This window comes from Phacochoerus africanus, chromosome 4 (genome assembly GCF_016906955.1).
Source record: "Phacochoerus africanus isolate WHEZ1 chromosome 4, ROS_Pafr_v1, whole genome shotgun sequence".
NCBI classification, from domain to species: domain Eukaryota; kingdom Metazoa; phylum Chordata; class Mammalia; order Artiodactyla; family Suidae; genus Phacochoerus; species Phacochoerus africanus.
In genome coordinates this window covers 71,386,075-71,664,160 of record NC_062547.1, presented here as the reverse complement: position 1 = coordinate 71,664,160, position 278,086 = coordinate 71,386,075, and the positions used below count along the sequence as shown (strand labels likewise).

The 278,086-nt window shown below is 53.0% G+C and overlaps 11 protein-coding genes, 1 long non-coding RNA gene and 1 other non-coding gene across 28 annotated transcripts in view; 7 read left to right on the top strand and 6 right to left on the bottom strand.

Moving 5' to 3' along the window:
• EVI5L (ecotropic viral integration site 5 like) overlaps positions 1-29,971 on the top strand; it is a 33,066-nt gene extending 3,095 nt beyond the window's left edge. The window contains exons 2-20 of one of the 5 annotated variants that reach the window (XM_047777203.1): positions 9,429-9,612; positions 11,257-11,446; positions 11,778-12,002; positions 12,082-12,156; positions 12,779-12,904; positions 14,164-14,307; positions 14,484-14,573; positions 15,674-15,771; positions 15,855-15,915; positions 19,463-19,516; positions 21,230-21,262; positions 22,300-22,440; positions 25,547-25,675; positions 27,388-27,528; positions 27,605-27,760; positions 27,842-27,988; positions 28,075-28,170; positions 28,257-28,352; positions 28,506-29,971. In XM_047777203.1, coding sequence (XP_047633159.1) covers positions 9,461-9,612; positions 11,257-11,446; positions 11,778-12,002; positions 12,082-12,156; positions 12,779-12,904; positions 14,164-14,307; positions 14,484-14,573; positions 15,674-15,771; positions 15,855-15,915; positions 19,463-19,516; positions 21,230-21,262; positions 22,300-22,440; positions 25,547-25,675; positions 27,388-27,528; positions 27,605-27,760; positions 27,842-27,988; positions 28,075-28,170; positions 28,257-28,352; positions 28,506-28,790 — 2,439 coding nt within the window. In that variant the 5' untranslated portion in view covers positions 9,429-9,460 and the 3' untranslated portion in view covers positions 28,791-29,971. Of the gene's footprint in view, positions 1-9,428; positions 9,613-11,256; positions 11,447-11,777; positions 12,003-12,081; positions 12,157-12,778; positions 12,905-14,163; positions 14,308-14,483; positions 14,574-15,673; positions 15,772-15,854; positions 15,916-19,462; positions 19,517-21,229; positions 21,263-22,299; positions 22,441-25,546; positions 25,676-27,387; positions 27,529-27,604; positions 27,761-27,841; positions 27,989-28,074; positions 28,171-28,256; positions 28,353-28,484 lie in introns of all 5 variants that reach the window. The other 4 variants (XM_047777201.1, XM_047777202.1, XM_047777205.1 and 1 more) reach the window with 4 other exon arrangements.
• Positions 29,972-33,426: 3,455 nt separating this feature from the next.
• Positions 33,427-38,501, bottom strand: PRR36 (proline rich 36). 2 transcript variants are annotated; one of them, XM_047777198.1, is made up of 6 exons: positions 38,129-38,501; positions 37,290-37,564; positions 37,075-37,174; positions 36,751-36,863; positions 34,504-36,657; positions 33,427-34,298 (listed from the first exon to the last, which is right to left on the bottom strand). In XM_047777198.1, the coding sequence occupies exons 2-6, from the start codon at positions 37,555-37,557 to the stop codon at positions 33,787-33,789; spliced, it is 3,147 nt and encodes a 1,048-aa protein (XP_047633154.1). In that variant the 5' UTR covers positions 37,558-37,564; positions 38,129-38,501; the 3' UTR covers positions 33,427-33,786. The 2 variants fall into 2 exon arrangements, with proteins under 2 accessions (XP_047633154.1, XP_047633153.1); XM_047777197.1 differs by lacking the exon at positions 38,129-38,501 and having other exon boundaries at positions 37,290-37,777.
• Positions 38,502-44,058: 5,557 nt separating this feature from the next.
• On the top strand, positions 44,059-51,785 carry LRRC8E (leucine rich repeat containing 8 VRAC subunit E). 4 transcript variants are annotated; one of them, XM_047777207.1, is made up of 3 exons: positions 44,059-44,152; positions 48,003-48,145; positions 48,743-51,785. In XM_047777207.1, exons 2-3 carry the CDS (start codon positions 48,008-48,010, stop codon positions 50,996-50,998), a joined length of 2,394 nt encoding a protein of 797 aa, XP_047633163.1. In that variant the 5' UTR covers positions 44,059-44,152; positions 48,003-48,007; the 3' UTR covers positions 50,999-51,785. The 4 variants fall into 4 exon arrangements, with proteins under 4 accessions (XP_047633163.1, XP_047633166.1, XP_047633164.1 ...); XM_047777208.1 differs by lacking the exon at positions 44,059-44,152 and adding an exon at positions 45,654-47,802; XM_047777210.1 differs by lacking the exon at positions 48,003-48,145.
• A 2,327-nt stretch (positions 51,786-54,112) lies between these two features.
• Positions 54,113-63,933, top strand: MAP2K7 (mitogen-activated protein kinase kinase 7). 3 transcript variants are annotated; one of them, XM_047777234.1, is made up of 12 exons: positions 54,113-54,313; positions 56,192-56,239; positions 59,237-59,378; positions 59,551-59,617; positions 59,732-59,845; positions 59,918-60,037; positions 60,195-60,302; positions 60,395-60,574; positions 60,677-60,757; positions 60,879-61,021; positions 61,520-61,565; positions 61,668-63,933. In XM_047777234.1, exons 1-12 carry the CDS (start codon positions 54,190-54,192, stop codon positions 61,800-61,802), a joined length of 1,308 nt encoding a protein of 435 aa, XP_047633190.1. In that variant the 5' UTR covers positions 54,113-54,189; the 3' UTR covers positions 61,803-63,933. The 3 variants fall into 3 exon arrangements, with proteins under 3 accessions (XP_047633190.1, XP_047633191.1, XP_047633189.1); XM_047777235.1 differs by lacking the exon at positions 56,192-56,239; XM_047777233.1 differs by lacking the exon at positions 56,192-56,239 and having other exon boundaries at positions 59,551-59,845.
• Positions 63,934-64,058: 125 nt separating this feature from the next.
• TGFBR3L (transforming growth factor beta receptor 3 like) lies at positions 64,059-68,313 on the top strand. 4 transcript variants are annotated; one of them, XM_047777263.1, is made up of 6 exons: positions 64,059-65,287; positions 65,365-65,673; positions 66,011-66,137; positions 66,240-66,398; positions 66,607-66,679; positions 68,253-68,313. In XM_047777263.1, exons 1-5 carry the CDS (start codon positions 65,015-65,017, stop codon positions 66,660-66,662), a joined length of 924 nt encoding a protein of 307 aa, XP_047633219.1. In that variant the 5' UTR covers positions 64,059-65,014; the 3' UTR covers positions 66,663-66,679; positions 68,253-68,313. The 4 variants fall into 4 exon arrangements, with proteins under 4 accessions (XP_047633219.1, XP_047633215.1, XP_047633218.1 ...); XM_047777259.1 differs by lacking the exon at positions 68,253-68,313 and adding an exon at positions 67,131-67,292; XM_047777262.1 differs by lacking the exon at positions 68,253-68,313 and adding an exon at positions 67,036-67,292.
• Positions 66,769-67,232, bottom strand: LOC125125784 (uncharacterized). The gene is made up of 2 exons (XR_007134473.1): positions 67,166-67,232; positions 66,769-66,986 (listed from the first exon to the last, which is right to left on the bottom strand). It is a non-coding gene; the product is annotated as an uncharacterized LOC125125784 (long non-coding RNA).
• Positions 67,732-71,000, top strand: SNAPC2 (small nuclear RNA activating complex polypeptide 2). The gene is made up of 5 exons (XM_047777256.1): positions 67,732-68,585; positions 69,205-69,324; positions 69,484-69,552; positions 69,808-70,099; positions 70,192-71,000. Exons 1-5 carry the CDS (start codon positions 68,403-68,405, stop codon positions 70,521-70,523), a joined length of 996 nt encoding a protein of 331 aa, XP_047633212.1. The 5' UTR covers positions 67,732-68,402; the 3' UTR covers positions 70,524-71,000.
• A 1,305-nt stretch (positions 71,001-72,305) lies between these two features.
• On the bottom strand, positions 72,306-73,951 carry CTXN1 (cortexin 1). Its single transcript, XM_047777278.1, has 2 exons — positions 73,753-73,951; positions 72,306-73,394 (listed from the first exon to the last, which is right to left on the bottom strand). The coding sequence occupies exon 2, from the start codon at positions 73,372-73,374 to the stop codon at positions 73,126-73,128; it is 249 nt and encodes an 82-aa protein (XP_047633234.1). The 5' UTR covers positions 73,375-73,394; positions 73,753-73,951; the 3' UTR covers positions 72,306-73,125.
• A 518-nt stretch (positions 73,952-74,469) lies between these two features.
• On the bottom strand, positions 74,470-90,193 carry TIMM44 (translocase of inner mitochondrial membrane 44). 2 transcript variants are annotated; one of them, XM_047777236.1, is made up of 13 exons: positions 90,093-90,193; positions 87,874-87,975; positions 84,432-84,602; positions 83,095-83,175; positions 82,336-82,485; positions 81,254-81,393; positions 80,842-80,927; positions 80,064-80,156; positions 79,842-79,966; positions 78,416-78,466; positions 76,038-76,127; positions 75,417-75,527; positions 74,470-75,040 (listed from the first exon to the last, which is right to left on the bottom strand). In XM_047777236.1, exons 1-13 carry the CDS (start codon positions 90,135-90,137, stop codon positions 74,921-74,923), a joined length of 1,365 nt encoding a protein of 454 aa, XP_047633192.1. In that variant the 5' UTR covers positions 90,138-90,193; the 3' UTR covers positions 74,470-74,920. The 2 variants fall into 2 exon arrangements, with proteins under 2 accessions (XP_047633192.1, XP_047633193.1); XM_047777237.1 differs by having other exon boundaries at positions 75,001-75,065.
• Positions 90,194-112,361: 22,168 nt separating this feature from the next.
• ELAVL1 (ELAV like RNA binding protein 1) lies at positions 112,362-155,022 on the bottom strand. The gene is made up of 6 exons (XM_047777257.1): positions 154,851-155,022; positions 141,035-141,222; positions 130,260-130,363; positions 126,289-126,442; positions 120,894-121,119; positions 112,362-117,395 (listed from the first exon to the last, which is right to left on the bottom strand). The coding sequence occupies exons 2-6, from the start codon at positions 141,204-141,206 to the stop codon at positions 117,071-117,073; spliced, it is 981 nt and encodes a 326-aa protein (XP_047633213.1). The 5' UTR covers positions 141,207-141,222; positions 154,851-155,022; the 3' UTR covers positions 112,362-117,070.
• A 120-nt stretch (positions 155,023-155,142) lies between these two features.
• CCL25 (C-C motif chemokine ligand 25) lies at positions 155,143-187,114 on the top strand. 2 transcript variants are annotated; one of them, XM_047777274.1, is made up of 7 exons: positions 155,143-155,334; positions 155,915-156,051; positions 183,886-183,996; positions 185,717-185,834; positions 185,918-186,054; positions 186,388-186,507; positions 186,713-187,114. In XM_047777274.1, exons 2-7 carry the CDS (start codon positions 156,039-156,041, stop codon positions 186,718-186,720), a joined length of 507 nt encoding a protein of 168 aa, XP_047633230.1. In that variant the 5' UTR covers positions 155,143-155,334; positions 155,915-156,038; the 3' UTR covers positions 186,721-187,114. The 2 variants fall into 2 exon arrangements, with proteins under 2 accessions (XP_047633230.1, XP_047633229.1); XM_047777273.1 differs by lacking the exons at positions 155,143-155,334; positions 155,915-156,051 and adding an exon at positions 179,440-180,447.
• Positions 187,115-188,479: 1,365 nt separating this feature from the next.
• FBN3 (fibrillin 3) lies at positions 188,480-255,039 on the bottom strand. Its single transcript, XM_047777171.1, has 63 exons — positions 254,845-255,039; positions 254,619-254,701; positions 253,696-253,794; positions 253,426-253,521; positions 253,088-253,183; positions 251,094-251,291; positions 250,858-250,983; positions 247,818-247,970; positions 247,522-247,707; positions 246,963-247,106; positions 246,773-246,892; positions 246,504-246,629; positions 242,360-242,482; positions 241,953-242,228; positions 241,620-241,673; positions 239,432-239,557; positions 239,221-239,346; positions 237,887-238,006; positions 237,633-237,770; positions 237,475-237,525; positions 237,010-237,135; positions 234,428-234,652; positions 234,175-234,300; positions 233,486-233,614; positions 232,111-232,233; positions 230,655-230,780; positions 230,298-230,420; positions 230,000-230,125; positions 228,928-229,053; positions 226,291-226,413; positions 225,980-226,102; positions 225,385-225,510; positions 225,128-225,250; positions 224,122-224,244; positions 223,629-223,790; positions 222,301-222,369; positions 221,173-221,298; positions 216,894-217,019; positions 216,367-216,516; positions 214,607-214,678; positions 211,759-211,884; positions 211,341-211,466; positions 210,918-211,043; positions 210,452-210,568; positions 208,672-208,800; positions 208,036-208,155; positions 207,123-207,248; positions 206,062-206,214; positions 205,864-205,929; positions 205,512-205,637; positions 204,838-204,957; positions 204,605-204,727; positions 203,734-203,868; positions 203,455-203,580; positions 202,293-202,499; positions 201,465-201,590; positions 200,580-200,702; positions 200,308-200,424; positions 194,517-194,645; positions 194,308-194,427; positions 192,668-192,902; positions 191,941-192,091; positions 188,480-189,489 (listed from the first exon to the last, which is right to left on the bottom strand). The coding sequence occupies exons 1-63, from the start codon at positions 254,988-254,990 to the stop codon at positions 189,157-189,159; spliced, it is 8,400 nt and encodes a 2,799-aa protein (XP_047633127.1). The 5' UTR covers positions 254,991-255,039; the 3' UTR covers positions 188,480-189,156.
• Positions 255,040-268,464: 13,425 nt separating this feature from the next.
• LOC125126657 (U6 spliceosomal RNA) lies at positions 268,465-268,568 on the top strand. The gene has a single exon (XR_007134751.1). It is a non-coding gene; the product is annotated as a U6 spliceosomal RNA (small nuclear RNA).
• The last annotated feature ends 9,518 nt before the right edge of the window (positions 268,569-278,086 follow it).

Sequence of the window (278,086 nt, the reverse complement as noted above, 5' to 3'; positions counted from 1 at the left end):
TCCTCAGCATCACGTCCTGTGTGGAAGCGGGAGACAGATTAATGTACAGCATGCCGTGAGAACAGAGCAAAGGGCCCTGCGCATCCCTGGAGCATCAGGGGAGGTGGAGCAGGGATGACGTATGGGCCATGAGAGGAGCTCTCCGGGCAGGCGTGGCAGGGAAGGCTGTTCCAGGCAGCCGAAGCGCTTGGACAGGGGCCCAGGCAGCAGGAACAAGTGTGGTGCATGCTGGAAAGTGCGCCTCATTTGATGGGTTTCTTCCTATCAACCTTCATGCCCCAAATGCAATCTACAATGCACACGCTGCAGGATGCTTCCTCATAAAGGATCGGTATTGGGGGCTGAACTTGGAAAGGCAGCAAACCCCACCCTGCCTGGGACATGGGTGGCACGCAGGCTCTAGAAGCCAAACAGGGGAAGAGGGAGGTTAGGGAGGTAACTGACTCGCCTGGGCTGAGGAAGAGCTTGCTCCCTTCCTGGGAGATCCAAGGGGCATGTTGGCACACCTTGCCCGTACTTTTCATTCATTTCTCAACCTGCCATGCTCTGTTTGTGAGATTGTTTCATTGAGGGCTATCTCCCACACCAGCCTGCGAGACCCAAAAGGCCAGGGCGCATGTCGGTTCTTCATGGTTGAGTCATTGGTGAGTACAGGGCACATAGCGAATGCTCAGTAAATACTTGGATAGTTTTAGGAGTTCCTGTTGTGGCTCAGTGGTTAACAAATCCGACTAGGAACCATGAGGTTGCAGGTTCGATCCCTGGCCTTGCTCAGTGGGTTAAGGATCCGGTGTTGCCGTGAGCTGTGGTGTACGTTGCAGACACTCCTCACATCCCATGTTGCTATGGTTGTGGCGTAGGCCGGCGGCTACAGCTCCGATTCGACCCCTAGTCTGGGAACCTCCATATGCTGCAGGAGCGGCCCAAGAAATGACAAAAAAAAAAAATACTTGGTTTGTTTTAGCAGCTGATAAGTCTTTCCTACTCACCCACTTTTTTTTTTTTTTTTTTTTTGAGGCCACATCCACAGCATATGGAAGTTTCCAGGCCAGGGATTGAATCCGAGCCATAGCTGTGGCCATGCAGATGCTTTAACCCACTGTGCCAGGCTGGGGATCAAACCCTTACCTCTGCAGTGACCCAAGCCACTGCAGTCGGATTCCTAACCCACTGTGCCACACAGAGGGAACTCCTCACCCACATGCAGCCTCGGCACGTGGAAGTTCCTGGGCACGTGGAAGTTCCTGGGCCACAGCAGTGACCCGAGCCAACAGTGACATTAGATCCTTAACCTCTAGGCCACCAGGGAACTTGTGTGTGTGTGTGTGTGTGTGTGTGTGTTTTGCCTACTCACACACTTCTGAAAGAGGTCCTAGATCTCTTCTGCAGAGAGGCCGGGTCCATCTGATTGGAGAGGTCCCACAGGCAGGGCAGACCCACTTCATCCCCACACCTGGTCCAGCCAGCCTTTGCAGCAGGAAAGATGCCATCTTGTCTTTAAGAGCCGAGAGCCATTATAAGATGCCTCTTCTCTTATCCACCTCTCCCTGGAAGGCTTACAAGGGCTTTACATTTTTTCCTTTGTCATTCCCAGAGACACTGAAATATAGAGAAAGGAGACATTGCCAGGAATGAGCCTGTTATGGTGGCAGAAAGTAGCTGGTGACCTGCAGGAAAGGAAACTTTTTTTGAGGTCAGAAGAGAACCCACAGATCATAAGGGTCCACCCCTAAGATTTTAGCCTGAGGGTATTTGGTGCTGCTGCTATTATTACCAATAAGGATGATTATCGTCTTACTGTGTTTAATATTTAAACAGGGCCACCCTGTAAGGAGTGTGCCTGCTGAGGAGAGGTTTGTTTATTCTAGTGCCTGATGGTGCACTAGACACTGAGGATCCTGTGGTGGGCTAGACAGCCCCTGCCCTTGTGGAACTTGCCATCCAGCAGGGAATACATTTTATGGGGAATATAATATTTATGGAGGTCCACAGGTTTTAGCTCATATATTCCTTCCAACAAAACCTATGAGGAGATACTCTCATTTAGCCCTGTTTACCGATGAGGAAACTGAGGCAAAGTGTCTCATACCCAGATCAGAAAGAAAATAGCAGAGAACGGATTTGAACCCCAAAGTCCTCCTGGAAAGCCCAGAGATCCAAGGTCAGTTATCCACACACAGCCATGGTGGAAGGTATGCGGATGTGGAAAATTCCGCCTGGCACAAAGGAGCAGCTAGAACTGGGGATGAGAGGAGGGTAGGCAGTGACTTCTGAATTCCAACTGCTGTCCTTGTTATCCAAGGGGGAGCTCACCCACCAAATGCCCACCCCATTGCCAAGGGAGAGGACCTGAGACACCAGGCTGTTTCCCCAGGAGTTGAGGTCAGGCAGGACCATGGTGGTCTGCTGGCTGGACAGATGGGGTTATGTGACATCCTTTAAGGACTCAGATTCAGAAATGACTGTGGAAGTTCCCCTTGTGGCTCTGCAGAAACAAATCTGACTAGTATCCATGAGGATGCAGGTTCGATCCCTGGCCTCGCTCAGTGTGTTAAGGATCCGGTGTTGCTGTGAGGGTGTAGGTGGAAGACAAGGCTCGGATCCACATTGCTGTGGCTGTGGTGTAGACCCGCAGCTGCAACTCTGATTTGACCCCTAGCCTGGTTTTGCCTACTCACACACTTTTGAAAAAAGATGTGTGGCCCTTAAAAAAGAAAGAAAGAAAGAAAGAAATGACTCTGTGTTTTCATAATCGTTAGAGGTGGAAGGCCAGAAGCTGGGGTGGGGGCAGGGGAGACAGGTAGAAAACCAAAATCAGGAGTTCCCATTATGGCTCAGTGGTTAATGAACCCGCTAGTATCCATGAGGATGTAGGGTCGATTCCTGGCCTCTCTCAGGGGGTTAAGGATCCGGCATTGCCCTGAGCTATGGTATCGTCACAGGCACAGCTCGGATCTGGTGTTGCTGTGGCTGTGGTGTAGGCCAGCAGCTAGAGCTCCAATTCGACCGCTAGCCTGGAAACCTCCATATGCCGTGGGTGCAGCCCTAAGAAGACAAAAAAAAAGGAAAGAAAGAAAACCAAAATCAAAGGAAATTTGTGCTCTTTCTTCCTGCCTCTGAGAGATGGTGCATGTACTCTCACTCACTCTCCCTATTAAAAACTAATGACTGTCGTTTACTGAGGGCCCACTACTCTCGGTGTTTTGCATTTATTATTTCTAAAGTCAGAGAATGCAGAGTGACCACTTATTGGATCAATTTAGGGCAGAAGCTCCGGAGTCAGAAATCCAAGTGCAAGTGCTTCTTCCCTTCTAGCCTCATTGGGAGACCCTGCGAGTGACCCTCTGCTTTGCCAGGGCACCTCTTGTGTGTTATAGCTGCCCTTTACTTTTCTGTCTACATTGGTAAAGAATCTTCTTTTTTAAAAATTTATTTTAAAAAGCCTTCAAGAGTTCCCATGTTGCTCAGCAGGTTAAGGATCTGGCATTGTCACTGCAGCAGCTCAGGTTGCTGCTGTGTCTTGGGTTTAATCCCTGGCCCAGGAACTTCTGCATGCCGCAGGAGTGCCCCTCTCCCCAAAAAAATAGATTTTAGCTTTTAAAACAGTTTTAGGTTTACAGAAAAATTGAGAAGCTAGTACAGAAAGAACACACACCCACACTGGTTCCCCATTAGTAATATTGTAGGTTAATCTGGTACATTTGTTGTAATTAATGGACCAATATTAATACATTATTTTTATTAACTAAAGTCCATACTTTATTCAGCTCTCCTTAGTTTTTCCCTCATGTCCTTTTTATGTCCCAGGACCTCTCCCTGGATCCCACATGACATTTTGTCATCATCATATCTTCTTAGGTTCCCCTTAGATGGGACAATTTTTTAGGCTTTCCTTGTTTTGGGTGACTTGGACAGTTTGGAGAGGACTAGTCAGGAATTTCCTAAAGTGTCTCCTAATCTGGATTTGTCACCTGTTTTTCCCATTGTCTTGGGGAGAAAGACAGAGACAAAGTGCCTTTCTCATGTCATCATATCAAGGGCACATGCTCTCACCATGACTTAACCACTGATGTATTGACCTTGATCCCCTGGCTGAGCAGCACAGAGATTTTAGTCTTCATTTATTCAGCAGGCATTGATTGTGCACCTGCCAACAGCCAGATGCTGCATTAGGGCCTTAGGGGAGAAAACGAAGACGACAGGTCCTTGTCCCCAGAACATTCACGACCCAGTAGGGTAGGCAGGCAAGTATAGAAGGAATGTGTCTTGGGCTGAGCTACAGAGGTAGGTATTTTCAGGGAAAGAGAGGAGAGAAGGGAAGCAGCACACCGGAGGCAAGGGTGGGTGGATGGGTGGCAAGGGGTGGTGCGGTGCAGGAAAGATTTCACAGAAAAAATACTCAGATGAGGCCTTTGAGAATGCCTTTCCAGTCAGAGGAACAGAATATACAAAGATACAAGAAGAGGCAGGTGCTTCTGGTGGGCTGAGTGTGGCAGGGCTGGAATGTTGGAGGAGGCGAGGCTGGCAGGCCTACATGTGCTGTGTGGAAACATTTGAGCTCCATCTCAAAGTAGGGAGTGGCTCAGCGATTTCAGGCAAGCCCAGGAAGGTAGCAGCAGGATCCTCCAGACCCAGGCAGGCCTACCTGCAGCAGGAGGAGGGGCCAGCTTAAGACAAGAGAATGTTGAGTTTGAAGAGCCAGGAGGGTCTTCCTAAAATGCCAACCAGGAGTTCCCATCGTGGCTCAGCAAAACAAATCTAACATCCATGAGGATGCAGGTTCGATCCCTGGCGCCTCGCCCAGTGGGTTAAGGATGTGGTGTTGCCATGAGCCGTGGTATAGATCTCAGACACGGCTTGGATCTGGCATCGCTGTGGCTGTGGCGTAGGCTGTCAACAACAGCTCCAATTTGACCCCTAGCCTGGGAACCTCCATATGCTGCGGGTAGAGCCCTAAATAAATAAATAAATAAATAAATAAATAAATAAATAAATAAATAAATAAAGTGCCAGCCCAGCCAGACTCCTGCCTGTGTCCACAAGGCCTGGAGGGGGTCTGGCGCCTTCAGAACCCTCCAGCCACGCCCTCCCCACCTGCTTCCGCATTAGGGTTCCTCTGCCAGTGACCCATCCCTTTTCACCTTTTTTCAGAGATACTCACGTAAAAATTCACCCTTTGAAAGTGAACAGTTCAGTGGGTTGTTTTTGTTTTGTTTTGGTTTTGTTTTTTTGGCTGTGCCTGCGGTATGCAGAAGTTCCCAGGCCAGGGATCGAACTCATGCCATAGCAGTAACCCAAGCCATGGCAGTAACAATGCTGGATCCTTTACCCACTAAGCCACCAGGGGACTCCCCAGTTGGTTTTATATTCACAAAGCTGTGCAACTGTCTAATTCCAGAACATTTGGTGACTCCAGAAAGAAATTCTGGAAGCAGTTTCCCCAGTTCTTCCCACCCCCCAGGCCCCAGCCTTTGGCAACCACTAATTGACCTTCTGTCCCTCTAGAGGTACCTATTCTGGATGTTTCACGTAAATGGAATCACATCACTTGTGATCTTTTGTGTCTGACTTCTCTCACTGAGCACCACGTTTTTGAGGCTCATCCCTGTTGTAACGCACATGGTTTTCCTACTTTTTTAGGGCTGATTATTATTCCACTGTATGGATGGACCACATTTTATTTATCCATTCACCCATCAATGGACATTTGGGTTGTTTCATTCTTTAGCTATTGTGAAGAGTGCTTCTGTGAATGATTGTTACAAATTCCCATATGGATGTAGCTTTTCCATACTCTTAGGTAGATGCCTAGAAGCAAAATGTCTAGGTAACTCTTTGCTTACCTTTTCAAGAAACTACCAAACTGTTTTCCATTCTCTCTTTATTCCATGAGTTTCCCTCAATCTATACTAGAAAGATCAGGTGAGGAGTTCCTGTTGTGGCTCAGCAGAAACGAAGCTGGCTAGCATCCGTGAGGATGTGGGTTCGATCCCTGGCCCTGCTCAGTGAGCTAAGGATCAGGTGTTCCTGTGAGCTGTGGTGTAGTTTGCAGACGCGGCTCGTATCTGGCATTGCTGTGGCTATGGTGTAGGCAAGCAGCTGTAGCTCAGATTCAACCCTTAGCCAGGGAACTTCCATATGCCACACATGTGGACCCAGGGGGAAAAAAAAAAAGGCTCCAGTGATTGTTTCCTGGTCTGTACCTACCCCCCGGGGCAGGCAGAAGCCCAGCAGTCCTCAGTCTTCAGTGAGGTGCCTGGGACCTGGTCAGCATTCAGGAAATATCAATGGGCGGGCGGGTTCAATTCCTCAAATATTTCTTATATCAGGCTCAGCTTGGGGCCCAGAAGTAGCAGCGACCCAGAAGGTGGCAGAATTGAACAAAGCCTTTCAGGAGCAAGTTGGCAATCTTGACCAGTGCCAAGGAGAAAGGAAGAGCGGGATGAGGGTGTCACAATCACCGACATCTCTTTGGTCATTTAAGTCCTGAGAGAAAGCTTGCCAAGGGCATGGAGGGATCAGGGCCAAGGCAGGGCCTGTGGAGGAAGGGGTGCCATGCTGGGCAGAGGCAGGAGGAGGCCCCGAGGCCAGCCTCTCATAAACTAGATGGGGAGCGTGGCTGGCAGTGTCCAAACGCCACTGTGGGGGAAGAGGAAAAAGGAGGTGGAGGAATCCCTGGCATCTGGGCCTTTCTGCAAACCCCTTCCCCCTCACCCCTGTCCCCAAACCCAGCTCACGGCCGGTCTCCTCCCACCCTTCCAGCTTGCCTCAGCTTCCTAAGCCATGGGCCACCACATAGGGGCATGGAGGGTAGTGGTGCCAGCAGGGACAGTGTTGGGTGGCCCACTGACCACGCTACAGGGCCCAGGACCCCCCTTTGGGTGGCTGCGGTAGAGCAGAAGCAAAGGGCATTGAAGCTGGGGGCATGGGGAGGCTGGGCCAGTTGTCCCTGCACACTCTGGGAGACCTGCCTTGTCTTTGCGTCTCTGGGGCCAGGCCAGCAAGCGTGGACGCTCACTCCTCTTTCCACTCCACATCCCCATACCTAGAACAGTGCCCGGCCCTGAGGCCCCCAGTAAGCGCCAGGGAAGGAGGGATTGAGCCAGTAAGGATCCCAACGGTCTAGAGAGGGGACAGGCCCCCCCACAGAGCTAGGATGGCAGCAAGCCTGTGTCCATCCGTGTCTACTTGGTTTTAGGCATGGGGAGATCTGGTCAGTGCAAGAAGTGTGTGTGCATGTGTGTACATGCACAGCCAAGCAGGTGTGTGAGAGAGTGTATGAATGTGCATCTGAGTGTGTAAGTGTGCCATTGTATGTCAAATCGTGTGCGTGTGCATGCAAAGCGGCATTAATGTATCTTTGTGTGAGATGGTTTGTGAGTATAAATGTACATGTGTGTGTCTGCATGTGTATCTGAGTGAGTAGGGTGTGAGTTTGTGTGTGAGTGTGAAGGAATGTGTGTCTGGGTCCACATCTCAGGAGGGTGGCTTCCAGGGCTGGGCAGCATTTAGAGAATCTAGGGATGAGTCAAGAGAAAGTTCCTGAGGGATCAGAAGGTTCTGCCTCTCAGACTGCAAATTTTAGCCCAGGGTATTGAATCAATTTGATTTCTTGTATGAAATACACATTACTATGTGATAAATATCTGAGCAAACTCTGCTAGAGGATGGCCCCTAGTAGTTTCTTTTGATCAGAAACCCAGAGCTGAACCATTCTCTTGGGCTCTTGGACTCTTGGGCTCTTTGTAGGCCGGGGTTGTGGGGAAGGCAACATGCTTCTGAGGCTTGGATCCTCTGGGCTCAGCAAGGAGACAGTAGGCCCCAGCCCCAGCCCTGGCCACACATGGTCTTTTTTTCTCTGAGGCCCCACAGCTATACTTATGAGGGTCCGATGCTTGCTTCAGCCACCTCCCCTCCCAGCTCTGAAGTCGGGAAACCCACACTGCCTTCCTAGCCCCTCCCCACCCAGAGAGAGCCTTCCAAGTCAGCACTTGCCCACAGCCCATCTCTGGCCCCGGCTGGCCACAGACTTTGACTCTGAGGGAAACCCCGAAGTGGCCCCACCATCCTTCCCGCTTCAGGAATGATTAACTGCTGGCTGGGTGGCATTTCATGGCTCTGTCTTTGGGGCAGGTGGCCCCTGGCCAGCCAGGCAGTGGGAGGAAGAGCTCTTCCAGTTCTGGTGGGAGCCTAGAGTTTGTACCACTCGCCAAAAGCCAGAGCCCTTGGTGCCCAACAAACTTGGGGAGCTACAGATCCTGGGGTGGGAAGGTTATGGATGCCCCCACCCCCCACGGCAAGAGAAAAGTGGTACCCCCGCCCCCCCATGCCAGGGCAGCATGGTAGAAGGAGACTAGAACCTAATGCATGGCCAGGGTCAAGTCCAGCTGACCTGTGGGCCCCCCGGGTATTGGCTTGGGCTGTGGAAAGGTGCCCAGTGACCTCAGGGTGCCAAACAGATGAGAAATGGGCTGCTTTCATCCTGTGACTGTCCTCCTGCCGCCTAGTGGAGCAGATGCCCCCCGCTCCAGGAAATGGATGAGGGCCTCTCTGTGGCTGAGCTGTCAAAGCCAGGTCAGGCAGGGTCCAGGAGGAGCCACACTTCAGACACTGGTCCATTTGAGTCCAGAGGCTTTGTTTCCAGCACGGTGCTGAGCTGCTTGTCCTGTGGCAAAGGGGAGAGGCCAATATCCCTGAAGCCCCCTGGAGGGTGGGCCCAGATCATCCTTAGGAGGAACAGGAGAAATGGGCAGGCACCCACCTGGCACATAGCAGGCCAGGCTCTCACTCTGCGGCCACCAGGGCACAGATTCCCAGCACTTTGACGTGTCCCTGGCTTCCCAGCCCAAGGGGAGTCGTGTCTTCCGGCCACTGGCAGCCCCAGACAATTAACAGTAGAGAATAATTGCTTCTGGCTGTGCCAACAGCCCACTTTGGGTGATGAGACAGGGAAGGTCAGATGCTGAGGCAGGGCTCCCAGGACAGGCCACAGCCGGGGACAGGGACCAAGGTCGTCAGGAAGGGCCACCAAAGCAGGGGCCTCCATACCTCTGAGGTCCCAGCAGGGACCCTGAGTAAAGGGGAGCCTTGGCCCTTGGCGCTGCTAGAGACTCAGGGGCATCAAGTTGAGACTTGGCATTCATGCCCAGGGAGAGCAGGACAGCTCAGGCTCTCCTGTCTCCATCCAGGCATCTAGACTACAAAAGCAGGAATCCCAGTAGCCAGCACCCAGAGCAGAAGGAGCTGGCAAGGACATCAGGACATCAGCTAGGCTGAGGTGCATGGGGATTGGGGGATGACCAGGTGGACACACCAGAGGGGGGAAGCCTAGGGTGAGGAAATGTTCCCAGGTGAGCAGCAGGCTCTCTGGTCTAGGGCTGGCGGGACAGGATGCGCCAATTCTGACCACACATGTCTCTGGCCCCCAGACAGAGCTGTGACTTGGTCCTGCTTGAGGCTGATGAGCCTGCCCACCATGGCGAGCCCCACTCTGAGCCCCGACTCCTCATCCCAGGAGGCCCTGTCGGCCCCCACCTGCTCCCCCACCTCTGACTCCGAAAACCTCAGCCCTGATGAGCTGGAGCTGCTGGCCAAGCTTGAAGAACAGAACCGGTGAGTTGAGACCTAAGGGACAGGAAAAGGCCCCAAATAGAAGTCCCTGGGTACCCTCCTCATACCCAGAGCTAGGCCTGGCCCTGGACAAAGTAACAGCTCCCACTAGAGGCTTGACAAGGATATCTTCCATCTCCTCCCAGCAGATGGTTCTCCCATTCAGATGAGGAGATCAAGGTATCAGGGAGCCCAGTGAATCTGGCCGTGGCTTATCTAGCCTTTGCTGGAAGGAAGAGTAAAGCCTCAGCCTCTGGAGTTGGCCTTTCCCTCTGGCTAACACCCTGTTTTAAAGTGTAGGTTTGATTATGCAGGTATAGCAAGGCCAACAGGTCAGGGGAGGACTGCCATTGAAAAGACAGTTTATCAGACTCACAGACACAGAGAATAGACTTGTGGTTGCCGGGGGGAGGCGGGGTGGGGAGGGTTGGGATTATCAGATGCAAACTATTACATATAGAATGGATAAACCACAGGGACCAGCTGTAGAGCACAGGGAACTATACTCAATATCCTATAATAACCATAGTGGGGAAAAGTATGAAAAATAATATTTTTTAAAATGTTTAACTAAAAAAAAAAGAGAGAGAGAAAAAGAGGAAGTTCCCATTGTGGCTCAGCAGGTTAAAAAGCCGACTAGTGTCCATGGGATGCAGTTTCAATCCCTGGCCCCACTCAGTGGGTTAAGAATCCGGTGTTGCCGTGAGCTGTGGTTTGAATCTGGCATTGCTGTGGCTGTGGTGTAGGCTGGCAGCTGTGGCTCTGATTCAACCCCTAGCCTGGGAACTTCCATATGCCACAGGTGCAGCCCTAGAAAGAAAAAATTTTTCTAAGGAAAAGAAAAGACAGTTTGTTACTCACAGATCCTAAGGGGGGGAGGGGGGTGTAACACTCCATGCTGGGCCATTCCAGGCCACATGGGGAAGCACCAGGGCCAGTCAAGAGGCAAAAGGAGTGAGAAAAATGTGTACACGAGCCATTATTGTGGTTTCTGCCAAAAAGAATGGTGAGGCTATGTAAACAGGGTTAGGGACTGGCTAGTTTGCATAACTTGAACAAGCTGAGGGCACAGGGGCTAGTACCCCAGCCCAGGGTGATTAGGACAGAGGGATAGTGGCCCAGAGTGCAAGAGCCTGATAACAGTGGGTTCTGGATTGGTTGGTTTGCATATGAAAGGCACCCTGGCAGGCAAGGCCCTGACTGTCTCTGGGAATCTGCTAGACCTGAGAGGGCCTATCCCTCTGGGGTCAGGGAGGCCCCAGAGGTCAAAGTATCAGAAACAGGTTGTTAATACATTCCCTTGCTAGCTGGGTGCCCCCAGCCAGCAGCTTGCTCTCTGTGCACCTTGTCTGTAAATCTTAATAAATCTTAACAAAATCTGCCTCATACAGTTGGTAGGAGACCCCAAGTTTCTCAGCCCAGGGCTGGGCACAGGATGCGAAATGTCAATGGCAGCCTCTCCAGGGGCCCAGGGAGCAGGACCAGGGCTCAGAGAGGTTAGAGCACTGGCCAAGGTCACTCTGCAAGTGCCATGCAGGAAGAACAACTAAGACCCAATCCCTGGTGTCCTCGGGGACCCTGGGCAGGAGGGGCCAGGGCAAGAAGCGCCTTCAGCCCAGCCCACCTCCACTGGCCCTCCCTGCCCAGGCTCCTGGAAGCCGACTCCAAGTCCATGCGCTCCATGAATGGCTCCCGGCGGAATAGTGGCTCCTCGCTGGTGTCCAGCTCCTCAGCCTCCTCCAACCTGAGCCACTTGGAGGAGGACACGTGGATCTTGTGGGGCCGGATCGCTAACGAGTGGGAGGAATGGCGGCGCAGGAAGGAGAAGCTGCTCAAGGTGGCGGGACAGCAAGGCTGGGCTGGGTGGGCAGGGTCTGCCCAGGGCCCAGCATGAGCCGTGGGGCAGCGAGGGCAGTGGGAAGGAGGGAGTGTAGGGAGGGGCTGGCATCCCAGCCACTCAGCTGCTTCCCACCCACCCTGTTCTGCGACAGGCTGGGGCAGCACATTCAGCAGCATGGATGCTGGGTGTGGTGCAGTGGCTTGGCCATGCTCTGGGCCACAGGCAAGCCTGATCTCTGAGTCCAGGCTGGGTGGCCCAGGGGGGAAGCTGTGCTGGGACTGAGTCCAGCCTGGCCTCCTGCTTCTCCCCCACACAACCCTGTTGCCAGGAGCTGATCCGCAAGGGCATCCCGCACCACTTCCGGGCCATCGTGTGGCAGCTCCTGTGCAGCGCCACGGACATGCCAGTCAAGAACCAGTACTCAGAGCTACTCAAGATGTCCTCGCCCTGCGAGAAGCTGATCCGCAGGGACATCGCCCGCACCTACCCGGAGCACGAGTTCTTCAAAGGCCAGGACAGCCTGGGCCAGGAGGTCCTCTTCAACGTCATGAAGGTGAGGCCCCCCGTCCGGCGCAGAGAAGCACAGATCCCACAGTGAGACTCTGACCTAACTCGTGTGTGTTCCCTTGCAGGCCTACTCCCTGGTGGACCGCGAGGTGGGCTACTGCCAGGGCAGCGCCTTCATCGTGGGCCTGCTCCTCATGCAGGTAGGGGGCCTGGGGCCAGCCCACCCTGGCTCTCTCTGCCCCCGGGAGGTGGACAAAAGCAGAGGGTTCCCTCCATCTGGGTCCTGCTAGGGTCAGAGCCTCCCTCTCCATCCTCCAATGACCTCTGACAGTCTCCCGGCCAAGCTCCCAGGGGGTGAGCACAGAGGGCTGGCTGCCCGACCCATCCATTGTCCTGTCCTGCACTCAAGGAGCAGGCTCCCCCTCCGGCGGGGGGCATAGGTCAGCCAGTGTGGTGTTTACGAGGCTGGGGATTTCCTCCAGAGAAACCAGCACACTTAGGAAGGGGAGAACGGAGACAGCTGGGAGTGGACCAGAAGATGTCTCCACCACGGGCTCTGGAGGCTGCCAGACCTGGGGGTCAAGTCCCAGCACTGCTGTTCCCTGCCAGGCGGCCTTCAACAGGTGACTTCAGCCTCAGGAGTTTTCCCCTTAGTGAGACAGGGTGAGGATATTTACCCGAGGTTTGCTGGAAGGGTCCAGGCAGCCCGGCCCTGTCCAAGTTCAGTAAAAGTAAATGGAGCAGAAACAGAGGAACAGCGGGCGCCCCCTCCGACCCCACCCCCACTCACAGACCCCCGCCCACCCCCACCCCACCCCCCAGATGCCCGAGGAGGAGGCCTTCTGTGTGTTCGTGCGGCTGATGCAGGAGTACCGCCTGCGGGAGCTCTTCAAGCCCAGTATGGCCGAGCTGGGGCTCTGCATCTACCAGTTCGAGTACATGCTGCAGGTAAGCAGGCTGAGGGCAGCCCCTACCACCCAGTCCTCTATGCTAGCCCTCACCCATGGGTGCTCAACCACCCCTGTGAGTGACTGAAAATTCCAGGCCTGAGAAATCACATGCAGATGTTCCAGCTCAGCAAGGGACTCTACTCCCCAAGGGACCGTGGAGCACTGCCCTGAAGCCCTGAAGGATGCTTTGAGTGACGGGGCGGAAGGAGCGGGGATCCCCTTGCAGTGGGGTCGGGGTCGAGCTCCAAGCTCTCAGAGCTTTCAGACACACCCACAACCCCTCCCTGTGGTGGCTGAAGGAGGGAAAGTGTTGTCTGCCTGCCTGAGCTGATTACTGGAGAGCTGAAGCCGCCTCCGTTTATAAATAGCAGCCCCCGCAGGGCCCTGCTCCTGGCTGGTAGAGCGGTGTGTATACATACACACACACACACACACTCAAGCCTGCTCTAGAAGCCAATTGCAGGTGGAGCCCTGCACTCTGCGCCACAGATGACAGGTTGTGCCTGGTTGTGTGAGCCACCTCCTTGGGCCTGGAGGACAAGGAGGGGACTGGTAGTGCCAGCAGCAGGGGGCCCAGGCCCTCAGAGAAGGAGCCATCCCACCCCAGGCTGGGTGGGATCATGGCGAAATAGCTGACCATCACCAGAGAGCCCCTGAGTCTGGGAGGAAGCCCAGGGCAGGCAGGAGACTGCCCCCGAGGATCCATTCCCCGAGGGAAGGACCTCCAGGAGGTCCCCACACTTTCTCCAGCCTCAGTCTCCCCAGTTTCTGTCACTTCCCAGCAATCTGAAGTTCAAGCCAATCAGACAGGCATCCTTGGAGTACTGCTGGACATGAAACACAAAGCATGGGGGGTGAGGGGGCAGATAATGGGGGTGGCACGGCATGGCAAGTGATGAGATACAGGGTGAGCCGTCATGGGCTTACACCACATCACCCCTCCCGCCCCCTGGGTGACCTTGGGGAGTTCAGTCAGCCCCCTGAGCCTCAGGAGCTCTCCCTCAGGTCAGTGAGGAGGATCCAATGAGCAGCTGGGCTGGCTCCCAGGGTGCACGCCCAGCCCTGAAAGCTGCTATTCCTTCTGCCCCTGTCCCTGCCTCGTACCACCTAGAGCTCTGGGGTGCTTCCACCCCACCCAGACACAGAGCCCAGAGAAGGCTCCCTGGAGGTGCAGGCACTGGGTGGAGGGAGCCTGCAGGCACAGACAGCGGTACCCAGCGCCTTGCTCACCGTGCGTGGCCCCCTCCCCCACCCCAGGAGCAGCTCCCGGACCTGAACACCCACTTCCGCTCCCAGAGCTTCCACACGTCCATGTATGCCTCGTCCTGGTTCCTTACGCTCTTCCTGACCACATTCCCGCTGCCTGTGGCCACCCGTGTCTTTGACATCTTCATGTACGAGGTGAGGACCACACGCCGCTTCCTCTCCTGGCCACTCTGGATGGAGTGATTCGTGGCCCCGCTGGAAACAATTCCCAATGGGGCCCAGTCCGAGGAACGGCTGGGGTTCAAGGAGGGGGTCAGAGAGCTCCCCAGGAGAGCAGGATGAGAGATGCACTGCCGCCGCCACCTTTGCAGGGCCTGGAGATCGTGTTCCGGGTGGGCCTCGCCCTGCTCCAGGTGAACCAGACCGAGCTGATGCAGCTGGACATGGAGGGGATGTCCCAGGTGGGCCAGGAGGGCCGGGGTGGGTGGGCACCTGGGCCGGTGGAGGTCTCCTGAGAGATGGGGAAGCCCTGGAGTTCCTGAGCGCCCTGATCCTTTCCTATCATCTCTACCCCCCGAAGTCTCCATGAAGGACCAGGGTGGGCCCTGAGGCGCTCTGCCCGACACAGTCCAGAGCCAGCAGTACAGCAGCAGGAGAGAGGAAGGCCTAGGCCTAGGCCATACCCTGGGAGTCCCTCCCTTCCCGCCCCCAGCTCCAGGATCCCCAGAGCCTAATGCGGCAGATAGTAGTCCTACCAAACCATGAGGCCTTGGGTGTGGTTTCGGCCCCACTAACCAGGCCAGGTGAGGCACAGGAGGGGTCTGGGCAGGCTCTCACCCTGCCCCGCCCTGGCCTGCCCCAGCTGCCCCGCCTGCTTCTCCCTGCCGCGTCCCCATCATGCAGGCCTCCGCCCCCTCCTAGCGTCCTCCAGCTGGTGCTTCAGGGAAGAATGCACAAAGGCCACGGTTGTGTCCGCAAACACGGGCATCCATTGTCCACAGCTGCCAGAGGGGGCCAGCTGGGCTGGGAAGCGGGAGCCAGCCTGGCCCCGAACTGCAGCAAGCTGTGTCCACCGGCAGCTTGCACTTAACTCTTTGCTGAGGCTCCAGGGGTTCCAGGCGAGCAGGCAGACCACTGAGGGCTTTTCTGTCCGGCTTCCTCCCCACCCTTCAACTGTTTCACTACCCTTGGGCAGTAGCATGTCACCCACTTCCTCTGGGAAGGTCCCCTGTGCTGAGGCTCCAGCCCCACCCCATCCTGGGCCTTTGCCCTCAGAGCTCCCAGAACTCACTTTTCCCCTGCAGATGGAAGTCCTGGCTGCAGGCAGCTCCTTCTCACCATTCCTGCTTCTCACCCTCACTCGCTTGCTCCATACACCCCAACAGAGCGCCCATAACAGACTAAGCCCTGCCCTTGGGCCATGGCAAGGCCCCAGGCAGGTCGGCTCTGGCTGTCCCTCCTGGTGCACCCAGGCCCCTCCAGGGAAGCAGGACCCAGAAGGGGCTTGGGTGGCCCCAGGCTGTCAGAGCCCATGTGTCCGTGACCAGCCGTGTCCTCACAGTACTTCCAGAGGGTGATCCCCCATCAGTTTGACAGCTGCCCAGACAAGCTGATCCTCAAGGCTTACCAGGTCAAGTACAACCCCAAGAAGATGAAGAGGTCAGTACTGGGTGGCCAGGGTGCTGGCAGAAAGGGGGCCCCCCAGGGTGGGACAGTGAGCATGTTGCCCCTCCCATTTGCAGGCTGGAGAAGGAATATGCAGCCATGAAGAGCAAGGAGATGGAGGAGCAGATCGAGATCAAAGTGAGTCAACCATTGGGCTTGGGGTGGGGATGGGATGCCCTCAGCAGCCCCCTCAGCTAGAGGGCAGCCCTGCTAAACATAGGCCATACCCCACACTTTCCTTAGCTCTGAGGGGTGGTCGTTCCACCCACCTGCCCTCTCATCAAGTGATTAGATCCCTGGACCAACCCCATCCTTAGGTGACCTGGGCCTTTTCCAAAAGTCACCTCATTGACATAAAAAAAGACACTTGAGGAGTTCCCGTCATGGCTCAGCAGTTAACAAACCTAACTAGTATCCATGAGGATGTGGGTTCATTCCCTGGCCTCGCTCAGTGGGTTAAGGATCCCATGTTGCTGTGAGCTGTGGCATAGGTCGCAGGTGTTTCAGATCTGGCATTGCTGTGGCTGTGGCATAGGCCAACAGCTACAGCTCCAATTCAACCCCTAGCCTGGGAACTGACATATGCTGCAGGTGTGGCCCTAAAATAAAAAGCCACCTTTATTCCCCTAAGCACTTTGCAGGGTTTTAGGAGATCGGTGCCAGGACAAACAGGCACAAAGACCAAATGTATATTTCTCATAAAGGGTTTCTGGAGCATACAAAGCCTTTGATTCCAGACTTCCCTCATCTCGTTCCCTCTGCTTTCATTCCTCCAGATGTGATTTTGATTATTCACTCAACATGCATTTACCGAGCACCTGCTGTGTGCCAGAGTCCCGACAGAGACTGAGGTTCCCTGGTCCCGGTGGGGGTGAGCGGACAGACACAAACACAAACCCCAGCACAGCCTGGTTGTGTCCTCTTCAAGGGCAGAGTCCCACAGGGTCTGGGACTGGAGTCCCATGGACCAGAGTTCAAATCCCAGCTCTCTCCGGACTGGCTGTCTGACCCACCAGGAGGGTGGATTCACCCCTCTGAGCCTCAGTGTCCACTTCTACAAAACGGGGATGATACTTGCTCTCCCTTCAAACTGTTATTATTATTAACCACCACCACCATCATCATCCCTACCTCCTCTAGAAAGGCAGAGCCACAACCTACATTTGAATCCAGGTCACCTGCTGCCCATACTTGAGTGGGAAGAGAGGGTATCTGTGACCTGGCCCTGTTTGCAGGTTTTTGAGAAATAGTTTTTGTGTCCTGAATGTTTAAGCATCTCCCTTTCTCAGGAATGACAGCTTTACTGATGCACCCAGTCCAAACACATATGTGTGTCTTGCTCATGCACAGTCAAGGGCCTGCTGTCACATGGTGACCATGAGGGCTCAGCAGTGGGTAGGGACGCAGCAGACCTTAGAGCACATGCCTAGCCTGGAAATTTCTCACCAGAGGTGCCTGAGGGCTCCAAGGGCAAGGCAGCTGCCTTTGCCCTTGACCCTGTCCCTTTCCCTTTCACCTGCTTTAAAATGTACCCAGGATTTGTTTTAGTCAGGTATGGTAAGGCGAGGAACACAGAGACAACTGTCTCTAAAAGAAGAGTTTATTACTCACACTTCCCAAGAGGAGGGCTCAGGGCCACACGGAGAAGCACCAGGGGGGTGTCAGGGGGCAGAAAGAGCAAAGAGAGAGCATGGGCCAGAGCCCTTGTGGTTTCCACAGGAAGGGGTGGATGAGGCAGGGTAGATAAGTTTGAGCAAGTTGAGGATTGGCTAATTTGAATAATTTCAGGGGCTCTGGGCTATAGGAATGTTCCGTAGTTGTCCTGGGACAATTGAGGTGGGGGTGGAAATATTGGCTTGGTGTGTAAGAGCTGGATAAGGGAGGTAGATGGGGGTGTGGGCTCTGGATTGGCAGGTTTGCATGTGGAATGCAAGCTCGCAAGCAGTTGCTTACTATCCCTAGGAATTAGCTAGTCCTCGGAGGGGCAGTCTCTCTAGGATTAGCAAGCCCACGGGATGTTAATGCATCAAGAATAAAGAAAAGAGGAGTTCCCATTGTGGCTCAGTTAAGAACTCAACTGAGATCCATGAGGATGTGGGTTTGATCCCTGGCCTCACTTAGTGGGTTAAGGACCCACGGTTGCTGTAAGCTGGGACGTAGGTCACAGATGAGGCTCAGATCCTTCATTGCTGTGGCTGTGGCGTAGGCTGGCAGCTGCTGCTCCGATTTGACCCCTAGCCCGGGAACTTCCACATGCCATGGGTGTGGCCCTAAAAAGACAAAAAAAAAAAAAACATGTTTTTAAATAGTTCGATTAGTATATAGCCCCACGCCCCACCCCACCCTCATAGTCCTTGTTCATTCTCTGGTTTGGAGGAAGAGGAGAGAGGCCAGTTGTTGGTCAGCACATCCAGCTCCTCCAGGGATGGCTGAGCTTATGTGTCAATGCATTGAGGCCAGAAAGGGGGCAGGGCAAGCCAGGAGTCAGGGGTCAGGACTCCAGTTCTGGATCCCTAAGAGGGACAGAGACCCATGCCTGAAACAGCTCTGACCCTGGTGAGCTGGGAGGCTCAGGCAAGACACTGCCTGCCTCCCACTGTTTCCCCTCCCGTGACATGAGTCAGTGACCATCAATCAAGTCTCTGATTCTCTGACCACTGTACTTCCTGGGAGTGTCCTGGGTGCTTCTAGCACCTTCTTCTCCCTGGAAGAAACCAGGCAGTGTTCTGTGTGATCCACAGGGAAGCAGAACCCTCACCAATCTGCTGATCGAAACTATTTCTGCACCTATTGTTCACGGGGTCCACAGGTAGAAATTACATGCAAGGCATGTGTAAACCCCTGCTTCCCAAAAGGCTGTGGGGGAACCTAAAACCACAAATATCCAACCCAAAGCACCCAGGGCAGGATGGAAGATGGAAGCAAGGGAGCCCATCTCCAGAACTCCAGCATGGCTGGTGGGGGTCGGGGAAACGACAACTGCTGGGGACAACCTGGCTCTCAGTGGGTTGTGGAAATGTAGTCGTGGAGCTGAGGGAAGCGAGTGTGTTCAGCACAACCCCTTCCCCAGACCCAAACTCTGAGAGGAGTTTATCCTCTGAGAATGTGACCCTGTGGCTCAAAGCCAAGCAGTGAGGGGCAGGGACCACCTTCTAGCAGCTGCCCCCCAAACACGGAGCCCTTTGCCCCATCCGAGGTATCATGTTGGTTCTTGACAGGCCCAAGCATAGGGTAGAAATTGGGTGGGGGGGTTGGGGGGCAGGCATGAGTGCTGACGGACCATCCCCTGTATACACGCAGTGTATATCCATGAAAATGATCATGTTATTTTTATTGAACCAAGGTCTGTTTTATATATATATAAAACCCGTGTGTGTGTGTGTGTGTGTGTGTGTGTGTGTGTGTGTGTGTGTGTGTATGAGTTTCCACTGTGGCACAGCAGGTTAAGGATCCGGTGTTGTCTTTGTGGCAGCACGGGTTTGATCCCTAGCCAGGCTCGGTGGGTTAAGGATCTATGGTGTGCCTGAACGGGAATTGGCCTTGACCGTTTTCTGGAATCACTGACCCAGATGTTAGATTCTGGCGCTGTCTGGCCTGGAGGCTGCCTGGCCCTGAGGGGACAGATCCCCGTGTGTACAGGAGCCGGAAGCAGACTCTGATGTGCTCTCCCCTCTCCTCCCAATAGAGGCTTCGCACAGAGAACCGGCTCCTGAAGCAACGGATTGAGACCCTGGAGAAGGTGAGGGATGTGACCACCAGTCTGTGGCACTGAACCTTCCAAGCCCCAAGTGGGGACCCAGCAGCCAGAGGGCCGGCCAGCCTCCTGCCCCAGGAGCAGGCCCCATCCTGAACTGGTGGGCTCTGAGGAGCATAGCATAAATCCCCTGGGACCCCTCCACAGGCCCTGCTGAGAGCTGGGCTATAAATTGGGGGCCATGGGAAAACTTTGCTTGAGGAGGGGTTATAACCCCATTAACTGCAAACCTGAAATCCGTTTGTGTCCTGTGCCCTCCCAGGCTGCCTGGGTGTGGGCTGCTCTGACCAGGATACCCTGAAACTACCCCACTCTATAATTCAGAAATCTCACTTTCAGAGTTCCCCTTGTGATGCAATGGAAATGAATACGTACCCAGGAGGATGAGGGTTTGATCCCTGGCCTCACAAATTGGGTCAGGCATCCGGCGTTGCTGCAAGCAGTGGTGTAGGTCACAGATGTGGCTCGGATCCAGTGTTGCTGTGGCTGTGGTGTAGGCTGGCAGTTGCAGCTCTGATTTGATCCCTAGCCTGGAAACCTCCATATGCCACCGGTGAGGGCTTAAAAAGGAAAAGAAAAAAAAGGGGGAAGTCTCACTTTCTAAAGAAAGGAGACAGGTGGAGGAGGAGGGGGCGGCTTTGCACCATGGAAGGGGTGCCATAACCTTGACCCTGCCCCCAACCTGTTTTTAAAGATGGGAGTAGAGGAGTTTCCATCATGAGACAGCGGAAATGAATCTGACTAGGAACCATGAGGTTGCGGGTTCAATCCCTGGCCTCGCTCAGTGGGTTAAGGATCCAGCATTGCCATGACCTGTGGTGTAGGTCACAGACGCGGCTCGGATCCCATATTGCTGTAGCTGTGGTGTAGACCAGCAGCTGTAGCTCTGATTTGACCCCTAGCCTGGGAACCTCCATATGCTGCAGGTGTAGCCCTAAAAAGACACACACACACACAAGATGGGAGTAGAGCTGTGGGTCCTCTACTTTCAGCTCCCTTCCGTCTCCCTTGACCCTCCACTGACCACAGGGAGTAGCTGGAATTTGTTGCCCTTGCCCCAAAGCCTTGATTCTTGTTCTGCCTCCAAATTAAAACGACGCCCATGGAGTTCCCGTTGTGGTGCAGTGGTTAACGAATCTGACTAGGAACCATGAGGTTGCGGGTTCGATCCCTGACCTTGCTCAGTGGGTTAACGTTCCGGCGTTGCCATGAGCTGTGGTGTAGGTTGCAGACGCGGCTCGGATCCCGAGTTGCTGTGGCTCTGGCGTAGGCTGGCACTACAGCTCCGATTCAACCCCTAGCCTGGGAACCTCCATATGCTGCGGGAGCAGCCCAAGAAATGGCAAAAAGACAAAAATAAAGTAAAATAATAAAATAAAACGAAGCCCAGGCCCAGTGCTTCCCTCCCCCACCCCTCCCAGGTAGCACCTCCTCACACGCAGGGGGTCCCCGGCGGGTGGCCCCCCCCACTGGCACACGGACCCCTCTCCAGGACGGAGCTGGCTCTGGCTTTGGTCTTCCTCCAGGTCCTCTCCTGCTGGTTTTCTGGTTCTCCGGTCTCACTCCTCTCTCCCTGCTTCTAGAGATAGTCCACTGCGTTAGTGACAAGTGGTTCTTGTCTGTCTCTCCCCCTCTCCTGTCCCCGCGCCTTCTGCTCTGCCTCCTCCCCCTGTCGCTCGGAACCCCTCCACCGGGTAGGAGAGCGCTGCTCTGGCTGATAGGTTAATCCAGGTACTGTAGCTTTTCGTCTCCCTCTCCCACTTCCTCCCGGTCCCTGCACATTACTGACCTCCAGGCCACCTCTTCCCTGGCCGCTGCCATCCCAGGGGTGAGGGAGGCCTGGCGCTGCGCATGGGGGCGGCTGGGGACCGCTTCGTGGGAGACAGAGGCATCCCTCTGTGGGAGGGGGCGTGCGTGTGGGAGCCTCTGTGAGAGTACGCACACGCACGTGCACAGGTTTCCTTCCTCCAGGGGAACACAGATGGGGACAAAGGTGGGGACCCAGGAGGGCTCAGGGGACCCTGAGGGTGCATCTACAACAGGCCCTGGTGTGTGCATGGCTGAGCCTCTCCAACACACACACACACACACACACACACACACACACACACACACACCTCTGGCCCCTCCCGCTCTTCTCTGCTCCTACCTGCAAGGCCTGCCATCTTTTCTCACTCACCTGCTTCTGCTGCTGCCTCATCTTGAATGGCTTTATCTGGAAGCTTCTCCCCACCGCTTGGTGGCTCCGACCCTGGAATGGGGGGCCTAAATTGGGTTTGGTGAGGGAATGAGGTTGGGGGGTCTTGGGCTCGGGCAGATGGAAGTCCCAGGGTCTAGGACAGGAGGAGACCCTGGGAGAGGGTATCCCACCTCCCAGCCTGGCCTGAAGGAGCCAGCCCTGAGCCTCTGGGCCTTTGGCTGCCCCCAGATCCCCATGGTCACTAGCAGAGCCTGGCCTCTACCATGCCATCCACCTTGTTTCTCCTCACGTGGGACAGAGGCTAAGAGCCAGAGCTCAGGCACTGGGTGGGTCTGTCCCTCCAGGTTCCTGTTCCCAGTGTCCTGATCCTACTTTCCTCCCAGCCCCCAACCCCTGCCATGTCCCCAGGCCCTGTGGGGCGCCCCATCCCAGGCTCTGAGTGTGGGAGGCCTCATCCCTTTTCCTCCGGCCCCGCCCCCACCCTCTCTGGGCCTCCCCTGAGGTGGGCCCAAGGCAGAGCCTGGGATGTGAACAGAGGGTCACGGTACCCTGTCCTCGCTGTGCTCAGGGGCAGGTGACACGAGCGCAGGAGGCCGAGGAGAACTACGTCATCAAGCGGGAGCTGGCAGTGGTGCGGCAGCAGTGCAGCTCAGCAGCTGAGGACCTGCAGAAGGCTCAGAGCACCATCCGGCAGCTGCAGGAGCAGCAGGTACCAGGCCGGGTGGGCGGGGCCACCAGTGCGAGGCCACACCCCCAGGTCCGGCTGCCCCAGGGCTCTGGAACAGCTGGCTCCAAAACAGCCCAGCCTTGGCCCTGGCCCTCCTGTTCCTTTCTGGCCCCTGACCTCAGCACGAGGGTCCCAGGGGACCAGCTGTCTCAGCAGGGACCCCTCCCTCCACCGATGAGGCTATGATTCCTCTGGGGAGCCCTGGTGTCTCCTAAGCTCTGAAGGGCTCTTATCAAATCCAGGTTTGCTCACTTGACATGCAGCAAAGCCAGTCTAGAGACATACCAGGTGGTAGTGAAGAAAGGTACCACATCTATTGCAGGGCCAAACAAGGAAACCAGGCAGCTTACGCTCAAGAAATCCCAACTCTCTAATGGCTTTTTTTTTTTTTTTTTTTTTCCTTGCTTTTTAGGGCTGCACCTGCAGCATATGGAAGTTCCCAGGCTAGGGGTCGAATGATACAGCTGCTGGCCTACACCACAGCCACAGCAAGGCAGGATCCGAGCTGCATGTGTGACCTTCACCACAGCTCACAGCAATGCCAGATCCAGTAACCCACTAAGTCAGGGATTGGACCCCCGTCTTCATGGATACCAGTTGGGTTCGTTACCGCTGAGCCACAAGGTGAACTCCCTGATGGCTTTTAGGGAAAGGGTTTTAAAGCCAGTGTTGGAGGAGAGGGTCCTCTTATGTATGATCAGCTGGTGGACCTTCCTCTGGTTGCTGGTGGGCAGGTAACTGGGTGCTGTTTTGGGAACCTCAATCAGCAGCCTTCGGGTTCCAACCAGTCTGGGGTCTACACGCTTGTGGTCAGCATGGAGTCACCTCCTCCCCCTGGGCAGGGGTCTTAGATTCTGCAGAAAAACTCAGAGATATGCTTCAGATTGTTACCTGTTATCCCTCAGGAGGAACTAGGAGGCCTAGTCCCTAGTCATTGTCTGCTTGAACCTGCTCTTTGGAACTCAGGGAAGGCCTAGGAAACTGAAGCCTTTTTCCTCCCAACAAGAAATGGGGGATGCAGAAGGGCCTTTGTACCTGAAAAGGCCCACCAGGGTCCTGTTTTGATCTCCCCCCTTTTCTTTGAAATTCCTAATCCTGAGGGGGAAGGGGAGGGGAAAAGAAAGATGATAAAGTTCCAAGCAGAGAGAGTAATCATGACCTTAGCGGGGAAACTCGGGTTTTTTTCTTTGTCTTTTTAGGGCCGCACCCGCAGCATATGGAGGTTACCAGGCTAGGGGTCAAATCGGAGCTACAGCTGCAGGCTAACACCACAGCCACAGCAATGCCAAGATCCAAGCCACGTCTGCAACCTACACCAAAGCTCATAGCAATGCCAGATCTTTAACCCACTGAACGAGGCCAGAGATCGAACCGTCATCCTCATGGATACGAGTCGGGTTCATTAACCACTGAGCCACAAGGGGAACTCTGAAACTCAGTTTTAGAGACACTCAGTTTCAGGGTTTCCCCAGCAGGGGGCCGCCTTGCAGGGTAGGAGCTGAGACAAGGGAGGGACCTCCCTCCTCCAGGGCCCAGTACTTTGCCCCTGGAAGAGGGTCTGGTCTGTGCCAACCACTCTGAGCTGATGGGATGGGGGGGAGGGGGCAGCCCAAGTCTGGTGGGATCATGCACTCCAGATGGATGGTGGGAGGATCCGGGACTCAGTTCTGCAGAGTCCACTTGTCCCAAAGAGGGCTTTTAGAACTTTCCTTCAGCTGCACCCAGCAGGTTGCCTTCCTTAAGTGACAACCCAGCAGCAGCTGCAGCCTCTGAATTCAGCACGCATGCCCAAGAACACACCCTGGAGGGCCAGGGAAGAGTGCTGCAGGCTCCCCTGTCTCCCTGCAATCCAGGGCTGAACCTGGAAGGGCCTGGCAGTGAGCTGGGGGTCCCTGACTTGAAGAAACCACAGGGTGCTCAAGAAACTGTGGGTGAAGAGTTCCCTGGTGATCTAGTGGTTAAGGAGATGTCATTGTCACTGTTGGGGCTCAGGTTCTATCCCTGCCTGGGAACTTCCACATGCTGTGAGTTCAGTCAAAAAAAAAAAAGAAAGAAAAAAAGAAAGAAAGAAGAAAGAAAGAAAGAAAGAAAGAAAGAAAGAAAGAAAGAAAGAAAGAAAGAAAGAAAGAAAGAAAGAAAGGAAAGGAAAGAAAAGAGAAGAAAAACAGTGAGTAGAGAGAAAGAAGTGTCATTCGCTGAAGCAGGCCCCCTCAACCAGGCCTGGAGACCTGGGCTGATGGATGCAAGTTGATTCTTTGCTCCTGGGGACAGAGAGGTGGAGGAACTTTCTCACTTGCATCCACCCCCTGCCCTTCAACTTCACGTGGCTGTAGCCCCATCTGGCTCTGAAGCAGCAAAGCCACTGGGAAAGCTAATCCCACACATGACATGATGCCCCCTTTCAGGCCAGTCAGAGGAACATCCACCTCTGAGCTCCAGCCTTTAGAACCTGATGCAGAGATGGGTGAGGTGCTGCAGGCAGAGGGAGGTGGGGTGATAGACCCCACTGAGGCCCTTGAGCACCATCTTCAGAGGCCCCCAGGGGAGGATAGCCTGGCAGAGCTTGGTATAGGGCTCAGAGCCCATCTGGGCCAAGAGAGAGCCATGGGCACCTATGGGCCTCAGAGACCCACAGTGGTCAAGGGCAGCGAGCAGACCTGGGCACCTCAGCAGGAAACCAGTGGGGAAGGGGGTGGCAGCTAGGGAGGCAGTGGCTGGGGCACCCTCCCGAAGAACTGTCGTGCCACATAGCAGGAAGGGGCCTCTGGAGAACTCATCCTCCACCCTTACCCCAACGATCCTGGGAAGCTGTCCTTGGTGTGCCTCAGGGGGCATCCTAAGGCCATGGAATGTCACCTCTGTGTAGTGTTCCTGGGACCCCTAGACAGAACATTAGAGCCCCCATAACATTCAGCTTCTCCACGAGGGCAGAAGGCACAGGAAGTGGATCCAGGGTTTATCCTCCTGAGCCCCGCTCCTGGCTCTGGAGGGGGAGGGCCTGGGCGCATAGCCTGCAGCCTGCTAGCTGAAAGGCTGACCCCCTGCAGCCACAACCTGGGGTCTAATGCAGCCCTTTGTCTGCCCCCAGGATAACCCGCGCCTCACTGAGGATTTTGTGGCCCACCTAGAGACTGAGCTGGAGCAGTCGCGGCTGCGGGAGACAGAGACTCTGGGGGCCCTGCGGGAGATGCAAGACAAGGTTCTAGACATGGAGAAGGTGCGACCAAGCAGGCACTGGAGGGGCCCTGGGGAAGGGGTGGTGAGGGTACTGCATGTGCCTTGGGAGGTGCACGACCAGGTCCTCACCAAGGAGATGGGGGGTGGCTGGGGGGACCAGTGGAACAGGTCCTGGAGTCAGGTCCCCTGCCCCAGCAGCCCCAGAGGAACCCAGGGCACCTCCCTTGCCCACTTATCCCCTGCTTCCTCCCCCAGGGTCTCCGCACCAGGGTCTGTGCAGATAGGAAGTTGGGCCTATCACCCTCAGACCCTCTCAAGCTCTGGAGGTATACACACACACACACACACACACACACACACACACACACGAGCACACACAAAGCCCGCCCACCCTCATGTACCAGGCTCAGGACCAGCAGTGTGGTGGCCTTCATGGGCTTCCTGGACAGCCCATCCTCCCTGTACATGCTCCCTCAGACCCTGGGTTCCAGAATGGAGAGAGCAGGAGAAAGGGCAAAAACCCAGGCCCACCAGGACTGCTGCCCCCCATGGGGACACCACCCAGGGGGCCAACTGGGAACCACCCTCTCCCACCTGCAGCCCTGCAGGCCTCCTTATCCCTTCCCAGCTGTTTCCATACTGACTGGGTACTGACTCAACTCCAGAGTTCCTGTCATGGCTCAGGGGAAACTAATCTGACTAGTATCCATGAGGACGCAGGTTCAATCCCTGGCCTCGCTCAGCGGGTTAAGGATCCAGCATTACTGAGAGCTGTGGTATAGGTTGCAGACTCAGCTTGGATCCAGCATTGCTGTGGCTGTGGTGTAGGCCGGCGGCTATAGCTCCAATTTGACCCCTAGCCTGGGAACCTCCATATGCCGCGGGTGCGGCCCTAAAAAGACACACACACACACACACAAAGAAGATGCTGACTCAACTCCCCTGGCACCACCAGATGAAGGAAGGTGCCCCAGCCACTGGACGGCAGTGCTCACAAGCAGCAGAAGCCACACACCCCCACCCCAAGCCACATTATTTTGGGTACCTTCCCAGGTGGGGTGTCTCTGCCACATTCTTTCCTGGGGCTCTCGCCTCTCAGTCCCCATCAGCCCACTGGCCCAGAGCTGGGCTCCCCTCCTGCCTCCTTCCACATCAGAGGGAAACATGGGCCCAGCAGATCTGCCACTCTCCCCCAACTCCCAGACCCAAACAAGGGGTGGGAAGAACCCCTTGCAGCGAGCTAGCTTTTGGTCCAATTGACTGGAGCACAAATCTCTCATCACTGAGCCTTGGCAAGGCTTGGCCAGGGCCAAGGCCGACCCTCAGTCGGCCCCAGGGAGATGATGGGAAAATCCACAGTCTTCTGAGCTCCCACTGGGGCAGTCCTGTGGTCTGGGCCCGGAGGGCGTGGCTCTCAGATTCAGGTGGGTGGCACTTGCACTCAGCCAGCCTGCCTGGTGTAATTGGCAGTAACATGGGGCTACTCTGGGCCAGTCCTGCAAGAGACCAGGTGCTGCTATTACACCTGTTTTAAGATCAGAATCTCCAGCTGAGGGGGTGTGGGGTCGGCTCCCCTCTGGCCTGGTCCTCCTTCCCCCAGCGCATTTCCGGGGGCCAGGGTGAGCCCTCTCCCAGCCCGCCTGCCCAAGGCAGAGCTCAGAGGACAGGGGGGCCCCCCAGGGCATGGGCCCTGCAGGGAGGGCCGCGAGGCCGCGCAGCTCCCCTGGGCTCTGACCGCTCCTGTCCCGGCAGAGGAACAGCTCTCTGCCCGACGAGAACAACGTGGCGCAGCTGCAGGAGGAGCTGAAGGCGCTCAAGGTGCGGGAGGGCGAGGCCGTGGCCTCGGCGCGAGAACTGAAGCTGCAGCTGCAGGAGCTCTCGGACACCTGGCAGGTAAGGCAGTGGCCGACGCGCCCCAAGCGGCCTCAGGGCTCCCGGGCGGAGGCTGAGCGCCAACCTCTCCGCGCAGGCCCACCTGTCCCGTGGCGGCCGCTGGAAGGAGTCCCCGCGGAAGCTGGTCCTGGGCGAGCTGCAGGACGAGCTGATGAGCGTGCGGCTACGCGAGGCCCAGGCTCTGGCCGAGGGCCGCGAGCTGCGGCAGCGCGTGGTGGAGCTGGAGACGCAGGTGCGCTGCGGCCGTACTTGGGGAGGAAGGTGGCTCGGCGGCCCCTCGGCGAGTCCGTGACCCCCGCCCGTCCGCCCTCAGGACCACATCCACCGCAACCTACTGAATCGCGTGGAGGCGGAGCGGGCGGCGCTGCAGGAGAAGCTGCAGTACCTGGCGGCGCAGAACAAGGGGCTGCAGACGCAGCTCAGCGAAAGCCGCCGCAAGCAGGCGGAGGCCGAGTGCAAGGTGCCCGCTAGCCCTCCAGCCCCACGCCCGCGGTCCCGCCCTCGCCCCGCCGCGCCCCTTGACCCTCCCTGTGCCCCCGCCCCCAGAGCAAGGAGGAGGTGATGGCCGTGCGCCTGCGGGAGGCGGACAGCATGGCAGCGGTGGCCGAGATGCGGCAGCGCATCGCTGAGCTGGAGATCCAGGTGAGCTGCGGGGTCGGGGTCCGGGCCGGGGCCGGGCTCCAGGGAGGGGCCCTGCGCTGACGCCCCGCGACCCGGCCCGCCCGCAGAGGGAGGAGGGCCGCATCCAGGGCCAGCTGAACCACTCGGACTCGTCGCAGTACATCCGCGAGCTCAAGGACCAGATCGAGGAGCTGAAGGCCGAGGTGAGCGCGGGAGGGGCATAAGAGCCCTGGTGTCCTCAGCCGGTGACGGCCGGCGTCGGCGCCTCGGGGAGCGGGAGAGAAGGGGGCCTGGCTGCCGGACTCCGTCCGTGAGTAGTCGGTCCACGCCTCCAGCGCGCGGGTCCCCCGCCCCAGGTGCGGCTGCTGAAGGGCCCGCCGTCCTTCGAGGACCCGCTGGCCTTCGACGGGCTCGGCCTGGCGCGGCACCTGGATGAGGACTCGCTGCCGTCGTCGGACGAGGAGCTGCTCGGCGTGGGCGTGGGTGTGGGCGCGGCGCTGCAGGACGCGCTCTACCCACTGTCGCCGCGAGACGCGCGCTTCTTCCGCCGTCTGGAGCGGCCGGCCAAGGACAGTGAGGGCAGCTCAGACAGCGACGCCGACGAACTGACCGCGCCCTACAGCCAAGGCCTGGACAACTGAGGCTGTGCCCCACGTGCTTGGAGCCAAGGGGGCCGGCGCCCGCACTTAACAAACTCCACAAACTCCACGTCCTCGGCGGCCCCGCCCACCCCGAGGGCCAGGCCCCGTGCGGCAGGGCACAGAGGGTAGGGCCGGAGTCTGAGGATCCTCAGAGGCCCCCGGCAGGCCCACCCTCCGTAGCAGTGTTTACCCATCTTGGTCCGCACACCTCTGGGCCCTGGAGGGTCTGCTCCTCTTAACAGCTAGGGCAGGGGAGGACCCAGGGATCCCAGAACTGGGCGCACAGGAAGCTCCCCCCTCCTAGCAGGCCTCCTTCTGGGACAAGGGTGGCCCTGCTGGGAAGGGCCCAGGAGCTAGAGGAGACCTGAGGGAAAAGGGGCTGATCTAGGCGGGACTTTACCACCCCTGCGCTGGCCCTTGGGACCCTAGGCCTCTGGTGCAGGCATTGTGGCCCCTGAAGCAGAAACCAAAGTCCCCCCTCCTGTGTGCAGGGCCACCAGGGGTGTGAGTGGCCAGCTGGAACCAGCCAGGACCTGGGCAAAGTCTGTCCCTCCTTCTCAGGGCCAGAGCAGCTGTAAGGAAGTGAAGAGACCACCCCCACTCCCTAGCGCCCCACATCTTCCCCTGTGAGACACTCCCATCATCCCAGCTTGGCCGGTGATGGAGGGGCTCCCCCACCCACCCATGTTAGCCTCCTCTTCAGGGCGTCCCCAGCCTCCACTTCCCTTCCTTCTCTGTGTCCCCAGTCCCACCCATCGGTCAAGGCCAGGCCCCAGGGGAGGAGGCCGCCCAGCTGAGTTGCCTCCCCGCGCCTGCTCACAGTGGTCCCGTGGTCTCTGCTGAGTCAGAACCAAGAACGGTGCCAAAGTCTGCCAATGCCCCAGACCCCTCCCCACCCCGGGGCCTCCTGACCCTCGGGCTGACCTTCTCGGTGCTCCTGGAGCCTAGAGCAGCATCACAAGCAGTCTCCCTGGCGCTTCCTGGGGTGGGGTCCATGCTCAGTGCCCTCCTTCCCGGTCGCCCACTCCTCAGTGTTACACAGCCTGGGGACCAGGGTGGGCATCCAGGGGGCTCTCCCATGTGCCCCCACACTGCCCACCACCATTTTGCACACTGCCTGTTCACACTCCACATGTCGCCCAGGTGGGAAAGATGGAAAATAAAGTGTATTTACACAGTCATGGACAAGGGACGCTGAGCCAGGCAGGCCTGGGGATAGGGAAGCACCATTAGCCGTGGGTCCCTGGCCCTTTGTTCAGGGAAGCAGAAGGGAAGGAAGCAGGCTGTCCTGCCCTTGGGAGCCTCCTGCAGCCTAAGAGAATCAGGGTAGAGGTCATAGCAAGGGGACCAAAGAGGTGCAGTGGGGATGAGGAAAGGACATGCAGGTTTTCAGTGTGAGCATAGTGTGGGGATTGAAAGAATCAGTTCGTATTGGAGGAACAAGTCAGCGAGGACCTGAGGCATTAGGCTTACAGATCATCCTTTGTAGCAGGGCATTTTCAGGAAGATGGCTCTGGACATGGGGAAGGGGGAGCATGGTTTCACACCTGGGTGCCTCAGCTGGGGCCTCCCCTGAGAGACATGGAGGAATAAGGGGGCTTGGGGCTTGGGGAAGATTCAGGATCTAGTTTCCTTCATTCGGCATACACTTCAGGAGACTTCAGGTGCTCTGCTCTGTGCCTGGCTCTGGAGGAGTCCCAAGCATAGTGGAGGAAAGAGACATTGGCTGGGGGCGGGGGGGGGGGGCTTAGCCTGCACACTAGTGTGGCACGTGCCCACAGACAAATGTTTAGGGAAATCAGGGAAGGCTTCCTGGAGGAGGGAAAGGGGGGATCTGTATCCCAGGTAAAAGCAGAAAGGCGAGGCACCAGAAAGACACCTGAGGTCTACGAGAAAAGGAACCACAGAGGGTGGGTGTGACCAAAAGGGAAGGGCTTCTCTAGTCCTGAGAGTTTGCACCTTGAACTGAGGGCACTGAGGAGCCATGGAGGGCTGAGCTGAGAGGGAAACCATCAGATGGACTACAGGGTTGGGTAGATGACAAGGCCAGTGTAGCTGGGGCTCCCCTGGGGCAAGCAGGCCAGAGAGGAAGAGTCCTTTGTGGGATTGCCCATGGAGCTGAGCTGGAGTCCCAGTGAGCATAGGGGAAAGAGCCAGGGATGGCAAGGGAAGGCTTCCAGGAAGAGACATTTAACTGGGTCCAGCCAGGGGTTCCCATTGTGGTTCAGCAGTAATGAACCCGACTAGTATCCGTGAGGACCCAGGTTCAATCCCTGGCTTTGCCCAATGGGTTAAGTATTCGGCATTGTCATGAGCTGTGGTGTAGGTTGCAGACTTGGCTCGGATCCTGCATTGCTGTGTCTGTGCCATAGGCCGGCAGCTGAATGTCCAATTGAACCACTAACCTGGGAACTTCCATATGCCATATGTGAGGCCCTAAAAAATAACAGTAATAATAATAATGATTGGGTCCAACCAGAGGCCAGCCAGACCCTGCCCCTACACCCAGTATAGTCCCACAAAGTGTCCCCAATTCTGCTGCCTGACACCTGCCAAGCAGTAGAGCAGGACACTGGTGATGCACTGGGACAGCTGAGTTGCACATACTGTCCCCTCACACAACAGCCTGTAGGCCCCTGCACCATTCCCATCACAGATCCCCCCCAACACCCTGTGCCCACAGTATATGGAAGTTCCTGGGCCAGGAATCAAATCCAAGCCATCGCTGTGGCAACACCATATCCTTATCCTACTGTGCCACAGCAGTAACTCCCCACCACACAGATTTAACACTGAGACCCCAAGAGTTGCTATCTGCCTCTCCTGCTCCCATGGTGTAATTCCACCCAGCTGGCTCCCAGGCTGAGGCAGGGCCTTGGGAGAACTGTCTGAGGTTCTGCCTTACCACCTCTTGGGGGTCAGCCTTGGGCCCCTGGCTGCCCAGCATGTCAGGAGCCAGCCCCTACCCTCGGACTCATCTCAGCATCTGGAAACAAGGGTGCCTGGGTCCTCACCAGGGTCCAGCTTAGAAAGGAAAACTGTGTGGTTTGCCACCTAACTGGCTCCCAGGGGTGGAGGTGGCAGTGTCCAACTGGACCAGGGCCAATTTCTCTTCAGACCCGAGGTTGGAAGGCAGTGGCTTCATGGGGACAGGCAGGGCTGAGTGATTCGTGTCTGATGGGAAACTAACTGGCTTAGAACCAGGTCTAGGAGCAGAGAGCTGAAGGCCCAAAATGGGGCCCTGCTCTGTCCTTCTACCTGCCCCAGGGATTGTGGTTCCCCTCAAGCCTCTGTCATTCTTGGTGTGAAGCAGGCCACCCTCAGAGAAGGAGGGCCCAGGTGATGCATTTCACGCAGGGGTCCTTGGGAAGAAGGGCCTGGGCTGGGGCTTAAGGGGTCCTAGGTCAGGGTGATTGGACTGTGGGAGGAAGGGCAAGGAATTCTGATTGGAGGAGACATTTGTTGGTGAGGACTCTTGACTCTGGGGCACAGGCAAGGAGGCCTGCCTGGAGGGGCTTGGGGAGGACACTCTCTGGTGGGGTGAAAGGTGAGGCCTATGGTTGGGAAGAACAGAGGGACAGGGTGAGGGCACCTGGAGGACAGCGGGCAATGTGAAGACTCCCGATCCCCCGCCCAGCCTTGGGAGAGTCCACGCAGGAGGCAGGGAATCCTCTTCATGAGTGCTGGGCCTAGCTGCAGGCCTGCCTTTTGGGTTTTTTTTTGTTTTGTTTTGTTTTGTTTTGTTTTGTTTTGTCTTTTTGCCATTTCTTGGGCCACTCCCGCGGCATATGGAGGTTCCCAGGCTAGGGGTCCAATTGGAACTGTAGCTGCCAGCCTACGCCAGAGCCACAGCAACGTGGGATCCAAGCTGCGTCTGCAACCTACACCACAGCTCACGGCAACGCCGGATCCTTAACCCACTGAGCAAGGGCAGGGACTGAACCCGCAACCTCATGGTTCCTAGTCGGATTCATTACCAACTGCACCACGACGGGAACTCCCAGGCCTACCTTTTGCACTGCAGCCTCCTTGGTGAGAAGAGAGCTGTGTGCCCTCTTAGGAGGCCCTGAAAGGACCTGAGATGGCCCTTGGTCTCAGGCCACCCCTATCTCCCTCCTCTACCCCAGGGCCTGCAAAATAAGGGGGTGCATGCACACTGTGAGGAGGGACCTCAGGAACGGATCCCCCACCCTTGCCTTGGATCCAAACATGCCCTTCCCATACATCTTCCACCTACCCCTAGAAGTGCCTGCTGCTACCCTGGAGGAGTGTGGGAAGAGCTTAGTCAATTGGCCGTGCCACACTCATTCACTTGGTCACAAAGCCCTACCTGGGCTCCTCCTGCACCTAACCCTGCTGCCAGAACTTGGGTGTGAAAACGCCTAGGTTGTCACACATGGGTGGGTGTGCTGCGCTGGATCATGGGAACTTGGCAGCATCTCCTCACACGCCTCTATTCTCGGTGGAGAAGACGCACGGCCGCAGTGTTCTGGAAGGCCTTCAATCAGAGCTTCAACCTACTCTTTCTTGTGCACAGCTGCCAGCACCACCTGGCCCAGCACCTCGCACCGCCCCGGAAGTCCACTCCACAGCTGAAAGCCATCAGCCCGCGACGCAAAGGCGAAAGTAAACAGGCTTCAGTGTTTGGGCTTTATTGCAAAGTTGGGCTGTGCGCTGTAGACAATACACTGGACACCAGACAGGGCCTTGGCCGAGGGAGGGACCGGACTCGAGGTGAGCGGGAGCGTGTCCTAGGCTAAAGGGGCAGGGAGTCTCAAGAGGAGGGCCTTAGCCAAAGGTGTGGGTGGGTCGCGAACCTGGACCAAAATTCTAGAGCTCTAGGGGACTGAGGCCAATCCACAAGGGGCCCGAACTCCGGGAGGAGGGGAGGGGCAAATCTAAAACAAAGAGGTGTAACGTGTAACCTGAGGGGCGGATCCTAAGCCAGGGGTGGGGTGGGGTGGGGTGGGGTGGGCGGGCAGGGCTAGGGTCTGCCTCAGTGGAAGGTCTCCACCTCCACTACGGTCCAGTCACCCTGTGGGGAAGCCACGTCGTCTGGGGAGAAGCTAGTGACCGAGGTGATGCTGGCGCGGGACTCGTCCAGGGGAGACAATAGTTCAGCCCAGCGACCCAGTTCGGCCTCACTGAGGGCACTACGGGCACCCCCCGCGCTGCCGCCACCCCCTGCGCCCCCTGGGCCACCGCTGCTGCCACCCGGGGCACCCTCGGCTGCAGCTAGCAGCAGCGTCCGGCTCAGCAGGTGCTGAACCACACTCGCCTGCAGCGCCCCCAGCGGCAGTTCGCCCAGGCGCGCCGGCTTCGCGCCCCGTGAAGCCGCTCCGGCCCCAGCCGCAGTCGCCGCCTTTGCACCGCCTGCGCCAGGCCCGGGTCCCGGATCCAGTGCACCTGTGGCGGAGGTCGCCGACTCTGGTCCTTCAGCCTCGTAGATGGTGCACAAGCCGTCAGCAGAGCCCGACCCGGCCGCAGGAGACCAAGGCAGGGGCGCTCCTGTGGGGAGAGGCGCCTGGCTGGGCAGAGGGAATGGCCAACGGGAAACCCCGCCTCTACCACAAAGAGCACGCCCCTTCCCTCAGCCCCGCCCCAGACCCAACTGCCCCGCCCCCGAGCTGAGAAGCCTCGCCTCCGACCTCGCCCCCTCCCATCCCTAGACCTCGCCCCTCCTACTGTTCTGCAGGGTCTAAGGGCTGAGTACCTGGGGGGCCGCGGATGGCCAGCGGCGGAGCGGAACCCCGGCTCCAAGCAGCCGGGTGGCAGGCGGCGAGTTCTGCATCGGCAGGCGGGGAGGATGCAGCGCCGCCCTCCGGCCCACTGTCGTAGCCGCGCAGCTCCTCCGGCGTACTGGTGGCACTGCTACTGTGGCCCGCCAGGTCCGGGCCACTCAGCGTACTGGACGGGCTGCGCGAGGGCGGTGGAGGTGGGCCCGGAGCCAACGCCAGGGTCAGCCGTGGCCCCGAGATTGGAGCATCGGGTCCCGGGGTTGGGGGCCGGCGTGGGGCTTGCAGAGGGGGTGAGTCAGGGGGAGAGGGAGGGGCCTGCAAGGGGGGCAAGGCCAGAGACGAAGGAGCCCGAGGAGGGGGCGTGGCCAGGGAAGAGGGTGGGTCTTGCAGAGGGGGTGAAGCAGGGGGAGAGAGAGGAGCTTGCAGAGCAGGCGAAGCACGGGGAGAGGGAGGGGCCTGAAGAGGGGGCAAAGCCGCAGGTGGAGCCCGCGGAGAGGGCGTGGCCATGGGAGAGGGCGGGTCTTGCAGAGGGGGTGAAGCAGGGGGAGAGAGAGGGGCTTGCAGAGGAGGTGAAGCACAGGGAGAGGGAAGGGCCTGAAGAGGGGGCGAAGCCGCAGAAGGCGGAGCCCGCGGAGGGGGCGTGACCATGGGAGAGGGCGGGTCTTGCAGAGGGAGTGAAGCAGAGGGAGAGAAAGGGGCTTGCAGAGCAGGTGAAGCACAAGGAGAAGGAGGGACCTTCGGAAGGGGCATAGCCAGGAAAGAAGACGTGGTCTGCAGAGGGGGTGAGCCCAGAGAAAGTGGAGCCCGCAGAGGGGGCAGAATCTGAGAAGGAGTAACCTGTAAAGGGGGCGTGGCCAGAGAAGATGGAGTGTGTGGAGGAGGCACAGCCAGTGGAGAGGGAGGGACCTGCAGAAGTGGTGAGGCCAGAGATGAGGCTTGTATAGAAGGCGTGGCCTGAATAGAAGGAGTGGTCAGAGGTGGGGTCTGTAGCAGAGGAGTAGCCAGAGAAGACGGCGATCCTAGAGGGAGAGGACCCTGCAAGGGGAATGTGATCTGAGGGGCAGAGGACTGAGGAGGGGATGTGGCCAGGGGAGGGTCCTGTGTGGGAGGTGTAGTCAGTGCATGGGGCGTGGCCTGAAGAGGTGGAGATAGGGTAGAACAGGTCAGAGAAGGGGGCGTGGTCAGAACGGAAGGAGCCTGCAGAGGGGGTGTGGCTAGGGGAGTGGGCGTGTTCCTCAGAGATGTTCCTAGAGATAGAGGGGTTTGTAGAGGGGCAGTGGCTGGTGGTAGAGGACTAGACAAAGGAGGTGTGGCCAAGGGAGAGGGTAGAGCTGGAAACGGGGGTAAAGCCAAAGAAGCCTCAGTGAGCGGCTTACTCTGCAGAACAGGTGAAACTGATTGACAGACTGAAGTCAAAAAAGTGGCCGTGGCCAAGGAAGAGGAGGATGCCTCGGGAAAGGATGTACTCAGGTGTGTGGGTGGAGCTTGCAAGGGGGGTGTGGCCGGCAGAGAGGGGCGGGTCTGCAGAGAGAGTGGGGCAGAGGAAGGAGGAGCTAGTTGAGGGGGCGTGGCCAAATGAAAGATAGGGGCCGGGGAAGGGGGTGTGGTCTGTGGAGAGGGTGGGAGCAAGCCCTGCACTGGAGCGGCAGTGATTCCGGGAGGCGTTGCGGTGGGACAGGGAAGAGAGGATGTGGCCAAAGGAGGAGTAAGGCCCTTCACAGGAGCCGCGCTCTTCCTTGGGGGTGTGGCCTGCGGAGGGCGTAGAGCCTGCAGTCCTTTGGACTTGGGTTGCGAAGGATGCCCCAGAGCCCGAGGTGTTCCAGTCTGAGAGACCCCGGAGCGAGCTGGGGAGGACAGAGGGGTGGCGGTAGAGCCCACGGGGCGCGCAGTTGGCCTTTGGAGGCCTCCACCGGCGCTGGATCTCCTCCTGGCGGCAGGGCTCGACTCTGGGGCGCTGCGCTCTGGAGCACTGCGCTCTGGGGCGGTGCTCACTGATTTCCTCGAAGCCTCAGTCGGGAGTCTCGGCCGGGTACTCGGAGCTGCCCTGGGGACACCCACCTCAATGCCCACAGCCCGGGACCGACGGGAGATGGCCGGGGAGGGGATGGCTGGGGTGGACCCAGAAGAGTCTGGGGACAAAGAAAAAGGCCAAAGGGTCACCGATCATTCTAGGCTGGTCCCCCTCATAGCCCAGGAATTTCGTTCCTCCCCATGTCACATACCTTTCCGTGCCCCGGCACTCAGGGCACTCCTTCTGGGCGCTTCTGGGGCTTTTCCTCTGGCCACAGATTCCTCAGCTGGGGGCCGGAGCCCCTTCTGCCCTGGGGAGCCTAGCCTGGGGACAGGAAGGGGTCCCAGCTCCTTGCTTCATCTCCCTAGCCTACATTTCCCCATCTATGAATGGGGCATATGCCCTCTGCCAACCAATAATAGCTTTCACCAATATGAGCCTAGTAACGAGCAACTGCTCCCACACAATAATTAAAACATTACAGATGAAGACACTAACCTTTGCCTAAGGGACCAGGGGAGAGGGGGCATGTTACCTGGTAGGTCCACTGGCACGCCCCGGGCTAGAGACACAGCTTGGACCTGGGGTCTTGGCAAGGGCTCGCTCCCCTTTCCCAGCTCCTGGGGGTCTGGAGGCTGTAGGGAGAAGGCTAAGTCAACACAGGTGCCCCGGAAAGAAAGGGTAGGCTGGGGCCTCAGAGGATCGGGGGCAAGAAGATGGGATCAGAATCAGGCAAAGAGGCTGGAGTACCTGGGCTTCGGGGGCCTGTCCCAGCGCTCCGCGTTTGTCCCACCCTAGGGGAAGCGTCCGCGAGAGCAGTTGCCCGGATGCCACCAGCTTGCTCTGCAAGAGGCCCTCGCCCTGCAGCTCCCGCTGCTCCCAGAACGCGGAGAGCCGCGCTGGTTACTGGGGGAGGGGGTCGTGGAGATCCAGGGGGCCTGGGGGTCGGAAGGCCGGGAGAGCGAGAAGCCGGCGTACGACCGGCCACCCCTGCCCTGGACTTGTCCCTCTTGTCCATACCGCACCTGATGAGGAAAGAGATCAGCATCCCAGGTCCTGGACAGCTACACTGCCTGCAGGAACCTGGGTCTTGGCATCTCTCAGCTCCTTCCCCAGCGTCGCCACCCATGGGTGCCCAAACCTCCGCCTATATCCACTTCCCACCCACCCGACACTTATCAGCGCAGCTGCTCACCGTTGTCCCTAAGTCCCACCCTCACCGCCTTCCTCCAGGCCCTGCCTGCTTCAGCCCACCCTCTCCCCCGCCTCTGCTCTCTCTCGGGACCGAGACGGGAGATTCACCCCACCACCACCACTCGCCCCCTCAGGGACCCTGACCACCAGGGTCGAGACAGGTGGCTGCCATAGGTTCTAGATGAGGGGGACGGGAACGAATCTCGGGTTCCCTCGCCAACCCCCAGCGCCGTCCTGGGCTTCCTGGAGGGATGCAGGCACCTGCCAGGAGGAGGAGCGGCCCCGGCTGCCCGCGAACGGGCTCCAGGAGACAAAGAGCCGCGTCCGGAGCCCGTCCCCTCCCCCCAGCTGGGCCCTGGTCTGCGGCGCCTTCCACCTGCTGGCGCCGAGCTCACCTCTGGCTCCGGCCTCCAGCCGCTCCACGCTCGGTCTCCTGGGGTGGGGCCGGGTGGGAGCGCCGCGGCGGCTCTGAACGGAGGACAGACGAGGGGAGGCGGCGGAGGGCGGCGGCGCGGGGAGGCTGGCCAGCCCCTCGGCCGCGGGCGGGGGAGAAGGGGGCGCGCGCGCAGGATGCAGACCCGGGAGGCGGAGGCGGCAGCGCGCTGAGTAGTGGAGGGCGTGGTGTGTGTGGGGGGGCAGTGGGCGTAGGAAGGAGGGGCAGCTTCCCCGCGGCTGCGCCTGAGGACCCCAGACACCCAACCCGATGGGCTTCGTGTGGGGAAATTCCTTGGGGTCCCGGACCCAGCCTAAACCCACCTCCCCGTCCACTCTCACACACACACCTGCCCCAGCCCCCACCCCAACCACCTGGCGGCCAAGGTCCTCCTGGACGCGGATAGGCTGGGCCCTGGCAACCGGGGGCGGGAACATCGCGCCTCGTGCCCAATCGTCCAATCCAGCAGCTCGGTGTCCCCGGCCAGGTCCTTGCCTTAGCGACTGTAGAGGCGGGCACCCCAAGGTTCCTGGGACTTCTGTTCCCCTCCTACCCAAAGGCTTTTCGCAGGCCCTAGGAAACCCCCTACCTGGTTGGGCTGGGGTGGCGGAGGACAAGGCAGCTCTGGTCATGCAGCAGTAGACCCCAGATTTGGGGGAAAAGAGGAAGAAAAGAAAGACAAGGGGGAGAGATCGAGGATGATGAGAGGTGGTCCAACCTTCTGCAGGGCAGAGCACCCCCATTCTCCCAGGTCTCGTGAAGTCAAGTCAGCAAAGCATCTTGGCAGAGCCCGGCTTGGGGAGAGGAGATTATGGGGTCCTGGGGTGTAAAAACAGGTGCCTTAAAGGAGCGGACAAGATCTCATTCGAAGTTTCCCAGCCCAGCCAGAGGGAGTGGGAGATGTTATTTTAGTGATACACCAACTGGTGCAGGGGCCTCATGGAGGACCTGGAGAGGGGACTGTAGCATGGAGGGGGTAGAAATGTGAAGAGGAAGGGAGATGGCCTTCCTCAGCCCCCCTGAGCCTGCTAACAGTTCCAGGCACCCTCCTGCGCCTTTGCTTATACTCACACTGTGCTTTCTGCCCCCAAGCCAACTCTTCCCAGACTTTTAGCCACCCACAAACCCTTCCAGAAGAGCCAGCTCCCTTTGTCCCACCCCTTACCCCATCTGTCTCCTTCTCAAACACACACACACAGAGCAGCAGCAGCTCATGCCATCTGGATCATCCCAGGGAGCTTCTGTGTACAGGAGAGGGAAGGGTGGCACTTGGTACCTGGGTGAACCTGTTGTGATTACCTAGGATGTGGCCAGAAGCAGGGGTTTGGGTTTTCTTGCCTCAGGAATTGTGCCTACAGCTGAATTTGGTTTTGGGAAGGAAGACAGACATAAAGGGCAAGGTCAGAACTGAATATCCTGCTTGGCCAGTGGAAGCCAGTGTTTAGAACACATTCTCCCCATGAACCCTCCTTCCAGTCTGAGAGAGGCACCTCCACAGCCCCAAAGGGCACCGCCCTCTGGATTGGATCATTCTAGATCACCTGTCTTCTATGTGCAAGGGTCCTTCCAAGGCTACACTGAACCCATCCTGCATTTCACTGGGCTCTGGACTCTCCTCTCTTGGACCACTCTACAAACTTGGTCCATCAACAGGAAATGGATTAGGAGTTCCCTGGTGGCCTAGTAGATTAAGGATCTGGTATCACTGCTGTGGCTCAGGTCACTGCTGTGGCTTGGACTTGATCCTTGGCCCAGGAATTTCTGCATGCTGAGGGCGCAGCCAAAAAAAAAAAAAAAAGAAAAGAAAAGAAAAGAAAAGAAAGAAAAAGGGGATGAATTACATAAACCAAAGTATACCCTACAATAGAATACTCCTCAGCAATAGAAAGAAGCAAACTGATGGAGTTCCCTGGTGGCACAATGGGTTAAGGATCTGGCGTTGTCACTGCTGTGGTGCAGGTTGGATCCTTGGCTCGTGTTGGATCCCTGGCTTATGTTGGATTCCTTGCCTGGGAACTTCCATATGCCATGGGCACAGCCAAAAAAAAAAAAGAGCTAATAGACATTAGAAACCAGGAAAAATCTCAAAAACCTTCTGCTTAATGAAAGAAGACACACACTGCATGCACTGTATGATTCCATTTATACAGCACTCTGGAAAATGCAAGCTAATCTATAGTGACAGAAAGCAAATCAGTAGTTGTTGGGGGCTGCTGGGGGAGGGAACCACCCATTGTAGCCACTCTGATTCCTGAACCTCAGAAACCATGTGATATAATAAATGCTTAGGAGTTCCTTTTGTGGCACAGTGGTTAACAAATCCAACTAGGAACCATGAGGTTTTGGGTTTGATCCCTGGCCTTGCTCAGTGGGTTAAGGATCTGGCATTGCCATGAGCTCTGGTGTAGGTCGCAGATGCAGCTCGGATCCTGTGTTGCTGTGGCTCTGGCGTAGGCCAGCAGCTATAGCTCCGATTAGACCCCTAGCCTGGTAACCTCCACATGGTGCAGGAAGCGGCCCTAGAAAAGGCAAAAGGACAAAATAATAATAATAATAATAATAAATGCTTGTAGTCTTAAAGTGCTATGTTTTGGGACAATTTGTTACACAGCTGTAGATTACTACCTCAGACTCACAAAACCTTAAAAGCTGGGTGTTGGAGTTCCTGTTGTGGCTCAGCAGTAATGAACCCGACTAACATCCATGAGGTTGCAGGTTCTATCCCTGGCCCTGATCAGGGGGTTAAGGATCTGGCACTGTGAGCTGTGGTGTAGGTCACAGACTTGGCTCAGATCCTGTGTTGCTGTGGCTGTGGCGTAGGTCAGCAGCTGCAGCTCAGATTCTGCCCCTAGCCTGGGAACTTCCATATGCCATAGGTGTGGCCCTAAAAAGCATAATAAACAAACAAACAAATGAAAGCTGAATATCAAATGTTGGTGAGAACATGGAGACAACTGAACATTTGTATACTGTTGCTGGGAATGTAAATTGGTGCAGTCAGGGTGATTTCACTTATATAAGGTTCCCAGAGGATTTAAATTTCATAGAGATGGGTGGTAGAATGGTGGTGCCAGGGGCTGGGAGACAGGAATGGAAATTCATGTTCAATGGGGACAGAGTTTCAGTTGTGGAAAATGAAAAAAGTTCTAAAGATGGATGATGGTGATAGTTGCACAACCCTGTAGTATATACTTAGTGCCACTGAACTATACACTTAAAAATGGTTTGGATGGAGTTCCCTGGTGGTACAGCAGGCTAAGGACCTGGCACTGGCACTGCTGTGGCTTGGATTTGACCCATAAGCTGGGGGTGTGAGGAAAAAAAAATCTAGGATGGCAAATTCTTTGTTATGTGTGTGTTTTACCACAATTGTTTAAAAACTTTGAGTAGTATCGATGTGGGAATGTAGAGTGGGCGGGCTTTCTGAAGGACAACTGGAAAGAATTATATGTGTGTCATTCCACCCAAATACCTGTATCTGCGGCAGGCACTGAACAGACCTCTCCGGTTTCCCTGGGGACCCAGTCCGCACAGGCAGGGAAAGTCAAAAGTGCCAGGGCATTAATTCGCCCTCCATCCCCCTCTCCAGAGCTGCCTTCAGCCATGACAGACAGGAGCTGGTGCATCAATGCTTCAACTCCCTCGCCTCTTGGGTGGAACCACTTGGAGTTGTGTCTTCCACCATCTCCCCGGCACAGTGGAGCCCCAGCTGCCCATATTGGCAGCCTGCTCCTGCACCCTCATTAATGCAGCCTTGTTAACCCTTCCCTTCCCTGTTGCCTCTCATTCATGATTCCTGGGATCACTTTCCTGAGAAACTGTTTGCAAACAATTCCCTGGCTCAGGGTCTGCATCTCCAAGAGCCATACCTAAGGCAACACCTTAAGCATCCATCTTTTTTTTTTTTTTTTTTTAAGGGCTACACCCACAGCCAATGTCAGTTCCCAGGCTAGGAGTTGAATCGGAGCCGCAGCTGCCAGCCTACGGCACAGCCACAGCAACACCAGATCCGAGCTGCATCTGTGACTTACCTTGCCACTCATTGCAACACCGGATCCTTAGCCCACTGAGCAAGGCCAGGGATCAAATCCACGTTCTCATAACTACTAATTGCCTTCATTATCACTGAGCCACAACTGGAACTCTAAACATCCATTCATTCTCCAGACCACACCTGCAGCATGCAGAAGTTCCCAGGCTAGGGACTGAACCCAAGCCACAGCTGCGACCAGAACCACAACAATGACAACACCAGATCCTTAACCCACTGAGCCACCAGGAAACTCCCATCCATCCATCATTTACTGGCTGCCACGGTGGGCCAGGCACCATCCCAAGGGCCTTGGACACTGCAGGGAGGAGAGACACATGGGCTTTGATCCCAGGGGCCTCGGAGACTCTTGCACAAGTGTGCCTTCAAAGCAGTGTGTGTCAGGACATTCATCCCTGCATATAGCTGGAAACAAACCCTGAGGGTGTGGATCTCAAGGAGCTTCTTCCGAGACTAGGGGAAAGGGAGAAACTATTCATTCCCAAAGGCCCTCGGCCCTTGCTACCACTTCACTTCGCCCTGCTATGTTATATACACGGCATTTGTCACAAACTAACATCTTGTTCCTTATTTGCTGGCATTCTTTTTTTTTTTTTTTCTTTTTGGGGCCACACCTGCAGCGTGTGGAAGTTTCCAGGCTAGGGGTCTGCAGCTGCTGGCCTACACCACAGCCACATCAAGCAGGGATCCCAGCCGGGTCAGCGATCTGCACCACAGCTCACGGCAATGCCAGGTCCTTAACCCACTGAGCGAGACCAGGGATTGAATACAAGTGAATTCTAGTCACGTTCTTAAGCCGCTGAGCCACAATGGAAACTCCTTGTTTGCATTCTCGCCTTCTCTCTCTGTCTCTGTCTCTCTCTCTCACACATGCACACCTGCTAGTGCAGAAGCTCCGAGAGAGAAGGTAGCCTCACTTATCTGGTCTAAACAATAAAGTTTGTCTTTGGGCGGCCTTTGGTGGAGCCCATAGGGACTTCTCCAAGGATCATGCCCACTGCAGGTTTCACAGAAGAACCTAAGCTTTGGGGGGGACCCAACCCTCCAGGTTTCAGACTGTCTCTAATCTGGTGAACTTATGGGTTTCTTTTCCCCATGGGAGAGGAGGTCTTACTCTTCCACCTGGTCCAGGTTCCCTCGCCCTTGAATTTTGCAGACAGAGCACAACAAGGCCGAAGACTTAGTGAAGACCCAGCTCAGGCTTCCCAAGGTGGGAGGCAGTCGTGGTGGGAGAGGAGGCAGTGTCTCCTTTAGAAAAGCTGGCCTCCCAGAGCCCTCTGATCCCTGCGCCCAAATCCCCACCCCCCAGGACCTGAGAGCAGCCCACTCCCTCTCCTCCCTGCTCCCCGCCCCCAGGTTGGGGAGAGCTGACCTCAAGGCTGGGCAGGGCAGCCGGCTGGGTGGTCAGAGTAGGAAGGGGGAAGCGCCCTGCCCTCCTTTGGAACCTGGTCCCACGTCCCTTGATTAAGTCTCAAGGCCAGGTGCCTACACCTGGAGCGAAGAGAGGAGAAGAGGACATCCACACGTCCCTAACAGATCTGCACAGCCTGGCTTCTGTAAGGATGTCCACAGGTTGGCTTTGGGAGCCGAGCACCTCCAGCCCCACCTCAGTTTCCCCGTGTCAGGTCCTCCCCACTGCAGCGGAGCCCAGAGTTCTACGGTTTCCTGCTCCTCCGACCAGCGCCTTGCCCACCTCCGGGACATCAGAATTAGGATCGTCTTCCTCCCGCGATCCCGCAGTACCGGGAGTCTGGGGGCGACCTGGGAGCGGCCGAAGGGAGGCGGGGACGGGACGGCTGGTGGGCGGGGCGAAGCGGGGCGGCTCCCAACTCACGTCCCGCCCTCCCTGACTCACCCAGCCGGGCCCGGGAACTCTGCGGGAGTCCCGGCCGCTCCTGGGGACGCAGGAGTTGGAATCCGCGTCCGGCCCGTGCGGTGAGTAGGTGGCTCTACGTCCCTGAGGACGGCGTGGCGGGGTGAGGATCTGGTCCACGGGAGGACCGTCGCAGGTGCGGCGGGCACTGTGATCTGAGCCCCACGCCCGTCTGGGGCACAGAAGGAGCTGGGGGTGGGGTGGGGGGCAGAGAAAGGCCCGGCCCTGGTCAGCCCAAGGGCGCCTGTCCAGGGAGCCCAGCAGGCCTGGCCAAGGACGGAGTGAAGATCAACAGGCTGAAATCAACCTGAGGGTCTTGACCACGTCCTCTGCTCTGGGTTCTCCGCTGCTCAGCGGCTTCTAACTCATCCTTGTGCGTCCCTCAATTCCCAGAAACCCTACCACTTGGGGGGGGGGGTGTCACCAGACTGTCCCTTCTGGTACTGTTGAACGTCAAGACTCCTCAGACCCTCCAGTCCCGGCAGGGCCACTTGGAAAAGTATAGGTAGGGAGTCCCCAGGCCTGGGGCCCAGAACAGGATCTGCTACTACCGGGCCACCCTCCCCCACCCAGGCCACCGTTTCTCCTTTGTGTAAGTCAAATGTTGGACCTTGTGCCTTCTAAGGCCCACTTCAGGGCTGACAGCTGTCACCATTTCTTCTTTGCTTCTTAGCATGGGCTGTGGGTGGGGGCTGGACCAGAAGCACCCCCCATTTCCATGTGTTTAGAGGAAAGCTGGGGACTTGGGGAGGGCCTGAGAGTGAAGATGCAGGGGTGAGGCATGGGTGAGGCATGGGTGGGTGGAGCTAAGGCTGGGTAGGGGCCCTATTCCAGGCCCTAGGCTGACAAGGACATTCTAGCCTGTGTGCCAAGCCAACATCCCCCCCCCATCTCTTCTGCACCATAAGGAACCCCCTTCTGAGGTTCTTTTGGCAAAGATGCTTTATCTCAGCCAGACGTTCTCACTCACAATGGAAAGAGTGCACACAATCAGACAGAACTGACGTAGGGGTCTGGCCTTGAATGCCAGTTGTAGCTGTGACACCTTGAGAGAGTTATTTCACTCCTCCGTCTGGAAAAGGAGGGTCCCAACATCCATGCTCCCAGAGTTGGGGTGAAAAAAAAAAAAAGAAAGGCACTGAGTGGGAGTTCCCACTGTGGCTCAACGGTAACAAATCAGACTAGTATCCATGAGGAGAGGGATCCTCCATCCCCAGCCTTGCTCAGTGGGTTAAGGTCCTGGCATTGCCATGAACTGTGCTGTAAGTCACAGATGTGGCTCAGATCTGGCATTGCTGTGGCTATGGCATAGGCCAGCAGCTGCAGCTCTGATTCAACCCCTAACCTAGGAACTTCCATATGCTGTGGGTGCATCCCTCATTAAAAAAAAAAAAAGAAGAAGAAGAAGGCACTGAGGAGTTCCCACTGTGGCACAATGGCATGGGTGGCATCTTAGGAGCACTGAGATGCAGGTTCGATCCCTGGCTCAGCACAGTGGGTTAAGGATCCAGCATTGCCACAGTGGTGGCATAGGTCACAACTGCAGCTTGGATCTGATCCCTGGCCCAGGAACTCCATATGCCATATGGTGAGCGGAAAAAAAAGGGCAATGAAATGGTCTGGTAGCCATAAGCTCTCTGCCCCAATCCCCCATGAAGCCTTTCCCCGAGCCCTGCCACCAGCCATGTTCAGACAAAGAGTGGGGCAGGCTTGTTTCTGGGAAAGCTTAATGGCAGGTTCAGGATGATCAAGATTGAGTCATGGAGACATAATGATAACCCCACGTCAGTCTCTGATGCTGTTGTGTATACACCTTGCTCTGCGGGAGCCTCTGGGCCATCGGCTGGGGACCCTGGGTGTCTCTGCCTTTGGTAGCAGACCTGGGATGGTCAGTGGCAGAGCTTCCACCAGCGTGAGATGGGTCCTAAAGGATGGCAGGGACTCCCTGGCAAGAAGTTGGTTCCTGCCCATCTGTGGGGCATTTCTGCTGCAGCCCCAGAGTTCCCATTCTCAGGTGAAGGAGTTGAGCAGTGTCCCTCACAGGGACAGGGGGCCAGAACTAGAAGAGCAGATGGCTGGCTCCCTGGTCCTGGGTCTCCCCTTGGCTTAGTGTGTATTTGCACTTTGTGCACACTTGTACAGATGTGCACACTCCAGAATGCCCTGAGGATGTCCCTTTTGATGGCTCAAATTTGCCCCCCCGGGGGCTGTTGAGCTGCCCTAAATGTGTTTCTCTATCAGATTCCCCACTGACTGAGTCTGTGATGCGCTGGAGCATCTTTACTGGGCTTGTAGTTTAGGACAGACTGTGATACTGATTGTGAAGGATGGGCCACCGGGTGAGGGATTGTGTGCTCTGTCTGTGCACCCCCTTGCGTGTGTCTGGTGCTGGGTGAGTCAGAACCTGAGTCAGGGGGCTCCCCTAGACCGGGTGTGGGCAGGTGTGTCTCTGTCCCTTGCGTGCCATCCCCCGTAGGGAGGTAGAAGCCTCTTACAGGATTAAGGGGTGTGGCGGATTACCTGCCTCAGCCTAGTGGGCAGGCCTGCGTCCTATATCCCTGCCCCCCCTTCCACCTTTTCCTCACTCCGGAGTAACTCTAAGGCCTTTAAGATTTCGGGAACCAAAAAGGGAGTCGTGGAGGTGTCAGCAATTGGCCAAGGTGTGGGACAGAGACCAGTTTCCCCCTGGAGGTGGGTGGGAGGCTGGAGGACCAGCTGGTGGTCCGGATGCCTCCCTTCCTTGTCCAGCCTGCACCCAGTGACAGGCTACCAGGACAAGCATAGCAGGCTCCAGGAAATCTGGGTGAGAAAACAGGGGCTGTGTATTGGGGAGCATGGATGCTGGGCTGGGGGCGGTGATGAGCACCAGCCTAGGAGCTCCCCACAGAGGCTTAGGGGGCTTGCTGCCTCCCTTTCCTTCCCCCTGCAGCCTTGGGGAGAAAGGAGGAGGAGGCTCTCCAGCTGCCTGTCTGAGAGGGTGCTGTCCCAGCTCGTGGTCCACGCCCCCGTGTGACTTGGGCCTGGCTGTCTGTATCTGGAATAATGATACCTTGGTCTAAAATGAAACCCAGGGACAGACAGAGTGGGCTGACCGCCCAGGAGCCTGGCAGCCCAGCCCTGTCCCAGTCGTAGGTGTCACCCTGGCCTCTCTCCCTGTGGGTTTTCTATTTCCCGATCCTCTGCCCCTTGACCCGTCCTGGCACCCCCACTGCCACTGCCTCTCGGAACCCAGATCTCTGTTTTCTGCCTCAGATCCTGGGCACTAGTCCTGCAAGAAATCCAGGTGTCCTAGTCATTGCCACCCCCCACTCCCCTAGGGCTGACCAGCCTTCAGCTTCGTCACTCCCTGCCCCTGGGGCCCGTAACCAGAGCCAGGCTGCAGCCGGCTTTTCCGGTTGGAGGTTGGAGGTGGTGCCTGGAGCGCCCCTGAAGGGGGTGGGGGGGCCCACGCCCCGGAAGTCCTGAGCCACTGGGTTCTCTCTAGCCCAGTGGTGGAGGGAGCCAGGGCTGGCTGCCGGGATCCCCGTATCTGGAGTCGGAGAAGCAGAGCGAGAGTTTCGGATTCCCATCCCAAGGGTGGGAGGAGATGCCTGGGCTCCAGGAGGAGGCCACACTGGCAAGCTGTGGGGTGTGGGCCCCAGGGACCGCCCCTGCTGAGCTCTGAGAGGGCAAGCAGAGTCAAATGGGGGCAGGGGTCCCAGTGAGCAGAGTGGTGAGGACCGCAGTTGCCTGGCTCCGGGTGGGGTGGTGGGGAGTGGAGGGGAGCACACACTTGTGGGTACTGCCAGATTTCAGCGGGGCACAGCGCAGATTGGAAGCCGAGGCGTGTGTCTGACTCTTCGGGGGACACGGCACCAGGCACCCTTTCCTGAGGGTCTCTCTCTGCACCCTCCGTTCCGCACTCTTCCATAGGCGGGATGATTCCGGTGGCGGAGTTCAAACAGTTTGGGGAGCAGCAGCCCGCCTTCAAAGTGCTCAAACCTTGGTGGGACGTACTGGCCGAGTACCTCACCGTGGCTATGCTCATGATCGGGGTCTTCGGCTGCACCCTCCAGGTAAAGGGGCGGGGAGGGGGCGGGGCCTGGTTGGGGGCGGGGCCTGGGATTCCGGAAGTCTTCCATTATCTCCTCACGGTTCTGGAGGCTGGCGGTCTGGAATCCAAGTGTTGACAGCGCTGGTTTCTTCCGAAGGCTGTGAGGGAAAATGTGTTCCATGCCTCTCTTATGGATTCTGGTGGCTTGAGGCATTCCTTAGCTTGTAGGTGACGTTTTCCTTAAATCTTCGTAGCATCTTCATGTGTCTCTGTCCGAATTTCTCCCTTTTACAAAGCACAAAGTCCTACTGGGTCAGCACCCACCCCAATGACCTCAACTTGATCACATCAGCTCTGCAAAGACTATTTCCAAACAAGACAACCATCACAGGTATGGGGGTGAGGACTTCAACATCTTTTCCAAGGATGCAATTCAACCCAGCTCTTTTTTTCAGCCAAAGTCCAATGCCCAGAGGTTTACTGATTCTTCCAAAGTCACAGCCAGCTGGGGACAGTTGAGGATCGAATGGGGTCTCTCCCGCCTTCCGCCTGTTCCCCTCCCTCAACTTCCCAGGTCACCCAGTTTCTTCACCCTCTTTCACCCTCTCCCCATCCCCAGGTGACACAGGACAAGATCATCTGCCTGCCTAGCCATGAACCCCGGGAGAACTTATCAGAGGCCCCATGCCAGCAGCTGCTGCCCCGGGGGGTCTCTGAGCAGATGGGGGGCCTACGGGAGGTGAGCGGCCTCAAGAACAACCTGGACCTGCAGCAGTACAGCTTCATTAACCAGCTCTGCTATGAGACGGCTCTCCACTGGTACGCCAAGTACTTCCCCTACCTGGTCGTCATCCACACGCTCATCTTCATGGTCTGCACCAGCTTCTGGTTTAAGTTCCCCGGCACCAGCTCCAAGATCGAGCACTTCATCTCCATCCTGGGCAAGTGTTTTGACTCACCATGGACCACGCGGGCCCTGTCTGAGGTCTCTGGGGAGAACCATAAGGGCCCCGCTGCCGCTGCCGCCACCGGTCGGCCAGCGGTGACCGTAGCAGCCGCGGCAGGGCCAGGGAAGGCAGGTGAGGGTGAGAAGGAGAAGGTGCTGGCAGAGCCTGAGAAGGTGGTGACGGAGCCACCAGCCATCACCCTGCTGGACAAGAAGGAAGGGGAGCAGGCCAAAGCCCTGTTTGAGAAGGTCAAGAAATTCCGCGTGCATGTGGAAGAGGGGGACATCCTGTACACCATGTACATCCGGCAGACGGTGCTCAAGGTGTGCAAGTTCCTGGCCATCCTGGTCTACAACCTCATCTACGTGGAGAAGATCAGCTTCCTGGTGGCATGCAGGGTGGAGACCTCGGAAGTCACGGGCTACGCCAGCTTCTGCTGCAACCACACCAAGGCCCACCTCTTCTCCAAGCTGGCTTTCTGCTACATCTCCTTCGTGTGCGTGTACGGGATCACCTGCCTCTACACACTCTACTGGCTCTTCCACCGGCCCCTCAAGGAGTACTCCTTCCGGTCTGTGCGGGAGGAGACAGGCATGGGGGACATCCCCGACGTCAAGAACGACTTCGCCTTCATGCTGCACCTCATTGACCAGTATGACTCACTGTACTCCAAGCGCTTCGCTGTCTTCCTCTCTGAGGTCAGCGAGAGCCGCCTGAAGCAGCTCAACCTCAACCATGAGTGGACGGCCGAGAAGCTGCGGCAGAAGCTGCAGCGCAACGCCCGGGGCCAGCTCGAGCTGGCCCTCTGCATGCTCCCGGGGCTGCCTGACACGGTCTTCGAGCTCAGCGAGCTGGAGGTGCTGCGGCTGGAGGCCATCGGTGATATCACCTTCCCCCCGGGCCTCTCGCAGCTGGTGAACCTGCAGGAGCTCAGCCTGCTCCACTCACCCGCCAGGCTGCCCTTCTCCTCGCAGATCTTCCTGCGGGACCGCCTGAAAGTCATCCGGGTCAAGTGCGAGGAGCTCCGTGAGGTGCCCCTCTGGGTTTTCGGGCTGCGTGGCCTGGACGAGCTGCACCTGGAGGGGCTCTTCCCCCCAGAGCTGGCTCGGGCAGCGACCCTCGAGAGCCTCCGGGAGCTGAAGCAGCTGAAGGTGCTGTCTCTGCGAAGCAATGCTGGCAAAGTGCCCGCCAGCGTGACCGATGTGGCTGGGCACCTGCAGCGGCTCAGCCTGCACAACGACGGGGCCCGCCTACTGGCCCTGAACAGCCTCAAGAAGCTGGCGGTGCTGCGGGAGCTGGAGCTGGTGGCCTGTGGGCTGGAGCGCATCCCGCATGCCATCTTCAGCCTGGGCGCGCTGCAGGAACTTGATCTCAAGGACAACCACCTGCGGTCCATCGAGGAGATCCTCAGCTTCCAGCACTGCCGCAAGCTGGTCACCCTGCGGCTGTGGCACAACCAGATCGCCTATGTCCCTGAGCACGTGCGGAAGCTCCGAGGCCTAGAGCAGCTTTATCTCAGCCACAACAAGCTGGAGACACTGCCCACCCAGCTCGGCATGTGCTCCAGCCTCCGCCTGCTGGACGTCTCCAACAATGGACTGCGCTCCGTGCCAGCAGAGCTGGGCCTCCTCCAGAACCTGCAGCACCTGGCTCTCTCCTACAACACCCTGGAGTTTCTGCCCGACGAGCTCTTCTTCTGCCGCAAGCTGCGGACGTTGCTCCTGGGCTACAACCACCTGAGCCAGCTCTCACCCCAGGTGGGGGCACTCAGGGCCCTGAGCCGCCTGGAACTCCAGGGCAACCGGCTGGAGGCGCTGCCAGAAGAACTGGGCAACTGTGGGGGGCTCAAGAAGGCAGGGCTCCTGGTGGAGGACGCCCTTTACGAGGGGCTGCCAGCCGAGGTGCGGGACAAGATGGAGGTGGAGTGAAGCCAGGGAGGGGCAGGTTGAGGTCCAGGCCTTCCGGATGCTACCACCCCAGAATCTCTACCATTGTCTTCAAGGGAGGTGGTGAGCAGGCCCAGGCCAGGAGACGAGGAGCAGACATGTCAGGCTGGTGGAGCCCAGGCAAGATCGTGGGACTGGTTTGTCTGGGAGGCTGTGGATTTGGGGTGGAACATCCTGGAGGGATTAACTCCGTCATGAGAGTCTCAAACCAAAACCACACCTGTGTCTTTGGCTGGCTGGCCTGCCCCCAGCCCTGGGCCAGAGCTGCTACTCTACCCCCACCTCCCACCCCCAGATATTCTAACTCAATCAATGCCAATGATGGGGTGGGGCTCATCCCAATGGGATTTCAACCCTCTCCCCCTGACCCAGACGACTTCCATCTGGTATTCTCTCCCAAGGAGGGGACACAGACGCAAGGGACCAGCTACTCCCGCCCCATAATTTTGATGCTAATCCCCTTTCTATAAGTTGTTTGCTATGGACACGTGAACTCAGACGAATGGTTCTCATATTTGGCTATGCATCAAAAACAATATCCCCAAAACAAAACATCCCAGGCCCCACCCCTGGAAGACTGACTCAGGAGGTTTGGCTGGAGCCCAGGTACTTGTCTGTAGATATAAGCATCCCAACTAATTCTGATGAAGATGGGCCCAGGCCTGTGTGTTGGGAAGTGCCAACCTTCAGAACAGATCTCTGGATGTCTAAAGCAGGGATTGCAAACTTTTTTTTTTTTTGTCTTTTTGGGATCGCACTCGTGCCATATGGAAGTTTCCACGCTAGGTAGGGGTTGAATTGGAGCTGTAGCCACCAGCCTATGCCACAGCTGCAGCCACTCAGGATCCAAGCTGTGTCTGCGACCTATACCACAATTCACGGCATCGCTGGATCCTTAAGCCGCTGAGCAAGGCCAGGGATCAAACCCACAACCTCATGGTTCCTAGTCGGGTTCTTTAACCGTTGAGCCACAACAGGAACTCCGAACTTTTTTTTTTTTTTTGATCCCTAGACTCTTTGAGAAATCTGATGAAAGCTGGGTACCTCCTTTCTCAGGAAAATGCTCACATAGATATGTGAAAAGTTCTGCAAACAACTTCAGGCAGGAGCTCCCTGGTGACTCAATGGGTTGAGGGACTGGTGTTGTCACTGCTGTGGTTCAGGTTGCTGCTGTGATGTGGTTTGATTCCCTGGCCCGAGGAAGTTCTGCATGCCATGGGAATGACAAAAAAAAAAAAAAAAAACCCACAAAAACTTTAGGCAGTCAACAGATTCCCCCAGGTCCCCTAGGGAGCTGTTTATGGACATCCTAAAGATCATGGACCCCAGGTTAGGAACACCTGTTGTAGGAATTCTCTTGTGGCATAGTGGGTTAAGGATTCAGCATTGTCACTGCAGTGACAGGTTGCTGATGTGTCACAGGTTCAGTATCTCCTTCAGGGAACTTTCACACACTGCAGGTGTGGCAAAAAAACAAAACAAAATAAAAAACCCAAACAAACCTGCTGTGGAGGGTACATTTTCCTGAGGACAGGCGGGGACTTGGACCTTCAAATGTTCCCTAAGTGGGAGTTCCTGTGGTGGCGCAGTGGTAACAAACCTGACTAGTATCCATTAGGACGCAGGTTCCATCCCTGGCCTCGCTCAGTGGGTTAATGGATCTGGTGTTGCTGTGGCTGTGGCATAGGCCGGCAGCTATAACTCCGATTAGACCTCTGGCCTGGGAACTTCCATATGTAGGTGCCACCCTAAAAAGTCAAAAAAGAGTTCCCTCTGTGAAGCAGGGCATGCCGTTGGGTGCTTAATAAATAATACTAATTACGAGAACTATAACTCCGATCTCTTGTGTCCACTCCTCTCTAAGCCTTTGGTTTCACCAGACCAAGTACAGGCAAGTGGTGACAGACACGTGCCAGAATCAAGGGTATATGTTTTTCTGTACTGGTAGCAGAGGCAGAGAGAGCTCTGCTAACTAGAAAAAAATCAGTGGCATCCTTTGCCTAGCTTTTTTCCCTGGAGAACTGCTCTTCCTCTACCTTCCCTGTTATTCCCCTGGCTCCATAGATTTGGATCTGATCCACCCAAAAGTTGTCACCAGAGGAGTCCTTAGAAGCCTTTAAAGCCCATCACAGTGTTCCTGTGCCGGAGCCAGCAGGGCAATGACACAGCCTGACCAACCCTGGCCTCCTGAGATCGCCACCTCCGTGGAGTCTGCAAAATGCGAGCCTCCTCCTGGCACCAGGGAGAAGAGGCAAGCTGCTCTCCAGCGGGACCTGGGGTTCCAGATGGGGACATTTCCCCAGCACTCTTCAGATCAGTTAAAGGCACAAAGGCGCCTGGCAGACGCATTTAGCCTCAGGGCCTATTTTCTGCATTGTCCAGGATGGAGGCAGAGTGAATGAAGGAAGCCTTAAAATGTCCCACAGAAGTCTGATTTGGTACTCTCTGCCCTTGTCCTTGGCTCCCGTTGCAGAGATCAAGGGTCACGCTGCTGGATTCCCAGGGCCCCGACAGTAGCCTGAGCCTTACCCCGCCCCTCCTGCAAGCCCTCGGCCAACCCTGAGCCTGTTGAAATGGAAAGGGCTTCCCACGGGTGCCTAATTATGGTAAGGAGGCAGCAATTAAGTATAACAGGGATCCCAATGAAGTGCTGTCCAAGACAAGAAAGGCGGTCCTGAGAGGGTGCGGGTGCCAGCGAGGGCCGCGCCGGGAAGGGAAAGAAGGATTAGGACACACCCCGGGCGACCACCGGGGCCAGAGGCCAGGAACAGAGCCAAGGCTACGCATGCGCAGCAGCTGCCACGCGCAAGACCTCCTCTCCCCCTCTGTACGCTTGCGCGCGGCTTTCTCCGCCCACCGCTCTTTGCGGAATGTGTAAGTGGTTTCCACACAGCGCCCGTAGCCGGAGCGCACGGGAATTCGCGCGTGCGTATCACTTGGCGAGGACTTGCACGTTGCCAGCCGCGAGCTCTAGGTGGCGGCATCCCTCCGCCTAGGACGAAGCACGCAAGCGCGGAGGTTCGCACGAGGGGAGGGCGGGTGCACACCGCGGACATGCGCCATGCGGAGCGAGACGGCGGCTCGGCGGGGTCAACCGAGCGCAGGCGCAGTGCGGTGTTTGTCTGCCGGACTGACGGGTGGCCGGGTGGTGCGCGGTGGCGGCGGCGGGGAAGATGGCGGCGTCCTCCCTGGAGCAGAAGCTGTCCCGCCTGGAGGCAAAGCTGAAGCAGGAGAACCGCGAGGCCCGGCGGAGGATTGACCTCAACCTGGATATCAGCCCCCAGCGGCCCAGGCCCAGTAAGCAGGGCGGCGTGGGGGAGGGGGCGGGCGGGGCGGGGCGCGCGCCGCGGGAGGCCCCGCCCCCGCCGCCAGGCCCCGCCCCCGCTTCCGGGGCGCTCATGCTCCTCCTCCTTTCCGCCCCACTCCCCGCTGTCTGCTCGCCGGGAGAGGGTCACGTTGACCCAGGGGCATGGGGCTGGCGAGCTCCCGGGCATTACTCCCCCTGCCTGGGGAGTTTCCCCTTATGGGGCCTGGGAGCCTAGCTGCCCGGCTCCAGGCGAAGACCCCCACCTGATGACCCGTCCCCGTCACCGTGATCCTCGGAGCCTCATTCACCTATTCTAAGCCGAGCTCCTCCTACTCCCTGCTACCGTGACCACATCAAGCTCCTCCGCAAACGTGTACACAACCCTTTTGACCACCTGATTCCACTCCCGCATGTCAGTGACTGTGTCAAGAGATCCCTCCCCTCGTCCAGCACCTAGGTCCTTGAGTTCACACACACACCCACACACCTGGCCTGGGGACACCTAAAGTCAGTTGACCACATATAATCACCGCTTGTTTCTCTGATCAGATGATTCTCCCACTTCCTCCTTGTGACTCTGTCAGTAGCTCTCTCTTTCGCACTCTGGGATCTTGTCATTAGGCTCAGCAGACCCCCTCCCACATGCAGCCTATCCCTAGTCTACACCGCCCTTCCTCATACTCCTCTGAGTGGTTTCACTGTCACCATCTTGGTGACTGTTTCCAGCTCCTCCAGAAATACACACCCAACTCATACGCGTAGTAGTTTTGTCACCTTGAATTAAGTGACTTCCTTTCCCACACCCACCCAGCCCAGGGACAGATGAGGCCACTGTCCCATGATCTCAGTGCCTGCCTCCCTGGCATCGTGTCATCTGAAATCAAGAGCTGACCCCCAACACCCACACCTGGCCTGGGATCACCACCACCACATCTAATCTCTTTGTTATGTTCTGCAGAACCCCTTCCCCATATCCCCTCAGCTCAGAGTTACTCAGATTTTCCCCCTCCCCAAAGGCCTGATCAACAGCAACTCCCACACATGGTATCTGTGTCTTTTTTCCTTCCTTCTTTCTTTTCCTGCACTTGGGGCAGGTGAAAGTTTCTGGGCCAGGGATTGAACCCTTGCCACAGCAGTGAAACAACACCGAATCCTGAACCCACTGAACCACCAGGGAACTCCCTGTGTCTCTCTTGAGCCAGCAAATTGCCATCCTTTTGATGCTCTCTGATAAGATTCTTGTAGCTTGTGTAGGTTCCTGTGGGATCACTTTGATAGGTGGAGGAAAACACTCTTCCTCTGGGTACCCCAGCCACTCCCTGCTCACCCAGCCTGACCTACCCTCCCCCCATGCTTGTGTAGGGTCCACTCCTCATCCTTTCCTCTTCTGATCTGGGTCGGTATGGATTCCTCATGGCACAGGGTGGGGGCATCTCTTGGGGGCCCAGAAACAACCCTGACATGGCAGTGCTGGCATCGGACACTGCTGGGGTAGGAAGCCAGGACTGGAGGGTCCCCCCTGGGCTCTGTAGGACTGATCCCCCACAGCCCCACTGTGGAGGAGACATGCCTGGGTATGGCATCTGAGGTGCCTTGAGGGTTGGCTGTCCAGATGCAGAGCAAGGCGCGGCGAGGCCTGTGGCGAGCAGGCCCCCAGGGAGCCCCCCTTCCAGGCATCTGTGTCTTGTCAGCTCCATCCCATCCAGTCTTCCCACCTCTGTCGGTCTCTACCCATCTCTGCAGTTTGGTGCCTCGCGCCTCCCACTCCTCCTTGTTATGATTTGATTTCTTTTCTTTTGGACAAATCGGTTGTTTCTGTTGTGATTTATCGTGGTGTTGTTTTTTTTTTCTTCCTTCTCCCCATCCAGTTATTGTGATCACTCTAAGCCCTGCTCCTGCCCCGTCCCAACGAGCAGGTACCAGCCTTTTTATCATCGCCGCTTGGACATCTGCACCATTGACCTAACCGCTGCCCCGGCCGCAGAATGCCGTCCCCCGATCCCTCATCCCCTGTGCTCCGTGTGTGTGTGTGTGTGTGTGTGTGTGCGCGCGTGCGCAGGTGCTTGCGCATCGCTCCTTCTGTCACTCTCACTCTCTCCTTCCACACCATCGTGTCTGGTTTCTGCCCCCCCAGCCATTCCCAATGTGTCCTAACCTCCCGCTCCTCCCTTCTTCTCAGGCTCAGTTTTGGACTCCCTGGGGGAGGAAACAGGCTCCCTCACCAGCTGGGAGTCTGTCACCTGCCACAGGGTCACGTAGGTGTGCGTATGTGTGGGTTCGTGTGTGTGCAGGTGTGCGTGTGTGTGAGAGAGAGGGAGGGAAAGGAGGGCCAGCAAGCCACCCTCGCCTGCTGATCCGCCACAGCAGTTCAGCAAACACGAGTTGCCCCCTGTGCTCAGTGGCCTTGGGCTTGAACTGAGTCCCTTTCCTCCTGCAACTGGCGCTTCCCTGGCGGTGGGGGGCAGTGGGGGGCGGTGAGCGCCCAGGGCAGAGAGGAATGGAGGAGGCCTTGGAGGGGAGGCCACTAGGGAGCAGGGTTGTGGGTTCTGTGGGATGGGGGCGTGGTTGGGAAGCCTCTGGAGCAGGTGGGATTTTAGCAAATTCCCTTGGGAGGGGGTGGAGGGGGAGCGCAGGGATGGAAGCAGAGGAAATAGGCTTGCCAGGGCCCAAGGGGAGGTGCCAGGGGTCTGGAAACAGATGAGTGGGGGTGTGCTTGTGTAGGGGGCGTCAGGGAGCTGCGAGAGACGAGGTGGGGGTCTGGCCTGTTGATCCTTGTGTGTGCCAGTGGGACCAGGTTGGGAAGTTGTGTACCTGTGTGTGTGTGTAAGACGGTGAAGGGGAGCTGGCTCTGTGGTGTATCATCTGCCCATTTGCATGTGTGTGGGGGTTTGTGCCTTGCCTTTTGCGTTTGTACCATGCCTTGTATGTTTGTGTCTGTGCGTGTGCACGTGTGTGCGAGTGTTGGCTGACAGCCTGGAACGTTTGTGGCTCCTGATGGCCGCATGCTCCCTCCGTCGTCTTCCGTTCTCTCTCGTTCATTTTTCTCTTCTCTCTCTCCATTTCAGCCTCTTGCTCCCACTCTGCCCTCCTGACCTGCCGTTGGCCCATCTCCACCTCTGTGATCTCTGTTCTCAGGATCTCTGTATACCGTCACCCCCCCCGCCTTAGCCACCCTGCCCTGGCTCCCCTCAAATGCCTACCATGCTTCAGTTTGTGGGGCTGGTTGGAAGCCTCTGTCTCCCCACAGCCTTGGCCCTGGGCTCTGGGGCAGCCCTGAGGGCCCGGCGGACTGTGTCAAGGAGGGGACCAACAGGGCCCAAGAGGCGTGGGGAGGAAGGGGTGTGATCCTCACCCAGAGAGCTGATGGTGTGGGGCAGGGCAGGGGATCTGATGCCTCCGGGGAATCTGAACCTGACAGCGGCTCCAGGGTCCCGTTGCAGGGAGTGCAAGGCCCCTCGAGAGTCTTAGAGGTGGTCCAGCCAGAGAGGAGGTGATTAGGACTCAGATTCTGGCTGTGGTAGAGCAGAGCACAAGACAAGAGGCCTCCAGGTCAGTGGGGGGCACTGGACCTGGCCGAACCCCTGGGCTCCCCAGAGCTCCTCCATCGTTCCTGCCAGGGCCTCAGAGGACAGCAGGCCAGGCTCATGGACCTGCCCCTCGCTCTGGCTGCGTCAGGGTTGAGGGCCAGCGGGGCAAGCGGCTGAGCCCTCTCTGTCACTGGGCCCCCATCACCAGGTGCCGTAGGAGGAAAAGCTGGGCCACAGAGAAGGTATGGAGTGAGAGGAGGTGTCAGCTGAGGGCTGTGGAGAGTGGCAGGCCCCAGGTTCCTGGCCCGCTCTCCAAGGGCAGGTGAACCTGGGTGGTGCTTGTAGCCAGTTGGCCTCCGCAGCCAGGGACCCCCTTCTGGGGGCCATGTGCCTGGGACTCTAGGCTTCAGGGGTTCGCTAGAGAGTCATCTGTCTTCCAGGGCCGTACTGGCCTCTGCTCCCTACACTGTGGCCCACCTAGTCAGGGAGGCCCCTAGTCTCTCAGGGCACCTACTCTCCTGTCCCAGGCTCCTCTCCAGCCTGTCCCTGCAGCATCTCCTCTGGGCGGCTGGGCCCCAAGTCTTGGCTCCCGTCTGTCTGTCTTTTGCCCTCCTGTCCCCTAACGCCGCCTGCCCATCCTGGGGTGCCCGCTGCCTGCCCGCTGCCTGCCTGCCTGCCTGTAGCATGCCCAAGCTGTCCGCATGCAGGCTTCTGAAAAGAACCAAACTCCCTGCCTGTCCCGGCACGCACCCCCCCAAGTCCCACTGGTCCCCTGGACCCCCTCACCTGATGGACACAGGCCCAGCCTGGGGTCCTGCCCCTGCCTTGTTGGCCCTAGCTCTGCAGGCCAGGCCTGGAGGCTCATGGAAGAGCCCGCTGGCCAGAGGGTGGCCCTCCATGACCCTGACATGGAACTTGGGCGAAGCAGCCAGAAGCCTGGGTCCCTCACCCACTCTTTCCCCAGGGGGGTCCAGCCAAGTTCAGTGCCACCCACAGCACCAGAGCTCAGGCTGATCCTAGTGGGAATTCCTGCCTTGCGTGGTCCAGAGTGTGGGCCCTGGGCTTCCTGGGTAGAGGTGGGGAGGAAAGGGACACAGCAGGGAGGCTGCAGGGTAAACTTGGGGATGAACCCTCTGCCTCTTGGGGACCATCCCTCCCCCACCAGCCCACCACAAATCTTCCAGGATGGGCGGTGGGTGGTCGTGGGAGAAGGCCCCCTCCCCAAGAATGGTCTGAGAGCAGGGAGCTCCCCCAGCCCATTAATGCAGGGGGCTGTGCTGGCCTTCCTGAGGGATAACAGGGAGGGGAATATAAGGGTGCCAGGCCGTGGAGTTGGGGCCACCTAGGAACTAATCCCCTCTCCACCCCTGGTTCTCACCCCCCCAGCCCTGCAGCTCCCACTGGCCAACGATGGGGGCAGCCGCTCACCATCCTCTGAGAGCTCCCCGCAGCACCCCACGCCTCCCACCCGGCCCCGCCACATGCTGGGGCTCCCGTCAACCCTCTTCACACCCCGCAGCATGGAGAGGTGAGCGGCCAGCGAGGGGCAGTTGGGAGGTCAGTGTGGGGTTGGGAGCACCATGGGGCCAGCCCCAGGGAGGAGCTGATGAGCTCTGTGGAACCCCCCTGTGTAAGGGGCTGGGGCAGCCTCAGGTTGGTCAGGACTTCTATCCACCGGTACCCACTCCCTGTCCCCCCAGCATTGAGATTGACCAGAAGCTGCAGGAGATCATGAAGCAGACGGGCTATCTGACCATCGGGGGCCAGGTACCGCGCTTCCTTCGGTTTCCCACAGGGATGGTGGGTGGGACCCAGCCGATGGGCTGGGCCAGGGATGTGGGTAGAGCCCTATGGAGCCCTAGCCCTGGCTTTCCTCTCCAGCGCTACCAGGCAGAAATCAATGATCTGGAGAACCTGGGGGAGATGGGCAGCGGCACCTGCGGCCAGGTGTGGAAAATGCGTTTCCGGAAGACCGGGCATGTCATTGCTGTCAAGGTGAGCCCACCCCAGCCCTGGGTGGTCCTCGTGCCCATGGCTGGGCACTAAGATCCCCGCTGTCCTGTGCAGCAAATGCGGCGCTCGGGGAACAAGGAGGAGAACAAGCGGATCCTCATGGACCTGGACGTGGTACTCAAGAGCCACGACTGCCCCTACATCGTGCAGTGCTTCGGGACCTTCATCACCAATGTGAGCAGGCTGCTCGCCCCATCAGGGGAGCCTTGGAAGCCTCCCGGGCTGGTCTCTGATCTAGCCCCGTCCATGTCCCCTCCCCCGCGACCTGAGCCCTAGGGTGGGGAGGAGGGTTCAGCTGCCCCCACCAAGCCACCACCTGCTGCCCCCGCAGACGGACGTCTTCATCGCCATGGAGCTTATGGGCACGTGCGCTGAGAAGCTCAAGAAGCGGATGCAGGGCCCCATCCCTGAGCGTATCCTGGGCAAGATGACAGTGGCGGTGAGCGGCTGGCTGGGGTGCAGGCTGGCGGGCAGGTGGCCCCCAGGCCCGGTCCTGGCCATCACTGGTGCCCTCCCCTGCCCACGCCGCAGATTGTCAAGGCGCTTTACTACCTGAAGGAGAAGCATGGTGTGATCCATCGCGATGTCAAGCCCTCCAACATCCTGCTGGACGAGCGGGGCCAGATCAAGCTCTGCGATTTCGGCATCAGCGGCCGCCTCGTCGACTCCAAGGCCAAAACGCGGAGCGCAGGCTGCGCAGCCTACATGGCAGTAAGTGGGGCCCAGCAGGGCCCGGTGGGCGGGTGTGAAGGGTGGGCGATGCACCTGCCCCAGCCATGGGTCCATCCACCCTCTCCCACCTCCCACCGGCAGCCCGAGCGCATCGACCCCCCGGACCCTACCAAGCCTGACTACGACATTCGGGCAGATGTGTGGAGCTTGGGCATCTCCTTGGTGAGTGGGGGCCCCTGCCTTTGGAGGCCAGGGCTAGGGTCTTCTTGGAGGTTGGAGGCAGGCGGCAGGGATGGCAGAACCCTGTCCTCGGCCGGACCAGCCCTGCCTATCTCTCTCTCAGGTGGAGCTGGCGACAGGACAGTTTCCCTACAAGAATTGCAAGACGGATTTTGAGGTTCTTACTAAGGTTCTGCAGGAAGAACCCCCACTCCTGCCCGGTCACATGGGCTTCTCGGGGGACTTTCAGTCCTTTGTCAAAGACTGGTGAGGAAGCAGGGCGAGGTCAGAGGTGGCCCTGTGCTCACTGCTGCTGGGGAGGGGAGGGGGGGGCCCCGGATGGGGTTGGGGGCTGCAGGCAGGAGCTGGCGCCTGAGCCCTGGGAGCTGGGAGCTGGGTTTGGACTCAGCCTTAGTGGACAATGGGCCCTGTGGGTATGTGGCAGAGTGGCCTTTGCGCTCCACTGTGGGGGGCTATGAACAAGCAGAGGGTGCCCCAGGGTTCAGGGTCTGAGTGTCCTGCACTGGTGAGCTGAATTGTGGGAGCAGGACATCCTTGTTGGAGCCTTCCTTGGGGGTGCCCAGCCGCTTCTCCTGCGGGGGTCTCAGTGCAGGCAGGAGCCTGTCACAGTCAGAGGGCCCAAGGGCAGACCCCAGGATCCTCTGTCAGCACAGGGCCTGGGGGCAGTGGCGGCTCCTTGCCACAGATCTTGCAGACCCAGACCTGACTCCCAACTCTCACTTCCTTTTCTCTCTCTCTTTCTAGCCTTACTAAAGATCACAGGAAGAGACCAAAGTATAATAAGCTACTTGTGAGTATCTGGGGCCCCTCTCAGCCCCCATCCTGAGCCCCTCACCCCACCGCCTGCCCAGATGGACACCCTTGTCCTAAGCCCCCACCTTGGGCCCCGCAGGAACACAGTTTCATCAGGCGCTACGAGGCGCTGGAGGTGGACGTGGCATCCTGGTTCAAGGATGTCATGGCGAAGACCGAGTCGCCTCGGACAAGCGGGGTCCTGAGCCAGCACCACCTGCCCTTCTTCAGGTAGCCACGTGGCGGTGGCCAGCCTGCCGGGGGCCAAGGGTGCGGCCACAGGCCCCCCTTCCCCACTGGGTTACCCAGCTGCCCGCCAGGGGAGCCCTGGGACCTGGACAGCCGCTGAGGGCTGAGGACAGAAAGTAGGGGGCACCGACCCACCCCCGACTCCCTGCCCACCAGCCATGGACAGACGGGCCCGTCAGGCCCCAGCACTTCCCGTCCCGGGGTCAGCCGGCCGTGCGCGTCCCCCCCTCCCCCGCCCCCGAACCCCGACAGACACTGTGAACGGAAGACAGCAGGCCGCGAGCAGACTCGCTATTTATTCAGTTGTAACCTCTGGGATGGGGCGGCCCCAGGGGCCAGGAGAGAGCCGCCCGTCTGCACCCTCCAGCACTCACTGCGCTGTCCCCACTGCCGCCCCACGCACGTGCACCCCGGCCCCACCTTCCTCTCTGTCACCTCCCTCTCTACCTCTCTGGCTTTCCCCATCTCCCTCCCTGGCTCTGCTTCTCTCCTGGCCCAGGCCTGGGCTCTGCCACCCCTGGCAAGACCCTGGGTCCGCTTAGGTGTCTGGCAAGAAATGAGTCTGTTGGCTGGCGTTCCTGTGGACGCTGCAACTGCAGCCGGGCCTGGGCTGGTCTCTTTCTCTCTCTTTGATCTCAGGGGGTCCTTTTTGGAGTTTATTGTATTTTATTGTACTTGGTGGGGTGTTTGGGGGGTGGGGGGCGGAGAAGAGCTTGTTCTTAATGGGGTTTGTCGGTACCTTCAGAAACTTTTACCAAAGTCATGTTTAGCTGCTTGTGGTGGAAGCCCCCCCCCCAACCCCGACTGCCTCGTCGGGGCTTGGGGGCTGGGGCTGGGGGCCGAGCCATGGGGGCCTGGGCCACCACCCAGGAGAGACTAGTCCCAAAGGTGGGCTCTGGGGGGGCTCCTCCCTTGGGGCTGGAGACTGGCCACAGCTTGGTGAGGTGAATCGAGGACCTCAGGGGTGGAGAGAGCCCAAAGGGCCTCGGCCACACAGGGTGGCCTTCAGGGAAGGCAGGCGCGGGGCGTGGTGGAGGGCAACAGGTGCTGGTGCGGCAGGGAGGCGGCACAGGGAATGGGTGACAGGAGTGGGGTCCGTGGGGCCCAGGGAGGCAGGGATTGAGGGTGCAGGGAGTGGATGTATGGGTTTGAGAATGTGTGACAGGGACAGAGGTGGGGCAGGCCGAAGGCTGGGCGTGTGGAGGTGGTCACGCCCTTGCAGTGGCCCTGAGCGCCCCTCGACTCACCCAGAGCTGGCCAGTCCCCAGCCCACCCTGAGGCCCCGGGCCCCAGCATCCCCTGGGTTCTGCGCAGCAGCCAGAGCGAGCGGGAGGGGGTGTGTTTCCTTTTTGTTGGTGATGCATGCAAATCAAGTGGACAACGAAACAAAATAGCAAAAAAAAAAAAAAAAAGAAAAAAGAAAAAAACATAAAAACCAACCAACGCCAAAGGTGAGGAACCTCGCTGGTTGTAGCTGAAGCAATCTAGACTAGGCATCACTGGACCCTCCGTTTGTCCCACGACTCGAGTTACTACTAGGATAGTCACAAATGCCGCATGTTTAAAAAGTACTCGCAGTCATCTCTCTGCCCCTGCGCACCCCCCCCGGGGGGGGGGTGGCCACCTTCTCTCTCTCCAGTCCCTTTTGTGAGGGGAGGGGGCAGGGTGAGGGGCCAACAGGCCTGGCCCCTGCTCTCCCTTGCCAGGCCAGGCCCAACCCCTGGGGCCTTTGTGGATGGCTGGGAAGGTCGCGTGGCTGGCCCCAGGGCCTGCACAGGCCCAAGGCCAGCTGCCTGGGTTTATTTTTTATTTAACTTGATTTTCTGTTTTGTGTGTGTCCACCCGTCCCCCCGCCCCCACCCTTCAGTGTTAAGTGGGAGCCTCTCCCCACCTGCCTCTCCCATGTCCCACCCCCACCCCAAGTCACCAGTCACCAGCCATCCCTCTGGACCAGGCAGAGGGCAGAGCGGGCAGTAAGGGGCCTGGCGTGGCCTGGCCCAGCCCACAGGTCCATGACCCCTTCTCAGGCCACCAGTATTGCCCCCATTCCTTTTTAAAATGAAATGCCCTTGTTTGTAAATCCTTAGACGCTTGAGAATAAAATCCCTCCCTTTTCATCCACTGAGTCTGTGGTGTGTCTTGAGCCTGGCAAGACCTGGCAGTGGGAAGGGATCGTGAGCCTTGACCTTGGGTGTGGGGGCTGGGGGAGTGGGCCATTCTGGTGGATGAGGTCTCTGCATCAAGGGGAGATGGGGGGAGCCGCTGGGGGACTGGTGTTTGTAGTGACTTGCCCCATTGCCGGTGTGAGAAACCTCCCCCTACCTAACCGGACAGCCACAGGTCCGGCAGGATAGCCCTTAATCCCAGTAGGCCTTGGGCACCAGCTCTGATGTCGGCCCAGCAGCCTGCCGCCCCCACTCCCCGCCTCCCAAAGAGGCCACCCAGCCAAGGACAGGCAGGGCCTGGGTGCTGCCTGACAGGCACCTCTGCTGCCAGCCCTGCATGCCCTTGCCTCAGCCAGTCCAGCATGCTGCGCGCCATGCTCCTGCTGTTGGCCCTGCTCCCAGGGACAGCCACCTTGCCCAGCGAGCCACCTGGTATGTACAGGTGAGGGGACATGCCCTGGCACAGCCCTGTTCCTGTGTCACCCTTTTACTGTGTCACCTCTTGGAGGTCCACCCCAGCTGGGGGAGCAGGGATGGGTGGGAGGTAGGGTCTGCCCCATCCCCCGTTTTCCAGGTTCTCTTGGATCCCCAGCTTCTTCAAAGTCCCCAGCAGCCACAGTGAGGCCAAGGGCTGCAGGAGGGGAGCAGTCTGTCGAATGCTGGAGGACATCATCTGACAGGGACCCCAGCAGAGTGCCACTGCCCTTGGCCTGGGGATGAGGAACCTGGTGGCAGAGGTTGGGGGGAGAGCACCTTGCTGTTCTCCCCTCCCCTTAGAAAGAATGGGGCCTGCACCCTACCCCAGGTGGGCCCTGAATCCTCTGGCCTCAAGCAAGGGGACCCTCCACCAACAAGCAACCCTCACTCCCTTCCCCACCAGGGGTTCCTTCTTGTTCACTGCAGGTGGGGAAATGGAGGTCTCCCCTAGAAAGCGCAGCTTTTCCCCAGGTTCAGGGGCTGGGCTGTGAAGTCCCCAGGGTCTTCAGAGGATACAGAAGCTTTTCGGCTGGCGGTGCGAGGCGCCAAGCCGAGCATGGGTGAATCCTCCACCGCGCCTGCATCCAGTTTCCAAAGAAGGAGGTGGAGGCGAGGAGGTTGGCTCACAAGCAGGGGGGCCTTAGGGGAAGCGCGTTCTTTCCCTCTTCTGTGCCACCCTTTCCCCCCGCAAGCGCCCCCGTTTCCCGCGGCACCTGGGCCCTGGCTGCGCCGACCCCTCTTCAGTCTGGAGCTGTCGGACGCGGAGGACGCCTTCCTGCGCCGCGCCGGGCCGCTCGAGGTCCCGGCCAACAGCCGCGTGTATGTGCAGGTGCGGACGCGGGACACACCGAGGCCGGGTGGGGGCCGGTGGGGGCTGCCGATCCTCACCGCGACCCCGCCCTTCAGGCCGCCCTGGCACGTCCCTCCCCGCGCTGGGGCCTGACCCTGCACCGCTGCTCAGTGACTCCGTCCTCACGCCCGGCCCCGGGCCCCGCCTTGGCGCTGCTGCGCGGGGGCTGCCCAGCCGATTCCTCCGTCACCTTCCCGCCACCGCGGCGGTTCTCGGGTGCCGCCCGCCCCGCGCGCTTCAGTTTCCGCCTGCGCCCGGTCTTCAACGCCTCTGTGCAGTTCCTGCACTGTCAGCTGAGCCGCTGCCGCCGCCTCCGGGAAGCCCGCCGGACGCCTGCCCCTCTGACGCTGCCGCCTCCGCCGCCGGTGCGCGGGGGCAGGGCCGGCAGTCTGGGTGCCCAGGCCTGTCCGGGCTGGACACAAGCGCCTCTGGCATCTGAGAAGACTCTTAGGGTTTGGGGATCTGGGAGACTGGGGGCTTTGGGACTGGGGGGCAGGGGTACTTCAAAACTGGGAGTAGACACTGGGTCCCAGGCTAGGGTTGGGCACAGGGACGCCCGAAGGGGCGGGATTTCCGAGGGTCTAGTGGTGCGACTCGTGGTTGAAACAGAGTGCTGGACGCTTAGATCTTTTGGGAGCCCTGGGGACCAGCCCCTCGAGCCGGGGCCCTGACGCCCCCGTTTCTTGCCTCCTCTCCTCCTAGTGTCTGCCTCAGGATGAGGCGTGCGCGGGCGCCGGCAGTGGCAGCGCTGAGAGTCTGGGTGCTGACGGCTCCCACCTGCACACGCTGACGCAGCCCATCGTGGTCACTGTGCCGCGGCTGCCCCCCCGTGAGCGCGCAGTAGTCCTCCGCGGGGGTCCCTGAGGTCGGGAACTGGGGTGGGGAGGACATCCGAGGCCTAAGCCCAGTCTCAGCACTGTACTCCTCACAGGGCCACCCAAGGGCGTCCCCGGCAGAGAGGCGCGCCCCGAGCCTCCCGCGCCAGCTCCAGGAGCCCTGGAGCCCGCGCCGGTGGTGGCCCTTGTATTGGCCGCCTTCGTGCTGGGCGCCGCTCTGGCCGCCGGGCTCGGCTTCGTCTGCGCGCACTCAGGTACCAGCCTCCGCCCCGCCCCCCCACCCCCCAGGATCTCTGCCTGGCCCCCAGCCTATTCTGACGCGTCCTGTCCCCAGGTCGCTTTGATCCCAGCCTGCAAGGGCCTGACCATGCCTCCGCTACGCCCGCAGAATCCCCCAGGGGGCGCCCTTGCCCAGGCCCATCAAGCGGCAACCCAACCCCTAAACCTGTCTTTCCTCTCCAGCGCCCCCACCCCCCGGCCCGCCTCCAAGAACCTCGCCCGGCGGCCCCCAGCCCTGAAGGCCCCAGTAAGGCAGGTAAGAGTTGGGGGCAGAGATGAGGGGGAATATCAAGTGGGGCCGGTAGGACAGCTGGAGGAGGGAGGTGATAATGACTATACAGCGCGTTCTCTCTGCCAGGCAGAATTCCAAGTTTCTTACGCATGTTAATCCCTGTAACATGGTAGATACTTTTATACTCCCCATAATGGAGATACGAAAAATGAGGCACTCTCTGACTTGCCAAAGTCACACAATTTGGTGAAGATGAGATTTGAACTCGGTGACCCGCGGCGGATTGCAGGCTCAGTGTCGCAGGAAAGGACCTCAACATCTCAGGCAGGCACTAGGCAAAGAAATTCGGGTTTCAGACCTAGCACTCACCCTCACCCCAGCACACAGACCGATGGGGCGGCCAATGATCGGCTGGAAAGGGGGTGACCCGCCTCTGTGTCCTACTCCCCGCTCAACCCGAGTCGCCCTTCCCCAGAGATGGCGCGCCCCCAACAGGGTCCGGAGACATACCAGCCACGGCCTCAGACCACGCCCGCCAGGACTTCGGATTCGAAGGGACCACAATCCCTGCGCCCCGCCTCCTCTCGTTCCTCCTCCCACTCTCCCACCTGGATTCAAAATAAACACGTGGCCTGAACTGCAGAGTTCTGAAGTTGGCGTAGGCGCTTAGCTCGTGGGTGGGGAACCAGGGTTGGGAGAGGTCCAGACTGGAGGGGTGGGGCTTTGGGGCGGAGCTCAAACGCATACAAATACGCGCCAGAGGAGACCCAAGGGCATTTTGTTCCATATAAAAGAAAGGATACCCAACCCTAGCAGCTTAAATTTTATCTTAATTATTTATTTTGCTTTTTAGGGTCGCACCCGGGGCATATGGAAGTTCCCAGGCTAGGGGTCGAATCGGAGCTGTAGCTGCCTGCCTACTCCACAGCCACAGCAACGGGGAAACCAAGCCGTGTCTGCGACCTACACCATAGCTCACGGCAACTGCCAGATCCGCGAACCACTGAGCGAGGCCAGGGATCCAACCCGCATCCTCAAGGATACTAGTCGGATTCATTTCCGCTGCGCCACAACGGGAACTCCCTTAAATTTTAAATAAGCCTCCTCTCCTTCCTCCACCCCTACACCGGCCCACCTGCCTTCTCAAAGAGGGAACTTATTCGCGCTCCACTCCCACCGCCCAGATCCTGCCGTCGCTTAAGCCACAAGCTCAGGTCTACCCCAGCCCCCTCTCCCTCTAGCCTAAAGGTCCTCAAATCCCTCCTGCCAGAGCTCCTTCCTCCCCGCACAGAAGGGCAGGACTATTAACTCCATTTTACGGTTGAGGAAATTGAGGCTAGGCACGGCCAAGTCACTTGCTCACCAATCGGGGCTAGCCGACCCCACAGCCCAGGCTCTTGGCTACGACTGGATAGTTGCTTTCTGGCCAGGGCCCACCCCTCTGCGAGTTTCCCAAGACTTAGTCCTGGACTGGAGAGAAGGCACGAGATCTAAGGTGTCGGCTCCAGTTCACAAAAGAGATAGAATGCGTGTGTGTGTGGGGGGGGGGGTCTTTTTCGCTCCCGCCTCAGATACCACTCCTTCCATTTTTTCCCAGGATGGCTGTTCGCTTCCGATTGCAAACGCAGAGCCACGCCCCCGTCCCTTTCTGCCTCCGCGCGGGCCTTTTTGGCTCCACCGGCCGCCGTAACCCCGCCCACCACGGAAACGGCTCAGCTACAACACCGCCCTCCCGCGCCGCACCGGCATGAAGCCTCCGCAGCGGCGGCGAGCCGCCCCAGCACGCTATCTGGGAGAGGTGACCCGGCCCGCGGCCTGGAGCGCCCGCGAGAAGCGGCAGCTTTTACGACTGCTGCAGGCGCGACGGGGCCAGCCGGAGCCGGACGCCGCCGAGCTGGCCCGGGAACTGTCGGGCAGAAGTGATGCGGAGGTAAGAGGGGTCCGGAGACGGGAGCGAGGCTGGAGGCGGAACTAGGATGAGTCCAGGACTGGCGGCGGGGCGGGTCCTGGTAGTGGGCGGGTGGAGGGTGAGGCTTAGGGCGGGGGCGAGGCTGAGGAACCGGAAGAACGCTGGAGGAGGCGGGACTGGTGCTAGGCTAGGCAGTGTGTCCCTGCGAGAAGCTGAGGGCGGGGTGGGGGCGGGGCATGGCGCGTCTTGGGGCGGGGCTAGGAGGAGGCAGTGTCCTGGAAGGCTGAGGGGGCGGGGCGAACTCTGAGTAAGACCCGGTCTCCGCCCGGGACTGGAAGGAAATCTCAGCCAGCACCTGGGCGAGAATGAGGTTGAAATGAGTCAGTGAATGGGGCAGAGTGGACGAAGTTGGGAGGTGACTAGGGTAGTACTTAGCACGGGCTTGGGCCCTGCCAAAGGGAGGAGCCAGAACTGGCCTTGCATCTTTGTCAGGTAACGGATCACACCTGGGGCCTTGGCCCAAGACCCTTAAGGGTTACTGTGACTCAACCCTGGGCTAGCGGGAGGACAGAGAGTAGGCAGTGGACTGTTTAAGCCCTGGACTTAAAATCCATTTGGTCTCCTCCTCTCACTTCTCCAGGTCCAGGACTTTCTGCGGCAGCTCAAGCGCCGAGTGGCCCGGGAAGCCATTCAGAGGGTGTATCCTGGTGGCCCACAAGGTCTAAGACGCCAGGAAGCACAGCCCCCAGCCCCCATCGAGGTGAGGCAGGGTCAGGCTCTCCAGAGCCAGCCCCTGGGGAATGAGGTGGGATTGGGGGGGGATAAACTGGTCAGGGGAGCCCCAGGAGGAGTAAGGCTTGGGGAACTCCTGAGGGTGGATCCCTAGGCTGACCCTGTACCTTCTGGTTGCTCCACCCAGGTATGGATGGATCTGGCTGAAAAGGTAACAGGCCCGCTGGAAGAAGCCCTGACTGTGGCTTTCTCACAGGTACTGCCATTCCCCAGGCAGGATGTGGGGGTCCCTGGGGGGGACAGGATCATATATATGAGTCTAATTAAGCTGGATCTGGGTCCCTTCCTCTTGCCACCCTAGCTTCAGTGTCCCCACTTCTGAGGCCATCTCCACCCTGTTCTCGGGGTGGCAGGGAGGATTTGGAGGTGGAAGGCACAGTCTCCTGAATGGCAGGAGAGTGGCCCATGAGAAGACCTCTGTCTTTCCCTCCCTGATCTCTCTACCTGCCAGGTGCTCACCATTGCAGCCACGGAGCCCATCAGCCTCCTGCACTCCAAGCCCCCCAAGCCCACCCAGGCTCGAGGAAAGCAACTGCTCCTCAGCGCTCCTGGAGGGCAGGAGGACAAGGGTCCTGAGGCTCCTGGCCCTGCCCCCAAGGTGCAAGGTCCTGCCCCTGAGGCATCTTCTGAGTCCCTGGCTGGTCTATCTGCTGAGGGAGAGTTTTCTGTGGACTTTGAGAAGATCTACAAGTACCTGTCATCCATCTCCCGCAGCTGCCACGGCCCAGAGCTTTCTGCAGCTGGTGAGAAGGGAGGGCCGGTGGCTCTGGGGGTGGGAGTCCCTGGTGGCAAACCCCACCCTCCTCTCACCCATCCCCTTTCCATCCCTCACCAGAGTCAGCTGTGGTCCTTGATTTGCTCATGGCACTTCCTGAGGAGTTGTCCCGCCTGCCTTGTGCTGCCTTGGTTGAACATATGACAGATATGTACCTACACCTGATGGCCCCCCAGCCCGACCCTGCCAATGGGAGCCTGGGATCTGGGGCCGAGGATGGTGGGTCAGGCTCCAGGGGGCAAGAGGAGGCTGGCCAGGCCACCCCTCAGGCTCCTGAGAATGCTGGGTCCAGTGAAGCGATATCTACTTGGCAAGCAGCTGGAGTCTGCCCCTTGAACCCATTCCTGGTACCGCTGGAACTTCTAGGCCAGGCTGCCACCCCTGCAAGGTGAGGGGCCGGTAGGCAGAGGATACACCCAACATTGGTGAGCCCCCTGGCCCTCAATCCCGCTTGGGCTGGCACTGGGTTGTCATGAGGATCTTGCCAAGGTGGAAGGTCCCTCACATGGTGCACAATAGAGCGGCCTTCAAGACACTAGGTGTAGAAGTTCCCTGGTGGTTCAGCGGGTTAAGGATCCGCTATTGTCACTGCTGTGGCTCAAGTTTCTTAGGTGGCACAGTTTCAATCCCTGGCTCAGGGACTTCCCTGTGCCACAGGTGTGGCCAAAAAGAAAAAAAAAAAGCTCATGCAGCAGGGGGGGGCTCTCAGAAACAGAAGCACAGTTGTACCAGGGTTTAGCTGGTGGGAGGGTCCCAGACAGGTGGCTGGGCTAAAACCACAGTCAAAAACTTCCCCCCACTGATTGCCTTCTGACATCCTCTGTCCCATGTCCTGTGACTGTGAATAAAGTTCTTGTCAATTCCCTGGCTCTCTTTTCTCCTGTGAGTTAGATGGAGGGGGTGGCGGTCCAACGTGCCAGAAAGAGCTTGGAGTCATGGGGACCGAGGCGGGGCCGTGCCAGAAGGAGGATGCGGTTGTCAGTAAAGGCTGCTGCCGCCAGGTCCAGTCCAGTGCCATCTGGAGTGACCTTGGTTTGGCTGTGAGGAGACCCTTAGTGATGGCAAGTTCCAGGCCTGAGCCTGTCCCGTGTCAGGGAAAGGCTTTCAGAGCCCAATGCCCTCCCATCATACAGATGGAGGTCAGAAGCCATCAGAGCAACAGGTGGTGGGGAGCTGGCCCTTTGGTAGCGGTGGGCTGCCTATGCGGCAGGAGGTTGGAGGGAGGGAACTGAGTCCCTGAGATGACCTTGGGGAAGCAAGTAGGGGGGCACAAGCTGGAGAGACGTTAGGAGCAGGGAAGGGGGAGCAGAGCTGGGTAGAGGAGGGGGGCCCGGGTCCTGGCTGCTGCCAAAGGCCTCAAATTCCCAGAGGTGCTGCTGGGTCTCCCTGCACTGCCCCCCTCCCCTCCATCAGCCTCCCTGAGGGTTCAGGGCAGGTTGGGGAAGGCGGAGCAGGGGAGCCAGGTGTTGTCCATCTGGAAGCAGCGCCTTCCCCCAAATCTAAGCAGCCCTCTGAAAGCTGGTGAATTTTCTGTACGCAGAGCCTGTGCATTCACACAGCCTTCCTTTTATAGAAACGCTCGTTGCTCCCCACACACACTGCACACGGCTCCCCCGGGGCTCAAAACACATCTCCCAGGCGGGCCTCAGAGCAGAGCCAACCCACTCTATGACCACGGCTCCAGAGCACCAGACCTGTGGGTTCCAAAGTGCACGTGTCGATGGTGGGACAGAGGGACCAGGTCAGAGAGGTTTGGGGCTGCAGGTATGGTCACTGTCAGGAAGCCAGGCCCCTCCTTGGCTACAACCTCCAGGGCTGGCTGAGGGTGCCCCTCCCAGGCTAAATCCATCCCAGGGCCCCCCTCCCCCAGTCTCCCCAAGTGGAGGGAAGGGAGGGTGGTCTTTTCTCCATCCAGAGTCGGGGGGGATGGAGATGGTTATAAGTCAATCCCCTGGAGTGTGCATCCATGCAGCTATTAAGAGTCTGCAGGGGTCAGCCCTGGGTTCAAGTTCTAACCTGGCTAGCAAGCCAGCTATGGGCAAGTCACTCAACCTTCCTGGACCTGAGTCCCCTGGCCTGGACAATGCGGAGGGTAACAGGGCTCTCTGGGTCCTGAAAAGAGGACAGGCCACATGCAGGAGGCACCAACTCAACACACTGCTAGGCATGCAGTAAGCACTCAATAAAAGCTTTTATTAACACCAGGCTCAGAGGCAGGGAGGCGTGAGAAGGCCTGGGGAGGGTGGGGGGAAGGGGTCAGGGGGAGGTGGCAGGAGGGCCAGTGGGTGGAGGTGCTGACAGAGGAAGTGGGTGCTGACCTGAACTGGGGCCTGGCCTGGGGGCAGGAGGGACAGGAGGAAGCCTGTCCATGCTCTTCCTCCACGGAAGGCGCCACGCATCCTGGATACTGCAGCCATTGTCGCTCTTCAGGCTTTGTCTCCGGGGCAGGCCGCACAGGGCATATTGGTATGCAGCGGCCACCCCGTGGGCTCAGGACAGCCTACCCCGCAGAGCTAGAGCCTGAGAAGGGGCTCAACACTTAGGGGGGCGGGCGGGGGCGGGCGGCGGGGGAGTGAGGATGGCCAGACGACAGAGGAGGGAGGGCAAGGGACACGGGGGTTCCAGAATCCAGGAGCGGACATGACACTCATGCTCAGCGGCAGGACAATAGCAAAGCCACCTTCACGCTGTGGGGCGGAGGGGTGGAGGTCTTCTTCCCACCCGGGCTTTAGAGTCGGGGTCCAGCCAGGTTGCGAGTTAGGGAGAGAGGACAGGGAGGGTTAAAGGCACGAAGTGGGGCTCCGGCCTGGCCAGGAAGGAAGATAGGAGGGGTCTGGGCAGGGAGGGGTTGGACTCTTCCTAGCTCCCTCCCCTCTCAGGCTGCTGGCTCGGGGGCAGGAGCCAGAGCGCCTTCCAGGCCTGGCGGCGCCCCGTCGGATCAGCCCTGGGAGAGAGACCCCGCGGAGGGCCGGCCGGCCGGGGGCGCCGCACCGCTCAGACCAGCGCGTAGTCGAACTGCCCGCGCTCAAGCGCCTCCTTGTGGTCGGTCCAGGACGAGGCGGGCATGCGGCTGTAGGGGTCGAGCAGGATGCGCACGCAGCGAACCATCAGCAGCACCAACACCACGAGCAGGCACAGCACGAAGGCAAACACAGTGCGCTGCTCCGCGTCCAGGCCCGCGCCCACCGGGGGCCCCGTCGACGGCGGCAGCGGCTCGGGGGACAGCGTCCACGTCGCGCTCATGGCTCACATTGCCGCGCGCCCTGAAGAGGAGGGGGCCCGCCCCGGGCGCGGGGATGAGGCTGCGTCCTCCCGCGCCCCCGCGTCGCTCTCTCCAGCCACCGCCCTACCTTGCCGAGCCCCCGCCCCCTCCCGCGCCTCGGTCCCCGGGATACGCCCATGCCTGGCCGGCAGGCACCCAACTCCCGGCTTGCGCGCAGGTGGGGATGCTAAGAGCAGGGAGAGCGAGCCCCGACCCGGCCGGCCCGCGCACAACAGGTGCGAACGCGCGGCCCGGGCGGCGTGGCTGGCCGGAGACCCGGCCCCAACGCCCAGCTCCCTTTGTTTTAGCGTCCCGGGGACCCCCCTCCCCCACCGCCCCCGCCCCGCCGCGCCCCTCACCCTGGCTTCCACCGGGACCGGGACTGGGACCGAGCGCCCGGCAGCCGCGCTCTCTTCCAGGACCCGCGCTAGCTCCGCTCTTGGCCTCTCCCCGGCGGCCGCGGCAGCGGCGGCCCGGGCTCAGCCCACCCCACCCGCCCCTGGAACAGCGGAGACCGAGGCAGGCAGGCAGGCAGGCAGGCAGGCAAGCAGCGCGCGAGCCGGGCCGCCGCGACTGTTCCCATGGCGACGGGGGCGGGGCCGCCGCGGGGGGGGCGGAGGCTGCGCCGGAACGGCGCGCGGGCCCAAGGCCCGGCCCCGCCCCAAGGCGTTGTGCAGACCGCCGGCCCCAAAGAACCCTGAGCACCCAGGTCCTCGCCTGCACCCCAAGTCTCCAACCACACCTCAGCTCCCACACCCCTACTCTCTGCGACTGACCCCCCCCACCCAGACTCCGTTTGGGGGAATCCCAGTGCGCCCATAACTCATATGGCAAATCCAGCTCCAGGGACCCCAGCTGTCTAGAGACCCCAGCCAGGTCCCTGAAAACCTCCGTAGCTTTTGCTGTCTTCATCCCCCCACTCTCTCCACACATGCGCACGGTGGGCAGGGCCCTGCCCACGTAAGGCCACTGCCTCTTCTGTTCCTTCAGCGACCATGACCACCACGCTAGCGCCCACCATGCCCTCCTCAGTCCTAGCTCCCCACCCCAGTGACAGACATCTTGGACTACGGAAGTTGCTCTCCTGCACTTTGGTGTTTTATTATTTCCAAATCTCCAGCATATATACAGGATAATAAGGGCACTGCTTTAAAAAAAAAAAGGGAGCTAAAACAGCCTGGCTGATTTGGCCAAGTCAGCCCCAGGCCCCACCACTGTCCTGGGTGGGAGTCTCTGTGCTGGGGGCCTCTTGGCACTGTCTGGTCTGTGCGCCTCTGTGACCTCTGTGGCCTGCCAGCCAGTAGTCCCGGTGGGGCAGAGGGGCGGTGCAGGGGCTGGCCCTGTGGGGAGCAGCCCCCTCCCCACCCTGCCCTGCCCATCCAGCTAGTTTTGCAGCTGTCCTGGCAGAGTGGAAGCAGGGCCGACAGTCTTATCCCCAGAGGTCTAGTTGCTGCAGGTAGACATGGGTCCCCCTGCGTGTTTGCAGGAATGATCCAGCCCTGGAGGCCCTGGTGGTGGCCACTGTGCTCAGAGGACCTGCTCTGTGCTGGAGGCGGAGATGTCCAAGAGCCGCCAGGCCGCATAGGGGTTGAGCTCATCCTGGTCTCGGCAGAGGGCCCACACGTACAACATTCGCAGTACCTTGTCCTGCAGAATCAGGGAAGGGTCAGGGCTGGGGGCAGAGAGCAGGCTCAGCATCCACACCAGGACAGTCCAGGGGCAGGGTGGGACGAGGCTACCAGATCAGGGCAGGGACCAGAGAGTGGTGTTGGGGTGTCGGCCTGGGTCGAGGGTCCAGAGCAGTGGCTGGGACAGAGGCTATAACTCAGGACTTGGTCCAACCAGACAGATCAGCCACCCTCTAACCTCCACCAGGTCCAGCTAGGGCCCTGGGACTTCTCAAGGTGCCACCCTGCCATCCCCAGGCTGTCGCAGAACCCTGACTCTGACCTGCTGTCAGTGCAGGGTGGCCAGAGGCTGCCATCTGGCTGTTCCTGCCGCCTTCTCTTCCCGCCTTACTCACCGGGTCGCCCTCAACCACCTCGCCTTTGGGGTTCTTGATCACCATCACCAGCTGGGCCTGGAAGGTGATGATCAGCACGGGCCCCTGCTCCATCATCTTGCCCATGGCCAGCTGCAGGGGGGTGACAGAGCAGGTGGGCCTCAGAGGATGGTCTGCAGCCCCACGCCTGCTGCCCCCCTCCAGGCACAGACCCCCATGGGCCATTTCCAAGTGGGCACTTCCCAACGGTGAGATGGAATCTCAACTGCAAATGTAGGCAGGCTCCCCAGACTGGCTCAGTGCGGCCTGTCAGCTCCCCACAGGGAGGAAATGGAAGCTGAGCAGACCCAAGGTGGGGGTGGGGCGGCCTGAGCAGTCAAGGTGCAGGGAAATATCAGGCTTTAGGGGCCTCAGGGGACCCTGGGTCTAGGCAGCAGCACCCCCTGGGACATCACTTGCTTAAGAATTCCCCACTGCAGGACTATGGAAAACTTGCACTGAAAGGGACTGGTAATCCAAGCGCCTGCCTGCACTGGGACTCCTCCAGGGATGGGGATCTCACCCCTCCTAAGTGAGCGCATTTGCAATCAGCACCCCTCCCCACCCTGAGGTCAACCCTCTACCCACAGAAAAGGCACTCACATCGATATTGTCGATGTCCAGGATGCGGGAGTGGAACTGGAGGCCCAGGGCCTTGGCCTGCTGGATTGGGTGGGCCAGCTGGCTGTAGGTCTGCAACAAGAAGCCAGAGACCCCGGTGTGGCTGGGCTGCCAAAAAGTGAGCGTCCCCGGAGGCTCCCTGCTGGCGGGCTCACCAGCAGTTTCGTGCTTTCAGCTCATACACCTTCCAGAAATGGCTCCTGGCGCCCGGGTGTGCTGCGCCAGGAGTGGCAGATGCCAGGAGCACGGGTCCAAGCAGGGAGGCGGGTGTCACCCATTTGCTGGCTTGAATCACACACTTCCCTCTCATTACAGAGACAGCACTGTTATCAACACTATTGAAAGCGGTATTAATCAGGGAATCTGGTAGTTCTCGTGGAACACGATCGGAAATACACTCCCAGAGGTAAGTTGAGGCCTCTCTGGCTGATCTTGAACCTTCCCATGTTCACCTCATTGTGGATCTTGGCCTGGAACCAGACGCTTTTTCTAGGATTCATTCTGCCCCACGGCTGCTCTGGGGTGACTGTCTGGCTCTGCCGCCTGCTCACTGACCAGTCCCTGTGGGGAGTTCTCGGCCACAGGCTGCCTGTTTCTCCTAGGGGTCAGGAGCACCTCTAACCCAAGCCTGGGACACAGCAGCCTCAACAAGCAACCATGATGGGAGACATTCCAACAGCATCCACTTCTTCTTATTGTTATTATTTTTTTTGTCTTTTTGTCTTTTTTGTTGTTGTTGTTGTTGCTGCTATTTCTTGGGCCACTCCCGCGGCATATGGAGGTTCCCAGGCTAGGGGTTGAATCGGAGCTGTAGCCACCGGCCTACGCCAGAGCCACAGCAACTCGGGATCCGAGCCGCGTCTGCAACCTACACCACAGCTCACAGCAACGCCGGATCGTTAACCCAGCATCCACTTCTTATGAAGATAACTGATGTATCAAATGGGGGGGAGAGTTCGAATCCAATTGATTGTGTGGTTTCTTAAAGATGTCATTTTTCTTTTTTTTCCCCCATGTTAACTTTGGTTTTTTTTATTTTTTAATCTTTTTTTTATTTTTTAGTAGTAGTTGAAAAGATGTCACTTTTCAAAACACCCCTGTGTAAGTGGCTACAACCTCAGCTGTGTTTCCAGGGGCACCACCAGCAGCTCTGGCAAAGATAATCGACCACATCTTAATGATCCTGACGTTTAAAAAAAAAAAAAAGCCCACACCAAACCACTCACAAATGCCTGCTGGATTAGTCACTAGGCAGGGGAGTATTTAAAAAGAAAATCTGACATCTTCTCTGCTTTTTCCAAGTTGTTTGTGAGCTGGCTACAGAACAGAACCAGCCAAAAGAGACTGGATTGCTCAATATCAAGAAGCTGGGTGGGGAGTTCCCGTTGTGGCGCAGTGGTTGATGAATCCAACTAGAAACCATGAGGTTGCAGGTTCGATCTCTGGCCTCGATCAGTGGGTTAAGGATTCGGCATTGCCGTGAGCTGTGGTGTAGGTTACAGATGTGGCTTGGATCTGGCATGGCTGTGGCTGTGGTGTAGGCCAGGGGCTACAGCTCTGATTTGACCCCTAGCCTGGGAACCTCCATATGCCGCAGAAGTGTCCCTAGAAAAGACAAAAAGACAAAAAGACAAAAAAAAAAAAAAGCTGGGTGAGGGGAGGGGTTAAAAAAAAAGAAAAGAAAAGAAAAATAAACCCCAAGAAGACACAGGTCAGGGAGTGAGGAGCAGGGTGAGGTAAGGTGGCCTGACAAGACGGGAGCCCCACGGGGACAGGGAGGCTGCCAGGAACGGGCAGGGCAGACAGTATGCTCTGAGGATGCCTGACCCACTGCCACACAGCCCAGCCCCACCTGTGGCCCAGGACCCAGAGCCCTGACGCCAGGGAGTAGCTGGGCCTTGTCAAGACACTCGGCTCTTCCCAGGGCGGGAATCTATCAATGTCTGTTTTGATCTGTGTCTCGGGATCTCTCAATGAGAACGGCTAATGACTCCAGCCAGTGTCGTGTGTGTCCCGGAGCGAGGTTTCTGTGTCTATGCTGCACCCGCACGACCATCATAGGACTGGCTGGTGCTTTAACTCTAGGGAAGGGAGGTGGCGCAGGTCACGGGGCAAACCTGGCTTGCTGGCCAGCAAGGGACCCTGGAGCCCTGAGAGGACACTTAGTGCACCCGGAGTCACTGGCTGTCTCTTTCCACTCTCTGACCCCAAGACCCCCAGCCGTGCCCACCACCGAGCCCCCAGCCTGTTGGCCCTTCCCAGACTGAGCCACCCAAGCAGAATTCTGAACTGTGATTTCCTTGCAGGCCTCAACAGAAGAAAGAAAAAAAAACAAAAAACAAAAACAAGCAAGCACTCACAGCTTCATAGCACCAGTCTTTGAGAATGTCGAGCTCTCCAGAAATCATAGCCTAAAAAGGGAAAGACAAAAAAATAAGTGTGAGAATGAGAGGGGCTTCTGAGGCAGGAAGACTCTCGAGAATGTTCTCCAGTGAGAACCATCCCTCCACAGGCCCCCCGCCCCACCCCGCGGGTCCCCTCTGGAGAAGGGAGGCCAGGTCAGGCTGCAGCAGTGGGAGCAGAGCCCTTGCGTGTAGGTGGGAGCGGGAGCCTGTCACTGACAACGGGGCAGTCCAGGGTGGGCTGTGCTGGAAGGAAGGAGAAGGTGGCAGCATCTGGAATTTCACCCCCGCCGGGAAGCCCAGCCAAGGAGGTTTCTGCCTCCCCCAGGATGAAGCCTTAGATAGCCAGGCCCAGGGTGCGGGGTGGGGGTGGGGATGGGCAGAGGGGGAGGGGGGAGGGCTCCCAGGATGCAATGAGGGAAGCTTCCACAGGAACCCCAGCCGAGCTGAGGCTGGATCTGGCAGGGAGGGACCCGGGGGACAGGGGCGGGAGCACTGGTGGGGAACCGCAGGGAGTCTGGAGACCACCTCAGCCAGGAAGATTCTGCCTGTGCGCGGGCTGCTGCTTTGGGACTAGCTCTGTTCTTACCTCCTCCCAGCCCTGCCCCAAGGGTGATGAGGGACCTGGGAAATTGGAGGAGGGGGGTGGGGACCACACGGAGGCAGCTCAGGAGGAGGGAACATGGGGGGGTGAGGGATGGGCTACCAGTGGTCCAGCTAAGGGTGTGCCAAAGACCCCTGGCCTGGCCGGGCTGCAAGACGCCCAGGCTCCTGCCAAGGTTTGGGGCCACAGAGAAGCAGAGATGTGGCAGGGAAAAGGCAGCCAACCTTGGGCAGGGGACCTGAGCTAGGCAGAGGGTGACCTTGAGCAAGCCACCCCCACCTTGTTTATGAGCCGCAAGGAGAGGCAAGACAACCAGGAGACGGGAGTCAGGATTCCCAGAGAAGACAGCTCCCTGGGCTGCAGGGCCACTCCTGGCTTGTGGCCCTGCTTCCCGCAAGCCCTCCTCAGGCTCACAGTCAGAGCAGCAGCTTCTCCCAACTCCCGCAAGGACCCTGGTCCCTGGAGACAAACACTTGGCCCCAGGCAGCTTCAATGGAGCAACTTCAAGAAGAGCGCAAGGGAAACAAGCCGGGCGCTCCAGTGAGAAACTCAGTCTCCAGGGTAGACGCACCCACCTGGTGACCAGCCCGGGCTGCAGGGGACCACAGGGGCCGGCTCTCTCAGAGGTGCTTTACCAACAGGGGTCAGGCCTGTGGGGTGGTCAGGCCTCCAAACACTGGAGCCAAGTCTTTGCTCAGAAATCCCATCCACAGCCAAGCAGCCCTGGCAGAGCCTCCCACAGGGCCACCGCACCTGCCCGCCCGCCGGGCACACACCCACCTCCAGGACATTGGGGATGATGTCATTCTCGCACTGCTGCAGGAAGCGCTCCTTGTCGAAGGCGGGGTCCACTCGCAGGATCTCCGTGAGCACCTCTGACATCTCAGTCTTCGAGAACAGGCCCCCTGGGGCAGCCAAGCCAGGAGCGGGGTGAGGTCTGGGAACCCCTCCCCACTGCTGGCTTGAGTCGGGGTGGGGACGGTCCTGGGGCAGCCCACTCACCCAGCAAGTCTGTGACCTTGTCCGTCAGCACGCGGGACGCCCGAATGAGGGCATTGTCACTTTCGTCGTATTTCATCTTCATCTCAAAGAACCCTGTGGTCAGTGACAGGTGGGCGCAGGGGTCAGGGCCCCTTCTGGAAAGACACCCTCACTCCATCGTGGCCCCCCACGTGGATGTAGTAAAAGAGGGGGGCCTCTCAGAGCCTGCTTCCCCCTCAGAGACCAGTGCCCGCTAGTGGACCTCGGGGGGCTGCAGAGACCCCTCAGCTTCGGGCTGGCAGGGAGCTCTGAGAATTGGGGGGCACCCCCATTGGCTGCTGCTTTCACTACAAAGGAAACACAGGCCTCTGGAAGTCCTCCCAGGACGAGGGACAGGTTCCCCTATCAGCCCCAGGCTGAGCAGAGGGCTCAAGGCCCTGAGCTGGTTCCAGGCTGACAAGGGAATGTGTTGAGTCCGAATCCCCAGCTGCACCATCAGAGGCCTTTGCGCCTGGCTGCCCTGCAACCACATGGGCTCCAGCACAAAGGTGGTGACCCGTCCCCGACAGCAGGGCCCCTGTCTCCCAAAGAGATGTGCTGGGTGCTTCCCCTCGGGCTGCCTGAGGCCTGCGCTCTGCTGCTCACTTGCTAGGTGACCCTGCAGAAGGGACTGGTCCTCTCTGACCCCGGTCTCCTCCTCTGTGAAATGGGGTCTGTCTTGTGCTCAGCGCTCGGGAGCACTTGCCGTGTCTACCTTCACCACCCCGCCGTCAGCCAATCCCGTGAGATGTGCACTCACGGTTGAACACCACATTGTTGTCCCTGAAGTCCTTCCACTGCTGATACCACTTGGAGTCCTTGTGCAGCACGACCCCCAGCGCCTCCCTGGGGAGATGAGGGACCGGGGTGAGTGCCAGCCCCCAGAGCCGCCGCGCCCACACTGCCACCCTCCAGCCCTCCCATGGCTTCAGGGAGAGGGGGGCCTGGTGTGCCTCACCTCCTGGCCTCCTGCCTTCTCTTTCCCCCCAACCCCCTTCCCACCCCCACTCCCCACCCTCGACTCTCTCAGGGGAGCCAGGGAACCTCGAGCAGAAAGAAACCCCACAAACTGACTTGGCAGGAATGCTCTGTGGATCCTCCAAAACGACCACGAGGCAGGTACCGAAAAGGGAGGCGAGGGGGACAGGCACCTTGGCTGATCTGGTACCTACTCGTTGGCCTCAAACACTTTCTCTTCCTTGAATTTCTCTCCTGCGAACTCTTTCCTCTTCCTGAGCCGCTCAGGCCGCCGGTAGGGCCCGGTCTGCCCCAGGACGCTCTCGTCGATCTCCTTCTTCACAGACTCCACACCCTGCAGAGCACAGCGGCAGTGCAGAGGCTGGGGGCCTCCTAACACCCCAGACCCATGGTGTCGGCCCATGCCTGCCGTGGACCCACCCCGGGGCAGCAGCGTCCCCAGGTCTCAAGGTCACCTGGCCACGGCCCACCCAAACCTGGGGCTTGCCGGGACGCAGACCCACAGAGGGGAGACCCCAGCTCTGCTGGACTCCTGCCCCCTCCCCTTCAAGAGCTGCCCCCAGAGGATCCTCATCCTCACACTGAGACAGATTCTTCACTCTTCCTGGAAACCTTCCTTCACATGGACCAGAAACCGGGGCGGGGGCGCCTTCTGAGATCTGCATCCGCCCCAGTGCCGCCTCCAAGCTGCCGCCAAGTCTGTGGATCCCACCTCCCCAAACTCCTGGCCCCACCTGGCCCAACACCCAAGACACTCTCTGGCCTCCTCTGAGCTGCTGCCGGAGCCCTCGCCTGGTGGCCCTGCAGTGGCTCTGGCCAAGCCAAGCTGCAGGGGCGCCCCCAACCTGTGGTGCCTGCTCCCTCAGCCTGGTACCTTCCCCAGGAGTTCCTCTGTCCTATGTGACTCAAGAACTGTCTGTCCCTACCCTGTCCCCGGACCTTTGAGAGCAGGAACTCAGACTTTCTCTCCTGAGGCCCATAGACAGCAGAGGGCCAGCATGTGGTTAAACTTTAACAGGTATTTACAGAGAATTCAGGACCTCAAGGAACCCCAAGCTGGACAGCCTCTGGAGGCTCTTGGGATGTTAAATGTGTCTCCCCAGGGGCTGTGACTTGCTCACAGCCACGAAGCCAGGTAGGGCCGAGGACCGGTGCGCTGTGCACCCCTCAGTGAGGCCTCTCTGGGGCTGAGCTCAGAGGCGGGAACTCCAGCGCTCAGTCTTGGGGCCGGCCAGAGCCAGCAGCGCCTGCAGGCACGAGCCCCAGCCCAGCTCACCTGTGAGAGGGCTTTGAAGGCGGCAGTCCTGCCAAGCTTCTCCCCACCTTTGGACACCGACTCGGCCGACTGCTTGGCGGTCTTGGCTGCTTCTTCCACACCCTCCTTGATTTTCCGGCCAAGGTCACTTTTACTGACTTCGTCGAGACTCTACTGAGACAGAGAGGGGATGGTGCCAGGGCGGCTCCTGCTGGGGGCCTGCAGGAGCTCCCCCAGAGCGAAGAAGGGTGGGAACAGGCGTGCACAATTTCTGTGGCACTGGACCCTGGGGCTCTGGGCTGCAGGCCTCCAAGGACTGTAGAGAAGCAGCAGCCCCAGGAGGAAGGAAGGTGGGCAGTCTTTAAAGCAGAGCCCTGCCCCCCGACTCCCTAGCCCAAAACAGAGAAACAAAACAGGAGCAACCAAAAGAAAAGTCCACAAGGCCCTCTAAGAGTCTCACAGCCACCTCCACCCTCCGCCAGGAGCAGTGTGTCCCTGCCCCCTTCTATCTGAAGGCAGGAAGCCAGCATCTTCATTTACTTTCCTGTCTCTGCTTGTGGCACAGAAGCTCCCAACTCAAACTGCAGGCAAGTGGGCCAACCTGACCCCCCCTCCTTGCTGAGGGCTGCCTGGACTTTACCTCTGGAAGCCTCCGACCAGGCTGGCTCTTCCCTGCTTCCCATCCCCTACCCGGCCTGGGTGCCAGCTCCTCCAGCTGCTCGCAGCCCTGCAGAGGCCAGGAACAGATGGGCCCGGGAGTCTGGGCCCAGAGGCCATTACCTCCTTCACGGTGCCTGTGATCTCCCCCAGCTTCTTCCTGATCACCTCGCCTGTCCGCATGGTTTCTGATTCAATGGTTCTCTGTGGTGAGGGATGTTGGGCTTTGTGTCAAGATACAGCAATTACAGAACCAGCAAAGGTCCAAAGAAGCATTTTCATGGCAGCTCCTTCCCCGCCAGATAGCCCCTGCCTGACCCCATGGCCTGGCAGGTGGGTCCCAGCAGGTCAAGGGTGAGACAAGGACCCTCCTGAGCCCAGAGACCCAGGCCCAGCTTCTCTCTCTGGGTGGCAGGGGGTGATCTTGCCCACCTGCTCATCAGCGATTTACGGGTGTGGTGTGGGGGTGCTGTTTTCAGCATTCTCCTGCCCCTCTGACCCCACCCACCCACGCTGCCCGAGCCGAGGCCTGCTCTGCCCCCAGGCGTCCCCTCAGCCCACTCCTCTTCCTTAGTGAAAAGGAAGGGCCACCTCCCACAGGCTTGAATTCCCCACAGCCATTACAGCCAAGCAAGTGGAGAGGATACTCAGGGGGATCAGGTCTCGTCCATGGCCTGGGATGGGGGCCACGAAACTCTAGGGACCTGGGCCAAGTGCCCAGGTAAGATGGGGATGTTGCACCCACCTCTTGGAGCTCTTATTTTTTTTTTAATTTTTAAAATTTATTTTAACTTTTGTCTTTCGTATTTTAAGGGCCGCACCTGCGGCATATGGAGGTTCCCAAGCCAGGGGTCGAATCTGAGCTGTAGCCGCCAGCCTACACTACAGCCACAGCAACACCAGATCTGAGCCATGTCTACAGCCTATACCACAGTTCATGGCAACGCTGGATCCTTAACCCAGTGAGCGAGGCCAGGGATCGAACCTGTGTCCTCATGGATACTAGTCAATTTTGTTCCCACTGAGCCACTACAGGAACTCCTCGGAGCCTGCTCACTGGCGGGCGCCTGGCAGCTGCTCTGAGAGGCAGCGGCAGTGATCAATATAATGATTACAGCAGGCCTGTAACCCACTTTCTACCCATCTTACTCAGGGGACCAGAACGGGGAGGCCCTTGGGAACAGCACACCTCAAACCTAGTGCAAGAGGGGTCACCTGGGGGCCCCAGGGATAGAGGGATTCTGACCCAGCAGGTGGGGGGCTCTGATACTCTGCCAGTGCTGCTGGTCTGTAGAGGGCATCTCGGTCTCATGGCAGAACTGGAAGGTGGCAGCCCACTCCTGTCCCCTGGCTCCCCTTCATCAGTGACCCCACCTCTGCCAGCTGCCCCACCACAGCCCTGAGAAGGAATCCTGGGTGCAAGCGGGCCAGCTGAGGAGACGCGAAGCAAAGGGACTCACGTATTTCCTCCTGGCTTCCTGGAGTGCATCAGACTCTTCCAGCTTTCTGGCCTCATCTCGGAACTTTTTTATACTTTCTTTCATTTCTTTGTTTTTGGCTAATTCTTGTTTGATGTTATCTAGCAAGCCGGAGAGAAAGCCTTTCCTATTTCCAGAAGAATAGGATCTGGACTAGAAAGAATGTAAGAGAAACAAAGGATGTGGGTTTTATTTTCACCCGTTGAAAGAGGTTTAACAATGAAGAGATAGCTCTTTTATTTATTTTAGCTGCACCTGTGGCATGTGAAAATTCCCCCGCCAAGGATCAAACCTAGCCACAGCAGTGACCTGAGACACAGCAGTACCAATGCCAGATCCTTAACCCACTGAACCACCAGGGAACTCCAAGAGCTATCTCTTTCAGAAGAGTATAAAAGAGAAGTTAAAAAACCACTAGTGACTGGAGTGCCCATTGTGGTGCAGCAGAAATTAATCTGACTAGTATCCATGAGGATGTGGATTCAGTCCCTGGCCCTGCTCGGTGGGTCAAGGATTTGGCATTGCCGTGAACTGTGGTGTAGGTCGCAGATGTGACTCAGATCTGGCATTGCTGTGGCTGTGGCCAGCAGCTTTAGCTTTTTTTTTTTCCTCCTTTTTTTGTTTTGCTTTTTAGGGCCGTACCTGTGGCACATGGAAGATCCCAGACTAGGGGTCGAATTGGAGCTGCAGCCACTGGCCTAGACCATAGCCACAGCAACGAGGGACCCAAGCCAAGTCTGCAACCTACACCATAGCTCAGGGCAACACCAGATCCCCAACCCACAGTGCAAGGCCAGGGATCGAACTCGCATCCTCATGGATCATGGTCAGGTTCATTAACCGCTGAGCCAGGACGGGAACTCCTGTAGCTCTGAATGGACCCCTACACAGGGAACAACCATGTGCTTCGGGTGCAGCCCTAAAAAGCAAAACAAACAAACAAACAAATGACAGCAACAAAAACAGGGATAAACTATAGGACATCCAGACAAGACATTGTTCAGTGATAAAAAGAAATGAGTTATCAAGCCATTGAAAGATATGGAAGATTCATACCATGTGACGTGTCAATTACATCTCAAAAAAAAAAAAAAATGGGGTGAAAAGGCAGAGCACTGAGGATTTTCAGGGCAGTAAAACTATTCGGTAACAATACTATTAATGGTAGATACTTCATTATACATTTGTTCAAACCCATAAAATGTACAATACTGGTGGTTCTCTTGAGGCACAGGGGGGTTAAGGATCTGGCATTGTCATTGCACTGGCTTGGGTGGTTGCTGTGGCACGGGTTCCATCCCTGGCCTGGGAACTTCCTCATACCCCAGGCACCCACTCAACACAGAGAGTGCATCCTAACCTCAGCAGCAGACCACCATCAACAGTGATGTGTCAATATTGGTTCATCAGTTGTAACAAGTGCACCGCCCTAACTGCAGAATGTACAAGCCTGGAAAAACTGTGTGCGAGGTGGGAGGAGACGGGGAGAGGAGGTTAATGGGCACTCTCTGTACTTTCCACTCAATTTCTCTATAAATCTAAAACTGCTCCAAAATACGAAGTTTTTTAGCAACAAAATAAGATGCTAGGCTCCCTCTCCGTCAGGGGAAAGGCTGGTCAAGAAACAGGTGCAGCTTGAAATCCTCACGGGGACTCAAAGAGGCCCAACTACGGCAAAGATCTACACCCAAATGGACCCTTGTCCCAGGACTAGAGTTCCTCTTCTTCTTCTTTTTTTTTTTTTTTTTTGTCTTTTTAGGGCCACATCCACGGCATATGGAGGTTCCCAGGCTAGGGGTCGAATCAGAGCTATAGCCGCTGGCCTACACCATAGCCACATCAACACTAGAACCGAGCCCCGTCAGCAACCTACCACAGCTCACAGCAATGGTGGATCCTTAACCCACTGAGTGAGGCCAGAGATCAAACCTGGGTCCTCATGGATGCTAGTCAGATTCATTTCCACCGAGCCACAAGAGGAACTACCCCCAGAGCTGGAGTTGAGAGCCTATCCTTGGGCTTCTGGGCCCGGGGTAACTTCTTCCCCTGGGGACATTCCCAAGCCCCCAGCTGGCATTCACATGTCACCCATGGGCCTGGACACTGACCCAAACATCCTTCTCTTGGCTCCCAGGATCACAGTCATCAAGAGTCCAAACTCAGGGTCCCCCATCCCACACAGGAAAACCCAACCCAACACACCCAGAGGCCAGCAGATGGCCAGAGCCCCTGCTCTAGGCACAAGAGCCAGCGTTGCATGCTGCCCTGCTTGAGACACAGGCTTTGGGGTCAGACACAGCAGGTCCCCTGCTTCACCCGCTGGGTAACTAAGCGTGGGTTCAGGAAAGAGAAAGCTTAAAGAATGCGAGTGAGTCAAGTCAAGGGGAAGTGGTCACATGTGTTTAGCTGCTCTCACCGTTTCCATGGGGGTGCTGGGTCCGCTGTGGTGGCTAGGGGCTCACTCGACCAGTTTCCAGGGGCGACTGACTCCTTGGCCCCCATCTAGCCCCAGGGAAAGTGGCAGCAAGTCTGGGTGCTGCTCCACAGGTAGGCCCGCTGGCCTGGCATTGGCAAGCCATAGTCTGGTCTAATTGTGCCCTGGCCAGCCTGTCTCTTGGGGAAGTTCAAATTCTAAGACTGTCGGAGATTGCATCTGCTCCCAGCAGCCCACCATTCTCACTTCAGGGCTGCAAACGGTGGGTGTAGGGGGGCAGGGCTGGACAACCAGGGGGAAGGGCCAAGGGCATGTCCCATGCCTATGACAGCCCCAGGACAGGATTAGGAGATAAAGCCCGTGTGAAGCAGGCACAGGTAACCAGAGGGCTGAGATGAGACTTGGAAGAGACGGGAGGGCACGGGCTGCCCAGGCATGTGAATCTGGAGCTGGTGTGCAGTTTGGGGCTTTCTTTCCCACAGTGGTGAGACACCAACACGGTTGAAGAGGAGTGACAGGGAGGGCAAAAGCTCTAGAAAATGCTATATGTGAGGAAAAACATAAAAAGAAAGGGCGACATAGCCTTGGGAAACTCAGCCCCAGGAAATGATGGGTGACTCTGCTCAAATGCCTAGAGGGCTGGCTGTCACGAAGAAGAGGTCACAGCCTTGCTTGATGAAGGACCCACACGTGGGAACCAGGAGGTGGACTTCAGCTCGGTAGAGGGAGGGCTTTCTAGCCACCAGAGCTGAGACATGCTACCTTGTGAGGCAGGAGCCTTACCCTTAACAGTGTCGAGCACTTCCGAGGATACCAAGAGAACCAGGCCCACTGGGCCCTATAACTCTGAAGGTCTTGGATGTGGAATGCCTGCCAATTACATGCCCCTGGCAGTTCAGGCAGAGCCCCGCAGCCCTCTCATCTGTCAACTAGGTTTGATGTTCACACCTCCCCCTGCCTGCCTGCCTGCTCGTGTCCAGAGTCACTCACCAGGGTCTGCTGTCCACTTGGCCAGGGCATCTGATAGGTACCCAGGGGGAGTGGCACTAGGTTGTGGCTGGATAGAAAATGGACTCCGCTGCTGAAGCATCTCTAATTGAGGGAGGAAAGAAAAAGATCCATTCAAATCAGAGCGTGACAAGGAAGTAAGTAGGCCACACTAAAAACACAGGGGTTGCCTGAGACTTGATGATTTTTATCACATGCCAGCTGCATGCTAGATGCCCTGTAATCTTCCCAAATTCTGTGAGGCCAGTGGAATCTGGTGGAGAGAGAATGCTGGATCTGCACCTTCAGGGCCTATATCTACCCTCCTGCCTCTAAACCTGAGGGAATCCAGATGGGTTCTAGGACATGCCAACCTATGGGGGAAGAAGGCTAAGGTCCCAGTCTGATTTAATGCCTGAATCTGAAAACAGGCATGCTGAGCTTCAATGCTGGTGGCAAGCATTCTTCTCTCACCAGCCCACCCTACTTTTGCCAGCTTTGGAAGACCAGAGACCTGGGCTTCCAGAGGTAAACAAAACTCTAGAATAAACTATGTCCTGGTCCAAGGTTGGGCACGCAAGCAGAGTAACTTAGGGAGGACACTTGGGTCAAGATGCTGCTAACTTCTCGTGAAAGACATTTCTTCTCCTACCAAATGATGAACTTAACCTCTAGGAGGGAAGCTCCTTGCAGGTCCTGTTCAATGCTGCACCCTAGCACTCAGCTCCAAAGCCAGCTACACGGGTGTCAGTGATCTGATAGAACCACTCTTCCATTTCCACATTCCCTGGGCCTTTCCCTGTTCTATGCTTCCTGTCTCCAAGAACTCTAAGCAACCCCAAACTTGCATGGATGCCATGATCACCCATAGCTACTCAAGAGTAACTCTTGGGAGTTTAAGTAACTTGTTTTACTCCTCTAAATGCCTACACCCATTGATCCCAGAGTCACTGACTTCAGCAACAGTCTGAAATAGAAGTGGATGGCTGTAGGAGTTCGCCTGTGGCACAGTGGGTTAAGGATCTGGCTTTGTCACTGCAGTGGCTCAGGTCACTGCTGTGGCACAGGTTCGACTCCTGGCCCAGGAACCTCCCCATGCCACAGGTGAGTTCCCGTGGTGGCTGAGCAATAACGAACCCAACTAGTATCCATGAGGATGAAGGTCTGATCCCTGGCCTCACTCAGTGGGTTGAGGATCTGGCATTGGCATGAGCTGCCGTGTAAGTCACAGGTGCAGCTTGGATCTGGCATTGCTATGACTGTGGGGTAGGCTGGCATCTGCGGCTCCGATTTAACCCCTAGCCTGGGAACTTCCATGTGCCAAGAGTGCAGCCCTTAAAAAAAAAAGTGGATGTCTGTCTAACTTGGGAGAAAAATCTCACAGCAGGACCAAATCTGAGGTTGGTTCTCCTTCAGTCTTGGGCGCAAATCAAAACAGGTGTGAATTCAACCACTAAATGACATATAGCCCAACTATTAAAAAAAAAAACTCCTCAGTCCTGAGTCAAAAACATAATCTTTCTCCTGACACTCAAGATTCCTATGACATATTTTCCTTTCTCCAGAATCTGGCTTCGGAGCCAGACTGACCTGAGTTCAGGCACCCCACTAGCTCTGGGACTAGCTTCATACTTAGGAATTCTGTTTCCTAACCTGTGAAATAGCGACAAGCAGCAGCAGCGTGAGTACTATTTTCTGAATGCACTTTACAGGTCTTCACCACCACCACTTCTGAGAGCCCAGGCTCTTAGCCAGGGCCACAACTACCTTCCGCACTTTCAGAGAGATCAGAAGAGGCGAAGCAGAAAATGTTCTAGGTAGGGGACCTGGCATATAAAGGTGAGCTGTGATTGTCACGTTTTTTTGCCTTCTCGCCACTTTTTCTCCACTGTGAGCCACGGACACCATTCACTCCTTGGTGCACGTGGAGTCCGGCCAGGAAGTGAGGGGCGATCTGCTCCCTGCCCGGCTCGGTGCACTGCCACCCCCAGCCGGACACGCTCGGCCCCCGCCCTCAAGCCTCGCTCCGGGGACCTCGTTCCGGGGCTCTCGTTCCCAGGTCCCCGCCCCGGCCTCGGCTGACCCAAGGGACCAAACTATGAGCTTCTCGACGAATCCAGGGCAGGACCTAAAGGGCCAAAGGCCTGGGGAGAAAGAAGCCCTGGAGGTCACGGGTCCGGAGCTTCCCTAGGCCCGCTCCCTGGCTCCGCATGTCTGCTCACCCGCGGGCAGCGGCACCAGCCTCCCCGCAGCGCCGCCGCCGCCATGCTGGAGGATCCCGTATGACCTTCTCGCAGCGCGATCCGATGGCGTCACCCACCGCGTCTACCTGGTGCGCCCTGAGCCTGGGAAAAGGGGGACCTGAAGGCGGGGTTTATGAGAGGGACAGTCCTGTTATTGGACAGGGCTCCCAAGGGGGGCGGGGCCGTAGAGAGAGCAAAGTCCATGGTAGGGGCGAGGCCTGATGGGGCGGGGAACTTCTAATAGGGAGATCTCTGATAGGGTAGAATTAGGAGGAGCGAGGCCTAAGACTGGATGTGGTCTGGGGGACGAGCACTCCTGTGAGATAGAGACCTATAGTTGGATAAGACTGCAAAGGGGCGGAACCGGAGGGCGTGGATTCTGTTGCGAGCGGCGATTCTCCTACAGACCACGCGGGGATCGCGTGTTTGCGAGGAACCTGTAGACACGGCGACTTGCCCCAGGACCGATTCATTTGGACTCTGACTGACCAAAGGACCAGCTCCATAGCGACTTACTCTGGCTCTCACTGGCTATGACTAGCAGGGATCAACAGACTGGCAAGTGAGTTCCTTCAAGAGAAGAGAGAATGAACCAACTTTTGTACAGCACTTTGGGAAGGCACCTGTTGGTTTTGGTCCAGAAAAGAGAAGCTGAGACCAGACTGGGTGTCACTCCTCCCTCCATCGATTCAGTGTGAAGTGACACACCTGGCCCTGAAGAAGCTCAGGCCTCTGTCATGTCAGCACCCAGAACTATTTTCCATTTCGAGAATGCCGCCACCAAGTGGCGGTACCTTGACAATGGCCGTGCAGTCTGAAGCTAGGGAGGGGCTGTGGGCTGGTACCCTGGGGGGGAGCTAAAGTTTGTTGCCTTTGCCCTATTGAAACCTTTTTCGTTACTCAACAATGGTTAAAGTTTGTTGAAGTTGAAGAGGAGGCAACACACTCTCCCTGGCTTCAGGGTTGGAGAGATCTAAGTTCTCTGTCCCTCCGGAGCCCACCTCCAAGTGAGAAGGGATGAGGGCTTCCATTCTGGCTTTGTTTGAAATATCTTTACTCGAAGAGGAGCAAACTTGTTAAATGGTTGGGATATACAGGTCTGTTCCCCAAAGGAAAGTCTGTGCTTCAGAGGTGCCCAGGGACAGGAGGTCAGGCGGGCACATCAAAGGCCCAAATGGAGAATGAGGAGCCTGTAAAGGAGACTGGGAGGGGATAATCAACAGGTTTAACCCTCTCTCCCTCATTTTTGTAGTAGGCTGGGTTTTAAGATATATATGTTGGGATTTCCTGTCATGGTTCAGCTGTAAGGAACCCCACTAGTATCCATGAGGATGCGCATTCAGTCCCTGGCCCTGCTTAGTGAGTTAGGGATACAGCGTTGCCATGAGCTGTGTTGTAGGTCGTAGATGGGGCTCGGATCCCACATTGCTGTGGCTGTGGCATAGGCTGGTGGCTACAGCTCCAATTCGACCCCTAGTCTGGGAACTTGCATATGCCTTGGGTGTGGCCCTAAAAAGACCAAAAAAAAAATTATGTTAACTGCTTCTGGGGGAAAAAGAGTTTTTAATAAACACCTTATCACCTCTTCAAAACAAACAAACAAACAAACAAACAAAAACAGCTTAATAGTGGAAGAGGACTTGGAGGGCCTTGGAAAAGGCAGGTGGAGTAAACAGTGCTGAATGCTATAGAGTTCAGGCAAAGCAGGCCAGGCCAGAACTGTATCCATTGCCCTTTGCCTTTTGCAGTGTGGAGGTCCCTGGTGAGATGAACTAGAGGGTTTTGGTTGAATGGTGGCTGTGAAAGCCAAATTTCAGTGGGCTATTTTTTTTTCTTTATCAGAGGTTTTCTGGAGCCAGTTTATACTGCCTGGCAAGAGCAAATTGTCACATTTTTCAGGAATTTTGGAGCCAGTTGTTAGACATAACCATTATTTAATAATTGGAGTTCTCTGGTGGCTCAGTGTTGTGGATCTGCCATTGTGATTGCTATGGTTCCGGTCGCTGCTGTGGCACAGGTTTCATCCTTGGTCTGGGAACCAACAGATTGTATAAACTTATGATCAATGTATTAAAACAAAGGTAATAAACTCCAACACTTTTTTTTTGTCTTTTTGCCTTTTTCTAGGGCTGCTCCTACGGCATGTGAAGGTTCCCAGGCTAGGGGTCTAATCCGAGCTGTAGCTGCTGACCTATGCCAGAGCCACAGCAACGCCAGATCCGAGCCACGTCTGTGACCTACACCACAGCTCACGGCAATGCCGGATCCTTAACCCACTGAGCAAGGGCAGGGACCGAACCCGCAACCTCATGGTTCCTAGTCGGATTCGTTAACCACTGAGCCATGACAGGAACTCCCAACACAATTATGTTACTACCTATGCTACCAAGATTATTTATATATATCACATCTTTAGGCTGGAAATATCATATTAGGAGTTCCCCTTGTGGTGCAATGGGATCTGAGGCTTCTCTGCAGCACCAGGTTGTAGGTTTGATCCCTGGCCCAGCACAGTGGGTTAAAAAGATCTGGCATTGCTACAACTACTGCAGAGGTTGCAACTGTGGGTAAGGTCTGATCCCTGGCCCAAGAATTCCATGTGCCGAGGGGCAGCCAAAAACATGGTTGGTTTACAAAAAAACCATGTTAGGCATGCTGCATCTCTTACCAGTTCCATGTTAGGCGTGCTGCATCTCTTACCAGTTCCATGTTTAATGACGCCATTTTAGTAGCCTGAAATTGGCCATAGCAGAAGTAGTTACACCTTAGGAATTGAGAAAAACTACAAATCAGGGGCTTTCTTGTTTGTTTGGAGGGCCAGTTATTAAGCATTTAACTAGCACATAGAACAGAGACACCTCTGAGGAATCTTTGTGATACTTAGAAGGTGAAATGATGACAGCTGGAGGAACATATGGGTAGAGTGAAGGTGGTTTGTTTGTTTTTCCCACCTTTTTATTTTGAAAAATTTCAAAACTACAAGAATTGTATGATTAATGTACCCTCATATATCTTTCAACTAGATTCATTTTCCCCCAACTCCAGTTAGAATTCTATATTCTTTTTAAACAAAATTCTTTTCCAGGAGTTCCCATTGTAACTCAGTGGAAACGAACCCAACTAGTATCCACGAGGATGTGGGTTCAATCCCTGACCTCGCTCAGTGGGTTAAGGATCTGGTGTTGGCCATGAGCTGTGGTGTAGGCTGGCAGCTAGCTGTAGCTCTGACTGGACCTCTAGCCTGGTTACTTCTATATGCCACAGGTGTGGCCCTAAAAAGAAAAAAAATTCTTTATCATTATAGTTTATTACAAGATACTGAAAATATAGTTCACGTGCTACACAGCAAATCCTTGTTGATTATCTATATATATAGTAGTCTATATCTCCAAGCCCATACTCCCAATTTATTCCTTCCCCCCTTCCACTTTGGCATCTGTAAGTTTATTTTCTATGGCTGTGAGTTTGTTTCTGTTTCATAAATAAGTTATTTTACATCATTATTTACCATATTCCACATATGGTGATATCATATAATATTTGTCTTTCTCTGACTGACTTACTTCACTTAGTTTGATAATCTCTAGGTCCATCCATGTTGCTGTAAATGGCATCATTTCATTCTTTTTATGGCTGAGTAGTATTCCATTGTACATATGTACCATCTCTTCTTTAACCATTCATCTGTTGATGGACATTTAGGTTGCTTGCATGTCTTGGCTATTGAGAATAGTGCTGCTGTGAATATAGCGGTGCATGTATTTTTTCTAATTAGAGTTTTTGTCTTTTCTATATGCCCAGGAGTTGGATTGCTGGATCATATAGTAACCCTGTTTTTACTTTTTTAAGAAATCTCCATATTGTTCTCCACAGTGGCTGCACCAGTTTACATTCCCACCCACAATGTAGGAGGGTCCCTCCCTTTTCTCCATACCCTCTCCAGCATTTGTTATTTGAGGACCTTTTTTTCTTTTTTTGCTTTTTAGGGCCACACCCAAGGCATGTGGAAGTTCCCAGGCTAGAGGTCAAATCGGAGCTGCAGCTGCTGGCCTTACACCACAGCTCACAGCAAGGCCAGATCCTTAACCCACTGAGCGAAGCCAGGGATGGAAACCTCGTCCTCATGGATACTAGTTAGGTTCATTACTGCTGAGCCGCAAAGGAAACTCCCTGTAGTTTTTTTTTTGTTTGTTTGTTTTTCTTTTGTCTTTTTGCCTTTTCTAGGGCCACTCCTGCAGCATATGGAGGTTCCTAGGCTAGGGGTCTAATTGGAGCTGTTGCTGCCGGTCTATGCCACAGCCACAGCAGCAACACAGGATCCAAGCCGCGTCTGCAACTTACACCACAGCTCCCGGCAACACCGGATCCTTAACTTGCTGAGCAAGGCCAGGGATGGAACCCGCAACCCCATGGTTCCTAGTCAGATTCATCAACCACTGCGCCACAACGGGAACTCCCCAGTAGACTTCTTAATGATGGCCATTCTGACTGGTGTGAGGTAGTACCTCACTGTGATTTTGATTTGCATTTCTCTGCTAATTAGCAACGCTGAGCATTTTTCATGTGTCTATTGGCCCTCTGGATGTCTTCTTTGGAGTTACGTCTCTTCAGGTCTTCGGTGGCTGGGGTGCACAGTTGGTTTGTTTTGTTTTGTTGCCTTTAAGGTCCTCACCCGTGGCATATGAATTTCCCAGGCTAGGAGTCCAATCGGAGCTGTAGCCGCCAGTCTACACCACAGCCACAGCAACATGGGATGGAGATGTGTATGTGTCCTACACCACAGCTCATGGCAACACCAAATCCTTAACCCATTGAATGAGGCCAGGGATTGAACCCAGATCCTCATGGATACTAGTTGGGTTCATTACCCCCGAGCCACAACGGGAACTCCAGGGGGTGCAAGTTTTTTAAAGGCAAAAAGGGTAAAGGAGCGAGGTCTTTGTCAATTCACCGTCCTGGTAAGACCTCAGTTGCAGACTTCCCAGCATCATCGTGTTACTTGAGGTGTCACGAGTGTTTGTGATTGATTTTCATGTTCCTACAAAGCAAACTAGTAAATCAGGGTCTTGTGAGGCCTTAAATTGTTTGTTGGCTTTGCCATGGCCCGGGAATGAGAAAGTTCCTAGGCCAGGATGGAACCTGCGCCACAGCAGCAACTGGAGCTGCAGCAGTGACAATGCTGGGTCCTTAACCCACTAGGCCTCCAAGGAATGCCAAGCCTTTTTACAAACAAGAGACAGGCAGAGGACATTGGGGTTGGGGTGGGATCCTGTGCTCTGAAGTTCCTATAGGGTCCTGCTTGGTTACATATACAAATATATACAAATAAATATGTTCTGCTAAACCATTTGGAAGAGTTGTAGCCATCACGACCCACCCCTGTGTATCTCCACAAGACCACAGTGCCATGATCACTCCAAGTCCCTTCTTATCATTGATGATGTAATTAAAATGCAAAATGAAATCATTATTCTTTCTCCAACTTGATAGCTCTCTTTACAAATTGTTTCACTTATCACAGTTGGTTGTCACATCTCTTTCAGCCTCCTTTTATTTTTTTTTGGCTTTTGAGGGCCACACTGCAGCATATGGAGGTTCCCAGCATAGGGGTCAAATCAGAGCTACAGCTGCCAGCCTACCCCACAGCCATAGCAACTCAGGATCCGAGATGCATCTGTGACCTATACCACAGCTCATGGCAACACTAGATACTTCACCCACTGAGTGAGGCCAGGGAATAAACCTGCATCCTCATAGATGCTAGTCAGATTCATTTCCGCTGAGCCACAAGAGGAACAGGAACTTCAATTTTATTTTATTAAATTTTTTTTTCTTTTTAGGGCCAAACTCCTGAAGCTCACACAACATTGTAAGTGAAATACACGTCAATTTTTAAAAAAAATTGTTAAGGAGTTCCCTTGTGGTGAATTGGGTTAAGGATCCGGTGTTGTCACTGCTGCAGCTCAGGTTGCTGCTGTGGCATGGGTTCCATCCCTGGCCTGGGAACTCCACATGCTTGGCCAAAAAAAAATTATTAAGAGGGTAGATTGCTACGTGTTCTTCTCCAGCCCCCCTCCCCCTCAAAAACCTTGAACCAAGGGATATGCACAAAAACTTTGGAGATGATGGACATGTTGTTTCCCTTGATTGTGGCAACAGGGTCACAGGCCCAAACTCATCAAATTGCATACAGTGACTATGTGGTTTTTTTCTATCCACTGTACCTCAATAAAGCTGTGTCCACACATGGTGGAAGGGTCAAGGGATCTCTCTGAGGCCTCTTTATTATTATTATTATTATTATTGCTTTTTAGGGCATCACCTGTGGCGTATGGAAGTTCCCAGGCTAGGGGTTGAATGGGAGCTATAGCTGCCAGTCTATACCACAACCACAGCAACTTGGGATCTGAGCCGCATCTGCGACCTACACCACAGTTCTTGGCAATGCTGGATCCTTAACCCACTGAGGGAGGTGAGGGATAGAACCCGCCTCCTCATGGATACTATTCAGGCTCGTAACCTACTGAGCCACAACGGGAACTCCTCTGGGGCCTCTTTTATAAAGGTATTGGGGCACTTTGATAAGAAGCATCCAGAAGTTTGCAGTCAAGGTGTTGGGTGGGGCTGTAATCTGGGCCCAAGTGGGGGAAGGTTCTGCTCCAAGATGACTCACCTGGCTGCTGGCAGGATTCTTTGCTGGCTGTTGGATGAAGGGCCTCGGTTTCCCATGGACTGTTGTCTGGGGACTGTTGGCTGGCCGCCCTGCTCAGTTTTCTGCCACACAGGCACCTGGCAACTTCCAACATGGCTGTTGGCCTCCATCCGTGAGCAAAAGAGAGGTAGATGGCACAAAAGACGTCGTAGTCTTTTGTAACATAACCCTGGATGTGATGTCCCATCACACTTGTCATATTCTGTTAGTTAAAAGGTCTTACTAGGTCCTGCTCACACTCAAGGGGACAGGATCAGCCCAATACATGGATATTGGAGACGGGGGTGATGGAGGCCCCCCACCTACACTCTTCATAAGTGTTAGAATGATTTGATTATCTGATCTTCGGAGGGCAAGACCCAGAATTCAGGGATAACTCCAGCTTTATTTGTTACAGTTGTACCATATAGAACCTGGGGCAGAAAATGAACATGAGAGAAAATCTGCCTAAGTATGGGCTTTAGTTAATGTATCAGTATTGGTTCCTTAATTAATTGATTCCTACCCATCTAAGATACTACCAATAGGGGAAATTTTGTCCGTGTCATTATTTCTTATGAATAGGAGTTCCCGTCGTGGCGCAGTGGTTAACGAATCCGACTAGGAACCATGAGGTTGCGGGTTCGGTCCCTGCCCTTGCTCAGTGGGTTAACGATCCGGCGTTGCCGTGAGCTGTGGTGTAGGTTGCAGACGCAGCTTGGATCCCGCATTGCTGTGGCTCTGGCGTAGGCCGGTGGCTACAGCTCCGATTCGACCCCTAGCCTGGGAACCTCCATATGCCGCGGGAGCGGCCCAAGAAACAAGAAATAGCAACAACAACAACAACAACAACAGAAAAAAGACAAAATATATATATATATATATTTCTTATGAATAGATGCATTTTTTTTTCAGTTGCACCTGTAGCATTGGCGGTTCCAGGGCCAGGGATCTATTGAAACCTTGCCATAGCAGTGACGAGGCCAGATCCTTAACCTCTAGATCACCAGGAAACTCCAATAATTTGAATATATTTACCTTACTATTCTCGATATAGGCATTCATGTGGAAAAAAAGAAAACAATTGGTGAACCACTCCTCGTTGGTTGTTGTTTTTTTGTGTGTGTGTGTCTTTTTTGCATTTTCTAGGGCCGCTCCCGCAGCATATGGAGGTTCCCATGTTAGTGGTTGAATTGGAGCTGTAGCCACTGGCCTACACCAGAGCCACAGTAACACAGGATCCAAGTCTGCGACCTACCCCACAGCTCACGGCAACGCCGGATCCTTAACCCACTGAGCGAGGCCAGGGATCGAACCCTCAACCCCATGGTTCCTAGTCGGATTTGTTAACCACTGAGCCACGAAGGGAACTCCTCGTTGTTGTTTTTTAATATAAAACTTTAAAATTAAGAGCAGTTTTAGGTTCACAAAACTGGGCAGAAAGTACAGGAGTTCACATATAACCCCCCACCCCCACCAACCAGGCCCTGCACAGCCCCCAGCTGTCAACATTGGCATGGAAGTTGTGCCTTTGTTACAGTTGATGAACCTACAGGGATAGAGCATGACCGTCCAAACTCCTTAGTTTACATTAGAGTTCACTCTTGGTGGTGCATATTCTATGGGTTTGGACAAATGTACAGTGACATGTACCCACCCTCACAGTATCATCCACAATAATTTCACTGTCCTACAAATCCTCCATGCCCTGCTTATTCATCCCTCCCTGCCCCATAACCCCTGGCACTCCACCAGATCTTTTTTTTTTTTTTTTCATTTTTAAATTTTTTATTGATTTTAAGTGAGAATTGCAATGATTTTTATTTTTTATTTATATTTTATTTATTTCACTATTTTTTAAGGGCTGCACCTGCAGCATATGGAGGTTCCCAGGCTAGGGGTCAAATCAGCACTACAGCTGCCAGCCTACACCACAGCCACAGCAACGCCTAATCCTTAACCCACTGAGAGAGGCCAGGGATCGAACCTGCAAACTCATGGTTCCTAGTTGGATTCGTTTCCACTGCGCCATGATGGGAACTCCCCCCACCCTGATCCTTCTATGTGTCTCCATAAGTTTGCCTTTTCCAGAATGTTCTAGAGCTAGAATCATACATCACATAGCCTTTTCTGATCGGCTTCTTTCATTTAGTCACGTGCATCTAAGTTTCCTCTGTGTCTTCATGGCTTGATAGCTCGTTTCTTTTCAATGCCAAGTAACACTGTCTAGAGGTACCGCAGTTTGTTTACCACTCACCTGCTGAAGGACGTCTTGGTGGCTTCCAGGTTTTGGCAATTATGAGCAAATCTGCTATAAACATCCATGTGCAGGTTTCTGTGTGCTTGAAATGAAGTTTTCACCTCATTTGGATAAGGACCAAGGTGTGCGATTCCTGGATCAATTATTTCTTTTTTTTATGTTTACTGTTTGTCTTTTCAGGGCCGCACCCACAGCATATGGAAGTTCCCGCACCCACAGCCTATGGGTCAAATCAGAGCTGTAGCCACAGATCCTTAACCCACTGAGTGAAGCCAGGGATCGAACCAGCATCCTCATGAATACTAGTCAGATTCATTTCCACTGAGCCACGAAGGAAACTCTTATGATTTCTTTTTTATATGCTCAGTGTGCCTTTGGGTGATTATCAATTCTCGCTGCAATTATGTTTCTGTCAGTTGCTTCTATTCCGAACATTTTTTTCTTCATTCTATTATTATATTTTATGAAGCCTATAGGTTTAGTAGTGCTACATCTCCAATTTTATTTATTTATTTATTTATTTTGGCTGAGCCCAAGCCATGCAGAAATTCCCAGGCCAGGGGTCAATTCCTAGCCATAGTTGTGACCTACACCATAGCTGCAGCAACACTGGATCCTTAACCCACCGTGCTGGGCCGGGGATTGAACCTTCATCCCAGTGCTCCAGAGACGCCGTGGATCCCATTGCGCCACATTGGAAACTCCTGTTTTTCTGATATTAATATTACCAACCAAATAGTCTTTGGAACAACCAAATAGCTATGATATATAGAGCTCTTACTGGCTAGGCAGTGTGCCACGTGTTTCTCACACTGGCTTAACAAGGTCCTTTTGGCTGGAAGGAGTCCAAGTGGGGAAAACGGCTTCTAATCCTGCAGCTGGGTCTCTGGGCAGATCCTCTAGCCTCATGGAAACTGGAAACTAGATGGGATGCTGGCACTTCCTTATTAAGAGAAATCTGGGAGTTCCTGTTGTGGCTCAGTGGAAATGAATCCAACTACTATCCATGAGGCTGTGAGTTTGATCCCTGGCCTTGCTCAGTGGGTTAAGGATCCAGCTTTGCTGTGAGTTATGGTGAAGGCCGGATCCCTTGTTGCTCCGGCTGTGGTGGTGTAGGCCAGGAGCTGCAGCTCCGATTCGACCCCTAGCCTGCAAACTTCCATACACCATGGGTGTGGCCGTAAAAACCAAAAAAAAAAAAAAAGGAAAAAGAGAGAGAGAGAAATCTGCCTTGCCTTCTCCCAGTGACCTCCTCTGAAGCCGTTATGGACTGAGCGCTGTCCCTCCAAATTCATATGTTGAAGTCCCCAGCTTCTCAGGATGTGACTGAATTTGGAGATGGGCTCTTCAGGTAGTAATTAGGTAAAATGAGATCGCCAGGGTGGGACCTAATCCAATATGACCCATGTCCTTAATGTCCTTATGAGGATATTAGGACACAGACACACACAGAGGGAAGACAGGGGAGGACTCGGGAGAAGACGGCTGGGCTGTCCGCAAGGCCAGGAGAGATACCTCAGGAGAAACCAACCCTGCCAGACCCCTTGACTGTGGACTTCCAGCCTCCCGAAGGGCGAGAAAATAAACTTCTGTTGTATAAGCCACCCAGACTCTAGGCCTCTGTTCGGGCAGCCCCTGCAAACTCAGCCACCATATGCTCCGCAGCTTCCCTAGGGCTCAGAGCCCCTGCCCACGCCCAGCTTCTGCTGCCCACAGGCCTCCGCCATCTGTCTGCCTTCTGCCCAGCCTCCTTCCCATGTCTGCTCCCCAACCCCCACCCCACCAACCCAGCTGACTCTCTCCTCCGTCTCCTGTTCTTCTTCCTTAAGGAATAATAATAGCTCCTGGTGCTGGCAATGCGCCTCCCCTGTTCCAGACAGTGTGCTGGGCCCCAGGAAGCAGTGTCTTATTTAGCGCCAGCCCACAAGCCTTCAAGGTGGATGCTATCATTAGCGCTCTCCCACAGACAGGCACCCAAAGCTTGCAGATGGGAAGGGAGTGGCCAATGGCCACAGTGTCAACAAGGAGTCTGGCACAGCCAGGTTAGGGCAGAGCCTCTGGGCCAGGATGGAGCACAAATCCCTGGCCCATCGGCCATGCACGAGTGATGTGAAAGCAACAGCTGTGGGTATAGCAGGCTTTGAATCCTCCCTAAAATATGTGAATCTGGTGATCTAGTGGTTAGGATCCTATGCTTCCTTTTTGGTCTTTTCTTTTTTGTCCGCCACAAGGCATGTGGAGTTCCCTAGCCAGGGATCAGATCCAAGCCAAAGTCTCACCCTAAGTCGCAGCTCCAGAAACTCCAGTCCTTAACCCACTGTATCAGACCAGGGATCGAACCTACATCTCAGTGCTCCCAAGATGCTGCTGATCCTGTTGCGCCACAATGGGAACTCTGGATTCAGTGCTTTTACCGCTGGGGCCTGGGTTCAATCCCTGGTCTGGAAACTGAGATCCCACATCAAGCTGTTACATGCCTTGTTAAAACAAAAACGAAAACAAAAACAAAACCCAACCAAAAAAAAAAAAAACATGAAACATACAACACCGAAAAAGAAAAGTGCTTTAAAAAATCTGTGAAGCTGGGGCATTATCCCTTCTCCAACAAGGAAGCAAATGTGTCCATAAGTGATACCACTCAATTGCTAGGGTGGGGAAATAAGAGGCATCTGAGAGGAGCCAGAAGGGGAGGCTGGACTGGAAGTCCTGCTGTGGGGACGGCACAAACAGGGGAAGAGGCTAGAAAGTTCCAGGGAGAGGGAATAGCCTGTGGAAATGGCAGGGGGAGCAAAAGGGCTTGGCCAGAGAGGCTCAGTGGGGACCAGGTCACGGGGTCGCCTAAACCACGAGGGCTGGAGTTTTAAATAGGGTGCAGTGGGGTGTTGTGTGAGCAAAGAGTGAGAACTCTTTCCAGTGAGGAAAGAGGGCAGCAGTGAGGAGTCCTGCCACTGTGGTTGCTGGGAGAGAGACCAGAGTGTCCCAAATGAGGGGATATGGCAGATGGGCCTGTCAAGAAGCCAGGAGTCAGGGTGCTCAGGACTCAGTGACATGGAAAGCTGCCTTCTTAAAAAAACTTATTTTATTGAAGTATAGTTGACTCACAGTGTTGTGTTAAATTCTGCTATATAGCAAATTGATTCTGTCATATATATATATTCTTTTTTATTTCATTCCCCCTCCTCCACCTCCACCATGGCATATGGAGTCCCAGGGATCAGATCCAAGCTGCAGTTGCCACCTACACTGCAGCTGTAGCAACGCCAGATCCTTTAACCCACTGTGTGGGGCTGGGGATCGAACCTGTGTCCCAGTGCTGCAGAGAAACCACCGATCCTGTTGTGCCACATTGGCAACTCCCACACACACACACACACACATTCTTTTCCATATTCTTTTCCTTTGTGGTTTATCACAGGATTTATTTTTTTTAATTTTTTCTTTTTATTTTTAGGGCTGCACCTGTGGAATTTGGAGGTTCCCAGACTAGGGGCTGATTCAGAGCAGTAGCTGCCAGCCTATGCCATAGCCACAGCAAGGCCAGATCTGAACTGTGCCTGCAAACTACACCACAGCTCACGGCAACACCAAATTTCTAATCCACTGAGCGAGGCCAGGGACTAAACCCATGTTCTCAGATACTAGTCAGGTTCATTACCACTGAGTCACGACAGGGAATTCCTGTCAACGGACATTTAGATTGCTTACATGTCTTTGCTGTTGTAAATAGTACTGCTTTGAATATTGGGGTGCATGTATTTTTTGAATTATAGTTTTGTCTAGATATACTCCCAGGAGTGGTATTGCTGGATCATATGGTAGTTCTATATTCAATTTTTTGAGGAACCTTCATACTGTTTCTCATAGTGGTTGCACCAATTTACATTCCCACCAACAGTGTAGGAGGGTTCCCTTTTCTCCATACTTTCTCCAGCACTTAACAGCTGTAGGTGTTTTTTGTTTTGTTTTGTTTTTATATTTTGTCTTTTTAGGGCCTCACCTGCAGCATATGGAGGTTCCCTGGCTAGGTGTCACATTGGAGCTACAGCAGCTGGCCTGTGCCACAGTCACAGCAACGCAGGATCTGAGCCATGTCTGCAACCTACCCCACAGCTCATGGCAATGCCAGATTCTTAACCCACTAAGTAAGGCCAGGGATCAAACCTAAGTCCTCATGGATACTAGTCCGGTTGGTTAACCACTGAGCCACAATGGGAACGCCTAGTTGTAGATTTTTTAAAATGATGGCCATTTTGACCAGTATGAGGTGGTACCTCATTGTAGTTTTGATTTGCATTTCTCTAATAATTAGTGATGGTGATCATCTTTTCATGTGCCTGTTGGCTATCTGGATGTCTTCTTTTGGAGACAGTCTACCCATTTGATTGGGTTGTCTGAAACCTGCCTGTTATGGTGCCAGTGGGTGGCACACGTAGCTGTCAGCCTCCAGGCATAGACATGGTGCAGAACAGTGTCCCTGGTGTTGCCTGCAGGGCCCACAGCAGGTGGGCGATTGGAAGGGGCTTATAGCATCTCTGGTGGTCACTGGGGGCCTCACTCTGTCTCCCTTTGGAACCACATCTCTCTTCTCACAATCGTTTGTGCTTATGGAGTCCACGTAGGGTATATGTGGAACAGTCAGGTAGCAGATGCAGAACTTATAAGGCAATCAGACCTTTCAAAGAACCAGGCCTGACCTCTTAGAGGGGTTGACCTCCCTATTAGGTGTGGAGGGCCCATGATATTTCAGGGGCCCTTCCCTTGCAAATGTTTCACTTTCTTTTTTTTCTTTTTAAATTTTTTTTTTTTTTTTTTAGGGCCACACCTGTAGCGTATGGTTCCCAGGCTAGGGGTCCAATCGGAGCTGCACCTGCTGGCCCATGCCATAGCCACAGCAACGTGGGATCTAAGCTGTGTCTGTGACCTACACCACAGCTTACAGCAATGCTGGATCCTTAACCCACTGAGCGAGCCCTCGTGGATACTAGTCAGATTTGTTTCCTCTGAGTCATGATGGGAACTCCTCTTTTTAAAAAAATTTAATTTTATTGAAGTATAGTTGATTTTCAATGTTGTGTTAATTTCTGGTGTACTGTTTCAGTTTTTTTTTTTTTTGCGGGGCCCATGGTATGTGGAAGTTCCCTGGAAGGGATTGAATGCTTGGCACAGCAGTGACCCCAGCTGCTGCAGTGACAACTCTGGATCCTTAACCCTCTAAGCCACAAGAGCACTCCTGTTTTGCTTTCTTTTAAAATAAGAAGGGGACTTCTGGAGTTCCTGTTGTGGCTCAGCAGGTTAAGAACCTGACAAGTATCCATGAAGATGAAAGTTTAATCCCTGGCCTTGCTCAGTGGGTTAAGGATCCAGTGTTGCCACAAACTGCAGTGTAGGTAGCTGACGTGGCTCACATCCCACATGGCTGTGTCTGTGGTGTAGGCTGGCAGCTGCAGTTCTGATTCAACCCCTAGCCTGGGAACTTCCATATGCTGGGAGTGTGGCCCTAACTTTTTTTTTTTAAGTTAAAATAAGGAGTTCCTGGTGGTTCAGCAGTTTGAGTCCAGCATTGTCACTGCTGTGGCTCAGGTTCCATCCCTGACCCAAGAACTTTTGCATGCCACACATGTGGCCAAAAAAAATTAGTTAAGGAGTTCCCATTGTGGCTCAGTGGTTAACGAATCCAACTAGGAACCATGGGGTTGCGGGTTTGATCCCTGGCCTTGCTCAGTGGGTTAAGGATCCGGTGTTGCCATGAGCTGTGGTGTAGGTCGCAGACGTGGCTCGGATCCTGCTTTGCTGTGGCTCTGGTGTAGGCTGGCGGCTACAGCTCCGATTCGACCCCTAGCCTGGGAACCTCCATATGCCACGGGAGCGGCCCAATAAATGGCAAAAAAAGACCAAAAAAAATAGTTAAGGTGGAATCTAAAAAATTGATACATATTTACAAAACCGAAATAGACCCACAGACATAAAAAGCAAATTTATGGTTACCAAAGGGGAAAAGTGGGGAGAGAGGGATAAATTAGGAGTTTGGGATTAACAGATACATACTATATATAAAATATATATTAACCAATAGGACCTACTGTAGAGCGCAGGGAACTATACTTAATATCTTGTAACAACTTACAATGGAAAAGAATCAAAAAAGAATAAACATATACACATATAATCGAATCATTTTGCTATACACCTGAAACTAACCTAGCATTGTGAACCAACTAGACTTCAATTTAAAAAATAGTTAAGATGGTAAATTTTATGTTGTGTATTTAACCACCATACAAATATTAATAAACACAATTATAAAAAAAAAAAACTCAGGAGCTAGACTGACCCTGTAACCCTGGGCAAAGTATTCACCGCCCTCGCTCAGCTCTGGGTGTGCCTGGCCTAGCTGCATTGTTCTTTGCATTTAGAGCAGAGTTATGGGAAGATACTCAGGAGCTGCCCTGTTCCTAGAAGGTGGGGAATGAAAGGACGTTTCAAAGGGTTTTTTTGTTATTTGTTTGTTTGCTAGGTTTTTGGCTGCACCAGAAGGCTTGCAGAATTTCCCTGGCTAGGGGTCAACCTGAGCCACTCTGGTGACACTTTGGGATCCTCAACCTGCTGCAACACAAGGGAACTCTGAAAGAGTTTTATTATTTTTTTTTAAATGTTATTTTTATTTTTTGGCATATGGAAGTTCCCAGGCTAGTGGTCAAATCAGAGTTACGGCTGCACCACAGCCACAGGAACACAGGATCCAAGCCTTGTCTGAGACCTACACCACAGCTCACGGCAATGCCAGATCCTTAACTCACTCAGCAAGGCCATGGATCTAACCTGCATCCTCATGGATACTAGCGGAGTTTGTTACCACTGAGCCACAATGGGAACTCCTTGAAATTCCTTTTTTTATTTTTCAGGCCCGCATTCATGGCATATCGAGTTTCCCAGGCTAGGGGTTGAATCGGAGCTATAGCAGCCACAGCAACGCGGGATCCTTAACACACTGAGCAAGGCCAGGGATCGAACCTGTGTCCTCATGGATACTAGTCCGGTTGGTTAACCACTGAGCCACGATGGGAACTCTGGGAAATTCTTGAAATTCTTAACACATTTTTAAAAACTTTGTTTTATTTGTTTATTTCCTGCACTTAATCTTTAAAAAAACTTAAATTTATTTTTTTCGGTCACCCCTGGCATATGGAGTTCCCAAGCCAGGGATCAGACCTGAGCTGCAGTTGCAACTATGCCAGATCCTTAACCCTCTGTGCTAGGCTAGGGATCAAACCTTCATCCCAGCACTCTAGAGAGGCTGACAATCCCACTGTACCACAGTGGGGACTCCTAAAAATGCTTTATTTATTTATTTATGTCTTTTTTTAGGGCCATACCTGCAAGCATATGGAAGTTTCCAGGCAAGGGGTCAAATTGGAGCTGCAGCCACCAGCCTACGCCACAGCCACAACCACTCACAGCAACACAGGATCTGAGCCATGTCTGTGACCTACACCATACAGAGCTGACACCAATGCCAGATTCTTAACCCACTGATTGAGGCCAGGGATCAAACCTGCATCCTCATGGACACTAGTCAAGTTCATTACTGCTGAGCCACAACGGGAACTCCTAAAAACTTTTTTTTTTGGGGGGGGGGCTTTTTGAGATGTTCCCAGGCTAGGGGTTGAATCAGAGCTGTAGCCACCAGCATACACCACAGCTCACGGCAATGCCAGATCCTTAACCCACTGAGTGAGGCCAGGGATTGAACCTGAGGCCTCATGGATACTAGTCTGGTTCATTAACCACTCAGTCATGCCGGGAACTCCCTAAAACCTTTTTAAGTGTGGTAAAATACACATAACATGAAACTCATCATTTTTAAGTGTTCAGCTCAGCAGCATTAAGTACCTTCACACAGTTGTACAACCATCCTCACCATCCATCTCCTGAACTTCCCAAACTGAACCTGTCCCCATTAAACACTGACTCCCCATTCCCCTTCCCCAGCCCCATATACTTTCTGTCTCTGTGGATCTGACTCCTCTAAGGACCTCCTATAGGTGGAATCAGACAGTATTTGTCCTTTTGTGACAGGCTTATTTCACTGAGAATCATGTCCTCAAAGTTCATGCACGTATGTAACCTGTGTCAGAATTTCCTTCCTTTTTCCTTTTTTGGCCACCCCACAGCATGTGGAGTTCCTGGGCCAGGGATCAGATCCCAGGCACAGTTGCAACCTATGCTACAGCTGCAGCAACGCTAGATCCTTTAACCCACTGTGCCAGGCAGAGGAATGAACCTGTGTCCTGGGACTGCAGGATGCCACCAAGGGAAACAGAGAGTTCCTGTTGTGCCACAGTGGGAACTCTCCTTCTTTTTTAAGGATGAATAATATTCCATTTTATGTATATACATTTTGTTTATTGGAAACACTGAATAATTTTTGAACAAGGGCCACTGCATTTTCATGCTGCACTGGGAACCCCAAATTATGTGGCCTGTTTTGCTGGACCCCAGTCACACTAAATCCAGCAGAAATCCTTCTAGGCCCAGCTGACAGCTGACTCAGTCTCCTCCCACCTGAAGGGAACTCAACTCAGGGCAAATGACTAATGATGCACTGCTTTGGGGTCTCAAGAAGGCCAGGTGGCAGAACTTGAAGGTCCTGTTATGGGCTGGATTGTGTCATTCTGCCCCATCCCCACCCACTGAAAAGAAAGGTAGGTTGAAATCCTAACCCCCAGGACCTCAGAATGTGACCTTATTTGGAGATCAGGTCTTTACAGAGGTGAGCAAGGTAAAACCTGTTCATCAATGTGGGCCCTAATCCAATAGGAATGGTGTCTTTATAAAAAGGGGGAAATTTGGGAATTTCCGTGTGGCTCCACGGAAGGGAATCTATTATCCATGAGGACGCAGGTTGATCCCTGGCCTCACTCAGTGGGTTAGGGATCCGGCATTGTTGTGAGTTGTGGTGTAGGTCACAGGCGCAGCTCAGATCTGGTCTTGCTGTGGCTGTGGCGTAGGATGGCAGCTACAGTTCTGATTCAACCCCTAGCCTAGGAACCTCCATGTGCCGCAGGTGCGGCCCTAAAAAGACAAAAAAAGAGGGGGGGGTGGAATTCGGACACAGAGACAGATATGCACAGAGCGAGGACGATGTGGGGACACAGGGGCCATGGGGCTGGAGTGATGAATCTACAAGACCTGGGAATGCCACCCTTTCCTCAGAGACTCACAGTGGGCCGGCACAGGGCCACTCAGCCTGGAGAACCCAGGTCCTTGTGTACCCACCTGCCTGCGGACGCCAGGGGGGGAACTAGGGTGGTCTTGGCCCCTCCTTTCCTTCTGTCCCCTGGATCTGCCATCCTCCCGGACATGCTGCCCACACCTTCCCATCTGATGCCTGGCTTTTTAAGGATCTAACCTGTGCTGGGCAAAGGGAGATTCAAAGGGGCTGAAAAGCAGGGAAGCCGGTGCTTTGCACACATGGCCTCTTTAAAACATTTATAGGTTGCATCCTCCCGAGGCCAAAGGGTTTAAAAAGAACTTGGTAATACATTTTAATGTTCTTAAGTCATAAAAGTAGATGAGTGGAATGTTTTAAGATTTTTTTCTTTTTTCTGGCCATGCCCACGGCATGCCTAAGTTCCTGGGCCAGGGATTTAACCCACGCCGCAGCAGGGACCCGAGCCATTGCAGTGACAACACTGGGTCCTTAACCCACTAAGCCATCACCAGCTTTAGTTTTAGAGCCGCCCCTGGATTCCAGAGTCTCTCCCAAGGGGCTGGTGGTCCTGGAGCTCCAGTCCCTGCACAGACTGTTTCTGAGACCCATCTCTGCCCTGCCCCTTGGCACTCCCCCGCGGCTGGGTGTTTGGTGTGGAAGGGCAGGTAGTTTACACCACTGATACACCAGACTTCTCCATGAGGCTTCACTTGACAGACAAAAGGGCGCATTCGTGCCTATGCCACCAAATGGGCTCCCCTACCAAGCGCCTGTCCCTATACCCACCCCACCTCCTATCCTGGGTCCCTCCAACCAGAAAGGATCCTTCAGTGGCCTGTCCCAAGCCGGGGCTCTTCTCCCTGACACCCAGTGCCTCTCTGAGCTGCAGTTTCCTCTGGGACCCAGACTCTCACATCCCAAGGCCCAGAAGCTGCCACACTCGGCCTCTTCCAGCCCTGCATTAAATTCTTCGACTTTGGAGTTCCCTTTGAGGCTCAGTGGTAATGAACCCAATTAGTATCCATGAGGATTCGGGTTCGATCCCTGACCTCACTCAATGGGTTAAGGATCCCATGTTGCTTGAGCTACCATGCACGAGTCTCGGATCTGGAGTTGCTGTGGCTGTGGCATAGGTCGGTAGCTGCGCCTCTGATTTGACCCCTAGCCTGGGAACTTCCATATGCCACAGCTGTAGCCCTAAAAAAAAAAAAAAAAAAAAATCCTTCATCTTTGAGAAAAACCAGTCAGACAGAAGGCAGCCCTTGGAATGAAGGGGAAGGTGGATTTTGAGATTCTGTACTCTACAAGAAGCCCAAAGACAACCAGAAAGCTCCTGAACAGATATGAGGGGCTGGCTGTGGGCATGGGACTGGGGCAGTCACACAGGACCCCACACTCAGAAGGCCTCAAGCTCTGTTTAATGCTCTGTGGTTGCCATCTTCAAATTTTTGCTGCTTTCTGGACCAGGGTCCCTAAAATTCTGTCCCAGGTTGGCAGAGGTTAGGTGAGGCCCTAGGCTCTCTGAGGACACTGTCCCCAGAGGTCTGGGTGGGGAAGAACTGTGTGCTTGTGATGCAAGGGCTTGAGAGGAATTCTCTCCCTCACATGCTCTGGGGTGACCAGGACACTCCCTGGAGAGCTTGGGCTTGGGTCCAGGCCCCCAGCATGTGCCCACGGGCACCTGAGCCCCTGCCCACCCCTGTAGGACGTCCTGCCTAAGGAGGCGTCATGCCCCCTCCAAACCCTGGCTGAAACCGCTAATAGACAGTTCGGAGCCACAGAACTAAGGGGCAGTCCAAACCCAGGATGCTCTATGTCTAACTGGTGGGGGAAAAGAAAAAATCACCAGCACCGAATGGTGTAATGGTGTCTGTTTTCCAGTTGGCTAGGCTTCAGCGCATCACCTATAAATGGGTGCTCGGACAATGACAACAGTAAGGCCTTCCTCAACTTCAGGGAGGTACTCTGTGAGGTGGGCAGCGTGACCAACAGCTAATGGCTATCATTTCCCACCACCACTTCCCAGCTTCTTGGAATACCCTCCTGTTCAGCTAACTCCTGCTCTGACGTCGCACCCCAGAGGGCCCCACATCCACACCTGGGATGGGGGTCTTTGCTCTGTTCTTTTGAACCCCCAGGTGGGATAAAATAAGCTCATGGCAAGGCCATGGCAGGTGGGCAAAGCAAGGCATGACTGGGGAGAACTGCTCGCTGGCCAGCTTTAATTTTGCTGCGGGACGTCTGTGTGGCTTCCTAGAGCCCAGAGCTGCCACCTGTCAGGGCTCGTAGCCCCACGCCACCACCATCTGCTCTGAGTGGGCTCCAGGCCAGGGAAAGAGGATAAGGGGCCAACAGTAAAAAACCTCTCACTGCACAACCCAGTCCTTCCTACCACTAAACAGAAACCACGGTTCTCCACGACAATGCCGGTGTCTGGGATTTTCTCCCTTCTCTTCCAGAAATCCTTTCCAATTGTGCTAGAGATGAAATGAGGTCAAACCAACCAACCAAACCCCAAAGACAAAAGGATACAGGCATTAGGCCTTGAACAGAATGATGAAAATAGCCCCTGCTGGGGCAGTCTGGTGGCAAGAGCTCCCCACACAGGCTCAGGCTCTCAGCTCTGAATTCTGGGGTTGGGGGTGGGCTTTGAAGCTGTCCAGGGCACCAGGTCTGGAGCTGGGGTGGCATACCCCTACTTCCAGGGCTCTCTTACACCTCTTGCCTCTCAGAGTGGATCCCTGGAGCACTGGCACCACCTGGGGGTTGGACAGAAATGCAAACTCTTGGCTGGGGGCCAAAGCTGCTGAAGCAGAATTTGCTTTTTTTTTTTTTTTCTCCCTTCAGTCTTTGGCCGCCCCGTGGCATATGGCCTTTCTGGGCCAAGGATCAGATCCGAGATGTAGTTTCAACTTAAGCTACCGCTGTGGCAATGCCAAATCCTTAACCCACTGTGCTGGGCCAGGGATCAAACCTGTGACCCAGTGCTCCCAAGACGCCACGGATCCTGTTGAGCCACAGTGGGAACTCCAGAATCTGCTTTTTAATGAGGTCCCTGGGGGAGAGGGAGGCAGGGAAGGGCTGACAACCAGACCCCCTCTTCCTCTGTGCGCAGGTGTAGATGGTGCCTGAGGAGCTGCCTAGAGGCTCCAGGAGCCTCTGTTGCAGGTCTGAGCCCCCAGGGGACACCCTCAGGGCCACCTCCAGCTGGAGGAAGACCCTCCTTCCCCAGAAGGTGCCAGCCTGCCCCACTATCAGGAATATTCTGAGATCAATGCAGAAACCCAAGACACATACACACAAGAAAGAAAACCCAGTGACTTCAGAAGAGGCCACACATGCCTACTGGAGAAGCATGTCCATGGGCTTCAGCTGTGCCCACTGTGTGTAGGGGAGCCAGGGGGATGCTGTTTTTTGTCAAGCTCAGCCTCACTCACTGGATTCAGAGCCACTGTACTAAGTGCAATACCTACATGATCTGTTTTCCTTTTCACAAGGATCCTAGGGGGTGGGTGTTATGAAGCCCATTTCCCAGAGGGGGGACAACTGAGGCTTGGAGAAAGTTAGGGGCTTGTCTACACTGACTACACTGGGGAGGGGATGGGGCCGGGATTCAAACCCAAGACTCTGAGCCAAGACCCTTGTGCCCTATCCTGCCTCTGGGCAAGTTGGAACTCATTTTCCCTCACCCAAGGAGATTAGTGTCTTCTATATTCAGAATGGCCAGGAGCTCAGGTGTGGGAAGCAGACCTACACTCAGGGACAAGAGAGGAGGCCCATGAACCTTTGAACTTTGAGAAGAGGGGCCTCTGGGTCTCCATGGGTGGCAGGGAGGGCAGCATCCGGGCAGAGGCAGAGGGCCATTGGGGAGGGCTCACAGAGCGTGTCCTGGTGCCTTCCCTCCATCCCTGGGCTGGGCTGTCTCCCTCCCCTCAGTGTGGGTCAAGGCCATGACCTGGCACAGAGCTTGGCGAGGGGCAGCCCACGCTTACCTAGGAAGGAGGCAGTCGCTGCAGCCCTGGCTGGTGCTTCACTCAGCAATGGCTGCTTAAGAGTTACACACCATCACCCCTACACCACCACATCTCAACGATCCCACTTCATTTATTACCAAAATATCACAGAATTCCAGTCATAGTTAACATACAGTGTTTAACACAAACCTGATACCTGTGAAAAGAACTAAGTATTTGGACAATCGAGTCGTTTGGAATTGTGACACCCCAAACCATTACCACTCCGTACTCCAAAAATACACTTTGAGAGCTTTGGAAACTGAATTAAAATGTCTACACAGCTATGAACAATTGTTTAATAAAACTTTTTCATGTTTCCATTACATGTAAATATATCAATTTGGCATCTCTATAAAAACTCTGAAAATGGTGCAAAAGTTTCATTCTCTTTGAGAAAGCCATTGACAAAAAATATTCACACTTCACTAAAATTTTGAAAAATGGTCTTCTTTCAAAGCTTCTTTATTAATCTGAAATCTTCTGGATTATCAAAATCTAGGTTTGCTTTTTCCTCCTAAAACACTAAAGAACATTTATTCACAAGAATAAAAAGGCAAACTGGGGAGATGGAAAACTGAGAAGGACTTTTTGTTCTTTCTGAAAATCCAAAAAAAAAAAAAAAGCTAGTTACATAAGCATCCTCCAAAGAACACAATGGGATTCATTTTATTGTTGACTTTTGGACAGCAGTGTCATACTTTATTGAAAACAAACCCAGGTAAAAACAAAGTTAAAATGAAAAATGGTACCTGAAAAATAAATTATTTTATATAAAACAAATCAATAACTTAAAACACACTAATATACAAAATGTCTAGCCATCTACTGTACAACACGGGAACCAGGTGGTAAAGTGCCCCCCAGAGCAAGTCACTGTAAACGGAACGTTACACGGTAAAGAGGTGGCCCCCCAACCAACGGACAAGCCTTTTCTCCGGGTGGAAGTCAAACAGTCCTCCTGAGGCGCTGCTCCAACCATCAGTCAGCCTAACTGAGGTCCTCGCGGGAATTACAAGGAGTGATTTTTGTGATTTTAATGACCAAGTGGAGAACTGAACTCTGTCACCAGAGGGTTGTGGGAAAACACAATCATCAGAAGCCCGAGGCAAACCAAAAGGTGTGGAGATGCGAACCGGCAGCAGGTCCTACCGCTATCCTGAGAAAGTGTCAGTTCTCAACACCACTCAGCGGAAAGCACTGGTGACTGTGGTTGGGGGCCAGGCCTGGGGATCTGAAAAGCAGCAGGAGGTGTTTCCTGAGGAGCTGCCTCAGGTCCCAGGAGGTGCCACAGGTCCTGGGGAAGGCGGGAAAGAGTTCAGGTGGAGGGCTGGGGTGGGGGTTGGGAAAGAGAGGCCCTTGGCAGCTTATTCTCATTCTCTGTGACCCAGCCCAGGAAGGCTGCAAAGAGCACAGAGAGGTCCAGTTGGGCTGAGGGTGGGAACTGGGACAGCTGGGAGATGTTAACTCGGATTTTCAAGGCCAACAGCAGGATGGGGTCAGTCCATGGCCTTCGTCTGGAGGCAAACCAGGATAAGTTATTGCCAGTAACTGTCTCGGGATTCATTTGTCTGTCTGGTCTAGCAGGGCTCCCCGCCAGCTGCCAGCGTGGAGGTGCCGGCTCTTAAAGCAGCAAGGTTCAGACCCTGGGCACTGGGTCTAACACCAAGTGCAGGCTCTCAGAGGTTAAGGCAGCTGCCCTTGGCAAGGGAAAGACTCACCTTCAGGAAATAAAGAAGGTGAAACCCACCCGGCACCATCTGCCCATGAGAAAGCCCAGCTTTCAGCTATTCTGGCAAGAGGGTGACTGCGGGTGGGGGGAGAGTCCCGGTCACTGGACGTGTGACTAGAGGCACAGCCAGTGCAGAAAACCACAGCTTGGCATGTTATATCGAAAAGCTAAAGAAAGGCAAAGCCGAAGGGTAAAGAATGGATAATTCAACTGGAACCAGGTTCATAAATTCAGAGCTGCTTAGTGAACAACTATCAGGGGAAGTTACAGAGGCCAAAGGAGTATTCAATCAAAGCTTCTTTGGTATTTAAGTACCAAACTAAACTTTGGATCAATTAAAATCATCTACTCTTAATTCTTTCTGATCGAAATTTCCAAATAAAAGGTGAGCACTCATCTTATGAAATACAAATATGACTGATCTACGTAAAAATTTTTAAAAAATATTTTCTTTCGAATTGTGACTTAAAAAAAAATGGGACCTTCCTTTTGCAAACCAGCCCAGAGAAGATGACAATGAAATTTTCGGATACAGGGCTAGCATCTGGCGCTTCCCCGGGAGTGACAATTACTTTTCAGGAGTAACATGTCAAAGGCAAAATCCTCCCCCACACTTGCAAAACTCCCAAAGAAACACACTGGAGTTTTTGGCTAGAAGTCTGTTCAAAGAGTGGGGATCACGTAACATGAGAATTTTACTGAGAAACTAGGCGACTTTTAAAGGTCCCTATGTACTTCACGTTTCCTTCCCGTCTGCGCCAGCATCAGGATAATCAATATGATTCCAATACAACAGAGGGAGGAGAGAAGCTTCGGTGCCGGCTGTGAGCCCGTCACTACAGTTTATGCCTCGGACAGACTGCTCCTAGGAAATTGACACTAGTGAGGGCTGGCTGGAATGGGTGTCAGCGAGGAGACTTAGGGTCCCTCAGAACTGGGAATCTCATCTTTGCTGGGAAGATGTTGGCCCGAGGCTAGCACAGCCTACAGGGCCTATTTTTCCAGTCCTGGTGGGGAAGAGCGCTCTGGGGCACACAGAGCAGGGACCCTGTTTTGTGTTGAATCCGGGCAAACAAATGGGCCTTGGTTCCAGAAGGAGGCACGTAAGCTGGCTTTGACCTAGCATCTGGAACATTCTGCTGGAGGAAGGAGGTCCTCTATGGGCACTTGGCCAACTTATGAGACAAGGCCTCGAGGTGTGTACTTGACCCCTTTTGCGAAGAGAACGTGGCAACACTGTAAATTCGGGAGGATAATGCAAGTAGCCGGCAGCCCCTCAATGAAGTATGGGGTTGTGGGGGTGCATCAGGGACAGGCAGCCTCAAATTGTCCAGGGGTTTCTCGGACATGGACCCACTCTGGGGTAGGCTGTGCCTACTGCCCAATGTTTTCCACTTAAATAAATAGACAGATAAATAAGTAATGCCACAATTCCATAATACCAATAACTAAAAAACAGCCTATCGTTACATGTTTTTAGTCTCATGTCAAGGTTAAAAACTGCTGGTACTAAGCCATCCTGTTTTCGATTCTCTTGTACACTAGTGATTTATAAAAATCAGATCACGCTCCTGAGGAGTTGGCCAGAGGTCGGGCCCTGCCCACTTACTTCTCAGGCCCTCTCTCAGACTCTCCCTGCTGGCTCCCCATTTTAAAATACACCACCTGTGACGGCACAATCCTAACGTCACAAAATTGTAAATGCTTTTGTCTTGAGGCAAGTCTATTTGTTTCTTAAGATCCTATAAATCCTCCCTGAATGCTGGGCCGTCTGTACCTTACCTAGCCAAAAAGAAAGAAAAGGTAAAATAAAAAACAAAACAAAATTCGAGCAAAACAAAATCAAATTTAATGGTCTTAAATGCAAAAGTAAAAACAAACAAAAAACACAAAAAAGCAAAAGAAAATTAACAGAACAGAACAACCCAAAATGTCAAGGCAGTTATGAAGAGAACTTTGAGGGTTAATCTTTAAAACTACAAATCAAAGGGTTTTTTTTTTTTCTTTTTTTGTTAATAGGTAACTGGCAGGAAGTTAAGTACTTTTCTGCTGAGTGTTCATACGAAAGCAAAGTTTTCAAAACAAAACCCGACTAAAATAGAAAAAAGTCTAGCGCTCACGAGAAGGGATGCGAGAAATACAATGCTCAAATGTTTCTGTGTCATTAAAAAATAGAGCTATCTTACGCATTCGAGCTGTGTTCAATGCTCTTGGAAACTGGAGAAATGATTGTGAACAACAGTATCCGACGTGTGGGGGCACCGTGCATGCAATGTGTGGACAGAAATTCGGGATGTCAGAATAGCAATACGTCTTCAGGCGTGCCTGGAGCTTAGGTCTGACTCTGGAATATACTGGAGTTTCCCTGAAACTCTTTGGTCCATTCCCATTGGCGCCTGGGCTTAACGAAACCCTCTTGTGTCCTCTGCAGGGCCTGGCCCAGCCTGGTGTGCGGCCCCGCCCCCCTCCCCGGTGGTGGCCCACGGCAGACAGACCCACTGCCACTGCCAGGGCCCCTCGGCTGAGTGAGCAGGAGGTGGCATTGGGACCTGCTTGGGAAAGCAATTTCCTGTCAACCAAAGCAGAAATCGCTTAAAATGTTGAAGCGGTTGAGAAAAACACACACTCAGCATCTGTCTAACATCTTTCGTTTAAAAACTAAAAAGGTCATTTCTTTTGTGTGTTTGTGTCTATCCAGTTTGTGGAAACATCGAATGAAACGCGTGTTAGACAGTCTCAGAAGTTAAAGCATGCTTCAGTTTCACCACCATCCCGAGGGACTGGCTAGTCAATGCAGTCTACTTAGATTTCTGTTTAATATATATTTTAAAGGAAATAACTTAAGAAACTTAAAATTGGTCTAACATTGTGGGATTTCAAACATTTGAACATGTCGGTTGCATCCCAGAGTATAAAAACCTTTTCACTTCTCATTTAGACTAAGACAAACACTTGTGAAAATTGGCGCAAAATGAGTTGTACACTAACAAAAAAAGTTTCAACTTCTTCACTCTTAATTATCTATTCCGTACAAAAAAAGCATGAGCGAGTTATTTGTGGGACTTGTTGGTTTTGAAGGAAACCTGTAAGATTTTGTCCCCCAGACGGTAGCCGTTCAGACTTGCTATGGCCATCGAGGCTTCTTCATAGTTTGTCATGGTCACAAAACCAAAGCCTTTGCACTTGTTGGTGTTGAAGTCGCGAATCACTTTCACATTGGTAACGGCACCAAAGGGGCCAAACATCTGCCAGAGGATTCCCTCATCGGCATCTTGACCCAGGTTGTAGATGAAGATGCACCAGCCCGAAGAAGCGTTGCCTGGGACATTGACACCAGAAAGCCCACTCATGTGATCTACACCCATAGGGGAGAACCTAGCAAACAGAGAGCACAGCATTCAGGTCAAGGTCAGTGTGGGCCAGTGTGCTGATGGGGACTGACATTCGGCGCAGGTGAGGCGCTTGGGCTGGCACACCTCCCCCCCCTTGGTTGCAATCAGGATTTAAAAAAATTTTTTTTTCTTTTTTGGGTCGCACTTGCAGCATATGGAAGTTTCCAGGCTAGGGGTGGAACCTGAGCTGCAGCTGCTGACCTACGCCACAGCCACAGTGACACCAGATCTGAGCAACATCTGTGACCTACACTGCAACTTGTGGCAATGCCGGATCCTTAACCCACTGAGTGAGGCCAGGGATTGAACCCCCATCCTCATGGATACTAGTCGGGTTCATTAACCTGCTGAGCTATATATAACAGGAACTTGGTGATCGGGATTTTTAAACTGCGAGGAATTCAACATGGTGGCAGAGGGAGGGCGCGGGCTCCCTGCTGTCTAGGGAGTGACTCTGAGGAGAGACATCTGCTGCCTGCAGAGGGTCAGAGCCTCAACACACCTCCCTCAGAGTGATGGCCTGTCAGTGGCCCTGAGCAGCCGCTCTGTCCACCCCTCCTGCTGGGGGAGGGGGTCCTGTTTAGTCACACCTGTACCGCCCACATTTTAAAGGATGGAAGCTTTTCCACGTCCTCCTGGGTGCCGTTACACTCCCAGCTCTCCACGGAGGAAACCCTTCCTTATCCTCTATGTCTGGGTATGTATGTGTGTTGGGATGGGGCGGGCTGGATTTTTTTCTTTTCTTTCTCTGCATTTTATACCCCCACCCCCCCACCGTGACCCTCCCTCTCTGAGGGTTCACAGCCGAGCAGTGTCTGGATACAGCGCACTCCTGGAAGGGCCACTGCAGGCATGGTACAGCTCTGGATAACTTTCCATTGCTGAAGGGCCAGGGCTCGCACTGAGGGCTGTGGACTGCAAGTTCGTCAAACGTTACCAAAAATGTGGGACCTTTTTCAAAGCGACACTCTCAGTCACATCAAACCTAAGACTTCTACAAATTGTGGCCATTGCAGTAAGGATTAAGGGAGATGATAAAACTGTTATTGAAGCCACGTGGCCCTCTAGATGTTTCACAAACTGAAAAGTTTACAGTCGTAGGGTCAATTTAAGAATACTCACGCACCATACAGCACCTATGAAGCCACATGATACAATCGGAGAAGTGTTACCTGCTCCAGAACAAAATCGGCTTCCAGTCAAGGGTCTGATCCAGGGGTGAGTAAGGTGCCCTCAAGCCTCACTACACAGAATGACTCTCTGGGTCAGGGACAAGAGAGGCCATCCTCTGAGGCGCAGCCCACTGACCCAACGGTTATTGTCAATGCAGGTACAGAACAATCAAAACACATTATGTGCCACAGTTTTGAACTGGGGAGAATAATTTTAAACTGTCTGTACCAGATGTCTGAATTGGAAGAAGGACTCAGGTGGCTGGTCAGTGACCACAGTATCACTGAAATGGGGGTGGGAAGAGGCACCCATGCATCTGCATGAGCTGCTTTTCAGTAAGAGCCGGAAAGAGATTATGACTTCATTTCCTTCAAGTTTTGTAGGCTCTGGACCCAATTTATTGTAGTTAACTAAATCTTTATGTAGCTATTATACTGAAAATAACCTGAGGCAATATTTTACTGTTTTTTATTGAGCCGACTCTCATTCTTATTCATTCTTGTGAGTTTTCTCCTGCTGCTTGCTTGGAGCTGATTTCTTTTATCTCCACTATCGTGAAACCCACCCCCATTCTTTCCTCTGATGGTACAAAAGGAGAACTGACCCGTCCTTGATTTGGGGGCTTTTCCTGATGTGCAAACCCTCTCCTCTTCTGGGTCCTGCTTTCTCTTATTCTTAGCTTAGTCTGCCTTCTGGTGGCAAAACCTCCCTCTCACCCCCTTCCTTCTCTCTCTGGAAGTCACGATCCTTCTCTTGCCTGACCTCCTCTGCACTTCCCTTCTCCCCTTTCCCTCCGCTAAGCTTCCCAGTTTGCCTGAGTTACTGGGTAAAACTCACTGAACTTGGCTGCCCACACATCCACCTGATCAGCAGTGATGCGGACCGTGCTATCTGCTTTTCGAAGCTGGATTTTAGCTCACTTCTGTCCAAAGATGCTTCCCCTGCCTCTCCTATAAACCAGATTAAGACAATGAAGGAAAACCAGCTTTGGAACCTGAGCCGAGCTGAGAGCTCTGGATTACTGGACTGTGAAAATAAGAATTCAAAAAACTGGGGAGTTTCCATTGTGGCTCAGCGGAAACGAATCGGACTAGTATCCGTGAGGATGCATGTTCAATCCCTGGCCTCGTTCAGTGGGTTGGCGTTGCCATAAGCTGTGGTATAGGTCATGGACATGGCTCAGATCCCATGTTGCTGTGGTTGCGGTGTAGGCTGGCAGCTGCAGCTCCAATTAGACCCTTAGTCTGGGAACTTCCATATGCTGCTGGTGTGGTCCTAAAAAGGAAAAAAAAAAAAAAACCCTTCAAAAAACGGCATCTGTGGAATTAAGCAGGGTGCTACCCAACCTCATTGCTTACAACACAGATGGGAAACCTGAAAAGTCACAGAGAAAAATCCTTAATATACCTAAGACGCGCCCTCATGCCACTGCTTGAGGTTCTGCTGGGAACCAAACAGAATAGCCCTACATTGGGATCTTGGCTGTTCACAAGGCAATAACGCACTTGAGTTTAGACTCTACTTGTGTCCATTGTACTAGATCCGGGCAACTAGAATAATTCTATATGGAAAGATTAAGGGAGGTAGGAAAACGGTTCACCTCTAGAACAGAGGCATGTACTAGTAAAACACCAAATGACTCCATGAGGTAGGTGTATGAGAAAGGTTTGCCTTAAGGCTGCTGATCGAATGTCTAAAACCTGTTCAAAAAGCTGGAAGGAGAATGGCCCTTAAGGCTGCCTCTTTTCTTTCCTAGATATAGATGATATCTTTAAACTCATGGGTCCACTCGCATGTCACTAGGAGCTGCACCATTGTGGGTGGGTGGGTGGGGGTGTGGGGGTGTGTGTGTGTGTGTTTAGGGCCGCACCCATGGCATATGGACACATTCTTAGGCTATGGGTTGAATCGGAGCTGCAGCTGTCAGCCTACACCACAGCCACAGCAACATGGGATCCCAGCCACATCTGTGACCTACACCACAGCTCACAGCAATGCCAGATCCTTAACCCACAGAGTCAGGCCAGGGACTGAACCCCCATCCTCATGGATACTAGTAGGGTTCCTTACCACTGAGCCACAATGGGAACTCCTGCATCATCTTTCTTATTCCAGTTAAAGACAATGCTCGAATGGAAATAAACTGCTTTCATACAGATATCTTTCTGAGGCAGGTGGGGGACACAGAGACGCAAAATGGTTGTGAGTACGACTTTCTGATATGATCAGCCCAGTGCACCCAGGGCTCTGCACGGCTGAAAAGGGTGCCTTCAGCCATGGTGGGAAGAGCGCCGCCCTCCTGACCCACCTGAATCTCTGCGCCTGGTGATGCACGGGGCCTCCGAACCGTCTAGCTGGCGAGTGGTACAGCTGGGACAGCAGCGCCACGTTTTTGTTCTGGTTGGGATTGGCTGCAAATTTCACTGTAATGGGCTCGGAGGAACCTGGGGGTTTATGACCATTGAAACTGGTAATTGCCTCTTCTGCTTCCGACCGTTTGTCAAACCGGATAAACGCAACCCCTCTGGACAAACCTTTTTAACAAATCAACAAAAATGGAGTTAGGGGGAAAAAAATGCAAGGATTGATCTTTTTAAAACTGAAAAGCAAAGGTCAAGTCAGTCAGCTTACTGTGGTTCAAACTGGATGCTTGGTTATTGAGATAAACAAAAATTAAACCTAAATATGGAAACATGAGCAAATGAAAAACGACGACTAATAAAAGATTAAGGTTTCAGACTTTCTTCTGAGTTGAAGCAACGACTCCAGTCTCAGCGTCAAGATACTTTGACAGACACCCCAAATCCCTCTTAGAAGAGATTATATCCTCCATCACTACTTCGCTGCCAGGTGCTCCCTGCAGCATGGATGCTTGGCATGCTGAGGAGCGGGCAGGCAACAAGGAATTCTCCCTGGGCTCTTGGGCGCCCCCTCCCTGGCCTGCCTGACCACCAGGCTCCTACCCCAGTCAGGCCTTCACAGCCTGTTACCCTCCCGGCTGGCCTGACCAAGTCCCCGTTTGCTCAGCCTCCTTCATCCCTGAAGGGTGTGGCGACTTAGTAACCAAGCCTCACCACTGACAGCTCTTTCCTGCCACAACACCTCACTCACCTCTTGGACATTCCTCTGCAAGGTCGTGGTACCTCCTGTGAGCCCCAAATTGCCCCCAGAATCAAGTGAGGCCACTCGATCTCTTCTGAGAAAACTGCTCAGGCACACACAACGCTGCTGACCCTCACCCACAGACTCCCTGGAGGCCTAAAGGTCCCTGCCTCGGGCCCGCTCCATACCTGCGTGGGAAGGGCCAGGGCCCTGTCACTGCTTCCAGCTGCCTTGGGAGAGCACCTTCTCTTGACACCTGGACTGAGCCACCCAAAGGTAACCCCCGGTCCTGCTGTAACCCCACCCCTTAACAGAGTAAGAACGTGGCCCGGGACCAGGCTACCTAAGTCCAAGGCCCACCTGCTGAAGGCAGGGTCAGGTCAACCCTACAAAGTGTGAGACCCAAGCAAACCAGAAGTGGGAAGGCTCAGTCACTCTCCACTTCCCATGTGTCCACGTTCTGGGTCTGGGGGAAATGATGGGGGGCCCTCATCTCTCAAAGAACTTGAGGAACGGAGTGGGGCTGGAGTGAGGGTGCAGAGCCACGGAAAAGGACCGGCTCCTCTGGGGAGAAGAAATGGGTCAAATGTGAAGGTGGCAGCTGAGGGCCAGCCTGGGCTGGAGGCATGGTATGCCCTGGTCAGGGAGATGGTCCTACCCTGGACTCTTGTTGGCCACTGCCTGTCACAGACTCTCCTAAGTTGCATTTTCTTCTCTAGATATAAGCCTTTAGCACATGGTGAATGACAATGATCAGAGCAGAAGAGCCCAGGGCCTCGGGCGGCCGGCTAAGTGGGTGGGAGAAACATCCCCCAGTCAGCTCCCATGTCCTGGCACTTTCCCTCACCATCTCCCACAGGGTCCATCAGTGGTCCCCAGGATGGGCACAGGGCATGGGTCTTTCCAGCTGGCCCTAAGGCCTCAGAAAGACTCAGGCACACCAGGCAGGTGCAGAGATGACAACCGTCATTGCAAGGTGCCATCACCCTCTTCTGGGTCTAGAATCCCATGCTCTGTCCTGACTTGGATGTGACACTGCAGGCCCCATTTGGACAGGCAGAGAGCGAGCAGTAAGGGGCCCTTGGGGCAGGGATCTTCCTTTACAACTGTAACATACCGTGGACACCCCTGCCTAGTCCTACAGCACATACTCCAACTCTCCAACTGGAAAACTTCCTCTTCTGGTGGCACCTCCAGCATGAGCATGGACAGGACCATGGGAGGCCTCCCCACATTGGCTCCATGACTGTTTAAATATGAACTTAAAATTGACAGAGCCGGAGTTCCCGTTTTGGTGCAGCAGAGACGAATATGACTAGGAACCATGAGGTTGCGGGTTTGGTCCCTGCCCTTGCTCAGTGGGTTAACGATCCGGCGTTGCCATGAGCTGTGGTATAGGTTGCAGACGTGGCTCGGATCCTGCGTTGCTGTGGCTCTGGAGGAGGCCAGCGGCTACAGCTCCGATTCGACCCCTAGCCTGGGAACCTCCATATGCCGCGGGAGTGGCCCAAGAAATAGCAAAAAAAAAAAAAAAAAAAATTCAGCTCAGAAGGAACATCTGAAAACAGGTAATTGGATTACACTGTTTTTATTCTATGTATGGCACCAACGACAGCTTAGACAGCTGGGGAACTGAATGAAATCTAACTGCAGGCAAATACTGCTGGAAGCTGTGGCTGGCTGGCTTCTCCAGAAAGCTGCCTGCAGAAGACGACGGTGCCACTCTACTTATAAAGACCCTGTGATCAAGTAGAGAGAGTGTGTGCAAGTGTGCTTTCCCTGTTTGGCTTTGTAAAATGATTATCAAATGAAAACCACCTGAGTGAAATGAAGAAAACCTGAATAAGAACAAGAGAATGTTATTTAAAGTGAGGGATATAAACTCACTTAATGATTTGATGAACGTATACTTTTTGAGGATGGCTGCAGCTTTTTTTTTTTTTGTTTTTGCGGGGGGGGGGGGGGGGGGGGGCGCAGGGCACATCCTCAGCATATGGAGGTTCCCAGGCGATGGGTCTAAGCAGAGCTGTAGCTGCCAGACTACGCCACAGCCACAGCCACACCAGATCTGAGCCACATCTGCTACCATCTGCAGCACCCAACAATGCTGGATCCTTAGCCCACTGAGTAAGAACAGGGATCGAACCCAAGTCCTCATGCATACTAGTTGGGTTCATTACCACTGAGCCACAATAGGAACTCATGGCTGTGTTTTTTCCAAGGGTTTTTAGACTTTTTCTTGATTCTAAAAGAGACCGATAAACGGCAATCTCTAGATGAGTCAACTATTCATCTCACAATTAAAATGTATAAAGAAGCAAAGAAATTAAAAATAAAAGTTTTGTCAGCTCAGGAGGTTAAGACTTTTTAAGAGCATTTTCCTGTTTCTTTATGAAAAGCACAACATACGAAGGTAAACTTGATGCACGAACGTGCTCACCACGCCATTCTCTGCCTGCCGCCCTGGGTCCACAGGGCCCCGGTGGCCTCCTCTGGAGCAGAGAGAGGGAACGGAAGCCCACAGTCCTGTGGCTCACCTTTTTACCCTCCAGTTTGACACCTGGGGCGAGGGGAGGGCTGTAGAGAGGGAGAAGCCCCTGGGACCCCCCATGGCCTCCTTCCCCCGCCCTCTCACGAAGCTCCTGAAGACAGATAGCCATGTAGGCTAGGGGTCCCAGTTCCTTTGCTGAAGTGGCAGAAGCTGGCGAGGAGGCCTGAAGTCACAACCCTGTGCTCAATGCTGACCCTGGGAGGCCACCCCGAGGTGCCCCCAAACTCTGGGATGCACCAGCCTTGCAGAGGGAAAGGAGGCAAAATCCCCAGGAAATGGGCGAGGGCACTGTCTGCGGGAAGGACCTCCCTCATGATGGTGGGTACAAAAGCTACATGTCCGGAAGCGTGTTCTCAGGGCAGGGGTGGGGATGGGGACATGGGACAGAAGACTCCAACTTAAGAACTGGGCCCTGCTGGGGGGTGCTGGGTTAGAGAGACGAGCACAGGCATAGCTGTACACACAGCATCAGGAAAAAGCAGGGCCAGGAGGTGGAATGTGGGTGGGTGATCACCTGCTCCAGGTCTCTAGACAGCCCACTCACATGCTTCTAGGCCGGTGGGGCTGGGAATAAATACATGCGCTGACCAGCCGACTGGATCACTCTCAGCTGGAACTTGAAGATAAGGAAGGGGGACTTTAGGGACCATAGGAAGCCACTCTGGGGCTGATCAGGGGCTTACAGCCAAGTATATGGCATCTTCCCTTTACGACACCCCCCACCCCAGAGTCTAAATGCAGAATGAAGATGGCCGGGTGCATGGGGTCCATGTCTTTCCGGCACAGCTTGAAGTCAGAGTGCGTGACTGCACCGGGCTACAGGGATACCCATAGCTGCCACCAAATGCCTACGACCTGCATCTAGGGACCACTCTTAAGAAGTCCTTCTCCTCAGGCCCCTGAGTCCTGTCCACACCTCTCCAGGTCAGGTCCCAGCCCACGACTGCGGCCTTGGGTTGCAGGCAGGACGAAGCCAAGCTTCCACAGCTGGGACAGGAAAAGGGAGAGCAGATGACAAGACTGTGGGTCCCAAAGCACACAGCGTGGGGCGGGGGGGAATGCAGAAAAATGTGCGCACACCTCCACCCCCGCCTGTCATAGGCCGAGAAGGCCCTGCCCGCCTGCAGCCTCCTGGGGTGCTGTTAGTCTCAAAGGGGAGGTCACCTCAGAGCTACGACTGCCTGAGGCCCAACGACCCAGTGTTTGTCTGACTACCTCAGCCAAGGGGGCGGTGAACACAGTGTGGGAGGAACAAAAATCAACCGCAGACAATTCCGCCAGCTTCACTGAACTCCGTGAGCAGCAATCTTTCTTTCTAGTTTGTCAGCAAATTCCCACTCCTGCTGAGAACAGAGCCGAGGAACCCCAGAGCAGGGCCATCTAAGGTCACTGCTCCCAAGATGGAGCCAGGCTGGGGCTGAAGCCAGGGGGGAGGTGGCCGCACAGTGAGGGGCTGCCTTGGGGGGGCTCAGCTCAGCGGTGCCTGGCTGCTTCAGACAAAGCCTGGGGCCCACGCTGCTCCTGTCCTGAGCCGAGAGGACCAGAGAGGGGCTGGTGAAGTCACGGGAATTACCAGCAGGAGCAAGGCACTGGCACTGAGCTCTGAGTTTTCAATGTGGTGCCCGAGAGGGTGCATCGAAACCAAGGAGACTGAGGAACAGCTCCTCAGAAACAGTCACCCTCGGAGCCTTGGGGCAGTAGAAGGTGGGGACTCTGGAGCCTCTGGACCTCGAGTATGGACTGCCTCACACACACACCACTGCCTGCAGAAAGAAAGGCAACCTTCGAGGTCAGGCTGGGACACGTGGGTGCCTGCAGGAAGTGCCAGAATCTCTTGGTGTTTTCACCAAAAAAGACTGGCCTAACGTTTTATGTCAGGGGCTGCTCTTAGCCATTTTACCTCCCCAGCCTCATAAAACAAAAGCCAGTATCTTCTGTCCTCACTGGGGGAGTAACTAATGACATTTAAGATCAAAAAGATCTATCTTCTCTAGAAGGCCTGGCCCGGGCCTGGAGGAAAACCTCACTGTGTCCCGGGCACTTGCCGTACCTGTGGTCTGATCCACGAGGACCCGAGAGTTGATGATTCGTCCAAACGGAGAGAACATGTCCTCCACGTCCTTCTGGGTCATGGTCCTCGGAAGCCCGCTGATATACAAGTTGGCATCTTTGATGACCTCTGAGCTTGGGCGAGCATACGACACCTTGAAAACAAAAGCGCTTGCTGGTGTTAGGGCAGGTGTGTGACCAAAGCATCAAGGAAGTGTGTTAAATTTTTGAGTGAGGAAAAGCCAACCCCATGGAAGGAGGTCACGCAAATGTCGTCAACTGCAGCAGCCTGTGTGGGCAGCTCTCTATAGGCCAAGCAGGGGCCCGAGCGTTTGCCCTGATGAGGCAGACATTACCATTTCAGCAGAGTCAGAGGGTTCACAGCTGATTGGTGGCAGGGCAGGGAGACCACCCCTGCTGCCTGTTCTCCTACCATGGTCTTAGGCCTCTCTGGACCATGACCCTGGCTGGGAATGGCACCTGGTCCTGCCTGTGAGGCACCTGGGTGCTGCTGGGAGTGTGACACCCATCTGCCAACAGGCAAGCTCGCCACAGGAGCCCAGACAGGGCCCCAGTGTTGGGGGAAGCACACGCAAGTATTCAACATTAAATGGCACCATGCTTTGGGGGTTTATGTTTAGCAAAACTGAAGGCTAAAAGGAACTTTTACAGTAGCTTAGATAAAATGATGCAAGCATGTGGGGCTCATGGCAAGGAAAGGTCTTTGGTGCTCTCCCAGGTTGGGGTGATGGCTGTGTGGACCCTGCAGGTCAAAGAGATGGGAACAAGGCCAGAGCCCTGCTGGGAAGTAGCAGCTGGGACAAAGCCTCCTGTTCACAAGAGGGCGGCCTCGGGGACAGGACTCAGTCACACCCATGGAGGTCAGAACCAAGTCAGGAGGCTGGGAAATGAGGAGGAGGCAGAGAACTGTGTGCTCAGGAAGGGTGCGGCCTCAGACCTGGGCTGAATGTTCTCTCTGGGAGTCACACAACTGAGACCGTAACATGGCACAAACACGACCTCTCAGGTGTCACTAGGCAGCACAAGAGCACAGATGACAGGTGTGTTCTCACAATGCTCAGGCCTGCCAAGAAGCGCAGGGGTGTAGTCCTACATGCCGAGACACACACACACACCACTTTATTCATGTGTTTTCTGACTCCCAAACATTCGAGAAGCACCTGTGACATTCCCCAGAAAAGGAGATGACGGACATCTCCTTTGCCTGCAAAGCAGAATGCAGTCCAGCGGGAGAGACAGCCAATAAAAGGAGAAACTGTGCACCCAGCTCCATCCACAGAGAAACTGGGGCCTGTGGAGGTGAGCGTCAGAGGATAGTGGGGCTGACATTCCCTGGAAGCTCCCCTGTGCTGCATCCAGGCCTGGGGCACCTTGGTGAGGCCTGTGGTGCAGGCACTTTGGGGACACTCAATGATGTGTTCAAGACCTGGGGAAGGTACAGCACTGCCTCACAGAGCCTCCCCGGCCAGCTGGGCGTAGTCACACTCCTCGACTTCCAGGTAGAAGGTTGGCTCTCTCCCTCTTCCATCTGGACCTAAACTTTCCAGGTCATCAACCAGCCCCACAGAACACCCTGCTCAGACTCCTGCCAGAGGGTGTCAGTCCAACTGTTTGTTGTCCAGTTTTACCAAATGCTCCAGCGAGAGGCATCAGATTTCAGGCAGGATGGCTGAAGGAGGGAGGCAGGTCAGGATCAGGCTGGGCCAGTAGAGAGCTGCCTCCTAGGATCATCATGTCTGGCCCCTTGTAGATTTGTCACAGGCTGTATCTGGGGTCTGCCTTTGGCTTTTGGTGGAGGACACTGTGGGAAAGAATATTCCCAAACCAGCACCAGGGGAGCATCATGGAGGTTGGCACTGATCATGTGTGTGACTGTCCTCTAATAAAGCCCCACAGAGGAAGTGCTTTCAGAGCCAAATGTACTTCAATTCCTTTCAGCACAAATGTCTTTAAGGACCTTGATGACCACTGAAGCTTCCCTTTTCTCTTCAGCCACTGTCAAGTTTAGAGTCAAATCAGAATCTGAGGAGACTGCACCAGAGACCCAGCATGTGGCAGGTGTGCGACAGCACAGCAGGTAGGCCTGGGACCTGCTCTGAGATGTTAAGCCTAGAACCCTCTTTTCTAAGCTCCTGGTGTCATCTGCTCCTTTCCCTCAATGAGGTCCACTGTCCTGTTCTTGGGAAACATTCCTGAGGGGTTTTTGAAGAAGAAGGGATTTTTGAATTATGTTCTCACACAAAGTCAGATGTCGGAGTCCTAAGCCCTAGTATCTCAGAATATTGACCTCAGGCAGAAATAGGATCCTTATCGATGTAATTAGTGAGGATGAGGTCAAAGTGGAGTAAGTTCCCCTTGTGGCTCACTGGGTTAAGAATCCGACTGGTATCCACAAGGACTTGGATTCGAGCCCTGGCCTCGCTCAGTGGGCTAAGGATCCAGGGTTACTGTGAGCTGTGGTGTAGGTCAGCAGCTGCAGCTCCGATTCGACCCCTAGCCTGGGAACTTCCATATGCTGTGGGTGTGGCCCTAAACATAAAAAAAAAAAAAAAAAAAAAAGTGGAGTAAGATGGCCCCAAATCAATGACTGGGGTCCTCATAAAAAAGGGGAAATTTAGACATAGATAGGCACTCAGAGAGAAGATATAAAGAAAGAAACTGGGTGATGCTTCTACAAGCTGAGGACTGTCCAAGATTCAGTGACCGCCAGATGCTGGGAGAGGAGCATGGAACAGATCCTCCTTCACAGCTCTTGGGAGGAACCTGGATCTCAGACTTCTGGTTCCCAGAACTAGGTGTGAGGATCTGGCAGAGGCAAAGGCTCAATAGGACACAGTGGCTTCAGTTTGAGGAGATGACTGGTGGACCTGTCTCAGGAACGAGGGCTGACTCGCCGGGTCTGGAGGCGAGGGGTGGTGGGCACAGCACTGAGGGACTGCGGCAGGAAGTCCCGCCTGGGGTGGGGAGGTGGCATCCTCTCCAGGATGGCTCAGCAGGGAGCAAAGGTCGGGAAAACCCAAGGTGAGTCCAGGTGTGGGCAGAGCCTGAAATAAGACACTTGGGAGTGGGGAGAAGGTAGGGCTCTGAGCTGAGAAAAGGAGGGGGTGGTCTGCAGTGGCAGGTTGAGAGGAGCAAGCAGGCTGGGGAAGCTGTCCTGTGAGGCCTGGATGACTCACAAACTCATCCCAGGAAGACACTGCAGTCCCTAAATTGGGAATGACAGTGGTGACAATCTGCCCAAGACTTCCCCAGGCTGTACTGCAAGGCTTCCTCAGTCCTCTCAAATGAGCAGGAAGGCTCCCCACAGTACACAGTGCCCCCATGCACCTCTGCGACATCTACTTCTGCATGTACACATGCATGCGTACGCGCACGCACACACACCCCCCCAGCGCCATGAAGGCACGAAATTTGTTTTTGTTCACTGCCCGACACAGAGCAGGCACTCAATAAACACTTGCCACATGAATGTTGAATACACTGACGAGAAAGGAACTGCAACTGGCTGTGCCGGGGCAGGAGGCCTGGGCAAGAGGCAAGACGGATGCCACCACTATAGCAATAACCAGGAGATAGTGAGCAGGAGGTAGTGCTGGCCAGATGCCTGGGTCAGGTGCTGCATGAGGACGGGAGCACCGTGGTTGGGAGGGGGCTGCCCCTACCCAAGTCCTTTATGGGGCCCCTCCCTTTGCTGGCGGGGTTGAGGACATGATTCAGAGGCACAAGGCCTGGGACTATCACCACTCAACAGGCATCTGACAGGTAATGCCTCGATTCTGAGCAGACAGGATGCTCCCCAGATGCCCTTAAAGTGCCAGGCCCCTGAGGAGTGACTGTGCTAATGGTGCGGTGACGGTGCCTGTGGGGTAAGGTGGTCCCTCACTCAGGCCAGGGCTCAGCGCAGACCCCTGCACAGCCAGAAGGAAGGGGATGGTGATCGCAGCTCTTTACCTTAATGGTCTTTGACTGGAGCCGCAGGCCATTCAGCGTGTTTATTGCTCTCTCTGCGTCCTTTGCAGTCACGTAGTTCACAAAGCCATAGCCCAAGCTGTGTCCTGTGTGAGACAACAAGGGGACATCAGTAAACCACTGAGAGCCAGTGAGCGAAAGAGTGAGATGGGGAGGATGAACGGGACTATGTCCAAGGGGGCTCAAAAGGACAAGACCAGAGAGAAGATCAAGAAAAGACGTGAGAACTCCAAGGGCCAGGGCCTCCGGGAAGGAAGTTAGAGATAACGGTTACAATCTATGTTGATGGTTTATTCACCACGCTTCCTTGGCAAACTCTTACATTTTTCACAAAGAAGAAATGCTATTTTCCTAATTTTAAAAAAGTTTATTTAATAAGAAATGCTTTGTTACTGAGAGCATCCTGGGTAACCCATCACAAAGCCCTGAGGAGGATCTGTCCCACTGGTGCCAGCTGCTGGGTGCGGGCTCTGAAGAGGCTGGGTGTAGATGGAGGAGGAGGATGATCACAGAGTGGACAGGACAGGACAGGACCTACGGGTGGGAGAACTCAGTGAGGAACAGCTGTGAGAGTCTAGGCCACTCCCATCCCCAGAATGGGAAGGCCTGCTGGGCTCTGGCGCCACCCAGTGTCCACTCCCCGCACTTCCCAAACCTGAAACTCAGCTGGGGGAAGAGGAGATGGAAGCTCATGCTTCACCTACACAGCTCTGGCCAGGGGGCCCCCCTTGGCAGCAGCTTCCACAGTGACAGAATCATCAGCTGAAGCCTGGAGAAGTCATAAGGCATGTGCAAACCTGAGTTCTTCCCCAAGAAATCCAGGGTTACAGGCACGATGTCCCCAACTTCTTGGCAACTGTTGAGAAGTGGCGGGAGTGACCACCAACTAGCTACCACAGGAGGGACACAGCACTGCCAGGGAGGGGCTGTAGGTCGCTAGGAGGCCCAGAGAAAAGCCATGGATGACAGCTGGAGTTGAAGGAGCAGGCCCAGGGAAGAGAACTGCCACCAAGGCCACACCTTACCCACCCCTGCATCGTGTCAGTGCCCTCCCCCCTTGCACTAGCCACCGCTCTGGGCACAGAAACAGAGAGTGAGAGGTGGACAGAGGCGCCCCCGTCCCTGAGCTCTGTGCCATCCCTCTGTTGGATGGCAAAAACATGATGAGGCCTGAGCCAGGAGTCCTCATGGCAGATGTGCTGGCGTGGCGGCTGAGGAACCCAGGCCCGTTCTGCCCAATAGTGAGACCCAGTGGAGAGCCTAACCCAGTTTTGCCACTTGGAAACAAACAAATGAAAAGACTTATTTTTTAGATTTAAAGAGATATGATAAGATAATGCAGAGATCCCATATACGCCACACCCAGTTCCCCTATTAGTTATATCCTATCCTAGGAGGATACGCTTAAACCAGTACTGATACATGGTTTTGTTTTGTTTTGTTTTTTTTTTTTGGTCTTTTGTCTTTGTTGCTGTTGTTGCTATTTCTTGGGCCGCTCTCGCGGCATATGGAGGTTCCCAGGCTAGGGGTTGAATCGGAGCTGTAGCCACTGGCCTATGCCAGAGCCACAGCAATGCGGGATCCGAGCCGCGTCTGCAACCTACACCACAGCTCACCGCAACGCCGGATGGTTAACCCACTGAGCAAGGGCAGGGACCGAACCCGCAACCTCATGGTTCCTAGTCGGATTCGTTAACCACTGCGCCACGACGGGAACTCCTGATACATGGTTTTGAATTACAGTCCATATCTGATTCAGATCGCCTTAGCTCCTCCCTGATGTCCTTTTCTGTCCCAGGATGCCATCCACGATCCCATGTGACATTTACTTGTTAAGTCTCCTCAGGCTCTTCCTGGCTGGTGTGAGTTTCTGACTTTTCTTATTATTGATGGCCTTGACAGTTTTGAGGAGTGGTCAGGAATGCTGCAGAGTCTCCCTCAATCTGGGTTCGTCAGATGTTTTTCTCTTGGTCACAATGGAGTTCTAATGGGTTTTTAGGAGTAAAGACCACAGAGTGAGCGCCCTTCTCATGCCGTGACACCAGTGTGCGTGCTGTCCACATGACTCATCACTGATGCTGGCCTTGATCTCCTGGCCAAGGCGGTCAGCTTGCCAGGTTTCTCCCCTGTAAAGTTACCCTAGCCCCATGTGGAAGGAAGTCACTCCCCACAGCCCCCATGTAACGAGAGCCTTGTGGAGCTAGGCTCTCCCTAGGGCAGAGGAGCCACAAAAATTACTGGCCACTTTCTTTTTTAAAGAAACAAAACCGAAACTTGACCCTCCCAGATCCACATTTTTAACAAAACTCCACGGCTCTCAGAGCCTTGGCGGCAGGGCCCTGGACAGTGAGGACGCCAGAGCAGCAAGGCTGTGGGGCCCACTGAGCAGGAGAATCAGAACTGCAGCTCAGAAGATGACACCAGCTCCAGGCCTGGAACTTCAGGGTCCTTGACTACAAATGTTAAAGCAGAGAATGCAGAATGTCTGGCATATGGATTCCAATCAAACTCCAGGCTTGCTGAGATTTTTACTCCTCAACACCTGCCCTCCAACCTCTCTCTGCCCGTCTCTTGCAGAGCCAGGCCATGGAGCCTTCCTGTCAGGCCCAGCTCCTCTGCCTCTTTCTGGTTGGCACCACCCGCATTCCAGTCTTCTTGTGTTCCTGTTCCTCCCACAGGCCAGTCTCAAGCTGGGGCCACCTGTCTCCGTTCCTGGTGCTTCAGGTGCCCCAGGCCATGTTCCTGTGCCTTCCGCTGCAGCTGGCTTCTCCTGGCCCATGAACACGGGCCCTGCCCAGCCTTAGTTGCTGATTCCTCTCTCCAGGTGCTTGGCGGCCTCTGCTCCCCTCCCCTGCTGGCCTTGTCAAGGTCACTCAACCCTCTGTCATCCACTCTTCCTGGGTTGACTTCCTAGACTACCATGGGTGCCCATACCTGCCAATGTCACCTAAGAGGTCACACAACCTCAGACAGCCTCTGCCTCTTTTCTCAGACCTGTTCCCTCTCCAGTCTTCTCCCACAAGTATTAACTGAGCACCTACAATGTATCTGACATCATGCCAGGCTGGCTAGGGGGTTTCATGATAATCACTGAGGAGGATAATTTAGGCCTTAATGAAACATGAAAATGCCATCACAGGGATTACAAGGAGAATCTCTGTGGTGGTGTGAGAGGGACTAACAGGACAGGCCCATAGGAGACAGGGTGGTCAGAAGCACCCTTTGAGGAGGTGATGTTAGAAGACAGACCGGAATGGCTGGAGGCAAGCATTCCAGACACAAGAGCAAGAGCCAAGTCTCTGAGGCGGAGACAACAATGGTGTGTTCCAGGAAATGAAAGGAGGCCACCTCAGCAGCACAAAATGAACAAGGGGACTGGTCCAGAGATGGCTGCTGGGCAGACACTGGCCATAGTGGGGCCAAGGCCAGTGCAGAGACCATGGAGCGCCTGTGAGCTGGATGAGGTGTGAGACAGGGGCCATGCGCCAGGGCAGGGGTGGAAGAAGGAAGAGCCACCAAGCGGACCTGTAGATGGGCTGATGCAGGAGGGAGCTCTGGGGGGCTGCGTGCCCAGGCCAGGACTGGCTCTGTCCCCCAGTTTGTTCTTCTCTCCGAGGTGGGCATCTATGTACACTGAGACAGAAGTCGGGTGAGGAGTGAAGGGCAGTCCCTGGTTCTTATCCACTGGATGAGGTAGGAAATTAAAGGGCTTAACATAGTGCTGAGCACCCATCTCCACCCTTTCCTCCACCGTAATCTAATTGCTTTCAACTCTGGCTGCTTGTTAGAATCACCAGGGCAGCTGATAGAAACGATCACCGCCAGGCCACATCCTGGACCGATGAAATCAGAATGAGGGTGGGGAGGGCAGGAGAGGGGACAGCTTCAGGAGCTGTGACTCCAGTGTTGAGCCCAGGTAGAGAACTGCCGCTGGAAGCGCAAGAGAAGTGGGGCCCCCTGTGGTTATGCAGAGTCCCCACCTGATGGTCTGTGCTCAGAGCAGGCCTGCAGAAAGGCCCTCACTTCCCAAGCTACTGTTTCTCTTAACAGGGTCCACAAGCCACTCGGGGTAATGACAGCTCCCTAGGGCCCTCCTCAGTCCAGGACCCAGGATGTCAGGCAGGAATGGGAAGGTGCACTTCAAAGCTCTTTATAGATGATGCTCCTGTTCCCTGGAGGCGGCAAGCCTGCCAGAGTCAGTGCCACGAAGGCAGGTCAGCTCCTGGCATCTCCCCCTTTGGGGCGATGAAAGACTAGCCCTGAGAGAGATAGAGATAGAGATAGAGATAGAGATAGAGAGAGAGAGAGAGAGAGAGAGAGAGAGAGAGAGAGAAAGAGAGTGTGTGTGTGTGTGTGTGTGTGTGTGTCTGTCTGTCTGCCTGCCTGCCTGCCTGTCTGTGGGAGGGGGTGCGAGGGTGATCAAGGATGAGTTCAGACAGGGCACGGATCTTGCACAGGCTGTTGGGGCTTGAGGGTGAGGCCCGCAAGAGTCAGGGGTGGGGGCAACCAGATCGGGGATGGGAGCTATGGTAGAGCAGGGAGGGTGGGAGATGAGGGGAAGGACCCCTGGGACCAGTCTAGGGATGTGCGAGGACAGCGCCACCCCCCTGCCTCTGCCCAGCTCTCAAGTACGAAGAGCTCCTCAGCTCGAGTACTGACTTGCCTGGGCACCAGCACTGCCTTCCCTCCAGGAAGGTTCAAACACCCAGACTGGCTGAAACAGTGGGTCTGGCTGGGGTTTGAGATGCGTTTCTCCCAGTCCCCAGGTGCTGTTGCTGGTCAGAGATGGGCCCCGGAGAGCCGCTGCCCTGGAGAAACCAAGGCTGCCTCCATGCCAAGCACTCCACATCCCTACTGGGTGACTCCTGGGTCAGTGCTCTTGCATTTGCAAATATCTCTCGCTCTTTTCAGACAACGGATAAGGAGGACTAAGAGATGATTCCATGGCGCTTCGCCTTGCTTTCACAGATCAGAGCAGGGCTCCTCACCCTGACCTGGGGTGCGCAGCTGAGGAAGGCAGGTGCCCCATGGACGAGGCCCTACTCTGCAACATGAAGGGTCAGGGCAGTTGAGTCCTTTCTCAAAAGATCCACAAGAGCTCAAGGGAAGATGTCCTTGAGGGAGAGAGACTGGGTCTTGGAGGTGGGGGGGATGAATATATTAATTAGGCAATAAATACAAAATAGGAAATGTGCCAAAGGAAGGAAGATGGGCAAAGGACAAGAGGCCTTTTATTAAAAAAGATTACAAACAGGAGTCCTTTTGTGGCGCAATGGATTAAGGATCCGGCATTGTCACTTCAGTAGCTTGGGTCACTGCTGTAGTGTGGGTTCCATCCCTGGCCTGGGAACTTCTGTGTGCCTCAAGTTTGGCCAAGGGGAGAAAAAAAAAAAGAGAGAGTACAAACAGCCAGTAAATATATGAAAACAGATGAACCTTACTAGAAATGCGAACTGCCACCAAGAGCAGATTCAGATGTCATTTCTCACTTAAGAGAAGAGGTGAGAAACCCTGCCCCGCCTAGGGGATGGCAGGGCTAAGCAGAAAGGTGTGAGAACTGAAGACCCCCCGGAGGGCCAGTTGGCGATATGGATCAAAAGCCTTTTGTTTGTTTATTTCTTTTGGCTGAGCCCATGGCACAAAGAAATTCCCGGGCCAGGGACTGAACCAGAGCCACAGGTGTAACAAGAGCCACAGAAGTAACACCAGATCCTTAACCTGCTGAACCACAAGGAGACTCCAAGAGCTTTTAGAAAGTATATGCTCTCCTGTCGGCCAGTTCATTTCCAGGAAGACTTCCTCTGGAAATAACCACTGAGCAAAGATTTGTGCCAGGAAAGTTATGTCAGTGGGGCTAATAACTATGAAAAAACAGTTACAACCTGTTGTAAACTCAGAACCTGCACAAAACAAAATACTATGTAACCACTGTGACCATGGAGAGACCCAGTGACAGGGAAAAAAGTGTTCAAAGATGTAGGAAGAAAAGTTTCCCTCAAAGCTCAGGGAGTATGAGTCCGTTTTGTAAAAGTACATGACTGCTCATGAACATATGTAAAGAAAAAAGACTGGAAGGACATGAACCAAAAAACTAACAGTGGATTGTGGATAATTTAAAATTTCCTTCCTGTTTGTCTCATGTTAAATTTTTCTCTGTAGGAACAAAGGTGATTCATATTAAGGGGAAAAAAAAAACAGGCTGGGTATAGTGGAAGGGCTTTCCTACAGAGAGAACAGTATCAGCAAAATCACAAGAGTGTGAGAGCAAGGTGTGTCTGGGAAATGACAAGCAACTCAGTCCAGCCCAAGAGGAGGGTGAGTGGGGGGTGCAGTGGCTGGGAATGAGGGGCCCGGGGTCTCAAGGAGACTTGGGAGCTGCAGGCAGGATTACGGGTTTTATCCCAACTGGAGGTACAAGACAAGAGAGAGAAGCTGGATGTGCAGGTTGGGGACCAAGTGGCCAATGTGACATAGTCCAGGAGGGTAGAGGCTGGCTCATGGTCCCCTATCAGCCATATGGCATCTGCAGAAGGGCTAGACACCAGGACAGAGAACAGGGCAGGGCTGCACAGTAAGGCTAGGTAGTGAGTGTGGGTGGAACAGGCAACAACAAACGTGTATCTCCAATGCAGGGGCCTGGCTGGCCAGAAATACTCTGAATCGTGAGGCCAGCGCATCAAACATTCCCAGCATCCCAGCCACCACCTTGTCCCCCACTCCTCCTATCACCAGTGCCTGGCCTGGCCAGCACTCAATAAATATTTGCTGAGTGAATGAATGTCCATGCTGATCTGCATTCTCCCCCAACCCCCATTCATTCATTCATTCATTTATTCAACGAACACCAATTATGTGGCTACATCTGGGATACAATAGGGTCCCTGCCTCTGAGAACCATAAGGGTCTACTGGGCCAGAAAGTTCCAATTTCATTGCAGTGTGCAAACCCACACTGCAGATCAGTCTGACTGCTAGAAGAGTCAGGGGTTTATGGAAGCTGAGGGAAGAGGAAGTTTCTAAAAGGAGGAGACGGCCCTGGATCAGATCTGAGCCTCATTAGAAGAGGAGCATCTAATGCTGACTAGGTCAGGCCAGGAAAACATCTGAAAGCAAATGGGGCCCAGAAACTGAAGGGTTTTAAATCAGGTGAGAGACGGGACATTTGCTGTGTTGAAGAGATTCCTTTGCCAGGAGGAAAAGGAGTTAGGAGAATGGTCTGGAGGGAGCATGGGTGGCCCGTTAAGAGCCTAAAGTAATAGGGCAGGCAGAGGATGATGTGACCTGGTTTAGATGGTGGCAGAGGAGATGGAGGAAAAGGAATGGAAGCATCCAGAAGGATGAGTGCCAGGGACATATGTCAAAGGTCAGGCTTAGATTTCTGACTGGAGTCACTGAGTAGACAGTGGTGCCATCTGCTAAGATGGAGACCCTGGGAAACGAGCAGATGGCTTGTGGGAAAGTCAAGGTCAGCTTGGGAAACACAAGAGCCTGGAGCTCAGAACAACTTTCTGGTTGAAAGAGAAGGGGCCAAACTGAATATAAAGCTAAGCCTGGTGGCTTCAGGTTAAGGATCCAGAGATGCCACTACTATGGCTTGGGTCACTGCTGTGGCACAGGTTTGATCCCTGGCCCTGGAACTTCCGCATGCTGCGGGCATGGCCAAAAAAATTTAAAACTACGCCATGGGGGTGCATCTGCTCACCCCAGTGTTGGTTTAGGAAGAAGAGGGGGCTTAGGAGTAAGTCGAGGAGTGCCTAAGTTAATGGCTGGGAAAGAGCTGCTGGAGAGGCAGAGACAGGCCTCAGATGAAGGAGAAAGCAGGGGTGGGGGTTTATGGAAGCTGAGGGAAGAGGAAGTTTCCAAAAGGAGGAGACGGCCCTGTGAACAGGAGAGGAAGGACATCAGCTATAGTTGTTCTTACTCGGGGACAATTCTGCCCCCCAGGGGACACAAGGCAATGTCTGGGACATTTTTGTGGTTTTCGCACCTCAGAAGGTGCCACTGGCATCTACCTGGTGGAGGCTAGGGATGCTGCTCAACACCCTGCAACGTACAGGGCAGCCATCCCACAAGAGTTACCCAGTTCCAAATGTTGGCAGTGCTCAAGTGCAGCAGCCTCGAGTTAGAGGGAGTCCCGGAATCTAGCAACGACTCTATTTGTTTACTTATTCTGTCTTTATAGGGCTGTACCCATGGCATATGGAGGTTCCCAGGCTAGGGGGTCAAATCAGAGCTGCAGCTGCTGGCCTACACCAGAGCCACAGCAACACCAGATCTGAGCCTCATCTGTGACCTATACCACAGCTCACAGCAACGCAAGATCCTTAATCCACCTAGTGAGGCCAGGGATCGAACCTGAGTACTCGTGAATAATAGATAATAATAGTTACTGCTGAGCCATAAAAGGAACTCCAGGACTTTCTCATTTTTAATTTTTTGGTCACACCCATGGCAGGGAGAAATCTCCTGAGCCAGGAATCAAACCACACCACAGCAGTGACAACACTGGATCCTTAACCTGCTGGGACACCCGGGAACTCCAAGAACTCTTTTAAGGACAGAGATTAGAGCATGTTTGAAGGCTGGCGGATGACTCTGGAAAGACCCAGAAAAGTGGGTATTTGCACAACTTGAGGTTCCTGCGAAGCTGAGAAGGACAGGACAGAGGAGAAGGTGGCTGGGAAGCAGGAAGCAGTCATCACCTGAGAGGAAAGGGGGCCTGGGTGGAGAAAACACGCTGAAATTGTTGTAGGCTGGGCTCGGGGTTTGGCAGGGGGGTGCGCCTGTCCTCGGGGATGGGAGACCCTCTCTGGGACGGGCCCTTGAGCCACGCTGGGGGAAAAAGCAATCAGAAGACCATAACCACATCCAGAGTGTCACCAGGGCAGTGTAATAAAGGACAAAAGGGAGTGACACGTGAGGCCACAGCTGGGGACCAGCCTCGAAGGAGTTTTCACACACCAGTGGGAGGATGACAAAAGTGAATGCAACAGGTTTTCCATAAAGTTAAGTTCACTGAATTTAAAGAACCACTAGCAAGGTGTGGAACTGATATGCCAATCCAGGCCCGCCTACTCCACAACTCCTGGTGCACCACACTCACCTTACCCAAAAAGAGCAGGAAAAGTTTATTTCTGAACTGAAATCATTTCCAAATTACATTTCCTGCTTTCGTGGGTTCTCAAAACCAGTTCTCTCCGGACTGATCTCACCAAATCTAGGTGCTCCTATTAACATAGCTCATTCCTTTGAAAACCACAACAAACCAAGAGACAAAGAAGTCAGGTAGCGAGAAGGCTGGCTCACAGAGCCTGTTGCCTTCGCTCAGGAATATCAGTGCTGCTGAAGACTCCCTTCTACCAGAACATAAAAGGAGAAAAGCCAGACTTAGGAGCAGCGCAGGAGAATTTCAAAACCCCTCTGAACAAGGACTCTCTTATTAATCAAGGTGGTCTCCTAGAACTGGAGAGAGAGTGCTTTCTAGAACATTCCAACACTGTTCAATTTTGTGTGTATTACCTACAGTTCCTGTTTTGAAGACATTTATTAAATCGCAGACTCTGAGAAATGGAAGGGTCCTTAAAGAACTTTCAAGTTCAAAACTCCCCTCTGATGAACTAACTCCCTGCCCAGTAGCCAGCCAGCCTCTGCAGGAGTCATCCCAGGACAGGGACCTTCGTGTTATTGGCAAATGCTGAGAGTCAATGGAAGAGGACGATGGGTATATGGGGTTCAGTAATATTATTCTAATGTATATTGAAAATATAATAAGGTATTATTGTATTTACATAGTAAATATGGCTTTTTACTTAGCAAGTATTTTTTGGTGTAGGGAATCGCTATCCTATAAGCCCAGGTGGCAGCCAGAGCCCTCCCAAGAGGACTGGGCAGGGAGAAGGAAGGGAGGAGAAAGAAGGGGAAAGGGAGGAGGGGGAGAGAGAGAAGGGCTCTCTAGAATATTCCCTCCTGGGGAGAAAAGAAACGACAAAGTGCTTCACAGCACTGGTCTCTGTACATAAACCATGCCCTCAGAACAGAGGCCTCTCTAGGGGGAGAGACTTACCGGGTACCAGGCCTTCTGCAAGCCTTAGGAGGCAGGCAGTAGCAGGATGCAGAAGCCACCATCCCCACCTCACAGATGGAAACACTGAGGCTCATAGGCTTCTGGTCACACTGAGACAGTGTGGGAGAGAAGGCCTCTGAGCTGGCCTGCCAACCCCACAGCCTGCCATGATCTGCTGCGCTGCTCCAGCCCCCGAAAGCTCAAGCCCAGCGTGTTTCAGACGTTCGAGAGGATAGTGTGACGGCAGTCAGTCAGAGTGGCCCAAACCTAACAAAGGGCTGCCTAGAGGGGACTCTGTTCTGCTGTGGGCCTGACTATGTAGAGGGAGACAGGGTAGGCCTTCCCCAGGCAGGGTGCTGGCCAGAGTCTCTTCTACACATGGGACCAGGCCAGGCTTTACTCTCTGGTCCCTTCCAGCTCTCAGAGTGCTTCTGGTGTCTCATGTCCCCTCACTTTCCTTCCCCTCCCACCATCTCTGTCTTACAATGGACTTTTCCTCTTTTGGCACCCTACAGCCCATCTTACCCCAGCCCACTGGCAAAAGGAGTTGAGATAAAAGGGAAACTTGTCAGCCCTCATTTCAAGGCTTCGGATCCTCTGTGCTGACGAATATTGCAGAGTCATAGGCAAAGAGGACAGTGCCTAGCGCGATGGCCGCACGTACCCTCTCTACAAAAACCTCTCTGGTTCTTTACCTGCGACTTTATCCCGAATAAGTTTTGCAGATTCGATTTCACCAATACTGCTGAACAGACTTCGTAACTCCTCCTGGGTCATGTTCTGAGGGAGGTAGTTGACAATCAAATTTGTTCTCCCGATATCATCCCTGCAGTCTTCGGCCATGTGGTCTTCATAACCATTAGACATTGTATTTTCTTAAGATCTGCAGGAGGGAAAAAAAGCTGAAGTCAGTCCCAGGTGCTGGAATTCCAATTTGCAGGCTATTAAGGCAACACTCACAACTGCGTCTGCACTTAGGCATCATTCTTTTCAACAGTGCAAGTTCAAATGATGTCCACACAAAAACCTGCATGTGGATGTTTATAGCAGTTTTATTCCTAACTGGCCCCGAACTGAAAGCAGCCAAGATGCCCTTCAGTAGGCGAATGGAGAAACACACACCAGTCATCTGGTATGTGCACACAATGGAGTGTTATTCTGTGCCAAAAGAAAGAAGCTAGGGGAGTTCCTGCTGTGGCTCAGTGGTAACAAACCTGACTAGTATCCATGAGGTCATAGGTTCGACCCCTGGCCTCACTCAGTGGGTTAAGGATCTGGCATTGCCATGAGCTGTGGTGCAGGCTGCAGATTTGGCTCAGATCCCATGTTGCTGTGGCTGTACGCAGGCAAGTAGCTGTAGCTCTGATTTGACCCTTAGTCTGGGAACTTTTATATGCTGTGGGTGCAGCCCTCAAAAGAAAAAAACAAACAAACAAACAAACAAAAAACAAAAAAAAAACCCAAAACACAAACAAACAAAAAATAAGAAAGGAGCTAGGAAGCCACAAAGACGTGGAGCCTATGCCACTGCCATAGCAACTCAGGATCTGAGCCGCATCTGCAATCTACACCACAGCTCATGGCAATGCCATGATAGATCTTCTAAAAGCACCACTAGCTCTAGGTTTTGCTCACAGGTACTGCGGTGTAGCTGTCTCTTCTAAGATGTCCTGTGTCACTGCCTCTAAAGAAGCAGACACCCCATGGGGCTGAAATGCTATCACGAGAGAAAAACCCTGCTGCCCACAGTTGAGAGGTCTCAGGGGGCAGCCCACCCCTCTCTCCAGATTCCTACTGCCCAGCTCTGATTTTATGCTTCAAAATCCAGTGCCCAGTGTCAGGAGCATTTAGCCTCCTTTAATAACAGTCTTGCCAGTGGTTATATAAAAATCTGAACACACTTCCTGCTTAGGATTTCCTGCCTGCCCCAAGACAAGGAGAGAGGAATCGAGGAATCAAGTCTGGTTCCCTGTTTCCTGATGGAGAACTTCAGTTCTTCTCTGCCTTTCCCCTTCTCACTTTCCACTCTTTCACTTGCTTCAGATGGTAAACCACATGAAAAATTAGTCCAATCCCCCAGCATTTCTTTTATTTACCTAAAAGTGTTTCAGGCTCCTTGCTCTTTACAAAACTGTTCAGCATCAAGAACCATAACATAAAAGATAGGCCACATTAGACTTTCTAGGTTAAAAACTTCGGTAAAGGCATCTCTTTCTCTCTCTCTCTCAGACACACACACACACAGGCAGCAGCCTGGGAGAAAACACTACCAATCACCTTATTTAGACCCACAGTTCTCCCCCAGGGTAAGGCTGTCCCCACAGGACACTGGGTAGTGCCTGGAGACACTGCTGGCTCTCAAAACTGCAGGTGCTGGTGTGCCCCTGGCACCTAGTGGGTAGAGGCCACGGACACTGTTAAACATTCCACAAGGCACAGGACAGCCCCAGCAACCAAGAATTATTTAGGCCAAAGTGTCAATACTGCTGAGGTGGGAAAAAACTGATTTAGGGCACCTACAAATTAATAAGAAAAATCAACACATCACTAACAGAAAAGTAGACAAAGGATATAAGCTGCAACTAATAGATGCTGGCAACTTAAATAGCTAATAAGCCATGAAAAGAAGTTAAGTTCATGAACAATGAGGAAAATGCAAAATAAAAAGAGAAACTACTTTTTGTCATATTGGATGGAATACAACCCAGGATGGATAAAACCCAATGTAAGTAAGGATGGGGGGGGGGGACACCCTTACACACAACTGATTGACTATGACATGGTACAACCTTTAGGAGGGGTAACAGGGCAGTGCCTTAAAAAAAATTTTTTTGCTGTTGTTGTTTTTTAGGGCTGTACCCACAGCAAGTGGAAGTTCTCAGGCTAAGGGTCGAATCGGAACTGTAGCTGCCAGCCTACACCACAGCCACAGCAACTCCGGATCTGAGCGTCTGCAATGCCAGATCCCCACCTGACCCACTGAGCAAGGCCAGGGATCAAACCTGCATCCTCATGGATCCTAATCAGATTCGTTTCTACTGTGCCACAAGGGGAACTCCCACTTACCAAAAATTTTGATATGAATGGCTACCCTCTGACTTGGAGCTGTAGGAAACTGTTCTACAGAAATAATCACACATATGAAGGGCGATATATTGGAGGAACACACAAGCCCATTGCTGGAAAAAGTAAAATGCTGGACATAATGGGGATGGTTAAATAAATACAATTATTTAATGGGGATGGTTAAATAAATACAATTTTTAGTAGAAAGCTTGGCCCTTATGGATTTAATCATGAAAAACTCCACAAATCAGTTAAACAGCCTATGGCCATGAGACTTTAAGATAGATCATTAGCTCAAAAACAAACAAACAAAATTATTTGCTAAAGCCTGAACCAAAGTACAAGGGTTAACTCTGAAAAATCTAAATGCACACTGAAGTTTGCTCAAAATGTGATTCAGACATTTTTCTTCCTCTTTTTTTCCCTTTATCCCTTTCTCCCTTCACTCTTGTTCCAAGTTAGGCATCTATCCCCCTCACCCTGCTTTCATGAATGATAAACTGGGCAGTAATTACCCATTCTCATTATCCAGTGTGGGGTGTCTTCAATGTTAGGTAAAAAGTTAGCTTTCTAAAACAGTGGTTGGCAAATCATGGCCTGAGGACCAAGTGTGTTCAGCCCACTACTTGTTTTTATAAATAAAGTTTTACTGGCACACAGTTAGTCTCACTTGCATATGTTTTGTCTACGGCTGCTTTTGCACTCCAGTGACAGAGTCGAGTAGCTGTGACAGAGACCATATGGTTCACAAAGCTGAAAATATTTACCATCTGGCTTTCTACAGGAAAAGTGTGCCGACCTCTGTTCTAAAATGTAAAAATAGAAAAATTTCTTGGAGAAAATCTTTGTGACACTGGGTGAGGCAAAGATTTCTTAGATACCATACCAGAAGCCAAATCCATTTAAGAGAAACTGATACACTGGATATCACTGAAATTTAAAACTTGTTCTTGCAAAAGACACTGCTAGGAAAATTACAATCCAAGACTGGAAGAAAATATTTGCAAATCATACATCTGAAAAAAGGACTTGTATCCAGAATATTTTTTTAAAACTCTTGAAACTTAACAATAAGGAAATCAACAACTCAATTTTATTTTATTTTATTTTTTTGTCTTTTTGCTATTTCTTTGGTCCGCTCCCTCGGTATTTGGAGGTTCCCAGGGTAGGGGTCGAATCGGAGCTGTAGCCACTGGCCTACGCCAGAGCCACAGCAACTTGGGATCCGAGCCGCGTCTGCAACCTACACCACAGCTCACGGCAACGCCGGATCCTTAACACACTGAGCAAGGGCAGGGACCGAATCCACAACCTCATGGTTCCTAGTCGGATTTGTTAACCACTGCGCCACGACAGGAACTCCAACAACCCAATTTTAAAAATGACAAAAGATGTGAACTGACACAGAAAAGATATGTGAGTGGCAAATAAAGACATGAAAAGATGTTCACCTCTAACAGGTATTAGAGAAATGCAAATTAAAATCACAACAAAGTACCACTACCCATTTAGGAGGTCTAAAGCAAAATAAAACAAAAGCAAGCAAACAATGACAACAAAACAGACAATATCAAATTCTGGTGAGGATATGGAGAAACTAGAACTTTCATGGTGGTAGAAATGTAAAAATGTTACAGCCATTTAAGATTGGCAGTTTCTTATAATTAAATACACACTTACCATAAGACCCAGCAACCCTATTCCTAGTCCTCACACACAAGAAATAAAGACTTTTATTCATATATAAAAACCTATGCATTATTGCTTATAGCAGCTTTATTCATGATTGCCAAAAACTAGAACAATCCTAATGTCCCTCAAGCCTTCAGTGGATGAACTTTATTGTACATGGTACAACAGAATATTACTCAGCAATAAAAAAGTACTACTATTCACAATCTGCGTCAGTCTCAAACACACTGCTGACTCTAAGGATATATACTGCGTGATTCCATTCTAGAAAAGGCAAAACTGGAGTTCCTGTTGTGGCTCAGCAGGTTAAGAATCTGACTAGAATCCATGAGGACACGGGTTTGATCCCTGACCCCGCTCAGTGGGTTAAGGATCCGGCATTTCCACCAGCTGTGGTGTAGGTCACAGATGCAGCTCAGATCTGGTGCTGCTGTGGCTGTGGCCAGCAGCTGCAGCTCTGATCTGACCCCTAGCCTGGGAACTTCCATATGCCAAAGTTGTGGCCCTAAAAAGTAAAAAAAAGAAAAAAGAAAAAAAGGCAAAAACCACAGGGATAGATCAGTGGTTACCAGGTGCAGGGAGCAAGGAAGGGGTTGACTATAACACAGTGGGAACATGAGCAAATATTTCTGTTTCTCAGGTGGTAAGATTTTCCAACAGCTTGATCATGGTGGTAGTCACATGATTTTATTCATTTGTCAAAACTGAATTTAAAAATAAATTTCAGGAGTTCCCGTCGTGGTGCAGTGGTTAATGAATCCGACTAGGAACCATGAGGTTGTGGGTTCAGTCCCTGCCCTTGCTCAGTGGGTTAAGGATCCGGCGTTGCGGTGAGCTGTGGTGTAGGTTGCAGACGCGGCTCGGATCCCGCGTTGCTGTGGCTCTGGTGTAGGCTAGTGGCTACAGCTCCGATTAGACCCCTAGCCTGTGAACCTCCATATGCCACGGGAGCGGCCCAAAGAAACAGCAAAAAAAAGACCAAATAAATAAATAAATAAATAAAATAAATTTCAGGGAGTTCCTGTTGTGGTGCAGTGGAAATGAACCTGACTGGTATCCATGAGGACACGGATTCAATCCCTGGCTTTGCTCAGCTGGTCAAGGATCCAGTGCTGCTCTGAGCTGTGGTGTAGGTCACAGATATGGCTCAGATCCTAAGCTGCTGTGGCTATGGTGTAGGCTGGCAGCTGCAGTTCAGATTGGATCACTAGCCTGGGAACTTCCATATGCCACACCTGCAGCCCTAAAGAGCAATAAATAAATAAATAAATAGTAGGAGTTCTCACTGTAGATTAAAGGGTTACGAACCTGACAAAAGGGTTCCCGTCGCGGTGCAGTGGAACCGAATCCGACCAGGAACCATGAGGTTGCGGGTTCAGTCCCTGACCTTGCTCAGGGGGTTAAGGATCCTGCACTGCCATAAGCTATGGTTTAGGTCGAAGACGCCGCTCAGATCTGGCGTTGCTGTGGCTCTGGTGTAGGCCAGCAGCTACAGCTCTGATTTGACCCCTAGCTTGGGAACCTCCATACGCTGCAGGTGTGGCCCTAAAAAAACAAAAGACAAAAGACAAAAAAAAAAAAAGAACCTGACATAGTGTCCGTGAGGATGCGGGTTTGATACTTGGCCTCAAACCAGGGTTAAGGATTCAGCATTGCTGTGGCGTAGGCTGACAGCTGCAGCTGTGATTTGACCCCTGGCCCAGGAACTTCCATATGCTGCAGATGCGGCCATAAAAAGGAAAAAAAAATTTTTTTTAAGATTTAAAAAATGGAACTTCTGCACGACAGCCCTGTTCCTCCACATGCTGACTTCACCTAACACATCCATTCAAGGCTGAGCAGCCTGTTCTCAGTCAACTGGCAACAACGAAGAACCCAAACCCCAAGAGCAGAGTTTCTAGGCATGTAGGGGCCACCTTGCCATCCAGATCCCTTCCTCTGACTTTTCCAAATCTGCATATCTCATCCAGGGTCAAACCAGCTCTGTCCCCACAAGCACCAACCACAGCCGGGCCTTGGTATCTGCCTGACAATCAATGACTCTCAGGTCGTGGCCATCTCTGGCTGTCTCTCAGCTCATCTCTCCATGCAGCAGCCCCGTGGACTCGTCCAGGTCATTATGCCCAGCCCCAACAAGCCAGCTCCTCCCCTCCAGCTCTCCAGGTCAGTGGGGTCACCACCCACTGAGGCTCAAGGGCAGTCATTACACTGTTAATAAGTAACAGGGCCAGGCCTCAAGTTGTCACTACAGAGCAGCCTTCCAAGGAAGAAAGGCCAGGCCCTTCACGATGGCCCCGCTCATCCCCTTTCTCCCCTCACTCAAGTTTCCCCAGTGTGCCACAGACCTTCATATTTCTGGGCCTTTGTTTCAGCTGCTGCCTTGGCAGGGACGACCCACTCCCTCCATCACCTCCTCACTTTTCTTTAAAGAGACTCACAGGATCCTGGGTCACTCCAGTTCTCAATGCCCACACACCACTGGCATGAACATCTATTGAAGCAAGAATCACTCTAACTTGTAATCATCTGCCAAGACTACATCATTGTTACCAAGGGTCCCCAAGCAAATACAGGGTACTTGGCAAAGTAAAGGTGTGTCACACAGGCACACAAAGGAGAAAGGGACAGACCCAGACAAAGGGTCTCAAATTCTTCTGAGAATCACGTGTATTTGGTGTAGTCTTTTTTTTTTTTTTGTCTTTTTGTCTTTTTAGGGCCGCACCCACGGCATATGGAGGTTCCCAAGCTAGGGGTCCAATTGGAGCTCTAGCTGCCAGCCCACACCACAGTTCACAGCAACGCAGTATCCTTAACCCACTGAGCGAGGCCAGGGATTGAACCAGCATCCTCATGGATGCTAGTTGGGTTCGCGAACCAGTGAGCCACGACAGGAACTCCTTGGTGCACTCTTTTAAAGAAGGGTGCTTGGGGACTTCCCGTCATGGCTCAGTGGTTAATGAATCCGACTAGGAACCATGAGGTTGTGGGTTGGATCCCTGGCCTCGCCCAGTGGGTTAAAGATCCGGCGTTGCCATGAGCTGTGGTGTAGGTTGCAGATGCGGCTCGGATCCTGCGTTGCTGTGGTGTAGGCTGGTGGCTACAGCTCCGATTAGACCCCTAGCCTGGGAACCTCCATGTGCCGCAGGAAGCAGCCCAAGAAATGGCAAAAAGACAAAAAATAAAATAAAATAAAAAGAAATTGTACCTACAGTCTATTAACACATTTAGTATCTTAATTTTTTAGGATCATCCAATCCCACCCCAATGCACAGAATCAAGGGAAACTTAGTTTAGCAAAGCAGTTCCTGCAGATTTGTAAATGTTTCTAGTAACGGAAATATCACAGAGAAGTCCTGTTTGGATGACCTCAGAAGGCTTTTAGCCCCATCATACTATTTTTTTTGTGTGTGTGTCTTTTTAGGGCCACACCTGTGGCATATGGAAGTCCCCAGGTGAGGGGTCAAATTGGAACTGCAGCCGCCAGCCTGTATCACAGCCACAGCAACGCAGGATCCGAGCCGCATCTGCGACCTCCACCACAGCTCACGGCAACGCTGGATCCTTAACCCACTGAGAAAGGCCAGGGATCAAACACATTTCCTCATGGATACCAGTCAGGTTCTTCTTACTGCTAAGCCATGACAGGAACTCTCCCACTGCACAATTTTAAACAATCCTTGTAGTCTGTGTGGCTTCAGTGATGTCCATGTCGGCAGTATACCTACTATGTATATAAGGGATGGGTGTGTATGTGTGTGTGTATAAATGACATAAGACATACGTAGGTGGTATATATGCAAAGCAACAAGACTGGTTTCCATCAGGCACCCATGAGAATCTGTCTCATTTTATAGTCACAGTGGAGGCTTTCTAAACAACTTGGGCCAGAACAAAACTAGAACAGTCAAATATATCCTCAGGCTCAACCCTGACACTTCACACATCATATGACAGGGCTTGGACTCAATTATTTCTAAGGTCATTTCCAGATGTAAAGTCCCCAGTTCTCCAAGGTGAACGTCTTAGGAAGGTAGGGTCACCCAGGGAATACTCTGGTACCAGAAAAAAGCTGAAGGTACCATCTGACCCAATTATAATGGCTATGCAAGGTGAGGGCTCACTCAGGTGGACAGGGTCCCTGTTTCCTTACTTTCCCTTCCCACAGCCCAGCGAGGGGAAAGCTGCCCAGCTGGGGCAGCTCAGCTAGGTCATAGTAATTCCATGTCTGCCAGGCTGAGCAGCCCAGGTGAGAGGCACAGCAGGTGAGGGGCAGGTGCAGCCCGGTGTCTGGATGCATCAAAGTCCCCATGGGCCCCAGTTGGGACTTGATCAGACCACAGCCCTGCTAAGAGTTCTGGCTTCTTTCTGGCTGGTCAAGGTCCCTCCATGTCCTGGAAGGAAAAACTCACAGGCTTTGACAGACATACCTTTTTTTTTTTGAGCCACACCCAAAGCATATGGAAGTTCCCAGGCTACGGGTAGAATTGGAGCTGTAGCTGCCAGCTGCAAAGTAGGTGGTCACCCCCTAGTTTGCAGACGAGAAGCCTGAAGCTCTGGGACGGGAAATAACATACCAACAGTGGTTTGGCTAATTAGCAGCGGGGTTAGTGCTAGAGCTTAGGTCTGTCAGAGACTTGTCTGCAATCTACACCAGAGCTCACAGCAATGCTAGATCCTTAACCCACTGAGCGAGGCCAGGGAATCAAACCTGCATCCTCACGCATACTAGCTGGGTTTTTTTTTTTTTTTGGTCTTTTTGCTATTTCTTGGGCCGCTCCTGTGGCATATGGAGGTTCCCAAGCTAAGGGTTGAATAAGAACTGTAGCCGCCGGCCTATGCCAGAGCCACAGCAACACGTGATCCGAGCCACATCTGCAACCTACACCACAGCTCACGGCAACACCGGATCCTTAACCCACTGAGCAAGGCCAGGGATCGAACCCGCAACCTCATGGTTCCTAGTCGGATTCGTTAACCACTGCGCCACAATGGGAAATCCTAGCTGGGTTTGTTATCACTGACCTACAACGGTTACTCCTTGTCCCTGTACTCTTTATTAACAAAATCAAAGTGAGCGCCTTTCTCCCTGACCTCCTGCTGAAAGCATCCCCATCTCCTCTCCTCCCATCCTCGCCACCCTCTTCAGACCTGCTCCTCTTCCCAAGTTACTTCAGTTGGTGGCACACACACACTTGTACCCAGGCCACCTCTCTCCATCCTCCAAAGCCAAGTGAGCACCAAGTTCTACCAGTTTTACATCTGAGATGTCTTACTCTGCCCTCATCTCTCTGCCATCATCCTTGTTCAGGTTCCTGTCACCTCTTGCCTATAGTGACTCCTGGCTGGTCTCCTGGCCAAACGATTATTTCAAACTGAGCTCTCCAAACCTGGTTTAGTCTTTTCCCTCCATATTGCTCCTGTTCTGTTTGTCTCCCTGTTCCTGGTGACATCGGTCTTGCCATTGGGCTGTTCTTTTGTTCCCTCTCCTGTGAATCTTTCCTCTGGCATGAATGTCTCTGCCTTTTCTTTTTCTTTTTTTTAAGGGCTGCACTTGCAGCATATGGAAGTTCCTGGGCGAGGGGTCCAATCAGAGCTGTAACTGCCAGCCCATGCCACAGTCATAGCAACACGGGATCTGAGCCACATCTGCAACCTACACCTCAGCTCACAGCAACGCCAGATCCTTAACCCACAGAGCGAGGCCAGGGATCGAACTCGAATCCTCACGGATACTAGTCAGATTCGTTACAGATAAGCCACAATGGGAACTCCATAAATGTCTCTTTGAAGTGACAGCTGGATCCAGTCACTTCTGAGCTCCTTTCTAACCTTCCTTCCTCTAGCACACACAGAGTGCAACCACGAGCCAGGAGCAAGGCAGTAGGCATACAAGATAAAGAAGCAGTCCCAGTTCCAACCTTCAAGTTCAGGCCATTACCGGGCCACCTCAGTACTGCAAAAACCTCTTGACTGGTCTGTCCATCCTTACCTCTCACTCAGAAAAGCAATCTTCCAAGCTTACCTCTTGACTCTGCCCAGAAACGCTCTACCACCTGCCCCTGGCATACTATTCTGAATTGACTTCCAAGTTCCCCTTCTTGAGCCTCTGCCTGCCCAAGCCAGTCCCCTCAGGCGTCTGGACCTCTTTGTGCCCGACTCCTTACTTACTCAGGCTACTGGCTGCACCTGGAAACTGCTGCCCACGCCTCTCTGATCACAATCACCAGTTTGGACACCAGCTCTTTCATCAAAGACAAAACCCAAGCAACAATCATTTCTTTCAACGCTCTCAATGCTGTTGCTACCCGAGGCTTCATCCTTTTATTACTTGATCTCTCAAATCTATCTAAGTCTTTTCTCCCCGATTTAGGTTGTAAATTCCTTGAGGAGGTGATTTCTTCTCCTTCTCCCTGTTCCCTGCCACAATGAACAAGCAGTGAGGTTTCATATGTTCAGTCTATAAAAGCATGCTCACTGACGTGGCCAATGCACACGAGACTCTGGGTCAAGTGACAGTGGGCAGCAAGCGTATGATCAAGCCCCATCAACATGTATGGATGCTACCTTCTGCCACCTTCCCACTTCCTCTCTATCCATGTACATGCCTCCTACTCCAGTGATGTCTGTGTCCACATTCCAAACCACTCCTCCTGCCTTCTCTGTTTCTCTTAGTAACCGTTATCTACCTTCCAGGCACTCAGACAGGGACTCAGAATCAACCACTGCTGTTTTATCTTGCTCACTTTCCAAAGCTAAACACCCACTGGGTCCTGGGTCCTTAATTGTCTTTACCACCACTATAGCCCTGGGTCATGTTTGTCATTTTTCAGATTTACAGGAAAAGTCACCACCTCCTAAATGGTTTGCTGGCCTTCAGCAATAGCCCCCTACAGTCCTTCCTCCGTGTGCAGATCTGCCTCCTCCACTTTGTGAACTGAAACTGTTAGCCCTGGCCTGGCCTACAGGACACGCCCATGCCCTCAGCACACCAGCTGTGTGAGTCCTCTTGCCACCACTCACTTCACCGTCTTACCTCTGAAATACCACACAATTCCCTGCACAAACCAAGATGTTCCTGCCTCCATGCCTTTGCCTGTACCGTTCCTGCATCCTGCCAAGTCCTTCCCCACAGTCTTGGCCTGGCTAACTCCTTCCCACCCCTCAAGCTTCACCTCCTCTGGGAAGATTCTGTGATCTCCCTTATGGGGGAACAGTTTCCTTCTCTGTTTCCACATCAGTCAGCACAGAGCCATTATCACACTCAACAGAGTGAGCTAAAACAATCTATGCAACGCCTCGCAATCACCAATGCGCCTCCCCCCCACCCCAGAGCCTAGCATGGTGCCTAGGACATAGCATCAGGGCAGAGAAAGTTGGTTAAAGGAGGGAAGCAAAACTAACCTCCCTTCCGTGGTCTGGTTTCCTCTGGTCTTCCCCGACCGAGAGTTCTCCGATCAGTCTCGCTGCATCACTACTGCCACCTTGGGGCGAAAGGAGGCAACTGCACTTCTCTCACCAGCATTTGATTCCATTGAATGAGATGGGGACACAAACGAGGGAAGAAATATTTGCAGTGTGGCTAGAGGAAGTGTGGCAGTCGGAGGAGGCTTCAAATGGTGAGTGAGCTCTGACCTGAGCCACACAGCATGAGAAAGAGATCTCGAGGTGGAGGACAATGGCATTCCAGGCAGTGGGGGCAACAGGTAGAGAAGGGTTGGCGCTTAGGGCTGATGTGCAGGTAAAATCAAAACAGAAGGGAGGATTAGAGTGCAAAAGACCTGGGATCTCAAACTTGAGGTAGCTTTTAAGCCACATAAATAGGTTAAAAAATTATTTTTCCCCACCCGAAGACTCTTAATTGGGAGTAACATAATCAGACCTGCATTAAAAAAAAAAAAGACAACTCTTGCTGGAGTGTGGAAAGATGATAGAGGTGGGAACAGGAGTGAAAGAGGCAAAAGCAAGCATCAAGAAGATGGCATTTTTATAATTCTCCTCTTGTTTTGCATTTTGCTGTCGCATGACCTCAGACTCAACACATCCAAATTGAAATTCTGCCTCAAAATCAGTGCTTCAACGTAAACATTATTTCCACATTTTGAGATGTTCATATAGCTTTGCTTCTTGATGGACCTTGAAGTTGCAGGATTTTGTAACAGATCCCAGCACAGAATCCTGTACACAGAAGATGCTCAATGATAATTCAACGCAATGTCAACTGAGGTCCCCTGGACCCTGCGATTGTAACAGCAGTAAAATCCAGTGCCTAAGAGTAAAGACTCCGAATCAGAGGGCCTGAGCTCAACTCCTGCCATCATCACACTTCACTGTGTGAGACTGGTCACATTAAGTGACCCATGCAAGCCTGTTTCTTTGTCCCCAAATAGAAATTACAACGGCACCTACCTCAAGACTAAAGACAAACAAAAGTCTGTGAGTGTAAAACACCTAGTAAATGCTCACTAAACACTGTCCACTGTTTATAATGTTGTATATTCAATGCCTACCAGGCACAGGTCACACACAATGCTGAGGCTTCCCACATCCTTAAATCTGTACAACAATATTCTCATCCGTCCTGTTTCACAGATAAGAAAACGAAGGCTCCCACAGCTGAATCTGTTCAACGTTTTGGGAGCCTTCCGTTCCAAGGCATCAGAGATGGGGCTAAGGGAACTTTTAGGATAATATCATTTAGTCCAGTGGTGGTTCTCACATGTGTGAGCAAGCGCACGCGTGCGCGTGTGTGAGATACTTTCAGCAACATCTGAAGATATTTTTGATCTTCACAACTAGGGGACATGGATGCTGCTGGCGTCTCGTGGGTAGAGGCCAGGGATGCTACTCAGCATCCTACCATACACAGAACAGCCCTCCCCCACAAACCAAAAATGATCAGATCCCAAATGTCAGTAGCGCCAAGGTTGAAAACCCTTGAATCCTCCTCCCCATCGTCTCACTTCTGGACACTGGTTCTCAGGATTCCACAGGAATACTTTCAGTAAAGGGGAGGGGGCTCTGTTCCTCCAGGGGCAGGGCCTGCAGAAGTTCTTCCCCACATGCCCTACAAACAGTAGGTATTAGAACCCATTTTAATAAGCCTAGCAGCGGAGGACGCCGGAAAAGGAAGGAAGAACATCCATCCTCCATTGTTCAATTGCGTCCAGTTTATGTTTTACACACACACACAATTTTACAAACCCAAACGTCCCACGCCTCAAAAACAGCTTTGTTAGAGATGGCGCCCATAAATATATATTTTTCTTCGACCCTCATACATAGAGAAGGGTTTGCACACTTCTAAAAGGACTTAGATCGGCCGCGGTCCTCTGACAACGACCACAAAAGAATGTATAGGATTTCCCCGGGGAGCGTGCCCGTGGGCCGTGACCTCTGCGCGCTGAAGGCGCTCACCCGACTCCCTCATCTCTGGCTTCGTTCTCCCGCCCCCGGATAGCCGGCTTGCAAGACTACCCCGGCCCGGCCGTGGAGCCCGGCCGCCAGGCGCGTGCCCACGCCGCGTCCCCCTCTTTCGGCCCTCGCGGCGGCCAAGGAATCCGGCCCGGGGCCTGTCGCCGGCGCCCACAGCGGCCGGCCCTCGCCAGCTCGCCGAGGCCCGTGCGCGTCCCCTCCCAGCCCCGCGCGGCCTGGGCCTCGGCCGGTGCAGGCCCGCGAGCGCCCGCGGCCCGGCCAGGCGAGCTCAGGCCTGCCGCGGCCTACCCAGTCGAGCGCCGCCGAAGGCCCCCGCCTCACCTGGACGCGGGCGGGATGGCCCGGGGCTGCTCCGGGTCGGGCGGGCGGCGGCGGCGCGGCGCTAACGGCTCCGCTCGGCCTCGGTAGCGGTGGCGGCAGCGGCGGCGACGGCGACGGCGGCGGCGGCTCCTCCTCAGCGCGCAAGACCCGCTCCGGCCCGCGGCCCGGACACGCCCCCCCGACGCGCGCGCCCATTGGCCAGCGTCCGCCACGGCGCGCTTCTCGTTGGCCGGCGTTGCTGTCGCGGCGCCCCGGGGCGCGCGGCGGAGGCGGGACTTCCGGCTGGCGCCGCCTGAGAAGGGCTCGGCGGCAGGCAGAGACGCGGGTGGCCGGCGATGGCCGCGGAGGGGGCCAGTTGGGGCTTGGCCCACGGCGGCCGACGGAAGGCGGTGACCGAAGAGCCGCGCCCTTTATCGAGGGCATTTTGTGTGTCTCGAGCCTATGTGTCCCACCGCCGCCGCTGCCACCGTCACCACCCTACAAGGTAGGAGCGGTCAGTGCACCAGGGCTGTAAAGGCAGGACTCGGGTTCGAATCCTGGCCCCAGCGTTTCCGCACTACGTACCCTTGGGCAGGGGCTGACGTCACCTCGCCGGGCCTCAGTTTCCTTATCTGGTGTAATGAGTAGGCGGGGCATGGGATGCCGTCAGCGTTCCATCAGTGTTGCTTATCAGAGCTAGCAGTTTCCCCCATGCTCAGCCTAACACCCATTCATTAAAGTTTGAGTGCCTACTACGTGCCAGTCAATGTGTGCACAGTGAACTAGCCAAAATACCTGCCTCTATTTGGTTGACGTTCTAGGCTGGCGCTGTCCAAGAGCGGTATAAGCGTACCACAAATGTTAGCCACATGCGTAATTTAACGTTTCTTATAGCCATGCTAAAGGGGGAAAAATAAAAAGAAACAGGTGATGTTAATTTTAATGATGTGTTTTATTGAACCCAATTTATGTCCAAAAAGCTGTTTCAACATGTAACCAATATAAAAAGTTCTGAGATCTTTTTATGGTTTTTTTTTTTCCTTCTTTACGTGCTTTTGAAATCTGGTGATTTTTTACACTCACAGCACATCTGAAGTTGGACTGGCTACGTTTCAAGGGCTCAACAGCGCAGTTGCCAGTGACTACTGTATGAGACCGTGCAGTGCTAGATGAGGAGGCAGAAAAGAAATCAAGTGGATTCCACACAAAATGGTGAAAAGTGGTAAGAGGAAAAGTAAATTGGACAGAGGGCATAGGTGAGGAATGTGGGGATTTCAGTTTGAAAGAGGACTGTTAGGAAGATTGAGACGATAGGCTCTGCAGAAGGACCAGAAAGAGTCAAGAACACTGAAAAAATAATCATAGTGTAGTATAGTGTCATGTTTATCCAACAGAACTTTCTTCCATCATGGGCATGCCTTTTAATCAGCAGTGTCTCATTTAATAATCACCAGCTCCATGTGGCTTTTGGGCAGTTGACATGTGGCTGGTGGCACATGGTACTAAAGAACTGAGGGGTGTTGTTGTTGTTGTTTGCTTTTTAGGACCGCACCCATGGCATATGGAAGTTCCCAGGCTAGGGGCCAAATTGGAGCTACAGCTGCCAGCCTGCACCACAGCCACAGCAACTTGGGATTTGAGCTGTGTCTTCGACCCACACCACAGCTCACGGCAATGCCAGATTTCCGACCCACTGAGCAAGGTCAGGGATGAAACCCACATCCTCATGGATACTAGTCAGATTTGTTCCCACTGTGCCGGAGCGAGAATTCCCAGGTTTTTAATGTACTTAATTTTTACTTTTTTTTTTTTATGTCCCCATCTGTGGCATATGGAAGTTCCCAAGCTAAGGGTTGAATCAGAACTACAGCTGCCAGCCTACGCCACAGCCACAGCAATGCCCAATCCGAGCCACACCTGCAACCTACGCTGCAGCTCTCAAGGCCAGGGATTGAACTGATATCCTCACAGAGACAACGTCAGGTTCTTTACTCCTGAGCCACAATGGGAACTTCAATTTTTACTTAATTTAAATTTGGTAAAAAAAAAAAAAAAAAATTGGTCACCTAAAGCCTGTGGCTCCCATAGTGGATGGCATAGATTTAGTAGAATGGTGACAAGTGCAATACCCTGAATAGAGCTTGTACTGTGTGCAAAACGCTCTATGTGAGCTCTGTGGAGTCCTCACAATAGCTCTGTGAGAAGGGAGCTATAATCATTGTCACCATGATGAATAATGAAGTCTTTTCATTCGTTTATCTATGCTTCACTATTGCTATCATTAATCTGCTATTTTTTAGAAGAGTTTTAGATTTACAGAAATCTTGCACAGAAAATACAGAGTTACCATCTTCCCCACACCCAGCTTCCCTATTTGTAACATCTTTCATCAGTGTGATACATTTGGTATACATAATAAGCCCATATCGATACATTATTGTTCACTAGGGTTTCTGTTTTATTTTTTGTTTGTTTGTTTGCTTTGTTTTGTTTCTTTTGGGGGCCACACCCTCCGCATATGAAGTTCCCAGGCTAGGGGCCGAATCGGAGCTGCAGCTGCCAGCCTATGCCACAGCCACAGCAACACCGGCTCCCAACCATGTCTTTGACCTACACCGCAGTTCATAGCAACGCCAGGTTCTTAACCCGCTGAGTGAGGCTGGGTATGGAACCTGGATCCTCATGGATACTAGTCTGGTTCTTGACCCACTGAGCCACAATGGGAACCCCACAGTTCCTGTTCTTGATTTCCTTTTTCCTAATGTCCTTCTTTTCTTCCAGTATTTCATCCAAGATACCACATTACATTTATTCGTCCCCTCTCTCTCTAAAGAGAGATATAATTGACCCGTAGCACTGTATTAGTTTTAGGTGTACAACCTAAAGATTTGATACATGTGTATATTGCCAAGTGATCACCACAGTAAGTTTGGTGAATGATTAACATCCATCACTGCACGTAGTTAATTTTCTTTCCCCTTGGCTGAGAACTAGTAAGATCAGTTTTCTTAGTTATCTTGTCTCTTTAGACTCCTCTTGACTTTGGCAGGTTCTCAGCCTTTCCTTGTTTTTATTTATTTTTTGCTTTTCAGGCCCGAGCCTGTGGCATATGGAGATTCCTAGGCTAGGGGTCAAATGGGAGCTATAGCTGCCAACCTATGCCACAGCCACCGCAATGCCTGATCCCAGCTGCGTCTTCGGCCCACACCACAGCTCAAGGCAACACTGGATTCCTGACCCACTGAGCGAGGCCAGGGATCAAACCTGCATCCTCCTGGATAGTAGTCAGATTCATTTCCACTGCACCACAACAGGAACTCTCAGACTTTCCTTGTTTTCGATGATCCTGATGATTTTGAGGAGAGCTGGTGAGGTATTGGTAGGATGTCCCCCTATTGGAATTTGTCTGGTATTTTTCTCGTGATAATACTGGGGTGATGGGTTTAAGGGAGGCAGACCAAAGAGATGAAGGGCCAGTCTCCTCACATTGTATCAAGGACGTACTATCAACTCTTTTCTGCCTGTTGATATTGGCTTTCATCTCCTGGCTGAGTTAGTATTTGCCAGGTTTCTCCACTATCAAGTTACTTTCTCCCTCCTTTGCTTGGAAAGGAAGTCACTGTGTGCAGCCCACAGGGAGCAGGGAGAGTATGTTCCTCTCGAGGAGGGATAGCTACATAAATTTATTTGGAATTCTTGCACATGAAAGACTTCTCTCTTCTCCCTCCCATTTATTAGTTTAATCCAATCATCTAATTATATCGTATGGCCTCCTGGATATTTACTTATACTGTGGATTATAATCCAGTACTACTTTGTTTATTTTGTTGCTCAAATTACTCCAGCTTTGGCCACTGGGAGCCCTTTCAGTTGGCTCCTTTGGCCTTTAACACAATCCCGTCGATGTATTTGATTCTGGTTTGGGTTTTTTAATTCATGTTATTGAAGTGTAGTTGATTCACAATGTTGTGTTGATTTCTGCTGTACAACAAAGTGACTCAGTTATAACTATATTCTTTTTCGTATTCTTTTCTGTAATGGTTTATCACAGCATGTTGAATATAGTTCTCTGTGCTCTACAGCAGGACCTTGTTGTTTATGTTTTTGGGGTTTGTTTTCTTTGAAGAACATCCTTACTTTCTGGCACTATGAGATGTATATGTCCTGCCCCAGTACTAGGATCAGCCATCTCTCCAAGCCTGGTGGAGAGATACATTAGTGAAAGGTATTAGAAACCAGGATCTGGGCACTAGGAGTGCTTGTTGCTATCAGGGTGTTGTTTCTTTTAGATCATGAATACTTTGTAATCTCCCATAATGTATCTGGTATAGGCACTTAACCTTGGGGATACAGCAACAACCAGATATGGCATCTGCCCTCATAGAACTCAGAGTCAACTTGTGAGGACAGGCATATGAGGGACACTCTGACACCGAAGAGCTGTGCAACCTTGGACAAATTAGTTAATCTTTCTGAACTTTAGCCTCCCCTAAAGTCTGAAATGGGAGTAATTATAGCACTTTATGAGGGTACTATGAAAATGAAATGAAGTCATCCACTTTTAGAATCTCTGAAACAGAGCCTAGCATAAAGTGCTTCTTAAGTCATTCTCTCTCTCTCTCTCTCTCTCTCTCTCTCTCTCTCTCTCTCACTCTCACCACACCTGCATCATGTGGAAGTTCCCAGGCTAGGAATTAAACCCATGCCGCAGTTGTGACCTGTGCCACAGCTGTGACAACGCCAGATCCTTAACCTGCTACTCCACAAAGGAATTTCTGCTTTTTAAGTCTTAATTATAAGAAGTTACACAAATAATTACAGTCTTTAGAGGTTTGGAGTGCCAGCAAAGTGTGTAACAGGAGGACCTGACTTCATTTTGGGTTAGTCAGGGCAGGCTTTCCCAGTCAGTAGTGTTGCAGCTGAGGCAGGAAGGGTGAGTCACCAGGCAAAGGGAAGCAGAATGTTTCAGGCAGCAAGAACAGCAAGTGCAAAGGCCCTGAGGTAGACAGGAGCCTGATACACTTAGGAACCAAGAGCAGGCCAGCTGGCGGCTCATGGGATTGAAAGAAATAAGACGCACAGGGCTTAGTTGACCATGGTGAGTTGAGACTATCTAAGAGCAAGGGAGGTGACTTGCCCAAGTGCACATGTCTAGTAAGGACAGGGTCCAGGTCTGCTTAATCTCAGAGATCTTTTTTATTTTTAAAATTATAGTTGATTTACAATGTTCTGTACAGCAAAGTGACCCAGTTATGCATGCATAGACATTCTTTTTTTCATGTTATCCTCCATCATGTTCCATCACAATTTCTATATCCCTTCTGAATACAATAGTTTGCATCTACTAACCCCAAAGTCCAGTCCATCCCACTCCCTCCCCCAGCTATTAGTGATATCGTGGTATTTGTCTTTCTCTTTCTGACTTCACTTAGGATGAGAATCTCTAGGTCCTTCCATGTTGTGGCAAATGGCATTATTTTGTTCTTATTCATGGCTGAGTAAGTATTCCATTGTGTATGTGTACCACATTGTTTTAATCCATTCATCTGTTGATGGACATTTAGGTTGTTTCCATGTCTTGGCTATTGTGAACAGTGCTGCAATGAACATAGAGATGCATGTATATTTTTTAGTGAAAGTTTTGTCTGGATATATGCCCAGGAGTGGGATTGCTGGACCATATGATGGTAGTTCTATATTTAGTTTCCTGAGGTACCCCCGTGTTGTTTTCTTTCTTTCTTTTTTTTTCAATTTTACTTTTTTTTCTTTTTCTTTTTAGGACCATACCCATGGCATGTGGAAGTTCCCAGGCCAGGGATCGAATCAGATCTGCAGCTGGCCCATGCCACAGCCACAGCGACTTGGGATCTGAGCTGTGTCTACGACCTACACCACAGCTCATGGCAAGGCCAGATACTTAACCCACTGAGGGAGGCCAGGGATTGAACCCCACTCATGGTTACTAGTCGAGTTTGTTACCACTGAGCCAGAATGGGAACTCACTGTACTGTTTTCCGTACTGCTTGTACCTCGTCTCAGAGATCTTTATTTCCTTAGTCTGAGTTTGAGATAGGAGTTTTGCTTTTAGGATTTTGGAGGGGTTTTTGTTTATTTTTTCAGTAAGAAGCATAGTTTGGGTTCTTAGGGGTCAGAATCCAAGTGCGCGTCAGCCACCAAAGTTCTAGATGGTTCTGGTTATCCCTCTAAGCACAAGCTCTGAGGGTCTGTGAGGTCAAGAAACCCAACGATGACGCAGCTTGAAGATATCACTGCTGTGAGGGAGAGGAGGACACACAGACACAGGAACCTACCAGGGTGACAAGGGCTAGGCCATCAGGGAAGACCCCAGCCAAAGAGAATTTTAAATGAGACACTTAACACTGATTCTTTGCAGAGTTCCCACTGTGGCACAGTGGGATAGGCGGCATCTTTGGAACACTGGGACGCAGGTTTAATCCCTGACCTGGCACAGTGGGTTAAGGATCTGGTGTTGATGCAGCTGTGGCTTGGGTCGCAACTGTGGATCCTATCTGATCCTTGGCCCAGGAACTCCATGTGCTGTGGGGCAGCCAAAAAAGAAACAAGACCAAAAGCATTGATTCTTTGCTTCTTTATTTGAAGGAAGGGACCCAGAGGCAAGGGTGGTGTCAAGGAGGCTGTCAAGACAACCAGGGGGAGAGCTGTCAAAGCAGACGAGGGGCAGAGTATGGGGAGGAGCATTCCAGATGTTTTAGAGGTGGGATCTCTGGGACTTGGAGACAGCCGGGTGTGGAGAATGCGGTGGCCTGAGTTGCTAGACACTCAGCAATGTGGGTTGGGGAGCAGCTGTCCTGAGGACCAAAGCCGGGCAGCCTGGACAAGCCCAAAGAACCTTCTGGTACTTGAGCTCTTTGGGGCCCCGACTACAGTCTGATTCCATCTCAAGTGCTGAGTAGGTGGGTTGTATAGAAAACCAGGAAGCCACATTGACTTTTCTGTGGGCAGTTGAGTTTAGGTTCAGGTTGGCCACCCTTTGAAGCTCACAGCCCTGATCACCCCCTTGCTGGAGAAGTAAGCCATGGGTACCTGCTGCTTCCAGGCCTGGGTCACCCATGCTTCCTGCTTGTATACATTTCTGCCCCTGAGAGCCTGGCCCTGGGGCGGGCACAGGGCATTCATCCAGGAGTTGCCGCGCTGATAACCTCCCCAAGCTTCAGGTTGCTTATTTGTAACAGACAGGTGGCACTGCCACCTCAGGAACATGAGTAGCACAGGCCCTGAGCAGAGTAGCTGTTGCCCAGGGTGACCTTCGAGCATAGAGAATTCTGTGCTTTGTGCCTTGGAGTAATAAAAGCCCAAGTGCTGGTCTGAGAAGCGTGTTCCCCAAATGCCATGGTGTGAGATCACCTGAGGTCACTGACCTGCATGCACTTGGCGAATTTTGGTTTCCAGAATGAGCTTTTTGGAGTTCCCTGGCAGCTCAGTGGGTTAAGGAACTAGCACTGTCACCACTGTGGCACAGGTTCAGTCCCCGGCTTGGGAACTTCCATATGCCTCATGCACAGCCCAGAAAACCCCTCCAAAAATGGAATGACCTTTCTGGATCTGATCCATGTCCCTTCCACTCGGATGTCTTTCCAGGCAATGGCATTTTATCACCTTTTTTGTCAAAGATCAGCACAGGCCCCATAGCTTTGATTCTGAGGGTCAGTGTTGTTGACAGTGATCACTTTCACTTCCACTATCACCTTTCTCATTCCTGCCAGTGATGAGGTAGCAGCCACTGTGTCACTTTTTATTTTTTTCATTTTTAAGATTTCTAGGTTTTTGTAGTTCCCATCATGGCGCAGTGATTAACGAATCTGACTAGGAACCATGAGGTTGCGGGTTCAATCCCTGGCCTTGCTCAGTGGGTTAAGGATCCGGCGTTGCCGTGAGTTGTGGTGTAGGTCGCAGACGCGGCTCAGATCCCGCGTTGCTGTGGCTCTGGTGTAGGCTGGTGGTTACAGGTCCGATTAGGCCCCTAGCCTGGGAACCTCCATATGCCGCGGGAGCGGCCCAAGGAATGGCAAAAAGACAAAAAAAAAATAAGATTTCTATGTTTTTAAAATCCAACTTTTCTTTTTCTCATGCCATACAGGTTCTCCTTGTTTTGTCTCTAAATATTTTACGTGTATCTGTGGGGATTTTTGTAATGCTTCTTTAAATAAAAACTTAAACAGAAATTCAGCAGTTGCTAGTATATTCACAAAGCTGTGCAAACCTCACTGCTATCTCATTCCAGCACATTTTCATCACTCCCAAAAGGAACCCCATGCTCATTAGCAGTCCCTCCCCAGCCCCTGGCAACCACTAACCTACTTTTTTTTTTTTTTTTTTTGCTTTTTAGGGCCACACCCGCAGCATGTGGAGGTTCCCAGGCTAGGGGTCTGATCAGAGCTACAGCCGCCAGCCTACGCCAGAGCCACAGCAACACTGGATCCGAGCCACGTCTGCAACCTTCACAGCTCTCAGCAACGCCAGATCTTTAACCCACCGAGCGAGGCCAGGGATCAAACCTGCAACCTCATTCGTTCCTAGTTGGATTAATTTCTGCTGTTCGGTGATGGAAACTCCTAACCTACTTCCTGACTCCATGGATTTGCTTATTCTGATCACTTCCTATAAACGGAATCATACGACATGTGGCCTCTTGTGCCTGGCTTTGTACTCTGAGCATCCTGTTTTCCAAGTTCATCTGTGTTGTAGTGTACCTCATTCTTTTTTTTTTTTTTTGTCTTTTTGCTATTTCTTGGGCCGCTCCTGCGGCATATGGAGGTTCCCAGGCTAGGGGTCCAATCGGAGCTGTAGCCACCGGCCTACGCCAGGGCCACAGCAACGCGGGATCCGAGCTGCGTCTGCAACCTACACCACAGCTCACAGCAACGCCGGATTGTTAACCCACTGATCAAGGCCAGGGACCGAACCCGCAACCTCATGGTTCCTAATCGGATTCGTTAACCACTGCGCCACAACGGGAACTCCCTCATTCTTTTTTTACGCTGAATAATATTCCACCATACTGTTGGACTACATCTTGTCAATTCATTCATCTGTCAATGGATGCTTTGGGCTGTTTCCACCTTTTGGCTTCATGGACAAGTGTTTGTGTGAACATAGGTTTCATTTCTCTTGGATAGATACCAGGATAGATACTGTGTGGCTGGGTCACATAGTAACCCTATGTTTAACTTTCTGAAGCACCCCCAGGCCATTTCCCTCAATCTGTTCTTTGTGAATGAGAAGGAGGCTTTGTGCCTCTCAGTCATTGGCAGATGCTCAATTTGCTGTGACCATTCTTCAGCCCTGCTCCTTATCCAGTATCCCATGGGAAGTGGGCCAGGGGCCTGTAGATTTGTCAGGGGCTGCCCACAGGGTGCCTCCCACCTGCCCGGATGTGCCAGGGCAAGAGCACCAAGGGTCGGTGCCCCACCCTGGCAACTCCCACATTCCATGTAGCACAAAACCCTCACGCTGCTCAGCTCACCAGACGAAAGGTCCAAAAGCCCAGCCGGTGGCCTCTCTTGGAACGCTTCACTGTGCTAACCTCTGCTCTCAAGCAGTTAAGAGTGAATTGTGCCAGAAAACCCAGCCAGGTGTGTTATCAGCTATTAAAAGCTCACGCAAATTGATAAGGGCCAAAGGAGCAAAGATCAGAAACAGTTCACTGAGAGAGAGTCGAACCTCAGACGGGCTGGTCAAGGCAAAGATCATTCTAGTACCCAAGACTCTCCTGAGACCACTGGCTTTCCTTGGGGTGGCAGCCACGTTAATCCAAAAGGCCCTTTGGAAGATACTGAACATCTTAAAAGGGTCATAGTCTGTCTGCAAGAGGATGTTTCTTACACTCTTTAATAAGCACAAAGTTGGCAATGATCTAAACACTCAGTGATGAAGCTGGCATGGAGAACTGTGCATCCTCTGGAAGTGTCAGGCAGGAGGCCTGCGACCACGTGGAATAAGAGTGCCTCCCAGGAGGTTCCCACTGTGGTGCAACCAGATTGGTATCTTGGGAGAGCTGGGATGCAGTTTTGATCCCTGGCCTGGCACAGTGAGTTAAGAATTCAGCATTGCCGGAGTTCCCTTCGTGGCTCAGTGGTTAACAAATCCGACTAGGAACCATGAGGTTGCGGGTTCAATCCCTGGCCTTGCTCAGTGGGTTAAGGATCCGGCATTGCCGTGAACTGTGGTGTAGGTTGTAGACGTGGCTCGGATCCCATACTGCTGTGGCTCTGGCGTAAGCCAGCAGCTACAGCTCCGATTCGACCCCTAGCCTGAGAACCTCCATATGTCGCAGGAGCGGCCCTAGAAAAGGCAAAAGACAAAAAAAAAAAAAAAAAGAATTCAGCATTGCCGCAGCTGTGGCTTAGGTCGCAATTGCGGCTTGGATCTGATACCTGACCCGGGAACCCCATATGCTGAGGGGCGGCCAAAAAAGAAAAAAAAAAAAAAAGTGCCTCCCGGGGAGTTCCCTGGTTGCTCAGCAGGTTAAGGATCCAGCATTGTCACTGTAATGGCTCAGGTCACTGCTCTGGCACAGGTTCGATCCCCACCCTAGGAACTTCCACATGCTGTGGGTGTGGCCAAAAAATAAGTGCTTCCCAGGTCCTGGGCCAAGTACTGTGCACGCAGTTTAATCATCACTATAATCCTCACCGTGAATTGAGTCCCGTTAGATGGGCAAGAGGAAGGATGAGCAGGATGCAGGTGAAAGGTGGGTGGAAGTTGAGAGTGGAGGAGCCAGGGAGATCGTTCCCATGGACCACTCTGGGGAAGGAGAACCCAGCTGGGGTGAGGGGGTCATGGGTTCAGGGTGGCATCTGTGGGGTGTTATTTCCACTCCCCCACCCAACCAGGGTCCAGCAGCATAAGATGCTTGAGCATGGAGGGAAGCAGGCATCCTCAGTAGTGCCATTAAAGTGATGGCTGCAGGTTCACACAGGAGGCAGAGAAAAGGCCCATCTCTATCTTTGTCTCCCTACCCCCACCCCTATCCCTAGGCACCTGATGGGCTGACGTCTTAGGTGCATCCTGGGCATATGACTTCACTAGAGCTGCCAAAACCAAGCACAGACCTGGGGCTTAAGCAGCAGAAGTTTATTTCCTCACAGTTCTGGAGGCGAGAAGTCTAAGGTCAAGGTTGGTTTCATTCAGAGGCCTCTCTCCTTGGCTTGCACGATGGCCATCTTCTCCCCCTGTCCTCACGTGGTCTTCCCTCTGTGCATGTGTCTGTGTCCTAATGTCCTCATTTTACAAGGACACCAATCATATTGGGCTAGGTCACCCTAATGACCTCATTTTAACTCAATCATCTCTTGAAAGGGCCTAAATCCAAAGACAGCAGGTTCTGAAATGCTGGAGGTTAAGGCTTCAATGTAGGAATTTGGGGCAGGAGGACAAAGCCCAGCCTGTAACATGGGGGGGAGCATGGGATTCTGCCCCAGCCCACCAGCTGTGGGGAGGGGAGCTCAGGTGGTCCCGTCACACACAGGCACTGCCCAGTCTGCCACAGTTCAATGGCATTTTAGGGTTTGGGTACTCCACTCTCTGGTGGATCGAGCAGACCTGGGGATCCAGTGGGAGGATGGGGAGTCATACATCTGTGGCTCAGACTCAGCCAGGGGCCAGGGAAATTCACAGAACCTGGCTAAAGCAGTGACAGCCACAGCAAGGGCAGGATCCTATGTTGGGAGGGCTGGGCCATCTCCCCCGACTGGCACCCCCTCATAGCTCCAGGAGCAGGGGTTTTCCTGGGCTAACCCCCAGGGAAGTCCCACTGAACACATGCTCGCCTCCCCCTCCTCTCCGAGCTAAGCCAACGCACCGAGCTAGGCCAATGCACCGGTGCACTGGGGTTTTCTCTACCCAGATCCCTACCGCCCTCCTCCCCACCCCCACCCCCACCCCCCTTTCCCTTCCTCTGGAAATGCAGCTGCTCTGCTCCCAGCCCGCCTGGGAAGATGGGGTGCTGGCAAAGGGTCTGGCTCTCAGTTAAGCACTCAGCCAGTGAGCCCTACCCTCTCCCGTGGCTGGGAGCTCCTTGGGGGAATGGCTGGCTGTGTCATACCCAGCACCCAGCACAGGGCCTGGCAGCTAGCGGGCATCAAAGTTCTGCTGACCTCCTGAACCAGCAGCCAACTCTTCTCTTAAGGGCCAATAGCAGTAAGACACCAGCCCGGGTTCTCCATGTTCCAGCAGAGCCCGCCCCCATCCCTGAAGTCCCTTTCTCAGTGGGTGAGACAGGCACCCACTCCTGCCCTGGCCCAAGGAGGACCCATGGGACTCCAGATGCCTGCAGCTGAGGGATGTCCCTGCTGATGGGAGCACTGTAGGGTGGTGACAACAAGGAGCTGGAGGGGGCACCCCAGCCCCAACTCACCCCTCCTCCTGTCACGAGCCCTGTCACCCACTGTCCAGTGCCCCATGGATGAACTAGGTTGTTCTCCATCCAGTGACCCACAGAGGCGGAACCAGTGGTCTTCGCACACACACCTCACTCCCCTTCCCAGTGCCTCAGGGCCCCAGGGGCTAGAGCGGGTCAGGCCCAGGATGGGGGCTGGGGGAGGGAAACCAGGCTCCTCAGATTCATCTCCCTCCCAGGGCCTCACATTCCAGAGGTAGGAGGGTTCAACCACACAAACACTTCTGTTCCGGGGCAGGCCAAGGGTCAGGAGAAACTAGAAACAGCTTTTCTCCAGGAAGGTGGGGCAGGGGTAGACAGGCCAAAGGTCACTGAGCAGAAACCCTTCTTGGGGGGAGGGGAAGAAGCCCCCCGCCCCAGGGTCTGGAAAGACAGGGCCAGAAATTGGCTTCCATAAGCAGAGCTTCTCACAGACATCGGGGCACTGGGGCCGGAGGAGTCTTTCTGGTGGAAATAGAACTGCATTGCAGGATGCGAAGCAGCATCTCTGGCTTCCATTTACCCTCCCCACCCCCCCCATCCCAGCTGTGACAACCAAATATCTCTCTGAACTTGGCCAGTTGTCCCTGGGGGCAAAATCGCCCAGGTCAACACCACCACTTTGCAGACGGGAACCTGGAAAGAGTGCCCCTGTGCACTGGGCTCCTGTGCTGATGTTAACAGCCTCAAGTCATATCTGAAGCCAGGTATTCAGGCAATCTGCTCTTTTCTGTGCCCCGTTACCTCTGCCTGGAATTCTCTTTCCCCCTTTCTACCGAAATTACACTTCCAGAACAGCATGGACATGTCACCTCTCCCCAGGGGTGTTCCCTGGGCCTCCCCCTTAGGAGTTTGACCCCCATAGGGGCAGCAGTAGGCAAAATAATGCCTGTGATTATTGGCATTAGACGTCTGCACCCTGATGCCCAGCACCTGGGAATATGGGACCTCACACAGGAAAAGGGACTTTGCAAGTGGTGGTGACTGCTCCGTCTGGAGATGAGAGATGATCTTGGATTATCCAGGGGGTCCAACATCAGTCAACCACAGTGGTTTTCTTTGTTTGTTTGTTTTGTTTGCTTGTTTGTTTTTGTCTTTTTTTTTTTTTTTTTGGCATTTCTTGGGCCGCTCCCACGGCACATGGAGGTTCCCAGGCTAGGGGTCCAATTGGAGCCATAGCCGCCGGCCTACGCCACAGCCACAGCAATTGGGGATCCGAGCCGCACATGTGACCTACACCACAGCTCATGGCAACGCCAGATCTTTAACCCACTGAGCAAGGCCAGGGATTGAACCCACAACCTCATGGTTCCTAGTTGGATTCATTAACCACTGAGCCACGACGGGAACTCCCACAGTGGTCCATATGACAGGGAGGCAGGAGGGTCTGGGTCAGAGGAGATGTGATGGCGGAAGCAGAGGTCAGAGAGAGGTTAGAAGATGCTGGCTTTGAAGACGGAGAAAAGGGTCATGAGCCAAGGAATGCAGGTGGCTCCTAGAAAGCTGGAAAAGGCAAGAAAACTGACTTCCCCCACCCCCACCCCAAAGAGCCTCTGGAAGAAACTAGCCCTGCGGACACCTTGATTTGTGGACTTCCGCTCTCCAGGACTACAGGAGAACACATCTGTGGTGTTTTAAGCCTCTAAGTTTGTGGTGACTTGTTACAGCAGCCACAGGGAACCCATATAGGCCTTTACTCTGAAGCCCTGAGTCAAGAAGAGCCTGGGTGGGTGGGTGGATGGCCATTTGCCTCTCTTGACACGAGCTACGTGCCCGCAGGCTGTGATCTGTCTCCCACTGTGTACATCTCTCACTCGATGGGGAGGACCCAGCGTAGGAAGGTTTGGGAATCAGGGCTTGGGTGGATCAGACCTTCTCAGGCTTAGAACACCAAGATGGAGAAACAGATAAAATGACCACTTTTTCTCTCCAAATTAAAAAAAAAAAAAAGCTACACCTATAAAGGCCAAAAAACCCTAATCTGGGAGTTCCCGTCATGGCTCAGCAGTTAACGAACCTGACAAGTAACCACAAGGATGTGGGTTTGATCCCTGGCCTTGCTTAGTGGGTTAAGGGTCCGGTGTTGCTGTGAGCTGTGGTGTAGGTTGCAGACACGGCTCGGATCCCGTGTTGCTGTGGCTATGGTGTAAGCCTGCGGCTGTTAGCTCCGATTCAGCCCCTAGCCTGGGAACGAACCTCCATGTGCCTCTGGTGCGGCTCTAAACACACACACACACACACACACAACACACACCACACACACACACACACACACACACACACACACACACCCTAATCTTTGCTTCTTTGAAAGCCTTCCCATGTTCTTTAACATGTCCCAGGTCAATTCTTTCCTTCTTCTCCCTAGAAGAAGACGCTTCTGAGGTTTTTTTTTTTTTTCGGTCTTTTTCAGCCACACCCACAGAATATACAGGCCAGGAATCGAACCTGAGCTGCGGTTACAGCAACACTGGATCCTTAACCCACTGCACCCGGCTGGGGATTGAACCTTTGCCTCAGCAGTAACCCGAGCTGCTGCAGAGACAACACCCGATCCTTAACCTGCTGCACCACAGCAGGAACTCCAAGACGTCTCTGATTTGTATAGCCAACGTCAAAGGGCAAATGAGCTTTAAGTTGCAGAAATTCACGGTCACCAGACATGTAGTCTATAAGGCATCTGCAACCCTTTCCTTAGCAGCTGAAGTACCAACACAGGGTTGGTGCAGCCTCAGCTCTTCCAAAAAGGGACCAAGGGCAGAACCTGGGGAAAATGCTCTTGTCACAGAGATGACAGACACAAAATGGGTGGTGTCTTTGAGGCCAAAGGAGGTAACTGCTCTAGAGGAGGAGTGGACAGGGGCCTGAGGGTGATGGGCATCTGTTAGGTTTCGGTGGGAGCCAGGGAGGGAGTCTAGGAGCAGGAAGTGATGGGGGAGCAGTGAGGCAGGAGGGGATGGGGGATGCCAGGGTTCTTTGGGCAGGAGAGACTTGAAGGTCACCTTGGCATTCATCCACTGCCAAAAAGTTTTAGCTATGATACAGGGAAGAGGGGATAATAGATGGTGAGAACAGAGGTGGTGAGCGTATTGATCATGGGTTTTACTTTCTGTATTTTTTCGGTGACTTTTTTTTTTTTTCTTTCTAGGGCCATACCTGCACCATATGGAAGTTCTTGGGCTAGGAGTCAAATTGGAGCTACAGCTGCTGGCCTACACCACAGCCACAGCAACTCAGGATCTGAGCCACATCTTCGACCTATACCATAGCTCACGGCAACACTGGATCCTTAACCCGCTGAGCGGGGCCAGGGACTGAATGGCATCCTCACGGATACTAGTCAGGTTCTTAGCCCACTGAGCCACAGTGGGAACTCCCCAGTTTTTCTTTTTTTAAATTATAGTTTATATACATGTTTTTATTTATTTTTATTTTATTTTATTTTATTTTTCAGCCACCCTAGCAGCATATAGAAGTTCCCAAGATAGGGATCTAATTTGAGCCAGAGCTGCAACCCACACCACAGCTGCAGCAACACCAGATCCTTAACCCACTGCACCACAGTGGGAACTCCTATTTTCTGTATTTTAGGATGTTTTGACATCTTCCAGTCTTGCTGATCTGGGACAGACTTCCCCTCTTACAATATCTAGAGAGAGCAAAGGACCTGGAGGGTGTCTTTCATATGTAAATCAGCCACCTCTGTTATCAGGCTCTTACACTTGAGGAGGAAATATCCCTCTGCCTTAATTGTCCAAGAGCTAGGTACCAGACCACCAGGGACAGCCCCCCTGCCTTGCCTACCCTTTCCCACAGAAACCACAATAAAGGCTCATGCCCAGCTTTTCCCTTGCTCCTTCTGACTCATGACTGACCCTGCTGCTTCCTCAAGTGGCCCTTCAGGGCCTGTTATGCTCCACTCCTCTTGGGATCTGTAAGCAACAAGCTGTCTTTTCTTTTCCTTCTTTGGCTACACCTGCAGCATGTGGAAGTTCCTGGGCCAGGGATAGAACCCACACCACAGTTGCAACCTGAGCCACTGTGGTGACAACACCTGATCCTTAACCTGCTGAGCCCATGGGAACTCCCAAACTCTTTTCAATGGCAGTCCTCTCCTAATCTGTTGGCCTCTCCATACTGGCACAATAACAAAATCTACATTTTAAAATGCTGAGGGAGGAGTTCTCGTCGTGGCTCAGTGGTTAATGAATCCAACTAGGAACCATGAGGTTGCAGGTTCGATCCCTGGCCTCGCTCAGTGGGTTAAAGATCTAGCGTTGCTGTGAGCTGTGATGTAGGTCGCAGATGAGGCTCGGATCCTGCATTGCTGTGGTTCTGGTGAAGGCCGGTGGCTACAGCTCCGATTAGACCCCTAGCCTGGGAACCTCCATATGCTGCAGTTGCGGCCCTAGAAGAGGCAAAAAGACAAAATAATAATAATAAAGTAAAATAAGATAATGAGGGACAGAGCTGTATTGGAGGGGGCCAGAAAGGAGAAAATGGGGTACACGGGAGGTAGAGGGCCTGAGGCATGCATGAGGTCCCTTGCCTCAGTGATACCGGAGGAGGGGGTACCAATCTCTCAGCCAGAACTTGGAGCTGCCCAAAGGCCTCCCAGGAGCTCACGTGTGAAGCAAGTGACCCAGCAGTTCCTGTTATACGAACTTAGTGTCACAGGACTCCCCATCTGCTTTGGACCTGAGTCAGCACACCTCAGCCCTCTGCAGTCCCACCGTGAACCCCACAGGGCATTGCCAGGAGGGCCAGGCCTTGTTGCCACTCACCTGATGGCTCCAAGGAGTCAAGGCATGCCAACACCTCACCTCCAGATAAAGCCCCACCCAACAGCACTCAAACACGAGCTTGGTAACCAGCATCTACCCCTGCTCTGGCTTCCACAGCTGTAGGAGAGACGCATAGCAGCCTGGGGCTGAGTGCCATGCCATACAAGCCACCCACCTCCTGCTGCTGTTAACTTGGGTACACATGGCCCGGTGTGCCTGGGTGCGGGAGCTGCCGGAGCTCTGCCGCCAAGAAGATCTGGCCTAGTGTCTCAGCCTTGGCACCTCAGGCTCATGACTGATCTGCTGGAGCCTCTGTTGTCACAGCTGTGAATATAAAATTTATCAGTACAGGGGGTTCCTGTTGTGGCACAGTGGGTTAAGAATACAACTGCGGGAGTTCCCGTTGTGGCTCAGCAGAAGCGAATCTGACTAGTATCCATGAGGATGCAGGTTCGATACCTGGCCTCACTCAGTGGGTTAAGGATCTGGCGTTGCCATGGTGTAGGTTGCAGATACAGCTCAGATCTGGCTTTGCTGTGGCTGAGGCGCAGGTCTGAGGCTGTAGCCCTATTCAACCCCTAGCCTGGGAACTTCCATATGCTGCAGGAAGTTAAAAAAAAAAAAAAAAAAAAAAAAGAATCCAACTGCAGCAGCTCTGGTTGCTGTGGAGGTTTGGGTTCCATTCCTGGCCCATGCAATGGGTTAAAAGATCTGGCGTTGCCACAACAAAATTGTGGCTCCGATTCAATCCTTGGCCTGGGAACTGCCATATGCTATGAATGCAGCATTAAAAAAAATTTCATCAGGACAGGACCTGGCACATAGCAAGCAGACTACAGCAGTGGTTGCAATATTCACTATTACAGCTGAGGTCTCAGGGCCAAACAGGGTGAGTGGTACTTAAAACACACACATAACACAGAATGTGAGACAGAAGTGAAACTTGGGTCCCCCAATTTCTCCCTAGGGCAGTGGTTCTTAGCAGGGGGTTGAGGAGATAGGGACTTTTCTCTAGGGACATTTTTAGTTGCCACAACTGGGAAGTGATGTCAGTGGCACCTAGCAGGTGAAGGCCAGGGATGCTGTTCAATATCCTAGGATGCGCAGAATGGCCCTTGACAGCACCAAAGTATCCAGCCCCTGGGAGTTCCTGTCCCGGCTCAGTGGTTAACGAATCCAACTGGGAACCATGAGGTTACGGGTTCTATCCCTGGCCTCACTCAGTGGGTTAAGGATCCAGCAATGCTGTCAGCTGTGATGTAGGTCACAGATGCGGCTCGGATCCCGAGTTGCTGTGGCTGTGGTGTAGCCAGCGGCTACAACTCAGATTCGCCCCCTAGCCTGGAAACCTCCATATGGCACAGGTGCAGCCATAAAAAAGACAAAAAAGCCCCCCCAAAACCCAAAGTATCCAGCCCCTGGTGTCAGCACTGGTGGTCCTGGGCTCCCCTTTGGTTGGCTACGGAGTGTCCCCTGCAATTCCATGTGACTTTTAGGATCTGCCTTTCTATTTTTCAAAAAAGAAAAAAAGTTGGAGCTCCTGCTGTGGTGAAGTGGGTTCAGGATCTGGCATTGTGGCAGCTGTGGCTCAGATTCAATCCCTGGCCCAGGAACTTCCATATGCTGCAAATGCTGCCAAATAGGGATTGTGCTGAATCTCCTGCTATTCCTAGTTTTCTTTTACTTTTTCTTTTGTCACAAAAGTATGTTCGTTTTGTTTTGTTTTGTTTTGCTTTTTTGCTTTTTAGGGCTGCAAGTGCGACATATGGAGGTTTCCAGGCTAGGGGTCAAATAGGAGTTACAGCTGCTGGTCCACAGCACAGCCACAGCTGCTTAGGACCCGAGTCACACATGAGAACTATACCACAGCTCATGGCAACACTGAGTCAGGCCAAGGATCGAACCTATATCCTTATGAATACTAGTCGGGCTCGTTACTGCTGAGCCACAGTGGGAACTCCGAAAGTGTGTCCATTTGTCAAACACTTTTTCTACAACAAACGAGAGACTCATTTTTCCTTCATTTTAGTAATGTGGTATATTAAACTGATTGATTTTTCATATGTTGAACCATCCTTGCATACCTGTGATAAATCTACTTGGTCACACTGTATAATTCTTTTAATATGCTCCTGGATTTGGTTTGCTAGTATTTTGTTGAGTATTTTTGCATCTGTATTCAAAAGGGTTATTTTTCTATAGTTTTCTTGGGTTGACTTTGTCTGGCTTTTGTATTAGGGTAATGCTGGCCTCATAGAATGAATGAGTTAGGAAGTATTCCCTCCTCTTCTATTTCCTGGAAAGAGTTTGAGAAGAATTGGTATTAATTCTTTCTTTTTTAAAAAAATTTTAAAACATTTAAAGAAGTTCCCAGGCTAGGGTTCATTCGAATTGGAATTATAGCCACCAGCCCATGCCACGGCCACAGCAACTCGGGATCCCGGCCACGTCTGCAATTACACCACAGCTCACAGCAACCCCAGATCCTTAACCCACTGAGTGAGGCCAGGTTTCGAACCTGCATCCCCATGGATCCTAGTTGGGTTTGTTAACTGCTGAGCCACGATGGGAACTCCTTGGTGTTCATTCTTTAAATATCTGGTAGAGGAGTTCTCGGCGTGGCGCAGTGGTTAACAAATCCGACTAGGAACCAAGAGGTTGCAGGTTCAATCCCTGACCTTGCTCAGTAGGTTAAGGATCCCGTGTTGCCATGAGCTGTGGTGTAGATCGCAGACACAGCTTGGATCCCGAGTTGCTGTGGTTCTGGTGTAGGACAGCAGCTATAGCTCCGATTTGACCCCTAGCCTGGGAACCTCCATATGCCGTGGGAGCGGCCCTAGAAAAGGCAAAAAGACAAAAAAGACAAAAAAAAAATTTGGTAGAATGCACCAATGAAGCCATCTGGTCCTGGCCTTTTCTTTGTTAGGAGGTTTCTTTCTTCCTTTCTTTTCTTTTCTCTCTTCCTTCCTTTCCTTCCTTCCTTCCTTTCTTTCTTTCCTTCTTTCTTTCTTTCTTTTTTTTGGCTGTGTCTGCAGCATGTGAAAGTTCCCACACCAGGAACTGAACCCACACTACAGTTGTAACCTGTGCCACAGCTGCAGCAATGCCAGATGTTTTTGATTACTAATTCAATCTCCTTACTTATTATAGGTCTTTTCAGATTTTCTATTTCTTCTTGAGTCAGATTTTTTTTCTTTTTTAGTTTTTGGATTTTTTTGGTCTTTTTTTTAGGGCCACACCTGGAGCACATGACGGCTCCCAGGCTAGGGGTCAAATTGGAGCTGTAGCCACTGGCTTACACCACAGGCATGGCATCACCATATCTGAGCCACATCTGTGACCTACACCACAGCTCATGGCAACACCAGATCGTTAACCCACTGAGTGAGGCCAGGGATTGAACCTGCGTCCTCATGGATGCTAGTCAGATTCATTTCCGCTGAGCCATGATGGGAACTCCTTGAGTCAGTTTTGATGGATTGTTTTTAGCACTTTGCCAATTTCACCAAGGCTATCTAATTTATTGGCATACAATTTTTCATAGTATTCTCTAATAATACTTTTTTAAAAAAATCTATTTCTAAAGGTCAGTAGTTATGTCCCTACTTTTGTTTCTGACTTTACTTGTATTTACCTGTTTTCTGTCTCCTGGGTCCCTGTTTTGCATCATCTCAGTATTCATCACATGGTATGGCAACTCCTTTGTTAGAAAAGTAAAAATGGAGTTCCCATCATGGCACAGCGGAAACAAATCTGCTAGGAACTGTGAGGTTTTGGGTTTGATCCCTGGCCTCGCTCCATGGGTTAAGGATCTGGCATTGTCGTGAGCTCTGGTGTAGGTCGCAGACACAGCTCAGATCCCAAATTGCTGTGGCTGTGGTGTGGGCCGGCAGCTGTAGCTCCAATTCGACCCTTCCTAGCCAGGAAAACTCCATGTGCTGTAGGTGTGGCCCTAAAAAGAAAGAAAGAAAGAAAAGAAAATCATTATGACAGTAGGAACTAGACTGTTTTGTCACTGCTGTAACTTCCCAACCTGGCACCTAGTAGACCTTGGTAAATATTTCCTGCATTACTTCCTGCTAAGGTAGGGCATGAAAAACACTGGGAAGGAGGCTTCTCCACAGCCCTCATAGGAAGACAGCCTGTTGTCTGTTGAGTCTTTCGTGCCTGAGCTGCCCCATCCAGTGCATCTTCCATATGCCCTTGGGAGTTCTGACACAGACCTGACTGCCCCTGCTAAATCCCTCAGCCACGTCCAGGTGCCCTCTGGATGAAGATGACCCTTCTTGGCTCAGCAGGTGAAGCCCTGAATAGCCCATTCCTTCCGTCCCCTCCGTCCCCTCCCTGGTCTCTTCCACTCTCCCCCCACCTCCCATTCCCAGCCATCCCGCACTTGGCAGGTCTCTGGTGCCCTGCTCCATCTGGCCTCTATCACCTGCTTGTTCTTCAGGTCTCCACTTAACAGTTACTCCCTCTGGAGACCTGATGGGGTGCCCTCTTCACCCCTACCACCTGCGTGTGAATGTTTTTCGAGAACACGGACCATATAGCCTTTCCCAATAACATCCCCCCACTAGTGGTGAACCCCATGGGGTTGTGGTGCATCTGTCACCTGCCCTCATCTCCAGCTCTCTGAATATCATTTGACACCAGGGTTTTTTTGGTGGGTTGGTTAGTTTTTGTTTTTTGGGGGTTTTTTTTTTGTCTTTTTGGCTTTTCTGGGGCTGCTCCCATGGCATATGGAGTTTCCCAGGCTAGGGGTCGAATCCGAGCTGTAGCTGCCAGCCTACACCACAGCTCACGGCATCGCAGGATCCTTAACCCACTGAGCAAGGGTAGGGACCAAACCCGCAACCTCATGGTTCCTAGTCGGATTCATTAACCACTGCACCACAACGGGAACTCCGGATTGGTTGGTTTTAATGGCCACACCTGTGGCATATGGAAGTTTCTGGGGCAGGGATTGAATCCAGCTGCAGCTGTGACAATGCCAGGTTCTTTAACCCACTGTGCCAGGCTGGGGATGGAACCCGTGCCTCTGTAGCAACCTGAACTGCTGCAGTCAGACACTTAACACACTGCACCAAGTGGGATCTTCTGGACGACTGGTTGGTTTTGTTTTTTTGCTTTTTAGGGCCGTACCTGTGGCATATGGAAGTTTCCAGGCTAGGGGTCAAATCGGAGCTACAGCTGCCGGCCAACACCACAGCCACGGCAATGCCAGACCTGAGCCGCATCTGAGACCTACACCACAGCTCACAGCAACGCTGGATGCTTTAACCTACTGAGCAAGGCCAGGGATCGAATGCGCGTTCTCATGGATACTAGTCAGGCTTGTTACTGTGGAGCCACAGCAGGAACTTCAGACACCTGTTTTAAAATGTAAGTTTTAGGAATTTCCACTGTGGCTCATAAGGTTAAGAACCCAACTAGCATCCATGAGAATGGGGGTTTGATCCTTGACTTCGCTCAGTGGGTTAAGGATCTGGTGTTGCCACAAGCTGCAGTGTAGGTCAGCATTGCTGTGGCTGTGGTGTAGGCCAGCAGTGCTGTGGCTGTGGTGTAGGCCAGCAGCTGCAGCTCCAATTCAACCCCTGGCTGGGGAACTTCTATATGCTGCAGGAGTGGCCCTAAAAAGAAAAACAAAGTTTAGGTTTTATGATTATTCATATATGGTGCCATTGAAAAGGCACTTTGCTCTCACAGAGCCCCAGAGAAGTGGGCACAAGCCATGCCACGCAGGGCCTCAGGGGGAAGCACCGGGGACAGTCAGAAGGCAGAGGGAGTGGTTTCCACGGGCAGGAATGGGTGAGGCAGTGTGAGCAGGCATAGGATGGGCTAGTTTGAATAATTTCAGCCAGCTCTAGGACACAGAGGCTGTCCCTAATTGTCTGACACCTGGCCTTGGGGTGATCAGGGCTGGAGGATCCTGGCCTTGAGAGTGAGAGCCTGATAGGGGAGGGGGTTAGGGTATGGGCTCTGGATTGGCTGGTTTGCATATGAAAGACCTCCTTGAAAGGAAGTCATTTACTATCTCTGGGAATCTTTGAGGCCTGGGAAGGGGTGTATCTCCAGGATGGGCAAAGCCCCAGCTATTAAAACATCAGAATAAAAAAAGACAAGCTGGGAGCACAGAGGGTTTTGAAATCAGGGAAATACTCTGTATAACACCATAATGGTAGATGCAGGTCGTTTATACATTTGTCCAAACCCACAGAATGTACAACAGCAGGAGTGAACCCAGTGTAAACTATGAACTTTGGACGATAATGATGCATCAGTGTAGGTTGATTAATGCTAACAAATGTACCTCTGAGATGGGGGATGTTGATAATGGGGGAGGCAATATGTGTGGGTGGGGCAGGGGGTTTATGGTAAATCTCTGTACCTTCCCCCCCTCACTTTTGCTGGGGAAACTAAACTGCTCTAAAAAAAATAATTAAGTCTTAATTTAAAAAATAAGAGGAAAAAAGAAACAACACAAATTTTTTTTCTTTTGAGGGCTGCACCTGTGGCCTATGGAAGTTCCCAGGCTAGGAGTCACATCAGAGCTGCAGCTGCTGGCCACTGCCACAGCAACACCAGATCTGAGCCAGGTCTGCCACCTACATCATAGCTTTTAGCAATGTCAGATCCTTAACCCACTGAGAGAGGCCAAGGGCCGAACTTCCATCCTCATGGATACTAGTTGGATTCTTAACCTGCTGAGCCACAGCGAGAACTCCAGAAACAACATAAAATTATTAATTGACTGTGATCTGTGGCTGGAACTTCATTGTCCAATAGGATAGAAACCAGCCATTCATGGTTATTCAGCACTTGAAATGTACAATAAGCCAAGTTTTGAAGACTTACTATGTTAAAAAAAAAGAGAGAGAGAGAGAAAGAAATAGCTCATAAATAAGTTTTACTTGATTACAGGTTGAAGTATTATCTTAGATAGACAGGGTTAAATAAAATACATTATTTAAATACAATTATATGCATAATAAAGCACCCAGTCAGTACATGTGGAGTGAAGGAGTCAGACCTGGGCTTGGAATCTGGCCCCTGCTTACTTGGTCAAGTAACTTAACCTCTCTGGGCCTCAGAGAAGCCCTGAAGGGTTATCATCACCTCAAGCCACTCTCTTTAGAGAAGCTCAGCCCATTCCCAGTGTCTCCGTATCATAGCAGTGATCCTAATCTCAATGGATCTTTTTTTTTTTTCTTTTTATGGCTGCACCTGTGGCATGTGGATGTTCCCAGGCTAGGGGTTGAATCAGAGCTACAGCTGCCAGCCTACGCTACAGCCACAGCAACACTGGATCTGAGCTGCACCCGCAAACTATGCCACAGCTTGCGGCAACCCTGGATCCTTAACCCGCTGAGAAAGGCCAGGGATTGAACCCACATCCTCATGAAGAGTATGTCGGGTTCTTAACCCTCTGAGCCACAACGGGAACTCCTCAAATGATCTTGCTTCCCTCTCTGCTGCTTGTCTTGTCTGCTCTGCTCTGGGACTGTCTGTCTCCTTCACTGCTTACTTAGGTACCCAGCCCAGTGCCTGGCATACAGCAGGCATTCTTTAAGTGTTTTTTTGAATGAATAAGATAACAAATGGCCCCAAACAGGTGTTTAGCGAGGATCGGTGACATCACTACCATCTTTCATGGCTGGGACACATCTGCTTGCTCACTATGGTCGCCCCAGGGCTTAGCATGTGACTGGTATGTATGAGGTGCCCAGAAAAACCTGTATGGAATAGGCGGGTGGAGCCCAGGAGCTTCAAAGAGGGACTCACGACCCTGTGGGACCTTCTCCTCAGGGCCTACCACCCTCCCTCCTCACGTCACTGCTGCCCTAGTCCCAGCTGGCCCTCCCCCCACATATCCAGTAGGAGCAGGAGAAGCACAAGGACTGAGGGCAAGGCTGCAAGCCATGCTGGTGGCCCAAGTTCCCCGGAACCTGGAGGTAGCTGGTCAGTCTGGGGAGGGAAGACCCTCAAAGCCCGCCTTCCAGAAGGCAGCAGGGCCAACCACATGCAGAACACAGGGCCAATCTAGAAACCAGATCCCTGAAAGTCATGTGAGAGGCTCGCAAGGCATCCTTTAAAGAAGACCACTTTTGGAGTTCCCACTGTGGCACCATTGATGATTGGCCTGTCTGTGTGGTGTTGTCAGTTCAATCCCCCATCCAGCCAGGCGGTTAAGGATGCAGCAATGCTACAGTTGAGGGGTAGGTCACAGATGTAGCCCAGGAACTTCTATATGCAGTGGGTGCAGCTGAAAACAAACAAACAAACAAACAGAAAAAAAAAACATCACTTTTCTCTCCTTCCTCCAATTGCCTAGCAACCACTGTACATCTGGACCAGAGCATGTGGCAGCTGGATACCACAGGACTCCAGGCCTGGCGGACAGGTCACCTGGGGTCTGGTCTGTTCCCCATAAGATGCACAACAATGCAGATTTGGGGGTGGGGGTCCCTTCTGCTTCTCTCAGGGGCCACCTGAGCCAGGACCTAGAGGCACCAGAGCTTCAGGAGGGGGGGTCAGCAGCACTGGGGGTGGGGGTCTGATGCAAAAGCAACTGCAAGAGGACTCCCAGCTTCAGCCGGTAGTGCTTCCCCAGTATCCTTCCTGATGACCCCTAGGTCTCTCTCAATGGCCTTTCCCCCTATTAAGGGACGAGCTCCCTTTCCTTAACAGTATTTAAGAAATAAAAGTTGGGTTGTCCTGGCCATAGAATAAAAAAATTAAAAAGGGCAAATGACCTGGCCTCCCTGACCCTTGGTTTCCTTCTCTGTAAAAGTGGGCCAAAGGTTGAGCACCAGAGAAAGGGGAGTTAGCTGGTACTCAGTCCCCCCAGAGGAGTTCACTCCAAAGGGAAGGGTTGGTATTTCCCCTCACTGAGCCCACTGGTCTCCCTGTTCTGCAGTAGGGCCACCTGTGTGCACCCACTATAAGTCCCTAAAGCTGAGCTGTGCACACCCACCCCGCTCAAGGGCGGGGCAGAAGGCAGCCTGCCTTGCAGGCCCTAGGGTGTGGTCAGTCTCTGCCTTTGGCTCAGCTGCAGGCTGGAGGCTCCCGGCAATGGCTCCCTGTTCAGAGCTGGTGACCAGGAGGCAGGAGGAGGCTTCTGTCCCCTGTGCCCTGTCCACACATGGAGAAGAGGGTTCCCTGCTGGAAGTAGTTTACTCTTTTTCTTTTTTTTTGGCTGCCCTGAGGCATACAGAGTTCCCTGGCCAGAGATCTGAGCCTTACTGCTGCCTAAGCCGCAGCTGTAGCAAGACCAGATTTTTAACCCATTGTGTCAGGCCACGGATTGAACCTGCGTCTAAGTGCTCCCAAGACTGTCGATCCCTTTGCACCACAGCGGGAACTCCAAGAGGCAGTTTAGGAGTTCCCGTCCTGGCTCAGTGGTTAACGAATCCGACTAGGAACCATGAGGTTGCGGGTTCGGTCCCTGCCCTTGCTCAGTGGGTTAAGGATCTGGTGTTGCCGTGAGCTCTGGTGTAGGTTGCAGACGCGGCTCGGATCCCGCGTTGCTGTGGCTGTGGTGTAGGCTGGCGGCTACAGCTCCAATTCGACCCCTAGCCTGGGAACCTCCATATGCCATGGGTGCGGCCCTAGAAAAGGCAAAAAGACAAAAGACAAAAAAAAAAAAAAAGAGTCAGTTTACCCTCAACGCCTCCAGCAGTTGGAGGAACGGAGGCTTTCCCCTTCCCAGTTCAGTCCTGACCTAGAAGGTCTGGCACTTCTCTCAGCAACTGTGGTGTTCGGAACCCAAAGTTTGCATCCAGGACAGTTAGTTCCTAAGCATCGCAGTCTGCTGCCCAGACACCTGGGTTCCGACCAGGGTCCAAGAGCACACAATTCTTATCTGTCCCGCGGGCAGCCAGTTGGTCAAACCGTGAGGGGCGGGGAGGCGGGCTCCCTGGCAGGGGACCTCCTCCAAGTCTGGGTAACGCCACATCTCGCCCGCTGCCCGCCAATGGGGCAGGCAGAGGCAGGGGCCCCAGCGGGGAGGCTGGCCCTGGCCCGCCAAGCCGCGTCCCCACGCCGGCAGCCACGCGGAGCCGCGTCCTGGCCCACCTTCACCAATCCCAGGAGCAGCCACGGCCACCGGCTCAGGACCGCTGGGCGCCAGGGCTGTAGAGTCTCAGCTTCTGGGAAAGGCGAGAGGGGCGGGGCTTATCTGAGCCCCGCCGAGAAAGCCCCGCCCTGGAGCCAAAAGCCTTTCGTCAAGCCCCGCCCCTTAATCTAAGCCCCACCCACCCAGCTACCTGGTTTGGCCCTGAGAATGGGTGAGCCCAGCGCCCCGGGCCAGGGCCTCCTGGTGGAGTTGGGAGAGATGAGAAAGGGATTTATAGGGTATCATACTCAGAGTGGTCTACAGCTAAGGATGCGGGCAATGAGAAGTTAAAAGCAATGGGCTGGAGATCTCTGCAGAGCCCCCTTCCACCTACCTGAGACTCCCTCACTCCACCGCCTCCCCCTCCCCCCCCCCCCCGCCCGCCCCGTTCCGAGCGACCCCAGGGGAAAAAGAAACTCCCTCTAGATGGGTTTTGCTTTGCTTGCTGCTGGTGTGGTTGCCTTGCCTTGCGCTCCTGTTTTTCTTCCGTAACCAGAGCACTGCTTTATTGTCATGGTGGTTAGTAACAGGTTTTTAAAAAATTTTATTGAAGTGTTGTTGATTTACAATATTACGCTGATTTCTTCTTACAACAAAGTGACTCAGTTATACCTATATATATTCTTTTTCACATTCTTGTTAATAACAGTTTTATTGAGATTATTCTCAAGCTAGTGTTCGGGAAAATTCACCTACCATACTTTGGTCCATACTTTGCAGATGGACCGTTCCTCGGTGTTTAATTATATTTGCAGAGTCCCTTGACCATCACCACTGTCTTAATTTCAGAGCAGAAAGAAACTCGTTCCCTCCGTTTCACAGTCTCCCCTCCTCCCAGCCCATGATGACAACTAACTTTACTTTCTATTTCTACGGGTTTGTCTGTTCTCAAAACCAAGGCATTTCTGTGACATGAGAAGTCACCCCATTGTGTGAAAGGAGAAAAGATAGGGTGAGGTCCGGGCCCCACAAGAACAGGTGGCTTGGGAGTGGGGAGAAGAAGTGGAGGTTGGATCCCCTGCTCCAGGCAGCCTGAGTCCTGTCCGTGTGTCCACTAGAGGTGGAGCAGGAGAGGGACCAGGAGGAGAAAAAAGGACCTTTTGGGGAGAAAGCAGGGTGCTGGCTGAGAGGTTTGGGGTGCCGGGAAAGTGAGCCTTCGAAGGGCTGTTTGAGGTCAGGGCTGGGTCTGTCCACCTGCATCCGTCCATGTCTCAGCAACAAGGGAGAAAAACCCTTGTCTGTGCCCTGTCCAAGTAGTTAGTTGAAGGCATCATTGTTTCCTGCCTGGCTCTTTGATTGGGGTCCTTTTGTCCTTTAACCCCTACTCCCTCTAGCTGCATTCTGACATTGGAAAGGGGAGTTAGGAAGAAATGGGGAGAAGAGAGGCAGGCAGTGCCAGAGAGAGAAACTGGGACGGGATTGGGAGGTTGGGAGGAGGAGGGAGGGCGGAGCAGCAGGTGTGGCCCCATCTATAAAGGGTGAGCCTGCCGGCCTGGGGGGCAGGAGAGCTTGGGTACTGGGTTTGCTCCAGCAGGCACTGGCTCCAGGGACCCAGTAGGCTTTGGTGAGTTCTCCCGCTGAGACCAGCAGCAAGCAGGTCCCTCCAGCACTCTTGTCCCCATCCCGTGCCACGTGCCACCTGCCTCCCTTGCAGAGGGCCCAGGCTTGAGATTGGGTTGCCCCCATGCCTGCTCCTGTGCATTTTGGGTCCTCATCGTCCCACCCACCCCTACTTCCTAGTTAATCCTCGAGGCGCCGGAGGAGGACCAGCCTGCACTATGAGGCCATGGCTCCTGGCCTGCCTGGTGGCCTGCTTCGTGGGTGCCTGGGCTCCTGCTATCCATGCTCAAGGTACTGTCTTGGACATGTCTGCTCCCCTGGAGCCATCCTCTCCCCATCCTTCCAGTGTTTCCCCCACTGTGTGCCTGTCTCCTCCGTCTGGAAGCCTCCCCTGATTGCATCACCATTGAATTAATTCTCCAACAGACAGCACCCCGCTCCTGGCATCTGTGCTGCTTCTTAGGGGTGCATGGTTCTCTTCCCCTCCTTCAAGGGCCCCTTGGCACCTCCTCCACCATCCATGACCCAAGGCCTCCCTCCGGACTCCAACCAATCCAGGGGCTGTGGGGAGCATAGGGTGATTCTTAGCAGCGGCATGGCTGCTGACCTACTGTCTGGGACACACTGCAGTGTCCTGAGCCTGCAGAGCCAGGGGTACAGGGTGAGATCAGAGTCTGGGAGACCAACAAGAGTGGGTCTCCATCTCGGCTTTCCCCACCCAGGCTCACTGTATGGCCCTGGCTGAGAGTTGCTATTCAGCCTTCAGGAGCCCCAGTTTTGTCATCTGCAAAGTGGGGCTCCAAATTCCCACTGCAAAGATGGGACGTGAGGACCTGATGGGCTGATGTCTGCAAAACTCTTGGCTCACTGCCCAGCAGCAACACGGATAACCATTACTGTTATTAATGGGGAATTCCTTCCCTCTTCTCCCTAGATTAGGCACTTGAGGGTATGGGTGACCAAAGGCCATTCTGGAGCCCTGCCACTGGGCTCTGCCTCCCTGTGAGCCCTAGCAGCTGGCCAAGCAGGGCTCCTGGCCAGGTGGAAGCCCCATGGCCCCCCCACCTGCCCCACCTGCACCTCATTAGATCTGAGAGGCCCTAGCCCTACCCCCCAGGAGACCTTAGCCTTTGCCCAGGATGGGGCTGGGCTTTGTTCCCATTGTCTTGCTATTAGAGGCCCATTTCAGGAGCCAGGCCGCCCAGGCTGGGCCCTTTGATCCTGGGAACAGAGCAGCCCCGCGGCCGGGAACTGCCTGCCTGACCCTGCAGCATAGGGTCCATCTGCCTCTACTGCTCCTTGCTCTTGGGGTCAAGATTGAGGGATAGAGGGAGCCTTCAAGCCCTCCCCATGCCTCTCTCAGGACTCAGGTGTGTGGCCCCTGGAGACAGGGGTTGGCAGAGGGACAGATCCCAGAGGAGCTTGAAGGGCCAGCACCCCATCTCCACATTAATTCACCCTCTGTTCATTCCACCCACTCAACCTCCCAGACCCTTCAGGCACCAGCAGCTCTTCCTCCAAGCCCCCTGCCCCCTAGCAGGTCCCTGCTCTTTCCCCTCCCATCATGGGGACTGAGAGAAAGAGGCACTTGAGACAGCCCTAGGTGGGAAAGGGCCAGCCCAGAGCAGGAACTGGGACATCTGATAAGAGGAGGCACTGGGCTGGGAGTGGTGGCCCCTTCTCAGGGTGCTGCACCCCCTCCTTGCCCTCTGCCCCAGAGCAGGAGTGCAAATGGCCCTGGTCCCCTCTTTATTTCATGGTCCTGGGGTCATTCCAGCCAGTGCCTGAGGGGTCCTCTCCAGCTGCTGCCAGCTGTCCCCTTATCAAGGACCAAAGGTGAGCCAGGTGGCTTCCTTACCTCCCCGGCTATCCCCAGGCCTCCACAGGGCCTGGGAGGGTTGCGATGTGTGCACGGCAGGTGCTCATGTCTGTGGCCATCCCTCCAGAGGGCACACGTGGCTGCACACACAAATGCAGAGATGTGAGCCTGTGGGTGGCTGTGTGATCGCAGGTGCCTTTGAGGACTGCTGCCTGGCCTACCACAGCCACATTAAGTGGCGCCTGCTCCGGCGCGCCCACAGTTACCAGCGCCAGGATGTGAGCGGGAGCTGCAACCTGCCTGCTGTGATGTGAGTGGGACCATGGGGGCCGCGGTGGGAGGCTCTCACTCAGCTGTGCTCCCTTGTGACACCCTCACCCGGGCAACCCCCAGATTCTTCTTCCCCCAGAAAGACAAGATGGTGTGTGGGAAGCCAGGGGCCAAGTGGGTGCAGTTTGGGATGAAGATCCTGGACAATCGGAATAAGAAGGACTCAAAGCCCCACCACAGCGGCCGGAGATTCTTCCAAGGTGGGTGAGACCCCAGCCAAGCATTTAAGGGCTGTCTTCCCTGCTGCTGACCCCTGAGCTTCTCAACCCCCAAAGGAGGGGACAGTAGCCCAGCATCTGATAGCTGCCTCCACCCCCGAGGAAAGGCAGTGGCTGGTGAGGCGGAAGCTGAGTGAATGTGCAGCTCTTTTAGTCAAGACACTTTCAGTTGCTAGAGATGGAAAACTCAAGCAAATGGGTAACTCATTGGCTCAAAAAACCAGCCAATGTGCAGCTTCAGGCTCAGCTGGATCCAGGTGCTCCCAAAAGTATTAATTGAGCTTCCATCTATTTCTCTTTCCTTCTCTCTGACAGGCCCTCAGTCTGGAGTGAGGAAGTTGAGCTCTGGAACCTCCAGGCCTCTGCTGTTGAAGTTTAGTGGTCCCACCAGAAGCAGCAAGAGGAAAGCCTCCCTCCTGACAACAGCTATTCCAGGTTAGGATCATGTGACCAGCCCTCCACCTATCACCGCTGTTGAGGAATGAGGGCTCCCAATCCGCTCAGATTGGGTCAGGGAACTCACCTCCAGGGCCATGGAGGGCTGGCTCTGTGGCCAGCCCCACAGGTTCACAGGAGAGTGTCCTAGGGGACTCCACTCCGGTCCTTCTCCCCTGCTGACCCCCTCCTATCTGTCCTGCAGGACCATGAGCCCACAGCTCCCCAGGATCACCCAGCACAAGATGGGTGGGAACTTTCGCCAACACCATTGTCACGCTGCTGCCTCAGCTGCCCCAGCCCTTCTGTCCTTCAGGGCAAATCTCAATCCTGGCACCTGAGGCTGCCCTGGTTCTCTCCCTGTCACCCCTGCCACCTCCGGCTCCCTGGTCAGCTGGAACGAAGGAGCTGATCTTATTTCAAGCCCTGGGTCTGCTCTGGGCACCAGAGTCAGCCCGGCCTAGACAGTGGTTCTTGGAAAAGGACCATTGTCACAGTTGCTTACCTGCAGAGCCACACCTGGCTGTGTCCCTTTGGGTCCTTGCAAAGCTTCAGTTCTCTCCCAGGATGTGCCTGTTTGTAGCTTTTAAATAAATCTTTGGTAGGATTCCTGTCTCTGTCACATCTCATTATGGGATGCGAGTCCCCAGCCTGCGTTGAATCCCACATGATCCTCTCCCAACCCAGAATCTGTGCTTCCAGCTCTCATAGTAGGTGGCTCCTAAGGGGCCAAGCCCCCGCCTGCTGTGCAGACCTGGTGTGAGTCCAGCCTTGTGCTTCTCAGTGATAGCTTTGAGCAAACCACTCACTCTTGCTTCTTTTCTCATCTACGAAACGGCGGGTCACCATGCTTGCTCTGTCCAGATCCCTGGGCTGGAAGTGAGATTGGCTGATGGACAGAGAAGCACTCCACAAGCTCTGATGGGAGCCCAGAGGCTCCTGATGAATCAATGGGCCGGGACTGGGCCATGGACCAAGCCCTGGGGCCAGGCACTAGTGACCACTCAGCAGGAAGAGGCAGGGTCTGAGTCACTGGATGGGAGCCACCCAAAGATGCTGTCCTCAGGCAGCCTCCATTTCCACAAGAGAGAATGTTCCAGGTGAAAACCAAATGCATCATCTCTAGAGGACAAGAGGTGGTTGGGGGCCAGGGGCCAGGGCACAGCCTCAAGGGAACCTTCCAGGACGCACTACACTGGGTGGGGGACTGGAGCAGATTCCATAAACTCTAAGCTTCAGTTTCCCCACTGTAAAATGGGAGTTATAACACTGCCTGCATCTTTCAAGTCTGTGGGGACTAAATAAGCTACTATTTGTGCTACACACAACACATGCACAAGCTAGGTGTTAACACACGAGTCTTCCATCCTTCGAGCTTGGGCATCAGATTCAGTAGATCCCAGCCCAACCTGGAGCCAGGCAGGGTGGACGCTGGCATGGATGCCCAATGCTGAACCTGGTTCTTCTGCCTGTAACCTGGAGTCACCCTGGCCAAGCTGCTTAACCTCTCTGAGCCTCAGTATTCCCATCTGTGAAATGGGATGAGAATAACAGCATCTCTCCCATAGGGGTGTAGTGATGACCCCATATTTGTAAAACGTACTCAGAATGATGCCTGGTACATAGTATGTGGTCAGGGATCGTGAGCCATTGTTGTCAGTATCAGTGAACCACAAGGGGTCCAGGGGTTGCCACATGCAGCCTGGCTTTGTGCCAAACTCAGAGGTCTGTTGGATGTTGGCAGAGTCCACCTGCAGCCTGAGATGGTGTCCTCCACCCCCAGGTGCCGGGTGGTCTTCACCCACCTCTCACCTCCACACTTCCTCCTTGGATGGGTTCAAGTGCATCCTTCCCAAAGCTACTCCCTCCCAGGGCCTCCCCACACCCCCATACCTTGAGCCTTGCCAGGCCCTGCCAAGAGTGGTGCCTGCTTACTGCCAGAACTTGCCAAGGGGCAGACTTAACCCAAAATAACTTTATTGCTGTTTCTACTTCTGATATAAAAGCATCCTCAGAAGCTGAGCCCAGCGCCCCGTGGGGATGAACATGGCAGTATGTCAGCAACTCAGGCTGGGGCCCTGTGGGCTCTTCTGCTGGGAGGGATGAGCCCTGTGCCCACACCGGCCATGGGTCCCTATGTCCCGCCGACCCCCAGGTGGTGGTGGGGGAGCCCCCGTGCAGTGCAGAAGTTTAAGCCTGAGATTGACCAGATACAGTGAAACCCAGGGCCCTCCTTGACCCTGTTGTTGACATGGAGGGGACAAGCCACAGCTTCCAGCTGAGTGTTGGGGGTCCCTCAGATAGAGGCTGGGCTCTCTTGAGGTCAGAGCATAGCATTTCACTCTTCCTGAGTTTCGGGGGTTCCACCTGGTCAGCTTTTGCCACTGGGGATTGAGCCCCTGCCTCCAGCTCCAGAATCTCCTGCCTCTGGAGAGGAGGACAGCAGGGGAACCCTGGGACCCATCGGGGCCAGGGCTTGTCACCAGGGTCTCCAGGGATGCGGGGGAGTGTAGCAAACAAAGTGACATCAGGGTGTCCTCAAAGCCCTGTGGAAGGAGGCTGGAGGTTGGGCGGTGCCCAACTGGTGAGTCTGGAGAGTGGGCTGCAGGAGGGGCCTGGGGCCAGGTGGGAGGTGTGGGCACCTCTGGATTATAGCAGCTGTAGCTGCACCTTCAGCCGCAAGGCCTGGTCCCCCAGCCACCCCTCTGACTGGGTGCCCCAGGGCCCGGCCACGCTCACCACCTCCAGCTGATACGTTCCAGGCCCTGGCCTCCGACGCCCCAGCTGCAGGGAGCTGAGGCCTCGGAGGTGGTGCATGCGGAAGAAACCTTGCTCGTTGCCGCGGGCAATGACGTAGCGGACGTGGCCCCCCAGACTCTCCAGTGCCGGCCGCAGTTCCAGGATGTGCTCGGCCCGGCCCAGGTGCGAGAGGTTCAGGCCCAAGGTCAGCGGCGCCTCCAAGTCAAGGCTGGCCAGGCTCACCTGCAAAGAAAGGCCAGAGGGATGATGGTCACGGGCTGGGAGAATCAGAATGCAGTGTGTAGGGGGTCAAAAGGGGATTTTAGCCCATCTCTAAAGTGGAGGAAACCACGGACCACTCTCTGCCCTTGACTTCTGTCCTGCCGTCCACCCAATAAGGCCAAGGATCAGTTTGGGCTACAGACAGAGGATGAAGGTGGAGGCTGGAAAGCAAAGGGGCAGGTAGGTGGCCACTTTTTCACAGGCTGACTCCAGACGCTTATGTCAACTGAGGCACCTTAGATCCCTGCCAGCCTAGACAGAAGGAATGGAAGATTCTTCCCTCAGAGACCCAGACTGGGAGTCAGTCAGATGGCATTGGTGCTCTGAACCCTAAGGTCACTCAAAGGTGTTCTGGGGTGGCTGGAGTTATGACCAAGAGGCAGCGCCAGACACAGTGAGGGAAACACAAGACCCGGCTGGGCCAGAGGAGCCGCCCAGTAGCTCCCCAGTTCCTGGAGGCCTGTGGCACTTCCGGCATCTGGGCTCTCTGAGAGCCCCCCCTGTGTGCAGATGACAAACCCCTCTTTATCTGAGATTCTCTGCGTGCCTTCCTGGTCCTGGCAGCCAGACAGGGCCCTGAATAAGCCAGCAAGCCTCAATGGCAGGCTGACCCAGGCTCAGGGATGTAGCCAATCCCACAGGAGGTTATCTGTGTTTTCTTTTCCTTTGCTCTGGGCCAAGCTGTTTGTTCTGCCTAATTTACATGCTGATGGGGTGTTTTGCTGCTTGCAGGGAAGTGAAAGCTATTTTTGTTTCCCAGCCCTTCTTCAGTTCTAGGGATTTCAGCCCTTCACCATGAGGGTTGCTCACATGCGTGCTCTTAGTGACACCTACTGGCAATCTGTGGGTATTGCAGGCAAAGCCACAGGACCCAGCCCTCCTCTGCCCAGATCTGCTTGCTTGTGTCCATGCCGGGAGCCCTGACCACTCCACTCTCTTACCAAGTACCAAGGGCTGGCAACACAGTGGCAAACCTGACAGACACTGGTGCCCCATCCCTGGGAAACTTACAAAAATAATGGTAACAATGTGAATAAAGAAAGGGGGAAACAACTAGAAGAAGGAAAAAGGAATGTTCATGTTTAATCTAATACAGCCTCTGGGACCCAGCATTTCTATTACACTTCTGCTTTCATTTTCCCCCAAAGTATTTATCATGTATCATATTCATCACGTGCTATAAAATCTGATGGGTTTTACTTATTACTTGTCTGTCTCTCTATTAGACTATCAGCCCTATGCGGACAGGGACTTTTTTTCTTGTTCTTCTTCTTCACTGTTGCTCCATTTTTTGGGGTTGTTTGCTGTGAGGTCAGCACACAGTAGATGTTCAGTAAAATCTGTGGAGTGAACAAGTTTTGTCCCAGATATGGGTAATGGCTTATGTGCTCAGAAAAAAAAAAAAATTTTTTTTGAAATAATGGAGAATATTGACCTCAGAAGGGGGTGGCTGCAGAGGAGTCCAGGATGCCTGCCATCCTGCTCAGCCACTTTTCAGTCCTGTAACGTGGGCATGTGACCCAACATCCCTGAGCCTCAGTTTTCCCATCTATACATGAGGATGATGGTAGCATCTACACGTCTTAGGGCTGTCATAAACACTGAGACATTGAGAGGTTGCGAGTGAACACAGAGTGCTTGAAGCAGCACCTCCATCCAGCAGGTGCTTAATAAATGTTTAGCTTTCAGATCCCTGGGGGGATGCTAGCAAGACTGGACAGCTGTGGCCTCAGGGACTGTTCAGGTGAAGGGAACAAGTCAGATCTGAGGCAAAAATGCCCTCCCTGTGCAATCTGGTGGGGTTAGAATTATGGCTGGAGTGGCCCCAGGGGACTAAGCTACAAGCCTGCACTGCTGTTCCTGAGAGCATGGGGAGAGGGGATAGTGTTTCTAGAGACAAGGAGGGTTCTGGAGGCCTCAGCATGGCTCCAGGAGCATCAAGGGTGTGAGAAAGAGGTGCAGAAGCAGAGGGTCTGAAGAAAGGGGACAAAGGAAGGGGCTAAGCTGGCTGCTTTGAGCTCTATGGGTGCTAAATTCGGAGGGGCTCTGAGGGAGGGCTGTGCCAGCCAGGAGGTGGCAGGTGACAAGTTCCAGGGGGCAGGCAGGGTTGGGGGGCCCCAGGCCTTTCTCCTGCACCCAAGTGCCATCTAAGACAGCCAAGGGAGGCATTGCACCCAGGGTCTGTGTGGGAGGTGCTTGCCTTATCTGAGCAAGGTGGGGTGTTCAGGGGCCTGTGTCCTCAGAGAGCCCCCAGGGGAATCCTTGGGCTAAGGGAGTACAGGAGGACCTGAGTGGGCACCATGACATAGGGGACAAGCGGTGACCTGGCACCTGGTGCTCCTACCCCGGGCCCACTTCCTGACTGCCCCTGCCACTAACTGTGCCCCAAGCCCAGTACACCCCTCGTGGCACCTGATGGTCCCTGTGGGCACTGCGCCGTGGCCGGTCACGCGGGGGCTGGCCATTGATCTTGCATTCATAGCAGGCTTCAGGTGAGAGCAGCTCCTCCTCTTCTGTGGTGTCCTGGGGTCCTGGGTGAAAGCCCAGGCCAGAGACACAGTGCCTGGGCCAGGACAGGGTGGGGGGCAAGCCTTCAGAGGAAGGCTAGTGGGACCTCCCCAGCCACCTCCCACCCCCCAACCCTCTGTTGGGAGCCATACTGCCTGTGGGAGCAAGTGCAGGTGTGCAAATGTGCTAGTGTGGCTTTGCATGCACCTACATTTGCGTGTGTGCATCCCTTGGCTTACGTGGGTGTAGGTGTGAACCTACATGCCTGCAGGGGTGTAGGATGTACCCAAGTGCATGTGTGTGAGCCTAAGTGCACCCTGGAGGCCACCATATGCTTGCACACATGGACATACTAGGATATATGAATGCACGAGGGTGCCTGGGGATGCTGGCTTAAGTGTGAGCTGTGCATGCACACAGAGATGCATGCATGCAGCACTGAGCATGTGAAGGCTTGCATGACTGTCACACCCCAGGAGGGTGTGAGCTTGAGTGTGCACATGCACAGGTGTGCCGGACCTCTGCCCCCATTTCTCCGTGCACATGTTATGTATACGCATGTGTGCTCTGGCCTGTGCGTGTGTGCTCCCAGGGCTTAGGGGTCCGTGTCCACGCCGCTCCAGCCTCTCACCCTTGCCCAGCCCGGAAATAGCCTTGGGGGCAGCCACACAGGAAGCCGCCGGGGGTGTTGGCGCAGCTGTAGCTACAGGGGCTGCCCCGCCCTGCACACTCGTCCACATCCTGGCAGCCCCCAAGGGCCTGGTCAAAGTTGAAGCCTGAAGGGCAGACGCATCGGAAGCCACCGAGCGTGTTGTGGCAGGAGGCGCTGCCACAGGCCGTGGGGGACAAGACGCACTCGTTCTCGTCTGCGGATGGGGACGGGGAGAGAGGAGGCCAGGAAGGGGGGGCTACCTTCGCACCTCCAGGGCCCTCCAGCTGCAACCCTTCCACCCTTCTTCAGAGCCCAAAGGCAATGTCAAAACCTCCATCAAGTGTCCCCTGGGCCCTCAGACTAGGTCTGCCATCCCCTATACCCCTTTCATGCCCATTCCCCTATCCTATAATCCTCCTTTGAAGCCTTTCTCAAATCTTCCCGGGAATCTGAAACAATGGGATGGTCTAGAACAGGTTTTCTCCCCATTGTCACTATTGTCATTTGGGGCTGTGTCATTCTCTGGGATGCGTGTCCATCCTGGGCACTGCAGGATGTTGACAGTGCCTGGTTGTGACCATCAGACAATGTCTCTGGGACACTTCAGAATGGTGCCCAGTTGGGAACCCCTGGCCTAATTAATCCCTGTCTCCCCAGTGAGACTGGACAACTGGAGGGCAGGGATGGTGTGTGATCTCAGCTCACTTCTGTACCCACAGGGCCTGGATAAGGCACGTCCTGGGCAAACCACTGCTGAAGGAATGAACAAGTAAGTGCGTGGAGCAGGAGACAGGCTGAGAGAGAATGGACAGCAGAGGCGATGGTCTGTGAGGTCCCCAGGGGACAAAAAATGCCATGGGGCAAGGGGCAGGGGGGGGATGGAAAACTTAGCTGAGGACCTACCAGGAGGGGCAGGAGGAGGAGCCAGAGAGAAGGCATGAGCAGAGGCGGCAGGAGGGCAGGGACAGCCGAGTCACAAAGGCCCTAGGTGGAGAGTCCAGGAGGGGCAGGCGGCGGTGCTCAGAACAGAGGAGGTGGAAGGCAAAGGCTGAAGAGAGGTGATGGAGAGGTCATGGGAAAGTGGGTCGCTACATGGATAGAGAGTGAAGGCCAGACTGCAAGGGAGGAACAAAGATAGGTGGTGAGGTCAAGGCTTTCATTAGGAGGCTCTGGAGCAGCAAAGAGAAGCGTGCAGGGGGGAAGGCTGGAGGGAAGCAGAAGGCTAGTCCTCCAAATTGAGGGCCTCTGCAACAGCTATGACAAAAGATGTAGCATGCATACCCCCCTTCTCCGTTGCCACATCCAAGGCAGACATCACTAACCAACCCCAGGACTCTTTCCCAATGATCACAGGCACCATCTCAGAATCTTTCTCAGCTGAGCCCTCTAGACCACCACTCCCTAAGAAATGGCCACCACTTTGCCATGCTGCCTCTGCAGACCCATGACTCCCCAGCATCCCCAGCAGTAGGGAACTTACTCCCTTCCAGATGGGCCCATTGGACTTTTAGGTAACTGTGCTTATCCCAACATCCTGCCGTGGGGGGGTGGTTCCCAGTTGCCCTCTCTGGACAGATTCTGGTGAGGGGGTTGGCTTCCTCCTGGCCCCCTTGACTCACCCACACACTGGCTCCACTGGGAGTGGGGAGTAAAGCCCTGGGGGCAGCCGCAGCGGTAGCCGCCCAGCTCGTTCTGACAGCCATGCTGGCAGCGATGGGGCCCATCACATTCATCAACATCTATGAGATGGAGAGAAGGAGAGAAGGCTTGCCTGGTGGCCCTCGGGGCCACCCCCCAGGCCTAGACCCCACCCCAAACCCAGCTCTACCTTTGCAGCCACGGCCTGAGCTGTCCAGGGTGAAGCCTTGATAGCACTCACAGTTGAAGCTGCCGGGGCTGTTGTGGCAACGTCCGCGGGGGCCACATGGGCCAGGCTGGGCCAAGCACTCATCATTGTCTGTAGGGGACAGAGAATGGGCAGGGCCACCTGGTGCTGAAGGGGTTTGTGTTGGGGCAGGCCTACCACCTAATCAGCTCTTCCAGGCAAATCTTAACCTCTTCTGGGCCTCAGTTTCCCCTTCTGTGAAATGAGATCAATAACAGTTTCAATCTCACAGAACTGCCAGGAACATTAGAGATCATGCACATACAAAACTTTTAATTTCATCTCTACCACCTCAATGCTGTGTGACTTAGGGCAAGTGACTTACCCTCTCTGTGCCTCAGTTTCATCAGCTGAGGTGTGAAGATACTACTATCTAACTCATTGTGTGTGTGGTTTGTTTGTTTTAGGGCTGCAGGTGCAGCATATGGAAGTTCCCAGGCTAGGGGTCGAATGGGAGCTGCAGTCGCCGGCCTACACCACAACCACAGAAACACAGGATCAGAGCCTCATCTGGGAGCTACACCACAGCTCACAGCAATGCTAGATCTCTGACCCATTGATCGAGGCCAGGGATCAAACTGGCATCCTCATGGATACCAGTCAGACTCATTTCTGTCGTGCCACAACGGGAACTCTCTACCTCATTGTGTTTTGTGAGAATTAAATTAACCTAATCACAGGAATCACTGGGACAGTACTCAACATAAGAGTAAAAGATCAACAGAACTCTCAGCCATAAACAAGAAAATAACACCACTTGCAGCAACATGTTTGGAACTAGAGACTCCCATACTAAGTGAAGTAAGTCAGAAAGAGATAGACAAATACCATATGATATCACTTATATCTGGAATCTAATATATAGCACAGATGAACCTTTCCACAGAAAAGAAAATCATGGACTTGGAGAACAGACTTGTGGTTGCCAAGGGGGAGGGGGAGGGAGTGGGATGGACCGGGAATTTGGGGTTAATAGATGCAAACTATTGCTTTTGGAGTGGATAAGCAATGAGATCCTGCTGTGTAGCACTGGGAACTATGTCTAGTCACTTATGATGGAGCATGAATGATAATGTGAGAAAAAAGAATGTAAGTATGTGTGACTGGGTCACCTTGCTGTACCGTAGAAAACTCACAGAACACTGTAAACCAGATATAATGGAAAAAAAATTTTAAAAACAACAATGACAACAAACTCCATTTCTTTCTCTGTGGAGAATGACCTGGGTTAAGCCTTGCACTCTGTCCTCACGGGAACCTGACAATTGTGGGAGAATCAGCCAGGGTTATGGACTGAATGTAGGTGTCCCCGATCCTCTCCTGGTGCTGCCACAAAATCCCCATGTTGAAGCCCTAACCTCCAGAGTGATGGTATTAGGATGTGGGACCTTTGGGAGGTGATTAGGGTTAGATGAGGTCATGAGGGGAGGCCTTCAGGATGGGATTAGTGCCCTTATAAAAAGAGACACCAGAGAGCTTATACTTGTCCTCTGTACCGTGTAAGGACACAGCAGGAAGGCTGCTGTCTGCAAGCCAGGAGGAGCTTCCCCAGAACCTGACCTTGATCTTGGACTTCCAGCTTCCAAACTATGAACAACAAATGTCTGGGGTTTTTTTGTTTGGTTTTTTATTTTTTAAAAAAATTTATTTATTTCGTCTTTTTGCCATTTCTTGGGCTGCTTCCTGCAGCACATGGAGGTTCCCAGGCTAGGGGTCCAATCGGAGCTGTAGCCACTGGCCTACACCGGAGCCACAACAACGCGGGATCCGAGCCGAGTCTGCAACCTACACCACAGCTCATGGCAACGCTGGATCGTTAACCCACTGATCAAGGCCAGGGAGCGAACCTGCAACCTCATGGTTCCTAGTCAGATTTGTTAACCACTGAGCCACGATGGGAACTCCTTGTTTTGTTTTTTAATTTGGCCATGCCACAGCAGTGACAATACTGGATCCTTAACTGCTAGGCCACCAGGGAACTCCTAAATATCTTTTTTTTTTTTTTTGTCTTGTAGGCTGCACCAGCAGTATATGGAGGTTTCCAGGCTTGGGGCGGAATTGGAGCTGTAGCCACTGGCCTATGCCACAACCACAGCAACTCGGGATCCGAGCCATGTCTGTGACTTACACCACAGCTCATGGCAATGCTGGATCCTTAACCCACTGAGCAAGGCCAGGGATTGAACCTGCATCCTCGTGGATGCTAGTTGGGTTCGTTAACCACTGAGCCATGATGGGAACTCCCTAAATATCTGTTTTTTAAGCCACAGTCTATGATATTTTGTTGGCAGCCTGAGCTAAGAAAGCTTGGTTACCAGGCAACACTGCTATGGTGATTATGGCCCATGGTGATAAACTGCACTGGTCATGGAGCCTGAACCATACATTTCTGGGTGGGGGGAACCCCTACATTGGGCTTCCTTGAGTATGGAGATTCCTTTTTTTATTTTTTAATTCTAAAAAATTTATTGAGGCGTTCCTGTTGTGGCTCAAAAGAAACGAATCTCACTAGTACCCATGAGAATGCAGGTTTGACCCCTGGCCTCTCTCGGTGGGTTAAGGATCTGGTGTTGCCATGAGCTATGGTACAGGTCGCAGACGTGGCTTGGATCTGGCATGGCGTGGCTGTGGCATAGGTCAGTGGCTAGAGCTCCATTTCAACCCCTAGCCTGGGAACCTCCCTATGGTGTGGGTTGTGGCCCTAAAAAGACAGAAATGAATAAACAAAAGAAAATTACTGAAGTATAGTTGATTTACAGTGGTTAATTTCTGCTGTACAGCACAGTGATTCATTTTTATATATATATATATAGTTTCATATTCTTTTCCATTATGGTTTATCACAGAATATTGAATGCAGTTCCCTGTGCTATACAGCAGGACCTTGTTTATCTAGTCTATACAGAAGAGCTTACATCTGCCAACCCCAACCTCCCACTCCATTCCTCCCCGTCGGCAACCATGAGTCTGTTCTCCATGTCTGGAAGTCTGTTTCTATTCCCTAGATAAGTTCATTTGTGTCATATTTTATTTTATATTTTAATTTTTGGCTCAGCATGTGGTGGCTTGATGTGGCCTCTCAGTTCCCAGACCAGTGATCAAACCTTGGCTGCAGCAGTGAAAGCACTGAGTCCTAACCACTAGACCATCAGGGGCCTCCCTGTGTCATATTTTAGATTCCATGTCTCAGTGATATAATATGGTATTTGTTTTTCTCTGACTTACTTCACATAATATATAATCTCTAGGCCCATCCTTGTTGCAGCAAATGGCATTATTGCATTCTTCTTTATGGCTGGGTAATATCCCCTTGTATGTATGACCACATCTCTGCTGAGTATGGAGATTCTTGACATCAGGCACATTGCCATGGGAACCTGGAATCTCTCTCGGGTACAAGAGGCATTGGGACATGGGGCTTCTACGCCTTTGTGTGCATGTGCATCCAGCTGCACACACAAATGCCACGTTCAGTGTACCCACCTTAGAAAGGAGGGAAAATAAGTAATTTGACTGTGTAGGAAAAGAGAAATGCCTGTCCTTTCATGGCTGGGAGTGCTCGCTCTTCTCCCAGATATGCATACAGCTCAGTGCTTTACTCCCTTCCAATATTTGCTCAAATGTCCCCTTTCAATGAAACTTCTCATTATTCCTGCTTTATTAAAAAAATTTTATTTCTTTATTTTTTTGGCTGCACCTAGGCCATGTGGAAGTTTTGGGGCCAGGGATCAAACCCAAGCCACAGCAGTGACCTGAACCACAGCAGTAACAACACTGGATTCTTAATCTGCTAGGCCACCAGGGAACTCCTCATCATTCCTGTTTTAAAACTGCAGCCCTCCTAGCAATTCCACTTCTGAGTATTTATGCAAAGACAATGAAAACATGAACTTGGAAAAGATTTGCACCCCCACATTCACTGCAGCATTATTCAGAATAGCCAAGGCCTGGAAACAACCTAAGTATCCAAAGATGGTTGAATAGATAAAGAAAATGTGATATATCTATATATCACATATATATCACAACACACTATATCTATATACACACAATGGAATATTATTCAGCTCTAAAAAGGAGATCCTGCCACTTGTGATATCATTGGACCTTCTGGTGAAATCCTAAGATTTGAGAAAGACAAATGCCGTATGATCCTACTTAGATGTGGAGTCTAAAACAAAACAAAAAAGCCAAGCTCATAGATACTGAAGAACAGACTCGTGGTTGCTGGAGCAGGGTTTGGGGGTTGGCGAAATGGGTGAAGGTGGTCAGAAGGTACAAACTCCCAGTTATAAAATGTCATGGAGTTGTCATGTATGGCATGGTGACTATGATTAATATTACTAGACTGTCTGTTTGAAAGGTGCTTGGAGAGCAGATCTTAAAAGTTCTCATCACAAGAAGGAGTTCCCGTCATGGTGCAGTGGTTAAAGAATCCAACTAGGAACCATGAGGTTGTGGGTTCAATCCCTGGCCTTGCTCAGTGGATTAAGGATCCCGCGTTGCCATGAGCTGTGGTGTAGGTCGCAGACATGGCTCGGGCCTCGAGCTGCTGTGGCTGTGGCGTAGGCCAGAGGCTAGAGCTCCGACTGGACCCCTAGCCTGGGAACCTCCATGTGCCGCGGGAGCGGCCCTAGAAAAGTCAAAAAGACAAAAAAAAAGTTCTCATCACAAGAAAAACAATTTTGTAACTACGTAATGATGGATTTTTAACTAGCCTTATTGTGGTGATCACTTCATAACATATGCAAATATTGAGTCTTTATGTTGTACACCTAAAACTAAGGTAATGTTACATGTCACTTATATCTCAATTGAAAAAATAAAATAAAGGAGTTCCCTCTGTGGCGCATTGGGATCAGTGGCATCTCTACAGGTTCAATCCTGGTCCTGGCACAGTGGCTTAAATGATCTGGCATTGCCACAACTGTGGCTTGGATTGGTTCAGATCTGATCCCTTGGAAGGATCTGATCCTTGGCCTGGGAACTCCATACACCTCAGAGGGACCAAAAAAGTGGAAAAAAAAAAAAAAAGAGTTCCCACTGTGGCACAGCAGGATCAGAGGCATCTTGGGAGTGCCAGGATGCGGGTTTGACCCCCACCCCGGCACAGTGGATTAAAGATCTGGCATTGCTGCAGCTTTGGCTTAGGTCAAAACTGTGGCTCGGATCTGATCCCTGGTCCAGAACTCCATATGCCATGGGGCGCCATCCCCCCCAAATAAATTAAATAAATAAAATAGCAGCCCTCCTGATCTCCTTCCTCTGCTTTACTTTTTCTCTCTTTCATGCCCCACATCACCTTCTAACATGTTACAGTGGTAACTTGTTATGCTTGTTTCTGGTCTGATTTCCTGGCAGAAGGGATGGCTCATGAGAGCAGCAAGCCTGACCCTTGTATTCAACTGCTGTGCCCTCAGGGTCTAGGACAGGACCACGCAAGCTGCTTTCGTAAAGGGCCAGCTGGGAAATATTTTTTTCACCCTGTTGCAAACTACTTGGTTCTGCTGTCATAGCACGAGAGCAGCCAAGGACGCAATGTAATTGCATGGGCATGGCTGTGTGCCAATAAAACTTTATTAACAAAAGCAAGCAGAGGGCCAGGCTTGATCCGGGGGCCGGAGTCTGCTGATCTCTGGTCTAGAGCCTTGCCTGGTGCACAGCTGTTCCGCAAGTGTTGGCTGAGTGGACTCATGGGGGCCTGAAGGAAGCCACCCTTTGCTTTTGGACTCACCGAAGCAGGCCTGGTGGTGCTGGGTGAAGCCTGGGGGACAGCGGCAGGTGAAGGCGCCGATGGTGTTGACACAGAAGAACTGGCAGTTATGCTGCCTGGAGGAGCACTCGTCAAGGTCTGCGGCAGAGAGGGTTGCGGTGGGCTCAGGGCAGGGCCCGCTGGGGCTGGGGAGCGTCCCAGGGGAAAGACCCTGAAAATGTCACCAGACCCCATGTGGCGGGAGACGGTGAGATGCTGCTGGAGGGACAGTGGCTGGGGAGAGGGGACGTCACCTCTGCAGATCCTGCCGTTCTCCTCCAGCCGGTAGCCACGGGGGCAGGCACACAGGAAGCTGCCTTCAGTGTTTTTGCAGAGGAAGGGGCAAGGTGGGGGGGCCTGGCTGCATTCATCCACATCTAGAGGGGACACAGCACGCAGGGGGGTCAGACAGATATTCCTGGGGGCTCAGAGACTGAGGTCTCCTTCCCAGACCCTAGCCATCCAGAATCTGGGCTTACACAAGGAACTGGCACTTTTTCTGTAATAAGCCACAGAGGAAATCTATTTGGTTTTGCGGATCACTTGGTCTCCCTTCCAAAGACACAACCCTGCCTTTGTACCCAGAGCGGATAAGGAAACAAATGGGTGTGGCTGTGTGCCAATAAATAGTTATTTATTTTTGTCTTTTGGGGTCTGCAGGTGTGGCATACAGAGGTTCCCAGGCTAGGGATCGAATGAGAGCTGCAGCCGCTGGCCTACACCACAGCCACAGCAATGCCAGCTCCGAGCTGCCTCTGCGACCTACACAGCTCACGGCAACGCTGGATCCTTAACCCACTGAGCGGGGCCAGGGACTGAACCCTCGTCCTCATGGATACTAGTTGGGTTCGTTACTGCTGAGCCATGATGGGAACTCCACCAATGAAACTTTATTGACAAAAATAAATGGAGGGCTGGACTCAGTCCTTGGGCAGGAGTTTGCCAACCCTGTCTTAGCCGAACACCTGCTACCCAGGATAACTGAAAATCTTAGGATGCACCAAGTAACAGGAGAAAAGTGGCCCACATGAGGTGAAGGTGGAGGGCAGAAACAGGGGTGCTTTATTTCTGGTCTTGGTTTTCAGAAAAAAACCAGGTGCTGTGTGGAGAGGCTCAGGGGATGGGGCGAGGGGGCTCACCCAGGCAGGCTGTGGCAGCGGTGTCAGGCGCATACCCGGCCTGGCAGTGGCAGCGGAAGGAGCCCAGGCTATTGATGCACTCGCCGTGGGGGCACAGGTGGGCAAACACATGGCACTCATCCACATCTAAGGACAAGCAGGGCTCAGCTGGGGCTGCCCGCCTCGGGTCACCACCCCTCTCCCGGGAGGTAAGGCCAGCCTCTGCTTCCCTGCCCCACACATCCTGCCTAATGAAGCTCCTTCCGCTGGATGCTGAGAATACCCATGGTGTCCCACACCCACCCCACAGCCTCGCCAGTGACACCTCCTCAGGGCACCTCCATTCACAAACAGGCAAGCACAGATGAACACATAAGCACTGCACACCAGTCACACGCTCAGGTGCTCCTACAGAATCACAAGGACACACGCTCTCCTCTGGATGAGCCATGCACATGCTCACACTCGCTCACACACGTACCCACCCTCACAGACACTTACAGGAATCCTGAACTAGCTCACTTCCTTTCACCCACCTGCTGGCGTGGTCTCCTCACTCAGCTCCCATTCTCACTAGGACACATGCATGCTAACAAGCTCACACAGAGAACGCTCACCAGCTCACACGCTCTCGCACTAATGAGCCTGCACACACAAAAAACGAAGAACACACACACATGCTGCCTTGCACATTTGCTCACCCCTCCACCCAAGTTCTTGCACCCACACGGAGCATCAAATAAGCTCTGGTTCACACACCTGCCAGCAGAGAGACACGCACACATGGGCTCCCGTGCTCTAAGGCCTGCTGGAGCACAGACAGATGACCATGGACAGACGCCCACCCACCTTGACCGTCGGCGGTATAGCCCGAGCCGTGGGGGCACAGCTTCCTGTGGGCGGATGTGCCAGGCAGGGGGCAGAGCTCGCAGCGGGGACCCCAGGCACGGCCACCCCCACAGCAGCACTCAGCCCTGGTGGTCACCTCGCCGCTGCTGGACGGAGCCTGGCATGCGGCCTGCAGCACCTCGGAGAAGCAGGGCCCCTGGCGGGTGTCTGGAGAGAGTAGGTGGGGATGGTAGGCGGGGAGGAACAAGCCATCCGGGTTCCCCTTCCCCGTGGTGTCCAGCAGCGTTGAGTCTACATACAGATGTCTGCGTGTGCACGGGGTGACCTCTTCCAAGCTGTGGCCACCCGGCCCTCTCGGGGCTGGGCCGTGGCAGAAGCTACTGACCCCACATTGGAGAGGTACCCCTTGGGCTGCAGAGGCAGGCGGCCTTCTGAGAACAAAGGACAGCCTCCCTCTGGTCGCTGGGAGAATGGATGGTCGAGGGGCCATGTGGAGGCCAGGGCGCATTGTTGGGGAGGCAAAAGGTGGTGGCATCCGGGACAGCCCATGTGGACAGAGGGTTGTTCGGGGAAGTGGGGAGGAGACCGGATGTGAGAGGCAGAGGAGGAGGCCGTTGGTTACTCAGGGAGGCTGGCGTGGGGGTCTGGGTGGGGGGCAGGGCATCTGAGATGGGGCTTGGGGAGCAAAGATGCTCCTTTTGGGGGCGAGGTGCCTCTGGGGAGGTCCTGAGGAGGGGGGTCCAGGAGGCAGCTGGATACACATGCTTGGCCTGATGCAGTGGGTTGGAGATGGCTCCGAGGGAGAGTGTAGAGGAAGAGCAGCCAAGGACAGTGGGGACAGGGCCAGACAAGTGTCCAGGACAGATGGTACCAGTGGGTCACCCTCCAGGTTTATCCCCCAGGAAGTGGTGAACCTGGGGAGGGCCCGTTCCTGGGTGTGATGATGGACGGGGCGGGGGACGGGGGATGGTCTCATCTTCCAGGGGGTTTGACTGTAGGGACAGAGGGGCAGCATGGGAACGTGCAATGGACAGTTGTGTCTGGATTGGCTCAGTAACCCCCTCCATGCCCCCGAGCCCTTCCCTGCCTCAGGGAACTCCCAGGTGGCGGTGCCACACGCTGGGTGGCTGCATCCACCGCGCCTGAGCCTGGCCACACTCACCGTGGCACTCGGTGAGGCTGGGGCTGGGCTGGAAGCCCTCGTCACAGTCACACTGGAAGCTGCCCTGGGTGTTGATGCAGCGGCCGTTGGCACAGAGGCTGGGCTGGGCACGGCATTCATCGTCATCTGAGATGGGAGGGATGAGGCAGGCTGGCGGGGAGGCCAGAGGCCCCTGCCCTCCAGTGTGGATGTCTGCCCGCCCACCCTCTGGCTTTGAACTCTCCTGGCCATGGGGGAGGCAGGCTGGGGAGGTCCTGCACCCCTGACGCCCTCCCGTACCTGTGCAGCCCTCCCCGGAGCCCAGCTGGGGCCGTGTGCCGGGGGGGCAGATGCAGGCGAAGGTGCCAATGAGGTTCTTGCACAGCATGCCCCGGGCGTGGCAGTCCTGCTGGCCGTCTGCGCACTCGTCCACATCTGCGGACAGATGGTGTTTGAGGCCAGGCACAGGCTCTGAAGACCCCGAAATACTGCCAGGTGCCTGCCCCCTTGCCTGCCCCAGACCTCCTGGGAAGCTGAGGGGTAGTTAAGACGGCTCCAAACACCGGCATCCTCTGCCCACATCTGTGTGTCTGTCTGGTCTTCACTGTGGTTCCTGGAACACTGACCCTGAAAAAGCCCTTGAAGGACCAAATCCCAAGCCAGGCTTTCTACCCTTGACACGGAGGGCATTTGGGACCAGAAAATTCTTTGTGATGGGAGGCCATTCTGCGCCTTGTAGGATATTGAACAATGTCCCTGGCCACTCGATGCCTGTAGCACCTCCCCATCCACCCAACCACTGGCGACAGTAAAAGATGTCTCCAGACATTATCACATGTCCCCTGGCGTCACAATCCCTGTCCCACTGTGCTATACCACTCAAAGCATGTCCAGCCACCACTGGAGAGGCCTCCAGAGCCACACTCACTGTTCTACTAGACTGGGGACCCAGGGAGATGCTAGCACCCCATTTAAGAAGAACAGAGGCAGAACCACTCACAAAAGGGCGCCTACTGCACCCTCATTTGCCTCAATTCTTCCCTCACCTTATCATTTATTGCTCATTCCCACACTTGGGAGGCACAAGTCTTAATTTCTGTTTTCTCTCAGGACTGCGGTGTGGGGACCCCCAAGGCCCTGTCCATAGCCCACCTGCCTGCGTGGGTCCTACCTCGGCACATGGCCCCATCCTCTCGTAGAGTGTAGCCAGTCGGGCAGGTGCACATGTAAGACCCCTCGGTGTTGTGGCAGCGGAAGGCACAGAGCAGGGGGTTCAGGGAGCACTCGTCGATGTCTGGGGAGGCCAGCGGAAGTGGGTCTGCCTGCGGGATCCCCTCTTCCTCTCTCGGGCCAGCCCCCCACGCCCCCATCACACAGCCCAGGTCTGGCCAGGCAGGGTCATACCCTCGCAGGTCATCATGGGACCAGGTTCAAAGCCATCGGCACAGGCACATTCGAAGCCTCCAATGACATTGGTGCAGGTGCCTTCCCCACAGGGATGCCCAATGGAGCACTCGTCTGTGTCTGGGGTGGGGGCAAAGGGGTGGTCAGAGCCTGCAGAGAGCTCCCACCCTCGACATGATCCTGTCTGCCGCCCACTGACTACCTGCAGACGGGACAGGGCCAGATTTGGATACAAGGCAGGCACGCAGTAAGTGTTCAATGAATGAATAAATGAGTGAATAGGCAAATAAGTAAATGAATGAATAAACTAGTGAATGAATGAGTGAGAAAGAGAGTAAAATGAGCAAGTAAATGGATGAATAAGTGTGCCCATGTGTGAATGAATGAATAAGTGAAAAGGTAAGTGAGTAGGTGAATGGGGAGGTAAATGAGTAAGTCTGAGCATGTAGGAATGAATGAGTGAATGAGTGAGTGAAAAGATGGAGTGAATGAGTGAATGAAAATGAATGAGTGAATGAGCGAGTCAATGAGTGAGTTAACATCAGCGCGAAGGAAGGGTGGGTGGGGGAGAGTGACCACAGTGGCTCAGGGACAGGATGCTGCCTTGAGCGGTGTCTGCCCTCCCCGGCTCCTTCCTTTCTTGGGAAGCATCCTGAGGTGGGCTGGTCACTCACCCATGCAGCTGACACCTGTGAAATCCAGGCTGTAGCCAAAGGGACACTCGCAGCGGAAAGAGCCGTCAGTGTTGACGCAAAGACCATTAGAGCAGACGCCAGGGTTCTCTGCACACTCGTTCACGTCTGCGGGTGGCAGGGGTTTGCAGGCACGGAATTGTCTGTCACCCCTTGGCCACACTCAGGGTCTTTTCCTTCCCTTACCTCCAGGGGTTGGGGTCCAGGCCTACCCATGAGTTGGGGAGGAAGCCTGAGACTTGGAAACTGGGATAGAGCACAGACAGGGCAGGGTGGGAAAGGAGGAGGCTGCGGTGGCCCAGGGGGACTCCTCGCACTTGGGCGAGGGGCTCACCTTCCCGCGAGTCATCCAAGCCTGGGACTGCCCCGTGGCCAAAGGGGCACAGCTCCTGGAAGGCGGCTGGACACCGAGAGGGGAAGGGAGGTGAGGGTCTGGGGCAGGTTGCAGCCCCCGGGATGCCCCTGTTTGTAGGGAAGGAGGGCAGATGGGAGCAGGCAGGGTCTGGGGAGACTGGACGGGGTGGGTGCTCACCACTGCCCTCCTGAGGACACAGCTCGCAGGGGTCGTTCCAGCCCTCGCCTGGCCTCTGGCTGCAACAGCACCGAGTCTTGGTGGTGTTGAAAGCTTTGGGTACCGAACACTTTCCGGCCTCGAAATGGGTGAAGCAGAAACTCTGCCGTGTGTCTGTGGGGGTGATTCCCCAGACAAACGCTAGAAGGGCCACCGGCAGTGTCCACCTGCCTGGCCCACCTCTCCCTCCATGCCCATCCTAGTGAACGGGCAGTCTTGACCCTACCAACGGCCAATCAGAACACTCTAGAATCATCCCGTGGTGATTGTTTCAGGGATGAACATGAGACCCATGATGGGCCAATGAACGTCAGCTCTGGGGCTTTTGCTGAAAATCTGACAATCCCTTCCAGCAACACCCCACATTCAGAGCTGTGTGGGGTCTTGAGGGGCTGGGAGAATGGTCAAACCTAGTCACATTATTCTTGGATCAGAATCCCTCCCTCAGAAAAGCAAAAGGATTAATTCCAGAGAGCTAGAGGATCCCAGATTTCAGAACCCCCAATTTTTTTTCCTTTTAGGGCTATACATGTGGCGTATGGAAGTTCCCGGGCTGAGGGTCGAATTGGAGCTGCAGCTGCCGGGCTACACCACAGCTCACGGCAACGCCGAATCCTTAACCCACTGAGTGAGGCCAGGGATCGAACCCACATCCTCATGGATACTAGTTGGATTCATTACCACTGAGCCACAATGGGAACTCCTTGGACCCCAAATCTTCGTCATTGACCCTAGGTCCTCAGCCCTGGGCCCCCACCAACCTGAGAAGTCCTCACAGGAAGGCTGGGGTTTGGCTTACCACGGAACCCCCAGAACAACAAATACTGGTGGAGTTGCCTCACCCTCCACTTCATGGAGGAGAGAGGAGGCCAATTCAGCCTGGGTGAAACTAGTCCACGTTGGACAAGGCTCCTGGAGACCCATATGAGAAACTGCAGCCCCCTTTCTGGGTGATCCAGCTCTTCACTGCCCCACCCCCCACCTCTGCCCTATCTCTGTGTGCACCCTGGCCCCAAACTCACCAAAGCAACGGTGCCCATTGTCAGACAGGACAAAACCAGGTGGGCAGAGGCACTGGAAGCTCCCAGGGCTGTTGGTACAGGTGCCAAAGAGGCACAGGTTGGGCTCCTCTGAGCACTCGTTGATGTCTGGAGGGGTGGGGACATCAGCTGGGTGGGCTGCAAGCAGGCCCTCCACCAGGGTGGGGCAGTCAAGGAGGGGCTGATAGAGTGGGAGCCCAGCCCAGGAGGACCCAGGACTGATGCGAGGTGGGGGTCCCTGGGGCTCAGGATGAGCCATAGCACCAGGTGGACAGTGTGTGTCAGAGGGGGGGTCTTTCCTAGAAGGTGTTTCCAGGATAGAGGTCATGGTCAGGAAAAGTTCATCTTTAGAGACTAAATTTGTACAGAGCTAACCAAGACTGGATAATTTTAGCCTACACTGGATGGAGTCAGCTCACATACTAGGCTAGCCTATCTGCCTGGGTCAAATTGGCCCCGGTTAGCTCAGGTCGTTACAAGGCTAGTTCAAGTGGATGAATGGACCAGAGGTGGCCAGGCCAGACTACTCTAGATTCACTCGGACCATACAAAGTCACCCAGATGGGGATTACACCAGAGAAGCTGAGGCCAGGCTGGTCATTGATCGCCACTCAATGAGCAAGAAGTTCCACATTTCATGCCATGGGACCCCACATCCCAGCCCATTTTACAGGACTCATGAGGAAGCCTGTGAGTCCCAGAGAGAGAGAGAGCCCTGAGCCCAGAGTATCCTAATAACAAAACAGCAGCATATGGAGCTGCATTGGATGCTGTGCCAAGTGCATTTCTACACCCACCACCACCCCAGCTGGTATTCCCATTTTACAGATGGGGGAACAGAGGCCCAGAGATGCCTCCCTGGCCCCTAAGATGGGAGGTGAAACCAGATACTCACCAACACAGTGGTCACTCTGCACCTGGAAGCCAGGGGGACAGATGCAGCGGAAGGAACCCTCAAGGTTCTGGCAAGTGCCTGGCAAGCAGGTTCCCGAGAGGCTGAGACACTCGTTGGTGTCTGTGGGGAGGAGGAGGAGGAGTCCCAGCACCAGCTGGTGGCAGGGGCTTGCCTGGGGTTGGGACCAGCACCTACGGTCACTGCATGATGGCTGAGGGCCCCTGGACAAGCCCTCCTGGATTGAGAGGAAGGGCTGAGACTCAGGAAAACAGGGATATCTGAAGAAGAATATTCTGGGTTCTGGTGGTGGTAATAGGTAGAGCCAGGTGATGCCCAGGGGAGAAAGAAGCAAAGTTCCTAATCCTGAGCCACCTGCAGGCCCCTTTCATGGTTTCCATGGCATCCATTTAGTGCCTCTACTATTCCATAAGTCATAAAACTTATATTTTTCAAGACAGCCTAAACCACAAACCTTGTGAAATCAGAGGTGTGATGTGCTAGTTTTATCCCTTTTTATCTCTTCAAATAAATGTAGGGTTATGAAATGGAACCATGCTCACTCAGAAATACCAGCTGCAGGTAAATCTGGAGTCGGGGCTGGGCTGAAATGACTCCTGGCACCATGGTGAGACTCACCCATGCAGTTCTTCCCATCATTTGTGAGCTCAAAGCCATCCTGGCAGAGGCAATGGAAGGAGCCAGCTGTGTTGAGGCACTGGCCAAATCGGCATACCTGCCCTGCCATGGTGGTGCATTCATCCATGTCTGCAGAGGGGAGATGGGCAAGTAGGGTCACTCACAGAGCCTGGGACTCTGAGCCTCCTTTGCACTTCTGTTCACAATGAAATTGAGTTGATGCAGGTGACTTCAATTTATCAACCATTGATATGCTAGCTATATATTAATTCTCCAACAATCCAGTGATGCAGACACCAATATTTTCTAATATGAACATTTAATGCTATGAATCTGCTTGTAGGTACTACCTTAGCTGCATCTCACAAATTTTGTTATGTCATTTAATATCAAATATTTTCTGGAGTTCCCATAATGACTCAGTGGCAACAAATCTGACTAGCATCCATGAGGATTCAGGTTCAATCCCTGGCCTTGCTCAGAGGGTTAAGGATCCTGCATTGCTGTGAGCTGTGGTGTAGGTTACAGACTTGGCTCAGATGTGGTATTGCTGTGGCTGTGGTGTAGGTCAGTGGCTACAGCTCCAATTTGACCCCTAGCCTGTGAGTCTCCAAATGCCGTGGGTGCAGTCCTAAAAAGACAATTTTTTTTTTCTAATTTTCCATATTATTTCTTCTTTTATTGATAGATTCTTCAAGAATATATTGTTTAATTTCCAAATTTTGGGGGATTTTCTGGATTTCTCTTTGACTGATTTCTAGTTTAATTCCCTTACAGTCTGAGGATCTGTTTTGTATGACCTCAATTTTATTTTTAATTTTTTTTTGGCTTTTTGTCTTTTTAGTGCCACACCCGTGGCATATGGAAGTTCCTATGCTAGGGATCAAATCAGAGCTACAGCTGCCGGCTTACACCACAGCCACAGCAATGCCAGATCTGAGCCGCGTCTGTGACCTACACCGCAGCTCACAGCAACTGTAAGCCGAATCCTTAACCCAATGAGCGAGGCCAGGGATCAAACCCACAACCTCATGGTTCTTAGTCAGATTCGTTTCTGCTGCGCCACAATGGGAACTCCTTCTATATTCTTAATGTTTTCTATTTGCTCCTTCTATTACTGAGAGAGGAGTGTTGAAGTCTCTATAATTGTGGATTTTCCTATTTACTTTTCAGTTCTGTCAATTTTTACTTCGTATGTTCTGAACCTCTACTGATAGCTGCATATTCACTTACGCTTGTTGTATCTTAGAGAACTGACTTCTTAATATATACTGACTCTCTTTATTTCTGGTAATATTCCTTGCTGAGAATTCAATTTGGCCTGATAGTAAGATAGGTAGGTACCATGATTAATCTTTTTACAAAGGAGGAAACTGAAGCACAGAGAGATAAATGACATGCCTAGGGTCACACAGCTGGCAGATGGCAAAGCTGGGATTTGAACTCACACCACCTGACCTTGGTATCCACACTTTTCAACCACTGCACTAAAGGGCCAGCATCACGCCAGCCAGGCCTTCCCTTCACTCTTCACCTTCCCCTCTGTACTGTCCACCTCCCTCCTGAAAACCTGAGAGTGAGCTCTACTGAGGGACCTCTGGTACCTGACAACTGAAAGGGCTTCAAGAACTTTGCAGTTAACTGGTTTTCAAGCCCCAGAGGTGGCTTTTCTGAAGGCATCCCTGGGGTGAGTCCTTTTATATCAGAGGGGTGCCCTCAAGCCAAGAACTCACTTTTCAGTGAGTACACTGAGGCTTGCCCACCAGCCTGGGCTGCTCACCCACGCAATCGCCACTGTGTGCTGCCACAAAGCCGGAGAAGCAGAGGCAGTTGTAGGAGCCAACAACGTTCTTGCAGGTCCCGTTTCCACACGGCTGCCAGTCACACTCGTCGACATCTGCCGGAGCAAAGCCCCCGACCCCCCGCCCAGTTCACCCAGGGCATGGGGCAGCTTTGGGAGGATAGGTCTGGCTGGATCTAGCCCGTCTTCCCTGCCCAGGTGGATGGGAAAGTGATGGCTGGGAAATATCCCTATGTGTGTCTCTCATTTTACAGATGTGAAAACTGAGGGGCCGGGGAAGTGAATAAGTCATTTACCCAAAGTTTCAGGTGCCTGGATTCACATCTGTGAGTCTGTGAACCAGGATGGGTGGAGGCTCCATCCCCACCCCAGGGGAGGTGCAGACCCAAGGCCCCTCGCCCTTGGAAGCCTGGCCTTTGAAGAGGGAGCAAGAGGGGCCTCTCACCCGTGCACAGGGTCTGGTCTGCTGAGGCCTGGAAGCCACGGTGACACTGGCATGTATAGCTGTCCACTGTGTCCATGCAGTCGCCATGGCTACAGATGTTTGGGATCTCCTGACACTCATTGCGTCCTGAGAGAGGGCAGGCAGCGTAGTGTCCCCAGGGACCCTCATTCCCTGTGGGCTGCCATGGAGGAGCCTGACTCTGCCAGGAAGCCCCTCACTCTAGCGGTCGCTAGCACTGTGCTCGGCCTTCACCTCCCCTTTCACCCTCACCACTCCCCTATTAAGACGCTTTGGGCACCCCACCCCAAAGCACAGCCCAGGAGAAAAGCCCAGACAGACCCGTGCCCTACCCAAGCCACAGTGGGAGGCAGAGGCTGGTTCTGTCCCACATCCCTCTCCCTCACCTCCCAGCTGGCGACATACCCACACAAGCCCCGCCTGGTGACAGTTTGTAGCCTCGGGCGCACTTGCAGCGGTAGCTTCCAGGGATGTTGATGCAGTTGGCATTCTGCTGGCAGGGGCTCTCCCCGCTGGCACACTCATCCACATCTGGGGAGCACAGCCAGCGGGGTAGGCAGGGGTGGGGGCTGGTGGTGAAAGAGAATCCTCCTGCCAGGATCAAACCCTAAGCCCCGTCCCCCACCCACTCCCCAGCCATGCACGTTTCAGAGCAGGTGATCTCACCAGGAGCAGCCAGAACCATAGTGAAGGGTGAGAGGAGGGATGGGTCCCCTCAGAAGGGCGTTCGCCCCATACAGACAGGCGGGAAACTGAAGCTCATGGAGTTTAAATGACTTGCCCAGAGAGCACAGGGTGGGGCAGGGGACGAATGGGGCGGCACCTTCGCAGACCAGTAGCGCGCTGTTGTGGCTGAAGCCTGAGGGGCACTCGCAGCGGAAGCTCCCGATCTGGTTGATGCAGATGCCATTGGCACAGATGACAGGAATCTCCCCGCACTCATCGATGTCTGGGGAGGGCGCCAGCCATCAGGGGAAGCCTGGCCCCTGCCCTCACCCTGGCAACATCAGGGGACCCTACCCTAAGAGACCGTGTGATCTGGGGAAACTTGTATCCACCAAGCAACAGATACTTGAAAAATCCTGCTGTGGCCAAATTGTATCTGCTCAAACCGTATCCTGCACACAGGATGCAGGGGCAAGGGTGGGGTGGGATGCAAGGCAGGAGGAGTGTCTTTTTCAACAGAAAGGCACATGTGCTGTGGCCCAACAAGCCTGCTTTGTAGGGTCTGGGAATGAAGCAGCCCCGTGTGTGAACAGGAAGCTGTGTGGGAGGACCTGCAAGGACATTTACTAAGAAGCTGGAAACATCCACAGAAGGTAGGATGACAAAATGAGGTCCATCCAGGGAGTTCCCTGGTGGTCTAGTGGTTAGGATTTGTCACTTTCACCACTGCAGCCCAGGTTCAATCTCTGGTCTGGGAACTGAGATCTCACATCAAGGTGTTGTACACCATGGCGGGGGAACAAAATGTGGCCCATCCATATAAGGGGATGTGATTCAGCCTGAAAAGGGGGTGAATCTCCACTTGCTCCAATGTGGAGGGATCTTGAAAACACGATGCTCAAGGAGAGAAGCCAGTCTCCAAAGGACAAGTACTGTGTGGTTCCATTTATACGCAATGTTCAGAACCGGCAAATCCAAAGAGATGAAAAGTAAAATAGAAGGAGTTCCCATTGTGGCGGAGCAGAAACGAATCCCACTAGGAACCTTGAGGTTGTGGGTTTGATCCCTGGCCTCTGCTCAGTGGGTTAAGGCTCCAGCATTGCCATAAGCTGTGGTGTAGATTGCAGATGCAGCTCGGATCCTGTGTTGCTGTGGCTGTGGTGTAGGCCAGCAGCTGTAGCTCCAACTGGACCCCAAGCCTGGGAATCTCCATATGCCATGGGAATGGCTCTAAAAAAAAGAGAAAGAAAGAAAAGAAAGAGGAAAGAAAGAAAAGAAAGAGAAAAGAAAGAAAGTGGAATAGTGGTTGCCGAGGGCTGGGGGAGGACAGAACGGGGAGTGACTGTTCAAGGGGACAGGGTTCCTTTGTGTGGGATGAAACGTTTTAAATTTAAACTGAAGTCATGGGGGCCCACCTGTGAATATATGAACACCCACTGAATTATGAATGTTAGATGGGTGAAGCAAATGGTATGTGAATTATATCTCAATAAGGTCGTTTACATAAAAGCTGGAATCAGCCTGCATGTTCACCCGTGGGGGCCTGACTTATGACCTGGGATGTGTCCACACATGGAATACTACAAAGCAGGGCAAAGAGGGAGGCAATGCTGTGTGTAGTAACCCGGCTGGTTCTTCACAAATCCTTGCTGGGTGAAAAAAGCAAGTCAATATATAGGAAATCACAGCATTTCTGTCCAACTCCCCAGAAAACAATGCCATTCCTTTTCAGTGGGGGACCTCTATGTGTATATAAATGCATGAAGAGAGAACTAGAAAGAATTACTCCAGGCGTAAAGCACGGGAACCTTGGGAGATGGGGAAGAAGGCTTAGGTTTGAGGGCGTGATTGGAGGGGAAGCAGATCTTATCTGCTCTGTTCCAACTGCTGACAATAAGGGGAACACACCCATGGGATGAAAACAACTGAAAATGGGCTCAGCAATCAAACACTGCAGAGCTGAAATCTGGCATGCAGGTACTAAATTGTACAAAACCTCGTTTAACTTAAAAAGGGAATGTTTTAGGAGTTCTCTTGTGGCACAATGGGTTAAGGATCTGGCATTGTCACTGCAGCAGCTTGAGTCGCTGCTGTGGTGTAGGTTCAATCCCTGGCCCCGAGAACTCTCACATGCTGCAGGCGCAGCCAAAAAAAAATAAGTAAAAAATAAAAAAATAAAAAGGGAGTGTTCTGACCCATGCAGCAACACCGCTGAACCTTATGGCAAGTGACATAGGCTGACACAAAAGGACGAATGCTGTATGATTCTGCTTCTATAATGTCCCTAGAAGAGTCAGATTCACAGAGACCGAAAGTAGGATGGGGGTTCCCAAGGGCTGGCGGAGGGGTGTGGAGAGTCAGTGTTTAATGGGGATGGAGTTTCAGTTTGATGAGATTAAAAGTTCTGGAGATGGGCGTTCCCCTGGTGGCTCAGTGGTTAACGAATCCGACTAGGACCCATGAGGATGCGGGTTCAATTCCTGGCCTTGCTCAGTGGGTTAAGGATCTGGCGTTGTTGTGAGCTGTGGTGCGGGCCACAGATGTGGATCAGATCCGGTGTTGCTGTGGCAGTGGCGAAGGCTGGTGGCTGCAGCTCTGATTTGACCCCTGGCCTGGGAACTTCCATATGCCGTGAGTACAGCCCTAAAAAAAAAAGCAAAAAAAAATGTTCTGGAGATGGATGGTGGGGACAGTTGCACGACAATGTAAATGTACATCATGCCACTGAACTGGATATTTTAAAATGGTTAAAACAGTAAATTCTATGTTATGTGTATTGTAATAGAATTTTAAAAAGTGAATGCCAGCTTAATAAAAATACTCTCGTTGCTCTTTTCAAAAGGGCAGGATTTGGGGACAAGGTTCCTAGCCTGGGGGGTTGGAAGAGTGAGGGTGGGGGATGGGGAGGGTGGGAGGGAAAGAATTGTCTGGGAGGGAAGAGCAGGGTCAGGGCTCTGAGGACAAAGGGACCTGGGGCTACAGGCAGGTGGGCAGCGGTCACTTACCAAGGGGCTTCCCTGTGTGGATGTCGATGACAAAGCCGGGAACCTGGTTTCCGCACAGGATCTGGTAATCCACTGGGCAAAGAAGAACAGGGAAGGGGGTGCTGGCTCATCTTCCGGACCTCCTTGGCCATCCCTGTAGCCCAGTGCTCACCTGGCCTCTGGTAACTGGTCCCTCTCCCTCCCTCCAGGTTGACCAGCATTGGGAGATTTACAGGCTCCACCCACCCATGCAGTGTGATCTTCTAACTCACAGCCACCACCCCTCTCATCTCTTCCGTCTGTGAATGCCACCAGCCACGCCCCACTGTCCCCACCATAAAATCCAGACTCTTCAGTTTGGACCTCAAGACCTTCACCCTCAGCCCCGCCTTTTCTCCAACAGTAACTCCTGCCCTCCTGTTATACTGATTTCATTACGTGTCTGGATATGTCCTGGTAGCTCTGTCATGCTACGAGAACCTTGCACATGCTGTTCCCTTTGCTGTTCCCTAGCGCAGTACACTTCAACCTTGAGGACTCACAGCAGCTGATGATGAAATTTGTTGCCCCCTCACCCCCCCAGGAAATTCACTCTCTAATTGTATTGCACTGTTGACACCAAGATGCTGCTTGCCCGACCTTGATCCCCAGGTGAGTAGATGTCCCCGGACCCACGTGACAGACAAAGTCAGGCATGTGGCCAGCTCCACCTTTCCCTAGGTCCCTTCTCTGTTCCTCACTCACTCTTCTGTCTGCATCGTTTTGAGAATAGACCAACCTCACTGGCCCCTAGGCCTAGTGTGGATTTCTGCCTCATCATATCCAAACTATACCTCAGATTCAAGTGCACAAGATTCAAGCAGGTGCCTAAGTCCCAGGACCTAATTTGTGGGTGACATGTGATCTGTCCTGACCATCTCAGGACTAGACCTGGCTGTCTCCAGCTTCCTCCCTGACTGCACAGCTTGTATCTACCTTATTCTCATTTCCTAGAACCCAGAAAAGGGCCAGGCACAAAGAGATACCCAATAATGACCCCTCCCCATCTCACTGCACTAGGTCAAACAGTGACCCCCACTCCTAAAGTTCATGCCCACCAGACCCTCTGAATGTGACCCTTTTTGGAAATCGGTTCTTTGTAAATACATTCAAGTTAAGGTGAAGTCATCCTGGGTCAGCTTCTAAATGCAAAGACTGGGACATAACTTCAACTCTTTGCTTTCATGGAAACAACTAGACTCAGAGTTCTCTGGTGGCCTAGTGGTTCAGCATTATCACTGCTGTGGCTCAGATCACTAATGTGGTGCAGGTTTGATACCTGGCTCAGAAACTTCTGCATGCCACCCATGTGCCCAGGAAAAAACAAACAAACAAACAAACAAAAAAAAAAAACAACTAGATTCATCTGGGAGTCCTAAGTGTGGTGTGCCTCCTTAAAACACCGAACTAGAGGAGTTCTCTTCATGGGTCAGAGGTTAACAAACCCAACTAGGATCCATGAGGATGTGAGTTTGATCCCTGGCCTTGCTCCATAGGTTAAGGATCTGGTGTTGCTGTAAGCTGTGGTGTAGGTCACAGACACGGCTCGGATGCCACATTGTGTTGCTGTGGCTGGGTGTTGGCTGGCAGTTGTAGATCTGATTCAACTACTAGCCTGGGAACTTCCGAATGCCACAGGTGCAGCCCTAAAAAGCAAAAAAAACAAAACAACAAAAAAAAACCCCAAAAAACATTTCACTAGAAAGGACCAAGCTGAAATAGGGCAGAGAAGGGGCACTCACAGCTGGTGGGGGTCGGGCAGGCCTCACAGGGTCTATTCCAGGCCTGGCCAATGTTGTAGGAACAGCAGCACAGCTTCTGTGTCACGTTAAAGGTCAGCTCATTTCCACATGTGCCATTATACTGCCGGAAGCAGACACTCTTCCTCATGTCTGCAGTTGGATTGGGGAGAAGGATGTAGGTTAAGCTACACCAGGGGAAGTAAGCCAGATAGGAAGTCCATTTGAAAATTACTGTCTTGACTTCTCTTCCCCCAACACGCATGAGGGTGCCATTCACATGTTAGCATTTCTTGGGCAGTGCACAACCTGGGCAACCACCATTCCTGGCAGCCCTGGGTCCCTGAACCCTGCAGCCTTGTTCAGTGCCGCACACCAGCATCTCAAATACACTAACCCTCCCAACTCTCCTCCCACAAACATGTCTCTCCACACTCTTCCAAGGCCTGAAGACTCCCAGAAGACCCCACCCCCACCCCCAGAGTGCTTTTTTCATGACTGTCCATCTCCCCTGTCAGCACACTTCGTACCCATGCAGTTGTTGCCACCATTGACTTGCAGGTACTCCACAGGGCAGACACACGTGTAGTTGCCCAGAGTGTTGTAGCAGGTGCCAGGACCACAGATGCCTGAGTGTGCAGAACACTCGTCGATGTCTGCAGGGGAGGGAGGAATTGTTTGGATAACTCCCCAGCCCAAGTCTGGCAAGCCACTTCACTATGCCCTTGAGTTTGGTTTCAAGGATAGCACAAAATGCACAGACATCTTAGTGATGGGGAAAGATACAACACGGTGTTAGGTGGAGGGAAAAGAATCTACTATGATCCCACTTCTGTTAAGAAAAAATAGGAGGAGCTCCCGTCGTGGTGCAGCAGAAACGAATCCGACTAGGAACCATGAGGTTGCAGGTTCGACCCCTGGCTTCGCTCAGTGGGTTAAGGATCCAGCGTTTCCGTGAGCTGTGGTGTAGTTCGCAGACACAGCTCAGATCTGGTGTTGCTGTGGCTCTGGCGTAGGCTGACAACAACAACTCTGATTAGACTCCTAGCCTGGGAACCTCCATATGCTGAGAGTGCGGCCCTATGAAGACAAAAGACAAAAAAAAAAAAGACAAAATAGGAACCTGGGCTCATGAATTAATTGCATTATCACCAGGACTGCAGCAACCACGTGCATCCTAGTATGATACAACAGGAAGTAAGGGCCCCATGAAGAAATTTTTTTCCTTTCTTCCTTCCTTTTTTTTTTTTTTTGGCTTTTTAGGGCTACACCTGTGGCATATGTAAGTTCCCAGACTAGGGGTCAAATTGCAGTTGTCAGCCTATGCCACAGACACAACCATGCCAGATTTGTGGCATGTCTGTGACCTATGCAGAAGCTCAAAGCAATGCTGGATCCTTAACCCACTGAGAGAGCCCAGGGATCAAACCCACATCCTCAGAACGACAACATCAGGTCCTTAACTGGATGAGCCACAGCAGGAATTCCCCAATGAAAAACTGAAAAGAAAATTAAGAAAAAAAAAAAAAGAAAATTAAGAAAATAATTTCACTTATAATCACATCCAAAAAGGAGTTGGTAACTAGGATCAATGAGAGTGTGGGTTCAATCCCTGGCCTCGCTCAGTGGGTTAAGGATCCAGCATTACCGGGAGCTGTGGCATAAGTCGAAGACTCAGCTCAGATCTAGGGTTGCTATGGCTGTGGTGTAGGCTGGCAGCTACAGCTCCAATTTAACCCTTAGTCTGGGAACTTCCATATGCCTTGGGCGCAGCCCTAAAAAGACCAAAAAAAAAAAAAAAAAGGAAATTGAGAAAATAATCTCACTTATAATAGTATCCAAAAAGGAGTTCCCATTGTGGCTCAGTGGTAATGAACCCGACTAGTATCCATGAGGATATGGGTTTGATCCCTGGCCTCGCTCAGTGGGTTAAAGGATCCGGCGTTGCCATGAGTTGCGGTGTAGGTCACAGACGTGGCTTGGATCCCATGTTGCTGTGGCTGTGGACCCTAGCCTGGGAATTTCCACATGTCATGGGTGCAGCCCTAAGATGTAGGGGGAAAAAAATCCAGAAAGATTTAAATACTTAAGAAGAAATTCAACCCGAGAGATGAAAGACCTGTACGTGGAAAACCACAAAACATTCCTGAAAAAAAAAAAAATAGAGAGGACCTAAATAAATGGAAAGACATCCTGTGCACATAGGTTAAAAGACACATTATTGTTAAAATGGTAATACCCCCCAAATGATTTACAGATTCAATGTAATTCCCATCGAAATCCCAAAGATTTCTCTTTTTTTGGCACACATGGAAAAGCTGATCCTAAAAATCCTGTGGAATTGCAAGGGATCCCAAAGAGCCAAAACAATCCTGGGAAAAGAAAAACAATGGAAGAGTCACTCTTCTCCATTTCAAAATTTACTGACAATGCTATAGTAATCAAAATAGTGTGGAACAGGCCTAACGGTAGACCTATAAATCATGGAATAGAATTTAGAGCCTAGAAATAAACCCAAACATCTACAAGTCAACTGATTTTCAAATAGGGAAAGAAGAGTCTTTTCAAAAAATGGTGGGAGTTCCTGCTGTGGCTCAGCAGAAATAAACCCAACTAGTATCTATGATGATGCCAATTCTATCCCTGGCCTCGCTTAAGTGGGCTAAGGATCCGGTGTTGCCATGAGCTGTGGTATAGGTCGCAGATACGGTTTGGATCCCACGTTGCCGTGGCTGTGGCTGCGGTGCAGGCTGGCAGCTGCAGCTTCGATTCGACCCCTAGCCTGGGAACCTCCATACGCTAAAAGGAAAAGGAAAAAAAAAAAAAAGTGAAAAGACAATCCACATAAAGAAACTCTTTGCAAATCACATATCTGATGGCAGTCTTTTTGCCATTTCTTGGGCCGCTCCTGCGGCATATGGAGGTTCCTAGGTTAGGGGTCGAATTAGAGATCCGAGCTGAGTCTGCAACCTACACCACAGCTCACAGCAACGCCAGATCCTTAACCCACTGAGCAAGGCCATGGACTGAACCCGCAACCTCATGGTTCCTAGTTGGATCTGTTAACCACTGAGCCACGAAAGGAACTCCCTGATGGCAGTCTTATAGCCAGCATATATATAAGAACTCTCACAGGTCAACAACAAAAAGACAAAACAACAACCCAATTTTTAAAAGGGCCAAAGTCTTGCACAGACATTTCTCTAAAGAAGATAAATATCTGGTCAATGAAAAGAGATGCAACCTCATTAATCACTGGGGAAATGAGATACCATCTCACAAACGAGGGGAGATACCACCTCACACCCAGTAGGATAATATAATTTTAAACAATGGAAAATAACAAGTGCTGACAATGATGTGGAGAAGCCGGAACCCTCGTATATTCCTGGTGGGAATACAAACTGGTGCAGCTGCTGTGGAAAAAAAACAGTTTGACAGTCCTCAAAAAGTCAAACCTAGAATTACCACATGACTCGGTGATTCCAAGAGTTTGACAAGATGTTTGACAAGGACTGGCTACTGGAATTTGTGCAGTGCAAAATGAAAATCCATGTTCAAAGTATATGAAGAATTTCAGGATGGCAACAGCAGAGCATTAAACTACGCTGGGGGCCCTTTGGAGTACAGGGCCCTTGAGTGGGAAAGCTGGGAAGTGCTTGCTGCAAGCCTGCAGCCCTCAAGGGCATGAACGGGCCTTGCAAGGCTCTACAGCCAAGGCCAATCTTCAGGCTGAAGTCCCCCTAGTTTGTGACCGTCAAGAAATGCAGCATACCATCACGTTCGATGACAGAATTTCCCCTCTTTTTCCCTTGATATTCTACAGAATAGAGGAGGCAGGAGAGATAAGATATTTGTCCAGCACTTTGGGTTCTGACTCTGGTTTGAAAGCTCCCACCTCCATGTACAAAGGAAACTGATCTTTCAAGCTTAGCTCTCTCCCTTCCTTCACCATTTCCTTGAGCTCAGAGTGAAACATCTACTGTCCTTGTGTGCTGATGTCAGTGTCTGACTGCATGCAGGTGTTCAGTTAATACTGGGGTTTTTTTTGGCTGTGCCCATGGCATGTGGACGTTCCAGGGTCAGGGATCCAACCTGTGCCACAGCAATAACCAGAGCCACCGCAGTAACAATGCTGGATCCTCAACCTGCTGAGCCACCAGGGACCTCTCTAATATTGCTGAAAGGAAGAGAAAGAACTGAATTGGTGGAGGGATGGATGGACGAATGAAGGAAGGAAAGAATTTAGAATATTGCCTCAAAAGAGCTCAAGTTCAAGTATTAGAATGGCTGGGCTCTAAGCCAGTTTCCGTAACTTACTGGCTGTCACTTAACTCCCATGGGCCTCAGTTTCTGCATCTGAAAAATGGGATCATAGTAGGACCATCTCTCTCATGAGGCTGTTGTGGTGAGTGAATGAATGACAAATGCGTGTGCTCAGCACGGTGGTGACACACAGTCACAGACCCCAGTTACCTGCTGATTGTTATCAAGACACAAGAGGACAGCGTGGAGACAAAGGAAGGGATGCATAAAGGAAAGGTGTGGCCATTCCTTTGATGTCTTTCTCTTTCCACTCTTAGCTCTGGGCCTTGAGCAGCTTATGCCCAAAGGAGGAAGGGCATGGCTGCTGCAATAAAGCCAGGTAATTTCTGAGTCGGAAGGAGGCTGGGGATCAGGCAACGGGGAGACAGGGAGGAGGCGGCAAGGCGGGTGAGCAGACCCCGAGGGGCATGTCAGGATCCGGTACCTGAAGAGGAGGTGCGGCTGGGCAGGAAGGCAGGGAGGGAGAGGTGGGTTCAAGCTCACCCTCACAGATGCGGGTGTCCTCATTGAGGTGGTAGCCGGGTGGGCACTGGCACTGGAAGCTGCCGAAGGTGTTCACACAGTCACCCCCCTGGCACAGGCCTGGCAGCTCCTGGCACTCATCAATGTCTGTCAAGAAGTGAGGAAGTGATGCTTGGAAGCTAAACCCAAGCAGAGGATTCGGGGGACAGCCAGGTCTTGCCCTGGGCTCTTTAGGACCTTGGAGAGTCAGCCTTGCTTCTTTAAGAATATCTAAGAGCTTGTGAAGAAAAACTAATTTGGACAGAAAGATGGAAGCAAAAAGTGCAAATACAATAAAATTTATATAATTCAAAATCCTCTTAAAAGAAAAAAGAATATCCAAGAGCTGGTGGATATTTGGAGGGTTCAGGTCAGGACCTCTCTTGGAGGGCTACACTCAGACTTTCTGGGTCAATGTTACCCTGAATTCGTCCTCTTTCCCTTCATCAGATAGTCCATCCTTTCACCCATCCCAAAGACCCCTCTTGATGGAATTCTTCAATCTCATTAACCCCTATGGATAGACGAATGGATGGGTGGATATGAAAAGCAATGGATGAGTGAATAAGCAAGAGTGTGAATGGACAAGAAGACAACTGGGTGAATGGATGGGTGGGTGAGTAGGTGAAGAGATAAATGAATGGATGGATGGGTAGTTAAGCAGGTGGATGGATGGACAGATGGACATGGGAGGATGGATGTGTGGATGGGTAGATGGATGGTATGAAAAGCAGTGGATGGGTGAATAAGCAAATGGGTCAACGAATGAAAAGATAAATGAGTTAATGGATGGGTAGGTGAGCAGATGGATGAATGAGTGGACTATGGATGAGTGGATGGATAATGGAGCATATGTGTCTATGTTTGGAAGGAGAGGAGGAGGAAGGATGGATGGATGGGGAATGGATGTATGGGTGGGTAGATGAGAGATGGATGGATTGACGGGGGCTGGGGGCTGGATAGAAGGATGAATCAATAAATCAACAGGTGGAAGATGGGATGGCAGAGAGGATTGTCCCCCCACCCACAAGCCCAACTCTGCTTCTTGGTGAGGGTGGCATGGAAGGTCAACCAATGGGTGTACGGATGGACGGTCTACCAGGAACTCACCTTCCAAAATGACAGTGATGGGATTGGGCCGGAAGCCCTCACCCCCCGGGCACAGGGTTCTGTACTCAGCTGCAAGGGAAACAGGCTCTTATGAGGGCTGTGCAGTGGGGCATTTGGGCCAAGTTCAGGGGAATCAGGGAAGGGAGGTCCTCTAAAAAGGGCTCAAGAGTGGGTCCTGCATCTCTTTACTACAGAAACTACACCCCCTTACCTCCTCAGCCTCTTGGTGCCAAGAGACATTGGTCCAGTCCTGGAGATCCTGTGTGTGAGTGTGTGTGTGTGTGTGTGTGTGTGTGAACTTCTATTCACATTCAACATGTGAGCAGATGGATCTTGAAGTAGCTGGCAGGTGGGGCGGTTAGGGAGAAAGGATTCTTTGTGATCCAAAACCAGACTCTGGAGTGACCACATGTCCCCCAAGAATGGAAGACACTAGGAGTTCCTGTTATGGTGCTTATGGCGCAGTGGAAACAATCCGACTAGGAACCATGAGGTTGTGGGTTCAATCCCTGGCCTTGCTCAGTAGGTTAGGATCTGGCATTGCTGTGAGCTGTGGGTTAGGTCTCAGATGTGGCTCGGATCCTGCATTGCTGTGGATATGGCATAGGCCTAGCCTGGGAACCTCCATATGCCATGAGTGCAGCTCTAAAAAGCAAAAAAAAAAAAAAAAAAAAGAGGAAGAAAAAAGAAAGGAAGACCCTGGATATATACATACACCCTGAACAGATGGACAGGTGCTTCCCTGTTTCACACCTGAGGACTTTGCACATGCTGTTCCCACTGCAACACACACCTTTCCCCCTAGTCTGCCTAGAAAACTCCTATTCATCCTTCAAAACTCATTCAAGCCCCTGTTCTGGGAAGCCTTCCTTTATCCCCTTCTCTTCCATGGTTTCCTCCTGATCCATCACTATGCCTCAAACAGACCCTTGGGATAGCTCTACTCTCAAGAGTCCAGGGATTATTACTAGTTTACAGGTGAGAGGCAATATGCAGTGGCTGTGGTTCATCCTTCTCAAGGTCCCCATCCCCTAGTACAGGGCACAGGGGAATTCTCAATGTTTGTCAATTGACTGAGGAAGCAAATGAATATAAATACACCAAGAATCTGCAGGAAGAGATGGCAGAAGGAGACTTTAGGAAGAAGCCTAGACGAGAACTGCTGAGAATGTGCTGTAGGACCCAGGGCCAGCTTTTCACCCTCTCTGGTTCCCAGGGTCCCTCCTTTAGCAGAGATGACCTTCTAAGCCTGAGGAGGCCGGGACCAGGGCTAGGTCTCTGCCTTCAACCCCCACCCCAACCCTGACCCCTGCTCCCCAGGGACTCACTGGTGTTGGCCATTGGGCACAGCTCACAGGGGTTACCCCAGGCCCGTCCCAGGGAGCAGCAGCAGGACGCTCGGGTGATGCCAACCCCAATCTCAGCACTGCAGGAAATGCCACCATCTCCTCGGTCATGTGTGTCCAGGAAACAGTTCCCGACTCGGGTGTCTGAACAGGCAGAAAAGGATGCTTAGCAAATATTAGGTGAGAAATGGGGTGTGTGTGTGTGTGTGTGTGTGTGTGTGTGTGTGTTTGCAGCTCTGTACAACTGTGTGTGCACGAGTGCCTATGTGCGTGGCTGTATAATTTTGTGTGGGCACATATGACTGTGTGAGTGCCTGTCTGTCCAGAACAAAAGGCTGTAGCTCAACAGATGACAGGGACAATTGCTCTGGTCAAGGGCCCGTTTTTCAGGAGCAGGTGGATTTGGGTGACCCAGGGCATGGCCCTGCCCAGTGCACTGCCCCCACAGCCCCACCTGGAGTGGAGTGGTACTCACCCACACAGCCCACCCCGCTGGGGTTCAGCTCAAAATCCTGAGGGCAGTTGCACTGGTAGCTGCCAGGGGTGTTGACACACAGGCCATTGATACAGTTCACAGGGTCTGCACACTCATTGACATCTGTGCATTGGGGATACTGTCAGTGGGATCCCTCCCTTGTCCCACTTCCCTCCCGCCTTCTTCCTGGGAAGTCAAAGCCCTGGATGTTGGGGCCCAGGTTTAGGAGCAAGGCCATGTCCTCCCCTCGAAGAAAGCCTGTGGGGACAGCAGTGTCCGGGGTCTGCCCTGTCCCAGGCGACTCCACGCCCTCCCCTGCTCTGTTCTACTTGGCCTGGAGTTGTGACCTTGGCAGCTCTCCCTGCTCCAAATTCCATGACCTAACATGCAAAACCCAACATTTTGAGCTGCAGGCTGGCAAACTGTAAGCTGTGGGCTCCAGGAGTTCCTCTGGAGGTCTAGTGTTAGGATTTGGCGATTTCACCACTGTGGCCAGGGTTCAATCCCTGGTCTGGGAACTGAGATCCCATATCAAGCCGCTGCACATCACAGCCCCCCCCCCCCCCAAAAAAAAGTATGCTGTGAGCCAAATCCGGCCCCCCATCTTTTGATGTAAATAAAGTTTTATTGGCACACAGGCACGCCCATTCACTCACAGATCACCTATGTCTCTTTCTAAGCTACAAGGCAGAGACGTATGGCTAAAAACTGAAAGTATTTACTGTCTGGTCCTTCCCTGAAAAAATTTGCCGACCCTCATTTGAAACACACAGGCGGGAGACTATTATGATGGCCGTGGTGGAGGGGGTTTGCCTTTGTTGATTCACTGCCTTTATTCAGGGGATGATAGCTGGCGATGATGAAGGTTAAGGGAACAGGAGCACTATCGGAGATGGGGGTCAGACAAGCAACCCCCCCCCCAGGAGAGGACATTTCAGAAGAGATCTATGGGCAATGAGGGAGTGAGCCGCCTCCCCCACCCCGCACCACCCTGTGGACCCCACACCTGTGCAGTTGCCGCCACTTCGGTCCAGCTCGTAGCCCTCATCACAGACACAGCGGAACATTCCTGGCAGGTTCTCACAGATCCCGAACACACAGAGGTTCCCGAGAACACACTCGTCCGCATCTGGGGGGTGATCTCCCCCAGGTCAGCCCAGCCCTGTGTGGCAGCCCACTCCTGCCCCGCCCCCAGTGTCAGAGGCTCCCCACTCCCACCCCTGCGGGCTCTACCTGAACCACCAGGGCAGCCCCAGGCCTCACCCTGGCAGGTGCGCTGGTCCTCTGTGGGGTTGAAGCCCATCTCGCACTCACAGCGGTACCCACCGGGGGCATTGAGACACTGCCCGTTCTCGCAAAGGTCCACGTTCTCCGCACACTCGTCCCTGTCTAATGGGACCCGAAGGCAGAGAGCTGGGGGCCAAGTGGCCAAGACCCATGCAGGATGGGCAGGTGACCATGGTCACTAGAATCCTTCACTGTCACCTGGGGTTCCAGGGAGCTGGCAAGTAGGCCGGGGGAACTCGGTCAGTGGGCAGGTGACCAAGTCAGGGCCAGGGAACAGATAGGGAACCTGGTCACTCAGGATCAGGGGTGCAGCACCACCGGGAAGTAAACAAGTGTTCCTGTTCCCCACATCCAGCAGGTTCCATGCATTCAGAGTTCAGGGGAGAAGACAGCCGCCAGGGACTCAGGGCCTGTCTTGTGGTCTCCAGGGCTGAAGGCAGATCCTCTCCAGCACCCATGGAGCAGTGGGTAGATCAGCGTGAGCTGGGAAGCAGCTGACCACTGTGGCCACCTTGGCCTCCAGCCCCCATGGCTGCCCCTCTCGCCCTCCCAGCCCACTGCCCAGCCTCACCTTCGCAGGAAAAGCCATCCCCAGTGAAGCCTGGGTGGCAGCTGCAGCGGTAGGAGCCGGGGACATTGAGGCAGTCAGCTCTCGGGCTGCACCCGTGTTCCTGGAAGGCGCATTCATCCTGGTCTGCAGAGGATGGAACCCCAAGCCCGCCGGGGTGGGCATTAGGGGGCTGCAAGGAGCTGGACCCTCCAATCTTGGCCCTAACCGGCCCCCAAGGACATGCCCAGCCACCCCCACCCTGCCACCTGCCTCCCCATCCACCCCACCTACCTCTGCTGCTCTGCCCAGAGCTCCTGCCCCCAGGCACTCACCTTGGCATTCGAAGCCATCCCCCACCCAGCCTGGCTGGCACCTGCAGCTGAAACTCCCAGGGATGTTGAGGCAGGAGGCATGACTGTCACAGCTGTGTCCCCCAAGCTCACATTCATCCAGATCTGAGAGGAGAGGGACCGAGGCATAGGAGGGGCAGGACCAGGAGAAGGGGTGGAGGATGCAGCACCCCCAGGAGGCCAAGGCCTAGTAGAAATAGGGCTTTGAGTACAGGATGGGGAGACAGTGCAGGAGCCAGGGAAAGAGCAAGACCCCTCCCTAAAGTAGGGCTGGCCCCCAAATGCCTCCCACCACTGCAGGAGCTTCCACCTTCACCAAGAGCCCAAGAGGAAAACCTGCAAACCCAACAGGCCATGACTCCAAGCAGCCCCTGGGAAATGGTCTGAAATCGCAGCATGAGAGACTTGGCGTAGACATTAAGAGTAACTGTCCTGGAGTTCCTGCTGTGGTGCAGTGGGTTAAGAATCTGACTGCAATGGTTAGGGTCCCTGCGGAGGTACAAGTTCAATCCCTGGCCCAGCACAGTGGGTTAAAGGATCCTAGCTATGGCGTAGGTTGCATCTGTGGCTCAGATTCAATACCTGGCCTGGGAACTTCCATATGCTGAACATGACCATTAAAAAAAAAAAAAAAAAAAAGGAGTTCCTGTAGTGGCATAGTGGGAGCAAACCTGATTAGGAACCATGGGGTTGCGGGTTCAATCCCTGGCCTCGCTCAGTGGTTTAAGGATTTGGCATTGCCGTGAGCTGCGGTATAAGTCAAAGATATGGCTCGGATCCTGCGTTGCTGTGGCTGTGGTGTAGGCTGGCAGATGTAGCTCCCATTTGACCCCTAGCCTGGGAACCTCTATATGTCGCAGGTGCAGCTCTAAAAAGCAAAAGAAAAGAAAAGAAAAGAAAAATTTAGAACAACAAACTCTATGAAATCATGGTTTTGATAATCCTTTTTCTTTTTTTCTTTTTTTGTCTTTCTGTCTTTTTAGGGCCGCACCCATGGCATATGGAGGTTCCCAGGCTAGGGGTTGAATCGGAGCTACAGCTGCCAGCCTATGCCACAGCCACAGCAACACCAGATCCGAGCCGTGTCTGCAACCTACACCACAGCTCATAGAAACGCCGGATCCTTAACTCACTGAGCGAGGCCAGGGACTGAACCTGCAACCTCATGGTTCCTAGTCGGATTCATTTCTGATGCTCCGTGACAGGAGCTCCCCCAGTGTTCTGTTTTCCAGTGTTTGTTTCTAACATGCAATATGGATGGGGAGTTTGGGGTTGATAGATGCAAACTATTACTTTTAGCAATAAGGATAAGCAATGAGGTCCTACTGTACAGCACAGGGAACTATATCCAATCTCTTGGGATAGAATACAACGGAAAATAATGTGAGAAAAAGGATGTATATATATGTATGGCTGGGTCACTTTGCTGTATAGCAGAAACTGATACAACACTGTAAATCAACCATACTCTAATTAAAAAAAAATATGACAAAATAATTACGGCAAATAGAAATATGTTCTCCCCCAAAATAGGTTTAAATCCTAATGCCCAGAACCTTTGAAGGTGGCCCTTTTTGGAAATGGGGTCTTTGGAAATGTAACCAAGTTAAGATGAGGTCATCCTGGTTTACAGTGAGTCCCAATCCAGTGACCGTGTCCTCATAAGAGGGAGATCTGGACATGGAGAGGAGATGCCCCGGGATGATGGATGTGGAGACCGGAGTGATGCCAAGGACCAATGGCCATCACCGGAAGTGAGGAGAGAGGGATGGGACAGAGGCTCCCTCTGGGCCCCCAAGAAACCATCAACCCTGCCGACACCATGATTTCAGACTCTGGCCTCCAGAACTGTTGTTCTAGAGAGGGAGAGATTTCTGTGGTTCTGAGGCACCAGGTCTGTGGCCCTGGGTAGCTGAAACACGAACCATTGGAATGCTCCATGTTCATCCCTGTACAGCCAGAAAGTATTAGGCTTGAAGGCTTTGGGAACTGCTGTGGATACTTAGGGATCCAGAGCTTCCCCCACCCCTGCAGAGGTGCTAAAGGAGCCCCAGGGGCATGTGATTGGGTCCCATTTGTTTTGGGGTTTTTTTGGCTGATCCTGCGGCATGTGGAAGTCTCCGACCAGGGATCAAACCTGTGCCACAGTTGCCACCTGCACCATGGCTGCAGTAGCACTGGGTCCTTAGCCTGTTGCACCACATAGAAATTTCCGTTTGGTACTAGAGTTGCAGCTTGCGACAACGCCGGATCCTTAACCCATAAAGTGAGACCAGGAATTGAACCCACATTCTCATACTAGTTGGGTTCTTAACCAGCTGAGCCACAATGGGAACTCCTGGTTTGTTTTTATTTGTTTTGTTTTGTTTTGCCAAGCCCATGGCATGTGGAAGTTCCCAGGCCAGGGACCGAACCTGAACCACAGCAATGACAAACCGAAACCTTAACCACTAGGCCACCAGGGAATTCCCTGGATCCTAATTTTGCTTTAACACAAGGCCCCATCAGTGGAAATGTGTAAGAATGAGGTCTGGCCATGCTCTGCCCTGAGGGATGGGACAGATACCACAACCCACGAGCTGGCCAGTCTGGGGTCCCCTCCCATGCTCGCTGGCTCACCAGAGCAGCCTGTGGCTCCCTTCCTGACGACGTAACCCAGCTGGCAGTGGCAGACAAAGGAACCCCTTGTGTTCTCGCAGTCCCCGTGGAGACAGATGTGGGGGTTCAGGTCACACTCGTCCACATCTGTGGGATGGCAGGAGAGGAAGCAGGGGAGGGTGGGGGTGTATCGGCATTACTGAGTGCCCTGACACGTGGGTCTCGTGTTGGGGGTCTCTTGGCCCACCTTTGGGGTGGGGAGTTCCCCTGATCCACCAGTGGGCAGCTGTGAGCACTCGGTCAACATTCTCCCTCACATACGCTGTGAAACACACCAGACGTGCATTCCCCAAAGGATTTTATAGCCCAATACATTTAGAGGATTCTGAGTTTAACTAGATTTTTTTCTCCAACAGGCCTTTTCAGAGCCTTTATGCAAATATGGATCTGCAAGAAGAGGTGGAGGAGGCAGCATTTCCTATTTCACTTGGTCCCAAGCCCCCTTTCTTCAGTGCTTCCTAAGACTCTTGTGATCTGGAATGCTTTATGCTGCACTGGGCTGAACACATCTCCCTGGGAGGGTTACATTTTTACCGCCTGGTATTTCCCCATGGTGGCCTCAGCTCTGTCCTGATGGGGCACCCAGGACACATTTGCTGCCTGGGCTGAGCCAGGAAAGGATGGTGATCATGGCCCAAATTGGGTTCTTAAGCAGGGCTCAGAGAACATAGTGTATTTCCAATCTCGCTCACCTTCCCCTGCATAAGACCTCATGGTCTGCAGCGATCTTATAATGTGGCCTTCAGAATATGGTACACATCTTTGGATGCACTAGGTACACAATAAGTGTTCAATAAATGTACTTGAGAGAACAAAGTTCCAGGGTCTCTGCTGCTGTGACTGAGATTCCATGGCCTGGTGCACAGGCTCTGGGCATAGGTAGCCAGGGACAGACCACCAAGTGCCAAGCTGCGTTTCCCCTCCCTGCATAGGACGGGAAAGGGACCTTGCCCACATATGCCTCCCTGTGGAAGGTCTGATGAGTGAATTGTGAAGCTGCCCCCTCCACCAGTATGTGGTACCAGCTCCTTACCTACACACATCCTCATGTCCAGTGTGGCTACAAATCCGTTGTAGCAGAGGCAGCGGTGACCCCCAGGCTCATTGATGCACTGGCCGTTGTCACAGATGTCTGGGTTCTCTTCACACTCATTCACGTCTGGGGAAGCAGGGTGGAAATGGGCAGCCGGTAGGTAGGTAGGGACAGAGGGAGACCCCCAGGGACCCTGCCGAGAGGTCACTTGTCTTATCCCGGTTCTGGCTGGCTTCTCCTGGGCAGGGCCAGGTTGGTCCCCCATCCCAGGTGGAGGGACAGGACCATGCCCACCCACCTGCACATGCTCTCCCGTCTGGCATCAGCGAGTAGCCCTGTCCGCAGCTGCACCGGTAACTGCCCTCCGTGTTAAAGCAGTGCACTTGGCAGCCACCGTTCCCAGCACGGCACTCATCCGTGTCTGCGGAGGCAGAGAGAAGGGTGGGGTGGGGTGTGGAGGCGTGGACAGTTTGAGGGGCGGGGCGGTGTGGGGCAGGGCGAGGTGTGAGCAGGGGCAAGGGGTGGGGCAGAGAGAGGTCAACCAGTTGGCTAACTACCACTGGGAGGGCAAGAGGAGGGGCTGGGGCAGAGGCTCGGAGGGACTGCCATGGATGGTGGGGGCCGTGGCTGGGGCTGGGGACAAGCGAGGTCTCACCCACGCAGCCCTGGAGGTCAGCTGTGCTCTGGAAGCCATGGTGGCAGGAGCATTGGAATGCACCGATGACATTGACACAGTGGCCGTGGGGGCACAGGCCATCACTCAGGGAGCACTCGTCGATGTCTGTATGGGAGCACGTGGTTGGAGGCAGGCAGCAGGTGGTGGAGGGGCCCCAGAGAAGGAGGGGCCTGTGCCCAGCCACCATCTGCACCACCTGGAGACACTGGGTCACGTGTGCATGCCCCCATGGGTGTGAGCCTACTCTCACAAACGTACTTTGCCCTCCTACAAACGCACACCAAAACTCAGATCCATATGCACACCCATGTGCACACTCACGAGACTCACCCAAAACACACCCTCAGACACACCTTTAGCAGACACACTCCCTGATCCACACACCCACGTACACATTCACATGGCTGCACGCAAACACACCTTCACACCCACTCATATGCAAAAACAATCACCCTTAGTAGACACACACCTTCACAACCTGATGCACACCTCACACAGGCTCACACACACAGATCACACCCACTCACAAATGAACACACTCAGACACACTTCCACACATTTACACTCACACCTTGAATAAATGCACACTCAGATACACACTCACACTCGTATCCACTCAGGAAGACTCACAACCTTTGCATGCATTCACATGCAAATGCAATCTCCCTGGACAGACATGCACACCCACATGCACTCACACAGCTCCATCCACAAGCACACTCATCTGTGTGCAAACACACATCCACACACTCTCTCACCAGCTCCTGCAGGTACACAAATAAACACTCACATCCCGGGGTTCCTTCATGGCTCAGCTGTTAAAGAACCTGACTAGGATCCATGAGGATGCAGGTTTGATCTCTGGCCTCACTCTGTGGGTTAAGGATCTGGCATTGCCGTGAGCTGTGGTGTAGGTTGCAGACCCGGCCACTATCCGGGATCCTGTGTTGCTGTGGGTGTGGCATAGGCCATTAGCTGCAGCTCCATTTCGACCCCTAGCCTGGGAATTTCCATATGCCACAGGTGCGGCCCTATGAAGCAAGAAAAACAAAAAACACTCACATCCTTTCACATGAGAACACTGGTCCTTGCATAGACACACACTCGCAGACTCACAAACACCCATGCATATACACATTCTTGTACAGACTCATCCAGATACTCATCTGCACACCTGCATGCTCACACAGACACACAAATACACCCACTCATAGTCACATTTCACACAGATGCAGAGACCCACACTCACACACTTGCTTTTCCATCTTCACCATCACACAGACACACATGCAAATATGCTCTCCCCCTACCTCACACATGCAACCACTCACATGCATAGAGACCGACACACATGTGCACGCACATACCCAAGCAGGTACTCAGGGAGATGTACAAGCACACACTCTCATCATTCCCCCACACAACCCACACTCACCCTCACAGGTAGTGCCCATGGCCAGCGCATGTCCAGGGGGACAGTGGCACTCATAGCTCCCGTCTGTGTTGGTACAGGTGCCTCCCCGGCACAGCAGCGGGTCCTGGGCACACTCGTCCACATCTGGGAGTGTGGAAAGAGAGGGAATTTGAGGACACTGACCTGGGGAGGGTGTGATGTGGCTCATGGGATGTGGCTGTGCCCCTCCCCCGCAACTGGCCCTGTCACCCTGGCTGAAGCTGAAAGTGCCTGGAGGCTTGGGGCTTGGATGACCCAGGAGAGAGGAGCTCAAGCTGGGAGGGAAGCTGGAATTCTCAGAAGAACTGGGGACAACAAAGCTGACACTCCTGGAGATACTGCAGGAGGCCCTGAGAAGCGCCCCATCCCCCAGGACACAGTGAGAAGGCAAAAGGGAACAGGGGGACCTCACCACCTACCTTACCACCCTCCTCCGACTCAAGCCTCATGTGCCTCCTTCCACCCCAGGGCCTTAGCACATGCTGTTTCCTCTCCCACCTAGCCCTCCACACAGCAGCCTCTTTTATCCCTCATGGCCACCCCAGGGCCTTTGCATGCACTGTTCTTTCTCCAAGCTGCTGTTCAGCACCTCTTCACCCCAGTTACACCCACTCTCTCAGCCCCACAGAATGGGACACATCCTTGGGGGTCTACGCCCCATAGGGCCCTTTCAAATGTTTCTGACGGTGGCTGTTTATTTTGCAATTGTCTGGGGGTTTACTTTTATTAACACCTGTCTCCCTCTTTCGTCATGAGCTCCGAGAAAATGACCCTCTGCTGCCAGGTCCCCCCTGGTACCCCTGAGTAAATGCACGTGAAATGTTCTCTGAAGGAATAAAAAAGCAAAATAGGAGTTCCCGCTGTGGCACAACAGGATTGGCAGCATCTCTGCAGCGCCAAGACACAGGTTCAATTCCTGGCCCAGCACAGGGGGTTAAAGGATTTGGTGTTGCCACAGCTGCAGTATAGGTCACAACTGTGGCTCGGATCTGATCCCTGGCCCAGTAACTCCATATGTGTGGGGTGGCCAAAAAAAAAAAAAAAAAAGTGAACAAAAGGGGAAGAGACAGAGGCTCCTCTCTCCTGGGCCCTCTCCTCTTCTCGTGCTATACCTGCCCTGGGAGAACCTGCTGAAACCTTGCTCCTCAGGCTTCTCATCTGAAAACCAGACCCAAAGTCCGGCAGCTTGTGGGGACACCACCACCTAGCGCCCACACTTGCAGTGCCCCAGTTGGATCACTGCTTCTCCTCACACCTGCCCCTTCTACCTGCATGCATCTCAGCAATGCCACCCCTCCATCCCTCAGCTCGGCCCCGAGACCTGCAGGCATCATTCCTGCCCCGGGTGGCTACCTACCCATGCAGTTTTTCATCAGCATGAAGCCACTCTCGTAGCCATGGAAACACTCGCACTCGAAGCTTCCCGGGGTGTTGACACAGGTGCCCTGGCCGCAAAGGTCCGGGGAGATGCGGCACTCGTCAATGTCTGGGGAGAGAGTGGACACAGCCAGGCCTCCATATCTGCAGACACTAGGGGCCACATGAGAGCCCCAAGCTGACGAACCAAGCCGGGGAAATAGGAGGTGCCATGACTGCACTCCAGACAAGGGCAGGGAACGTCCTCCCAGCCTGGAGGCCCCGGGAAGTCAACTTCGCCAGCCCTTCTTTTTATAGCAGAGATCACCAAGGCCCAGAGAAGGTGGCGACCTGCCCTGGGTAACACAGCAGGCAGGCAGGTGGGACAAGGCCAGTTCTTGTTTTTTGTTTTTTGTTTTTCCTTTTAGAGCCACACCTGCAGTACATGGAAGTTCCTGGGCTAGGGGTAGAATTGGAGTTGCAGCTGCCAGCCTACACCACAGCCACGCCTGATCCTTAACCCATTGAGTGAGGCCAGGGATTGAACCCACATCCTCATGGATACTAGTCCGGTTCTTAACCTGCTTAGCCATAATAGGAACTCCTGGTTCTTATTCTTTAGGCACCTGTAGTTCATGGCCTCTAAACCCACATGTGCCCCCCGACAAGGAGGCAGAGGCAGGCACATACCTGTGCAGTTCCTTTCCTGGGCATCCAGGGCGAAGCCCCCTGCACAGGAGCAATGGAAACTGCCCACAGTGTTGCGGCAGGTGCCCTGCGCACACAGCCCAGGGAAGGCTTTGCATTCATTCACATCTGCAGCATGAAGCATAAAACATCAAACTGCCCCGATGTCCTTGCTGTCCCAAACAGGCTTCCCGCCTCCAGGCTTCTGCCATGCCATGCCCTCTCCCGGTCCTCCAGGCTCCGTGCCCAAACTCACCTTTATAGAAGGGCCGGCCTGACAGGAAGTCCTGGCTGGCAAAGCCCAGCCCCCGGGGACACAGGCTGGCAAACGCCGCGGACTCTGGCTTGGGGCACGCCTCACATGTGGCCCCCCACGCAGCTCCCACAGAGCAACAGCAGACATCCATCCGGTACTTGCCAGGCAGGGCAGCCCCACACTCATCCTCATCCCAGCGCAGGTAACAAAGCTCCAGGCGCACGTCTGCAAGGAGGGGCAGTCACCTGTCTCCACCTCTGTCATACCGTGCCTACCAGGACAGGCATTCACACCTCTCTGGGTAGCACCCATCTGAAACTTCCTCACCAATCAGAATACGGAACTGGGAGTGACCTTCACACCCTGAGATTCAATGTCACCCAACAGTTACATTTTCATAATGGTATAAACCAACAGCTACATTTGAATAACGGAATAATTTAAAAGTTGCATTTTTTGTCTTTTGTCCTTTTAGGGCCGCACCCACAGCATATGGAGGTTCCCAGGCTAGGGGTCGAATCGGAGCTGTAGCTGCCAGACTACGCCACAGCCACAGCCTCCACAGCATCACGGGATCTGAGCCGCGTCTGCGACCTACACCACAGCTCATGGCAATGCCTGATTCTTAATCCACTGAGCAAGGCCAGGGATCGAACCCACAACCTCATGGTTCCTAGTCGGATTCTTTTCCACTGCACCACAACGGGAACTCCCCAAAAGTTGCATTTTAATAATAACTCACACTGGGAGGTGCTTGCTACGTGCTGGGCACTGTTCTTAAGCTCATCGAAACATTTCATCCTCAAAATAACACCAAGAAGAAAATATTATCATGCCCATTTTACATACAGGAAAACTGAGGCAGAGAAGGGTTAGGTATCTGGCCTGAGGCCACACAGTAAGAGGTAGATTGGGGTTCAAGCCCAAGCCATCTGGCTCCAGAGTCTGTGTTTAATCTGTAAAACTCTCTCAGAACAATCTGGGAGCAGATAAGCCTTCCTTAACACCAGACAAGGGTCTACGACCAGGGTTGGCTAACCATGGCCCAGGGTGCCAGCTGCCTGTTCTTTTGAATAAAGTTTTATTGACACACAGCCATGTCCATTGGTTTCTATATTGTCTGTAGCTACTCTTACACTACACAGCAGAACTGCAACAGACTGTGAGGCCCCCCAAAGCCTAAAATATTTACTCTTTGGCCCTTTGTGGAAACAGCTGGCTGATCTCTGGTGTAGGACAACTCTTCACTCTTTCTCAAAGTAACTTAGGTTCGAGGGGGTCAATTTGAGGATGAGATCCTGTTATAGAATCTTTTTTTGTGTGTGTGTGTGTGTGTGTGGAATGAGGCAGTTCCAGGGCCAGAGAACTGGTAGCATAGCAGTGACCTGAGCCATAGCAGTGACGATGGCGGATCCTTAACATGCTAGGCCATCAAGGAACTTTCTGTTACACAATTTTTTGAAAAAAAATAAAAATAAGCAGAAGTGCCATGACACACAAGGATCCTCTTAAGTTCTCATGTAACCAGTGTTCTGGGCTGGGGCTAATGTCACATCTGACCAGACTGGGCCATTTCATCTGGCCCTGAATTCAGCAATGGCTTTTTTCTGTTTACTTCATTACTTTCTTTCCTTGGTCACATTTTGGGGTCAGCAAGAAGACATGCTGCACATCTGAAACTCAGTCTAGAAGCAAATCGAAGTTGAGAAGGGTCATCAGAGCCCATCTGTGTTACACTGACCAGGCTCCAAGGTGCCATGGAGGAGGCTACTAATGGGTTGATGGGACTATGGCAGGAAAAACTGATAGAATGCAGAGCCCTACCTGGTGGCCAGCAGGTGCTTTTGGACAAAAAATGTCCTGCCCATGATTGTTGACAGGGGCAAAGCAAGAAGCCCTTGTCAAACTACCTCAGAGCCTTTGAGCCTGGGGGCAGACCATTTAAGGGTGACAGTTTGTGCTCTGGATGCTACAGGAGGTTCATGGGCTTGACTAAAGACTTGCACCTTAGCACTCACGCTAGAGGTGCCCCGTGCTCAAATTCACCCCATGTACACTTTATTTGGTAACGAGAAAGAATAAACAAATGTTGCAGGTATCACTCCATGAGGTTTTACCATTTGCAATGAGCTTAAATGAGTTAAAAGGGCAGTTGAGGAGTTCCCGTTGTGGCGCAGTGGAAATGAATCCGACTAATAACCATGAGGATGCGGGTAGGATTCCTGGCCTCGCTGAGCGGGTTAAGGATCTGGCGTCACGCAGATGTGGCTTGGATCCTGAGCTGCTGCGGCTGTGGGGTAAGCCGGCAGCTGCAGTTCCGATTCAACCCCTAGCCCGGGAACTTCTATATGCTGCAGGTGCAGCCCTAAAAAAAGCAAAAAATAAAAGGGCAGTTAAGTGAAGAGGGTAAATCGCCCCCAAACAAATGTCTTTGGAGACAGGTCAGGAGGAGCTGGGCAATGGGCAGAGGGTCCTGGAGGTCCCCCGATATCCCTCGTCTGCAGGAGGGATCTCCAGCCGCTTGGAGAGGAGGCAATGGAGGAAGGGCAGGCAGCCCTGCAGGGGACATGGCAGGCACTTACCCACACACAACTGGCCAGTGGCATCCAGCGTCAGGCCCTCAGGACACTGGCAGCGGAAGGAGCCGGCGGTGTTGAGGCAGTGCCCATTGGTACAGACCCCGGGGAAGACTTCGCACTCATTCACATCTGGGCAGTGGCAGACAAGGAAGAGAGACCAGGGCTGCAGGCTCCCAGGAGCTGTCCCCTGGGACACCACCTGGTTCTTGGGGAGGAGGGTGGGGGCAGTGCCAGCCTTGGGGGATCACTGGGGAGACCCAGACGCCGAGGAGGGAGAATCTGTCTCGATCTCAGAAGACTTCAGGGAGGGGGTCCCAGGCAGCCCCCCAAGACACTCGCCTGCCCAAGTGCGGCTGGAAGGGTGAACTGCAGAGGGGCACGGTGGGGAGGGAGGGGAAGAGGAAGAGCGAGGGGGGAGGGGGGCGGGAGGTTGGGGGAGGGAGGGGGAGGTGAGATGGGAGGGTTTACCTTCACAGGTGAGCCCCTTCATGCGAGCAAAGCCTCGGGTACAGGCCGGGTCTGCGGTTGGGAAGGGGAGTCACTCTCACCACCCAGACCCAGGGGACCTATCCCACCCCAGTTCTTTCAATGGTCTGGGAGCCCCCGGAGCCCAGCCAGGGCATTACCCATGTCACAGCGTTCGCAGGGGCTCCCCCAGGCAGCCCCGAGCGTGGCGCAGCACTCTGACCGCAAGGTGGCTCCGGGCAGGTTTGCCTCGCAGCGGCCATCCTGGACCTTCAACCAGCAGGTGCCTTTCGTGCTGTCTGCGGGGAGGGGCTGACTCTCTCACCTGGCGGGCCCACACCTGCACACGGGCCCACAAAGACCCAGCTAACCCCCCGGGGCGTTGGGGCCCTGGTTGCTCTGTGGGGTCTCTCACCTAGGCACACGGTGCCGGAGGGTCCCAGGCGGCTGCCGGGGGCGCACTCGCAGGCGTAGGAGCCAGCCAGGTTGCGGCACACGCCGTTCACACACGGGTTGGACAGGCACTCGTCGATGTCTGTGAGGACAGCCCCCTCTCACCGCGCTGGCTCCTGAGCTGCAGGAGCCGGAGCCCCACCTGGACAGGGACCCCTCCTCCCCACGCCTGCTGCTGAAGTCCAGCAGCAGGGGGCACACGCGGGCATATGCATGTCCACGCGTGTGTTTGAGCACACCAGGCACGTGCACGCAGGTAGAGGGCAGGGGGACCGACTGCTCAGACTCACACCTATGTGACTGCACTTGAACTGTGTTGTGATATACGGGGTCCTGGAAGCACGCATGGGTGAAAGTGCAGAGGGACGGGCACAGTGCCCCTCAGTGGCTAGGTCATGGCACAAGAGAGTCTGAGGGTCAGAAGCAGGAGGAAAACTCTGAAGGGATGGAGGCCTGGTTGTGGCAGGGGATGAAGTCAGCCAGAAAGAAGACAAACGGCTAAGGGAGGGGTGGGAACAGATAGAAGGCTTGTGTGTGTGTGAGAGTGTATGTGTGTGTGTGTGCATGTGTGAATGGAGGTGCCTATGAGTGCTGACAGGTTCTGTGTGATGGGCAAGGTCATTGCAACAAAGTGGGCAATGGTGGGCACATGCAAACACGTGTGTGTGTGTGTGTGTGTGTGTGCTGAGTATACTGTGTGTGAAGGAAGCTGGGCATGTAATGTATTCCTGAATGACCCTGAATGTATATGAGTGTGTAAGTGAGTGCACAACTGTGTGGGTAAGTGAGGGCATGTGTGCCTGCACACAAGTGTGTGTGGCTGTGAGCATAAGTGTTTGCAAGGGTAAGTGAGGGAATGTGGGCACACGGGTGTCTTTGAGGGTGCACACGTGATGCTGTGTGACTGTGTGGGAATGTCTATGAGCGTGAAGGTGGGTGTGTGTTTTGAATGAGTACCACTGTGGTATAACCAAGTGATCATATGCACACAGGTGTGAATGTTTGAGTGTCTGCATAGGGCGTGCTTTTAAGGGTGTAACTGTGGCTGTGTGTGTGTAAAATGTGAGGATATAAGGGAGTGTGAATATGGGCATGTGTGTGTCTGAGTGTGTACCCAAGAGTGTGTATAACTATGAGACTGAATGTAAATATATGTATATCTTTGAGTGTGTGTGTGTGGAGAGAGAATGCAGGTTTACATGCGGCTTTGGGCATGTGTGTACCCACAACGTGCAGAACACGTTACGTGCATGTGTGTGTCTGTGTGTGTGTACACGTGCCCCTGTGACCCTGTACCTTCACAAGTCTCTGTGTCTTGCCGGAAGCTGAAGCCCTGGGGGCAGGAGCAGCTGTAGCTGCCAGGGCTGTTCCGGCACTGCCCGTTGTCACACAGGAGGCTGTTGAGGGCGCACTCATCCACGTCTGCAGGGCAGGGGCAGGAGAGCTGGGTGAGGGGTGTGCGGTGAGGGCGGCCCCCACCTGCCCGCCCACTGCTGGGTGTACTCACCCTGGCACTCCTTGCCGGCCACGCCCACCTCATAGCCTAGGTTGCAGATGCAGCGGTAGCTGCCCCGCAGGTTCTCACACATGCCATTGGCACAGATGTCAGGGTTGAGGGCACACTCGTTGATGTCTGCAGTGGGAGGAAGGCATCAGCCACTGCCCTGGCTCCTTGGAGGCTCCAGAAGCCAGGTCCCCCAGGGCCAGAGCTGCAGCCTAGACCCTGCCTCCTTTCCTTGAGACCAGGGTCTCTCAGCACTGTGGATATTTGGGACCAGATCATTCTTTGCTGGTGGGGGGCATCCTGTACACTATTGAATGTTGAGCAGCATTCCCACCCACAAGATGCCAGTAGCACCCTCCTGATATTTGTTTAGATATTGCCAAATGGCCCCTGGGGGGGGGGTCAAAACTGTCCCCACTTTGGAACTCATGGAACAAATTTTATATGGTCGCAACATAATTTTTTAAAGTGCAATCAGGAGTTCCCTGGTAGCTCAGCAGGTTAAGGACCCAAGATTGTCACTGCTGTGGCTCTGGTTACTGCTGTGGCGTGGGTTTGATCCCTGGCCTGGAATTTCCGCACGCCATAGATACAACCAAAAAAAAAAAAAAGGACAATCATAATCACTAACATTATAGGATGCTTACTATTCTGTGCCAAGCATATTAACTCACTGATCCTCACAAGAGCCATGAAATCGGTCTTATAATTATCTCCACTTTACAGACAGAAGGCACAGAGATGGTCAGTAACCTGCCTGAGGTTATTCAATCAGTAAACAGGGCCTGGTTCAAACCCAGGCACCTGGCTCCAGAATCTGTCCCTTTAACTGGGAGATGGACATTTATCCTGTCCCGATGGCCCAGCAGTCAATGGCAATTTTGATTGTATTCTAAGTCCTTCTATTTCTTGCTCAGACAGAAAGGCTGTTTCAGGAAGGGGTGGTGTCCTAGGTTGGGGTCCTAACATCCAGGATCTCAGCATGTGACTTTATTTGGAGAAAAGATCTTTACAGAGGTGATGTAGTGAAAATGAGATCATTCATTAGGGTGGGTCTACAATCCATTCCAATATGAATGACTTTGTTCTTATAAAGGGAAACTATGGGTACAGGCACACAGGGAAAACCTTGTGTCAAGATGTAGGCAGAGGGGGATGGATAAGTTAGGAGTCTGGGATTAACACATACACACTACTCTCTATAAAACAGAGACACAACAAAGATCTACTGTATAGCACAAGGAATTATGGAACTGTCCTCAATATTTTGTAATAACTTAAGGGAAAAGAAGCTGAATATATATATTGTTGTGTGTGTAAAACTGAGTTTCTTTGCTGTACACCTGAAACTAACACAACACTGTAATTTGTTTTTTTTGTTTTGTTTGTCTTTTTGCCTTTTCTGGGGCTGCGCCCGCGGCATATGGAGGTTCCCAGGCTAGGGGTCTAACCCGAGCCGTAGCCACCAGCCTACACCAGAGCCACAGCAACGCGGGATCCGAGCCACGTCTGTGACCTACACCACAGCTCATGGCAATGCTGGATCCTTAACCCACTGAGCAAGGCCAGGGATCGAACTCGAAACCTCATGGTTCCTAGTTGGATTCGTTAACCACTGAGCCACGATGGGAACTTCTGTAATTTGCTTTTTAAGACGAAGGCAAAGATCAGGGTGATGTTTCTAGGAGCCAAGGATTTACAGCTAAGCACCAGGGAGTTCCCACTGTGGTTCAGCAGGTTAAGAACCCAATTAGTATCCATGAGGATGGGGGTTTGATCCCTGGCCTCCCTCAGTGGTTTAATGATCTGGCACTGCCACAAGTGCAGCATAGGTGGCAGATGTGGCTGGATCCTGTGTTGCTGTGGCTGTGGTGTAGGCTGGCAGCTGCAGCTCCTAATCAACCCTTGGCCTGGGAACTTCCATATGCCACAGGTGCAGCTGTAAAAAAACAAAACAAACAAAGAACAAAAAAACACCTAAGTGCCAGAAGCTGCAGGAGAGGCATGAGATAGACTCTTCCTCACAGCTTTCAGAGGAGCCAACCCTGCTCATGTCTTACTCTCAGAGCTGCGGGCAAATAGATGTTGCTGAAACCCTCCAGCCTGTGGTACTTGGTTCTAGCAGTCCCAGTGACTTGATACAGTGCCCAAGCCCCACCCCGCCCCTCTGTCCTGGGACCACCCCACTCACCTCTGCCATCTGTGGTGATGCCAAGACCACTGCTGCACAGGGCCTGGAACTCAGCTGGGGTGGCAGGAGCCGGAAGAGAGGAGTCATTGGCCATTGCTGAACCCAAGCCACGCCCAAGACGTGGCCCCTTAGGGCTGAGCAAGAGTCTGGGACTAAAATGCCTACCCCAATAGGAAGAGCAACATCCTTCCGTCCCTTCTTGGGGAGAGACACCCCTTCCCACCCCCTGAGAGCAAAGCCCCCCCTCCACCCCCTCCCCAGGATGATGGATTAGAAGCAAAGACCAAAGCAGGGCCAGGGAAAGTGGATGGGGACAGGGCAGTCGATACTTACCAGAGTCCTTGGCAGGACACAGCTGGCAGGGCTCCCCAAACCCGTGGTCCAGGCTGGCACAGCAGCACTCGGATTTGGTGACAGCACCGGGGAAGGGACGGGCACAAAAGCCCTTGTCGAAGGCCCCATAGCAAGTGCTGCGCACGTGCGTGTCCACACACACTCGACCATCCGCGCCCACCATGAGCCCCCCCAGGCAGCGGCAGCGGAAGGAGCCCTCGGTGTTGGTACAGTGGCCGTTCATGCAGATGCCAGGAGTCTGGCACTCGTCAATGTCTGGGATGTGTGGGGGGGGGCATGAGGGCACTACCACAGGTCCCAGTCCCCTGCCATCCACCCTTCCCTCCTCCCTGCTCATCTTCCTCCCTGTCCCCATCACTCCCCTGGGGTTCAGCCTCCAGCCTCACCCATGCAGTGGCGGCCACCAGGTGCCAGCAGGAAGCCAGGTTTGCAGAGGCATGTGAAGCTGCCATCCTCGTTCAGGCACACTCCATTGGCACACATGGTGGTGGTGGCACACTCATTGTGGTCTGGGGACACGGGGAGAGGCTGGGTCCCAGGACTCATCCCTCATTAGGCCAATCCTGCCAGGTAGATCAGCCCTGCCCTCTCACTTCTCCAGGGACCCCTCCCAGGGCAGTGGGAGCCTGAGAGGAGATGTGGTGTGCCATGTCGCCTTGGATATTAGCCTGCTGGGCTGTGAACTCCCCTGACTCAAGACTGGGGCCACTAGCTCATATCTGCATCTTCCGTCCTGGCTGACACAGGTGCTCCATCAATAGCTGTTCAATGTTGAATGAAAGCGAGGTGGTGAATGCATAATACTGCCCTAAACACCACCAAACTGTTCTTCTAAAAGTGGTTTAGGAGTTCCCATCGTGGCGCAGTGGAAACGAATCCGACTAGGAACCATGAGGTTGTGGGTTCAATCCCTAGCCTCGCTCAGTGGGTTAAGGATCTGGTGTTGCCGTGAACTGTGGTGTAGGTCACAGAGGCGGCTTGGATCTGATGTGGCACAGGCCGGCAGCTGTAGCTCCGATTCAACCCCTAACCTGGGAACCTCCATGTGCTGCAGGTGCAGCCCTAAAAAGCCAAAAAAAAAAAGGGGGGGGTTTAAATGGTAACTATGTTATGTATATTTTGCCACAATAAAAAATGCAAAAAGTATTTGAAAAAAAATGAGGTAGTGGTTGCATGACATTAGGAATGTACAAAATGCCACCGAATTGTTCCCTTAAAAATGGCTGAAATGGAGGAGTTCCCATTGTGGCCTAGTGGAAAGGAACCCGACTAGTATCCCTGAGGCTTCAGTTCAATCCTGGCCTCTCTCAGTGGGTTAAGGATCCAGTGTTGCCATGAACTGTGGTAGCAGACGCGGCTCAGATCCAGGTTGCTGTGGTGTAGGCCGGCGGCTACAGCTCCAATTCGACCCCTAGTCTGGGAACCTCCATATGCCACAGGTGCAGCTCTAAAAAGACAAAAAAAAAAAAAAGGTTGAAACGGAACGGATACATACTAGTATAAATAAAATAGATAAACAACAAGGTCCTACTGTAGAACACAAGGAACTCTATTCAACATCTTGAAATAAACCACAATGGAAAGGAAAAAAAGGTTAAAATGGTAAATTTTACACTATGTAGAGTGTGCCATGGTTTTTTAAAATGCAAAAAAGAATTCCATAAATGAGATGATGGCTGTGTGATATTGGAAATATCCTAAATGCCACCAAATTGTTTATTTAAAAATGCCATGTTTATTTTCTTTCAAACATAAAATAAACGTGGTTACACAACATTGGCAATTACTAAATGCCACTGATTTTTCACTTTAAATGATTAAAATCATCTCGTGTGACTCTCACCTGAATTTAAAAAGAAAAGGGCAAAAGCTGTCAGCTAACAAGAAAACAGTGTAATTTAAATGAAGGCAGGGAGTTCCCTTGTGGCACAGTAGGTTAAGAACCTGGCATTCATTGTCACTGCAGCAGCTTGGGTTATTGCTGTGGTGTGGGTTCGATCCCTAGCCTAGGAACTTCCACATGCCATAGGCACAGCCAAAAAATAGGTGAATAAATAAAATAAAGGAAAGAGGTAGGTGCAGGAATGATTTGCCCACCAAAGTATCAGTTTTGAATAACAAGGGATTGCACCAAAAGCCAGGGAGGGAGGGGGAGAGGGAGGGTAAAGAAGAAATGAATAAAAAGTTTACATCAAAACTTGTATATGAATGTTCAGAGCAACATTATCCATAATAGCAAAAAAGTGGAAAGAGCCCAAATATCCATCACCTGATGAGGGTATAAACAAAACATGGTCTACTCATATAATGGGATGTCAGTTGACAATAAAAAGGAATACAGTTCTGACACATGCTACAACACAGAAGGACCTTAAAAACATGATGCTCGGTGAAAGAAGCCAGTCACAAAAGGCCATGTAGTATGTGATTCCATCTATACGAAATGCCCAGACCAGGCAGAAAGTCAATTTAGTCTAGTGCTGAGGGCTGGAGGAGGGGAGAGAGAGGATTCTGGAATGACTACTAATGGAGAGGAGGTGGTGAAGAGATTCTAAACTTAGATTACGGTAACGCTTGTACAGTTCTGGAAACAGACCGAAAACCACTGAAGTGTATGCTTAAAAGGCTACTTTTACGGTATGGGAATTATATATTAATAAAGATGCTCAAAAGGTTTTAAAAAATGAATGAATGCACAGGAAAATATACTCAATATTTCATAATAACCTATTAGGGAAAAGAATCCAAAAAAGAATACACACACACACATATACATGTATGTATGTATTATGTGTAATGGAATCACTTTGTTGTACAAGTGAAACTAACACACTGTAAATCAACTATACTTTAATTTAAAAATTAAATTAAAAAATAAAATGTGGAGGTCCTGCTGTGACATAGTGGGTTTATTTTTATTTATTTATTATTATTATTTTTTGTCTTTTTGCTATTTCTTGGGCCGCTCCCACGGCATATGGAGATTCCCAGGCTAGGGGTCTAATCGGAGCTGTAGCTGCCAGCCTATGGCAGAGCCACAGCAACGCGGGATCCGAGCCGCGTCTGCAACCTACACCACAGCTCACGGCAACGCCGGATCGTTAACCCACTGAGCAAGGGCAGGGACCGAACCTGCAACCTCATGGTTCACTAGTCGGATTCGTTAACCACTGCGCCATGACGGGAACTCCACATAGTGGGTTTAGAATCTGACTGCAGCAGCTCTGGTTGTTGCAGAGGTGTGGATTTAATCCCCATTTGGAAGGGTCTGGCATGGCCGCGGCTACGGTGTAGGTTAAAGATGCTGCTTGAATTCAGTCCCTGGCCCGGGAACCTCCACATGCCACATGAGTGGCCATAATTAATTAATTAACAGGTAAATAAATAAATAAATAAATAAAATGCCTACTTACAAAAAATTAAACATAAATAATAAAATAAAATGTGTACCGAGAAAAAAAAAAAGAAAAAAGCCCAAACTAATTGACGATTTCAACTCTTATTGGTTATAGATGCTGCAGAAATCTGAAGGTAACGTTAAAGACTTGATGGTAAACTGTAAAACCATGAGTTAATCTTTAGAATTAAAATTAATTTCAGTAGGTGGTATCTTAGTAGTAAAAAAATAATGTAAATAAAAATAATATTGATTTAAACATGGATTTAAATATTGATTTAAACACTGCACCTAAAGTTAATGCTAAGAAAATAACTAATTTAATAATCAACTTTCTTATCTTTTTTTAAATTTTTTTTTTTGTCCTTTGTCTTTTGAGGGCCGCACCCTCGTATATGGAGGTTCTCAGGCCAGGGGTCTAATTGGAACTGTTGCTACAGGCCTACACCACTCACAGCAACACCAGATCAGACCCACACCACAGCTCACGGCAATGCCAGATCCTTAACCTACTGGTCGAGGACAGGGATCAAACCTGCAAACTCATGGTTCCTAGTCAGATTCATTTCTGCTATGCCACAATGGAAATTCCAACTTTCTAAATGTGTCTAAAAATCAATTAAAAGTAAATGCTCTGCAAAAAAAAAAAAAAAAAATTGAATGAGTGAATGCAGAAAAGGAAAAAATTCTTCCCAATGAAAGAAGACTTTAAGGCAGGTCTCCTTAGACACGGTGACAGAAGAGAATAGAGGGGATCCTCGGTGGCCCCCATGAACTGTGGGGAGCTTGGAGGGCACTCCCTTACTCTGTAGGGAGCCTGAGATCAGGCCTCTCTTAGAGGCCAGACTCTGGGGGAATAGCTGAGGAAGGGGCAGACAGCTAAAGGCTCGGTCTTGCCCCAAAGGCCCCTTCCTGCAATGAATTCATGGAAGGAGAGAATGAAGGAATGGGTAGGAGGTGAACAGATCACAAGAAGGATCTTGGATGAGCTGGCTGGGCTCATAAAGGTGAGCAGAGGACCTGCCATAAGGGAGAAGGTGGGTGATGGGGCAGGAGTAAAGATGCAAGGTGACCCTCAAAGGCAGCCACTGGGGCCCAGAAGCACCCTCCCTACCCGCCCACCCTCGACTCACCCACACAGTTCTTGCCGTCAGGGCTGAGCTCAAAGCCTGCATTGCAGACACACTGGAAGCTGCCCTCCGTGTTGATGCAGCGGCCGTGGTGGCAGAGGCCACTGCTGACCATGCACTCATCCACGTCTGGGGGGAGGCAGGTAGGCAGTCAGCAGATGCCCCCGCACCCCCCCGCCCCCAGCCCTCAGACTCTAATTCAGGCTGAACCAAGAGGCAGGCTCCACCAGCCAGGCCCCCTGGTACCCCCACTCTCCGCTGGACAGCCATACCCACGCACGCCTGCTTGGTGAGCGTTGCCTGAAAGCCCTCACGGCACCGGCAGTGGTAGGAACCAGGGGTGTTGACACAGTCTCCGTGGTGGCAGGGGCTGCTGGCACATTCGTCCATGTCTGTGGGCAGAGGACCCTGAGCCCTGGCCAGGCAGGGTGCACCCCACCCCCACCTCCAGCTTCCGCTCACCAATGCACTCCCCCCGCATGTCCTGCGTGTAGCCCACATTACACTCGCAGCGGTAGCTGGAAGAGGTGGGCAGGCAGCGGCCGTTGAGACACAGGTTGGTGAAGTGTCGGCAGATGTCGATGGTCTGGTTCAGCGTGGCTGTGCCTGCAGGCAGGGCCCACAAGGGCACCTGAGTGAGGGTTGGCTCCCTGGTCCTGAATCTGGGCCTTACCTCTGGGTTTCAGACACCCACTAAGGCTGGGGGCCCACCCCCTAAGGCCAGGCGCTCCCACTTCAGCTTCGAGTCCTGCCCCTAGATGCAGACCCCCACACTGGCTGAGACCCCCTGACCCTTACCGTGGGGCTAGATCCCACTCCAGCCCTAGACCCTCACCCAAAGCCCAAATCCACACCCTGCTTTTGAGGTCCACATCTCCAATCCACCCCCCATCCCCAGTTTACTCTCAGTACCCTCACCCCTACTGCTCAGGCCAGGTCCCCCACTCCAAAGCCTTGACCCTCCCTCTCAGAGGCCCAGACCCCCTCTCCCCCAAGGGAGGTGTCTTGGACGGCTCCTCACCAATGTTGGCATCACCAAAGCGCAGATTGGGAACCCCACGCCCACTGGAGCCGTGGGGGCTGTGCCGTGCTGTCCCCAAGCCAGGACCTACACGGCCACTGGATCCGAAGCCAGGGAGGCTGGGGAAGGGGGCAGGGTAGGAGGGCAACAGCGGGAGCCCCGGGGCACACAGTCGCTGGAACTCATCTGCAAGAAAGCATCCTTGGAGGCCACGCCTTGAGTTGGTTGTGTCTTAAGGCCACAACCTTCCTCTCAAGAGGCAGAGGAAGACGGGAGGCAGCCCCAGGGCCACTCACCAGAGCTCCGTGGAGGACACAGCTCAGGGACCGGACCAGCTGCCCAGCACATGCCCTTGTCACAGCAGCACTGCCTGTGGGTGTAGTGGCCAGCGAGGTCTCTGGCACAGCGGCCTACAATCAGCGCCGAGAAGCAGGTGCCAGCACGGTGGTCTGCAATGGGACAGGGGCGGGGGGTGGGGGGGTAGTAGGGAGGATCAGTCACCAGACTTCAAATCCCAGTTCTACTAGCACTGTCCACAGGACAGACCTCTTTGCCGCTCCATGCCTCAGTTTCCCCATCCTTAGATGGGAGACGCTCAGAGTACCCACCTCACTTGGGGAGTGTCAAGGAGTATACCATACCTGGAACACGGCGGGTCCTCACTGAGTGAGGATCTTAGGACCAAGATTTCCAAATCATCCCAGAGAGGGAGATTTGGGCTCACTGAAAGCAAAACTGTTCCAACACCTAAAGCTGATATGGGAGTAAGCTCCCTGTCACTGGGGGTATTCAACTACCAAAGACCCCTATTAGACCCCAAGCCTGGGAAACTCCATGTGCTGCAAGTGTGGCCCTAAAAAGACAAAAAGACCCCTTCCTTACACACATAGGAAGTCAAGCTCGGTGCTCATGCAGAAATGCTGGGATCTATAGCAGTGTGTGTGTCCCAGCCTGCCAGCCCTGGGCGTTCCGGGGAAATCTAAGAGGCTGTGAATTTGAGGAGGGGCTGGAGAAACAGACCCATGGACTGACGGCTGCAGGCCCTGGGGAGACTGAGGCAGAGGCTCCCCAGGGCCACCCTTCCATTGTGCTCTCGTGTCTGATGATGGCTTTACGCAGTGATCCGATTTCTCAGGCTCTGATTCAAAGAGCATATTTTTTAGGTTTAAAAACCCACAAATGTTGGCAGGTGGCCCACAGTGGAAAAACTCCTCCCATCAGCTGGGAGGGCCCTCGCAGCCGCCCCTGAGCTGCCCTGGGCTGAGAAAACAGCATGCGTTTCCACCTCCCCAGCCACACCCCATGCACCTGGCGGGGAGGGGGTCCCCAGGTGCATGTGAGGGATTCATGTGGGAGCTGGAGCTCTGCATTCCCAGCCCCATCCTTGGCCCTCGAACAGGGCTGGACCTGCCCAGACGAGAAGAGGGCAACAGACTTGGTCAAGGTCACATAACTGCTGGAGAGGGAGGGGGGATGGGAACCCAGATCTCTCGACCCCAGGGAATCTGACCATGCAGCTCCCTCTCCAGTGGGGAAGATGAGACAAAAAGTAAGAATTTTAGCACAGATGATGCTGCCTTTGCTTATTAAGCACCTACTGTAATGGGGCCCCACTAAGCAGTCACAGCCTCCTCTTCACCGCTCCCCTGTCTGTGAATATGTATTGAGTGCCCAATGTATTGTGTGCCTACTACCTCCAGCCTGGGGCAAATCATTCCACAAATTGTATTTCATCCTCTCCACGTGGTAAGTAACTGCCATTACCTGCACTTCACAGATGAGGCAGTTGAGGCACAGAGAGGTTAAGTCACTTGCCCAAGGTCACACAGTTTGCCATTGGGCTCGAGTAGCAGTTGGAACCCAGGACTGAATTCCAAGCCCATGTTCAGAGGCAACCTTACCTTGGTTCAAATCTGGCCTCTGCTGTTTAGCAGCTGAGAAAGGCACCCACAGTCCAGGAGACATGCCCAAAGGCTGCCTCCCTGCCAGCCAAGAGGTGGAGGACAAGGTCTGGCGCTGGCTGTAGCACGCTGGCAGAACTCCAAACACAATATACCCGGTCTTGCCTGGTAGAGACCCAGCCTGAGGGGCCCGAGTGGTTCTGGAAACCTGCCAAGCCTGCCCTCCTCCCCAGACCAGGACCCTGCCCATCCCCCACCACAAGCGTCCATACTCCTGGACGGCCCTGTTGGCCACCAGCAACCTCGAAAATCTAATGACCAGCTCATTCAGACAGCAGGACAGAGAGTGAGAGCCCAAGGACCTCCCACCCCCACCGCAGCCAGGCAAGGTGAGGGGGATTACAGGAGGGTGGCTAGGGGTTGGGGGGGGGGTCGGGGGAACTGGCAGTGGGTAACTAGCTGTTCTGGACTTTTTCTCTGGCTCATGCAACCCCACCACCACCACCACCTGGCCTTGGTTTCTCTATCTCAAATGCAGGGTGTCGGGAAAGATGGGGTACTGTTAGAAAATCTTCGGGAATGGAAAGAGGGATACAAAGAGGGATCCAGGGACGTGGGGGGCAGAGAGGCTAATGGGCAGAAGGGCATGAAGACAGAGGTCATAGAGATGGGGATTAGAGGGGTGGAGGGGCACAGAGGCAGGCGCCAGAGAGGCTAATTGGCAGAAGAGCGTGAAGATGGAGGCCAGAGGACCAGAGGGGCATAGAGATGCGGACTAGAGGGGCAGAGGGGCATAGAGGTAGGGGCCAGAGAGGCAAAAAAGACAACCAGTGAGCCAGAAGGGCACAGAGTCTGAGGAGCAGAGGGGGCACGGGGCGGGTGGCGGGGGGAGCAGTGAAGCCAAGAGACGAAGACAGGGGACCAGAGCACTAAAGCACATAGAGATCGAGAGCCAAAGGGGCTCACAGACTGGGCGCCAGAGAGCACGAAGGCTGATGGGTAGGAAGCCAGAATTTCTAAGGGGATGGAAACTGGGATCCAGAACAGACAGAAGGACATAGAAATCCCAGGGTTCGAGGATCCCGAGGCCCAGAAGGCTGCAGAGACAGATGAACGAGGGGCCTGTCTCTTACCTGCACTCTGCCCCTCCAGCCCCCTTGGGCCCTGGCTCACCCAGGCAGCGGGTGCCGTCTAGGCTGCTGGCATAACCACGGGGACAGGTGCACACGTAGCTCCCAACTGTATTGGTGCAGTCGCCCCCCGAGCAGAGCCCTGGCAGGCTGAGACATTCATCCACATCTATGTAGATAGACGACAGGTCAGAGCTGGGCCCCTCGTTCATCTGCCCCACCTCCTCCTCCTCCTTCTTGCCAGGGAGCCTGAACCACCCAGAGCAGAGAAGCGGTCCCAGCTTGAACCTCTCCCCATCACCCACCTTCACACTTGGCGCTGTTCTCATTGAGCCGGTGTCCAGCTGGGCAGCGACACTCAAAGGAACCCACAGTGTTGACACAGCTGCCCCCCTGGCACAGGCCTGGGACAGCCTGGCACTCATCCACGTCTGCAAGGGAATGAGAGGCCCATCAGAAGGAGAAACCAAGGCTGCCAAGAGCTCCCAGTCAGCCCTGGCTCCCAGGACCTCCATCCTCATGCGTTGGCTCCCCTCCTCACCTTGGCAGGACCCTGTGCGGATATTGGGGATGAAGCCCCGGCGGCAGGGGTGTGGCTGTGCGGGGCAGAACTCACAAGGGAAGCCCCAGGCCCTGCCCACAGTGGCACAGCAGAGAGCCTTGGTGCAGACAAGGCCTGTCAGCTGGTTCTGGCACCCCTCAGGGACCACTTGGCCAAAGCAGGGTCCTGTCCGGTAATCTGCGGGGCAGATGGATGTGGGCAGCTGGCCTCAGGCTGCTACCACCCCACAGCCTTCTGCATTTCCATCCTGGCAGGCCCAGCTCAAGCCTTACTGCAGTGGTCACCTTCCAAGCTTCCCTATATCAACACAGCAGGTTTTTTCCTGACCATAAGCCTTTACTCATCCTGTTCCCCTTTCCTTACCTGAGGAACTCCTATTCACCCTTCAAAACCCTTTCTCTCCAAAACATTCTCCAACCAACCTCTGAGAGATGCCAGGGTCTCCAAGCCGACAAAGCCTAGAGCATGTCTGGTGACCCCCCACCTCTCCCCCAGGCCCACTCTCCATTCAGGCCTGGGCAGGGAGCCACGGATACCCCACTGGAGAGCCTGTCTTATCTCTGAGCACATGTCTGGCCCTGCCAAATCTCCCAGACTTTGGGAGGAACCCAGCATCCGCCCAGATGCTCTGAACCCCCAACTCCACATCCCTGACCCCCACACCCAGCCGAAGGTGGTCTCGTGGGTCCCTCCCCAACACCATGCACGGGCCCAGATGTAACTTCCTGGCTCCATCCTCCAGATGGTTCCAATCAAGGGGCTGGCACTAGACCAAGGGAAGCCCCTCCCAGAAGGAGGCGCCAAAGCCGGCCCCCAAGCTCATATGGAGGAGGGGAGACCCGGGACCATCCTGACTCTCTAGGCCAAAACCCAATGCCCAGAATCTCACCTCAGTCACCCTAGACCACGGATGACCACTCACTCCTGCCTAGGCACCCAGCCCTGCCTCTCTGGAGCCCCTCAGGCCCCCATCCACCCCAGGCTTCACTTCTCTCACCCTCTCCACCAAGCTTCATTCCCCCTCAGCCACCCGGACTGGCCCCCCTGCCACCAGCCAAATCCCAACTCTGTTTTCTTATCAAATCCAAATCCCCAAATTTCACCTTCAAATCCAGGTAACCCCCAGACTCTCCAGCTTGCAATCCATCGCTCTAACCTCTCCACCCTGGCATCAGCCACAGATGTACCTCCTTCCCTGCCGCTCCTGCCACACTGGGGTCAGTCCCAAGGCGCTGCCCTCCAGCTGAAAAACTTGCCAGCCTGAGCATCCCCAATGCCACCCGCTCCTGTTCATGTTCTCCTTCTCAGCCTCCAGTGGGCTCCATTTCTTTGGTGGATCCTTGAATTGTCCTCCCTTTTCTCCCCCAGCTTCAGGCCCTGTGGCTGGGGTGGCCCCAGACCTGGTTGTCCCACTGCCTCCTGGATGACCCAAAGGCTCTTCGGCCAACACTGAACTCAGGGTCTTTCCTCTCCCTGCTCCCAGCTGCACTGTCCCCCCAGTTTTCAAAGCAGACCTCTGTAAGTTCATCCCTGCTTCCATCCCTCCTCTCGCCCCCAACATCCAACTTCTCACAAAACGTTGCTTCAGAGTTCCCTGGTGGCCTAGCGGGTTAAGGACCAGTGTCATCACTGCTGTGGCATAGGTTCAATCCCAGGAACTTTCACATGCTGTGGGCACAGCCAAAAACAAAAAGCCGTTGTTGCCTCCACCATCTTTGTCTTGGCAAGAGCCTCCCAGCAGGTGACCCTACCCACCTTAGCCTGTGGGTTCATTTCATGAACTCCGACTTATTCCTTCCTATAGGAAGCCCTCCTGGATCGTCTTCCCCGGACCAGGTGGTTTCTCTGTCCCTCATAGCAGCAGGGACAGCAGGAAGGAGGTCGGCTGGACCCTCCCAGGGCCTGGCCACGTCTTAGGGGCTGCCAGGAAGCCGTGCTCCCCCGAGATCCCTTCCCCATGCTCAGCTTGGTACCTCTCTCACACTGAGGCCCCATGAAGCCATACACACAGGCGCAGTGGTTGGGCCCGATGCAGCGGCCCCCGTTGTAGCAGCCATGGTCACAGACGGCTGTGGAGGGAGGAGAGGGTGGCATGAGGTCCTCCTGTAGCTGAGGGAGCTGGGACACAAGCCAGCCCTTCTTCACCCAGGAATTCCCACCATCTGACCCAGACTGAAAGGGTGAGATTGTAACAATGAGTGTGTCCCCTCCGATTCTGGCCCCAGAGGAGTGACCTTTGGGCAGTGGGCAGGTGACAGCAGAGATCTGTCGTCTAGGGTTCCGAGCCCAGGTGTGCATGGGGGGTACTCACGTTGCCCACACACGGTGCCCGTGTAGCCCCTCTGGCACAGGCAGGACTCCCCTCGGCAGCTGCCCCCGTTCATGCAGCTCACACTGCACCCTGACCCTATGGGGGGAGGGGGCGGGGAGAAGGAACACACAGGAAGTTCCTGGGATGTATGTGTGAGGTGCTGAGACCAGATGTGCCCAGCCCAGCTCTGGTCCTTCAGCCTGGGCTCCCTGAAGCCTCTGGAAGCTTGTGACCTTCTCTTCCTGACCCTGGAGGTCACTTCCTGCTCACCTCGGCTCAACCCGCAGCTGGGGGCCAGCTTCCCATCCGCGCAGGCGCACAGGTTGGGTCGGGAGCAGAAGCCCTCACCGCAGGCGTGCCTGCAGACGGCTGGAGAGCAGGGGCCCCAGTCAGGGTCAGGACCTGAATCCTTCGCCATCCCCACCCCACAGGTGCCCGGGGCTGAAGCTCTGGTTTTCTGCTGGAACAGAGAGGCTCTTTGGGCCAGAACTGCTGAGTGGTAAGGACAGAGGCTGGGGGTACTTGGGCACTGGCGGTGGTGCTGCGGGGGTGGGGGGAGCTCTCTTGGGTGAAGAGTCAGATTCTAGACACACTAGAATGGGGTGGGAGTGGGGTGGGGAAATGGAGTCAGAGAGAGGGAGAAAGAGACAGAGAGAGAGAAAAAGACAGACACAGAAAGACAGATACAGAGACTTAAAGAGAGACCAAGACAGAAAGAGACAGACAGGGAGTTCCCGTTGTGGTTCAGCTGGTTAAGAACCTGACTAGTATCCATGAGGATGTGGGTTCCATCTCTGGCCTCGCTCAATGGGTTAAGGATCCAGCGTTACCGTGAGCTGCAGTGTAGGCTGCAGATGTGGCTGGGATCTGGTGTTGCTGTGGCTGTGGCATAGGCTGACAGCTGCAGCTCAGATTTGACTCCTGGTCTGGGACTTTCCATATGCCGCATGCGTGGTCCTAAAAAGAAAAGAAAAAAGAGAGAGACAGACAGACAGAGAGGCAGACTGACAGGCAGAGAGACAGAGGAAAGTTGTAAGACAAAGAAACACAGGGTGGCCTGGGAGCTGGAGGACAGGGGCAAGGGCCTTTCTTGTGGCTTAGCCAGACACCCCAGAACAAGTCCACCTGCAAACAGGACTGGACTTGCTGGCCTTAGGAGAGTCCCCCCACCTCCAGAAGGCAGTGACACTCACGCACAACACACTGGTTCCCACCAGGCAGCGTCCTCCAGCCAGGGCAGCAGTAGGCATGAAAGCGGGAGCCACACACATTAGGCCTTCGGGAGAGCAGGTGTGGCTGGTGAGTCCCTGCCCAGCCAGGCATCCCCTGGGTCTTGGTCCCCCCCCACCCCACACCAAGCAGGACAGCCCAGCCCAGTCCACACCCCAGGGGCCTTTCAGCATCCCGGGTACCACACACCCCTGCAAGAAGCCTGGGCTGCCACGCCTGTGCACACGTCCGAGACCTGCAGCCTCCACAGCCCCATCCCAACGGCCCTGGACACCCGCCACGCACGACAGGGCTGTGCAGGCCAGCAGGAGCAGAGCCAGGGGGCCCCGGGCCATGGTGAGGGTGCTGGCCCCTCTCCTTGTCAAGCACAGACCCTCCAGAACGATGACGTGTCCCTCGGAGGCTGCGGAGAGGAAGCAGAGTCAACCTCAGCAGAAGCCCTTGGCCATGGGGTACCCAGGAGAACCAGGAACAGGGAGATAGCTGTCAGGATAGAGAATCTGGGGTCTTATGGGAGCCCAGGGAGGCCTCCAACCCCGACCCAGATGCAGGTGAACAGTCAGGGAGGCTTCTCGGAGGTGGTGTGATGTCTCAGCAATGGAGTTGGCCAAAAGAAAGGTATTGGGGCACAGACAGCACAATGAGAGCAGAGGAGAGCAGAGCAGGGATCACTGAGTGGAGTGGAAAGAGGGACAGGGAGCTTTGGTGTTTCCGGAGTGCATTGTAGTGTCAAGGACAATCGAGAGCCCTGGAAGGGCCTTAAGTGGGAGGGCTGAAATGGGTGTTTGATGGAGTGTGGAAGTGCTTGCAGGGGCCCCAGAGGAAGCACGGGGCACAGGTTAGAACTTTCCAGGAGTTCCCGTTATAGCTCAGAGGAAACGAATTTGAAGAGCATCCATGAGGACGCAGGTTCGATCCTTGGCCTTGCTCAGTGGGATAAGGATCCAGCGTTGCCATGAGCTGTGGTGTAGGTTGAAGATGTGCCTTGGATCTGATGTTGCTGTGGCTGTGGCGTAGGTCAGTGGCTACAGCTCCGACTCAAACCCTACCTGAAGAACCTCCATATGTCATGGGTGTGGCCCTAAAAAGACCAAAACAAAACAAAACAAAACTTTACAATGGACAGAACACCCCTCTTCCGGCCCAGCAAGGAAGGGATAGCCTTTGTGCCCATTTCAGAGAGGGGCAAACTAAGGCCGTCATACATTGAGTGAGAAGCTGAGTGGGAGCTAAAGCCCAGCCAGAGGGGAGGGAGGGGAAGAGGATCAAGGTCCCTCCCATTCCACCCTCCAGGAGGTGTTTGGCTCTCTCCTGGATCTGGAAGAATGGGAGGGAGGTGACGGGGTTGAAGCCACTCCTGGCAGAGGAGATGACCAGACAAAGGTTAGGAGGATGAAAGCTGAACCATCAAGGAACAAAAGGCAGACCAAGTAGCCTTCATGGTGGCCCTTTTTAAGTCCTACTTTCCACACTAGGGAGGAGAGGAATTGGATCTGGGTACAGAATCGACAGGGAGTCCGCTGTGTGCTCTTGGGCTAGTGTCTACCTCTCTCTGGGCCTTGGGGTAATATTTGAGTCTGATCAGGTGGTCCTAAGGTCCTTGACGGAAAAAGAAGACCTTTGTCACCTTTGGCGGGCAAACAAGGAGTCGGCCCGGCTGGTAAGGAGCAACCCCTTCTTGCTTCCAAGCAGTCCAGGCTTGCCTGCGCTCTGAGGACGCCTTTTCTAGGCAGCCTCAGGGCCCGCGGGGCCTCCATCTCCGGCCTGACCTGACCCCAGCTCCCTCTCACCTCCCACTCTGCCTCAGAGAACCGCGCCCAGAAGTTTGTTCAATGAATGAGCGGGGACGGCGCGCACTGCACGGAGGAACTCGGGCGGGGAAGCAGGGAATCTCAGGCTCCGCGGACGAGGAGGGGCAGCGCGCTCGCAGAGTCCGCGGGCCGCCTTCTCCATCGGGCATGGCCGGGACGGAGGCCCGGGAGCTGCAACTATGTTCGGCTCCGCCCTCACCTGCGGGTGAGGGCCGGGCTACGCCCGCCGCCCGCGCCCGCACCCAGGCCGAGCCCCTCCCGCCAACACAGGGTCCCCGCGCCCCACTCCCTTGCGGAGCGGAGAGCGGAGAGGGGAGGGGAGGGGGCTGGGCCCGGGGCTGCTGGCTGGAAACAAAGGAATCCCCTCCCCCTCTGTCGCCCGGGCCCCCTCCTCCCGCCCCTGCCTGCCTCCCTCCAACTCGCTGCTCTCCGGTTCCTCCGCCCGCCGCTGGTCCCGCGCTTCCCCTACCTGCGAGCCGGCGCGCGTGGAGGTAGGCGCGGCGAGCGGACGCTCGGGGCTGGCGTTGAGGGGCCGGTTCGGCTCGGCGCCGGGGGCCCGGGGCGGGAACGCGAAACCGAGAGGCCGACCCCGCCGCGTTCCCAGCCCGGAGCTGCCACTCGGGAAGAGTCGGGGGCGGGAGGAGTTGGGGGAGGGCGCATTTGCACCTCGAAGCTCCCGGGGCGGGGGCCGGGAGCTCAGATCCCGGGCCGGGGGAGGGGCTGGCGCTGGAGGAGGGCCCCGGGCTGAAGAAATAGGATGGGGGGCACAGAGCCGAGGTATGAGCTGAAACGCGGGATACGGGGACGGCGGGGACAGCGTTTTCGTATAGAAATTGAGCTGGAGGTGGCCCTGAGATGGGGCTGAGATTTGGGGTGGTCTGGAACAGACCCAGGACCGAGAGGTCCTGGGACTCACCTGGAGGCCCTCTCCTTGGTCTTCCCAATCCGCCGCCTCCTCCCCCAGCAAGGAGAATTCCAAGGGTAACTTGGAAAATTTACTTGGTGACTGGAGCCTGGATTCTAAAGACTAAGATCCGGAATTCCCTAAAAATTTGGGCAAAACATTGGGCAAAAATGCGTTTCCTAGGAAGGAGGTACACATTTTTCATCCGATTCTTAAAATGAAGAGTTTAAGAACAAAAGGTCTAGACTTTCTGAGCCTCAGTCTCTCTACCTGTCATGGAGGCTGAATTTAAGAATTTCTGCTCCCTAGCTGGAGTCTATATCCCAAGCAAAATTTTCTAGCTTTCCCCAATACTTTCCTGCCTCTGAGAACAGACACCACCAGTGACTCTTAATAAGAGGATTAGTCAGAAGCTTTTTGTTGGACCTGAGGCTGTTAGTCCTCTCAGCAAACTCCCATGCATCTGGCAAAGCCCAATTCAAAAATCCCCTTCCCACTTAGAAATTGTTAGCTTACCTTATTGAATTCCCAGAGCTGATTGTGCTGATCATGCCTCCATCGTAGCACTTCTGTAGCACTTCTAGGAGGTAATAAATAAATAGCAAATAACAACATGAGCTAATATTTATCGGGTGCTTATGTGTTTCATATACATTATCTCATTTAATCACCAAAAAACCCTACAAAGGAGATAACTCTTATAATCTCCCAGTAGGGGTCCCAAGAAAGAGAGACCTGGACTCTATGACACTCCTGAGCCAGACAGAAGGTCTCCAGGAGGGGAGAAGGAAAGGAGCATTCTGCCTGGGAATGGGAGACTTGAAGGCTCAGTAGAAAGGAGCAAATATGAAAAGGGAAGGGGGCAGCAGAGGAAACAGCACAAGCAAAGGCCCAGAGACAGAAGGTTATGGAAAATATGGGACCTGAGCGGGGCTGGAGCTTTGGGGGAGGGGAGAAAGGGAAGGAGGGCAAGAAGGAAGCTAGAGGGATAAGCAGAGGCCAGGAGCACCTGGAGCCCTCAGTAGGCTCCCCCCACCTTGGAGGGGAGCCAGCCTGGTAGGCTCCCAGGAAGAGGAGTCACTCTAGCGGCTGCTCTGTGAGGTCTAGAGCTGGGTCCGAGAAGCAGTGAGGCTCTAAGGCTGGACTAGGGAAACGTGAGGCAGAGGGAAATTTTGGGGATAAGATTCAGGGCGTTCTGGAGTTCCTGTTGTGGCTCAGCAAAAACAAACCCGACTAGTATCCATGAGGATGCGAGTTTGATCCCTGGCCTCGCTCAACAGGTTAAGCATCCGGCGTTGTGGTGAACCGTGGTATAGTTCGCAGACTCAGCTCCGATCTGGCATTGCTGTGGCTGTGGCTGTGGCCAGCTGCTGCAGCTCCAATTTGACACCTAGCCTGAAAACTTCGATGTGCCCCAGGCGTAGCCCTAAAAATCAAAAAAAGAAAAAGAAAAAAAAACTTCAGGGCATCCTGACTAAGGGAGCAGGGTTCCCAGGGCTTGTGAGAAGGGTTAGGAGGGGTGGTGAGGTATGAGGAGAGCCGGCTAGGGAACGAATCCCAAGATCAAGTTGACAGAGATGTGGGAATGCCCAGGGGCTGTCGTGGAGAAGCCAGCTTCTGGGAACACCTCTGTCACCTCTCTCAGGCTCCTTTGCTGAGGTCCATGCTGGTCTGCTCTTCGGCCAACAAGTGTGTCTTACAGGGGCCCTGGGATAGGTACCAGCTGCCCCAGAAGCAGCCCAGTGTACGTATGGAAGGTGAAGAGGGACAGTCCCACACTGGGGACACAGCAGGACCAGTACGTCGACAGCTAAGCCCAGAGGAAGTCCGGTGAATCAGGCAGTGTTTCCTTCTAGAATTCTCCCTCCCTGCTTTCTGGAAGCCAAGGGAGAATCCATAAGGTGCAGTGGGACAGGGGCAGTGTGGAGCTCTTCATTGTCTCAGTAACACATGGCAGGTCTCAGTGACAGCAGGGGTGAGGGCTTTTTGACACCGCAGCCCCTTCACTGCTGTCACACATCTTGCCTGCCAGGGGCATCATTTCCTGCTCATTACTGATGTGATCACTCCATTACATCACACGCTCATGAAGGGACATTTAGGCTGTCAACACCTCCCCCCAGCATCCCAGTGCCACCCCAACACTGTCATAAAGGCAGAGCGTGTCACACAGTCTCCCCATCAATATTGTATGATCGCCAGGTTCCTAGAACAGGTTATTCCTTCAGTGTCACCCACTGCTGTCACCCTCTCATGGTCACCCATCTACAAAATACCTTGATGTTTTCTGGTTTGCTCCACTGCCCATGACATTCATATTGTCTCCTGTCACTTGTATACCTTTACCTGTTTCTGGGACTTGTCACCCACTAACAATTGTACCATCACCCAGAGTGTCAGGATTCTTAAACTGCAAGCAACAGAAATCAGTCTCAGCGGAGAGGGCACGTGCAGAATCCCTGGGAGGCTGGAGAACCAAGCTTGGGGGTTGTGCAGCCGGCAGCGTCATCCCTAAATCACCCACAGCTCTGGTCTCACCAAGACAGCAGCCCTTTCTTCCCCAGCCTCAGATGGTGCTTGATGATCCCAGACACTGGAAACCAGTGCCACCCTCAGCAGAATGGAGTCCAGGGGGCCCCATTTCTGATGCTAGCATCCATCAAAGTTCAGGGCAGAGTCACCTGACTGGAGGATGTGGGGGACGGTATGCTCCCACCTTGCTCCAAGGGGACTGGGAGAATGCATTCTGGTGTCTTGAAGTTTTGCCATGGGATCTGCCTTGGGAAGGGGGCACCTCCCAGGCCTTGGGAAAGGTCACCTGTGTTACCCGATGGCCAAGGAGTTGGCAAAGCTCTTACATGCTGTGTTGTCCCCATTTTGTCATTAGTGATTATTCCTGTCCCACCATCTCCTTCCTGTCACCCATCACCATTGCAGTGACTTAATGTCCTTTCTCACTGCAGCCATCCCCTTGCTGTCCCTTATCACTGTAATATGGCCACCCTACCAACATCACACCAATCCCTAGGGTCTTTTCTTATTACAGTCACCTGTTGCTGTCACACTGTCTCTTCGTTGTCACCTGTTGCTGTCACATTGCCTCCTCCTCATCACCTGTTGCTGTCACACTGTGTCTCCATCACCCCCTGTTCCTCTCCAGCATCACCTGTCCCTGTCACATTGCCACACCATTCACGTCACCCTGAGCGCCCCCATGCTGCTGCCATCCTAGAGGGTCACCATGGGATGTCTGAGTCATTCAAGCTCCACTCTTTCTGCCCCCACCACACACCCTCCCCAACTTTCTGGGCCTGTCCTGGAGTCACCTCTTGCAGACAGAACTCAACTGTTTGTGTCCAGAACCAGAAGACTCCCAAATGCCCATTAGCAAAGCCTGAGGGAGGGACGGAGACAGGGCTGGCAGAGCGCCCCCAGGAGCAGAGGGCTGAGGCTGGGGACAAAGACACATGGCAGGGGGTGGGCTGCAGTCTGTGCTGTGTGAGGCGCACTGGTCCTGCCCAGGCCTGGTGGTCTGGGGACAGAGCTCTCTTTGTCTGAGCACAGGAAGCAGCTGGGCTCCGGGAGGATGGAGCACATGGCTGGGAAGTTTGGCCAGATGCCTGGGAAGGAGGCTGGCGGGGTGGCAGTTCCTGGAGTTCCCGGGAAGGCCCAGAGAAGGTCAGGTGCAAGCCGGCAGGGACAGAGAGAGCAGCTGGACCCTGAGGGATTCCCCATCTGTTTCTCTGGGACGACAGCCTCCCCCTGATAACCATGGAGTTCTCACTGTGTGCTGGACTGGACCCTCACAACAGACCCCTAGTAAGGTTCTGCTCTCCCATTACACAGATGGGAAAACAGAGGCAGAGCCCCCAGGTCACTCACCCTTGTCCCCAGAGCCAGTAAAGAGCACAGGCAGATCTGGCAGATCACAAAACCCTAAACCTGGGCAGAGGGAGACAGTGGAATCCTGCGTCTTTTTTTTTTTTTTGCCACCCCTTGGCATATGGAGTTTCCCAGCCAGGGATGAGATCTGAGCCACAGCTGCAACCTAAGCCACAACTGCAGCAAGGCCAGATCCTTAACCCACTGTGCCAGGCTGGGAATTGAACCTGCATCCCGGCACTCCCAAAACACCACGGATCCTGTTGTGCCACAGCAGGAACACCTATGTCTCTTTGATATGTACACATATACTTTTTTTTCTTTAATAGCAAACACAAATGTTAGTCCCCATGTGTATCGCTCCATCCTTACTTTCTTCCTCTTTCTAAGCATTTCTTTCACTTGGAAACCAAATAAGTGTCTCTGATGATTATCTTTTTTATTTAAATTTTTTTTAATTACACAATGAATTTTTTTACATTTATAGTTGTACAACAATCATCACAACCAAATTTTATAGCATTTCCATCCCAAACCCTCAGCCCATCCCCCCATCCCTCATCCTGTCTTATTTGGAAACCATAAGTTTTTCAAAGTCTATGAGGCAGTATCTGTTCTGCAAAGATCATTGTGTCCTTTTTTTAAGATTCCACACGTAAGCAATAGCATTTGATGTTGGTGGATGATTATCTTTTTAAAAATTTTTATTTTATTTTAGGAACTGGGATAAAATTTATTTTTTATTTTTAAAGAAATGTTAACTTATTTTGGAGTTCCCTGGTGGCTTAGCAAGTTAAGGATCTGGCATTGTCACTGCTGTGGCTTGGGTCGCTGCTGTGCTGTGTGTTCGATCCCTGGCCCAGGAACTTCTGCATACCATGGGCGCAGACAAAAAAAAAAAAAATTTTTTTTAACTTTTCTTGAATTTATTTACTTATTTATTTATTTTTTTTTTGACTGTGCCCAAGGCATGAGGAAGTTTCTGGGCCAGGGATTGAACACGCACCATAGCAGTGACCCAAGCCGCTGCAGTGACAATGCTGGGTCCTTAACCTGCTGCACCATGAGGGAAATCCTAGTTTCAAGATATTTTCATTACCCTGAAATGAAATCATATTCCCATAATCCCCTCCCCCGACAACCAAAAAATTGATTTTTCTGTCTCCATGGTTTTGCCTATTCTGGACTTTGCATATTGGTGGGATCACACAATATGTAGCCTTTTAATCCATCTTCTTTTTAATGATTTTGAGGTTCATCCACATTGTAGCATGTATGGGAACTGCCTTCCTTTGAGGGCTGTGTAATATTATTACATTGTGTGGACGGACCACAGTTTGTGTATCCATACGTCAGCTGACACACACTGGGTTGTTTCCACCTTTTGGCTCTTGTGAATAGTTTCTTATGAATGTACTTACTCTTTGCGATTCTTTTTTTTTTTTTTTTTTTCCTTTTTAGGGCCACACCTGCTGCATATGGAAATTCCCAGGCTAGGGGTCAAATTGGAGCTGCAGCTGCTGGCCTACACCACAGCCATGGCAACATGGGATCCTTAACCCACTGAGCCTGGCTAGGGACGGAACCTGCACCACAGCCATGACCTGAGCCACAGCAGTGACAACATCGGATCCTTTCACCACTAGGCACCAGGGAACTCCTCTGTCCACTTCTTAAGACATTTTGGGACCATTTATGTGTCAGTTTGGAGATAACTTACTCCTTTTTTATGCCTACAGAGGACACTTGGGTGGGCTGAACTGTAATTCCTTTATCTGGTCACCTGCTAATGGACCTACAGGCATTGGACCTTTTGTCATTTCAGATGGTGTTCCCAAGATAGCCTAGCACAGGTGTCCACCCACCCTAGCTATCACGCAGGGTTTTAGAAATCTTTTTGTTGGGAAGAATGTCAAACATATGGAAAAATAGAGAGAATATATAAGCAGTGTGGTGAGCCTCCATGGCTCCATCGTTCAGCTTCTATAATCATCAGTGTATGGCCACCCTCGTCACCTCCCACCCAACCAGTCTGTCCGACAAAGGAACAAGGGACAGAGTGGAGAGGCATGGGTGATGACAGCTCCCAGCAGGACCAGCCACTGGAGAGCAGGAACCCAAGATGCACAGAGGACAGCTGTCCCCTGTGACCCCTGCAAAACCAGAGTGATGGGGAGGATGGGAACAATACATCCACAAGAGCACAGCAGGGAGCCCTGGGGGGAGCATCAAGATCTGTCCAGGGGGAGTTCCTGTTGTGGCTCAGAGGGTTAAAAACCTGACGTAGTGTCCATGAGGATACAGGTTCGATTCCTGGCATGGCTCAGAGGGTTAAGGATCCGGCATTGCTGAAAGCGGCAGTGTAGGTTGAAGATGCAGCTTGGACCCTGTGTTGCTGTGGCTGTGGCGTAGGTTGGCAGCTGCAGGTCTGACTTGACCCCTAGCCCGGGAGCTTCCATATGCCGCAGGTGTGGCCATGAAAAAAAAAAAAAAAAAAAGGAGCTCCTATCGTGGTGCAGTAGTTAACGAATCCGACTAGGAACCATGAGGTTGTGCATTCGGTCCCGGGCCTCGCTCAGTGGGTTAAGGATCCGGTGTTGCCGTGAGCTGTGGTGTAGGTCGCAGACGTGGCTTGGATCCCGCATTGCTGTGGCTGTGACATAGGCCAGCGGCTACAGCTCTGATTAGACCCCTAGCCTGGGAACCTCCATATGCTGTGGGAGCGGCCCTAGAAAAGGCAAAAAAGACACACACACACACACACACACAAAAGCAAGAGGGCGTCCAAGGAGAGTGGTCTCATCTGGAACCACCAGAAGCCAGAGGATGACAAAGAACCAACCACTCTGTGCTTTTGAGATGCTTTTGAGCTGTGACCCACTAAGATGACTGCTACCAAAAATAAAAATAAAATAAAATAAAATAAAAAAGGAAAATAGCCAGGGTGGGTGGGGATGAGGAGAAATCGGCACCCTTGTGCATGATGGTGAGAATGCAAAATGCTGTAGCCGCAGTGGAGAGCAGTATGGTGGGTCCACAAAAAGTTAAACAGGAGTGTTCCCTGGGGGTCTATGGGGTTAGGGATCTAGCATTGTCACTGCTGTGGCTCAGGTTCGATCCCTGGCCAGCGAACATCAGCATGACTCAGCCAAAACAACAAAAAATGTTAACATAGAACTGCCCCATGATCCTGTAATTCTTCTTCAGGGTACCTACTCAAAAGAACTGATTCAGCCCCAAGTTGGGAACTTACATATACTGCAGGTGCGGCCCTAAAAATGAAAATGAAAGAAGAGAAATCAGGATCTGGAAAAGATGTCTGCACACTCCTATTCATAGAATTATAGGAGTTCCCTTCCTGGCTCAGCAGTTAACCAACCTGACTAGGATCCATGAGGATGTGGGTTTGATCCCTGGCCTCGCTCAGTAGGTTAAGGATCTGGCATTGCCATGAGCTGTGGTGTAGGTTGCAGACATGGCTTGGATCCTGTGTTGCTGTGGCTGAGGCGTAGGCTGGCAGCTGTAGCTCCCAATTGACCCCTAGTCTGGGAAACTCCATATGCCACGAGTGCAGTCCTAAAAAGAAAAATAAATGATCCATAGAATTATGGTTCATAATAGCCAAAAGGTGAACTCAATCTGCCTTTCCAATGACAGTTGCCTCCAGAGCTATTGTCCTTTATCATACCTGAATAATGATAAAGTCTAGATTTTCAAATGGATACAAGAAATGTAGTCCATCCATACAATGCAGGAGGATGCAGCCTTATTTGTGTTCAAGAACAAAGAAATATTTATGTGATTATTACAAAACTACCCTTCAGAAAGGTCTTGTGTTAGTTTCCTAGGGCCACCATAACAAAGTACCATAAACCAGGTGACTTAGAAGGACTGTAATTTATCATCTCCTAGTTCTGGAGGCAGCAAGTTGGGTTTCTGCTGAGGACCAAGAGGCAAGGGTCTGTTCCAGCCCTCACTCTAGCATCTGGTGGCCTCTGACCTTCCTTGGCTCATAGATGGCTGTCTTCTCCCTTTGTATCTCTACATCATCTTCCCTGTGTGTGTCTGTCTCTGTATTAAGCCTGTCTTTTTTTTCCATCTTTTTAGGGCTGCGCCCATGGCATATGGACGTTCCCAGGCTAGGGATGGAATGGGAGCTGTGTCTGTGGCCTGCACCACAGCTCACAGCAACACTGGATCCTTAACCCACTGAGCGAGGCCAGGAATCAAACCTGAATCCCCATGGATCCTAGTCGGGTTCGCTCACCACTGAGCCACAACAGGAACTCCTGTTGTCTGTGTTTCAAATGCTTTGATACCTGAGTCCCTCCCTCTGGTGGGACTGCTCTTCCCAGGACTACCTAATTCCTGGGTTTGCCTGCCAGGGCACATGCAAACCAACCAAGCCTGAGCCCATACCCTCATCCACCTCCTTTATCAGGATCTCCCACCCTAATCACCTCAGGGCCAAGTGCCAGACACCTAGAGCCTGTCCCACACCCAGAGATTGGAAGAGATATTTGCACACCCCTGTTCATAGAATTAAGATTAACAATAGCCGAAAGGTGGATTCAATCCAAGTGTCCATTGATGGATGAATTAGTCAAGCGGGCCCGTCCCATGTCTGCTTACTCTGCATTATCTGGCCTTTTCCTTGGAAACCACAATAAAGACTTTTTCCCATTTTCCTCCCAGCTCCCTTGGCCACTTAAACAATCCTGATGCTTCCCCCTGTGGCCCTGCCGAGCTCGATGTGACCACTCCATCTAGGAACTGTGAGTAACAATCTGCCTTTCCAATGACAGTTGCCTCCAGAGCTATTGTCCTTTATCATACCTGAATACTGATAAAGTCTAGATTTTCAAACAGTCTCTGTATCCTAGTTCCTCTTTGTATAAAGATACCAGTCATATGGGAAGTTCCCTGGTGGCCGAGCAGTTAAAGACCTCATGTTGTCACTGCTATGGCCTGGGGTTGTCCTCTAATCTGGGAACTTCCACATGCTGCTGGCATGACCCCCCTCCCGCCAAAAAAAAGACCATTCATATCAGATTAGGACCCACTCTAATGACTTCATTTTTTTTCTCTTTTTGGCTGTGCCTGTGACATGAGGAAGTTCCCAAGTCCAGAATCGAACCTGTGCCACAGCAGAGACCTGAGCCATAGCAGTGACAATGCTGGATCCTTAACCCGCTGAGGCACCAGGGAACTCCTACACTGTATACTTTAAATAGATACAGTTACATTTGTCAATTATTCCTTAATAAAGTGGAAAAAAATTAAGAATTTAAATAACGAGGAAGTTCCCGTGTGGTACAGCGGCTTAAGGATCTGTCATTGCCACAGCTGTGCAGCAGTTTGCCACTGTGGCACATTGTTTGATCCCTGGCAGGAACTTCCATATGCAGTGTGTGTGGCCAAAAAAAAAAAAAAAGAGGAATTTAAATAATGATTAGAATGGTCAGTTTTTTAAATTTATTTCATTGAAACAGTTGATTTTCAATATGGTTTTATTTCTGCTGTATAGCAAAGTGACTCATTCTTTTTCATATTCTTTGCCATTATGGTTTATCACAGGATTTTTTTTTTTAAACAAGTGGCCGCACCTGCGGCATATGGAAGTTCCTGAGCCAGGGGTCGAGCCACAGCCACGGAAGAAGCAACACCGAGTAGTTATGCTGCAAGCCACATGGGAAGTCCTATCGCAGGATATTGAATAGAGTTCCCTGTGTTATATAGTAGGACCTTGTTGTTTATCCATTCTTTTTTTTTTTTTTTCTGTCTTTCTAGGGCCATACCTGAGGCATATGGAGGTTCCCAGGCTAGGGGTCCAATCAGAGCTGTAGCCACCAACCTACACCACAGCCACAGCAATGCAGGATCCTAGCTGTGTCTGTGACCTACACCACAGCTCACGGCAACACCGGATCCTTAACCCACTGAGCGAGGCCAGGGATTGAACCTGTGTCCTCATGGATGCTAGTTGGGTTTGTTAACCACTGAGCCACAACGGGAACTCCAATCCATTCTATACATAATAATCTGCACCTGCTAGTAGGGTGGTAAACTTTATGTTATGTGTACTTTATACTTTTTTTTTTTTTTTACAATATGAAGGCCAGGGAACTATATCCAATCTCTTGTGATAGAACATGGTGGAAGATAATATGAGAAAAAGAGTGTGTATATGTATAACTGGGTCACTTTGCTACAGCAGAAAATTGACACAGCATTGTAAATCAACTATAATAAAAATTTTTTTAAAAAAAATATGGAAGCCACAGTCTCACCACTGAGCTCATCCAAGCCCAGCCCTTTGGCAGAATTCCGTCCCCACATTCAGCCTCTGTCTCTGAAGGGTGGGGCTGGGCGAGCCTGATTCCTCAACCATCGCTGTTCCCCAAGGCAACACAGGACATCATGTCAGTTTCACTGAGGGCTCAGAGTTTTTCTTGATTTTTGTTTTTACTCCCCCCCCCCCCCGCCCCGCCCCCTTTTCTGGGCTGCGCCTGCAGCATGTGGAAGTTCCCAGGCCAGGGATCGAACCTGTGCCACAGCAGTGATAACACCATATCCTTAACCGGCTGAGTCACCAGGGAACTCCTTGTTTTCTCTCTTGATGGAGAGAAGAAGCTGAATGTTTAAGCAGCTATGGACGAATAGGTGTTGGCTGCCATGTCACTTCCCAAGTCATTTGTTTCCCGGACCTCTGACAGTTCTCTCACGTGTCTAAAGTTACAGGCCTCTCTCTGTCACAGGGGAGGGGAGACAGTTGGAGCAGCAGGTTTGGTTGTGCCTGGAACATGGGGCTTTGAACTCAAGGGGACAGTCATGCTACATCAGATACCTTCTGCCTGCTGATGTGTTAGAAACTTCCCCTCAGTTTGAGCTTCCTATGGCCACCGTCACAAATTACCCCAAACTTGATAGCTTAAAAAACAAAAATGTGGAGTTTCTGTTGTGGCTCAGTTGTACGAACCCAACTAGTATTCATGAGGATTTGGATTCCATCCCTGGCCTCGCTCAGTGGGTTAAGGATTCAGCATGGCTGTGAGCCATGGAGTAGGTCATGCAGCTCGAATCCTGCGTTGCTGTGGCTGTGGTGTGTGCCTGCAGTTACAGCTCCAATTTGATCCCTAGCCTGGGAACTTCCATATACCTCAGGTGTGGCCCTAAAAAGCAAACAAACAAAAAACAGACCAAAAATGTAACGCTTGCTTCGGCAACATTTATACTAAAATTGGAACCACACAGAAAATATTAGCACGCCTTTGCACAAAGATGACACGCAAATTCATGAAGTGTTCCATATTTTTGTATATATGTATGACTGGGTCACTTTGGTGTACAGCAGAAATTGGCACAACATTATAAACTAGTTCTCCTTTTTTTCCTTCTTAGGGCAGCACCTGCAGAATATGAAAGTTCCCAGGCTAGGGGTTGAATTGGAGCTCTAGCTGCTGACCTATGCCACAGCCACAGCAACACCAGATCTGAGCCTCGTCTGTGACCTGCACTACAGCTCATGGCAATGCCAGATCCTTAACCCACTGAGCAAGGCCTGGGATTGAACCCACATCCTCATGGATACTAGTCGGGTTCATAACCAGTGAGCCACAATGGGAACTCCTGTTCTTGATGTTTTATTATTTTTTAAAATTTCTTCTTATTATTTTTTTGTCTTTTTTTCTTTTGAGGGCAGCACCCACGGCATATGGAGGTTCCCAGGCTAGGGGTTGAATCGGAGATGTTGCTACTTGTCTATGACACAGCCACAGCAACAGCAACATGGGATCTGAGCCACGTCTGCGACCTACACCACAGCTCACAGCAATGCCAGATCCTTAACCCACTGAGCGAGGCCAGGGATCAAACCCCCAACCTCATGATTCCCAGTCAGATTCATTTCTGCTTCGCCACAATGGGAACTCCAGTTCTTGCTATTTTATTTATTTATTTATTTGTTGTTTGTTTGTTTATTTATTTATTTATTTATTGTCTTTTGTCTTTTTATGCCACACCCTCGGCACATGGATGTTCCCAGGCTAGGGGTCTAATTGGAGTTGGATTCATTTCCACTGTGCCATGACGGGAACTCCTATTCTTGCTATTTTAAAATCGGCGTGGAAGAGTTCCTGTTGTGGCTCACCAGGTTAAGAACCTGACTAGTATCCATAAGGATGCAGGTCCCATCCCTGGCCTTACTCAGTGGGTTAAGGATCTGGCATTGCCATGAGCTGTAGTGTATGTAGTTCACAGATATGGCCCAGATCCAGCATCGATGTAGCTGTGGCATAGGTTGGTAGCTGCAGCTCCAATTTGACCCATAGCCTGGCCTTCCATGTGCCACAGATTCGGCCCTAAAAAGACAAAATAAATAAAATAAAATCAGTGGGGAGCCATCAAGGGCTTTTATGCAGGGGTGCTTGTAAGCGGGTTCTGCAAAGATTGGGGCCACTGGGTTAGGCGTGGATTCATCCTGCTGGGAAAGGAAGGACGTGGGTATCCACCCTGAGCCCTACTGTCTGTACCCACCTCTCTGGGTGGGTACCTGCCTAGCCTGTCTACAGATGGGCCCATCCATGCCCCCAGCTGCTGTCAGAGTCTCTTCTTGCAACCTCCTGCCCTGCCCTCCAAACCTCAAGGACCCCATTAGTTCAGTGGACATCTTTTAAGCATCCCCTGTGTACCAGGAGCTTTATGTTTGTTATCACATTGATTCCCCCAATAATCCTGCCAGGAAAGTGTGAAGCCCAAGATCAAATGCAAAGACCGAGGCCCAAGGAGGCAGTTGGTTAAGTGCAAGCTGTTGGTTCCAGAAACTCAAGAGCTGTTGACTTTCAGAAGAGGGTCCTCAGTGAATATTCACTGAATCTATCAAACGTGGGCAAGTCTAGGGAGTTCCCCTCGTGGCGCAGTGGGAACGAATCTAACTAGTATCCATTAGGATGTGGGTTCGATCCCTGGCCTTGCTTAGTGGGTCAGGGATCTGGTGTTGCTGTGAGCTGTGGTGTAGGTTGCAGACATGGCTCGGATCCTACATGGCTGTGGCTGTGGTTGTAGCTCCGATTCAACCCCTAGTCTGGGAACTTCCATATGCTGTAGGTGTGGCCCTAAAAAGCCAAAAAAAAAAAAAGAAAAGAAAAAAATGGTGGGCAAGTCCTGTGTGTGTGTGTGGCTGGTGGGAAGGAGTGGAAGTTGCCTGTGGAGAGGTGAGCTGGACTCAGATTAAGAGGGTCCTTCAAAACTAAACCTGGGTGGGCGGAGTTCCCATCATGGCACAGCGGAAACAAATCCAACTAGGAACCATGAGGTTATGGGTTCAATCCCTGGCCTTGCTCAGTGGGTTAAGGATCCGGCGTTGCCATGAGCTGTGGTATAGATTGCAGACGAGACTTGGATCCTGCGTTGCTGTGGTTTTGGCGTAGGCCAGCAGCTGTAGCTCTGATTCGACCCCTAGCCTGGGAATCTCCATATGCTGCGAGTGCAACACTAAAAAACAAAACAAAAAAAACCTAAACCTGGGTGTGTGGATATGACCTGGTGGCAGCAGGGAGCCATAGAGGATTCTAGGCAGGGAGCCACATGATCTGATTTATGTTTCAGTTGGACCAAACTGCCAAAAAGGGTGGAGTTAACTGAGTCTACCGCGAGGGGGCACTCAAGTCTTCCTATAGATTATTTTCAGAGCCACACTGTCCACTTGGTGGACACTGGCCATAGGGCGGTGTTGAACACTTGAAACATGGCCAGTCCAAACGGAGAGTTAAGTGTAAATACACACTGGATTCTGAAGATTTCCTAAGAGAAAAAGAATGTCAAATGCATTTTAAAATATCTAAGGCACACTGGGCTAAATACATTCTTAAAATTTTGAACATTTCTCTTTCACTTTTTTGTAGTGTGGTTAAGATCACAAATATAGGTTAAGTTTATATGTCTGCTGAATGGCACAGGTTTACAAAGAGTTACTGTCTTCAACAGTTGTCAGGAGGCGGAGTTCCCGTTGTGGTGCAGTGTTTAACAAATCCGACTAGGAACCATGAGGTTGTGCGTTCAATCCCTGGCCTTGCTCAGTGGGTTAAGGATCCCGCGTTGCCATGAGCTGTGGTGTAGGTCGCAGATGTGGCTCGGATCCCACATTGCTGTGGCTCTGCTGTAGGCTGGCGGCTATAGCTCCAATTAGACCCCTAGCCTGGGAACCTCCATATGTCATGGGAGAGGCCCTGGAAAAGGCAAAAAGACACACACACACACACACAAACAGTTGTCAGGAGGCAAACCACCCTCCCTTCTTCTCTTATTTTCTCTTAGATTGGTCGACCTTCAAGTTACCTGTAGTGTTTCCTACCAGGTTGTTTTTGCTCATTGACTAAAAGTACCTATACATAGATAAGTAGACCAAAAATAAAGAGGGAGGGTTATTGTTTCATAAATACGCAATCTTATTAGCTATCCTTTTTTACCAAAGATATCTTATGGAAACTGCTCAGACCACCTGCTGAGGTCCTAAATTCACTCTTTGTAATTGCTTGATAATCTTCCATGGTGCGAATGAACCATAATTTATTCCTTTAACAGATTTTCCCTCAGCTTACAGGTTTTATTCACTATCAAAAAGAAAAAAAACCTGCAATAACTATTTTTGCAGTTATTGCAATAACTATTGTGTGCTGATGCTTTTATTTCTAAGGGAAAGATTTCTAGGAATGAGCTAGCTGGGTGAAGGGTCTATGTGCTCTTAATTTTAATAGATTTTCTCAGGTCGTAGATATCAATGAGTTGATTCTAAATCTTGTATGGGAAGGCAAAGACCTAGAAGAGCCAATGAAATACTGAAGAAGAACAAATGTCAAAACTTTATATAAAGCGAAAGTAATCAGGGCAGCAGTAGGTTTGGCCAAAGAAGAGACACATCAATCAATGAAACTGAAGAGAGAGCCAGAAATAGACCCAGGCAAATATAGGCAATTGATCTCTGACAAAGGAACACAAACAATCCATCAGAGAAAGAACAGTCTTTTCTATAGATGGTGATGGAATCATTGTATGTCCATATGCAAACCCTGCCACAAACACAGAAAAACCAACCAGATACAGACCTTATGCCTTTCACAAAAAATGAACTCAAGATATATCATAATGAGTTACCTTGAAAAAGCAAATTCGTGGAGACAGAAAGTAGGATAGAGGTTACTAGAGGTTCGGGGGAATGGGGTATGGGAAATTATTATTTAATGGGTACAATTTCTATTTGGGATGATGAAAAGTTCTGGAAATAGTAGTATGATCGAACAACACTGTGAATACAATGCTTCTGAATTGTACACTTAAAATGGTTTAAATGGCACATCGTGTGTTGCATATATTTTCTCTCACACACACACATACACACATCATAGATCTAGATGTTAAATACAAAACTATAAAACTTCTGGAGGGAAACATAGGAAAAAATCTAGGTGACCTTGGATTCGACGGTGGGTTTTTAGCTGCAAATCAAAAACACAATCCACAAGGAGTTCCTGTTGTGGCAAGGCAGAAACAAATCCGACTAGTATCCATGAGGATGTGGGTTCGATCCCTGGTCTCGCTCAGTGGGTTGGTGATCTGGTATTGCCTTGAGCTGTGGTGTGGTCAAAGCCACGGCTTGGATCTGGCGTTGCTGTGGCTATGGCATAGGCTGGCAGCTGCAGCTCCAATTAGACCCCTAGCCTGGGAACCTCCATGTGTCCTGGGTGGGGACCTAAAAAGCAAAAAAAAAAAAAAAAAGAAAGAAAGAAAGAAAGAAAGATAGAAAAATTTTGGGAGTTCTCTGGTGGTTCAGCAGGTTAAGGATCTGGCAATTGTTGCTGCTGTGGCTCAGGTTTAATCCCTGTTCCAGCAACTTCCACATGCTGTGGGCGAGGCCAAAAAATAAAAGAAAAAGAAAAACTTTTGCTCTGCAAAAGATGCTATTAAGAGACAGATAAGTCATAGGCTGAAAGAAAATATTTGCAAAACACACATCTGAAAAAGGATTTGTATCCAAAATAGATGTTGCCAGGGCCAAGTGTTCAAACCCTTTTGGAGAGCACATTCCTTGTCAGCCATGCCCCAGAACACTTTTTCCCACAGCCTCACCAGCAATTAGTGTCATCACTTTTTAAAATTTTTGCCAGTTTGAGAAAGTGACATCTCAGCTTTATCTCAATTTGCATGTCCTGACACTCAGCCCATTTGAGTATATTTTCATGTGATTTTGGTGACTTGGACTTACGTTTCTGTGTTCTACTTATATCATTTAACATTTATTTCCTTTTGCATTATCTTTTTCTCTATTTGTATATGCTCTTTGTCAGCTGAATTATTGATTTTGTGGGTTTTTTTTTTTCTTTTATCTTTTTAAGGCCGCACTTTCAGCACAGAGAAGTTCTCCAGCTAGGGGTTGAATTGGAGCTGCAGCTGCCAGCCTACACCACAACCACAGCAACATGGGATCCGAGCTGCATCTGAAACCTACACCACAGCCTGCCACAGCACCAGATCCATAACCCACTGAGCAAAACCAGGGATCAATCCAGAGTCCTCATCGACATTAGTCCAGTTTATTACCGATGAGCCACAATGAGAACTCCCTGTGGTTTTTTAAAATTTTTTTAAATTTTCCCACTGTACAGCAAGGGGATCAAGTTACCCTTACATGTATACATTACAATTACATTTTTTCCCCCACCCTCTGTTCTGTTGCAACATGAGTGTCTAGACAAAGTTCTCAATGCTACTCAGCAGGATCTTGTAAATCTATTCTAAGTTGTGTCTGATAAGCCCAAGCTCCCGATCCCTCCCACTCCCTCCCCCTCCCATCAGGCAGCCACAAGTCTCTTCTCCAAGTCCATGATTTTCTTTTCTGAGGAGATGTTCATTTGTGCTGGATATTAGATTCCAGTTATAAGTGATATCATACGGTATTTGTTTTTGTCTTTCTGGTTCATTTCACTCAGTATGAGATTCTCTAGTTCCATCCGTGTTACTGCAAATGGCATTATGTCATTCTTTTTTATGGCTGAGTAGTATTCCATTGTGTATATATACCACATCTTCCGAATCCAATCATCTGTCGATGGACATTTGGGTTGTTTCCATGTCCTGGCTATTGTGAATAGTGCTGCAATGAACATGCGGGTGCACGTGTCTCTTTTAAGTAGAGTTTTGTCCGGATAGATGCCCAAGAGTGGGATTGCGGGGTCATATGGAAGTTCTATATATAGATTTCTAAGGTATCTCCAAACTGTTCTCCATAGTGGCTGTACCAGTTGACATTCCCACCACCAGTGCAGGAGGGTTCCCTTTTCTCCACAGCCCCTCCAGCACTTGTTATTTGTGGATTTATTAATGATGGCCATTCTGACTGGTGTGAGGTGATATCTCATGGTAGTTTTGATTTGCATTTCTCTTATAATCAGCGATGTTGAGCATTTTTTCATGTGTTTGCTGGCCATCTGTATATCTTCTTTGGAGAAATGTCTATTCAGGTCTTTTGCCCATTTTTCCATTGATTGATTGGCTTTTTTGCTGTTTGGTTGTATAAGTTGTTTATATATTCTAGAGATTAAGCCCTTGTCGGTTGCATCATTTGAAACTATTTTCTCCCATTCTGTAAGTTGTCTTTTTTGTTTTCTTTTTGGTTTCCTTTGCTGTGCAAAAGCTTTTCAGTTTGATGAGGTCCCATGGGTTTATTTTTGCTCTAATTTCTATTGCTTTGGGAGACTGACCTGAGAAAATATTCATGATGTTGATGTCAGAGAGTGTTTTGCCTATGTTTTCTTCTAGGAGTTTGATGGTGTCCTGTCGTATATTTAAGTCTTTCAGCCATTTTGAGTTTATTTTTGTGCATGGTGTGAGGGTGTGTTCTAGTTTCATTGCTTTGCATGCAGCTTGCTGAATAGACTTTGCCAGCAATGCTTGCTGAATAGACTTTCTTTTTCCCATTTTATGTTCTTGCCTCCCTTGTCAAAGATTAAATGACCATAGGTGTCAGGGTTTATTTCCGGATTCTCTATTCTGTTCCATTGGTCTGTCTGTCTGTTTTGATACCAGTACCACACTGTTTTGATGACTGTGGCTTTGTAGTATTTCTTGAAGTCTGGGAGAGTTATGCCTCCTGCTTGGTTTTTGTTTCTCAGGATTGCTTTGGCGATTCTGGGTCTTTTGTGGTTCCATATAAATGTTTGGATTGTTTGTTCTAGTTCTGTGAAAAATGTCATGGGTAATTTGATAGGGATTGCATTGAATCTGTAGATTGCTTTGGGTAGTATGGCCATTTTTACAATATTGATTTTTCTAATCCAGGAACATGGAATTATCTTTCCATTTCTTTACATCTTCTTTGATTTCTTTGATTAAAGTTTTATAGTTCTCGGCATATAGGTCCTTTACCTCCTTGGTCGGGTGTATTCCGAGGTATTTGATTTTGTGAGGAGCAATTTTAAAAGGTATCGTATTTTTGTATTCCTTTTCTAATATTTCATTGCTGGTATACAGAAATGCAACTGACTTCTGAATGTTAATCTTATATCCTGCTACTTTGCTGAATTTATTAATCAGTTCAAGTAGTTTTTGGGTCGAATCCTTAGGGTTTTCTATGTGTATATGTTTTTTTTTTTAATGGCTGAACCCACATCATGTGGAAGTTCCTAGGTCAGGGATTGAATCTGAGCCACAGCTGCAACTGCAGCTGAGGTAATGCCAGAGGCTTTAACCCACTGTGCTGTGCCAGGCCAGGGATCAAACCCGCATCTCTACAGCAACATGAGCTGGCTGCAGTCAGATTTTTTTTTTTTTTTTTTTTTTTTTTTTTTTTTGCTTTTTAGGGCTGCATTCACGGCTACTCCCAGGCTAGGGGTAGAATAGGGGCTACAGCTTTTGGCCTACACCACAGCCACAGCAATGCCAGATCCAAGCTGCGTCTTTGACCTACACCACAGGGGACAACAACGCCAGATCCTTAACCCACTGAGCGAGGCCATGGCTCAAACCCACCTCCTCATGGATCCTGGTTGGGTTCATTAACACTGAGCCACGACTTATTTATATACATATATATTTTTTTTTCTTCTTGTCTTTTTGTCTTTTTAGGGCTGCACCTGCAGCATATGGAAGTCCCCAGGCCAGGGGTCAAATTGGAGCTGCAGCTGCAGGCCTACGCCACAGTCACAGCAATGCAGGACCTGAGCTGTGTCTGCAATCTGCACCACAGCTCACGGCAACGCCAGATCCTTAACCCACTGAGTGAGGCCAGGGATTGAACTCATGTCCTCATGGATAACAGTCAGGTTCGTTACCGCTGAGCCACTATGGGTATTCCCAGTGATGGTTTTAAATGTAAATGTAAGAGCATTTAGTTTGTTGGTGACAGACCCTACAGTGCAGTTTTGATTTCTTTCTTTCTTTCTTTCTTTCTTTCTTTCTTTCTTTCTTTCTTTCTTTCTTTCTCCCTCTCTCTCTCTCTCTCTCTCTCTCTCTCTCTCTCTCTCTCTCTCTCTTTCTTTTTCTTTCTTTCTTTCTTTCTTTCTTGTCTTTTTGCTATTTCTTTGGGCCGCTCCCGTGGCATATGGAGGTTCCTAGGTAAGGGGTCTAATCGGAGCTGTAGCCACCGGCCTACGCCAGAGCCACAGCAACGCGGCATCCGAGCCGCGTCTGCAACCTACACCACAGCTCACAGCAACGCCGGATCCTTAACCCACTGAGCAAGGGCAGGGACCGAACCCGCAACCTCATGGTTCCTAGTCGGATTCGTTAACCACTGCGCCACAACGGGAACTCCTGCAGTTTGGATTTCATAGCCTGTCTGTGTACGTGCATTTCATTCTTACCAGAACCATGGAAATGCTGCACAAAACGTTCACTTTCTGATGCATGCTCGACATACTGATACTCTCTCCTTTTGGCCGGTGAGTAAGGAGAGGCTGAAAGGAACCGGAGCCGTGGGCTGCCCTATCTTTCTTCTACTTCTGTGTCACCCCCTCCAGCTCAAGTAGTTGGCTAATACAGGACGGGACTGTGAGACAAGATATACTAGGCTTTCTTGACTGTTTCTTAAAACACAATTGCTTTCTTTCAGAAGTAGGAGAAAGTTCTGGTTCTCATAGAAAGCCTTGTCCCTGCAGGCGGTAGGTGTCTCCGCTTACTCAATCCTAGACATCACACCTTGCACTCAGAACCTGTCATGAGTCCATTAAAATTCTGTGCTCACAGGCCATCACAAAGGGTCTCCTCCACTCAAGGTGCCTGCTCTGTTGCCCCATCAGACTTCACCTACAAAGCACCAGTTCAAATGTAAAATGATGAAAAACTTTTAGATAGAGGCATTAAGCTAAGGAAAAGAAGCTAGGCAGATGATGCAAATACTGTCTGATCTCACTTATATGTGGAATCTAAAAAAAGACAAACTCAGGAATTCCCTTCTTGGCTCTGTGGTTAACGATCCCAATGAGGATCCATGAGAATGAGGGTTCGATCCCTGGCCTCACTCACTGGGTTAAGGATCTGGTGTTGTTGTGAGCTGTGGTGTAGCGTGCAGATGTGGCTTGGATTCTGAGTTGCTGTGGCTGTGGTGTAGGCCGCCAACCATAGCTTTGATTCGACACCTAGCCTGGGAACTTCCATATGCCATGGGTGCAGCCCTAAAATAGAGAAAAAGGAAAAAAAAAAAAAGACAAACTCAGAAGAAAAAACAGAGTGGATTGCTGGTCACCAGAGGATGGAGGATGGGGGGAGTGGGGAGATATTGGTCAAAGGGTTCAAACTTGTAGTGATAACACTGCCAGGTTCGGAATCTAATGTACGGCACGGT

Coding starts and splice junctions, on each gene's coding strand:
- LRRC8E (XM_047777207.1), top strand. CDS start 48,008: ATGATTCCGGTGGCGGAGTTCAAACAGTTTGGGGAGCAGCAGCCCGCC. Junction 48,146..48,742: donor TCTTCGGCTGCACCCTCCAG/GTAAAGGGGCGG, acceptor CCCCATCCCCAG/GTGACACAGGACAAGATCAT.
- CCL25 (XM_047777273.1), top strand. CDS start 180,390: ATGTGGCAGCTGGATACCACAGGACTCCAGGCCTGGCGGACAGGTCAC. Junction 185,835..185,917: donor TGCAACCTGCCTGCTGTGAT/GTGAGTGGGACC, acceptor GGCAACCCCCAG/ATTCTTCTTCCCCCAGAAAG. Junction 186,055..186,387: donor CGGCCGGAGATTCTTCCAAG/GTGGGTGAGACC, acceptor TCTCTCTGACAG/GCCCTCAGTCTGGAGTGAGG.
- CTXN1 (XM_047777278.1), bottom strand. CDS start 73,374: ATGAGCGCGACGTGGACGCTGTCCCCCGAGCCGCTGCCGCCGTCGACG.
- TIMM44 (XM_047777236.1), bottom strand. CDS start 90,137: ATGGCGGCGGCGGCGCTGCGGGGAGGCTGGTGCCGCTGCCCGCGG. Junction 75,528..76,037: donor TGGACATCGACAATATCGAT/GTGAGTGCCTTT, acceptor ACCCCCCTGCAG/CTGGCCATGGGCAAGATGAT. Junction 75,041..75,416: donor AGGTGGTTGAGGGCGACCCG/GTGAGTAAGGCG, acceptor CTGATTCTGCAG/GACAAGGTACTGCGAATGTT.
- SNAPC2 (XM_047777256.1), top strand. CDS start 68,403: ATGAAGCCTCCGCAGCGGCGGCGAGCCGCCCCAGCACGCTATCTGGGA. Junction 69,325..69,483: donor AGCCCCCAGCCCCCATCGAG/GTGAGGCAGGGT, acceptor TGCTCCACCCAG/GTATGGATGGATCTGGCTGA. Junction 69,553..69,807: donor TGACTGTGGCTTTCTCACAG/GTACTGCCATTC, acceptor TCTACCTGCCAG/GTGCTCACCATTGCAGCCAC.
- ELAVL1 (XM_047777257.1), bottom strand. CDS start 141,206: ATGTCTAATGGTTATGAAGACCACATGGCCGAAGACTGCAGGGATGAT. Junction 130,364..141,034: donor TATTCGGGATAAAGTCGCAG/GTAAAGAACCAG, acceptor TGTCTCACACAG/GACACAGCTTGGGCTATGGC. Junction 121,120..126,288: donor CCTCGTGGATCAGACCACAG/GTACGGCAAGTG, acceptor TTTGTTAAAAAG/GTTTGTCCAGAGGGGTTGCG.
- TGFBR3L (XM_047777263.1), top strand. CDS start 65,015: ATGGGTGAATCCTCCACCGCGCCTGCATCCAGTTTCCAAAGAAGGAGG. Junction 65,674..66,010: donor CGCTGCCGCCTCCGCCGCCG/GTGCGCGGGGGC, acceptor CTCTCCTCCTAG/TGTCTGCCTCAGGATGAGGC. Junction 66,399..66,606: donor CTTCGTCTGCGCGCACTCAG/GTACCAGCCTCC, acceptor TTTCCTCTCCAG/CGCCCCCACCCCCCGGCCCG.
- PRR36 (XM_047777197.1), bottom strand. CDS start 37,668: ATGGGTGGCGACGCTGGGGAAGGAGCTGAGAGATGCCAAGACCCAGGT. Junction 37,175..37,289: donor GACAGGCCCCCGAAGCCCAG/GTACTCCAGCCT, acceptor TTCTCCCTACAG/CCTCCAGACCCCCAGGAGCT. Junction 36,864..37,074: donor CGTGCCAGTGGACCTACCAG/GTAACATGCCCC, acceptor TCCTGTCCCCAG/GCTAGGCTCCCCAGGGCAGA.
- FBN3 (XM_047777171.1), bottom strand. CDS start 254,990: ATGGCCCGGGGCCCCCTGGCTCTGCTCCTGCTGGCCTGCACAGCCCTG. Junction 238,007..239,220: donor AGACACAGAGACTTGTGAAG/GTACAGGGTCAC, acceptor CTGTCCTCACAG/ACATCGACGAGTGCCTGTCC. Junction 230,781..232,110: donor CATGGGCACTACCTGTGAGG/GTGAGTGTGGGT, acceptor GCTCCCATACAG/ACATCGACGAGTGCTCCCTG.
- MAP2K7 (XM_047777233.1), top strand. CDS start 54,190: ATGGCGGCGTCCTCCCTGGAGCAGAAGCTGTCCCGCCTGGAGGCAAAG. Junction 60,303..60,394: donor TGGGCAAGATGACAGTGGCG/GTGAGCGGCTGG, acceptor CCCACGCCGCAG/ATTGTCAAGGCGCTTTACTA. Junction 60,758..60,878: donor GGAGCTTGGGCATCTCCTTG/GTGAGTGGGGGC, acceptor TCTCTCTCTCAG/GTGGAGCTGGCGACAGGACA.